The following is a 288358-nucleotide window of genomic DNA, read 5'->3' on the forward strand; positions in this document are numbered from 1 at the left end:
TGACTCTTTGCAACCCCACGGACTATAGTCCACCAGTTTCCTCTGTCTGTGGGATGTCCCAGACAAGAATACTGGGGTAGGCTACCATTTCCTCCTCCAGGGGATCTTCCCGACCCGGGGAAGAAACCCAAGTCTCTTATGTCTCCTGCATTGGCAGGCAGCTTCTTTACCACTGAGCCCCCTGAGAAGTCCTGTATCTCAACGAAAACAGAAGTCTCAGAAGGCATCCAGGCTCCTCTTATTAGCAGGCAGTGTTGGGAAAGCTGGCCAGCCATGTGCAAACCACGTGGGCGTTAAGCTCTCTGAAGGTCCACAGCTGGGACTCAGAACCAAGCAGAGGGGACTTGGAAGCCCAGCACTCTCTGTTCCCTCCCTGGGCCCGGGAAGAAGGTAGCCAGGGCATGATGCATAAGTGGCCCCTCACCCTCCTGCCCTCCAGGATCGGGGCTGTGGGATGTGTGGGGGAGTGTTCTCAGGGGCCAGGCCAAGCCAGGCCTCCCTGGCAATGCACACCGTCTGCAGACAAAGTCTTACATCAAACCAATTAAAGGCCTCTCATCTCTGCAGCCCTATTCCTGCCTCGCAGCCAGGGACGGGCGGCTGATGCTGGGGCCACGGGGACTTGGACTTATCAGCAGGGGCCGGCAGCACTGAACCCTGGGGCAGATCAGATGGGGAAGGAGGGGTGGGGGGGAGCCCCGAGCTCTCAGCCAGCAGGGGTCTGGACTGAGCTGGACCCCGAGTCGTGGGGGACTCATGTGGCCTTCCCCTCAGCCCTGGACATTCCTACCATGGAGGCTCAGGGCACACACCTGGGCCTCTGGCCCCCAGTTCATAGCACTGCATTACGAGAAAGCATGAGGTGCTCAGAGGGTGAGGGACGGTCTCTCCTGTGACTCATTTGCGGGGATCCAGGCTCAGCAGGAGAGAGGGGGTGGAGGGGGGACCCCCAAACCTCCCAGAGCAGCATTCTCAAAACCTGTTTGGCCACGACTGGCCACATCACACCCTGGTAGATCCAAATATAAAACAGAACACATCTGCATGAAGTAATCCTCACCCTTACCACCTGCAGCACTCTGCCTGTGCTGGACTTTATTCCATTCCATTCCTTTTACACACACACACACACACATATATGTGTGTATATATATATTTACAAAGGCTGGTTGTGACCCACAAAAATGACGTCACGCATCCGTGACGGGGACACCTGTGCTCAGAATGACTTGCCACATGGGCGCTGTGCTGTTGAACTGGGTTTGAACCAGCTGGCGCAGAATCCAGCCAAGTGACTTAGCGTCTGGCACCTGGCCACTTTTTCTAACTGCTAATACCTTGATCCCTTGTCCCTGGCCTCCGTTCTGGAGTGGGGCGCAACTTGCTGACTGGTCTCCCCAAGATGCACCCTGGAACTCCCTCTTTGCACATTCCGTGCACAGCCCATGGCAAATTTGTGAGTGTGGGCATGCCAGCCCTTGCTCAACACCTCCACACTTTCCCTTTGATCTCTGGATGAAGACAAAGCTTCTGCCCCGGGCTGATGGGCCCAGAAGCCAGAGTGGTGTGACCCCTGTGCCCCTGACCCCCTGCCCCACCCCTCCTCACCTTGAGCCCACCCCCCTACCTGAAGTCTCTTCCCCCTTTCTCCTCCCCTCCTACCCCTCCTCACAACTCCAGACCCACCCCTTCTTCCGAGTGCCTGGTCAGTGTCCTTACCTCATTCCTGCTTGCCGCAGGGACTTTGCACACCCTTTCCCCTCACCTCTTTACCTCGTTCACGCCTACCATCTGCCCTTCAGAACTCAACCCAAAGTCACTTCATCTAGGAAGCCTTTCTCGACTTCCTGAGGCAAGTCCAACCTCCCAAATAACCCCTCTGGACCGCACTCCTCACCCCCAGAGCGCTTCAGGGCCGCAGTTCTGTGTTACTTAGAGAGTTACTGGGTTAATCCAGGAGACTTCCAGACCAGGACTTCCCAGTGCCCCCCCGGGAGTTAGAACCAACTAGAGACATTTCCAAAACTGCAGAAGGCTGACTCCCCGCCACTCGACCATAACCCCCACCTCCCACCTATTCCAATTCCGTTCCTCCGGGATTGTGGCTTCCCAAGGGGAAGGAGAATCACTGGGCTGGGCCCTCAGCCTCAGGATGGCAGCGATGAGGTCGGCTTCCTGCCCCACTGTGTGCCCCAGTGCCTAAGGGAGGGGAGGAGGGGAGATAAGGAGAAAGAGGAGGGAGGGAGAGAGGGAGGAGGGGGAGGAGGGACGGAAGTAAAGGAAGGGAGGGCAAGGAGTCTTTTTAAGGAGGGTACACCTTTCACCACGAAGAATCGATGGCTTTGCCCTTCTCAGTTCCAGCCCCTGGAAGATGCTAATAGCCTGGACACAGGAAGCGGGCTGCAAGCCTGGGGACCTAGGCTCTCAGGGCCCCAGCTCATGGGGGTGCCTCCACTGGCCCTGCAGCCACCCCCAAAGCCGAGAAGGTGCCCCCACGGCTGGGGTGGGGTGGGGAAGAGTTCTGCTTAGCTGGAGGAGAAGATGGGATTTTGTCTCCGTCTGCCTCTGACCTCACACAATGGAGCGCAACCACACTGACTCTTATCCAAGCTCCTTCGGGTCTGCATGACAGCGCCCTGAGCCTACGAGGGCATCAGGGCCACAGCCAGCCCCCCAGCTAGGGCGTCAACGGGAAAAGGCCTCAACAAGATGACAGCCCCCAGTCTCCCAGCGGCTTGTGGTTGGAAGGTAAGAACTAGGTCGAATACATAACCCACTCAACTAAAGCCTCACTGCTGCGCAACATGCTGCTGGGGTTGGGTGGGGAGGTATTAGGAGCAGTGGCTTTGGAGTCATGCAGACCTGGGTCCCCAACCCACCTCCCACCCGTGGAGTCTTGATCAGGTGGCCCCACTTCTCAGCCTCAGTTTTCCTAACTGTAAAATGGGGACAATAAGATGCCCTCATCAGGCTGTTTGTGGGGCAGAAATGGAGTAATCAGTCCAAAGTAAGAATGAACTTTTTGGCCAACCCAATACTTAGACTCGAATTTTGTGGCCAAAGACATTCTTTGACTTCTGGCCCCTGCCAGTCTCGCCAACCACCTCCTCCCTCTCGTGGCTCTAGCCTCCTGGGACCTTTCTGCTCCATGAGTAATTACAGCTTGTTGCCACCTCAAGGTATTTGTTCTGCTGTTTCTCTTCCAAGAACACTCCCATCATTTGTCATCAAGGGCCTGGCCCGAGGTCTCCTCTGATGACCCCGTCCTGTTCAAGAGGCCCCTCTCGCCTTAGCAAATTTCTGCCCTCTTCCTCAGTTTTACTTCCTTTTGAGCATTTATCAGTAACTGAAATAATCCTGTTCATTTATTTTTTGCTTACAACAGTATAATTGCATGGGAGGAGGAGCTTCTAACTCCCCTCCACCTTCCCCGAATTGTCAGCTCCATGGGAGCTAACTGCCTATATGATTAGTTCTCGCTGCTCTGGCATTATAATGATGCCTGGGGATAGTGGCACTCAAAACGTGTCTGTTTCAATGTCTGTGTGAATGAATGAGTGAGTGAATGAATGAAGGAATGGACAGTGCCGTGGTTGGTACACAGTCAGTGCTCAGAAAAGGCTGTTTATTTAATATCCTCATTGTGACGATCACCGTGAGAAAGCTTGTCACTAATAACGGAGCCCTGCACATGTATGGCATCCTCATTACTTCATTAGTTCCCCTCCAGGGGAATAACCAGCTGGGTTAGCTCTGGGACTCAGTATCACCCCCAGGAGTCAAACTGGAAGCCACGGGGGCCTGTGATGGGTTCAGGAAGTCCAGACTGGCAGAGGCCCAGTCTGGTGGCCAAATGTGAGGGCAGAAGCTTCCTTGGGGGAGGTATTAGTGTTAATATAAGTGCTAACTCAGAGAGGCAACAAACACCCGCTCTTGGTGCATGGACACACACACATACACACACACACTCCCCACCTCACTCCCACCAGGGCCCTGCCAGGCAGATCCAGCAAATAAGAAACCTCTGGAGGATAGATCTTCAGGCGCCTCCCTGGGCACTGTCTGGAGCGACCCTCCCATCATTAATACCCCCTGCAGCTGAGCACATGCATTTTATGGGGATGAGTATAAATAAACAGCAACAGGAGCCTTCAAAGAAATGACCCCCAGAGGAAACCTGATCTACAGGCAATTAGAACACTTCTGTTCGGATAATTGCCGGCTGAAAAAGTGAGCCTGGTGCCAATTCTCAAAAGGCGCCAGCGCCGGCCACCCCAGGCTGATCTCAGCCTCCCGTCTGGCGTGGCACTGGGAGCTGGTGCTCCAGGGGGTGTCCCTGAGGTTGTGAGAGGGGATTCTGCCCCTCCAGGGACAGTTTTAGCAAAGCCTTTTTGGTTGTTCCAACTGGCACTTAGCGGGTAGAGGCAAAGGATGCTGTTAAACATCCTATAACATGGACGGCCTCCATACCAAAGAATCGTCAGCTCAGAGGGTCAGGAGCACTGAGGGTGAGAAACTCTCGTCCAGGGCGGGCAGAAGCCTGCAAGGGCAGAAGCTTCTAATGCGCTCCAAACACCCACTGCAGGTCAAACATTTTGTCAAACACAGCTCGTGATCCCTGAATCCTCAAAACAGCACTATGAGGTTTAATCACCATCCTCATTTTACAGTTAGGGAAACTGAAACTTAAAGTGGTTTTTATTAATAAAAGGGGGCAGCTTGGCCACGATTGTCTTGGCAGTCAACACAGAGCCAGATCTCAAAGCTGAACTGGTGCCACAAAGCCTGAGCTCTCCCCTCCAAGCTGGACCATAAGGGTTTTAAAACTCTATGCCGGTCACTCTTACATAAGCATCTTCTTGACCCCATGGGAAATGTGAAATGGTGGGAATAGCAGGGACTTCAGCTTCCTGTGGACCTGAATTCAATGCCCTGCTCTGCCATTTTTCACCTGCCATGCAACAGGTTATGGGTGTGCTAGTGAAACTCTCTGGACCTCAGTTTCCTCATCTGTAAAATGGGCTGATACGAGTAGGGGGAACTGAAGGTGGCAGGTGAGAGGGGAGGTGCATTGCGTGGGTGAAGGGAGTCATTCCTGGGGCTGCCAGAACTCTTTACTAAGTCCCCTGTGCAAGGCTTCCTTTGGGGAAAGCCTTGTATTTTATTTACTGGTGATGGTAGCAAAAGGTAACAATTGCCTGTCTCACCAAATGCCCAAATATATAACATTCCAACCAGGACTAAGCAGGTCTAGAGAAGCAGGCTGAGGTGAGGGCAGGGGAACTTCCCTGCACTTTGTGAAGTCACCTGGCTTTGAACCTCGCCCAACCTGGCCTTCTCTCTGATGGAGGGGAAGAGAACGAACACTTCATAACCTGTTGTGTGCAAGTGCTTTTGACATAGCTCTTCCAGGTTTCCCAAAAGTCCCTATGAAGTCGTGGCATACACATTTCATGGTTGGGGAAACTGAGGTCCAGGGAGGTTTATTAATTTTCTCAAAGTTGCACAGCTGAAAAATGGAGATCTGAGCCCTGACTCCAATGCCGGTGACTTTGACCACCTCACCTTAAGCCCAGTGAGCGTAGGCAAGACGGCAGCAAGACGGATGAATTCACCAGGAGCCTCTCTGGCTCCTCTCCCCATCCCGCTGGTGTGTGTTGGCCACAGTGGGCACAGGCTCCAAGCCCGAGACCAGCCTCCTTATCTGAAAAGATTAATGTAGGCAGAGGGCACATGGGGACTGAGAACCAGGACCTTCTAGGACAGCACTAAGAGAACTTTTAGCAATGAGACACTAAACGGTCGATGCCTGTATATCCAATACGGTAGCCACCAGCCACAAGTGATGAAATGTGACTAGCATAACTATGGAACTCAATTTTCCATTTTATTTTATTTTAAATAATTGGCTTTTAAAATTCAGTCACCAGTGGCTTCCATATTGATTGGACAGTGCAGGGAAAACAGAATCCTCAGCCTCTGAGCATTTTTGGCTTTTAAAATTCAGTCGCCAGTGGCTTCCATATTGGTTGGACAGTGCAAGGAAAACAGAATCCTCAGCCTCTGCGCGTTTTTGCCAACAATGTGCTTCTCAGAGCTCCCTTCCACAGGAATTTCAGGTTTAAGACGCACTAGTCCTCAACGGCTCTGGACACATGGATGAGAAACCTCTTGAATGAGCTGAGCTCGTGAAGGGTAATCTCATTCATGTTTCCAATCCACAGACATGTGCTGAGATCCTACTGCTCATGTGGGTACCATCCCCATCCAGGAGGAGCTCCAGAGCGGACAGACACAGTTAGGGATAATGATAACCATGACATCATCATAGCGACGCTGATGAGGAGTGTGATGCTGACAGTGGTGACGGTGACGATAGTGGTGACATGTTGGTGACAGTGATAATGCGTGATGGTGATGATGGCGGTGAGGATATGGACGATGGTGATGATGGTGATGGAGAATGGTAGTGACGGTGAATGACAAGGATGGTGATGATGGATGATGATGCTGATGATGCCAAAGGCACTATATATGAGGCAAGAATGTGGACTCGGAGTCTCTCTGGATTCAAATCCACACTCTACCATTCACTAGCTATGAGACCATGGGCAGGTCATTTGGCCTCTTTACCCCTCAGATCTTTTGAAAACTGAGGTTAATAAAGTATGTCTTCCTAAGATGGTTGAGAGCACTAAATAAAAAAATATAATGTGCACAGAATAGCCTGACACATAGGGAGGACCAACTGAATTAACATTTTATTATTGTTACTATTATTCATTATCACTGATTCAGGGCCCACTCTTTCCCAAGTTGTTTTACACAGTCTCAGTTGGTCCTCACACTGACTCTACTCTCCTCCCCATTTGACAGGTAAGAAAACTGAGGCTCAGATAAGTGTAAAGAATTTGTGGACTCTTAGAGCAAGTGGCAGTGCTGTGATTTGAGCCTGGGTCTACCCGTCTTTGGGCTTCCCAGCTGGTACAGCAGTAAAGAATCTGCCCGCAATACAGGAGATAGGAGTTCAATCCCTAGATCGGGAAGATCCCCTGGAGGAGGAAATGTCAACCCACTCCAGTGTTCTTGCCTGGAGAATCCCACGGACAGAGGAACCTGGCAGGCTATAGTCCATTGGATCACAAGGAGTCGGACAAGACTGAGCGTGTACACACACACACACGTACTACACTATGTCTTCAAAACGTTTTAGGTTGCTTAATTGCCCAGGATGCTATTAAATACAAATGAGAGATGATAGGGGTTCTCAACATGGTGCGTGTGGAAAGAAAGAAAGCGAAGTGTGACTTGGGTCAGTCCCGTTACTTCTCAGATCCTCAGGTGCCGCAGCCATGAAACACTGTACAGATGTTAAAGGATCACATGGGTGAATAAATAAGACAGTCCGCATAAAAACAGCTGCATGGAGCTTTCACACATAGAACACTCATTATCAGCTCATGTTTTTAACCAGCATTAAATCACCGGGCATAAGCCTGGCACACAGTCTACAAACACTCCCGGCCCAACCTTGTCTTCACGCCCCCACCCCTAAAAAGACACAGCAGTAACCTCCAAACGGTTTTATCTGAATGGGACAAAGGAAAGTGTTATTCCCCACAAGGCTTTTGACTGCCTGGCAAGGCCCAGGGAGGAGGGCGGCAGCTCCAGGACGCATCCGCCGGCGCCTCTGCCGCAGACCCTCCCCAGGGCTGGGGGCGACCCACCACCCTGGAGTCTCATCCCAGCGAAGTGAAGTGCAGAGGCTCCGTGAGAAACCCTGAAATCACTGACAATCAGCCGGGGTCAGAACTGCCAGGGAAGGGAGAGGGTATTTATAAAGCTGGCGCCGGTGCCTGAGCCCTCAGGAACCTGAGAGGGCGGCAGCTTCCCCACCCCGCGGGGAAACCGAAGAGGAAAAACACCAACATGCTCCGAGCTTGGGCACCAGTCAAGAGCCACGGAGGGCCATCCAAGTCCCCTTCTAAATTTAGAACATTCAGCCAAACCCGTTCCCCTGCTCACCCCGCATCTCTGCCCTGGGCTGGACCACGGCTTTCTTCTGAGAGCCAGCCACATGGATGGGAGCCCAGATCCCAACCCGCTTTGTCTCCATGCTTGTCCCCGTCAGCACGGACAGCCAGGACCCCGGCGGTTCTCACACCTGAGACAGCAGTGTGGGAGGAAGGGATCTGAAGTCAGAGATGGGAGTTCTCGTGCTTCTGCTGGCTGCTGACTCCGACCAGTTGGGGATGTTAGACAAGTATCTCCAGCCTCCTACTGTCTACTCCGAGAGTCTCATATTCATCTGGACCACGACCAAACCTAACCCAGCAGTGAAGGGTGGGCACCCAACCCCTGCGGCTGAACCAAGATGGAAACTGGAGCCTGAAAGTCCCTGTTCTGAGTCTCTCTCTCCTTCTCTTTGACTGAGTTCAACACATTTATTTCTATATTAACCATGAGTTCCCAGGCTCCATTTTTAGCCCAGGGATTAAAAACAGGCATCATGGTAATTGTAATCAAAATGTATTTTTCTATCTTTGACCCCCATCTACCACCGAGTGGCATCTAGCCCATCTTAAAAGTCCTCCTGCTATTCTAGTACCATCATCTCCATTGATAATCATAATAATAAAAATAACAATAGCAACTAGCAGCTACTGAGCACTTAACTACATACAAACATTGGTAATTTATATAATTTAATTAAATTATTAATAGTACATTGTTGTTCAGTCACTAAGTTGTGTCTGACCCTTTGCAACCCCATAGACTGCAGCACACCAGCCTTCCCTGTCCTTCACTATCTCCCGTAGTTTGCTCAGACTCATATCCATTGAGCCATCTCATGGCATTTGCCATCTGACCATCTCATCCTCTGTCGTCCCCTTTTTCTCCTGCCCTCAGTCTTTCCCAGCATCACGGTCTTTTCCAATGAGTCAGCTCTTCACATCAGGTGGCCATAGTATTGGAGTTTCAGCTTGAGCATCAGTCCTTCCAATGAATGTTCAGGGCTGATTTCTTTTAGGATGGACTGGTTTGATCTCCTTGATGTTCGGGAACTCTCAAGACACCACAGTTTGAAAGCATCAATTCTTTGGTTCTCAGCCTTCTTTACGGCCCACCTCTATGGGCTTCTCAGTGGTAAAGAATCCACCTGCCAATGCAGAAGACTCGAGAATTGCAGATTCGATCCCTGAGTTGGGAAGATTTCCCTGGAGTAGGAAATGGCAACCCACTCCAGTATTCTTGCCTGGAAAATTCCATGGCCAAAAGGAGTCTGGCAGGCTACAGTTCATGGGGTCGCAAAGACTTGGACACGACTGAGCCCACATGCATGCATGTATGTGTGTGTGTATGTGTGTTAGTCACTCAGTCATGCCCAACTCTTGTGACCCCATGGATTGAAGCCCACCAGGTTCCTCTGTCCATATATATATACATATATATCTCAGAACCGAGGTTTATTTGACATAACAATTAAAATTATGAAACAGCAATAACAATACCAATGCTTTTCTTATTCTCTCATTTAATTCTCACGTTGGCCCTATGACACTTGCCACGCTAACTCAGTTCCTTGCGTGAGTACACAGGGGGTGCCATATATAATCTCAAGAACACGCGTCTCTTGGCTATCCCATGTAATCTGTCTGTCTGGTATCCCTCCTGGCCAGCTCTGGCTCCATCTGTCTACGGGAGGGCCACTGCTGTCCTCAGAGCCCCGCTGCCCGGCATGAAACCCTCTAGCAGGACCTCATTCCGCGTTCCAACAGCCACCTCAACTGTGAAAGTACCCATCCCCATTTGTGCTGCATCCTCTTTCCCACACCACAGCCGTGGGCTCTTCACGCCTCTCCAAGTTTGGATGGGTAGCAGGCTTCTGATTTTATGCTCAGGCTTTATGGCAGGTCCTCACATGCCCCTGTTCTTGGTCAGAAGTCTATCTTCCCTCAGAACATTTCTTTCTGAAAGCCTTGGGCCAATAACCCCACGAGGCCACCCCACCATCCTTTAGACTTGCTGGACTTTGCTGCCTCCCTAGTGAACACAAGAGTTTGTGCTGTCCGGCTGGGACTTCCGCTCAGAAGATGGAGCTGCTGAACAACCATGTCTTTCAGTTATCTTCTCAGTCCTGGGTTGGTTTCATCCTGACTCATCTGCAGTCTCTCTCTGCTGTTGTAAGAAACCCTGTGCATTGTTGAGATAACCGCTTAGCAGTACGAGTGGGAAGTACTCAGTGATTTGGGCTAAATCGTCTTCCTGTTTCCTTGCATTCATCTCATCAGGGAGGTAAAGAGTTCATGGGAGGTCAGACTCATCACTTCACCTCTTCAAGTCCACGTCCCGACCCCATGGGCCAATTGTAAGGAAGATGAGGTTCTGAGCTGTCAACCGGAAACTCCAAAGCAAGATGCGCTCGCTGACCTCCGAGCACATTTGGAATGAAGAAGCACCCCCCTGCTGATGTGGAAGGACCACCATCCACCCTGAGGACAGCCCCGCCCGCATGGTAGTGCCAAGGAGGCAGCAGGCTTACAAAACGCTCTTGAAGAAACAGCCCCGGCCCCTTGGCTCCCAGCCTGTGAGTCAGCAGCCTCGGCAGCCACTTGCTACTCACCATGAAACTGTGTGTGTCTGCAAAGTTGATGACATCTGGAGTTTCGGTCTCAATCAGACTGCTTTTGGCAACTACCTTTCCTGGCACGGAGCTGATTCTGGGTATTTTTCAAACTTGTATCTAGGGACTTCCACGGAAAAAACCCTAAACTGCATCCTGAAAAAGCCACAGCTTGAAATTCCTCGCCTGTTGCATTTGTCACAGTGGTGTGATGTGTGTCCACACCGAGAAAGGCTGATCGGAGACCGTAAAGGTACGGCAACGAGCTGTACCTAGACAGACTCGCCTGCGTCTCCTGCCCTCAGCCCCAGCTCTGCCCTGTCCCAGGTGTGAAGCTGACAAATAGCTTCCAGGGATTCCTCTAACTTTGTCTAAAAAAATAAAATGGAGGAAGTGATGTAAGTAAAGCACTTAGAAGTTAACTACACGTGTTTTAAGTGGAAGAACATTTTTAAAACAATTTATTTATTATCGATGTTGGCTGCGCTCAGCGGGCTTTGTGAGGGCTTTTCTCTAGCTGCAGCGAGCTGGGGCTACTCTCGGGTTGCAGGGCCCAGGCTCCTCATCGGGGTGGCTTCTGCTGTTGCAGAGCAGAAGCTCTAGGGCACACGGGTTCGGTACTTGCAGCTCCGGGGCTCAGTAGTTGTGGCTCCCGAGCTCTAGAGCTCAGGCTCCCCAGCTGTAGCGCACAGGTTTCGTTGCTCCGCAGCATGTGGGATCTTCCCGGATCAGGGATCGAACCTGTGTCTCCTGCATTGGCATGTGGATTCTTTACTACTGAACCACCAAGGAAGCCCAGAAGAACACTTTTAAAAAGGCTAACTACAGTGTCACTAGCCTATCAAAAAACTACCAGAAATTCCTTAATATTATTTACCATACACATACGCACAGTGTTTTGGTTCAAATCAAGATCTGACACAATCTACATATGATGTTTGGTACATACGTCTCTCCTAGGTTCCCTCCTCCCATTAATATTTTCTCCTTTGAAAGTCATCTGGTAAAGGAACCAAATGCTGAAATAGTTTTTTTTTCGGCACTTTTCTGCATTCTAGATTTGACTAATTGCGCTGATAGAGTTTTGCTTAACATATTCTCTTGCATATAGTTCCTGGACATTGCAAACACAATTTAGAGACAGGTGGTATTATGTCTCTCCACGAGGAGAAAAATAATGTTCAGTTGACTCCCTTTTGGTGAAATTACTAGGAATGGCAATCATTAATTACCTAAATGTAATAACTCATGAGGGGCTGCAGCCCAATCACTTTTAAGAGAAAGAGAGGTGCCTAAGGGCCAAGAAGAATGAGGGCCTTCAGCACAGAGTAAAGGTCCTAAAGCTTAGAACAAGACCACTCCACATTCCAAACCCAGCAGTTCCCATTTGCTAGTTGGGACTAATTGTGACTTGGAAAAGTGACTTACTGACTTTGAGGCTCATTTTCTTCATCTGTAAAAAAGAAGATCATAGTATTACCCAACCAACTGGTTTGTGTAAGGGTTAAACAGAAGATATAAAAGGTAGTATATGAGAAGTTGAGGAAACACATGCCCTGAGTTCAGACTAAACTACAAAGCTACAATAATGAAAACAATATGGTACTGGCCAAAACTGGAAACATAAATCAATGGAACAAGATAGGGAGCCCAGAATTAAGCCCACATACTTATGGTCAATTAATCTATAACACGAGAGGCAAAAGTATACAATAGAGAAAAGACAGGCTCTTCAACAAGTAGTGCTGGTAAAACCAGAGAACTACATGGAAAAGAATAAAATTATATTCTATACTACCATATACAAAAATAAATTCAAAATGGATTAAACACTTAAATGTGAGACTATATATTATAAAACTCCTAGGAGAAAACATAGACAAAACACTCTTTGACATAAATCACAGATGTTTTCAGATCCATCTCCTAAACTAAATAAAAGCAAAAATAAGCAACAGGGGCTAATTAAACTTACAAGGTTTTGTACAGCAAAGGAAACCACTGACCAAATGAAAAGACTGAATGGGAAAAAATATTTATTTGCAAATGATATGACTGAAAAGGGGTTACAATCCAACATAAGTAAGCAACTCATACAAACATCAGAAAAACAAACAACTCTACTTAAGAATGGGCAGGAGAACTGAACAGACACTTTTTCAAAATGGAAATGCAGATGATCAACAGGCACATGAAAAGATGTCAACATCATTAATCATTAGGGAAATGCTGATCAAAACCACAGTGAGATATCACCTCATACCTGTCAGAATGCCTACTATAAAAAAGAACACAAATAGCAAATGTTTGCGAGGATGTGGAGAAAACAGAACCTTCATATACTAGTTCAAGCTAGTTTTAGAAAAGGCAGAGGAACCAGAGATCAAATTGCCAACATCCGCTGGATCATCGAAAAAGCAAGAGTTCCAGAAAAACATCTATTTCTGCTTTATTGACTATGCCAAAGCTTTTGACTGTGTGGATCACAATAAACTGTGGAAGATTCTGAAAGAGATGGGAATACCAGACCACCTGACCTGCCTCTTGAGAAACCTATATGCAGGTCAGGAAGCAACAGTTATAACTGGACATGGAACAACAGACTGGTTCCAAGTAGGAAAAGGAGTGTGTCAAGGCTGTATATTGTCACCCTGCTTATTTAACTTATATGCAGAGTACATCATGAGAAACGCTGGGCTGGAGGAAGCACAAACTGGAATCAAGATTGCTGAGAGAAATATCAATAACCTCAGATATGCAGATGATACCACCCTTATGGCAGAAAGTGAAGAAGAACTAAAGAGCCTCTTGATGAAAGTGAAAGAGGAGAGTGGAAAAAGTTGGCTTAAAACTCAATGTTCAGAAAACAAAGATCATAGCATCCGGTCCCATCACTTCATGGCAAATAGATGTGAAACAGTGGCTGACTTTATTTTTCTGGGCTCCAAAATCACTGCAGATGGTGATTGCAACAATGAAATTAAAAGACGCTTACTCCTTGGAAGGAAAGTTATGACCAACCTAGATAGCGTATTAAAAAGCAGAGACATTACTTTGCCAACAAAGGTCTGTCTAGTCAAGGTTATGGTTTTTCCAGTGGTCATGTATGGATGTGAGAGTTGGACTATAAAGAAAGCTGAGCGCCGAAGAATTGATGCTTTTGATCTGTGGTGTTGGAGAAGACTCTTGAGAGTCCCTTGGACTGCAAGGAGATGCAACCAGTCCATCCTAAAGGAGATAAGTCCTGGGTGTTCATTGGAAGCACTGATGTTGAAGCTGAAACTCCAATACTTTGGCCACCTGATGCAAAGTGCTGACTCACTGGAAAAGACCCTGATGCTGGGAGGGATTGGGGGCAGGAGGAGAAGGGGATGACAGGGGATGAGATGGTTGGATGGCGTCACCGACTCGATGGACATGGGTTTGGGTGGACTCCAGGAGTTGGTGATGGACAGGGAGGCCTGGTGTGCTGCGGTTCATGGGGTCGCAAAGAGTCGGACATGACTGAGCGACTGAACTGAACTGATACACTGTTGGTGGAATTGTAAATTTGTACAGCCAGTGGGAAACTGTATGGAGTTTCCTCAAGAACCTAAAAATAGAGCAGCTATATGACTCAGCAATGCCACTCCTGGGTATACATCCAAAACAACCCAAAACTACTCATTTGAAAAGATACACACACCCCAATGTTCATAGCAGCATTATTTAATTTAGTCAAGATGGAAGCAGCCTAACCGTCCATCAACAAATGAATGCATAAAGATGTGGTATACATACATACAATGGGATGTTAGTCACCAAAAAGAATGAATTTTTGCCATTTGCAGCAACGTGGATGGACTTGGAGGGAATTATGTTAAGTGAAGTGAGTCAGACAGAGAAAGGCAAATACTGTATGATATCACTTATATGTGGAAACTAAAAAAATATGACAAACTAGTGAATACAACAAGAAAGAAGCAGACTTATAGATACAGAGAATAAACTAGTGGTTATCAGTCAAGGGAGAGGGTAAAAAGGAGGGGGTACAAACTACTGGGTGTAAGGATTTATTGTACAAAATGGGGAATATAGTCAATATTTTGTAAGTGGAAAGTAACCTTTAAAATTGTATTTAAGAAAAAATTTTAAGGCAATGTAAGGTACCCGGTATATGGAAAGTAATCAATAATTATCTCCCTCCCTTGCTAACAACCTAATCTACAAGCTAATAGGGAAAAGCATTCTGAGTGAGACCCAAGGAAAATGGCAGACTAAAGAGAGACAAAGAAACCACCCTCACCTCTTCCGAGATACAGGAACCACCCCACGCCGTGACCTCCAGAAGAAATAACGTGGGTTTATGACTCAACCAGAGCTAGGTTCAAAGTATGATTCTGCCATTTCCTGGCCATGTGACCTCTTAGAGCCTCAAGTCGATTCAGCAATAATTAAAAAAGAAAAAATCAGCTGTCAAGTCACAAAGAAGACATGGAGGAAACTTAAGTGAAATTAGCCCATTTGCAAAAGCTACATACTGCATAACTCCAATAGAAAAGGCCAAACTATAGCTGTGCAACAATGTATCACAAACTTAGCCTCTTACAACAACACAAATGCCTCATCTCAGTTTCCATGGGTCTGGGAATTGGGGCACAGTGTAGCCGAGTTCTTTGCTCAAGGTCTCATGAGGCAAAATTAAGGTGTCGGTGGGTTTGGGTCCCATCTGAGGCTCAGGTGCCCTTCCGATCTCACTCAGGGTGTTGGTAGAATTCAGTGCCTTGTGTTCGTGGACTGAGGTCCCTGTTTTCTTGCGACAAGCCGCTGACCGGTGGCTGATCTCAGCTCCTAGAACCCTCCTGCCATTCCCTACCATGTGACTCTCTCCCTTTGGTCTCTCAAGTCTGAATCTCTGAATCCTCCATCTCTGTAGTCTCCTGATGGTTCAACTGATTAGAGCAGGCCCACCTCACTCAAGAACAGTGGATTATATCAGTTGGCAATCTTGAAGCCATCTCAGTATTCTGCCTACCACACGCCCAAATCATTAACCAGCTTTCCTAAACTAAACAGTTATGGTCTCCATCTATGGAAACACCACAAACAACCAAAGATAAGAAAATTATTTTTACACACCCAGAATCAAAGCAAAAACACCTTTGTTTATAAGAAAGAAAGAACTGTGGATAAAATTAAATATTTTTCATTTTTTAACATACAAAATAGACATTTTCCCCTTCCTCTTGTAAGTCAGGAAATATCCAGCAGGAAGTGTTAGTTTCATTCACTCAAATTTAACTGAGTGCCCACAGTTTGTAGGCAAGGTAGGAAGTAAAGCGATATATAAGGCGTATATTCCTGCCCGCAACCCGAACTGAGAATCCCATTCACTCATATGTTCATGATTTTATTTTCATTTGACAAACAGCATCTTGGCTTTCTCTCTGTGCAAGGCACGAAAGCGCCAAAGATTCAAAATTGGTTTTTGACCTCAAGCAAACTCACAGTATAAAAGCAACATCTTGAGTTGCAGTATCATTTAATATTATTTTCAACTGCTTTAACGGCAGGATCAGTTCTGACAGCTTGAGTACAGTATATAGAAATCAGATTGTTGGTAGCATGGTGCAGTCAAAAGAAAAGAAGCCTTGGAATCTAAACCCAAATGATCAAGTTGACATCATCAGTAAGGGAACAAACGGCCATGATGTGATGCACTCAGAGAGACAAGACATGGCTTCTGTGATCCTCCTCCCAAAAAGCATAACCTGAATTTAATAACAGGGAAAGATGAGACAAACCCAAAACTGCAAAATGTAACTAGCTTCTTACATTCTCTTCCAACTGTCAAGGTCAAGAACATCTCAGAAAGGTGAAGGAACTGCTCCAGATTAAAGAGGAATAAGGAGAACTAAACGTGATGCATCACCTTGGATTGGATTCAGGACCAGAAAAAGGACAATCAGTAAAGTCTAAATAATTAGATCATAATATTGTTGTTAATGTTAATTTCCTATTTTTAAAACCGTGCCGTGTTTATGCAAGATGTTATCATTTGGGGGATCTGGGTAAAGGGTAAGTGTAATTTGGGGGTGTACAATTTTTGCAACTTTCTTGTAAGTCAAATTATTTTAGAATGAAAAGACAAAAAGACACTCTGGAATTCCCACTCACTGCTTACAACTGTGTGTCCTTGGGCAAGTCATTTCACCTCTCTGAGCCCCAGTTTTTCTCTCCTATTAGACGGAAGCGGGCAAAGAAGTTGGGTATAAAATGAGTACACATTTTTCAGTTGTATGTCTGCATACGGACTTCCCTGGTGGCTCAGATGGTAAAGCGTCTGCCTACAATATTTCTTAATTCTTAAAACAAACAAACAAAACCTAGAAGAGGTACTGAAGGCAAAAGGAGCTGAGTCATCACATGACATCACACCATGATGGAGGGAGAATTTGAACTCAGCTCCATTTGATGCCAAACGTCAGGCTCTTCCTGCTTCCTCTCAGCTGTTGCTATGATGATAATACTACAACCAATGCAAGACGCAGGGAGGAGGAGAAGGGGAGGAAAAGACTCCGCAATCAAACAGGAAATGTGGCCAAGAGGAGATACAATCTTAAAGACACAACCGCAAGACTTCTTTAAAAAAAAAAATGTCAACCACAGATCTCCTCTGCCAGGAACTGGCCCACAACGTCTGAGTTTTCTCTTCTTTTGTCAGTGACTGCTTGTTACCGTCCAAACGGCTGTGAGAGCAGCCTGCGGGGCCCCTCTTTGGAAGTGAAAGTGTAAACAAGTGTGTCTGCTGGAGACAAGGTGGCGTCTTGGGACACCGAGTGTGGCATGAAGCTAGAACCCGTCGGGTCCCCTGTCACCTCGAGACAGCTCATTTGCCATCTGTCCTGGGAGAGCCCAGGGCTCCATGTTTGACAATAGATGTAAACTCCCAAGGACCTGCGTCCCCCACCCCCCGTCCCCCAGGCAAGTCCACAAGTGCTCGATTAGCATGTGCATGAGTGTGTTCTGCCCGTGGTGGCTAAGCCCGCGGACCCCAACTGTCCTACAGCCACAAATCATTTTTAAGGCCCTTAATCCAGGAGGTTAAGTTACACCCCACAAGTCACCATCTGGCTGGGGGGTTCCCACATGGGAGGGGTCTCCTGGCACTTCTCGAATTACACCAGCTTGAATGTCAGTCCCTGATGACTGACTTGCGGAGATCCCTGCTGCCTCCGAGTTTGCATCGTCCGCTCCTCCCCTTGCTCCAGACAGGTTTCCACTGCTTTAAAGATGGGGAAGGGGAGGAGGTAGGTATCAAGCAATCACCATGTATAGGACACCTACTACGTGTCAGCTCTACTTCGGGCACTTTCTGCCTCCAGCTTGCACGAGCATCGTAATAACCTGTAGTAAGAGTTACTGTGCCCATTGCACAGATTAGGAAATGAAGATTGCCATTCAATGAAGTCAGATCAGAGACTTAAGTGCAAGGTTTTCTGACATAACAGTCATATACACCATGCTCTTTCCATTAACATCATTGCCTTTGATCTCTCCAGTCACTTCTCAGCAAGATCTTTCCACATTTCTTACAAACTGACAGGCTTGGAGGAGGAATTTTCACTGATATACAAACACACACTGGCGCTTCCTGCCTGCCTGCTGCCCTGGACATTCTCCTTCCGATCCCTGGACAAAACGGCAGTTGCCCTATAAAGTGTCCCCGTCCCACACTCTGCCCTGAACCTCCCAGTCACTCCAGATTGGTGCCCCGATGAAGCCTGTCGGCTCCTGGACGCTGATTTCTCACCTTGCCTTGCCAAAGGGCTCTTGTCCTCACCCCCAGCTTAGAAAGGCTCCTGAACCATCGCTGGTCCCAAGCCTCTGCATCTGCATTTCCAGGAAGGGGTTTGGAGGGTGGAGAAGCACAGACCTCACTGGAAACCTCAGAAGCCAAGAGCTTCTGATGGGGCCACCTTAGAGAATCCCCAAGGAAAAGGGCATCAGGCCTCACACACATTCTCATCGAATCCTCACAATAACCTTAAGAGAGGCAGCATGAGCCCCACATGCAGGAGGACACAGAGGCCAGTGAGGAAAAGGGTGTGCCGCGGTGTCACAGCCAAGGGCTTTCTCTGGGGAGAAGCATCCATTCAGCCACCAGCAGAGAATAGTTCTCACCTGGGAGAGCAGAGGGACGTTACATTTCCTACCCAACTTCTGCCTGAGCCCAGACCTGTGTTTGCTCCCATCTAACAGACATACCCGAGTCCCCAACTGATGTAACCCAGTCTCTTGCCCCAGCCTTCACCAACATAAGTACTGATAAGTCTACCCCTAATTCAGTAGCAATGCTTTGCCAACAATGGTCCTAAAGATGAGTGTGTGTTTGTATATGTATGTAGGTAGGTACCTGCTTAATCTCACATTTTAAATAAATCTAATATATATATATATATATCTAATCCCATGTATAGTGTAAAGTTCATTTCATCACTAAAGAGTGGCTATGCACATAGACAAGACGTGGAAACAAAATATCCATCAGTAGATGAATGGGTATAGAAGAAGGAATATTACTCAGCCAAAAAAGGACAAAATAAGGCCATATGCAGCAACATGGATGCAACTACAGATCATCATCCTAAGTGAAGTAAGTCAGAAAGAGAAAGACAAATACCATATGATATCACTCATATATGGGATCTAAAATATGACAAAAAGGAACTTACCTCTGAAACAGAAACAGAATCAGGGACATGGAGAACAGACTGGTGATTGCCAAGCAGGAGGGGCAATAGGGAGGAATGGATTGGGAATCTGGGATTAGCAGATGCAAGCTATTATATATGGAAGGCATAAACAATAGAGGGAACTACATTCAATATACTGTGATAATGGAAAAGAATATTAAAGAAGGATGTGTATGTATAACGGAGTCACTTTGCTGTACAACATTAATTAACACAACATTGTAATTCAACTACATTCCAATTTTAAAAAGTGACCATGTGCCAACAGCTGTTCTAAACATTTTGTACATAGATAAAACATCATTTACATATGTATGTATGTGTGTATGTTAGCCACTCAGTCATGCCTGACTCTTTGCAACTCCATGGACTGTAGCCCTCCAGGCTGCTCTGTCCATGGAATCCTCCAGGCAAGAATACTGGAGTGGGTTGCAATTCGGATCTTCCCAACCAGGGATCAAACACAGGTCTCCCACATTGCAGGCGGATTCTTTACTATCTGAGCCCACATATAATGATAATTATATATAATCTCTAAAATTTATATATGATACTTATATATAAAATCTCATTTATATAAATTTTGCATATATAAGAAAATCTCACTTAACCATTAAATACGGACTATGTTAGCAGCTGTTCTAGAGACTCTATATAATTATGCAAATCTCATTTAATCGTTAAAAAAGACTTCATGCCAACTCTTATAAATATACATAATCTAATTTTATATATTAATGTCCTTTGCATATTTAAATAAATCTCATATATATAAACTCTCATATATTCAGTCACATATATACATATGTTTTTATAAATCTCATTTAATCATTTAAAAACTCCCTAGAAGGCAAGCACAGTTGTAATCCCCGAAGGCTAAGCAAATTCAAGCACCCTGTGCATGTGATACCAGGACTCAGCTGAACTCCAAGCACCCCAATGCGGATCTGCCCCCCCAAACCCCAAAGCTGTCCCTGCCTCAGTTAGGGGGCAACCCCAAATCCCAGGGCCAAACGTGACTCGTTCTCTCAGTCTGCCTTCAAAATACACTCAGGATGTCAGTCCTTCCTATTACCTCAACTGCCCCATCCCCAATTCAAGCCTTCATCGAGAGCAGGCAGACAACTACCAAGGTCTCCTTTGGGTCTCCTTGCCCTCAGCTCCCTTTTGCCCAAAACTGCAGGAAATCCGCTAAAAGCACAAGTCAGTCCTGGCTCCCCCTTCCTAAGCCCTCCCACCTCCCTTAGAGTAGAAACCTGAATCCTCAGAACAACCCACAAGGCCGTACAGCACGTGTCTCCCATACGAAGACCTGCCAGCATGTTGAAACCACCCCTTGCAAGAGCCTGAATAGCGTTGGGATGTGATGTATGAATCTAACATCTATTAAGGAGGGTTTGTAAGAATTTCTTTGGTGAGAACTATGCTACCTACCACCCCTTCACGCACACACACCCCTAGAAGTGAGTAAGGAGGCCTCCCCTTTCGCCTGAAGTCAAAGGAAATGAGGCTTTAGCAATTTATATGTATCCCCTAAAACTTAGGGAACACAGTCGATTGGCATCTGACTCGTGCCTGAGAAATTCAGTGGACAAGAAGCCAACTAGCTGACTAGTCAGTCCACCAGGGAGGCGGTCGTTGCTGTTTGGGATTCAGCCTGCGGTCCCTGATCTGTGTGAACAGAGGGTGCGTGAGTGCTCCCCTGAGCCGCATGGGGTCGAGGCACGTGGGATCATCACCCTACAGGGACAAACAGACCTCCACCGAAGACGCTGGCAGTGGACCCCCAGACTCCTAGGGACTGAGGAGGGAGGGATGTGCTGATGATACGGAGTTTACTGGGCAACTGTAAGAGGCGGGCCACCATCACCTGAAGAATCACCAAGAAACCCATGTGGTTCCCTGGAAGAGTCAGCATAAGCATCTGTGGGGCCCAGAGAAGGAAAGCCCCCACGAGACAACAGCGCCGCTCGGTCCTTATGGAGTCTCTCTCGCTCTCCCTAATCCAACCGGGAAAGGAAATGAGTCAGTAGGAATGAGGGAAGTCTTGACAGTGAATGAAATTGGAAGCATTGATGCTTAAATGGAACATAACCATCTTTGACTACTGAACTGACACTGTGTTAGTAACGTTGTATTATTTACTGAAAGACTGAAGGCAGGAGGAGAAGGAGACGACAGAGGATGAGACGGTTGGATGGCATCACCGACTCGATGGACACTGAGTTTGAGCAAGCTCTGGGAGTTGGTGATGGACAGGGAGGCCTGGCGTGCTGCAGTTCATGGGGTCGCAAAGAGTTGGACACGACTGAGCGACAGAACTGAACTGACAGCCTACCTGTGTTTTCATCTAGGAGATGATTATTCAGTTAACCCAACTTAAAGAGACAGTGAGAGACAAAATTTGGGGATTACACCCCATTACTGTTCATCCAACACACTGGTGGTGCATTTAGTTGTTGCTGTGTCTGACACGTGAGACCCTCAGCTCAGTTCTCAATACCGGGTGAGGGCTTCTTTCAGTATCACATCACATCGAAGGTAGCCTGGGAGAGACAGTCAGAAGAAGGGCTAGTCTTACAGACGCCTCACCCTGAAACATCTGAAAGGCTTCGTCCAGTCTTCGGAAAGGACCAGATGCAGTCAGGAGCAAAGGCGTTTCCAGGTCTGACCTTGACCACTCAGGTTGGAGTCAGGACCTCAGAGAAAGGGCAGCGAGGCACACAAGACAACGCCGATGACACCAAGAACAAGAAAAAGGAGAGGGGACCATCAGCGGGACGATCCTGGGCTCCAGCCTAGGCTGGCTGGTCCACACCGATGGATGGTGATTTGATGGAAAACTAACACCACCACACCATCTTCTAGATTCTGAGGGTGCTGGAGATTATGTAAGCTCTTCCTTCCAGTACCACATTGTGGACAGTCTGAGAATTATGGCAGGATGACATGTCTTTCTCACACTCCTGGACCCCAAGATTCTGTATGACACGGACTGTCTGAGTAATCTGTGCCTGTCAGCACTGGTGTGGCCTCAAGGCAGAGCTGGGGGCTCAATACTGCCGCTGGATGGATGGGCAGGTAGACGTGACCTGTGAAGTCCCTTCCACAGAATTCCCTGCTGCCTCGAGCCCCTGACAGACTTCTTCTTCCTCTTTCCTGTGGCCTCCACGTTGTCTCTGGAGCCAGGCATCCTCAGCAGTGTGCTTCTCCTGAGAGCCACGATGTGATAACCAAGGTGAAGAGAACAGACTTCGTATAATTTCATAGTGACAAATATGGTCATGAGACATGTGTACATCTAGGATTGTATAAAACCAAGCTCTGTAGAAGTTTATCTCCAGTGAGGAAGGATCGCTATGCAAAGAAACATTTTGGGTGGACCAGGGAAGGGGTGCATGCTCCTACCAATTTCTGACAAATCCTACCTGCACCCCTCCCCATTTCCAGGTCCTCGGTTACCAACCCATTGCCCCCCAGCAATCTACCAGCCTGAATTACTGAAGCTCAAGGCAGATGTGGGCGGGAGGTACCTTTGCTCCCCAGGAACCCAGACACAACCTAGAAGCCTCAGCTGCTGCAACCTCCTGGAGACCTTAGAAACTTCTCTGTTTGAAAACCACAGAACTCGTCTGTGAACTTCACCTGCCAGGCTGCCAAAAGGACGACACGAGTGAATGCAGACCAAGTTTCAACCTTTTTATTCAAAGCAGCTTCTCACAATGTATAAATACTGCATATTAGCACACATGAAAAATACAACTTCTAAGGCACCCAGAAATGTGTTCATACACGTTACAGGACCATTCACAAAGAGAGTGTACAATTTGCTCTAGACAGTCAGCATTTGATAAATCAGAAGATTATTATCCCTCAGTACTGCACCCAGTCTCAGGTAATATTTACAGCGTGGTGAGAAAGGGGCCGTGTACCTGCTTTATAAGTCTATGAAGTACTCATACTTACAGATATTCAGAACTAGTTAAAGACTTTCCCATGATAACCTGGCGAAAGAAAATGAGTAGCCTAATTTGCAAAGGTCTCCTTGGATTTTGGTGTGTGTGCTAGATCCATGATCAAATCTGAACACTCCCAGGGTGGGCCGGATACGTTTTTTGGTAGCCTGCTTCATTATCAGAGGTTTGGTAATAAGCCTTACCACTAGAATCCCACTTCTTCAGTATCAGATCATTTCTCAGCCGGCCGATGGTTGAATGGTTTCATTGTGGATGAGCATGGGGCATCTACCTAGTGTGAGAAGTGAAGAGATTTCTTCCAGGGCTAAATAGGAAGTGGAATGGGTTGATGGAGAACAAAAAGGAGGTGGAAATTTGGCAACTGTAGGATCTGGCTGCTCAGTCTAGACACGTCTGAAGAACACGTGCTGGAGGCGTCTACACAGATGGACAAATCATACACTGGTCAGGGACCCTGAAGAAGGCCAGACCTCCACTCTCTATGGTACTGACATGGATAAAGGCTGGGACTACACAGCAGGAACACCCGCCTGGGACTGCGCATTTCAATCCGAGAAACTCATCTTTCAGAGCCTTCACGAGGGGATGACAAATCCCTCTGTAGGGCCAGCCAGGGGGAGCATGAGGTTGGTGGGTGGGGGCAGCTTCTCTGTGCCATGAAGTATGCACACGTCTGCCTAAATGTGCCCACAATCTATGGAACTCGTGCTTTGCTGGAATAATGGAATTCTTTGGTCCTTGGTTTTATGAAAGGCAATATTTTCACAATCCTGTCAACATGGGCATCAGCAAATGACTTCAGGCTGGGACTAATGGCACAGGGACATATTAAATACTAGACGGAAAATTCCACACCCTCCAAACTGCCCAGAGTCACCTTAATGAGCTCCAGAGTGAGGCCAGGTGTTGGGCCAACGAGGCAGGGTCAACCCACAGAGAGGTCAGAGCAAAGGCTAAAAACTAGACGTCAGTTTTTCTGATTGACATACACACACTGCAAATATTTGAAGCCAGTCTCCATCTTAGTGGAAGATAGGTTGGCTTTATGAGCACGAATTTTGAGATGAACCGAATAACTTGACTTTAGCCATTCTATGGCCCTGGTCTCAAGATCATCTTTGAAACCTTGATAAGGAGAACCAGGAGGTAACTACAGGAGCATGGCCAATGAGAAAGAATCATTTTTTTAAATTTAATTTTCAAATTTTACTTGGTTTTATCAGATCCTGGTGGACGCCCATCCAGTGCGCTCCACGACTTATGCGCCACTCAGACAGCCCAGAGTGGACTGTGACCGGCTCAGGTGGCATGCGTGTTGTGCAGCTAGCTTGCCTCTGCCCTGCTACACCCAGGTTCAGCATGGCTTAACACACCGAGTTCACTGACAAGACACTCAGGACATGTGGGAATGCGGATGATACAACCGAAATCAACTTCAGATTGTCTACACAGTAAGACTCACATGTAAACTTTGTTAACATCTCTCAAGGAGTGCTGACCGCAGCCAGACTGGACGTTCCCAGGTCACCTGCAAGGAACCTGGGGTCAACCGCCAAGGTCAGGAGCAGGAAATGCCGTTGGTTCAAAACAAATGATGGACCAGCAGCCCTCCCTGTGACCGTGTCTACACCACATGAACAGCATGAAGGGGGCTCCAGAACCGGGGCCCCTTCGTATGGCCAAAGACAATCACCCAGGTGTCTAACTGGTCCCTGCTGCCGTCAACTCAGCCGCACTCTCCAGATCAGCCATGGCATACAGACTGCACAGAGTCCATCCACATGGCTTACGCTGCTTAAAAAAAACAACCCGTATTACCATTTTTTTTTTTGCAACAAGCTTAAGGCTCTGTTCACAAACTCCATCAACTGCCACACAGTGAGAATTTATGGGGAGATCCTCAACTACATATGTAGTTGCAAAGGTTGGAAAATTTTACTGATCCTAATGGTAAGGCTTATTCACAAATTCAATACATTTTCTCAAATTATACTTCAAACTCAATTACTTTGAGAAAAAGAAAATTAACCAGCTCTCTAACAATTTAGGAGCACGCGATTCTAATGGAAAACAAAAAAAAACAGAAAACCATTGGCACCAAACCAGAATGCTATTTCTTGAAAGAACAAGTGATATTAATGGAAAAGATTGCCTAAAACGCAGATCCTAACTTACCACAGAAATATAAAAGTTTATATTCTGAAAATATATATACTGTATTAAAGTCTGTAAGCATTTCAACCAAAATTTGCAGAAATAACTAAGCAACACTTATCTACAACAAAAATATACATGCAAGACAACCCCCAAATGGTTTCCCTTAAATATCTACAAAAGCAAAGTGTAGATTTTTAAAGATCATACAAAACCATTTACAGAGAATAAAATAAAATACTTAAGAAATCTCATTTAGAGTCTTAAATACTGTGTATATTAGTGAGGATGTCTAAACTAATATATACAACAGATCTCAGTATCTGAATACAGAAACATAGAAGAGAAGCAATTCTGCATTTTAAATATTCACTTAAGAAGATCTGAAGGTGTTTCTATATTTCTCTTTGTTAAAAAAATTTCCACGGAAACTGGCTTGGAAAATTACATGAATGTGACTAAATTTCAAATTAAAAAAGTGTACAAAAATTTTTTAAACAAACAGTTAATCATGGGAAATGCAATTCAGCATCCAGTGAAGGCTATTTTTCAACATGGTCATCTGGAAATAGAGTTGCATTGGTCAAAGTCTACTGTGATTATCATTTTTCCATCCTCATACTAAACTCCACATGGGAAAAACATATTTTCATGCTTCAGAGAGAACACTTCCCAGTTTACTTTATACCAAACAAGAATAACATTTTAAATCAATTCTCTACTAGCTTCTTAGAGTTATCCAATTTCATTTCCTAGAGGGTCATTTTTGATGGTTTTCAACCCACAGACATTATTTCAGAGCAGGAAGGGATATATGGGCATATCAGCCTTAGGCCGAGCCATTCAAATGGTGAGGAGCTCTGACCATCTTCGCATAGTTCTCCAAAAAGCCGTCCTGAACCATGCTGTTAACTCAGATGCTTCCACTGCAAGACCCTGGCCGCTAATCACCAGGGGCTGGAGGAGAGGGGAGTCCTAACGCGGGCCTCACGGGACGGCACAGACTGCACTGGCAGAAGACTCCTTGACTAAAGAAGTGCCCTCATCTGCCCCAAAGGCAGTCCCAGGATGCGGCCACCAAGACCAAGTGCAATTCCTCTAAGACCTGCCCAGGCTCTGGGATGTGACCGACTGGGTGGGGAGGGGCCGAGATGCCGTAGAGAGAGGGGAGAAAGGATCGTGTGGATGGAGAGAAGGTTCTGGGGTAGAAGGGAAGAAGTGAAAACCTGGGCCCCATCTCAAGAAAGCTACGGAGGACAAACATTGGCACAGCCACAGGTGTGGCGAATCTCAGCCCATGTTGGTTGGCCATAAGTTACCTGGATCTCATCTCTGCATTATCAAAGCAACTATTCAGAAAGTGAAAAACTCAGTGGTTTGGTCTACCCTGTAACCAACAGATTAAACTGACTTTTGCCCAATTTGTGGAACATCCTTCTTGAACTGACTGTATGGAAACAGCCCAAACACAAGACTGTCGGGTAAAACATCTCCTGTTATACGTGGAACCTGCCCCTTAGCCCCAGGTATTCCACCTGAGTGATGGTTTCACGTTCCTACCTTATCATCAGAGATCCTGGAGGTGTTTAGAAGTTTGGATTTGATGATCCAAAGCTACGTTTTAGTCCAAAGCTAAAACACTTCTGGTTTTTCTGGCAGGGGACAAAGATGGGCATTGAGCCAAAGAAATTTCCAAACATTGCCTTCCATCTCCAAAGGGAATCCTAACTCTGCTGCTAGAGACAATGAAGTGGTTGCCCCTAGAAGGTAAACAGAAAGCAAGGTGCTCTTTCTTTAGACGACTTAGTGATGGGTGAGAAATTACCTGCCAAGGAGGAGGCTGTCTAGGGGCTCTGACAGAGCGCACATTGGCTTTCTCAGAGGAGACAAAACCAAATAGAGATGTGACCACAGGCATTTGGGCAAAGGAGGGTGTTTCCCTATAGTAACAGTTCCTACAGGATCCCACGTGGACCACGCTGGCGGGCAGGGGGTGGGGGTGGTGTACACAGGACTTCAACCCATCTTCCTGTGGATGGATTTAGCCAAGGCAGTTGTCTCCCTGCCGAAGGGAGAAGCAAGTGAGACGTGTGCTCTTCCCTGATTCTCTTGAGGTCACAGGAAAAGGAATGGGGCTTCCTGCAGAGGGAGCCAAGACCATCTGAAGGATGGAGAACCCAGGTTAAGTCTCTAGTTCAAGTGCAGAGACTCCACCTGTCCTCCAAAACGCAAAGCTCAGCACCATGAGTCCCCTCTACCTGCCCGGCCCAGGGTGTCCAGCTGCCTCCGGAGGAGGGAAGAGGACCAGAGAGGGAGAGGGAACTGCAGCAATGACCCTCCCTCAGCTCCCCTCCCCTTCCTCAGCTGTGCCCCTCCACTCTCTCCAAGGAAGGGTCGGGAGGGGCTGCTGACTGACAGAGGGCGGAGGGAACAGGCAAGCAGAGGTCCTTGAGAACACTCGGGGGCTTGGGTGGAAATGGAAAGATCCTGCCACTCTGAGAACCAAACCTTCTCTGGTGTGCGACCCCCACACAGAAGAAGATGGCCCTGTAACTTCTCTGCTTGAACCCTGATGTTGACCCTCTCCTCTGCAACCAAAACCAAGGCCCCAGACCAAAACCCCTCCTCCCCCATGGCCAATCTGGGGACTTTGGGCTGACAGCCTGAACACAAACACTGGGGCCCCTCTGTGGCCCATGGGCAGAGGCCTAATCCCTGGTTACTGCTCCCTCATGGGAGTAAAGAGCCTGAAAACAGGACTTCTGGAGGCAGAAAGACTTAGACCTGCTGCTGACAGCTCCATAGAGTGGGGACTCTCCCCCACCTCTCTGGAAGGCCCCAACCAGACACCACTGCCCTGGGAGAAAAGGGACTCTGAAAGTCAAGCCCCAAAGGAAGAAGTGTCCCTCAACAGTATGCAACCCCCAGGGGGCCCGGTCCCCACCTGTTCCTGACAACCGGGAATTAGGGACTGGCTGTGTTTCAGGACCATTCAGGCAGGAGGCCCCTTTATCTCCTTAAAGGCAACAGGGCAAAGAGAAGACCTTTCCATGATTTCTCCTAAGAACAAGTATTCGGTGATCACAGAACTGCTTTATACGTAGAGAATCTGGCGCAGAGCTGTTCTTTTGAATCCTAGAAATTCTGTTTCTATCTCTCTGAATTTTACTTCAATGTGGTTCATTGCTATAATGCACCAAACAGCTCGAACCCTGTGTGGGATTTGGTCCAGGGCAGTATGAAAATAGTATCTGTGTGAACAACAGATATCATAACGTATAAACAAAAATAAATAAATTAAATAAGTCTGATTAAAGGGAAAAAGAAAACCGCTTTCCTAGTAGTTTATGTGTTTTGCAAAACTAGCTTTACATATAATACACATAAATTATCAGAATTTCCACTTACATCATTTTAAAAAATATATATTTAACAAAACGCTCCTAAATGTACAATATCTGGGTTTTGTAAATCACTCGGTTGGGTTGTTAAGACCAAGCCCTAAAAGTCACACAGACATGCGTCAGAGAGGAGACTGAGGCCAGCTCCACACAAGCGTTCTTTCTGCTCACTGCTCTGGAAAATCCCCTAAGACTGGTCGCCCCCCAGTCGCTGGATCTGCCCTTAACCAGAGAGAGCCATGGCAGCTGAGTCTCCACGTCAGAGGCACTGTGTAGACACAGCCTGAGTCAGAAGGGTTGGTGGGCGGGGGGACCGGTCTTCCTTCCTGGACCAGGATGGTGCATCTCAGCAAGTGGGGCAAGACAAGGGCGCCTGGCAAAGGCCTGGGAAGAGATAGCCCTCGAGGGCCCTCCAGCCAGCTGGGGGTTGGGGTGGGGCCCCGGGGCGGGAGGCCGAGTACGCTGCGTTTCCCATCATCACACAAACCAAACCAACGAGGGGCGAGCAAAGGACACGAGGAGAGGGACACACCCTAGGGACAGAGGGATGCCGGACAGACTCCTCGGCCGGGCACACACGGGGCTCCGATCTCCGCGACGCGGGCGGAGCTGGAAGGCAGGGGCCCTGCAGGGCCAGGCCCTCAGACTTCGTAAATTTTGTCCTGCAGGTAGCTGAAGAGGGAATCCAGGCCTTTGGAGGAGCTCCAGAGTTGCTTGAGCATGACGCATTCTTTCTCGTTCACGTCCTCAAGCACGGACTTCAGAAAGCTCCGCACGAGGCATTTTGACTCCTCCAGCACCTGCAGGGGACACACAAGCCTCGTGAGCCAGGCGCCGGGACTCTGCTCCCGAGGGACGTACTTGGCCTGGGTAACCCGATGTCCACAGCCAGAGGCGGCGCCTCCTGTGGCCCCGGGCTCCCCAGGCTCTGCCCCTTGGCGACACCAGGAACAGGTTGCATGGGTGCCCAGACGTCAAGCCCTCAGTCCCGGGGATGGCTGAGGGGGACCTGTGTTAACCCTGACTGCAAGGCCTTGGTCTTTTACCCAAGGGTGGCAGATACTCAGTATCACTTTCTATGGATGTCAGGAAAAAAACCGGGGCAAATACTGCTTTAACCTCCATGCGCTACCTAACTCGAGAATGGCTGGGATCACAGAGTAAGATAATGAAGTGAGCTAAGGGGTTGCCAAAGTACCCACAGGACCCACCTCGACAGCAATGGCCCTTGCTCAGGCTTAGCAGTGAAAGCAGTAGGAATAAAAGGAGCAATCCTTGCCACGGCGAGTAGTAACAACGGCAATAAATGGCAGTAGTGAGCAATGGCAGTGATAACAGGAATGTGAGTGGTGGTGATGATGGTAACAGCAGTAACAGAGCTATAGTACCACAGTAATGTCAGTGATCGCAATAATACCATAGTATTACATTACAGCAGTATTAACAACTGGAGTATCAGGAATGCAGTAGCCATTGTGGTAAAAATAGCAATAATAATCATGATCACGAGTAAGAACAACTGTAGCAATCACAGCGACAGCAAAGCCACCGCCACCACCATTAGCCTGGCGGCTCTATGACAGGCACTCCCCATGGGTTCGTGTATTTCCACCTCAAGTTAACTCCACAGAGAGGCAGTATGTTTATTTCTGCATTACAGATGAAGGACCCGAGCTCAAGGAAGGGAAGTTGCCCGCGGCTGCCTGGTGCACATGCCCTGCAAACCCCTGGCTGATTCCGTAGGCCCCACGGCTGCCTCAGTCTGGCAGAGGCACAGCTGGTAGCAAAGTGTCCAAGCATCCTTCTACTCACCTGCCCATTCTCTGCGGACATGGGGACTTCAGTTCTCAGTCTCACCAAGCGCTTTCAAACAGAAAAAAAAAAAAAGCAAGACAAGAGCTCCCTTGCTCAAGCAAGCTGGAAATGGGCAGTGACCGTATCCTTCAGCTTGGGCTGGAGGCTCACGGGTGGTAAGAAAAGGCCGACTGACGAAGGATACCTCTTCCCTCCCCCAAATTTCTCCAAAGATCACCATCTCCGGGAGCTATGGGGGAGATTCCTGTCTCAGGTGAATCACCCCAAAGCTCCTGAACTCCTATCTGTGGACAGGAGAGTCTTCCTTGCAGGATTTCTCCAAAAGCCGGTTTTGTCTGAGCACCCCCAGAGGTCAGACTCCTCAGGGGAGCTTTGGGGTCTTTGTCCTCCTGCCTTTTCAGCCTCATGGCCCCCCAACACCCTGTGTGCCAGCTCACACCACCAGGAGCTGCTGCCTGAACCCCATGTGCCCTCACTCACACCATTTACCCCACTGAGAACATCTACCCACCCCTGCAGGCAGCGACCCCTATGGCACCAACCACCCATCTGCCCAGGCTCATGCAGTTTCCTGGGACTTGAGATCTTCGGGGCTAAAACCACAAGAGAGAGAGTCCTGGGAAAAGAGTTGGCCGCCAGAGTCATCGGGAAGATTAACAGAATCCACATAAAGAGCTGAGTGAAGGGCTCAGCCCATGACAAACGACCACCAAGAAGGCAGGGCTGTCCCCACCCCGCCACCGGCCCTGGGACCACAGGCTCCCTGGGGGCAGCGCTGACACAGTGGGTGTCTGTAAAGGCTGGCGGGGGCCATCAGGAGGTGAGTGACCGCGGGTAGGGACTCAGGGTAGATGGGGAGAAGGGGCGGGTGGCCCTTCACAGTCCAGCCCAGCTCCCCATGACGCTGGAGCACAGACAGTGTCCAGACCTTCTGCTCTCAGAGCGCCTTTTCTCCTGCCCTGCTCTTTCCCCCCTGCCACGGGGTATTTCCACACAGCGCTCAGAGCGACTTTTATGAGAGAAAATTGACAGTTAAAACCCGGTGCCTCCACGGAGGTGTCATTCACTTAACTAGTTTCCAAGGGGTCTTCAGAGTCGAACTGTGGACTTTAAATGCGCCGCGCGCTGGGCGGGCAGGAGAAATGAGGGACCAGGGCGGTAGAACTACTGTTTCTCGTCTCTCAGCGGGCTCGTGCCCTGCCCTTACTTGCTTTTGCTTCCCATTTCTTTGAAAACCATAGATGATTTGTGTTTCCGTGCAAGTTTAGGAACTTTAAGGCATCACTTCCACCCCAAGGTATAAATCTCTTCTGAGGTTTCCACACCGGAGCTGACGTGGGCACAGCTAACAGTGGGTGACTGTCTCCCTCTGGATTTAAGCTCTCAGCACCGGGACTCGGCCTCTGTTAAACCACACAGGGCCTCTCCACGTACTCCCTGCGTGACCTCTGGCAAGTCGGTCACTCCCTTCTAGTCTTGCTGCCCCCTCTGTGAAATGGGTCTGCTGAGAGAACAGCGCGCAGAGACACGGGAACTCACCACCGCGCTGCAGGAGGCCATCTCCTTGACCCGCAGCATGACCTCCTGGCTGAACGTGGTCGGCCAGAAGACCTGGGACACCAGGCCCCTGCTGCACGCCTCCTGGGCGGTGAGCTTCCGCCCACAGAACAGCATCTCGTTGGCCTGAAAAAGCAAAAGCAGGAGAAGGCTGAGAGCCCGTACGCCTCCGAGTCTGTTAACGAGTGAGCGTGCTGTGGGTGATGGTCCCAGCTCTCAGAGGCGGCATCCTTAACTGGGGACCAAAGATGCCACGGAAACTATTTGCCAACACTTGTGTCTGTATGCGTCTTTCTGAGCAGAGGGCCCCCAGCTTCCGTTAAATTCCCAAAAGAAGCCATGTACCTACAGGAGCTTCGTCCGCCCAATACCCCTCCCCGCGTCTGATGGCAGACCCCCCACGAGGGACTGGGGACAGTTTAGAGTTGACGCCCCATCCTTGACGGCTGATGTGGGAATGAGCAGAAGAGCCACCCTAGACATTAAAGCTCTCTGTGAGGTCTCCAAGCTGCAGAGGATGGGGAAGAATCTTCCTCCTTCTCTGGCGGCTTAAGGTGCTCAGCCCAGGGCTACCCGCCGCTGTGTCTGTCCCTGCTCCGTGGAGAGGAGGAGCTGCAAGGACAGGACGGATGGAGAACAAGAGCCCTGCAGGCACTGGGGTTCTGGGGCCTGGCACCCCCAACAGGGGCTCTACTGCTGGACCTGCCAGTTACGGGAACCACTGAACTCTCTGTTCCCCCCCCACCTCCCTTTAAGCCACTTCAGGTGTCTCCTTCACCGACTGCCCAAGAGGTCCTGAGTAACAACAAGATCCTGACACAGAGAATGCATCCTTTCCAGGGGCCGGGGGCTGGACGCAGACACTGGCCAGCAGCCAAGAGCAGAAGCCCCTCCTGCCTTCCGCAGAGCCCCCCGCACTCTGCTCCCTGAAGGACTTCTCTCAGCTGAGAAGTGTGCCACTGTGATTCATGTTCCGGGACGAGCTGCGTGGATGAGGTTGAGGCAGAGGCGGGGCACAGCGCCCAGCCCTGACACCAATGCCTGGCCCTCCCACTGACAACCAGGGCGGGACGGCCGTGGGCCCTCCCTCCTTCAGGACAGGTCCCCCTGCCTCCTTCCCACAGCGGAACATCCAACGCCCTCCCCGACTGCCATCCACTGGCTTCCCCTCCCGTCCCCTTCCTGGCCCTGCACGCTTTAGCTGCTCTGAGGCAGATGTTGAAATGCCAAGCTCTCCCAGCCTCTGGATCTGTGCACACGCTTCCCCTCTGGGGGGTCACGACGACCCAAAGGACAACCTTTCATGCCCGAGGAGCGAAATTTGTCAGGTGGTTGGTAACAAGCCAGTGGATGCATCTAGTTGGAGGTTTGAAGACAAACACATGCTGTACGTATTTAGAGACAAGAGACACCGTCTCAGGAAGGAGGAATGCGAGGAAGGAGAAGAAGCCAAACGGGACGTGGTCAGCTGGCAAGAACAGGTCTCAGTCAGGAACATTCTTGGAGTTTCAGAAATGATTGAAATGAAAGAAAGAGACAAGGCTCTGCAGTGTTAATATGTTTGTGACCACCAAGGCCGGGAGGAACGGGGCAGAGCACAGAGGCCAAGATCACAGGGAGAGTGCCTGCCTCATCTGCCCGCCACTGCTGAGGCTGTGAGCTGCAGAAAGTGGCCTTGGCTCCTGAGTCCAAACCACCTTGCAATCCACCTGCTGGGCAGGCTGTGTAGACACCGGCGGGCAGCAACCCCGGGAGGCAGAAGCAGCTGAGATGACCTGCAGACTGCACGGGGAGGAAGCAGCCCTGGGACTCCACCCACGGGAAGGGCCACGTCCTACACAGCAGGACAGAGGAGGGGTGCTCTGGGGCCCCAAGTGTGCCGCAGGAGCAGGCTTACCAGGGCGACGCCCAGGATCTGGGGGAAGGTGTAGGAGGAGCAGCCGGCGGGCGTGAGGCGGATGGTGGCGTACGGGGTCTGGAACCAGGCCTTCTCGCTGGCCCACACAATGTCACAGAGGGGCAGGATGGAGGCACCCAGGCCCAGAGCGGGCCCGTTGATCGCCACCACGATGGGCTTCTTGAACTGGATAAAGGCCTTCACAAAGTCCCTGGGGGAAAGAGAGGACCCTGTTCAGCAGGTGAGCGGACTTACGGACACGCTTGATTCTGTCGAGGTGGGAACAAGCCCGCCCAGGTGCTGGGAAGCACCCACGGGTCATCAGGGGAGCTCGCAGGGGAGCCCGGAGCCACGGGCACAGGCATGGCACAGAGCTTGGCGTCAGATTTTCAGGGGAAAACTCATGGGGTGACCACGGTTTGCCCAGAGGGTCCCAGGTCAAGCCCGTGGTCCCAGCACCGCACCTGGCTACCTTGCCCTTCCAGCTCCAAGATAGTAATGAAGAGCAAATATCCTTAAGGAAGACACCCTGAAAGTTAGCGCTCACAACGGAACTAAAAGGAGGGTGTGATAAGGAGGGGTATTTGAACTCAAGGAGAGAAGGAATGTTCCAAGGGCAGTGGTGAGGGTGGAGTGGGCGCCTCTGGCAGCATGAACCCCTCCTTACTGGAGGTACCCCAAGTTTGGTCTGATGATCATCGTGAGTGATGCTGTAGAGGGAATTCAAGCTTTAGACCCTGGGCACAGGTGGGGACTGATGACCTTTAAAGAGTTCTTTCAGTCTCAGGACTGTCTGATTCTGAATTACCTACAGGCATGCCAGACTCATTGAGTGTGGTTCTAGAATGTTGATGAGGGTCTGTGTGTTTGTGTGGCTTTGGCCAAAATTGGGGAAGGATGCTGGGCTCCCCTGGGGGCATGAGGCATCTGGCTCCATGGCTACAGATCAGGCAACAATGTCGCCTCCCTGTCCTCCTGCACCGAGCAAGGTTATAGCATGCATCTTGAATATTAAACAGGGACGCCTACAACAACCTCTGGTCGTCTGGCTTAGGACACTCTTCACCTTTCCCCTAGCTGCTTTATAAGGTCCATAAAACATTAACGTTCATCTGGACATGGAGGAAAAACCCAGGATGTCTAGTAAGGCCTGCATCCCTCATTCTTTTCAGGTGGAAGATTGGAGACTAACAGGAACTTGCAAGAATAAAATCCAGACTCCAGGTCGTGACCTTGGTCTGCCTCCACTTCCCCCTCCAGCACCATCTCCTGTCTCTCTTAACCTCTCTCTCACCCAGGGGCTTCCTGGGCCTTCTGAGAGTTCCTGGAAAACTCCATGATCGGGATTTGCAATTATCCCAATTATTTGCTGCTTGCTTGAATGCTCCTCCTCTTCCAGTTCCTTAAGGAAACTCACAGGTCTGCCTCATGCACTGCTTGGTCTCCAAGCACATCGAGATGAACACTTGGTAAGTCATCTCCCAGAAAGAGAGCAAGGATGGTGGATGTGTGGTAGGCATGCACTGGCTGGTCCTCAGACCTGTTTTCCCTTCCCTCTTCCTCCTGGGGTTACTGTTGGGACATGGCCCCCAGTCTCCCTGGCAGCTGGCTATGCCCAAGTAACCAGGTGCCGGCCGATGGGACGTGAGTAGAGACCAGATACACATTTCTGGGCCTAGTACAAGAAAATCTCCCACCACACAGCCCTCCCGGCCCTCTCAGCTTGACAAGCTCAGCAAGCTTGGAACACATTTGTTGAATCATAAAATGGCAGGTGTTTGGTTCCTGACTCACCCCTTGGAGGACAGCCATGGGTTGATCAGTAATATCTATTCTGCATTCACATATGCAAGAAGTAAACTTCTTTCACAGCTAAGCTATTATGTATGTTGGGGGTTCATTTGTTACAGCAGCAAATACTTAACTTACACAAACATCAAGCTGATTTCTCTCTTCTCAATTGACACTATTCCCCCAAATTCTTCTCAAAAGATCTGGGTATCACAGTGGTATGCCAGGATTGGACTGAACTGTGAGAAGATGGCTCAACACTCCTGAAGTGGGGGTTATCTTAGGACCTATGTGTTGTTGCAAAAGCATGCACCCAGGCTTGAGCCGTTGGATTTCCTGACTTCTGTATGACTCTGTGAGCAGACTCTTTGTGACGCATCTCAGCCACTGCTGCCCCGGTGCAGCTGACCCCAGAAGGACACTGCCGCACAGAGGGAAATGTGGCCCCATGGCCTTCTGAGTCCTGGTTTTCCAGTGGCCTGTTTCCAAGCTTCACTTCCTAACTTCATGGCCTCAGTCACTGGTTTTGACAGGTGCTTTTTGCCAAATGCAATTTGGAATCTGCAGGGGGATGTGGGGCTTCTTTGCAGGGTCCTTGGAACCACAGGGTTTGGGTTTAGGATTTTCAACAGATGTCCCATTCCTAAACCCCCTGGTACAACTCCAGGATCCTGGATCTCACAGTTGGGAAGGACGTTAAGAGAGGCAAATCTTCCACTTGGCACAGAATCACCTCCTGAGGATGCATCACAGCCTCTGTTGCACACTCTCAGTAAAGGGGGCCCACCCCTATCAGGACGCCCCCCCTGCTGCAGTCCCTCTGATACTCCTGTTCCCTCTGCTTCACCATCCACATGACAGTCCTTCCAGAAAGTCACTTGGGCCCTCATGACTCTCCAGGAGCTGCCTCTTCCGGACCCCAGAAACTTTGACGCTGCTGTTTCCAACCTAAGCCCTGTGCACAGGCACCAAAGACCCCCGAGGAGGGCAGAGGGGCCCAGGCGTGCTCAGCTCCGACCTTCTGACCCTTCAACCCCACCCTCCCGTTTCAGTCCAGCATGCTCACTGCTGTTGCTTCGGTTATGTCCGACTCTTTGCGACCCCACGGACTGCAGCCTGCCAGGCTCCTCTGTCCCTGGGACTTTCCAGGCAAGAATTCTGGAGTGGGTTGCCATTCCCTTCTCCATTCAGTCCAGCAGACTTGCAAATTCATTTCCTTGATATAAAAACGCGATGAGCAGACCACACTCCCCTTCCTTTTCATCTCACCTCGAGCAGGAGATCTCTATCGCAAGGGTGTGCTGGACGTGGAAGCCAGACAGCAAACAGGATATTGCATTACAGATGCTGCCGCTCAGATATCTGAGAGTGGCAGGGCAGCGCTGGGGAGATGCCTGGCATCTCCCCCCGTGTCAGAGTCCCTCGGGCTCATGCCAGCCCTCATCGCTGCCTCCACTCAACCTGAGCCCGTGCCGGGAGCTGCAGGCTGGGCCGACATGGCAGGAGGATCAGGAACTTTGGGGGTTGGAGGACTTGGCCTCCAGCCTCAACACTGCCCCTAACGAGTGGGGAGACCTGGGACAAGTCGCCTAGTCTCTGGAGCCTCATTTGGCTTCTTGTAAAACGAGAAAGCCAGTGGTGTGTCCCGAGATGAGAGCAGAGACTTCAATGTGAGGATCCACCCAGCACCAGCTCAGTGCCTGGCACGTGGGTCTCAGTCACGGTCAGCGCATCGGCTGGTGAGGGCAGACACAGCTTTCACTCTGTTCCCAGTGGTCCGTGATCTCCTCTCCTGGCCCACAGGAGACTCAGAGCAAAATCCTACAGCTGGGGTGTCCAGAGTCCACCCGGAGCACTTGGCAACTGTGACCCTGCTACCTGTCCCCTCTAACGGGAGCCCTGGGGTGCAGAGCCAAGTCGGCCGAGACGGCGGGGGGGGGCATGTGGGCACCAGGCGCTCATGTGACAGCCACCCCGGCCCCCCCTCAACGCCCGCTCCATCGTCATATCCAGGGTTTCAGCTAGACCTCACGGCTGGAAGTAACAGGAAGAACAGTGAAAGTCATTCTTTACACCAGCTCTAAGTACTCACTATGGGCCAGGGATGGACCAAATACTGCACGCAGGTTATCTGACTCCTTCTCGTTCCAGCATCCGGCCAGCAGGCCATGGTCTCCCCTGTTAGGGGTTCAGGTGAAGCCGGCCTCTCTGCCAGGATGGAGCATACAGCTTTGTTTGAGTCCCGGAATGAGGCTTCTGCGGAGTGAGTCATCCGAACTCTTCCCACATCTGCTAGTTCATTCAGCGAACATCTGCAGAGGGCAGGCGGCTTCCCGGGCCAGGTGCAGGCATGTTTTCTTTAGGAAACGATCAGAATGGGAAGGGACCATGGCTCAGGTGCCACGGCCGCGTGTCTGGCCCAGATCCTGGGCTCAGCCCAGCCGAGATCGTGCGTGAGAACTGCAAGGGACGCCAGCAGCTTACGAGGTTCTGTGGCCAAAATACGTTATCGGCCTTGCTAGATTTTGAACGAAGTTCTTTCACAAGAGACCTCTCAGACTGTAAATTTTTTTACATGCCTGGAAAATCCACAGGAGAGGGGACAGACCTCATTTATCAGCAGGGCTCCTCATTCACGATGCTTCTCTGGAAAGCTGCAGAAAGTTTTCTGGGAAACGCTTCTCCACACTGTGGCCCCAAAACTCCTGGTGCATGTGTGTTAAGCCTCTTTCAGCCGTGTCTGACTCTTTGCGCCGTATGGACTATAGGCCACCAGGCTCCTCTGTCCATGGGATCCTCCAGGCAAGAATAACAGAGTGGGCTGCCGTGCCCTCGTCCAGGGGGTCTTTCTGATTTCTGGTGCGCTCAGTCAATGTGAAGAAGCCTCTTGGTTGGCACGGGGCAGGGCTTCCTGATCTTGCTTTCATATTAGAATCACCAAAGAAATTTTGAAACCCAAGACATGCTCCCCCAAGGCTCCCCCCACTCATCAAGTCCAAAGTTCCCGGAGATGGGGCCAAGCCTCTGGATTTTGGAAAAGCTCCCTGGGCTGAGAACCAGTGGTCCAGGGGACATGTGGTCCCCAGACAAGTCATGGTTCGGGGGTGCCACCTGGTCCCTGGAGAAGGGGCACTTAGTCCACGTAAGGTGTGGTGGTGGGTGTGTGCCCTTCCCAGGGGGGAGGACCAGTGACAGCCTTGCTGGAAGTCACACTCACTTGCTTCTGACAGATCTGTAAAGAATGAGATTGTAACCACCCTTCACTGTCCCAAAGGAGATACTGATCTATGGGAGTGGATGTCCTCCCCAGGATCCCAGCTTGTGCCACAACGGCAATGCAAGAGAGGGGAATGCTCCCCACCCAAGGGTCTGCGTATACAGAGCTGTCCACGTCCATCCTCCTCCTCATGGCTGAGCCGTGGCAGCTCCATGAGGCTGGGACGCCCAGAAAAGCAAAGATTTCACCATCTGGTAGGGGGTGGGATTAGTGTGTATAATACTTAGGCATTACCAGAAGCTGGGTTTAACATGAGGAAATAAAATCTCTTTTTGATCAAAAAAATAAAGTGCGATATAACCTAGAGTGTAAAAGCATCTCTAATTTTGGCAGGAAAATATCAGATGTCCAATTAAACTCTGACTTTCAGATAAACATAAAACAATATTCCAATAGTCACATACAGATATGAGAATTGGACCATAAAGAAGGCTGAGCACCGAAGAACTGATGCTTTTGAATTGTGGTGCTGGAGAAGACTCTTGAGAGACCCTTTGTACTGCTAGGAGATCAAGCCAGTCAATCCTAAAGGAAATCAATTCTGAATATTCATTGGAAGGACTGGTGATGAAGCTGAAGCTCCAATACTTTGGCCACGTGATGCGAAGAGCTGACTCCCTGGAAAAGACCCTGATGCTGGGAAAGATTGAAGAGAAAAGGAGAAGAGGGTGGCAGAGGATGAGATGGTTGGAAGGCATCACTGACTCAGTGGACATGAATTTGAGCAAGCTCCAGGAGACAGAGGAGGACAGAGGAGCCTGGCGTGCTGCAGTCCATGGGGTCACAAAGAGTCGGACACAACTGAGCGACTGAATGATTTTTTAGTATAAGTGTATACCAAATGCTGCATGGGATGGGATATACTTACGCTTTTAAAAAATGCTTCCTTGTTTGAAATTCAAATTTAACTAAGCTAAACCTAGGCATGTCCCCCCACATGTCCAAACTCCAGCAGGGTTCACCTGATGGCCTCCGCGATCCGGGAGCTCTCCTTCCTCCGGTCGCTGGACAACCTGCCGATCAGGTAGGAGTAATCCAGGCCGCTGCAGAACACGCTGCCCACAGCGCTGAGGAGCAGCAGTTTGCTGTCGTCCGTGGCTGCGTTGCAGAGCGCACGCCGCACTTCCTTCATGATCTGCAGGCAGAGACGGATTTGTGGGAATGGTGAGTGGTCCCTCTAAAAGCAGAGCACCGCCAGACCTGCAGATCCCTGGGTGCAGAGGAGAGTGACTCTGCTCTGCAGGTGCAGGGAGCCTCCCCTGCATACACGCCACACCCAGACCAAACAAAGAAACCCAAACCCGACTCCCTGCGCCCTCCCCGAAGCAGCACAGAGCACCACGCCGGTGCCAGAGGGGTCAGTGGCTGCAGGCTCGGAGGCCGGGTGTGGAGCCGTCTAAGTCTGCCGAATCTCAGCATGTCCTCCACCAGCATTGCTTATTTGGCCCTTTCCAAGGTATGGGAAAATATTCCTACGCACAGCCCAGGTGAGGTATGTCAGCCGTCACCAGAAGGCCCAGTTTAACTATGCTCCTGCTTCTGCTTTTTTTTTTTCATAGCAGCAGTCATTTATTTGAGTATATACATATCAATGCTGCTGAGGATACAAAGTGCTAACACCATAGCATATACCCAAAACCAACACTCATTTATATAAACATTGCTACCTAGGATCAGGTTGTATCTTTTGGTCTCAAGATGGAATACTGTCCATCACAGTTCTCTTCTCCAATTGAATATGTAATTGAGCAGTTCCGTATATCCAGTTATAACAATGTTCTCTTGCTTATCCTTAATTCCACTAAGATGCTTATGTGGCTCACAGGTCACATGGGAAGTGGGCTTTGGCACCAGAGCGACCTGTAACATTTTCCAGGTGCCAAGGAAAATAACCATTAAACACAAATTCTATATCCAGCTAAACCATCATTCAGAGGCAAGGGTAAAGATCAGGTATTTTTGAGAGGGGAAGGATGGGGAGAAGGGATGGGTAGGGAGTTCGGGATGGACATGTACACACTCCTGTATTTAAAATGGATAATCAACAAGGACCTACTGTGTACCACAGGGGACTCTGCTCAATGTTATATGGGAGCCTGGATGGGAGAGGAGTCTGGGGGAGAATGGATACATGTGTATGTATGGCCGAGTCCCTTCACTGTTCATCTGAAACTATCACAACACTGTTAATCAGCTATGCTCCAATATAAACTAAAAAGGTTAGAAAAATAAAAAGGATTAAGAATTTTCAGTAAAAGAATGCTTACTAGCCTTAGGCCCTCACTGGAAGAACTAAAAAAGGATGCACTTCAAGAAAAAGAAAACTATATTCAGGAAGAAAAACTGACTTGCAAGGAAAAGCAGCCTGCAAAGAAAGTAGAAAATGTGTCAGAAACTCAATGTAAGAATTGACTACAAAATCATCATCGTACTGATAGAGGCTGACTGAAGGCTGGGGTTTGCACAAGGTAGAACTATAGTTTTAGGCAATAATACAGGGTGAGAAGGCCAGAGGTGGGGCATGCCGAGGCTGTGTGTCTGGGAATGGTGCAGAGGTGACTATCACATTTAGGCTTCACTATGTGTACATAATGGGCTTCCCTGAGAACTCAGATGGTAAAGAATCCACCTGCAATATAGGAGTCCCGGGTTCAACCCCTGGGTCGGGGAGATCTCATGGAGAAGGGAATAGGCTACCCACTCTAGTGTTCTTGCCTGGGGAGTTCCATGGATAGAGGAGCCTGGCGGGGTTGCAAAGAGTCAGATATCACTGAGCAACTAACACTTTAACTTTTTCCCTTTCATGTGGACACAACTTAAGGAAAACGTCTCAAAAGTACATGAGTTACAAAGAATGGATGGGGGTGGGTGTAAAATAAAAAAAGCTCACTCAATCCAACAGAAGTTAGGGAAGCAGGAAAAGTAAGTGCAGAAAGTGCATGAAAAGAAAAAACAAGGCATGTACTTGCCTGAGTGGAGCTGAGAGCCCAATAGGGGAGACAGGAAAGGAATAGGCTTTTGAACGATTGTTATTAAATATTCAAAAGGCAGAATCGTAGGGTACAGTGGGGACACTTTACGAGACCACTGTTTTTTAGATTGTACTTTAAGTGACCATGCCCTTTTATTAAGCATAGCGGTGCCAGGATTGCATCCATGAATTTCCACATAATATTTTACCTGAAACAAAACTTCAGTGAGGGCGAGTATGGTATCTCAATCTTGCAGATGAAGCAAGGAAGACTCAGAAAAACAAAGTCAGGGGTTCAAGGTCACCAGCAGGAGGCAGAACCAGGATACAAATCTCACCTCCCTTCTCGTCCACTATTGCACACTGTAGGGTGACTTAAATAAATGGGTGAATCGTGGGGGGAAAAACACACGCCGAGACATCAGTCTGAATCAGAGCTCTTGGGGCTTGAGCTCCACGAGAAGGACGGGAGAAGTGCTTTCCATTCTAACAGGGATAAGCCACAGACATTCATATACAACATCAGAAAAGCTAACAGGCCACTATCGTGCGGGTCCTTTAATCCATCTGCCTCCAGAAATAGACACGCTCTCACCTATAGATGAGCTCTGCTTCTCCGAGAGGCAAAGAAAAGAAAACCCTGATCTGGGGACGTGAGTTGTAATTCTTCACGTGACTCCCCACCTGAGGGCCCGCGTGCTTGTCAGCTAGTGGAAACAAAATCGGACAAAATGGCCACCTCCTCTATGAGTTACATGGAAAGCAGGTTCGTGTTTTGTTCATGTGATGAAAGAACAAACTACGTTTTTAATTTTTAAAGTGTACATATCTTGGGGACTTCCCTGGTGGTCTAGTGGTTAAGACTCTGCACTTTCAATGCAGGGGGTGCAGTTTCAATCCTTCAATCCCAGATCAGGGAAACTAAGCTCCCACCTGCCTTAAGGTGTGGCCCAAAACATAAATAAAAATGAAAACGTATATATCTAGTTAGTGTGCTTTGCCTTGGCCTTTCTCGTGTTGATAATCCAATTTGGATGGAAGGCTGAGCTTCCTCCTTCCTGAAGGACCCCTTGGCAGTCATACAATGTAACTGAAGCGTGGTTCTAAAATTCTTACACGCCCCTGTGCCTTCTAAAACAGAGTACACCGCACACACGTCACCACCTCTCCACGTCACGTGCTAGCCTGTGATGCAGCAGGCCCCTCAGAGGCTCCCGGGCACACCTCTGCTAACGAACGGTGCCGGACCACTGTGCATGGGGAAGTCCTGGGTCCCTTCTTGATACCAACTGCTCTGCTCTCCACGTGACGGCCACCGCCTGCTCCTGTGGGAAAACACACCCCTCCTCTTCTGCCTCTACCTTCTGAGCTGCCAAGGGCTGGAACCAGATAACCAAATCCATGAAAAGCGGGTATTCAAAGGGAGCAGACCAGGGTCCCTCACTCGCCTTCATCTCTACCTGCTGAATCCAGTCGCCCAGGGCCCGTATCTACTGAGACCACCCTCGTGAAGGCCTTCTCAAATGTTCCCGACAAAATGCCACCTCCTCCTCCTGACACCCCAAGTGCTTTAAACCCCTCCTGTGACACTTCTACCAAATCCCTGGCAGAGTGTGTGCATCCTTCCTTTATCCTGCCCTCTCCTTGACTTAAATCCCTGGGACAGGCAGCCTCTAAGGTAGATGGTATTCACACCTGCATGCAGTCCCTAGTGACTCACTTCTAAGAGAATTTGGTAAAGTCATGGGCTGTTCCTTTCAAGAGGTGATTAAGATACAGGATGACTAAACTGTCTCAGCCATCCTCTTCTTTTTTTTTTTTTTTTTTCCTGGCCATAATCCAAGGCTTTCAGTATCTTAGTTCCCCAACCAGGGATCGAACCTGGGCCCTGGTAGTGAAAGCACTGGGTCCCTAAGCCAGGAAATCCCCTCAGTCGTCCTCTTTTGCTCTCTCTCTCTCTTTCTTGGAGCTCTCAGTCTGGGGGAAAGCAAGCTGCCACACTGTGAGCAGCCCTAGGGAGATGCTATGCCATAGTCCACGGTGGGAAGCCAACAGCAAGAAACAGATGCCTTTGGCCACTGGGGACCTAGGACCTGCCAACAGTCACGAGGAGGACCGTGGAAGTGCAGCTTCCCCAGCCAAGTCTCCAGGTAAGACTGGAAGAGCCACTGATGTGTTTGAAGTATGTAACAGTATGTGTGTGTGAGGGGTGACGTGATCATATTTGCATTTCCAGCAGATCACTCTGCCTTCTGAAGAACAGATAACAGGGCAGGAAACACGAAAGCGGGCAGCCTTGTTGGTAGGTTATTACTGATACAATCGTGCAGACAACATGGCTAGTAGTCTGGACACTCAGAGTTATGATGGAAATAGAAAGAAACATATGACTGGCTTGAGGATGGTGTGGACACGGCAGATACACCCCAGAGGTGTATCTGGGTGCCCCCATGGAGGGTGGTGGTCCATGGACTGAGACTGGGAGCTACAAAGAAAACCCCAGAAACACAGTGAGGACCTGAGGTCCTCTCCTAAGGAGAAAAGTGGATGAGTTTTTAATCCCCAAGACTTTGGACCATCTATTTTGCCAACTCTTTCCTGCAGGGGCATTTCCATTATTTTCCTGGCTCTTTGCTATATTCCAGACAAGCAGAAATATGACAACACACCTGCTAACCTGAGAATCCAGTTAATACACCCAGTAATGTATGAATTTCTGCCCATGGGGCCAATCCCGCCAACGTCACATACACAACTAGAAAAAGAATTCAGTCGTGACCCTGAAAGAGGCCTCCTTCCAGTCTCTCCCTGAACAAGCAGGGCTGGGTCTGCTGGTGGCCACTGTAACACTTCTGTTTCATCTTAACAACAATAGGAACATTCACTGAACGCTTCCTAGGTGTCAGGGACTCTGAGAGCCTCTTTTGCAGACATTATCTCTAAATCCCACAGGGAATACATTGGATGATTCCTATAAATGAGAACACTCAGAGAGGCAAAGTAATCCCAAGGCAGCAGAAAAGGAAAAGTGGTGGAGGCTGGATCTGATTCCAGTTCTGCCAGGAGGGGGCAGGGCTCCTGTGCTAACTCTGTGCGTGTTAAGTGGCTCAGTTGTGTCTGACTCACTGTGACCCCATGGACCATAGCTCACCAGGCTCCTCTAACCATGGGAGTTTCCAGGCAAGAATACTGGAGGGGGTTGCCATGCCCTCCTCCAAGGCATCTTCCCAACCCAGGAATCGAACACCTGGATCTTCCATCTCCTACACTGGCAGGTGGGTTCTTCACCACGAGCGCCGCCAGGGGAGCTGTGTTCCTTCGCTAACACCATGTCACATCCTTTCGCGCTACTCTACCCAGTTAGCCAATTTATCCACGGCGTCAATCCACTCTGGTTGCCGGGAGAGCTGAAAACACCAGGTCAATAATTGTTTCTCCATCTTCCTCCTGTTCTGTTACCGACAGACACCAATTAGGAGTAAACCTCGCTAATCAAGCAAACCCGAGTCTCAGGAGGTGAGAACCCGGGAGCCCTAAATCAGTCGGGTGCCACACACTTCTGTGATGAGAAGGCAACAGTTAATACCCAGAGCGGCTGCGAAGGGAGAGGATGAACTGGGAGGCTCCACATCTATTCGGTTTATCAAAGGAAAATGCCGTGCCTTTTTCAAGCACTCTTTTTAAAAGTAGTGAAGTAGAAAAAATCTGAGAAGAATTGGTCTCTTGCGAATGTTTTGTGAGGAGCTTAAAATAACAAGGTTTCCAGGTGTATCAACACGTGAATGGCGGCCTTTGGGGTCAACCACAGGCCCTGGACTCTGAGACCTCTGCAGAGGTCTACACAGCCGAGAGCCTAGAGGCGGTTCTGCTGAAGGTGGAGGAGGGGGCGCCCCCAAACACCCATGCCTAGAAGAGGGGCGATGGGTCACCAGCAGCCCCCTAACTCCGCAGGCCCTGGCCACTCCCTTCCCTCACAGGCTGACAAACATTCCTGCCCGTCTTCCCCACGGTCCCCAAAAAGAACCACAGTTCTGTGTAAATCACAGTGACAAGGGAAAAAATGTAATACAGAAAAAAAGATAAATGGACTTCAAAGAATTTTGAATTGAATATCAAAGAGTGCTATCTAGAAAAGAAAAAGACAACCCACAGAACGGCAGTATTTTCAAATCAGAGCTCTGACAAGGGCCTGGGATCCAGAGCACACAGGCAACACTTGTGATTATAGGAAGTTCAAGGACACAGAATTCCCATTCCACCCACGCCCGGGCCCCCTGAGAGCACTGGACACGCCGGGCAGTGCCAGGCCATCTGCACCTCCCGTCTGGGCGGGTCACCAGCGACACAGCTGCTCCCTGACTGCGTCCCCCCACCCCAAAGCCGTCCCGTGGCTCACCCTCCAGGTCTGCATTGCTCCTGCGGACACGGGAGTGCAGGTACCATGGGAATGGGAACGGGGGGTCTGCAGTGAGCTGTCTGCAACGGCCAGGCGCTGGGCTGACGGCCCTGCCCTCTGAAGCTGTGCGACCCCAGCCCTGTTCCGCTCTCCAGGCCTACGCTGTCTCATCTGGAAGACGTGAACGGTAATAACCCTACACCAGAAGGTGGGATGAAATGGGGTAAGTAGGACACAGGAAGTGTGCACAGCCCTGCGAGCACCGTGGCCGTCTTGGTCACCTGCCACTCTATGCCCTTCCCGGGTCGGTCCCGCAGGAGAAGACTGCTCGGATGCGAGTCTTCTCACACTGGCACTGTCTACAATCTCTTCCCTGCCATCTGCTACGTGCCCCCTGTTATGAATGGTGTTGTCTATGTAAATGCATTATGTATTCCCTGCTTCACTGTTCCATTCATCTCGATGTAAGCAGAATTAACATTTCAAAAAGTAATAGAGAGGGAATTCCCTGGCAATCCAGGGGTTAGGGCTTGGTGCTCAATCCCTGCTTGGGGAACTAGGATCCCACAAGCCATGAGCCACAGTCAGAAAGAAAAAAAGAAAGTCACAGAGAAAAAAGATAAACTGGACGTCAAAAACTTTTGAATTGAAATGTCAAAGAATGCTATCTAGAAAGGAAAAAGACAACTCAGAATGGCAGTATTTTCAAAACATAGCTCTGACAACGGTCTGATATTCAGAACACATAGACAATGCTTAAAACTCAACTATAAAAAATTCCCAATTTTAAAAATAGGCAAAGGATTTGGACAGACACCTCTCTGAAGAAGATAGACAAATGGCCAACAGGCACCAGAGAAGATGCCCAACATTATCCATCATTAGGAAAATGCACACCAGAACCACAGTGAGACAGTGCCTCAAGCCCACTAAAATGGCTGGAATAAAAAAAAAAGACAATAACAAGTGCTGGTGAGGAAGCAGAAGAATGGGGACCATCATATACCACTGTTGGGGATGTAAAATGGTGCAACCCCTGGGGAAAATAGTTTGGCAGTTCCTCATAAGGTCAAATATGCAGCTACCGTTGTTACTGTTGCTCAGTCACTCAGCTGCGTCTGACTCTTTGTGACCCCATGGCCTGCGGCACACCAGGCTTCCCTGTCCTTCTCTGTCTCCCAGAATTTCCTCAAACTCACGTCCATTGAGTCGGTGATGCCATCCAACCATCTCATCCTCTGCCATCCCCTTCTCCTTCTGCCTTCAATCATTCCCAGTAAGAGGGTCTGTTCCAATGAATTGGCTCTTTATGACCCAGCAATTCCATAATTAGGAATATAACCAAGAAAACCTTATGTTCACACAAAAACATATACACAAATGTTCATAGCAATATTATGCAAGATAGTCAAAAGTGGAAAATGCAAGTGTTAGTCGCTCAGGTGTGTCCAACTCGTTGGGACCCTGTGGGGTGTAGCCCCGCAGGCTCCTCTGTCCATGGGATTCTCCAGGCAAGAATACTGGAGTGGGTTGCCATTTCCTGCTCCAGAGGATCTTCCCAACCCAGGGATCGAACCCAGGTCTCCTCCATTGCAGGCAGATTCTTTACCACTGAGCCACCAGGGAAGTCTTCGCCAAAAGTGGAGCTAACCCAAATGTCCCTCAACTGGAGAACTAATAGACAAAGTGTGGCCTACCCGCACACAGAAGAGGGATGAGGCACTGATCATGCTGCCACAGGGACAAACCCCTCAAACACTGGGCTGAGTAAAATAAACCAGCCATGGAAGGCCATGTATTGCACAATTTCTGCATCTATGAAATACCCAGAAGAGGCAAATCCATAGAGACAGGAAGGAGGTTAGTGGTTGCCAGGGACGTGGGAAGAGAGAATGGGGTGACTGCTAAAGGGCACAGGGTTTCCTTTAGGGGTGATGGAAATGTTCTGGAATTAGCGCTGATCGTCACAGAACTTTGTGAATACACTAAATACCACTGAACTGTACATTTTAAAAGGATGAAGTTTATGGTATGTGGATTATATGTCAGTTTAAAAAAACTGTAAGTGAGCTGAGTGACTATAATTCCATCTGTATCAGACATGCGGACTACCATGCAGTTTTGCTGGAGAAGCCCAAGATGTGATGTTTGGTTTCTGGGGCTAATACTGATTAATTTTGTGACCACGATCAGTTTACTGAATCTCTCTGTTTCCCAGGGTCTTCATCTTCAAAATGGGATACTGTAGTCACGGATCATAAAGATCAGACAGATGACGTACGTGGTGAGATCAGCAAATCGGGTCCGCAGGTCCAGTCTGCCTGGGTGTGGAGGGCCCAGAGAGCCAGCACCGCCCCCCGCCCCCCGCGTCCCGCCCCTCTCACTTCGGGGGTCAGCGCGTTGTTGTCAGAGGGCCCAGAGAGCCAGCCTCACCCCCGCCCCGCCCCGCTCACCTCGGGGGTCAGCGCGTTGTTGTCCGAGGTCTGGCTGGACAGCAGGATGTGCGTGAAGCCCTCTTCCTTCCGCACGACGATGTCCCGAAACCGACAGTTGCTCTCGTTCTGGCGGACGCTGTACCTGAGCCTCTTGTCGAAGACGTAGTCCTTCTCGGCTTCCAGCTTCCGCTTCACCGGGCTGTGCAGGCCGAGGCCCCCGTTGGTCAGAGCAGAGCCTTCCAAAATCAAACACACAGGGTGAGAGGCTGACCGCGGGACAGTCACACCGCAGCGAGGCGGGAGAGCTCTCAGACTCCACGGAAAGGCTGGGATGCGGCTGGGGCCTCCGGGCAGCCTCTGCTCCGGGTGGTGAAAGGCTACAGCTCCCAACACGGAAGAGCACAAAGAGGGCTCTCTGTGAAGGACCCTGAGCGATCCTTGATTCCCTCTCCCACACATCCACCTGTGAGTGCCCGGGTTCTGCCTGGATGCCTTCAGCAACGACAGATCCAGGAATGGTCCCCAAATAAGGCAAACTGCAAGCCAAAAATACTGCAGCTTTACTCAAAATTTACTCAAAAATTGGGAAGCAACCAATATGCCCTTGGGCTTCCCTTGTGGCTCAGCTGGTAAAGAATCCGCCCGCAATGCGGAAGACCTAGGTTCAATCCCTGGGTTGGGAAGATGCCCTGGAGAAGGAAAAGGCTACCCACTCCAGTATTCTGGCCTGGAGAACTCCATGGACTGTATAGCCCAAGGGGTCACAAAGAGTCAAACAGGACTGAACGACTTTCACTTTCAATATGCCCTTTACTAGGTGAATGGATAAACAAACTCTGGTTCATTCACACAGTAGAATATTATTTGGCATAAAAAGAAGTCCACTATCAAGCCACAAAAATGCATGAATGACTCTTAAATGCACATCACTAAGTGAAACAAGCCAATCTGAAAAGGTGAGACACGTTGTATGATTCCAATTACATGACATCTCAGAAAAGGCAAAAGCATAGAAAAAGTAAAAAGATCGTTGGTGGCCAGGGGTTCAGGTGGAGTAAGAGGGGGGCTCAACTGGTGAAATGTAGGGACTTTTTTAGGACAGTGAAACCACTCTGCAAGATATCATGATGGCGAACATGAGACCACGAACATGTGCTGAAACCTGAGGAACTTTACAGCATAGACACCTTTGTGGTCGTTCTTCGGTCGCTAAGTCGTGTCCAACTCTTTGCGACCCAATGAACTGCAGCACGCCAGGCTTCCCTGTCCTTCAGTAACTCCTGGAGTGTGCTCAGATTCATGTCCATCCAAGGATGGGACGCAGAATGTGATAAAAACAATCTAACTGTATGACAAGCGTATGAAACCACCTCCCTGAAGGGGGATGGGGGAAAGGTCCTGACCGAAGTAATTTTAGGAATGAGTGGAGTCTGTCAAACTAAAAATAACCTGCATGGAAGCACTGTAGTCCAGTTGATAAAGCTGATTCCTACAGAGGTAAATTGTTGTTGTTGCTTAGTCACTAGGTCATGTCTGACTCTTTGCCACCCCGTGGACTGTAGCCCACAGGCTCCTCTGTCCATGGGATTTCCCAGGCAAGAATACTGGAGTGGGTTGCCACCTCCTTCTTCAGGGGATCTTCCTGACCTAGGGATAGAACCTGCAACCTTCTGCCCTGCAGGCAGATTTCTTACCACTGACCCACTGGGCTTCCCTGGTGGCTCAGATGGAGTGGAGGAGACCTGGGTTCAATCCCTGAGTTGGGAACATCCCCTGAGGAGGGAATGGCAATCCACTCCAGTATTCTAGCCTGGAGAATCCCATGGACGGAGGGGCCTGTGGGCTACAGTCCACGGGGTCGCAAAGAGCTGGACACGACTGAGCGACTTCACTTTCACTTTCACCCGAGAAGCCCGCGGAGGTAAGTGGAGGTAAGTAGGAGCTCAGAATTCTGACATCAGACATGGATGCTGGAGCTGAACAATTATGTAAATAGATGGCAAGTGGGAGTGGAAGGTTTCTCTGTTTGAGTGGGAGTTTGCAGAGAAGCAAAGGGAAGGAGCCAGAATGATCCATGTGGTGACGGATGAGCCCTGAAGACATCAGTATGAACCTAACACAGGTACAGATGGTTACATACAGAAATATTCCTAGATAAGCGTGTCTATGCAGGTTAGTATACACACATGTATTTCCTCGCTCTGTTGGCTGAGAAGGCCCAGAGTCTGGCATCCCAATAGCAGTGGGCACCCCAGGAGCCCAGGTCTTGGTTTCTGATAACCATTCTCAATAAAAGGAACAGGGGCTCTCTGGAGAAATAGGTGATTCCAGGACTGGGGCAGGAAACATGCAAGATAAGCTTGCAGAGACTGAAAGGAAGAGAGTTGTAAAACCAAAACCAAAACAAATAACAATCTTCACAATGATAACACCTGTCAAAAGGACATAGGAGTCGACTGAAAGAGCTCTCAATGGCCAAAGATGCAAGAATTTGAGCAATTAAAGTATTAAAAGTACATACTGTGTTATAATTGAAAGTAAAAAATAAATATCCATGAGTCTAGACTGATATAATCAAATGACTGGATAAATGGGAGATAAGAGACATGAATCTGAGCAAACTTCAGGAGATAGTGAAGGACAGGGAAGCCTGGTGTGCTGCAGTCCATGAGGCTGCAAAGAGTCAGACACAACTTAGTGACAGAACAACAAGAACAAGAAATAAATCTTCCATGGAGAAGAATTCCCAATAGTTAATGCAGATGCTCTGCTCTCAAGGAGGCAGAACATAGCTTCTTTAAGGGTGAGCTTCACACCTTGCAAACGGTGTAGAAAGTGGGGGAAGGGGCATAGTCAGGGAAGAGGAACAGTGGAGAAACCTGGCTGGGGCAGATGGAGAAGCCAAAGCCCCGTCTGCCACGTGATCAAGACCAACACGACAGGGATAAGTCAGGGCGTGGCGTGCACTCCTGACATAATGTGAGGGAGAAGGCGCTGGACCTCTGGGGGCTTCCTCTCAGAAACCTACAACCCCAGTCTAATCATAAGAAACACACAGACAAATCCCAGTTGACGGGCATTCTATAAAATACCTAATCATTGTACTGCAAGACTGTGAAGGTCATCAAAACCCAAGAAAATCAGAGAAACTGTCTTAGGGCAGAGGATCCTAAGGAGACATGACAACTAAATGTGATGTGGGATCCTGGATGGGATCGTGGGATAGATAGTAGGATAAGGTATGGATTTTAGTTAATAATACTATATGGATTAGCAGTTCATTGACTGTAACACATGGACCATGCTAGTTTAAGATGTCATAAAAACAGGAGAGGCTGAGTACAGGGTATACATAGGAACTCTCTGTATTTTCTTTCCAAATTTCCTGGAAATCTAAAACTATTTAGAAAATAAAGTTTCCTTTAAAGAACACATTAAAATTAACTTTTGTTTGTTTGTTTGTTTCTGGGTAAACTTACTTTTTTATTTATTTCTTTTCATTTATTTTTATTAGTTGGAGGCTAATTACTTTACAATATTGTAGTGGTTTTTGCCACACATTGGCATGAATCAGCCATGGATTTACATGTGTTCCCCATCCCGATCCCCCTTCCTGCCTCCCTCCCCATCCCATCCCTCTGGGTCTTTTAAAAAAAGAAAACTATACCCCAGGTGATTCTGACATTCAGACGGGTTTTTGAGTCCCTAGACCAGTGGTTCTTACACTTGAGCAGACCCCTGGATCACCTGGAGAAGGTTCAACCAGCCAGCTGGGCGCACCCCAGGCTGTGGCCCCTGCCCGAGGGACCGGACTGTTAGAACCAGGCTCAGGACAACTGTCAAGGTGGACTCACATTCTCAATGAGCACGGGGGTGGGGGTGGGCCTTGGAATCACAAGAAGCAAGCCAAAGGCAGAGACCAGGAAATGCTGCGCTGGAGCCCTCTCCTACCCCACCGAGATGAGCGCCCAGCCCCAAAAGGGCACAGAAGCACCAGCCCCCATGTCATCAGACAGCCTCTGAGAAGCCTCCTCATCTTGTCCCTTTCCATTACCCAAAGCGACAGGGCTTTGTCAAACACCATGATGCAGGTAAATGATTCAATGAACTCCGGAAAGCAAGCGTGAGCATTTAATTAAAAGGCTCATGGAAAGGGAGCTGTTTCTTCAGGGTCAACCTCAAAACCTCCAGCTCCTGAGAAAGCCTTCCTAATTGGAGCCGGCAGATGCGTGCCGGGGACCTGCTGGCAGAGGTTAGCGCATCACGGGAGCTGCTCTCAGCGGCGGCCACCCAGCTCGCCCGTGAGAAGTCAGAGGCTCAGGGCTCCGCAACGGCAGTGTTTTCCCTGGGGCTGGCAGAGGTTTGACTTCACCTCTCCCGCCCTGCAACCAAGTCAAGGTGCTGGTTTCCTTTACATCAAGGAGGAGGACCTGAGGGTTACCTTTTCTGAGCAGCTCTATAAGCCGCCTGTAAATTGCTCAGCAGTCCTACAAATCTGCCCTTCTTAGTCCATTTTGCAGATGAGGAGAAGTGAGGCGCTTGCGGGAAGCCACAAAGGTTTTAAATGGCAGAGCCAGGATTAGAGGCAACTGCCCCTCCTTTTCTTCATTCATTCAGAATCTAATGAGTTATCACTTCCTATGGGTCAGCCGTCACACTAGATGTTGGAGGTCCAACAAAAATCAGAGAAATAAGGCCCATGCCCTCCCAGAGCGTGCTTCATGCCCTCCCAGAGGGTGAGAGATAGAAAGGAAACAAATAGAGCAATCATTAAAATAATGATAAACGGGAAAAGATAGGGTGATGTGATAAAGAATACTGGGGGTTCTCGGTGAAGGAGCCCATGGTCTTTCTGTTAAAGCATACGGGGAAGCGGCCCCTAAGGGACCGTCTGACCAAATAATCCATAAAACTATATAAGAAAACAGACCCATATATCTATTATCTACCAGGACACAGGGCTTGCATCACGAATGCTAACTTGGAGGACACACCATCTCTGGGTCAAGGAAGGCAGGAAGCCTCCGTGAGGGCCTGGATTCACTCACATACAGTAGCATTAAGTCACCTTTCTGAGCCCCACTCCGCCCTCCCACAGAGCTGCTCTCAAAGCTGCTACCCTTCTGGGGCACCATGCCTCCAGAGAGACAGGGGAGGCTGGCGGAGAAGGTACCCCAGGGAACAGAATACGCCGGAAGCAGGGAAGTTCGGGGCTTTGCAGCCAGACAGCATGGGAATTCCAGCACTGTGTCTGCTCATCGGGAGAAGCTTGAAGCCCATGAGCTCTCCCAGTGGCGTCTCCTTCGTTATAAGCTGGCGTCAGTGGTACCTGTTTTTGAGGGTTGTTTTCGTGTTAATTTAATTAAGGAACCAACATGGGATTAGCAAGTGTGTGGCTCATTCCAGGCACTTTCAGAAACGTTAGCTGAAGGACGCCAAGTCACTCCAAAACTGAGTCCGTGTAGCCCCAGGTCTCCTGCTCCCAGCCCCACACGCTGCCTCCAAGCCCAGGACATGGGTCCAGGAGAGATGGGGCGTTCCAAAGCGAGAGGGGCTGACCACCTGATGAGGCCGAAAGCCAGAGTGAAACCCAGCAATGGACCAGCCTTCAAAGCCCACACCCCTCCTCTCAGGCTGCAAGGCTGGGGGTTCACTATTCCCTCTGCACCTCCACTTTCCACACATGCAACGGGAGATGCCATCCCTGCCTCTCAGGATGATCAGGCTGGGTTCTTTCCTTCCACTCCCTTCAAGCCTTCTCATGTTCCTTCCTTCCAAGTACAAAGGAGTATTTCCCACTAAGAAGGCCCCACAGAATCTCCCTCTCACACAGCCTCTCTGCTCCAGACATGCAGAAGTGATGGATACAAAACTGGGCTCACAAACAAGATGATCATCTCTGTGTGAGAGGCAGAGACCAACACAAAGCTCGCCGTGGGGGTGGGCGCCGGGAGAGACGGGCAGGAAGGGGACATAGGGGCAGCAGGACTCACGTCTCCCACGTGAGGTGGGAGGATGCACCCGGGGGTTGGAAACCAGGGGACAGCGTGATGTCCTCCACGAAAGACAGAACAGCGACAACAAAGCCACATGCTGCCCACAGCCAAGGCTTTATTGGGACCTCTGGGCCAGGTAGAGGGAGAGAGAGGAAGCAAAGAAAGACAAAACCAACTTCCCTCTTGAAATGAGCCTCTTCGCCAAAATTTCAAAACAGGAAGATATCTAATGCTTAGGATTCTGTCTGATAAAATCAACGCTGGTGACACAAACAGCTCCAAATCAAATCAAACAAATATTATGAGACAATATGACACGGACTTTAAAATAGGAATGCGTAGAATGCTCCAAGTGATAGATGTGAGGGAAACAGTCATTTAAAATAAATAAATTCTCAGATAAAAGCAGACAGAAAGGAAAAGAGCACAGGGGTAAGGTAAAGAACTAATTAAAAAGCAAATGACAAAGAGGAAAGAAATTGCATGTCACGGATTAAAGATCCCCAGACTAAAGAAAATTTAAACACTGAGGACAAAAAGACCAAAATTCCTCCAGGGGGAAAAAACAGACAGAAGATATGGACAGATAATCCACAAATATCACATAAAAATAGCTCTTATGGGTAAGAAAAGAATTCAACTTCGTTCAAAAGAATAATGCAAACTAAAATTCAGAATGAAAGAAATGAACATTAAAACTACACTTCTTACCCATTCACTTGGCAAAAGTTTATAATTTTGACAATATACTCTTCTAGAGAAGATGTGGGGAGTCAGGCATTCCTTATTGGTGGGTGGAATGCAAATGGTAGAACTGCTATGGAAGAGAATTTGGCAATCTGTGAGAAAACTGTTCATGCACTTACTCTCAACACAGCAATCCCACTTCTAGAAACATGACGTAAAATATGTACCTATAAACATACATATATATGTATATATAAGATGATTCCTTACAGCATTATTCACAACTGCAAAACACTATAACTACCTAAACATCCAAGCACAGATTGGGGAGATTAAACTATGGTGCATCCACACAATGGAATACTATGCAACTGTAAAAAGAATGAAAACTATTTCTAGGAACTAATGAGTGATTTCCAAAACGTACCTTCAAGTGAAGACAGGCAAGGTATAAAAGTATTTTACCTTTAGTGTAAGAAAGAAGGGGAACTAGACAAATTTGCTTACTTTTGCAAAAAGAAAACAGAGGAAGGGTTAACTAGAAAATGATTAAATTGGTTACCCACAATGGTTGGCAGAGAGAACAGAATAGAAGGGGGGGAGAAGGAGTGTATATAAATAACTGAATCACTTTACACCTAAAACTAATACAACATTGTAAATTAACTATACTTCAATAAAAACAAACAAAACCCACAGAAAATATCACTGGGTAAAGAGGCATGATGTATGCAATCTACACTTAAATGGTTCAGAAAAAGAAAAATGATTTGTATATAATCTGTATAATCACTTGTACATAAGTTCTAAGTGTGTATATATGTGTGAGTCTATATAATTACCTATACATGTACATACACACAGATATATACACAAAGAAAGAGAGAGCAAACACGGTAAAATGTTCAGTTCAGTTCAGTTCAGTCACTCAGTTGTGATCAACTCTTCATGACCCTATGAACCACAGCATGCCAGGCCTCCCTGTCTATCACCAACTCCTGGAATTCACCCAAACCCATGTCTGTTGAGTCAGTGATGCCATCCAACCATCTCATCCTCTGTTGTCCCCTTCTCCTCCTGCCCCCAATCCCTCTAAGCATCAGGGTCTTTTCCAGTGAGTCAGCTCTTTGCATCAGGTGGCCAAAGTATTGAAGTTTCAGCTTCAACATCAGTCCTTCCAATGAACACCCAGGACTGATCTCCTTTAGGAAGGACTGGTTGGATCTCCTTGCAGTCCAAGGGACTCTCAAGAGTCTTCTCCAACACCACAGTTCAAAAGCATCAATTCTTCGGTGCTCAGCCTTCTTTATAGTCCAACTCTCTCATCCATACATGACCACTGGAAAAACCATAGCCTTGACTAGACAGACATCTCTGCTTTTCAATATGCTGTCTAGGTTGGTCATAACTTACTGGTAAATCCAAAAAGGGGTTCTTTTACAATGTTTGCTGTAAGTATGAAATTATTTGAAAACTAAAAGTTGTATATGCTAAATATATAAATATATGTGTGTGTGTGTACATATATATATATATATATATTCTGAAAATAAGAATCAAATTAAAATTCCATACAAGGAATACCTCTAGGGAAGAAATATTTGAAGAAATAATGGTTGAATGTTTTTAAGAACTTAAAGAAAAGACAAATTCTTAGTTTGAAAGAGCACTCTGAGTATAAAATAGGATAAACAGACAAATAATAATGAAACTGCAGAATGTCCCAGACAAAGAAAAAATCTTAAAATATAGCATGGAGAGAAAAAAACACATTCTCAAAAAGGAATATCAGATTGATAGCAAAAGCAGTTAACAGAGGCCTGAAAAAAAAAGAACTTCCATCAAAATGCTGACAGAGAATAACTCTCAGCCAAGAATTTTATACCCAGCTAAAACCACATTTAAAGGACCAGTTAAAGGGGCATTTTTAGATATCCCAAAACTAAAAGAGTTATCACAGACTCTAAAATAATTATAAATAGAAACTTCAGCAAATCAAAAAGTTAATTTGTAGGAAGACAAGAGATACAAGAAACACAGCTGATGGTTTTCAATTTAGTAAATGCAATTCCTGGCTGCAAAAATAACGAAAACAATTTTTGCTGTTTAACAACACTGAGTGAGTGAACAAAACAAAAACATGAGGCTCCTTGAGAAGTCAAAACCAAGTAAGGTCCTCCCTGCTGCATCAACAGGAGGACTGCACATCTGTTAGAAAAAATGTGTAGTTGAATATGTATGCTAAAATTTAAGAGCACAAATATAACCTATGGCTAGCATCCAAATCAGCCCAGAGAGGAAATATATAAAATGTATCAACTCAATTAGAAAGTACAAAAAGGGCCAAGGAAGGGGATGAGAGAAGGAGCAAAGAGACAGAATTACAAAGTGAAATGCAAAATAAAATAGAAGAAAAGACATAAATGATGTTAATAGTCACATTAGTTTGTGAGCAGGTTAGGCTCATATATTAGAAGACAGAGATGACCTGGCTGGAGAAAAGAATCCACAATCCAGAAGTGAGGAAGACTCCCTAAGGACAGACTCTTAAAGACAGATAAAAGCATCTCAACTCAGCTAGTGGGAGAAGGAAACCTGTCCGGTCAAAATAGTGGAAATACTCAAAAAGTGTCAAGAAATTGTGCATAGTTGTCAGTGTGCAGCAGGAAGAGGTGTGTCAGGAAATGCATTGCACTTTGTAAGTTACACAAAGGCAAACAGAAAGCTGGTATGTGAAAGATAAGGGAGCAGCTGCCCTGGGACGAGTGAGGGGTGAGTTTTCCGGGAGGACAGAGGGTAAAGGTCTAGGGGAAGCCACAGAGGACTGGACGGATGAGGGACAGACTGCAGGACATGGCATCCATGTCCGCATTCTCCACCAGGAACATGGCAAACTCTAGCCCTGGAGAGCACCAAGCTCCCTCCAGAGAGCAAGAAGGGAAGGAGTTCAGACAGGACACCAGAGGATGCCATTCCCAGGTGAGGGGTGCATCTTCTGTGCTGGCTTCACATTTAACTCTTATTTAGGATCTAGGGCAGCTCTAGAGAGTCCCTTGACAGCAAGAAGATCAAACCAGTCAATCCTAAAGAAGATCAACCCTGAATAGTCATTGGAACGACTGAGGCTGAAGCTGAAGCTCCAATATTTGCCCACCTGATGCAAAGAGTCAACTCATTGGAAAAGACCCTGATGCTGGGAATGATTGAAGGTAGGAAGAGAAGGGGACGACAGAGGACAAGATGGTTGGATGGCATCCAACTCAATGGACATGAGTTTGAGCAAACTCCGAGAGATAGAAAAGGACAGGGAAGTCATGTCCCTCGCTGTAGTCCATGGGATCAGAGTCGGACACAGCTTAGTGACTGAACAAGAATAAGGGCAGTTCTTTGATTATCATGGGCAACTGGGCTCAGAGCCAGCTACATCTGCCCGGAACAGTCTGAGAGGGCTCCTTCCACGATCAGTCCAGCATCATCCTCAAAGTCCTTTCTCTCGATTGCCCACTGTTAACACAGTCATCCTATTTTGTTGAATGCTTATTATGTGATCCACAGAGCTTATGTTGCCTGATCCTGTAAGGCACTGTTTCATCCACATTTCACAGGTGAGAAAAGCAAAACCCAAGGTCATGCCCCTGGGAAGGGCCAGGATACAGTTCAAACTCCGAACATCCTGACTTCAAACGTGATGCCTGACTCAAGCAACAAGACTCGGAAGCCTAAAACTGGTCTTGGGCTCTCCTGCTCTGAGGGACCTTCTGCATTTTGTTCCCCCGAGAGACCACTGAAAAACGTCAGAAAGAAAATCTGGATGCTGCAGCTGGCTCCAGTGTCCCGTGGAGCTGCTTCCAAGCTGAGCTCATTTTGCTGCATCCTCGTCATCTCTGCACCCACCTGATGCCTCCACCTGACAGCAGGCTCTTCAGAGACAAGCCTGAGAGCCACTCGCTCTGTGTCTGCAGGACGGAGCACAGTGCCTGGAAGGCAGCCGTGGTCATCCAGCAAATGGAGGAGTGAAAAACAAATCTCGGAGACCAACCAGAGCAGCCTCCTGGCAGCAAAGGCCAACCTCATATTCAACGCTCTCAGTTTTGAGACACATTCCACGTTCATTTCTCAACACATTGGTCATACTTCCGAACCTCGGTATGAGTCTCATGCATGGAGAAGATAATGGTTTCCTGAAACCAGGCTGCTCTCACACCTTGATGACTAACTTGTACCTACATCACACTTGGCCCTTCTGCTTCCTAACAGCCGGGCGAGACCTTCACCTCTCAGAGACGCCCGAGGAAAAGAATACGGTGTGAGTGCTATGAAGTTTCCTCCCCTTGCGAAGAAAATAGTAGCACCTGCTTGGGGCGCGAGCCATCAGGACGCAGAAGGAAGGTATCTCCAGACCAGAGACACTGTTTCCCAGAACGTCTTTCGCCCTGGTAAAGGTCTCATCCTTCTCAACGCGGCCTTTCTGAGACCTGCTCTCTAATTCTTCCAGAGCAGTTCATCCCTCATCTAGAGGCTGCTGGCACATCGTTTTCCTTTTTTTTTTTTTTAACAGTCTTTACTGTCCCTCCCTTCATTCATTCAGCGTGCAATTAATAAATGCCCAGGACAAACCTGGCTCCTGGGATACACTGATGGGCAGAAAGAGAGATGGAGTCTGTGCTTAAGAACTTACAGTCTGGGGACTTCCCTGGTGGCCTAGTGGCTAAGACTCTGCACTCCCAATGAGGGGGGGGAACTAGATGAGGTCAGGGAACTAGATCCCACATGGCACAACTAAGACTTCTCATGCTGCAACTAAAGATCCCTCATCCCAAGGCATAGCCAAATAAATAAACATATATTAAACAAGAACTTACAGTCCAATTTAACACTGTCCAAGAGAACCCCCTGCAGTGCTGGAAATGTTTGCTATCTGCACAGCCACATAGGGCTACTGAAAGTTTAAAAAACTTGTCTGATTTTGATGAACTGAAGTTTAACGTTAGCCACGTGAGGCTGGTGGTGCCACGTTGGGCAGTGTAGGTGATCACGCCGCAGGAGAATTACCCCACGTGCCTTGCAAACCCTGACATGGCACAGGCGCGTCTGGCCCCCTCTTCACACATACACAGATTCTTAAAGGCAAGGCCGTGTCAGCCACTCCTGTGTCTTTACATGGCAATGATAAAGAATCCGCCTGCCAGTGAAGGTGATGCAAGAGGTGAGGGTTCGATCCCTGAGTCGGGAGGATCCCCTCGAGGAGGAAATGGCAACCTGCTCCAGTATGCTTGCCTGGAAAACCCCATGGACAGAGGAGCCTGGCGGGGCCACAGTCCATCGGGTTGCAAAGAGTCGGACATGACTGAGCTTTGAAACCAGCGCAGCCGGCAGGCAGAAGTGGCTCAGTCATGCTGAACAAATGAATGAGTGCATGCCACACACAGCAGAGGGCCTAGAGAAGTTTCTGCCTCCTGACCCAAACCAGGAGAGCGAGAGGCTGGAGAGCAGGACGAGAACACAGTGAGGGATCTGCCCGGGTCCCCCACCCACACCCCCCACACGAAGGTGCGAGTGTGAGGCCTTTCCCCTGGCTCCTTTTCTCCCAGCATCCCGCTCACAATCACCGTCTGCGGGAAGCAGACACCACTCACAGAGGCGAGGGAGGCCTGCGAGCAGCCGCCACCCCGGAGCGCCGAGGCCTGCAAGCTGTGGAGCAGGCTGGGCGAAGGGGAGGCTTAAAATAGACAAGAGAGAAAAGAAAAAGAAAAAAAAAATAGACAAGAGAGGACTCATCAGTTCCGCAGTTGAGGGAAACCGTCCTTTGTTGACGGCGGGGTGAGGGCTTTCCAGCTGCAGTTCTTAGAAGAGAAAAGTGATAGTTCTTACACTTGAGAACTGTTTCCTGGTCTGTGGTTGACGCACCAAAGATCCCTAAAGCGTGGCCAGGTCTCAGGGTGCAGAGCTAACACGCCCGGTCCTCTTCTGTCTCAGCCGGGAGGAACGAGCTGCTGCCCGCAGACTCCGCAGATGGGGGCAGCAGCTTCTTTCTGCAGAAACGGGGCTGGGGTTCAGGTGTTTGGAGGTGGGCGGAGTATGGGGGTTGGCGGTGGTGCTGAAGTTGAAAACACCCTCCAATCACCCCACTCTCTCATATCGAAGAGTTCAAAGAGCCCAACATACACTCAATACTTGTATGGTCATTTCGCAGCTGGTCCTTGTCCCAGCCCCTAACCATCACCATGGACATTATCCCTGATCTCAGGGCTGAATTCAACAGCAAAGCTCAAGTTTATAGGTATGTTCAAAAAAAAGAATCTTCCTTTAGGCAGTATGCTAAGTGACACAAGTCAAAGATAGATACTGTATGATATTGTTTATGCTGTGAAAACTAAAAAAACACAACAAAATAGTGAATAGAACAAACAAACAAAAAAAGCAGTAGACACACAGACCTAAGAGCAAATTAATGGTTACCAATGCGGAGGGGAGAGGCACTATGGGGAGGGGGTGAGAGAGGTATAAAAATTATTGGGTATAAGACAGGCTCTAGGATGTATGGTACAACATGGGGAATATAGCCAATATTCGGTAATAATTGTAAATGGACTGTAATGTTTAAAATTGTATTAACAAATAAATAACCAAATTTTTTAAAAAAATCTTCTTTAGCCTCATTAGCTATCATCTGGCATGTTCTAATCATGCCTGATAAAATCCATACACTAGGAATTTCAAGAAAGCTTAGGCTCCCAGGTTACTTCAAACCATTGAGAGCGATGGGCATACATCTTACGATGTCTGTTGTCAGTTCTAAATGTTTTTAACAGCAGAGCATGAATTCAAAATGCAGGATAACCTGATGAAAAGGAAATTTTTTCTAGAGGTGAAATCACATCTCCTGAGTTAAACACCCTATGGTCACAGTGACGCTCAAATATTTGACCAGAATCCTGGCACCCAGAGAAGGATACCCTATCCAGCCGTACCCAATAGCTGAATTTGCTACTGAATTCAGCTCTACGGTCTCCAAAGCAGAAAATGACTCTAGTGGAAAGCTGCTTTGTCATCAGTTCTTATCACCCCTCCACTCACAAACTCTGCCTTCTGACCTCACTCTATTTTCCAACCTCAGTTCCCACCCCCGCCCCTTAAACACCCCAACCTCCAGGACGATGTCAAGTTTCCTGCTTCCGGGCCATCTTCAGCAGTCCCCCTGGCCCCGAATGCCACTTCCGTCCACCTTCACACCTGGAGTCCTTGGGGCCACCTGAAAGGCTTCCCTCCCAGGCAGCTGACTTCCTCCCAGGAACAGCCACTCCCTGGGGGCCCCCACGGCGGTCTGTCTAGGCCCTTCCTGAGCGCTTGGCACACTCAGCTTTGTGGCTGGCCACTTGGGAGCATCTGATTCCTTAATTAGTTTAATGAGTTCTTTGGAAGTCCGGGCTTGTCATCTCTAATCCCCAGTTCCCAGCACGCAGTGGCCACAAAATAAACATCTCTTTAACTGGATTGTAGAAAAAAATGATGGTATCAGAAGGCTAAGGGATGGGTTTTCGATAGAGAAGTATTCTCCTCTGTGCTTACGGACAACCCTACCCCTCAGGAAGTTGAAGAGCTGAAGTTAAGAACATAGGTCTAGAACAAGAAAAACTAAAATATAAAATTTTACAGTTTTTAAAATAAACACTAAAACAAAATAACAAAAAGTATAACAAAAAGCTGCCAAAATAACAAAAAGCAACAAAAAATAAATTTAAAAAATTAAAAACAAAAAAAACAACATGGATCTGGAGCCCTACCCACTGGATCTGAATCTTGGAGCAGCCACCTTCTGATGGATCAGTTACTTCTCCACAAACCTCGGTTTCCTTATCTGTAAAGGACTGAACCACCAGGGAAGCCCTATCTGTAAAAGGAGGAGAGAAACAGATCACCCCCCACCAGGATTAAATTAGTCACTACATATTATGCTGCTTAGAACCAGGCATGGTGCACAGCCTGGGCTCAACCAATAAATACTGGGTATTTCTGGCATGGTATGGAAACTGATCCTGATGCTGGGAAAGACTGAAGGCAAAAGGAGAACAGGGTGAGAAGGTTAGATAGCCTCACCGACTCAATAGGCATGAACTTGAGCAAACTCTGGGAGATAGTGGAGGACAGGAAAGCCTGTCGTGGCAAAGAGTCAGACACGAGTTAGCAACTGAACAACAACAGAAACTGCCAATTTGTCTTTTCCCCACCAGGTTGCTTTCTTCCCTCAACTGTGAGCACCGTATTCATCAATATACATGAAGAACAAGCCACCGAGCGACCCTCTTCTGGGTACACGATGAGGGTTCGTAGCAGTCACTAAATGTTGGATGAAGAAAGCATAGATGAAGTTGACTGATGATGTCGGAGGTCACTGTTACCTATTTCCTACAAATCTTCTCAATAAAATGCAGTTCCTACTTGTCCAGAACATTCTCCCTTCTCCCCTCTGCCTGACTACACTCTACAGGTCCTTCGGGTCTCAGATTTTATGCTCTTCCACCCTCCTCTCATCTCCTAATCCCGATGGGCTCCTCACTCACTCAGACCGCCCCCACATCCTGGTGCGCTGGCAGGCTGACTGCTTCCTTCCCACGAGAACCTGAGCTGGGTGAAGACAGCAACCATCTCACATACAGCCGTGGCCTCGGCACCCGATTCCACACCTGGCACGCGCGGGTGCTCTGTTCACCTGTGGTCAGATGTTTCTGTCTCACCACCAAGTGAGGCTAGGAGATGGTGGTGGGAAGCCAGGCCAGTAGTAAAATGCCTTGCTTAGACTCTGGGGGCTCAGCATGGACCCACTTTCCTCCCATGTGGAGAAGCAGGAGAGGACAGAGAAAGAGGCAGAGGGTGCAGAAACCACAGGGCGCTAGTGTGCTAGAGAAGGACAGACTTGGGATCACTGTCACCAAGATGCGGGCAGAAAAGCCGACTCTGACTACCACCGAGAACATGAGTGACAGGCCAGTCATCCCAGCACTCAGAAGTAGGGCCTCTTGAGTTTGCCTGCTGGTTGACATGAACGGAATAGCCACAAAGATCCTAGCGTCAGTGAGCGAGCAGCAGGGCTGTGGCGAGAGGGAGGAAAGCGTGCCTCTGGGTAGAGCAAGAAACCCAACCGTAGGCCATGCCGTCTGAGAAAGGGGAGAAGGGAAATGAACACCCACGGCACTGACCATGCGGGCCCATCCCCTAACCCTCTGCAGGGGCTTCTGTCATCGCCCGTGGACAGAGAGGAAGACCACCGAGGCTCCAAAGCTGCAAGCACCCGCCCAGAGTCACTGTCTCAACAAGAGGCAGTTTGCACTTGAATTCATGGACCCTGTGCCTCCAAAGCCCCTGCTCACTCATTCCAGTCTCTTCCTCACCACTGCTGCCTCCAGAATTCACAGCAAGTTCAAAGGAGAAATCCCAAAGTCCTTTCTGCAAACAGGACTTTGATTAAGAAGTCTGCTTGCGTTTTCTCTGCCACAGCGAAGGACTACACTAAACAGACACGTGACCTGAATGAAATGCGCTCTGCCGTACAAGAACACGCAGAGCCCTTGACAAGGACCGGCAGGGTCTGAGCCCTGGGGCTTCAATAAGAGCTGGGCGCCCACGTGCATATTAAGGGCGGGGAATGAAGTGCAGCCAGTAGGGCTCTTGGCAGGTGGTGATGCGAACAACTGTCAGGCGAGATGCTGAAAAGGAACCCTTCAGCTGAGGAACAGAGCCTAACAAAACATCAGCGGTCCTCTGGGCCACGCTGCGGGAGCGTGATGTTGAGAACCGTGAGACAGCCCAGGATGGGAGGTGCTGCTCAGATGAGGGATGCGGGCACCTGACAGACATGTGAGGATTCACAGGGGCTCGGGGCCCACGGCTCCAAGCAGAAGAGGCTTCCTGCTTCTCTCTCTGCTCCGCTCATTCATTCACCCCCTCATTCGGCAGGTACTTCTGAAGCACCTCCTAGGTGCTGAGCAGTGCTAGGTGTTGGATCGACAAGTGGGAGCAAAACCAGAGACCATCCGTGCTCTCTGGAGCTGACAACCCAGGGAGGGAGGCAGAGGCTATCTGAGAAGTCAGGCTGTGGCCATGACAAGCCAAGGTCCATGCCGTCAGTGAGCAAACGTGGGTCCAGCTGCAAGCCGACAGGAAGCCCACCTACCGGGGAGTCAGGGGGAGCTTCCGTGGGAGGACTGCTGTCAAGCGGAGCCATGAAGGATGAGCAGGTGGGTTAAACGCCCACCTGAGGGCTTGCGGGGAGGGGCCCACGTGTACACGGCACATAGAGACCGCGTGGGGAAGGAGGCGAGGCGAGCCTGACCAGGGAGGCTTCGCAGGCCTGCGGAGTGTGGGCCACACAAAGGGACGCTTCAGTTCCTTCCAGAAAGACTCCTAGCACCATCCCACTGGCCGGCTCCAAGCCACCTGGTTCTTAAGCCAACCCTGCAGCTTCAGCCTTCCCTGCAGGGTGGTCCAGAAAGCTCTTTGTGATGTGGTCTTGTGTACCCACACGCTGATCCTTGGCTTTATGCTTCTGGGGGTGCTGTCATCTTCTCCCACCAGCCCTGCCTTTTCCCTTGCTCACTCTGGCTCATTCTATCAGACTCAACTTGCGTGTCACCTCCTCCAAGAAGTTCTCTCCTAACTCCTTTCCCAAGCTGGCTTTGGCACCCCTACTGGTAACTCCCTCAATACCTTCTGCGTCTCTCCACCACGCTATGAGGGACTGCCACGAGACAGTTCCTGGTATACAGCAGTCACTCAATGAGTGCAGTTAACAAATATAACAAGGGATTAAAGTATACAATATATAAAATGCTCTAAAAAAAAAAAAAAAAAAAAAAAGCTTCCCAGATGGCTCAGTGGGTAAAGAATCCATCTGCAATGGGATGCAAGACACTTGGGTGTGATCCCTGGGTTGGGAAGATCCCCTGGAGGAAGGGCATGGCAATGCACTCCAGTATTCTGGCCTGAAGAATCCCACGGACAGAGGAGCCTGGAGGACTACAGCCCATGGGGTTGCAAAGAGTCAAACACGACAAAGCGACTTAGCATGCACGCATGCAAGAGAAATGGGCAGAGGACTGAAATAATATAGCTAATATTTATCAAACGTCTACCATGTGCCACCTAATATTCTAAAGGCTTTCTGTGAATGAATTCACTTATTTTTTACCACAACCCCATGAGGCATGATTACATCTACATTTTATGAATGAAGCCTCTGGCCCAGAGAAGCTGAGCGATTTGCCTGAAGCCACGTGGCCAAATGCCTGGCCCACCCACCCTACTGAGAGTCATCCCCTGCTCTGCTTGGCATGACGAGGCTCAGGCCCCTCCCAGGGGAGGAAACACACGTGTTGGGAACGTGAGAAGACGCTCACCCTCATTTGTAGACTAAAATCAGAACTGCAGAGCTTGGAAAAGTGTGATGAAGACTGGCAACAGCTAGGGCTGGCGAGGGTGTGTGTCTCTGGAAGGCGCCTGGACGCCCATCAGAGGGAGGCCAGCTAAGTCCCTGCAAGCCGTGAAAGCCCAGGCAGCCAGAAAGGGGAAGTACATCCACACCCCTGACACAGATGGGAGTTTTAGATTTAAAACACAGTGTTCTCACCACCTCCAGTCTCTACCCAGATGCCACCTTCTCAGTGAGGCCCTGGTTTCTTACATGTGTGTACGCCCACACAGGTGGGACTATCCTTGTTCATCATCCCTTCAACAGATCTCTGAGCAAACAGAACATTTTTACACATGCGACATATAATGTGTAATAAATATAAATAAATATATATACAAGTTGCATAAGCTGAAAGAGTAGTTCAGAATGACCTATAGGGAAATGTGAACATCAGTCACCTCGAAATAGAATTCAGGGGGGAAAAAAAGAAGGAGGGAACTTGAATGTTTAAAAAGCTTACACTTTCCATAGTGTTTCAATTTTTTGAACTAAATTACTTTTTAACTTTAAGAAGAAAGGGAGGGAAGGAGGGAGGAAGGAAAGAAGTCAGGGGGGCGGAAAAGGGAGGGGACATTTTGGGGACCTGCAGTTAGACAGGCTTCCATCCCAGACCATTTCTCTCTCGTGAAAACCACCCTGAAACAGCAGTGAAGGAGTCAATTTTCTGAAAGGTATAAATACTCACAAGAAAAAGAGCAAGAAGGGACAAGAGTAGATACTGCTTTTCACCATGTGGACGGGAAACTGGACAAGGCAAGGCTGAGGTCATGCCCTAAAGTTTCCACCAAGTGCCTGAGAAGGTGTGGCCGAGACGGGGGCCATCCCCCAAAGCCTTTACAGCTCAGGACTCCCAGGTGCCAAGGACTATGGAGAGTGGCCCGGCCCAGCTGTGGACGCCAGAGGGTGGGGGGAGCCCAGAACCGAGTCAGAACTGCAGGAGGCCACCTGAGACTGGGCATCTGGGCTGAGTGCACTGGGGAGGGTGCTGGGCTGGGCAGCCAGAAGTGGACACGTGACTGCAGCGGAGGGTGGTCAATTCCCTTCTTCACTTTTACTGCTGACATATAAGCCAGGAGGAGATTTTGCTATTTCGGTCTTTTCTGGCAGTTCATCCATAATACAGGATCAGAAAGTCATCAGGAAACCCTCAATCAGAAAAGTAGGATCAGTCCTTCCTTTCATGACCCCCCGACCCCCGGCCAAATCAACTGGTCCTGTAATTATAACTAGGGTTGGGTCCCCGAGCATCCCGGCATCTCCTGCCCTGGCTCCGCCAGCCTTCAGAAGTCTCCCTGAGTCTTCCCCTCAACACAAGCCCACCTCCTCCCCAGTCTACCACCCCTCTGTATGAGTCTACTTTCTCCCCAGGTTCAAAGACAAGAGCAGACAAGCCCAAAGACTCAATGAGCATGTGCAGAAAAGACTTGGCCTCAGTGATGAGGTAAGAAATGCAAATCAGAGAGACACTGAAGTTCCTCTTTTTTGTTCCCACAAATAATACTGACAAGACAAGGGCAAAACTAAAAATCATTACCTCGTTGGTTCCTTTGTTTACTGGGGAGAGGGGCAAAATCACCAGTACAATCTTAGAATAAATGCCTCTGGGAATTCATTCTAAGAAAACAATTCAGAAATAAAGCAAGACAAAACCAAAGAAGTTTTCAGTTCAGTCGCTCAGTCATGTCTGACTCTTTGCGACTCCATGGAAGTTTAGACCCAACCTGTGTCTGACGACAGGACACTAGATCAGATGTACATTTTCTTATATATATAATAGCATGACTAAAATTATAAACATGAAGACCTGCCCCATATGGAAATAGGCATATGCTATGTTGAATAGAAAAATCAAGATGCAAATGTTGTCATACAAAATGTCTTCCATACACACAGACACAAACATATACACATGGATGTCTGCATGCGTGCACAGACAGACACATGAGCAGAACAGGCTTTTTTCCACTGTGTGATTAGGGCCTGGGAAGAAAGTTAGATATCACACAGCAAGACAGTGTGAGAAAGTAGTTTTAAAAAGCCCTGAATCTCAAAAGTAAAAAGCTGGGTCAGCGGACTTCCCTGTAGTCCAGTTACTAAGATCACACACTCCAATGCAGGGGTCCCTGGTTCAGTCCGCGGTCAGGGAACTAGATCCCACATGCTGTAACTAAGAATTCACAGGCACTGCAACTAAAAAGCAAAGCAGCCAAGTAAATAAATGTTTAAAAAAAAGAAAAGCAAAAAGCAGGGGTCAGAAATCTGACTCTGGCATGTTACCTTCTGGGGAGTCCTAACTTCCTAAAGGGTCAGTTTCCTCACCTGTAAACTAGAGATGAAAAAGACAACCTGCTTCACAGAGTTGTCAGGATTGGCTGAACTATCACATGGACAATCCTTAGCGCAACACCCAACCCACAGCAAGGACATCTTAAGTATCTGTTATTGATGCTGCTGCTGTTATCGTCATCACTAGTAAGGCTCCAGCCTTTGGAGGGCTTGAGTCAGCTCCTCTAAAATAAACGCGGATGTGAGATGTGCCACGTGGAGAGGCGTCGTGGAATTTGGAAAGTGCCTCCTTTCCTGTGGGAGCCGCAGCTGGCCTTCCATCTCTAAAATCAACAAGGAAGCTTAAGCCAAGTCCAGTCCCCACCAGTTGTTCACAAGTCCACACCAGGCAGATGATTCCATTTATACGTATTGTCTAACCCAGAGGACAAAAGTCATGCTTCCTTGTTACCAGCTGGCTTCTGCCCATACAGGAATATAAACCCACATGTCTCGACTGTCTTCCCTCTAGACTCTCCTATGTGCGAGTGGTCTGCTGGATAATGCACCCCCAAAGATGTCCCCATCCTCATGCCCAGAACCCCGGGATACGTGACCTGATGTCGCCAAAGGAACTTTGTCAGAGGAGACCGTCCTAGATCACACCGGACAGACCCGATATCACCACAAGGATCCTTATGAGAGAGAGGCGGGAGAGGCAGAGGAGACGTGACAGAGGAAGCAGAGGTCAGAGAGATACGGGGCCATGAGCCAAGGAATGCGGGCAACCTCTGGAAACTGACGAAGACAAGGAAACTGATCCTCCCGGAGAGCCCCCTAGGAACACAGCCCTGCCAACTCACTGTAGACTTCGGACGTCCAGGACTCCAAGAGTGTAAATGTGTGTTGCTTTAAACCACCCAGAGTGTTACAGCAGCTGCAGGAAAATCACACGGGCTGTTGACCCACTAAGATCACCTGGATTTCACAGGTGGGATCCGGGGTCTGGGAGTCACACTGCAGCCGCACTGCAGCTCCACCTCCTGCCGCACCGGGACATGCCTGAGACGCATGCTTTAGCCTCAGTTTCCTGGGGCGGGAAAGGGGGACGTCCCTGGAGACAGCACTTAGGGCTCCCAGGCACATGGTCAGCACTGGCCCTTTGTTATCATTTACATACTATAAAGTTCACCCATCCAAAGTATACAATTTAGTGATTCCTAAGTTTACTTGCAGAGTTGCACAACCATCACTACAATCGAATTTGAGAACATGTGGATCACCCCCAAAAGAAGCCCTGTACCCATCAGCAGGCATTTCCCCTTCCTTTCATTCCCCCAACCTCTGGCAACCACGAATTTGCCTTCTGTCTCTATAGATTTGCCTGTTCTGGACCTATCAAATAGACAGTCCTACAGTAAGTGGTCTTCTGTGACCGGCTCCTTTCACTCAGCATCGTGTTCTCAAGAATCATCCACATTGTAGCCTGTGTCAGCGCTTCATTCCCTTTTATAACAGTGAATAACATTTCACTGTCTGAATATAAAAAGTTTTGTTTACCCTTTCATCAGCTGATGGACACTGTTAACTTTCATTTTCTGCAATTCTTCTAGCCCTGAAATGAACTTTGATAATTAAGGGAATTCCCTAGAAGAGCTGTGAGTATATATGCATGTGTGTTTTACTATAAAGAATAGAGGTTTAAAAAAAAAAAAAGACATAAATGAACTTATTTATAAAACAGAAACAGACTTACAGAGGTCAAAGACAAATTTACAGTCACCAAAGGGGAAATGTGGAGGGAAGGAATAAATCAGGAGCCTGGGATTAACGTACACACACTACTATATATAAAAGAGATAACCAACAAGAACCTATTCTATAGCACAAGGAACTCTATATTCAATATTCGGTAACAACCTATGTGGGAAAAGGACATGAAAAAGAATGAATATGTGCATACGTATTACTGAATTACTTTGTTGTATACCTGATACTAACACAACATGGCAAATCAACCATACTCCAATAAGTTTTTAAAAAAAAAAATTAAGCCTAGCGGAAAATCCTTGTGTGGGACTGACAATTCCATCCCCCTGGAATGCTGAGCCAGCATCTTTGGAACCACTGACGATGTCTCGTAGGAAGGCCCAGGGATGCTGGCCAGAACACTGCCCTAGGACCCTGGAGAAGCTTGCTGGTTTGAACCTAAATCCCTGTAATGCCTTTTCGTAATAACGGGTCACAGACCTCTGAGGGCTTCAGCATTGCCAGACGTGGCGCTAAGGCCCCACCCAGCCCCTCCCCCGGCACTCCGGGTCTCCACCCCTCTGAGCCTCAGTTTCCCCATCTATAAGCAAGACTGATCATAGCTAAGCTTGTTATGTTGCTATGTTGTCCAGTTGCTAAGTCAGGGAGCCAATGAGGGGATTAAATGACACTCATCAAACACAAACGGTGAGGCTTCTGCTACTGCAGAGCCCTGCACTGCATCATCAGGATGGTCTTTGTAGGGCCAGTTGGGGGATGGGTGGAACTGGAGCCCTGGTCCCTGGGGGTCCACCCAGTGGGGCAGGGGGGGAGAACTAGCTTTTCACCAACATCTGCAAACCGAATTTTATCACCATTTTGAGACCCTTTGCAGACAAGGTACCCCTCACAGCTTGTGCCTGGCGGAGCGGCGGGGGACTTCCACTCCCCACCCCACCCTCTTTGGTTCACCACTGGTAAATAGGACTTGGAAACAATTCCTAAGGACTTTTTTTTGAGGTGGTTGAGAGAGGAAAACAATATCTGAGCTGGCAGTGAAAGTGATTAGTCGATTTCCAAGTCTTGACAGTGGTCAAGATTCCATCGGTCTCCTCTGGATGCCAAAATCAAATCCGGGATTGGGGAGCCAACCGGGAGAGTCAATTTCCCCCTTGGATCTGCCATGGGTCAAGCTGACAGTCAGATTTTCCATCACAGTCAGGCACTTTCCACTCAGAGGCAGTGGCCAAGTTGGACGGGTCTGCACACATTACCCATAAAAGGGTTTTAAGTTCATTCATTCGCACAAGTTGCTCACTTGCCACGCTTTGAAAGACAAAATGTAGGAACCCCTTAGGCTTTGGTGGCTGCTATACGTCTGGAAAATGACCCACTCTTGTGAAAATAACAAGGCTAGTCAAAGTCAAAGTCTGTTGGCCTGGGAGTGGGTGTCTGTAGTGTGTTAAAGGAACAGCTGTGCCCAGGAAAATGGATACCTGCCTTCACAAGAGGCCCGTGTGTAGGACACCCTATTCGGACTTCCTGTGATTCACCGAGATGGCTCGGGGCCACTGCCTCTGACACTCGGGACCTCTTCCGGGGACAAGCTGGGCACCTCCAGAAGCAGTGGTGATTCTAAAGGTCATGAACTGGGGTCGAGTTCAGGGCATGGAGTGAGGACTTTCTGGAACAGTCACAATTTTGAGGAAGTATGAGGGAACCGTACCAAGCCTAGGGTGGGGGGCATTATTCAGGACTTTTATCATTATATCCTTAAGTGAAACTGGCCTCTAACTGTCCTTGTTCCTCCCTTCCTTGTCTGGTTTGGAAATCCAGGTTATGCCGGCCTCATCAAAAGAGCTGGGGTGTTTCCTCTTTTTCTGTTTTCTCTGAAACCATTCGGGTATGAGAGAGATGCTTCTGTTCTAGAATATTGGGTAGGCTTGCCTGTAAAGCCACCCGAGTCCTGTGTGCCTTCTCTCTTTTTGTGAGGGACGTGGAACGACTGCTTTAATACTGGAATTTAAAAGTCATTGCCCTTATTCAGGTTTTCTAGTCATCTGTGAGCCTGTTTGCTTAAGCTGTATCTTTTTTAAGAAATTAACCACTTACTCCCGGGTTTGAAATGGAAAGTTGTTGCTGTTGTTGTCCTTTAGCCACTAAATCGTGTCTGATTCTTTGTGACCCCATGCACTGTGGCCCATCAGGCTCCTCTGTCTACGGCTTTCTCAGGCAAGAACACTGGGGTGGGTTGCCATTTCCTTCTCCAGCGGATCTTCCCAACTCAGCGATCAAACCCACGTCTCAGGTATTGGCCGGTGGACTCTTCACAGCTGAACTACCAGGGAAGCCCTTCAAATTGAATGGCACATAGTTAACCTCAGTTTCTTGGGCTTAGAAGGATTACATCCATCCATCAATAAGCAACAAGGATGAGTCCAAGTGGCTTCTGCCCTACCAACATTCCAGGGCCCCCCAGTCAGGGAATATTTTTATCAGCCATCAGGAACTGCCTTGTACTGCATGGGAGCCAGTTAAGCGATGATCTAGGGACTAGCTCTGGAGTCGGCCTGCTTGGATTTCTCTCCTAGTGCCAACCTGAGCACTTGTAACCTCAGTCTCCTCCTCTGAAAAACGGGTAGAATAACAACAGCTGCCGCTTAGGGCTGCTGTGAGGACCACAGAAAGGACTTCATACACTCCAAGGCCTGACAGGGAAGTTCCCACACAATAAGCCTTTCGACTTAACAACTTTGTTTCACAAACTTTCACCTTATGAATTCTCATGAAGGCAAACTCAAGGTCCAGAGCAAAAGTGCTTCAGCTCTCCCCGGTACCACCAGCTGGCATTCCCAGCCATCTCTGTGCTTACTCATCCAGACCAGTGGTTCTGAAAGCAGGGTCCCTGAGCCAGCCGCGGCATCTGTGAACTTTCTAGAAATGCAGAGTCTCAGGCTGCCTGCCACAGCGGCTAAGGCGGTAGGGGTAGGCACCTTAATTGTGTTTTAACACACCCTTCAGTGGATTCTGATGCTGGCTCCACATCTGAGAACCTAAGGTTCTTGAAAGTCATCGGGCATTTCCCCTGTTCGTATTTCGTTCTGAAGTGCTTTTAAAGCACAGTTACTCCACGAGGATCAATAAAAGGAAAGATGATAATCATGGTGAGAGAGTGAGTAGGGACAGATAAACAAACATGATAGAAGTGAAAGCTGAGATAATTTTACAAGATCAATGGAGAAGAGACAGCAAATGTTGTGCATTTGTGTGGGATGACTCATTCAGTGATGGGAAAGTTCTGAAAACACTGAATCAGGCAGCGTCTGGGATGCAGAGCCTGTGCTACAGAATAAGACAGTCATCCGGACGCGAGGACGGTGATCCCCAAAGTCAGAGGAACATGAACACGGGGACACGGGGCAGCGTCGACAGGGGAAACTCATTGGCTTCACTGAAATTCGGGGAACACTGGGCATCTGTGTGTTGTGCTTGGGGCTCAGTGTTGGCTCTGAGTCAGGGACATGTCCACAGGTTAAAGGTTCATCTGAACCGGTCAAGTATTAATGCTTTGGGCTTCCCTGGTGGCTTAGGTGGTAAAGAATCTGCCTGCAATGCAGGAGACTGGGGTTCAATCCTGGGTCAGGAAGATCCCCTGGAGAAGGGGATTGCTACCCACTCCAGTATTCCTGCCTGGAAAAGCCTGGCAAGGAGGAGGAGCCTGGTAGGCTACAGTCCATGGGGTCTCAGAGAATCAGACACAATTGATGCTTTGGCTTATTTTGATGAAACTGTGCTAACCAATTCTGGACCAGACTACAGGGGGAGTTCACTAATCTAACAGCTTTTCTGTATGGATGAAATAGGTTTGTTTTAGGAAAAAAGAGAGAGAAAAAGAAAGAGAGAGATGCCTGGTAGAGAGTGTATGAGCAAGAAGGAGAAGTTATTTCAGGTTTTAAACCTTTAAAGAACTAAATCACATTCCTACTTACAAGCTTAAAATTCAAGGAGTAATTCTGGATCTACCAACAAAGGACGTGGACTATGAACCATTCATCACTACAACCAAACGCTTCCATGAGAACTGCTGTATACACCATGGCTGTGGAAAGTCAGCATTTAAAAGACACAATCCACACTCCGCCCCCTGAGATTCATTGATGGGCATAGAGACCATTTTTAACAAGCTCCCGAAGGGACACTGAGGCAGATGGTATCTGGACCACAGAGCCATTTGTCATTACGGGAAAAGAACCAGAAGCAAAAGCTGTCCTGGGCCCCTGCATGTACTTCACAAACATTGCTGGGGAAAAACGCTGTCTGAAACCAAAGCACCACCCGCTGGAGCCCCAATTTAGCACTTGTTCCCACAGCTCAGATCGGGGAAGTCAGCAGTAAATGAGTAACGTGTTACATAAGTTGCTTTTCTGTATGCAGAACCTTAATTCACCAAAGAGAAGTTGAAATCATATAAAAAGCAACAGCCCTCCCCCAAAACAAATGCTGAGAAAGCGTGGCCAGGATCTCCCCATCTTTTGCCAGGCAAATATGAGGCCCCTCTGTGCTGAAAACCCTGCTGCCTCCCCTTTGTGTCCCTGGGGTCCTGGGTCAGTGGTGGAGGTGGTCAGAGAAGGCAGGACTGGGGCAGAGGGGGCAGAAGAACGTTCAGGGTCCACGTGGGCATGAACACTGGCTGCACCAAGGCATCCCTCCAGCTGAAAACGTAAGTGGAATCACGCTTTGCTTGACTATACTTCTGACCCCTGGCCGGAAAGTTCTGGAACCACACAACCTCCTGTCTCAGGTCTTCTCCAAGAACTCCAAACCTCGCATTTTCTCTCTCTCTCTCTGGCAAGGATTCTCAGTCTTTTCCTCTTCCTAGTTACTCCAAGACCTGGATATGATGCTATCTCTAACTAGAGTGTTAAAGGCTGACCAGGGCTTGGGCATTTATCACCCCAAGGACCACAGAAGATGTCAACCCAGGTACAGAAAGGCACACCATCCATGTAAGAAATGTGCTATTCCTACCAGTGCATCAGCCTCAGGAGTCTTCTCAACAACGACTTACAGACACCCAGTTTCAACTTACTGGAGAGCAGGCTCTGAGTTTCAAAAGGCACAGTCCTCACCTATGTTTTTATTCCTTACCTCCAAGCACCTAGCATAGTGACCAACTCTTGCGAAGAACAGAAAAAAAGTACTGCGTTGATTTAAATTGACAGCTGATGTGAATCGTAACTGCCACCGCATTTTGCCACAGAGCAGGTCCCCAAAATGCAGGAGAGCCACCAGGAGGTGCTTGTTAAAGAACCACCTTCTGGGCTCCACCCCAGACTTAGGAAATCAGACTCTAAGGGACCTGCCTTTTAACAAAGCGCCAGGGAATCTTACACACATGAATTTGAGGACCACCGCCTTAGCCTTATGAGAACCTGAAGGACACCAATATAGGATGTGATTAAGCCAAAGGACCCTTTGGGAACACTCAGAACCAAACAAGAGAAAGGCAAGTGACTTCCTCCTCTCTGTGCAGGCGTGGGCCCGAGTGGAGTACAGAATGTTCAACACTGGGAATAAATAAGGCCAAGCAGAGATCAGAAACAAGAAAGGTCCGGAGAGGCACTCAGCATCAACAAGGCCACCAGCAAGGCCGGCAGGCCTGTCCTCTGGCTCCCCCGGTGGCGGGGTACCGGGCCCCATCCTGAATCAGGTGGTATCGACCAGACCCGAGGACGGAGTGCTCACAGCTGGCAGCCACGCCGCCTCTGGAAAGCGGTGCTGAAGGAGAAGGAAGCCTTCATCACAACCGCCACAGGCCTAGCTTCCCTCCACCCTGCGGTCTGGCGGCCGGAGTCAGCACACGGCCCTCCCTGACGCTGCCCCCCAAACCCCGCTCTCAGAGCTGCCCCTCCTGAGCAGGGCGGCGGGGGCGGGGGATGCTGCTACCAGCCAGGGCGCCGGCAGCCACCGCCAAGCCCCTGGGCCTCCATCCGAGGAGCCGCCCAAGCTCCCCTGCCCGAGACGGGGAATCCCTCCGCTGCTGGCGACTGTCACGGGAACGTCAAACACCGGTGTTTGTGCCAGGCCTCGTTCACACGAGCCCACTCCTCCCCGAGAGATGGATTTTTTAAAACAAACAGCTTTTCCATATGCTAGCAGGCAGAGTCATGTCAGCATCAGGGATCCCCAGACGGAAACGTGAGTCAATCTGGGGCAGAGACTGCTAAATCAATCCTGTTTGGGTGAAATTCCTCTCTCTGGAGGAAAAGGGACCTCGGAAGCTGGGATTGCTCAGATTCCCCCCGGGGAGAGTTCCCTGAGGACGCTCTCCCCAGCCGGGCACACTCTGAGCGCCCTGAACTCTGACATCACTATGCCCATCACGTGTCTTGTCACCCCATCCTTCCGGGAACTCTCCCAGCCCGCCCCACCTGCCTCCTGACACCCTATGCCCACACGCACTCTGGTTCCACCCGGGGCATCGGAGGGCCCTACTGTGTTGGGCGTGGGTTGTCCACACCCGTGCAGGGATTTCCTGACGTCCCAAGGCTTGGAGTACTGGCGGCTAAAGAGAAAAATTCACCACATGGACACACGGGTATCTGAGAAAAGAAGGAAGGTAGGTAACAGGTGCAGACAGCTCACCTGGAAGACCTGGCCACTGAGGCCTCAGTCAGGAAACCATCTGACTACTGAGGGAATGTCAGACTCGAGAGCTTGAAATACCTGGGTCACCATCTCCTCCTTCCCCAATTGTGCCTGTGGGGCCTTGGTCAGAGGGAGGGGGGATTCCAGCGTCTCTCCTGGGCAACTTGCAAGAGGGGACAAGAAGGCACAAAGAAAAAGAAGGAGCCGAGGGTGGGGTCCAGGCAGCCTCTGGAACCCAATGCAGACAGGGGGCTGATCATGCGTGTTAGCGAGAGTTGGGGGGCAGGACGCTCCACTGTAAGGGCTAGTTTGGGGAATCCCAAGTCCAAACTGGGTCTGAGAAGGAGACTCCGGCCCAGACACACCTCTCTGGGCTATGACGCTGGGTTCATGACGAGATTGAAAGCAAGTGCCCTGGAAGGTGTGTGAGCTCCAGAGAGACACTGGCCTCCGGGGACATGAATCTCAGGGTCTAGGGGTTAAGGACTCTGAGATGCCCTCAGGGCAGGGCCTCCAGAGCGGCTACCGTGGCCTCGGGTATCCCCGAGGGCAGCCGGGGATGCTGGACCTGGGACCGGCCTTGACAAGAGCGTCAGTGGCTTGACCTCCCCCACCTACATAGGCGTCCGAGACCAGTGTGGGCAAGGGATTGAGCCCACAGGGCCCCAGGTGAGAGAGCCAGGGCAAGGGTCCTGTGTCTCCCCAGGCTGCCCACAAAGCCCCATCTGAGAGGAGGAGCAGCCACGTACCCAGCCCATTTTCCGCCAGCGCCGCGGGGCTCCCGTCACAGTCGCCCAGGTCCTGCTCGCCCACGTCGTTCAGATCCAGGTCAGGCTGGTGGGACCCGTCTCCAAAGGGCCTCTCGTCCTTCTCGGAGCCGGCGTCCCCATTCTCCATGCCGTTCTGCGCCTTTTTCAGCGGCATGATTTGCAGGCCACTGGGGGTAGTCCTGTAAGACACCGTCTTGGCGGCCCGGTCCCCGCCCGCGGGGGGCTTGGCCGAATAGCCCTTCTTGGGCTTGGACAGGGAAGGATTGATCCGCTTCCGTTTGTGGGAAGTCCCTTTGCTCTTGCCAGCATCCGAGGGCCTGTGGGGGAGCTTCTCGACCGAGGGTCCTCGGCCGTCCCGCAGGAGCTTGGCGGCGCCAGACTGCTTCCCCGACTTGAGCCTCTTGTCCTTGGCCAGGTGCAGCCCGTTGAACTCATCGATGAACTCCTCACAGTGGAGCAGGTGGTGCTCGGGCTCCCAAGTGTCCTCCGTGCTCCCGTAGCCTTTCCACCTGATCAGGTACTCCCATTTCCCCTTTTTGTTCTTCCTCTTGTCTACAATCCTTTCGACCTGGGAAGTGGGAGGAGAATCAGGAAAGAGAGAGAGAAGGAAAAAAAAAAATCAAATCATTGCCAGGTCACAAGAACAACATAAGGATAGAGGTGTCCGTCCTGGCTAGGGGCGCCAGGAGGCAGGACGCTAACCCTCCCAGAAGCCTTCAAGAAGGCTGGTTTATTTTAAGAGATCACTGAAAGGAACCAAAGGCACACAGTGGTTGTTTCCCATGACAACTGCATGACGCCAAGCCTGGCTGGTTGCTTCTACCTGTCCGTCCAAGGCTTACTCTTTTTCTTTTTTAAAGATTGGGTGTGGACCATTTTAAAAATCTCCATTGAATTTGTTACAATATTGCTTCTGTTTTATGTTTTGGTTTTTCTGGCCCTGGGATATGTGGGATCTCAACTCCCAGGCAGGGATCGAACCTGCACCCCCTGAATTGGAAGGCAAAGTCTTAACCACTAGACCACCTGGGAAGTCCCCAAGGCTTACCCTAGCTCAAAATTGTATTGTGAGCGTTCCCAGAAGGTCATTATTCTTTTCGTGGCACAAAAGTGGAATCAGACTTTTAAAGACCAATTTAGTGTGGGTTTTCCACCCAGTCTGCTAATGTGTCCTTGCTTATCATGATAATAATGATTAGTAATGTTAGCTGGGCATGTGTGAGGCAGACGCTACTAACTGTTGGGCATGGGCGCTTTCATTTCATTTCTCCGGACAATAACCCAATGTTGTAGGTATTCCTCCTATCCCCACTTTACAGAGAGGAAAATGGGGCTGAGAGATTAAGTCAGTCAACTAAGTTCCAAGCTGATAAGAGCAGAACTGGGACATGAACCACTCTCAGCCCAGATTTATTTTCTTATTCACTAGGCCATACCAAATCTCTCAACTATAAAAATCTTCCACATTGACCAAAACTGCCTGGAATCGGTGACGCTCAATGTCCCCCTAGTTGGCTCCCCGAGCTGCAAGATAACAGGTGCAACTGCCAAGCAGGGTGACATTATGTACCTGGCATAACCCCTCAGAATGTGCATTATATTATGACTGCTCCATTTGATAGATGCGGAATTAAGTACGAGGCAACTGGCCTACAATGCAGGGCTAGGGATGGTGGAGGTAGGATGTGAACAGAGATCTGGTTTTCAAGCCATGTACTATCATCTACGTACCCTCCAAAGGTAAGAGAATCTCTCCTGTCTTCAAGTACTATCATGGGAAAACACACTTAGAAAATGCCAGTCTCAAGGCTAATAACTGGTGAATGAGGTGAAGGGTATACGAGGGTTTATTTATTATTCTCTCAACTTTACTATAGGTTTGAAACATTTTAACTAAAAAAAAAAAAGAAGAAGAAAAGAAAATTTCCAATGCTCTACAAAAAAAGAGCTAAATTTCAAAGGAAAAGTAAACTATTACATTCAAATGTTTATTACATTTCAATGTCAACGTAATTTTCTAGGATGGAACTTCGACCCAATTAAAGTAATAAGTGAGGGATATGCTCTCGAAACTCATAGAAAAAAAAAAACCAACAATATTAGAGGGGAAAAGTGGTTACACTTAGAGCTGGTAACTGTTAAAGATGGGTAATAGGTAAATGTGGGTTCATTTTCAACTGTTTATGTTTGCATATTAGAACTTTTATGTTTAAATTTTTCCATAATAAGAAGTGAAAATTTCTGAAAAGGGAGATTGTCTTCCAATATCTGGGTATAACAGAAGCTATGCAAAATAATTAAACGACTTTCATTGCTTTGCACTTAATAAATATCTTAATAGCTAGACCATATTGCCTCTTTATAATACTGCTTCTTCATAGACAATTTAAATTGTTTCCTTAATTGATTCATCTCAAATCAAATTGGCCTATTTCTATTAAAATTTGTTTCCTTCTAAAATGCTTTGTGAACATCTGTTTTGGATTGCTTATATAATTTTTAGAAGTATCACACAAACTCTATAATAGCTTGAAAAAGTAAAATCATGCCAAACTAATCAAACTTTCAATCTCTGAGTCAAGGAATGGGGTTAGCTGGGTAATAATTTGTGATAATGTTGCAGAAAGTTGGGAGTGTTTGTGGAGGAGCCTGAAGCTTTGCACATTTGTAGGACTTTGAAGGGGAAACCCTCTGCAAGTTTACAGAGGGAGGAAAGTGCACAAGCAGAATGGCACTGAGGGAAATAGCAGCATTCTGGAGAAGGCCAGACTAGGAGTGTCAGGAGGAAGCCCAGATATGTCTAAGGGCTATGAGTTAAGGCATTTGTGTGGGCATGGAGGTCTCTAGCTTCAGAAAGCATGTGCTTGGCCCCCAGGATGGAGAAACTTCTTCCCCAAGATGAAGCAGAAAAACCATGCTAGACAAACAGCCAATACAATGATTGGTAGGTAGGTGGATGGGTGGATAGATAGATGGTTGAATGGATGAATGAACAGATGGGTGGAAAATGGAATGGATGGATGGATGGAAAAATGGATAATTGAATGAATGAATGAACATATGGGTGGATAGTGGGATGGATGAATGGATGGATGGATGGATAGATAAACAGATGGGAGAATAGTGAGATGATGATGATGGTGATGGTAGGTGATGGAAAGATATATAAATGGACAAATGACTAGACGGATGGGGGATGGGGGATGGGTGAAAGGGCAGGTAGAGAGGTGAGTCCAGGAATAAATGGGTGAATGAATGGATGGCTCACACTCGTCAAATGAGCTTAGTATAGTATTTAAGAATGCAGGCTATGGAGCAAGACTATCTGATTTAAATCTTCTAAGGAGTTGTGTGTTCTTGATCAAGTTACTAAATCTCTTTGGGCCTCAGACGACTTGCCTAGCAAGAGGGAAATAACAGCACCTACCACCTAAGGCAACTGTGGAGAATATACAAATAAGGTGTTTAGCATTCCAGGGTAAAGGTCACTTCACCTTGCATATCCTCCTGTGAATGCAAACCTGGGTAGTAGCTGAAGACAATGTGTCCCCACCCAGCAGAACAGACATCCTGAGGGCATTCAGCTCCTCCCTAGGAGAGTCCACCTACTTAGGTAAGTCCTTCTGAGTAGGGGAGATGCCGTGCTGAGGAGGGCGGCTCAAGAAGCCTTTGGTCAGCAAGGGTGCGGTGTCTACACGGCTACTTGGGGCCACACTGAGAGAGCAGCTGGTTTTCTTCCCTCTTGGTTACTGGTTACTGGAGGATTCAGTCACATTTGGCTTTATGGGGGACAGAAAGGCCACTGCTTCCACCTTCGGTCCTATCCAGAAAGCTACTGGGTGACTTGACAGTCATTTCTACTTAAATTAACCCAGTACCAACAATGAGCAGTATTAACAGGATCATTACTAGCTTGACGTACAGGAGAAAAACTACTGGCTCTTCCACTTTGTATAAACGTGACCCTGGGCAGGTTGCCTAACCTCTCTGTGCCTCCCTGTCCCCATCCATTAAACAGAGAGAGTAATAATAATAATAAGAGCTTCTCGCAAGGTTGTCGGGAGAATTAAAAGGAATGAGGTGTGATGAGAAAGTAAAGTGTCTTGAACATCAATCACAAAGCACTACAAGACGAGTGGAACCGCTCTGAGAAGTATAAAACTTCAGGTGACGAGAGTGCTTTTATATACATTTTTTTTTTTCCTACAGTTTACACACTTTGTAAAAAAAAGAAAAAAAAAATCAACAGTTTTTTTTTTTTCAGGTTTAGAAAAGCAACTGCTTTTTCTGAAAGACCAAAACGCCCATGAGGCGCTCAGAGGAAATCTGGCCCCCAGACACCCCCTGAGACTTTGAATGCACCATCTCCTGGGACCTAATCTCCTTCTTTACATCCCCATACAGGTTTTCTGACGCTCTTTTCCTCTTCTTCTCAGGAAAGCCTCAAATAGAACCAGAAAGCTAATCTGTTCTGTGGATAACAAAAGCCCACGTTATTTAGGACTCGAGTGTTAAATGACCAACATTCTCTCTGGAAAATCTCTGTTTCCCTGACGCTCCCCCAGCCTCCTCCACTGTCCCTGACTCCTTGCCCCTGTTTTTGTTGTTGTTGTTCATTAATCTTTTTTTTTTCATTTATTTTTATTAGTTGGAGGCTAATTACTTTACAATATTGTAGTGGTTTTTGTCATACATTGACATGAATCAGCCATGGATTTACATGTATTCCCCATCCCGATCCCCCTCCCACCTCCCTCCCCTTCCCATCCCTCTGGGTCTTCCCAGTGCACCAGCCCCGAGCACTTGTCTCATGCATCCAACCTGGGCTGGTGATCTGTTTCACCCTTGATAGTATACTTGTTTCAATGCTGTTCTCTCAGAACATCCCACCCTCGCCTTCTCCCAGAGTTCAAAAGTCTGTTCTGTACATCTGTGTCTCTTTTTCTGTTTTGCACATAGGGTTATCGGTACCATCTTTCCAAATTCCATATATATGCGTTAGTATACTGTACTGGTCTTTATCTTTCTGGCTTACTTCACTCTGTATAATTGGCTCCAGTTTCACCCATCTCAGTAGAACTGATTCAAATGAATTCTTTTTAATGGCTGAGTAATATTCCAAGGTGTATATGTACCACAGCTTCCTTATCCATTCGTCTGCTGATGGGCATCTAGGTTGCTTCCATGTCCTGGCTATTATAAACAGTGCTGTGATGAACATTGGGGTTCACCTGTCTCTTTCAGATCTGGTTTCCTCGGTGTGTATGCCCAGGAGTGGGATTGCTAGGTCATATGGCAGTTCTATTTCCAGTTTTTAAAGAAATCTCCACAGTGTTCTCCATAGTGGCTGTACTAGTTTGCATTCCCACCAACAGTGTAAGAGGGTTCCCTTTTCTCCACAGCCTCTCCAGCATTTATTGCTTGTAGACTTTTGGATAGCAGCCATCCTGACTGGCGTGTAATGGTACCTCATTGTGGTTTTGATTTGCATTTCTCTGATAATGAGTGATGTTGAGCATCTTTTCATGTGTTTGTTAGCCATCTGTATGTCTACTTTGGAGAAATGTCTGTTTAATTCTTTGGCCCATTTGTTGATTGGGTCATTTATTTTTCTGGAATTGAGCTGCAGGAGTTGCTTGCACCTGTTGAAAACAGAGACCTGGGCCCCCAGGTGATGGCAGCTCTGCTCCTGAATCCCCACCCTACCCGCACAGCCCTCCTGCACTACCTGAAGCTCACCTTCTAAATGGACACAATTGTCAGTTCCCTTAACCAGTTACCTATGAATGCATGTGAAAGTCACTCAGTTGTATCCGACTCTTTGTGACCCCATGGACTATACAGTCCATGAAATTCTCCAGGGCAGAATACTGGAGTGGGTAGCCTTTCCCTTCTCCAGGGGATCTTCCTAATCCAGGCATCGAACCCAGGTCTCCCACATTGCAGGCAGATTCTTTACCAGCTGAGCCGCAGGGGAAGCCCTACCCACAAATGCACGAACGCTATTAAAAAAGTGCATGCCCACACACCTGCCACCCTCTCTTTTCAAAGGTAAACAATCTGAGGCCCTGAACGATTCCTTGGAGTTCAACCAAATCATTAATTAACATTTCCCCTCTGCGATCCCAGCTGATACAGATGGTATTCTACTGCGGGTGGGGGCAGGGAGATTTTGAGGCAGTTATTACCAACGCTGCAATGACAAGTGGACGGCTGTGTCCTTAGGAACAGGATGATGCCAGTCACCTTCAGTGGTACATGCTAAGTGAACATGCTGGGAACTGTACTTAGAACTTATAAGGCGTTAGATTTCATCTTTCCACCCAAGCTTTCCCCTGAGGAGCATTCCCACCACTGACAGCCGAGGAGGCCGAGGCTCAGAGAAGGTAGATAACGTTCCCTCCATCACACAGTCAGCAGGCAGTCAGCCAAGACTGGAACAATAGCTCGTCTGACTCCTCGGCAGGAGTTCTTGGCCACTGGCTACACCAGTGGGAAGCCACTGGAACCAATCAAGCAAGTTGCCAACCATGTGGACCAGCAAAGCAAAGAAACAGGCGCTGAGGAGGAAGACCGCTTCATGATGTTCACCCGACACCCTAATGAGCCCACACACAAGGCACCGCAGGCCACGGTGAACCCGCAGATGCCAGGACGGTGCCCACAGGCCACGGGAAACAAAGCGCTTCAGCGGGGCAGCACAGAGTCTCAGGGCGTGATAACTACGAAAAGTGCTCTGATGGTGAAGAGAAAGGGGCTGTGACAAAGAATGGCTACTTCAAACCGGATGGGCAGGGAGGTTCCTCTGAAAAGGAACGGGACCTTCAGAGTCGGAGAAAATCTGGACACGAGAGGCCTCTCCGGGCAGCAGGACAGCCTCCTCGGCTGCCCACTGGCAGGGAGACGATTAACAGCAGCCTCACCTGACATTCACTCAGCACTGACCAAGCGCCAGCCACTGTCATACATGATCGCTGTACGGTAGGTTAACATTACACACATTAACTCATTTAATCTTCAAAATAGCCAAACGAGGTAGGTAACTTTATCTTCTTTCTTATAGAAGGCAAAGTTGAGGCACCCAGAGGTTAAAGACTTTGTCCACCTCTGTCAAGCAGTGGACAGCTAAGACTTGGTCCAGAACATCTGAGCTCCAGACCCCATGCCTTCAACGATGACACCATACCCACTCCCCAGCCTTAGTCAGCGAGCCCAACCTGACTGAGGCTAATGGTGTATCTGTCGCTTCTGATGCTCCCCAACACCTGCCAGGTCCCAGAAAACTCACAGCATCTTTACAGGGCTTAAAAGTGGCCTTCCAAAGAGAACTCGAATTTGGAAAGATACAGGAACCACGTATTCATGGCTGCACTGTTTACAATAGCCAAGACATGGAAACAAATGCCCATCAACAGATGAATGGATAAAGCAGATGGAGACACACAATATTCCACACAATGGAATATTACTCAGCCATAAAAAAAGAAAGAATGCCATTTGCAGCAACCTGGATGGATGCTGAGATTATCACCCTAAGAGAAGAAAGTCACACCAAGACAAATACCATATGATATCAATTGTATGTGGAATCTAAAATTAATAATGAAAATTAACTTATTTACAAAACAAAAACAGACTCACAGACATAAAAAAACAAATTTATGATTACCTAAGGGGAAAGGTGGGGAGGAAGGATAAATTCAGAGTCTGGAATTAGCAGATACACACTAGTATAAATAAAACAGATAAACAACAAGGTCCTACTGTATAGCACAAGAAACTATATTTAATATCTCATAATAACCTACAATGGAAAAGAATCTGAAAGAGAATAGATATATACGTATGAGTGAATCAGCTTGCTGCATGCCTGAAACTAACAGAACATTGTAAATCAACTGTACATCAATAAAGAACAGTGGCCTCCTGAGTTTGACTCACGCCATGTGGAACTCCCTCCCTCCCTGCTCCCATGCTCCATCAGTTCAAAGGGAAACGGAACAATTATCAGTCATCTTCCCTCTCCCAGCTTCCCACCAAACCAAAAGAGTACGTAAAATGACAACAGCTCAGGAATACAGGATCAGATTTTCCAGACTCCTAAAGGAATGCCCCTCACACCAGACGGGGTTGGATTGAGAAACTGTGGGTTACTAGCACATCTTAACCTCCGAATGCAAAAAGCCAGGCCAAAAAGGAATAAAGGAGGGTGATGTCCACTTGGGCTCTCTGCCCACATATGCACCAGAGCAGCCATCCCTGAGCATTTCCAGAATCCTGGACCTCAGATCCCACAACCACGAGGGCCTCTCTACCTGCACCCTTTCAGTATCCTGGGACAACTTCCTTGGAGGTAGAACGGCACAGGCTCCCATCATCTGACATGGGGGATGAAGTCCTTGGGTTTCCCTGGTGGAACAGTGGTAAAGAATCTGCCTGCAATGCAGGAGGCCCAGGTTTGATCCCTGGGTCAGAAAGATCCCCTGGAGAAGGGCAACCCACTCCAGTATTCTTGCCTGGAGAATCCCACGGACAGAGGAGCCTGGTGGGCTACAGTCTACAGGGTCACAAAGAGCTGGTCATGGCTGAAGGGACTGATCACGCAAGCACACGTGGGGAGGCCTCAGGAAGAATTAAGATGGAGTGAGTTCTGGAAACAACTAGGTGTGACTGTGTCAGGCTTAGACGACCGTGGTTGCTTCAGATTGTCTCATCAGAGAATAAGGCAGGACGAACAGGCGGCATGTCCTGCAGCTGAACGACACTAAGGAAACGGAGGCAGAAATTCGGCTCAGAGCCACACAGTTCAAGCTGGCTTCTGGGTGAGGGTCAGAATGGGGGACTCAACAGCATCTAAGTGAGGGGAGGACCAAGAGGAATTCCCACACCCACTCTGTTGGAAAACACTAAACCAGGGACTCCTCTGTGATCGAGAGCACATAGACAAAACCGGTAACGTATTTACGCACGCATGCATGCTAAGTCACTTCAGTCGTGTCCGACTCTGTGTGGCCTATGGACAGCAGCCCACCAGGCTCCTCTGGCCACAGGATTCTCCAGGCAAGAATACTGGAGTGAGTTGCCATTTCCTTCTCCATTTCTAAGCTATAAGAGGGTTGTATGACCAGTTTATGTGTGATAAGTAAGGAACTATCCCTTAGCAACGATGGTGAACTGAAATTCCTGTTGACTTTCAATCAGCTGTTAAACAGATGTTCTGACAGAACAGTAGACTTAGTAACTCCTTTATCCCACCGAAAACTATTATAAACATCATGACTAATGACAAAAATCAGTGAGTTGGGGCTCTCCTAGCTTTCAAGGAACACAAGACTATAAACTTCCAACTGATGGTTTTTTAAGTTTTAAGACATTTTGTAAAATCTTTTTCTTTTAGTCGCTTTTCCTAGCACATAGTAGACAGTTCAAAGCATATATAATCATGTTCTCTTTAAATGCTGCATGACAGGTTTCCTTTCTCGAAGACCTTCCTTCCCTTAAAAATCTATGAATGTCCTCCTTGACCATTATTTCCTAATAATGTATTTATAAAAACTTCTAAAACATACCAGAACACGATCATAACTAAAAATTCTCAGTCAGGTTTCCTTTCTCGAAGACCTTCCTTCGCTTAAAATCTATGAATGTCCTCCTTGACCATTATTTCCTAATAACGTATTTATAAAAATTTCTAAAACATACCAGAACATGATCATAACTAAAAATTCTCAGTAACATTACACTAGAAGTACTACTGTATATTTTTGGATAGCATTTGTGTTATGATTTCAAAGACTAGAAAATATGACCTCCTTTTTGAGTGAGGAAACAGGAAGAAAGATAAATGATGATGATGAAATCAATAGGTTGAGAAGGGAATTGAATTGAAAGAAGACTCATTTACATAAGAAAGAATGTAAGGAAGCCAAAGGAAAAAATGCCAGCAAAGAAATAAAATTCCCACTGGAACCAGGAAAGGACAGAGCCAACAAGCAGAAAATCAAATCAGTGATGTAGACAACATACTTGAAACACTCTCCAAGAATGCAGAAGAAAAGGACACAGAGGTTTTTAAAGAAAACATTGAGGAAAATGAGAGTAGACACATAGGAGGGTTAACAGAGATCCAAGAAATGTAAGCCTGGCAAAGAGAAAAAAATCAAAATAAGACAAGAACACTAAGAAGGAATAACAAGAGAAATCTCTGTATCTTGAGTCTGCATGTCAAAAAAAAAAGATCTCTTTGGGGGGAAGCAAAGGTTGAAAATAAATCAACTTAATTTCTATTCTTGCCAACTTTCTTGATTTCAAAATATTAAACTCCCCACCTCACACCCCAGCCTTCCCCCATCCAAATTGGTACACAAGTTGAAAACATAAATAATGTGAACTTAAGAAGTCTAAAACCAGTCAAGTGGACCTTCAGCAGAAAAGGAAGGAAGAAGACATTTTGTTCTTTAGGGCACAAAATAAAAAAATAAACCATTTTTTAAAAAAAGAGGCTGGAGGATCTGGTAATGCCAGAAAATATGATAGTGTTTAATCAATCAATAAACCCCAATTGATGAGGAAGTGCCAAAGAAGCCAACTGAAAATGAAAGAGTGCCCAGTGGCTGGAACAATCTGAGAAAAGCAAATAGCGGTAGCACTACATTCATAACCTAAAAGAACAAAATAAATATCCATGAGGTCACCTGATATAGATAAATGAATCAATTATCAGAATTGGTCTGCAGGCCAAATCTGGTTCAGGGTCTGTTTCTAAGAATAAAGATTCATTAGGACATATCACACCCACTCACTTATGTACTAACTATGGCTGCTTCATGCTACACAAGCAGTTAGTTGTGTGACAGAAACTGCATGGCCCACAAAGACTAAAATCATTGCTCTCTGGGCCACTGCACAAAGTGTTTGCTGATTCTGAAACAAACAGATGTAGGATAAGAGACAAATATTCCTCATAGAACAATTTGACATAATAAATGTAAAAAGAATAAGGGAAATGGAAAAATCACCATTACAGCACCACAGTAATAATTGCTACAAACAAGATCCACAGATGGATGATAAAATTAGTGGGTAAAATCTTAAAGAGAAACAGGATATCTGCATAGCCTGAAAAGATTTTCCCCAACTACCACAGCAGTTTTAACAGATGCCCTCCAATTAAAACCCCTCCCTTTAAGAGGTGAAGTTTAATTCCTCTCCCCTTGAGTAACTGCACTTAAAGATCCCTTTCTAAAAAAAAAAAAAAAAAGTATGCAAAGAAAAAAAGAGTAACTATACAGTGCAGAAACCTGGCCCATATCAGTGACCAAGGTTATATCACCTGTGATAAATCGTGTTGCTGTCATATGTAGTCTGATCTGATTCACTGAGAAGGGCACTTTATGCTCTGTGGTATAATCCCCCAAAACCCATACCCTATTGATTAAACATCCAACCTGACAAATCCAACCTGAGGGAACTAACTCTACAACATACTTGACCAGCATTCTAGAAAAGTGTCAAGGTTACAGAATACAAAAAGACCAAAATATGGCCATAGACGGGAGGTGACTGAGGAAGAGGAGCGGCTGAGTGCAGTGCGGTGTCCGGGACTGGGTCCTGAAGCAGAAAAAGACACTCATGGAAAACACCGCTGGGCTGCGCTTGGTCGCTGTCACGTCCGACTCTGCGACCCCACGGACTGCAGCCCTCCTGGCTCTTCTGCCCATGGGGACTCTCCAGGAAAGAGTACTGGAGTGGGTAGCCATTCCCTTCTCCAGGGGGTCTTCCCAACCCAGGGATCGAACCCAGGTCTCCCGCATTGGAGGTGGATTCTTTGCCGTCAGAGCCACCAGTGAAGCCCAAGAATACTGGAGTGGGTAGCCTATCCCTAAACTAGTGAAATCCTAATAATTTCAAGTACTCATTATATACACTTATTCACTTACTGATAAAAGTTAAAAGAAATAAAAATATATCAGGCAAGATCAAATTTTGTAAAGAATATCAAAAGTAAAATGTGAGGGGCAAAAATGCATTAAATAGGAAGGAAGATTTTTTTAATTAAAAAATAATACTCAGTCAGACGGGCGCGGAGACGCTTCTGGAAGTAACATCGCGATGGCTGCCCAAGGAGAACCCCAAGTTCAGTTCAAACTTGTTTTGGTTGGTGATGGTGGTACTGGAAAAACTACATTCGTGAAGCGTCATCTGACTGGTGAATTTGAGAAGAAGTATGTAGCTACCTTGGGTGTTGAGGTCCATCCTCTTGTGTTCCATACCAACAGAGGACCTATTAAGTTCAATGTATGGGATACAGCTGGTCAGGAGAAATTTGGTGGACTGAGAGATGGCTATTATATACAAGCTCAGTGTGCCATTATAATGTTTGACGTAACATCAAGAGTTACTTACAAGAATGTGCCTAACTGGCATAGAGATCTGGTACGAGTGTGTGAGAACATCCCAATTGTGTTGTGTGGCAACAAAGTGGATATTAAGGACAGAAAGGTTAAGGCAAAGTCAATTGTCTTCCACCGAAAGAAGAATCTTCAGTACTATGACATTTCTGCCAAAAGTAACTACAACTTTGAAAAGCCCTTCCTCTGGCTTGCTAGAAAATTGATTGGAGACCCTAACTTGGAGTTTGTCGCCATGCCTGCTCTTGCCCCGCCAGAGGTGGTCATGGACCCAGCCTTGGCAGCACAGTACGAGCACGATTTAGAGGTTGCTCAGACAACTGCTCTCCCAGATGAAGAAGATAACCTGTGAGAAAGTGAAGCTGGGGCCCAGCGTCAGAAGTCTAGTTTTATAGGCAACTGTCCTGTGATGTCAGTGGTGCAGCGTGTTTGCCACTTTATTATATAGCTAAGCAGAACATGTGCTTAATCTTTGGATGCTGAAGGAGATGGATGGGCTTTGGAGTGAATGTGGCAGTTTAAAAAAAAAAAATACCTTCATTTTTTGGACCTGCATATTTAGGTGTTTTGGAACACAGTTGTTTCCTCCTTGAGTCTCAAATATAAGACTGCTATAGTCACATGACAATATTGAGAGGTGGAATCTTGTTTGTTACTGTCATTCCCATTCCTTTTCGTTTAGAATCAGAATAAAGTTGTATTTCAAATATCTAAAAAAAAATAATAATAATAATAATAATAATAAATACATAATAGTCATGAATTTTTCTGTGTCAAATAGCAGATCCAAAAGTAACTTTTAAAAATTCAACAGAAAACTGGTAGAAATAATTTGAACTGAAAAACTTAATACTTTCAGGCTGCAGATGAAAAATATGGACATAAAGAATCTGATGTATAAATATGATGGTTGATCAAGTAAATATTGCATGTATTTGAATGAACACAAACTTTTAATCGCGTAATTTCTAAACAAAATAAACTTGACAAAATTTCAAGAAAATCATCCATAGAACACATCAAAATCAATTAAATTCTAAAATATCAGAGGAAAAATCCTCTAGTGAAGGTCAAAAAAGAAGGTATTTTATGAACTATGATCTCTAAATACACAAAATGCTAATATACTAGATAACACATTTTAAAAATAAGTCCCAACCACTTATAAATGAAATAATGGCCCTAAGTAACCATCAAATAAAGAACTAAGAAAATAACTACAGTTACAATTAAAAAAAAAAATTGAGGACGCACATAATCAACAGTTGGGCAGCAGAAAGGAGTTGAACATCCACACTGAGTAATCAGTGGAAGAAAACAAACTCTCCTGGGAAGAAAGAGAAAGGAATAAATACCAAAGTAGAAATTAATAAACCAGAAAATGTACAAAAGCTGCACTCATTGACATTCAGAAACTGATTCTTAAAATAAAGAGCAAAAAATGGAAGAGGAGGCAGCCCTGAGGGCTTGTTTCTCCACAGAAACACTGAAAAATCAAGCAAACCATCAGAATCAGTCTTTTTAGAATTCTGGAAAACAAGGTTTGTAACAACCAAACTGAATGCTGAATCAAGAAAAACCCAACTCAAAAATAGTAGGAAAGTTTTTTTTGTCATTTTTTCACTTACCCTTGCCCCACCCATTCCCCAGCTCAGCAGCAGTCTTGAATAAAGCAACGCACATTCCCAATATAGAACCATGGTCCTTGGTTCCGGAAGGAGCAGAGCAAACCTTTTCTTCAGAGAGTTGTGTTTGTTCTAACCTGTCTAGGGGCTATGTGAAGAACTGACATAAGCACTTGTTTTTATTTTGCTTGAAACTTACTCAGGTTGGTAAAACATTTATGCAGACTAATTCTTTCAAAACAACGTAAGCAACTGCATAATCTGCTGCCAACTGGGGAAAAAGAGTACAGTTGAGAAAAACAACAAAGTACAAAATCCTGGGAAGAAAAGATGGAGAGTTTTCTTGGGGAGTTAAGGCACTCAAAAAACCCTGACTGTACCAAGAAATTTAGAAAGCTACGCACATTCCCAAGGCAGGATGCATGCTCAGAAAAGACCGAGGGTGGCCCTCAAACTTTCACCTCTGGCTAATCTCTAGGTTTCATGCATGCAGGAAGTGAAGACTAAGGCAGAGTTGTAAGTGGCCTGGCTAAGCATTGAAAATATGTCCCAATACAGAGCCAATCTGAGGCTTCCTTTCTTCCTTCTTCCCTCCCTCCCTCCCTCAATTCCTCTCTTCTTCTTTTATTTCTATTATTTATTTACTTCTCCTGGCAACCAAGGAGATCTGTCACAACTAGCTTAACACATGCTAAAGGAACAGAGATTTCATAGATCATCCATGATGAAGAATACATACTTTATAAAAACTGTTTAGAAAAGCCTCTAAACAAATAGCAATAGTCCACAATGAGCAACAAAACAAATCCTTAGAAGTGAGGAAAGCCTAATTTCCAGAGTTACCACATTATAATACTCAAACTGTCTATTCTTCAACAAAAATTATGAAACATTCAAAGAAACAAGAAATATGACCATTCACAAACTAAATTAACAGAAATTTTCCCCAAGAAAGGAAAGATATTGGAATCACCAGACAAAGACTTTGCATCAACAGTCTTAAGTGGCTCAAAGAGGTAGAGAAAACTATGGACAAAGAGTTAAACTAAGCCAGGACAGCAATGGCTCAACAAATAGAAAAATAAAAAAAGACACAAAACATAAAAAAAACAACCTAAGAAATCTGGGAGACAAAAAGCACAATAACATTAATGAAAAATTCATTAGAGAGTTTCAGTAGAGAATGTGTACAAGCAGAAGAAATAGTTGGCAAATTTAAAGATAATTCAATTTAAACTGTCCAGGCTGAGCACAAATGAAAAAAATAAAGGAAAATAAACACAGCCCAAGAAGCCTGTGGAACATAATTAAGAGTAACAACATGCATACATAATGGGAGTTCCATAAGGAAATTCCAGCTCACTGCTTTTCAACAAGAAGAACAACAAAAATCCAGACAAACCCATGTTCATAACTTGCCTAGAACTCACCACAGAACAGATATTGAGGGAAAAACAACTTAGCCCCAAATCTCAGGTGTTTGTAGAAAGAGACTGAATTTGATTCACCTCAAGTGATGCCACTAGACACCAGCTCTAATGGAAAAGATGAACAATGCAAGATCAGAGAAAAAAACTCAGTGGAGAGAAGGAAATTACAAGACATAATCAAGCAAAGTGCTAGAAATCAACAAAATAATAAGAGATCAGATAGACTGATCAATAGATTTAACATAGCTGAAGGAGGAAATCAGAAAACTTGAAGGTGGGTCAATAGGAATTAACCAAATTAGAACACAAAGGAAAAAAGTAGGGAAAAAAACAGGGCATCTAAGAGCTATGAAAGTAAAAGTGAAAGTGAAGTTGCTCAGTCATGTCTGACTCTTTGCGACCCTGTGGACTGTAGCCCACCAGGCTCCTCCATCCATGGGACTCTCCAGCCAAGTATACTGGAGGGAGTGCTATAGAATGATATAAAATAGTCTGACACACATGTCAGGGGAATCCCAGAGGAAAAGAAAGGGTAAATAGGCAGAAGAAATATTTGAAAAATGAAGAGCCAAAGTTTTTCAAACTTGATGAGAGTATCAAACCACTAATCCAACAGTTCAGAAAACACTGAGTGCCATAAATACTACCCCCTCCATACCCAAAAGAAAACAATATAATACAAGGCAATATGCCAACTTGTATCATATTGAAACTGCAAAAAAAATGCAATCAGAAAGTCTTGCAATCAGTACAAAAGACACATATTTCATACCAAGGAACAAAAATAAGCATTACAGTAAAGAAAAGTAAAAGTTCAGCATGTCCGACTCTTTGTGACCCCATGGACTGTAGCCCACCAGGCTCCTTTGTCCCTGGGACTTTCCAGAATACTGGACTAGGTTGCATTTCCTTCTCCAGGAAATCTTCCCAACCCAGGATCAAACCTGGGTCTCCTGCATTGCAGGCAAATTCTTTACCATCTGAGCCATTTCATAGACTTCTTATCAAAAACCATGCATGATAGCACAGTAAAATAACATCTTAAAGGTGATGAAAGAAAAACGATAGTCAATCAAGAACCTGATACCCAGCCAAAGTATCTTTCAAAGATGAAAAAGGAAGAATTTATCAGAAAAAAACTAAGGGAATTAATCTCCAGCAGACCTATTCTACAAAAAATGTTAAAGGAATTTCTCAGATAGAAGGAATATAATAACTAGACAGAAACTTGGATCTACACAAAGAAATACAGAGCCCTGGAAATAGGATACATGAAAATAAATTCCTTACCTTGAATTGCTCTAAAGTTAAATGACTATCTCAAGTAAAAAGAGCAGCAATGCATTGTGTGTTCATGGCATATGTACAAGTAATATGTATGACAATGATAGGACAAAGGTAGAAGGAAATTAAGAATATCTTAATGATTGCAGTCATTAAAGTGCAATGAAGCAGTATAAGTTATATAAAAGTAAACTGAGTAAAGACATGTAATGCAAACTTTAGTGCAATTAGTTTTATAAATAAACAAGATATAAATAATTGCCAAAGAATTGATGCTTTTGAACCGTGGTGTGGGAGAAGACTCTTGAGAGTCCCTTGGACTGCAAGGAGATCCAACCAGTCCATCCTAAAGGAGATCAGTCCTGAATATTCATTGGAAGGACTGATGCTGAAGCTGAAACTCCAATACTTTGGCCACCTGATGCAAAGAACTAACTCATTGGAAAAGACCTTGATGCTGGGAAAGATTGAAGGCAGGAGAAGGGGACGACAGAGGATGAGATGGTTACATGGCATCACCAACTCAATGGACATGAGTTTGGGTAAACTCCTGGAGTTGGTGATGGACAGGGAGGCCTAGCGTGTTGCAGTCCATGGGGTCGCAAAGAGTTGGACACAACTGAGCGACTGAACTGAACTGATAAATAATTGCAGAGATAAAAAGAATCATGACAATATCAAAATGGATTAAAGATCTAAATGTCAGACCAGAAACTATAAAACTCCTAGAGGAGAACATAGGCAAAACACTCTCCAACATAAATCACAGCAAGATCCTCTATGACCCACCTCCCAGAATATTGGAAATAAAAGCAAAACTAAACAAATGGGATCTAATGAAACTTAAAAGCTTTTGCACTACAAAGGAAACTATAAGTAAGGTGAAAAGACAGCCCTCAGATTGGGAGAAAATAATAGCAAATGAAGCAACAGACAAAGGATTAATCTCAAAAATATACAAGCAACTCCTGCAGCTCAATTCCAGAAAAATAAATGACCCAATCAAAAAATGGGCCAGAGAACTAAACAGACATTTCTCCAAAGAAGACATACAGATGGCTAACAAACACATGAAAAGGTGCTCAACATCACTCATCATTAGAGAAATGCAAATCAAAACCACAATGAGGTACCATTACACGCCAGTCAGGATGGCTGCTATCCAAAAGTCTACAAGCAATAAATGCTGGAGAAGGTGTGGAGAAAAGGGAACCCTCTTACACTGTTGGTGGGAATGCAAACTAGTACAGCTACTATGGAGAACACTGTGGAGATTCCTTAAAAAACTGGAAATAGAACTGCCATATGACCCAGCAATCCTACTTCTGGGCATACACACTGAGGAAACCAGATCTGAAAGAGACACGTGCACCCCAATGTTCATCGCAGCACTGTTTATAATAGCCAGGACATGGAAGCAACCTAGATGCCCATCAGCAGATGAATGGATAAGGAAGCTGTGGTACATATACACCATGGAATATTACTCAGCCGTCAAAAAGAATTCATTTGAATCAGTCCTAATGAGATGGATGAAACTGGAGCCCATTATACAGAGTGAAGTAAGCCAGAAAGATAAAGAACATTACAGCATACTAACACATATATATGGAATTTAGAAAGATGGTAACGATAACCCTATATGCAAAACAGAAAAAGAGACACAGAAATACAGAACAGACTTTTGAACTCTGTGGGAGAAGGTGAGGGTGGGATGTTTCAAAAGAACAGCATGTATACTATCTATGGTGAAACAGATCACCAGCCCAGGTGGGATGCATGAGACAAGTGCTCGGGCCTGGTGCACTGGGAAGATCCAGAGGAATCAGGTGGAGAGGGAGGTGGGAGGGGGGATTGGGATGGGGAATAAGTGTAAATCTATGGCTGATTCATATCAATGTATGACAAAACCCACTGAAATGTTGTGAAGTAATTAGCCTCCAACTAATAAAAAAATTTAAAAAAAAAAATCTATGAGAAAAAAAAAAAAAAAAAAGAATCATGACAAATGCTAAAACTTTTTTGAAAATTTTAACCCAAAAGAAGGCAGAAAAGTGAAACAATGGATTAGGTGAACATAAAATAACAATATTTTAATAGTTATATAAGTAATTACATCAATGCAAAGGCCATAAAATCAAATTAAAAGACAATATTGAATTTGATTTTAAAAAGTGAGACTCCACTATATGTTGTTTCTAAGTAATCTACTTTTAATCTATGTCTTTAGATTAAAAGATATATATTGATAAGAATGATAAGAATGTATGAGAATGATAAGAATATATATTATGAATTAACAAGGCTTGAGAGTTATATAATATCAAACAAGTAGAGTTCCAAACAAAGAATATTGCTAGAGACAAACAGGAACATCACATAAGAGTCAATTCTCCAAGAATATATAACAATACAAAAGATTTATACACTTAACAGCAGTTACAAATATGCAAAGCAAAAAACAGAAAACTGGAAGAATTAGACAAATACACTATTATAGTTGGAGACTTCAATATTGCTCTCAGTAATTAACAGAATAAGAAAAGATGAAATCAATATGGATACCAAATTCCTCAAAAACACTATGAATCACTTTGACTTAACTGACATTTATAAGAAAAAACTCACACAAAATATACATTCCTTTCAAGGGCACGTGGAACATTTACCATACTTTAGGCCATAAAGCAAACCTTAAAAAGTTCAAAAGAATGAAAATCATGCAAACTATGTCCTCATAACAAAATTAAACCACAAATTAACTAAAATATATCTGGAAAATCTCACCCCTAATATTTGGAAATTAAAGCACCCACTTCTAAATTATTTCATGGGTTAAATAAGTCTCAAGAGAAGTTATAAAACATTGCAAATTAAATAAACATGAAATTAATGCAACGTATCAAAATTCGTAGGAAGCAGGTAAAATAGTGTTCAAAAGGCAATTTATACCATCACAACCTGTTATAAGCAGAAAACAAAGACCTAAAATAAATAACCTAAGCTTACACCTTAAGAAACTAGAAAGAAGAGCGAATTAAACTCAAAGCTAACATAAGGAAAAGTAATAATAATAAAGGTAGGAATAGAAATAAAGGAAATTAAAAACAGTAACATTACAGACAGTATCAATAAAATCAAAAGCTCATTCTTTTAGAGAATGATAAAATTGATAAACTTCTAGCCAGACATAACAGCAAAAAAAAGTAACCTATAATAGGAATGAAAGAGTGGACATACAGAGACCCTCAGATAAACATTTAGAGCTGCCCTGATGGTTCAGATGGTAAAGAATCTGCCAACAATCCCGGAGGTCCCAGGTTCGATCCCCAGGTCAGGAAGATACCCTGGAGGAGGGATTGGCTGGCTACCCACTGCAGTATTTTTGCATGGAGAAGTCCATGGACAGAGGAGCCTGGCGGACTACATATCCCCAACATTTAAGGACTTCCCTGGTGGCTCAGATGGTAAGGAATCTCCCTGCAATGCGGGAGACCCAGGTTCAATCTCTGAGTTGGAAAGATCCCCTGGAGAAGGGAATGGCTACCCACTCCAGGATTCTTGCCTGGAGAACCCCATGGACAGAGGAGCCTGGTGGGCTACAGTCCATGGGGTCGCAAAGAGTAGGACACAATTGAGCAACGAACACTTTCACTACTTTGGTGATGATCCATGGTCGCCAAGGGCTAGGGAGGGAAAAATGAACAGGTGGCACACAGGGAATTTTTAGGGCAGTGAAACGACTCTGTATGATGATGGATATATGTCATAATACATGTCTTCAAGCTCACAGAATGTACAGCACCAAAATGTAAGCAATGTGACAATGATATATTATTTTAGGTTCATCAATTTTAAAAAAAGACAAATGACAGAATGACAAAATAGTGACATTGATGACAAAAGTGTTAATGTCCAAATCCTTTTCTAAAACATTGAAACCAACAACAAAAAAATTTAAAACAATATAAATGGGTAAAGAATCAGAATAAAACATTCAAAGAAATAAAAATGGATAATGCAAAAACATGATCAATCTCATCACTAATCAGGGAAAGTAGCAATGGAACAATGAAGAAAACTGACAGAAATAAGGTTGGTGATATTCATTAGCAAGAGTCTGGGGAAATGAACAGCCACATACGCCTTTCATCAGAGTGTAACACCCTTTGTGGTTAGTTTCTAAGTGGAGTTCCACTCTTTTGCGACCCCATGGACTGTAGCGCACCTGGGTCCTCTGTCCATGGGATTTCCCAGGCAATTTCCTCTCCAGGGGATCTTCCCAACCCAGTGATTGAACCCGCATCTCCAGAATTGGCAGGTGGATTCTTTACCACTGAGCCACCAGGGAAGTTTTTGTAACACCCTTAAGAGTAATTTAATAGATAGCTATAAAAAGTTTAAAAGCACAGATAAAAGATATCTTAAAATTTATTAACTGAACACACACAGAGTATTTATATTTAGGGTCGTATATACTAGCTCAGGCCAATGAACCATGAGCAGAAGAACTGTGTGTCCCCTTTGAACAAAAACATTTCATTTCCTGCTTTGTCTACTCCATGCTAGTAACCATGGAAGTATCAAATGTTTTTGGTACAGCTAGGATAGTTAAGACTCCATCATCAGCCTGGGTCCCCATGGGACTGGGTGGAGCCGATCCCCCCACCAACCGCCCTGCTCTTGAAGCATGAATGAGAAATAACCCTTTGTTGCATCAAACCACTGGGAATAAAAACTGCACAAACCCTTGACCCAGCAATTTGGCTTCTGGGTACCCATCCTGACTATACAACAATGATCAAATAAATTAAAATAGAGCTATATGCTTTGATATAATAGTATGATTCCATTCATGCTAAAATATGCATATGCAAATGAAGACAGAGCCAGAATATTTCACTATTAACCACACCTGGCTCGCAGGCTGGGAGTGGGATCAGGGAAGAGGCACTAAGGGGTTCTTTCCCTTTTATTCAATAGTCTCCTGCACTGCTTAACTTTTTTTGACACAAGTTATTTATATAGTATCTGTGCCACTGTTAAATCAATAAAAATATTTTTAAATTAATGCATTTCCTATACAATCTAAGTGACCCGTTAGAAGATATAATGGGAAAACAGCCCATTCCAAAAAGCGACCAGAAAGATTAAATAGCAGAGGTTAACTTTTACAAGAAATACTGAGAAACCGTAAGAGGAAAAACCACAAAATTCTGCTGAGATATTTTAAAGGGCTCAAATGAATGGAGCTGTGTATACAATGTTTCTGGATGGAAAGTCTTAATATATTAAAGATGTCAGATCACGACAAACTGATCAATAAAAATAATGCGGTTACAACCTAAATCCCAATAGGTCCATTTACAGAACTGTTCAAAAGGATTCTCAAGTATCTCTGGGAGAATTAAACAAAAATAGTCAAGAGATTTTGAAAAAGAAGAATAATGAGGAGGTTCTTTCCACAATTATAAAATAAAACCCAATATAAAGTCACAATCATTATGAGCCGAGTATTCGGGCAAGAAAAAAAAAATTAAGTGAATAAGAGAGGAAGCCCAGAAACAATCCTTAGTATATTAGGAAATAGAATCTGAAGGGGGGAAAAAGTTGCATCAAAAATTAACGCCAAAGGAGGAACTTCCCCTGGTGGTCCAGTGGCTAAGACTCCCCACTCGCAATGCAAGAAGCTCAGGTTGGACCCCTGGCCAGGGAACTAGATCCCACATGCCATGACTAAGAGTTCGCATGTCATACCAAGACGGAAGATCCTGCATACTGCAACTAAGACCCAGCGCAGTCAAATAGGTAAATGAATAAAATGAGTGCCAGAAAGAATTCTTGGATAAGTGGGACGATTAAATAGAAATGAGGTGAGAAACAGATCCTCACTTCACAACAGAGGCATCAGAGTTTGGTGTTTCTTTAAAAACTAATTCCAAGAGGTTCCAAGAGTCAGAAAGCTGAAAGACACACACACACCACATACCCAACTGGAAACCTAGAATAAAACGGAGGTGGAGAGCCATCTGAGTTTTAGTTGAAAGACACTCTATATTTTAAAAGAATAATTTTTTACTCTGAAAAAAACTGTATATAAAAATAGGAAAAAAAAATCAAAAGGTACACAGTAAAATGGAAAAAAAATCAAGAGACATGCAAGAAACATGTCAGATGAAAGCTTAAATAATTACCACATGAAAATCTCAGGAACATCATTAAGAAAGGTACATAAATAAGCAAAGGGCATGAAGAAACTATTCACGGATGGTATATACAAATGGCTATTAAGTATGTAAAAACATTTTAATGAATGAGCAAAAAATGTAAACAAAAACAAGAGTGAGATTCTGGTTTTTAATCCATCAAATTAAAGCTTCTTTCTGAAAATCAATAATGCTTAATGCTGACAAGGGGATGGACCCCTTGATGTATTGTTGTGAAGTGGTACAACTTTCGGAAGAGATTTTTACAATATGTATCAAGAGCCTTAAAGCACCCCTACTCTTTGACCCAGTCATGCCTCTTCAAGGACTCCAAAAACTTGGCAAAGCATCACACATAGAAGTATACACAGAAGCAGACTAAAATCTAAATCTCTAACAAGCAGGTTAAAATGAAAGATGGACTCTCTAAAAAAAAACCTGCATCTACAAATAGGTTTTAATGATGTGGGAAAGTGATGAACTATTAAATGGAAAACAATGATTTTTCATAGCTTCAGGGAATCCTAGATTGTTTCAGTTATGGCCCCTAATAAATAACATCTTTCTGTTTCCACCCCACTCTGCAATGGGATTTCACCCCTCTTCTTACCAAAGGGTGGAGTGTATTTTCCAGCCCTGAAATCCAGAATAGGCTTGTGACTTGCTTTAACCATCAGAATGTGATAGAAGCAATGTCATTCAACTCCAAACTCTAAATAAGCCTTAAGAGACACTGGAGCATCTAATTTCACCTCCTTGGTCCACTGCCCTGAGACCACCAGGTCCAGCCTACACAGAATGAAAAGACCAGAGGTGCCCCGCCAGCTGCCAGCATGACGTGCCAGAAGGGTGGGTGAAGCCACCTTGGACCTTCCATCTCAGCTGCATGAATGAGCCTAAGATACCAAGAGAGAACCACCCAACCCACCCACTGAATCATGAGAAACAATCAGCTGTCATTTTCAGCCACTAAGTCTGTAGCTGATGTATCATGATATAAAACTGTATTAGAGAATTAGGTCAATCATGTAGCATAGGACACATGGAAACTTAGACAAAAAGACAAGAATGAAATATTAAGAGGAAGAGAAAACCTTAGCATGTAGAAAACATACACTTGGGCAAAAGAAGAAAGGCTGTTAAGGCTATATCCAGGGAGTAGGATTTGAGTTTATACCCTTTCTATTTATGAATTTCCTTTCATTCAAGGAAACCACATGTACATAGAATTGTGCCTTAAAAATTCATTTATTTCCCCAGACTAGATTGTGAAATCCTTGACACTAACTAAAGACTATGTTTTTCAACCGTGAACCCCAAGGCTTGTCACAGGGCAGGTGAACAACAAATGTTTGAAACATGAAAACATGGAGCCCCAGGGCTTCCCTGATTCAGGACTGGGCTGCAGTTCTGAATTGTCCTGCTCCCTGGATTGCTCCTAATGTCCACTAGACCAGATCTGGTGCCCAGGGGTCAATGACCATCTGATCAAGTTGCCCTATGGCAGGTCTCCTGGTCACCCTGCCCTGGCTAAGGCCAAAGGGCCCTCTTGCGGGGTCCTCTGAGGACTGTTCTGGTTACCCTGTTTCATCATATCATTTACAGAATAACCATGTAATAATTACCATTATTATTATTTCAATGCCACACTCCAGGCAGCCACAGCTACTCGCTCAGAGATAATACTAAAGATGTAACTCGTTCACTCAACAAACACTTTGAGTGCTTATCACATGCCTTCCCTTATAGCTCAGTTGGTAAAGAATCCACTGCAATGCAGGAGACCCCAGTTCAATTCCTGGGTCGGGAAGATCCGCTGGAGAAAAGATGGGCTACCCACTTCAGTATTCCTGAGTTTCCCTTGTGGCTCAACTGGTAAAGAACCTGCCTGCAATGCAGGAGACCTGAGTTCGATCCCTGGGTTGGGAAGATCCCCTGGAGAAGGCAAAGGCTACCCACTCCAGTATTCTGGCCTGGAGAATTTCAAGGACTCTATAGTCCATGGGGTCACAAAGAGTCGGATACGACTGAGTGACTTTCACTATCACATGCCAGGCACTGTGGTAGACATCAGAGGTTCAGTAGTGAGTAAAGTCAAATGTGGTCCTTTCTCTTAAGCTTACAGTCTAGTGGGAGGCAGATACTAGTCAACAGCATCACCAATCAACGTATAATGACATACAGGTAAGTGCACTAAATGTTTGGAAAGAACTCACTGCTGATCCTCGCTTCCAGAAAACAATTAGCTATCACTGATTATCAACCTGGAAGCATGGGACAGTCCCACAGGAAACCATCCCCATCCCACAAGTAATTAGCACGGGTGACAAGAAAGCTTTGGGTTACAGAAAATAGGGAGAAGAATGAGGTTGAGGTCTACAGTGTAGACAGGGACCACCTGGGAAAAGGAAGAGGAGGATCAAGGGCTGGGGCTGTAGGGAGGAAAACACGTTCAGTCGTGTCCAACTCTTTGCAACCCCATGGACTATAGCCGACCAGGCTCCTCTGTCCATGGAATTCTCCAGGCAAGAATACTGGAGTGGATAGCCATTCCCTTCTCAGGGGACCTTCCTGACCCAGAGATGAAACCCAGGTCTCCCGCATTGCAGGTAGATTCTTTACCATCTGAATCACCAGGGAAGCCCCCTTAGTTCCCTGACCAGGGATCAAACCCAGAACCCCTGCATTAGGAGGTGGATTCTTAACCACTGGACCACCAAGGAAGTCCCCCTGGTTCTATGATTTTAAATGCTCTACCAGAGAAGTAGTCTCAGAGGCCAGAACACAGTTTCCCCAGGTTAGCTTCACCAAACTGCAGGCCAGTGTCATTCTAATGCCTAAACCTACACTGAAGTCATAATCCTTTCCTTGTTTTTATCAGCTTTTGTGTTTGTACAAAAGAACCCATTTGCAACAGAACGGCCACACCTAGCCCTCCAGAGAGATAGCCCTGTTAAGTTACAGGGTGCAGTCCCTCTGAACCCTGGCACAGGTCAAGGGCTGGTACTTCAAGGGGGCTGTCACACATGGCACAGTTGTTTCCTTGCCATTCACTGGGGAAATTCCCATGAGAGACCACTGATGCCTCTTTCACCACAAGTGTTTTCTATTCCAGTACAGTGTCAGGGTGCTGTGAGTGTCTAGGTCACCTTGCAATTATCCAGAAGGCAAGGCCAGTGGTTCCTCATCCTGCAGAAGGGCTCAGAAGACCAAATTCCTCATTGGTGGGCAATGATGGAGCCTCTCCCTCCCCCATGTTCCTTAGGAAGGTTGTAAGGGATGTTAGGTCATTGGAAAAACCAACATGGGATGGAAGGATGGGGGGAAATGCTCCTTCATCCAATAGGAAATGGAAAAGACACACCTCTTATCTTGGCACAGCCTCATCACTCCCTTATGAGGACCCCAACACCATCCCATTTTGAGGATAAGGCTCAGAGAAGATCTGCATCAAGAAGAAAACTCAACCTGTCCCTTGAGAACACAAAGGGCATCACTGCACCCAGGAGGCAATCAATAAATGTTAGCTGCTAGTCAGACCTCCTCTTAAAAATGAACAAAAAATGAGAGGCATGGTCCTTTCTTCTAAACTTAGAAATGGAAAATACAAGACACTCATTTTGGAATTCAAATTGTTCCCAGCTCCAAAGTATGAAGACAGAGCAGAGAAGAATCTGGTAATGATGGGATCTGTATTATAAAGTAAAATTGATGCAATCCTTATTTATTATAAAGCAAAATGAGGCAATTACCTATCTACATTCCTATTTTTAAATACAAAGATAAAAACTCTCTTCAGGAAACACAGCGCCTGTTTGCAAATTGAACAGAGGCACAAGACACCAGCCCAACAACAGGAAATACAAATAGAAAAAAGCACAGTGAGCTCTGCTTATAACTTGTTTTGAAAACACAAATTTGTTCCAATGTGATTGATTTGAAGATACAATTTGAACAGAATACAAATTTTATGTTCGCGTGTGCACAATCTTTACCCATTAGAAACCCCCTAGATGAATGCAGAATCCCACATAAAATGTGTATATATGTGCATGCATGCGCGTGCACACACACACACACACACATACACACACACACGCACACACCCCCCTCAGGCATCTACCAGCAGCCTCAGCTCACCGTGTGTGTTATGAGCCACAGCGATCCTCAAGCTTCCTCCATTCAGATGACCTCCTTCCAAATGCACAACCACTCTCCAGCTGCAGACCCTCTCAAACCCACTTCCGCAGGCCAACTTCCAATCACATGTACCATCGAAGGTACGAGTTTCTCAGGGCTCTCCAGGTGGCACAGTGGTAAAGAATCTGCCTGCCAATGCAGGAGCCGCAGGGTACACGGGTTGGATCCCGGGATTGGGAAGATCCCCTGGAGGGGGAAATAGCAACCCACCCCAGTGCTCTCGCCTGGAGAATCCCATGAACAGAGAAGCCTGGTGGGCTGCAGTCCATGGGGCTGCAAAGAGTCAGACAGGACTGAGCGACTGAGCGTGCATGCACCCATGTGTTTCTTAACCACGTAACACGTGCAGAGCTGTGCTGCCTTCTTTTTCTGACTGTGTCACTGACAAAGTTTTTGAGTTTTGTGCCCGCTTCTATAAACCCTGTGAGTTTTTTATTGTGTGATTCTGGATAGCACGGTGATTTTTAGGGACACCAAAGTCACACTCTAACGGAACTTGCTGTACATGGAAAACTGTTCTTCCATGGTTGATTTAACTTTTAAAGGAAATACACAGCATTATACTAATAAACTGGCACAGCCCTTCTTGTGGTCACCTGGCAATATATACTAAGCTATGCCCATGTCTTTTGACCAAGTAATCTCATTAGAGGAAACACTAAGCACGTTCAACAGGAATTACAGACATAATTTAAGAGGAAAAAGGAAACAAAAAGTATGCATTTAAGATGTTCATTGTGAAAGCAACGTGTGTGTATGTGTGTGCACACTTGTGTGAATGCAAAGCCCTAGAACATCAGAATTACAGACAGTATGTAACCAAATATTAATAGTAAACGACTTTAATATATTGTTCATTAAGTGAGAAAGGAAAACAAATGTATGTAAACTGATTAACAGGATCAAAACAAAGGCTGGGAAAACAATAATATTTGTTTACACAAGTATACACACAGGCACACAGAGTTGTGTGTTACATTTTTAAAAAGCTAAATCACCAAGAAGGGTTTTCAATAGGCTAATTTTCAGTTTTGCTAAAAAATCAGAAATAGTTCTTCACTGCATATCACATACCCAGCACCCTATTTACTTCAAGACATGAGGGAAGTAATTTGAAATTTCAGTTTTGTGAATACGTATTTTTGTACGAGCACCAGTCTGAATCCTGAACTACAGCTGGTTATCTTCAGTCCATCACTAAAACTAATTTGCAGCCTGCTGCTTGCTGTAAATACGGAAACAATGGTCCCTTCGAAACATGCAAACACGCAGGGCAAAACATACCAACAGAAAGGAAAGGTTTTGTTGAAAGGCTGGCCAGTTGTACAAGGCTTTCACGCCGACTGTGTTAATGGGAGAAGAAGAGGTGGGAGGGTTTGATCAAGCAGGGCCATTACCAAGAAGACAACTTTTGACACAGCAGATGGCACAACAGGAAGTGAAGGTTCTCATGTTTTGCACAGAAGGAACCACTCAATGGGTTCCGCAAACGATAAAGTCTGTACCTTGAACCATTCATGTCGGAATCTCTAAACCAGTAAAAATTCTCATACTGGCAACCAGACACGGGCGACGTGGAGGCAGGTGGGTCAACACACCTGTGGGCACACCTGGGAGGGGCGGAGATGGGAAAACTTTGCGTGTTTAACAGAAAGTTCAGTTTTTATTAACATTTTGTGAGTTGGCTTTCCCATGCCCAAAAAGCTCTCTCCTCTGAACACCTGGGAGGCAGAGTAGAAGACAGTGCTCAAGCTTTGGATCCTAAGAGCTCTAGGGTTTAATTCAATCTGCTTGTTGTGTGACCCTCAGCAAACTGCTTGACTTCTCTGAGCCTCCCTTTCCTCTTCAGAAATGTAGGGATAACAGTATCTCTCTCAAATGTTTGTTCTGAGGATTGAATGTTTTATAAAGCAACACCCCCTGGCTCTGACAGGGCTTCTCAGGTGGCTTGGTGGTAAAGAATCCAACTGCCAATGCAGGAGATTCATGTTTGAGCCCTTTGGTCAAGAAGAAGGACTGGCAGATGGAGAAGGAAATGGCAACCCACTCCAGTGTTCTTGCTTGGGAAATCCACGGACAGAGGAGCCTGGTGGGCTACGGTCCATGGGGTCACAAAGAGTTGGACATGACTGAGCAACAGAGCACACATTGGCACGCTGGCCCTAAGAGGAACTTAGCCAATAGTCATTAAACCTGAAACCTGATATTTCAAGAGACATTCAGACTGCCTCCACTCTTCAACTTGACCCCTTGCCTGAGGTCCCCAGAAAAAACAAAATGCTCTGGCTGACTGCATTCAATATGGCATCAAGGGATGGACATCACAACAGGATCTCGAATTATCATTCATCCAACCAACACCGGATTGGGTCAACCAGCTTCACTCACTCGATCGCCCAAGTCGTGTGTGGGGGATGATGAGGCTGGGAGGTTAAGGGGAGACTGAGTGCAAAGAATTATTCTTCACACTTGGAAAAAAAAAAAGAAAATATCCAAACCACTGTGATTCAACTGCATGCAATTACGTTTGTGTCTGTTTTAAAATAATGCCTCCAAAATTCTTCCAAAACAACCCCTTGGTCACCTGGAGACTGTGCACAAAACCACTGGTGTGAGCGATCACTGCCTGGTGTCCTCTGTCTGCCCTTGAAATTCTCTCTGATTCATTCATCAGCATCACTGCGATGCAGGTTGCTGGCTCCTCTATGTGTCAGCTAGCCCCTCACGTGTCCCGATGCCTCACCACAGCGGCAAGAAACTGAACACTCCTGGACGCGAATGCGGGGAAAACAACCCCATCCTGAGCAGCAGCGGCCCGGGGCAGCCGCGTCTCCCCCCCACCGTGTGGGAGAAGGTGGGCGGCCAGGAGGAGTGGGGGAGGAGGACTCCTGAAGCCTGAGCAGGTGCTTGGAGTGAAAAATCCTAATGCATAATACCCTCCTTGAAAGGTGCGTATGGTAAGGCAGCCCTGAGCCGCCGTCCCCAGCTCTGGGAGCAAAGGGAAATGGGCAGTGAAAAGAAAAGGCAGTTGCTACCAGACACATCTGTTGCCCTTCAGCTGATTTATGTGGGATGCACAGCTGGCTCTGTCAGTTTGCTACCCACTGGGTGCCACAAGCTCAGTGACGTCCAGCCCAGGGGGCACTGGCCTCCTTGGTAGAAAACGTGGACTTTCTGCCAATACCCAGCCAAGGGACGAGCGCGGGAGGCCACTGGATACTGGAAGCCGAGGGCACTGAGGTCCGGTGGGTGTGCCAGCATTAATAAACGGCTCAGCTACAGGCTAGAACCTCTACGCAGTCCCCAGCAGCCCTACTCACTACTGCGAGACTACCTCTTCCAGGCAGCTGTTCCTTGAAGGTGCGGCCAGTTATCTACTAGACTCTGTCTTCTTCTCTTCTTGTCCTCCGGCAGCTCGTAATGCCCTGTGCAATTCACAGCACACAGTAGATGCTTAATAAGTGCTAGGAGGATGGGAGATGGTGCAAGGGTGGGCAGAAATGTGGATGGAAACATGGGTGGGTGGGGAGCTGCCGGGCCGAGCTCAGTCGCTTCAGTTGCATTTGCCTCTTGGCAACACCACGAACTGTGGCCCGCCAGACTCCTCTGTCCATCAGCTTTTTCAGGCAAGAATACTGGAGTGGGTTGCCATGCCCTCCTCCAGAGGATCTTCCTGACTCAAGGATTGAACCCGAGTCTCCTGTGTCTCCTGCATGGCAGGTAGATTCCTCTACTGCTGAGCCACCAGGGACAGACTAGGGTTTTAGGAGAAGCCAGGAGGGGCTGTGAGTATACCACACTGGGGAGGAAATTCTGAAATTGTTCAGGTGACTCAATCAGATTGTCATCTGGAAACATCCAGGAGATGGGCAGCATTTTTAATTAAATCAAATGGCCATTCAGATGCCCTGCAGCAGTCGCCATGGGTCACTATTTAAGATGTGCCATTTGAACCATATCGAGGTTTAACCCAGAGCTCAAAAGATCCCTCTAAACCTCTGATTAACTTCAGTCAGACAGTCAGTGGAGGATGACCAAGACCTTGACATTTGCTCCACCACCCTGCCTCTATCAATAAAATTTATGGAAGTGACCCTTCTACGCCTAGACCACAGAAGTGTCATTCATCTCCACCGTGCTCTGCTGGGACTCGCATTCTTGAAACCCAGCAGCCATGCTGTCAGGAAGCCCAAGAGGGGCCATATGGAGAGACCACACATGGGTGTTCCAGGTGACATCACAGCTCAGGTCCCAGCCAACCAGACATGCAAGCAAAGACGTTTCCAGATGATTCCAGTCCCTGGCCATCAAGTCCCCCAAACCCTCAGGTCTTCCCAGTGGAGGCCCCAGACACTGTGGAGAGTTGTGGAGAGGAGACAAGCCATTCCTAGTTTCCGTGTTTGAATTTCTGACTGCAGAATCCATGAGCATTTTTTAAATGCTCTACACCATGAATTTATGGGGTGGTTTGTTTTACAGCCATGTTAATTGGAACACTGGAGCTGAAATATTATCCCCAAACCCAGACCACTTAGCTCAAGCCTTGACACTGAACCTCTATCCTGTGAGCTCCTAAACTGCAGGGGCGGGGGGCTCTTTCCTCCTGTGGTGTTAGATACTCTTAGCGGTCTTACTACTTATAATCAGTAAAATAAATAAGTCAAGAGACTGCTGCCCGTCTGGTTTGTCACCCACCATGTATACATCTGTTCTGTAGCTCAGGCATTAGATCTGACTTCCTTGGACCTGCCATGGTTCTGGCTGCTTTAGTAAAGTCTGTTACCCTATCTCTGACCCCAGCTCTCTCTGTTCACCCCACTGTTCTGCTTCATAAATCCCAGCGTACCTCACACACACGCCAACCTGGGAACCCCAAAAAGAAATACCATCTCGATTTCCACATTCAAGCAACTAACCCTGAGGCTCACCCGGGGTTGCCCAGGGAAAGGTAAATTAGCCAAAAGTAGGTTACCACTGCATTTGCTCTAAGCTCCGACTTCAGAGATGAGATGAAAGGTGAGCTTTGTAACGCTCCTTCAGTGGACAGACAGATTCCACAGAGCAGCATGGATGTGGCCTATCAATCAATCCTGCCAGGTAGGAGGTAGCCAGAAGCTCAGAGCAGGCTCGGAGTCCCTGAAGGCACTTGGGAGCAGAGACAAAACCCTGAGACAGAAACATCAGCAGATGCAGAGTGGGTGGTTAAGCTCACGCAACGAGTGGTTACATCTGACTCACCGAGAGGACCAGCAGAGGTGAGGCCAGAGTGAGCGTAACTGAAGCACAGCACACACACCCAACCGGGGCTTGGTTCACGCCATGGGGCACCGAGGTTGCAAAGAGCAGGCAGCAGAGAGGAGGAAGTGCTGCGTCTGACCCAGGCCCTGAGCAAGGAGGGACTCACACACACCGCATCCCTACATCTTGGCACTGGCCTGAGAACACAGGAATCCTTGCGGGACCCCAAGTCACGACCTCTGCATAATCACCAGGGACCCATGACTCGGCAAGACCACAACCACCCTCAACACCCCAACTAAGCAGCGACCCAAGAGGAGTAGCTATTATAACAATCAGAGCATCCACCATGGTCAGGGAAGCGACAAGTTTTCAAGAGACCCACTGGGGACATGGAACAGTGAAGTGGACAGACAAGGCCCCTGATCTTGGGGTTAGCCAGGACACACAGAAGACAGACAGCAGAAAAGTATTTAAAATAAATGATTGACTGCAAGTGCACAAAGAATAGGACATGCAATTATATTTGGCGGTGGGGGGTGGCAGGCGCGCAGTACAGGGCAGGGTGAATCTCTATCATACCCCCAAAATTCCCGGGCATGCAAAACACGACATGGCTCTTGGAACAGTGTTTCCATGTGATTCGTGGAGACAAATGAGTCCTGTGCTGAGCAGATCTATTCCTAATAAGCTTCTCACTGAAAAGGCCCGCAGTGCAGTGTGGGACCCATAGAGATGCACACGGTACCTAGCTCTCTGCACAAACAAAAGCATCTGCTGGGTGGCTCCTGCTGGGTGCTTTCCCCACCTCTGCTGCTAAATCACTCAGACAAACCCACAACAGGTGACTGTCCCCACTTCACAGATGCAGCAACTGAGGCTCAGAGGGGTGCTATGAGTTGGTCATAAAGCTGACACAAGAATGAATCCCAAGTCAATCTCACTGCTTTACTGGCCACGTGGAGAGTGAGTAGTGGGCTTTGCTTTGTCTTTGCATAAAATTAAGGGACCTAATTTAAAATAAAATGTGAATATATAAGACTCATTGTTAATATGATCTGCAAGGAAAACTCACAACTTGTTTAAAGATAGATGGTAAACTCACATAACAGATACAACAGTGATAACCTGGGGCTACCATGACACTAATCACTGCATACACATGATTCCATTTAATCCTCACATCACCCCCTGGGAGAGACCATCATACCTGATTTACAGATGTGGAAACTGAGGCTTTCAGAGTTACAGTGCTGGCTCAAGGGTCGAGAGTTGAACTTGAGCCTATGCTCTCCAGGGCCTAATATCACCTGACCATCTTGACCAGCACTGACTTACTGCTCCCAGGCAAGCCGGCCAGGATGGTGGCCAGACCCGGGGACAGGACTGGTCACTATGGGGAAAGGACCCAGCAGAAGGAGCTGGACATCCAGTCTGGCCAACATGACCTGACGCCCCAGGCTCCAGTGGCAGGTTGGGGCAGTCACAAGATGGAAAATCCAGAACAGGGGACTGGCAGGGGCCTCAGGAAAGCCTGCTCAGGCCTTGGTGGGAGACAGAAGCCTGGTCCCTAAGAAAGGAACTGACCAGAGGCAGAGAAGGCCTGGGACCTAGACAAACACGGAAGGATGAAGGACTTAGGGCCAGGGAACAAGGCAGCAGTCCAGGCACAGAACCAGAAGCCAAGCACACTGCTCCTGGCAACAAGACCAGAGTTGGCAGAGCTGGGGCGTGAGCTCTGGCCGTGACGACGCGATGCTCCCAGCAAGCTGGGCGGGAGTCCCTGGGCTCCCAAGGGACTGCTTTGAAGAGAACAACACTCATCCATCCTGCTGATAAGTACTGATGGAGCACGTGATATGTCTCCGGCCCAGGCCAAGCCCTGAAAATGGGGCCTTGAACAAGACAAACACAGCCCTTGCCTCTTGTGAACTTGAAGTCTAGGCAGTGTTTCTCAAACTAGAGTCTGGGGATCCTCTGGGGTCCTTGGTTTAAAAAAAAATGCAGGTTCCTGGGTCCTGCCCCAGAAGGAGGTTAGAAGCAGGAGCCTCTGTGGCCTTGAGTAAGCCATCTAACTTCTTAGAGTCTCAGTTTCCCCATTTGTAACTGGGGAATAAGACGGGCTCACGGGTTGCTGTATAAACGTACTCGGCATACAGTAGGGATTTAACACAGGCCAGGATCACCGGGCAGTACTCTTGCCTGGAAAATCCCATGGAGGAGCCTGGTGGGCTGCAGTCCATGGGGTCGCTAAGAGTCAGACACGACTGAGCGACTTCACTTTCACTTTTCACTTTCATGTATTGGAAAAGGAAATGGCAACCCACTCCAGTGTTCTTTCCTGGAGAATCCCAGGGACGGCAGAGCCTGGTGGGCTGCCGTCTATGGGGTCGAACAGAGTCGGACACAACTGAAGCGACTTAGCAGCAGTAGCAGCAGCAGCAGGATTACCGGGACCATCACTGACATCTTCGGCATCACCATCTCGGAATACAGTCTATGAGACTTCATCTGAACAAGACCACTAGTCACGGGAATGCACTAAATCTCAAGAATTTCTGCATTGTTTTTAGCTCTGCAGGCAGTTCCTGCTTTTCCAACACCGGGACCAACCAACAACCCAAAATTGAGAAAAACAAGTGTCTGCACTGGAGACCACCTGGAGGAAAACAAGGTCACCTGGGGACCCCAGTTCTGAGCCCCTGCGTGCTGCTGTCTCTCCTAGGAGCCCAGACACAGCGACAGGAAGCCAGGGAGGCCCTCACCGGCCAGCTTCACGCTGCGTAGTCACGGGGACAGGAAGCACCTTGCTCTCAGCTTGCGTCTGTCTGCGCAGAGATGATGACTCGGCCCAGGGGGAAACCCAGGAGTCTCTGAGTCTGCCCTGGCCACCTCTTTCTGGCCCTACCCCTCCCCACCTGGTATCACTGCAGTGAAGCCCCGTGAATTCAGGAGGTGTTTCAAGAGCTGTGCTGGGTCATCTCCCAACAGTGTCCCTGTTGCCCACACCCTGACATTCTAAAGCTATTAAAGAGCAAAACAACACACGGGCAGAAACAGGCATGTCACGAATGAGGGTGTAAAGAAAGGGGAATTCAGGTTTTCTCCAAGGGCTCTGAAACTATGCCACATTCCCACCAACTGAGGAGATATTCGCCCTGGAATATCTCCCCGCCCCCCACTCCCGCTCCACTTCCACTTGCCACTTCCCCTCCCTGTGGACATATCGGATTCCATGTTGGACCCTGAAAACCACGGAGTCACCTGAACTCTTAATGCCAGAAACCAAAGGAAGCAAGGAGACAGAAACAAGGAACTAGGCTTGCCCGTGCAAAGGTGATGCTAATTCCCACCACGTTTACGAAAGACCCCATTGAGTGCCCAATGACCAGGCAGTGCAAATTTCACCCATGCACAAACACCCCCGATGAACCTTGTCATTTTCACTGATCCCAACAACAGGAAGTACCCTGGCAATGAGTGTGCACTCTTCTGACAAACCAAGGAGCACGATGCTCTGCTGGCGGTCTTGAGACTCTGAGGGACTTTGCTTGGTGGAGACTCGACTCTCTACCCAAGCCTTCAACCTGGCTTTGGAAAGAGTTGTTGCTGCGGGGAACATACTTCCGGTGTTTCCACCTGAGACTCAGGATGCATTTTCCTCTGGGACCAATGCATTCTACAGATGTGGGAGGCCGACACGCTGCTGATGACTAGAGTAACCCTGCAGCTGTAGCTGGGGGCAGACTTCGGTGGGCTGGCCTGGGAATCCAACTTGTGATATGGTTTCTGGTTTAAAATTAAACCCCGAGAGCCCAACCACTTCAGAAATTGAGTGTGTGTGGTTGCTTAAAGGCTTTCTTTAGAGTCACCGGTGGGGTAACTCATCTTAAATAAGAGAACAGACTAAAATAGCCAGAGAGAACCCACATCACATCGTTACGGGGAAGTGGCTACAGAGATGATGCTTCAGCCTGAAGAGACTCTAAACACGGTGAGCACACTTCCTCTGAGACCCCCGAGAAATGTCACCTCCTCCCAGGCGGTCTGGGGCTTCCTCTAAAGCCCACACAGTGTCCCCCACACGTGGCCAAGACAAGGAGGACAGTACATCAACACGAGAAGAAGCCCTCAGGACAAGAGCACCAGGACGACCATCACTGCTTTCTCCGGCTGTCCCACATGCCTGCCAGGCCCTTGAGAAACACTGCACCTGTGATATTGTATCAACTCCTCATTGTTCCCGTTTGACAGGTGAGCAAACTGAGGCTCAGGAAAAGCAAGGCATCTGCCCAAAGTCATAGAGCTAACACTTGCTGGAGCCTGGATTTGAACCCAAAACTATCTGGGAAGCCTGAGCTCCTTCCCAAGACCCTGAGCAGGTCTGAGTGGAGAAACACTGTCCTGCAGGAGAGGCCTTCTGTCGGGGCTGCTGGAGTAGGTGGTGGTGAGGATTGTCCACACGGCTCCTATAGCTGTGAGCTCTTCCTTGTCCATGAGGCTCACACTCAGCCTGCACATCTGTGGCCCCTTTCTGCTAGGCAGGTTTATCATCTAACATACAACACACTTGGAGGAGGGCACAGCAACCCACTCCAGTAATCTTGCCTGGAGAATCCCACGGACAGAGGAGCCTGGCGGGCTACGGTCCATGGGGTCACAGAGAGTCAGACATGACTGAGCAGCTAAGCACATACAACCCACTATATTTCACTGAGTCTAAAACACACACAATTTTCCATGCTATGGTTTCTGCAACCAGGATTAAAATCAAGGGTGCCGTGACCCCATCCTGCCGCAGGGCGAGGACCTCTGACCTGCCAGGGTCAGCAGGAGCACTGTATATCAATCCTCTGGCCCTGTGCGTCACGGTACCCATTTCAGGCACCTGCTTAGACTTACTGTCTGCCTCAGCGCATTTAGGTGTGTGGCACGGATCCAGGAATTCCTAGAGAGCGGAAAAGCGGTCTGGAGAGCCATCTCAGGCCATCTCCTCTTAAGAGCTGTTTCTCTCTGCACAAAGGCTGCATTCCCTGCGCATGGCCGGACAGCAGGGAACTCTGCCCAGAAGGGTTGTATTAATTAATCCCTGGCCTGGTGTCAAGTCCAGCTTTGGCCTCACAGCCCCAAGGAACTAAGCCGAACATCCAGTTTATAGTTTGCATTCTGTGTGGCTGACTCTGAGGCTGGGAGATGAGACCTTAATTCCAACTGCTTCTGCAACCCAGACTCCCCACACGCAAACCCTGAGTGTAAGAATGCCCTGTGGTCCCAGTGGAACTTCCTCAGAAGGGCCACCATGCCCCAGCTGCTCTGATCCCCCTGGAGGACCACGTGGGACAAGTATCATCCCCCACCCTGACTTTATCTCAACAAATCCTCCTTCCTCACAAATCCCACAAGTTATTCCCCTCCCTTCCTCGGGACAGGGGTCAGCAAGCCACAGCCTGCCAATCTGGCCCACTATTTGTTTTTGTAAATAAAGTTTTATTGATAACACCACCACATCCATTTTTTACATATTGTCTTCCTGCGGCTACTTGCCAGTCTCGAGAGTGAACCTGAGTAGTGGACAGAGATAAAGTGGCCCAAAAAGCCAGAAATACTTTTCCTCTGGCCCTTTTTCCAACTCCTACCAAAATGAAAAAGAAGAAAAGGAGGAGGAAACTTAAAGAAATTATTTATGTGCTCCTGTCATAAGACCCTTCTCTTGATTGTTATTTTCTATTATTATCAGGGTTATTTCTCTCAAAGAAGAAAGCTGTTTTAAAACCATGGAGAACTTAAAAAAATAGAAACAAAAAACCTTGGTGATATCCCACTTCCTACTGGATGAAGATCCAGATTTATGAATATGGCCCATAGAGCCCCATAACACCCTCTCTCTGCCTATTTCAAACACACACCCCCCCCACCATGAAACACTGCAGTGTGCCTTACCTATAGTAAAGACGTTGTTTTATGCAGCTCTTGTTCACATGCATATACATACACACGTCTGTGAATTCACTCTCAGATCTACCCACTTCTCTGCATCACCAGGGCACAAACACTCACCCAGACCTGTGCTGCAGACACCTGCTCCTCCTGCTTTCAGTCCTCACCCTCACCGTGCATTCTGCACGTGGTGGTCAGCTCTGAAAGGCCCCTTCCTGAAACCCTAAGGTGGCTTCCCACTGCCTTAGGAACAAAACCCAGGCTTCTCACCAGAGCCCACAGACAAGCCCAGTCTGCGGCCAGCCTGCCCCTCTCCTGTACCCACCTCCAGTCTCCCTGCCTTCTATGGGGTCCTTGGCCAGCTTCAGCTCTTTATCATTGGAGCGTCTCTTTGTGGATATTATCCCCTTGGATACTGGGGTTGAATTAGCCTTAGTTAAGTAAATGTTTTACCTTGAATATTCCTAATTCCCATACACTCACCTTTAACACACATGCATGTGTGCACATACACACACACATACACACACATGCCTTGCCTCACCTAGTTTAATAAGACTTCCTCAGAATATCTTCCCTGATAACCCAGACAAAATCAGGGATGTATACTTTTAACATTCTTTTCCATCCTTTGCAACACATCACAATGTCATTGGTGATTTGTGAGATTCATGGTGACTGTCCCCTTATACTCCAAGATGGCAAGCCCCATGTAGCAGGGTCTATACATGTCCCACCCACCACTGTGTTCCCAGCACAACCTCTGGCCCACAGCAGGTACTCAGGAAACGTTTGTTGAATGGCTGAGTCAACAAATCTCCTTCTACACTCTGCAGATCTCAACCCACAAATTTCAAATTCTCATGAATTTGAAAGGTCTAGGAATTACACTCAGTCACTGGAGCCTAAACTAGATCTGAAGTTCTAAGAGTCCACAAGAAATTCTGGCAACGGGTATGTTGGACTGACCTGAGAAACCTGAACTCGGGCTGAACTGCAAAATGCTTGGCATATTTTGTTCCCAAAAGCCTGTCAGCCCCAGTGTGAGTGGCGTGCTTTTGTGACAAGCACGTGCACTGCTATTTAAGAAGAGTGAGATCTGAGTTCTAGATGAGTGAACCTTCATTTGTTCAAATTCTCACTTGTCCTGAACATTCTTGGTGTCACTCTACCCACAGGCTCCTAAGCTCTTTTATCTTCTAAAGTGGGATGACAATTAGTTACTCATGGCTCTTAAAAGGCCAACTGTGAAATGTTCTTTAGCATATACTCAAGTTTCTTCCTTATATATCTGTGAGTCACAAAGAAGCAGTGGTATCTATTTCAAGTTCAAAATTATTGCTAATCCAAAAAAAAAAGTCAAGTTCAGATGAATTAAGATTGGCCATGAGTTCCAATTATTGAGGCTGACTGATGGGTCCTTGGAAGTTTAGGATATTGTTCTCTGTATTATCATGTGTGTTTGAAATTTTCCACATGAACACTGAAAAATTATTTGATGAGCATTTAGTGACTCAAATAAATATTCATCCATATATTTGCTCCCAATAATAAACACTTGTTTTTAAAACTGGCAATGGAATGAAGACATTTGTAAAATAAAGAGACTGATTTTAGCACAACAAATAATTATATTATGACCCTATCTCTAATTTAATTATAACCCTTTACTAAAATAACAACAAATTATGAATGAATTTCCAATTAGTATGTGTAAAAATTGGTGAAATTCTATTTAAAGCAAGTTTTAAATAGCTAAAAACATGACCACAAGTACAGAACTTGACATTCATTATGTATTTACTCAATAAAAGACCAGCTGAGGCATCTTTCTCAAAGAGTAACTATATTTAGATTAAGCACAAAAAGGATTAAAGAATGACTAGGGTTCAGATCTTGGTTCCAATATCATTTTCCAATAAAAAGTACAAGTACTCCTTGAAGAAATGGCTGATACTAGGGTTAGGACAGGGAATATATAAAATAAGTCTGGAGCATCTTGTGCTCCCAGAAAGTAAGGAAGTGATAAAAAAAAAAAATAGAGCTATGTCAAAGCCATATCATGAGCCAACCTGAAAGAGCTTCCAATGGCTGAAATTGGAATGATTGGAGTAAACAAAATAAGTAATGTAGTAGTGGATTATATCCCAAATTACGAAATAAATATTCACAAGTCCAATCATGTAAATTAGTACTTAAGCAATTAGACAAATTAGGGAGAAGAGACAAACCTACCACACAGAAGAACTCGAAATAATTCATGTGGATACGCTCCCCTCAAGAAGATGACACTTAACTCCCTACCCTTAAGTATGGGCTGCGCTTAATGATTTGCTTCCAAAGAACAGAGGGTAACAAGAGGAGGGGTACCTTTACAGTGGAAAAACCAGACAACCTCAGTCCCAAGATCAAGGCCAGCATCAGCAGTCATGTTGATGGCATGCATCCTTGATAGGATGAGAAAAGAATGGTACTTTCTCTCTAGGATCTTCCTGGTAAAAATCCATAACCCAAACTAATCATGAGAAAAACATCAAACAAACCCAAACTGAAGGACATTCAACAAAATACTTACCTGGTATTCCTCAAACCAATCAAGGGCATTAGAAATGAGAAGAACCTGAGAAACTGTCACAGATCAGAGGAGGCCAAGAAGACATGACAATTAAATATGCCATGTGTTATCCTAGATAGGATCCTGTGTTATATAAATGAACCACAGAGAATTAGTTCAGGCTAGTCATTAAATACATAAATAAAGACCAAATATAAACAACAACAGGTGGTTGGGAGTGGAGGGAGAGAATCAGTATCTGGGTTTGCTACAATATATGATCTAAAATGCCTACTTTTCAACAACAACAACAAAAAATTATGAGGCTTGTGGAGAAATGTGAGAGTGTGATGAATAACGGGGCAGAAAAGCAGACAACAGAATCGGTCTCTGAAGGGGGCCCAGATATTGGACATGGCAGACAAAGACTCTGAAACAGCTGCTACAACAGTGTTCAAAGAATTAAAGGAAACCATGTTTAAAGGAGCATTTGATGACTATTACACATCAAATAGAAAATATCAATTAAGAGGTGAAAATCATTTCTTAGAAAGAACCAAATTGAATTCTTTAAGTTGAAAAGTAAGATAACCAAATGAAGATTGAGTCATTAACAAGGCTCAGAAACAGATTTGCACTAGTAGAAGAAAGAGTCCATGAACTTCAAGATGTATCAGTAGAGATTATGCAAACTGAAAACAGAAAGAAAAAAAAAAAATAAAGAAAAATGACCAGAACTTTAGAAAAGTATGAAATACCATTAAAAACAGATATATGCATAATGGAAGTAGAAGGAAAGGATGAGGAAATATTATTAAAATAAATTATAGCTGAAAATATCTCAAATTTGATGAGGAACACTAGTCTACAAATCCAAGAGGTTTAAAAAAAACTCCAAGTAGAATAAGAACAAAGATATCACACCCGATTCAAATACTGAAAGCTGAAGACAAGGAGAAAGTCTTTAAGGTAGTAAGAAAAAATGACTTGTCACATATAAAGGAATTATAAAAAGATTAACAGCAAACTTCTCATCAGAAACAATGGAGACCAGAGGGCAGTGGGGTAACATATTCAAAGTGCTAAAAGAAAAAACTGTCAACCAAGAATACAATATCTAGAAAAGATAACTTTAAAAAATCAAAGGCAGAGTAAAGACATTCCAACACAAACAGAAACTGAAAATATATGTTGTAAAGATAAATAGCTAAAATAAGAAAATATATATAAGATATATAGCTAACAGTCCAATAAAAGAGATTTTAATTTTTAATCATTCAATTAATACAAATGAAGGTGGAAGAAAGGAACAATGTACAAATACAACAAATAGAAAACAAACATTAAGGTGATAGAAGTAAGCCTACTCACACCATTAACAATATTTCGTATAAATGGTCTAAATACCCCAAGTAAAAGAGATCATCAAATTGGATAAAAAAAAAAAAAAAGAACTAACTACATGCTGACTACATGGAACATTTTAGTTTTAATAGAGACACACCAGGAAAAAATCATTCCATAATGATAAAAAGGGTCACTTCTTCAAAAGCACATACACTTAGCATTCAAACTTCAAAACAAAAAAAATAAAAAATGGATAGAAGTGGAAGGACACATATCCACAATTACTGTCGAAAGCTTAAACAGACTTCTCTTAAAACTTAATGGAACAAGTACACAGTAAATCAGTACATATAGAAAATCAGAATTTAGAAAAATCTGAACACTACTATCAATCAATCTGACCTAGCTAACACTCCATCATTACTTGTGACTCCTGACTAGTCACTCAGCCCTATAACACCATAATAAACATTCTTTCCAAATGCATACAGAACACTTGCCAATATGGCCCACAGACTGGGCCATAAAACAAGTCTCAAGTTAATAACACTAAAGTCACACAAAGAATGATTTCTAACCAAAGTGGAATTAAATTATAAATTAATAACAGAAGGATCTCTGGAAAAATCTCTAAATATTTTTAAATTAAGAAATATACTTTCTAAACAATACACAGGTCAAGGAAGAAATCCAAAGGAAATTAGCATTTTAAACTAAATAAAAATTAAAACAAAACATATCAAATTTGTGGTATGATGCCAAGAACTTTATTGGTAAAGACATAAGGTCTCAAGTTAACCTCATGTCCTTCCTCTAAAAATTAAAACAGAGAACAAATTAAACCAAAAGAAGCAAAACAAAGCAAAGAAGGAATGAAATTAATGAAAGAAAACAGAAAAATAAGAGAAAAATCAATGAAACCAAAAGATGGTTCAATGAGGAAAAAAATTGATAAACCTCTATCCAGACTGATCAGAAAAAAAAAAAAAAAAAGAGGAGATACAAATTGATAATATCCATAATAAGGGAGCTGACATACTACAGGTTCTGCAAAGACAAAACTCTTACACTTCTCAGATAACCTAACAGCTCTATGTCTACTAAATAAATTGATTTTGTAGCTTAAGATCTTTTCAAAACAGAAACTCCAGTTTTACCAATCATTACTCCTACTAGCAGTAGTACTTCGGTACCAACTCTCCAGAAACAGAAGAGGACAGAATAATTCCCATCTTGTTCTATCAGGGCAACCTTATCCTGCCACCAAAACTACACAAAGATATTACAAGAAAAGAAAAAACTAAAATCAGTATCCACTATGCACATAAATGCAAAAGTTCAACAATTTTAGTAAATACATTCCAACAATTATATATCATGACCGAATGAAGTTTTATCCTCAGGATGCAAATTGATTCAGCATTCAAATAAATCAACATAAGTCACCATATTTCCAAATAAAACAAACAAAAACCATACAAACAATTCAATGATCCAGAAAAAAAAATTTGAAAAAGTCTAATATCCACTCTTGAATTTTAAATTTCAGCACATTAAGGACAGAAGATTTCCTTAACTTGATGAAGTGCATCTACAAACAAACAAACAAAAACAAAAAAAAGCCTACATTTAGGTAGCATTACACCTAATAGTGAAAAAATGAATGCTTGCCCCCTTACATCATGAACAAACAAGACAAAGATGTCTTCTCACTACTTCCACTCAGCATTTACTGGAGGTTCTATTCAGAAAAAAAAATAAATGTCATCCAGGTGGGAAACAAAGAAGCAAAACTGGTTTTATTCCCAGATGACACGATTATCTAGGAGATAACTGAATTGAGTCATCCAAAAAAGCTACTAGAACAAGTGAATTTATCAAAGCTGCATGATATAAGGTGAATGTACAAACATCAATCATATTTCTATATGCTAGCAATGAAAAATCAGAAATTTAATCTTTTTGAAAAATACTATTCACAATAGCATCAAAATACATGAAATACTTAGGAATCAATCTAATAAAAGATTGTTAGACTTATACACTAGAAACTGCATTATAGAGAAAAATTTAAGAGGACTCTCTTTTAAGTCTTAAGAATCCAGAAATAGACCCACATACATATATCAACAGCTGACTTTTGACAAAGTAGCATAATCAACTGAGTAGAGAAATATATATATACATATATATATGTGTGTGTGTATATATATATATATATATATATATAGTCTTTTCAACATATAGCACTGAAACAATTGGAGAGCCATATGATGGCTCACAGCTTCCCTGGTAGCTCAGCTGGTTAAGAATTCGCCTCCAATATAGGAGACCCCGGTTCAATCCCTAGGTCAGGAATATCCCCTGCAGAAGGGACAGGCTACCCACTCCAGTCTTCTTGGACTTCCCTGGTGGCTGAGAAGGTAAAGAATCCACCTGCAATACAGGAGACCTGGGTTAGACCCCTGGGTTGGGAAGATCCCCTGGAGGAGGGCATGGCAACCCACTCTGGTATTCTTGCCTAGAGAATCCTCCTGGACTGGCGGGCTACAGTCCATGGGGTCTCAGAGAGTCGGCCACAACTGAGTGAGTAAGCATGGCCCAGCACAGGGGGCTCAATCAGTAAAGAGCCCACCTGCAACACAGGAGACCCAGCTTCTGTCCCTGGGTCAGGAAGATCCCCTGGAGCAGGAAATGCCAACCTGCTCCAGTACTCTTGTCTGGGAAATCTTACGGACAGAGGAGCCTGGCAAGCTACAGTCCATTGGGTCCCAATAGTCGGACATGACTTAACAACAAAACCACCATCAGTGCAAAAAAGAACTTCAAATCACACTTCACACTACATACAGAAATTAACTCAAAATAGATCACAGACCTAAATGTAAAACCTAGAACTATAAAACTTCCAGGAGAAAATCTCTGTGACCTTAGATTAGACAAAGATTTTGGTGTTCTTAAATAGAACACCAAAAGCACAGTCCATAAAAGGGAAAAAAGGAAAACATTGGACTTTATCAAAGTTAAAACTTTTGCTCTTTGAAAGAAACCATTAAGAGATTGCAAAGACAAGTTATGGACTGAGAAAAAATATTTTGAAACATATATCTGATAAAGGATTTGTGTCCAGAATAAAAAACTCATAAATATCAATAATAACAAAACAGTCCAATTTTTTTAATGGGTAAAAGATTTTAGTCAACACATCATCAAAAAAAAAAAAAAGTATGCAGATGGCAAATAAGCACATAAGACTCAACATCATTAGTCATTAAGAAAATGCAAATTATAACTATAATGAAACACCATTACACATTCAAAAATGGCTAAAATATTTAGCATATCAAGTGTTAGATATGGAGAAACTAGAACTCTCATATATTGCTGGTGGGAATATAAAGTGGTAAAACCACTTTGGAAAAAAGTTTAGCAGTTTCTCAAAAACTTAAACATACATCTTCCATATGATTCCTCTATTCCACTCCTATGCATTTAACCAAAAGAAATAAAAGCATACATCTTTAAAAGTCTTGTGCATGAATATTCATAGCAGCTTTATTTGCAATAGCCAAAACCTGAAAGCAATCCCCATGTCCAGCAATAACTGAATGGATGAATAAACTGTAGTGTATCTATGCAATGGGATATTACTTAGAAATAAAGGGAGTGAACCATCAGTACACTCAAGAACTTGGATGAATCTCAAAATAATTATGAAATGAAAGAAGCCAGACAAAAGATAATACATACTGTATGATTCCCTTTATATAAAATTGTGGAAACGAAAATACTCTGTAGTGACAGGAAATAGAGCAGTAGTTGAGTGGGGTGGGGAGACAGTGAAAGAGGTAGGAGAAATTACAAGGAGGCAAGAGGAAACATCTGGAAGGAATAGATATATTCATTAGATGGACTGAGGTGACAGTTTCACAGGTACCTACTGTGTCAAAATTTACAAAATTTTGCACTTTAAATATAAGACCTAGAGCAACCAAAAATAAATAAAATTTTTAAAAATATTTAGAAGTCTAAGAATCCAGGCCTCAGGGGTGATGAAACTGACTCCGAACTTCCAGACAGTGGTATAAGGACTTCCTTTGGTTCCATTTGTTCTGGTCTGTGCACTTCCTTTGGACCTGTGATAGTCCTTCCTAAACAAGAGTCAAGTTGGGGCCTTTGAGGAATGGGAAACACATACACATACACACCCTAATTCTGTTGCCTGCATCAAGGTATTCAGTCTACCAAGAGATGTGACCAACACAGACTCAGAGGCACCTGCAGGAAAGGGTGAAGGTTGCAGCCAAACCAATGTATCCCAAATCTCTACATTCCCACAATCACCCCCAAAGCACTTGGCCTCTTGTCTGGGGGTGCAGGTAGCTTACGGGGAGGAGTATAGAGTTAGGAGGAAACTGAGGAAGTAGGATTCATAAAAATCAGTTATCCAAAAAGAAAATTATTCTAGAATCTGCTGCATATTGTTTAAGATACCCTGAGAACCTCAAAAGGGCCACTGTTGCATCCTGGTTGGAGAATGGGCAGGGATGGAACAGGTAGGAAACCCATTTCTCTATCTGCTGGAAGCACAGCAAATAGTTTCATAATACCATCTTGGCTATGCGGTGGCCTTACCCTATTCCAAGATTCTGAAAATGTTGAAAATTCTGGACCTTCTCCAAGCCTCCCTGGACAGGTTGACTGCGGCTTCCTGGAAGGCATCTGTGACCTCGCTTCACAGCCAGGATGGCAGTGTCTAAACTCCCATCCCTCTGGGGACATCACCACTGTGCCAAGATGGAGAAGCACCTGTCCAACAGCAAGCAGAGGATCCTGGAGCTGCCTTTTCCCCAGTGCGGTGTCAATAAGCCCAAGTGAAGCCATCCTCACTACAAAGGAAATGGCCCTGGGGATGCAGTGACGCAACAGTGAGCCCATCAAGGATTTTAGACGCTTGCATAACAGATCACGTGCACAACGACCACCTTGGATCAGAACTATTCAGTGGCTCCTAACTGATTTCTGCCTCAGACTCCTTCCTCCAGTCTCCACTTAGACACCAATTTGAGCTTTCTAATATATAAATCTTACTGCCTTGTGTGTGCGTGTGTGTGCGTGTGTGTGTGTGTGTGTGTGTGCGCGCGCTCAGGTGCTTCAGTCACGTCCAACTCTTTGCAACCTCATGGACTATAGCCCACGAGGCTCCTCTGTCCATGGGATTTTTCTGGGCAAGAATACTAGAGTGGGTCGCCACTTCCTCCTCCAGGGGATCTTCCTGACCCAAAGGCTGAACCTGTGCCTCCTGCATTGCAGGCGGATTCTTTGCCCCTTGAGCCATCAGAGAAGCCCCTTCCTGCCTTATCTCCGTCTTAAAAACATGAATGGCTTCCCAATAGGACTAAGTCCCATTCTGAAGGTAAAAGATACATGAAGTTCCCAAAATTAGAAAGGGAGACTGGCTTTACTAACTTGAAGTTAGTAAAAGTTAGTAGAAGGTCCATTTTAGTAAAAAGTTGGTAAGAAAGTCCATTTTATTCTTATTATCAAGAATGAAAGTAACAGTGAAACTAGGATATACGAAAGGTTAGGCTCAATGAACTTAATAGCAAGCCACCATACCTCATACAGATACCTGAGTGACGCTGTTAACACAGCTATGTTCTCATAGACTATATTAGGAAATACCATCACTCAAAGTTTGGTATTATAAGAGTGTAACTTTGAGACTTTACTTGGCCAATGTGTAAATCTTGCTGAATCTACTGGGGGTGGAAAAAAGCTTCCAAGTTAGACCGACAGTAGCCAGGCCACGCAGAGGAAAACTCTGGGGGACCCCTTATGTGGTTGTACCATGGAGCTTTAGAGAGACACGCTAACTGGGCATGATGCTGAGATGCTTGGGATGTGGTCATGAAAACAAGAGGATGCTGGAGGTGCCCTGGGTAGGGGCAAGGGGTGAAGGAACAGTTGGAAGGCAGATGCGCTGTGGATCTAGAGGAACTGAGGCAAGACACTCAGGTAGAAAGCAAGTGGACGGAAACTCAGAAAAGGAAATTAGGCTTGGGAAGGAGAAGCGAGGAAGGCCTTTTCATAAGAAGTCGATCTATTTGGCAATTAGAAGCATGGGGTTTGGACCTACTCATTTGATGAGGTTTATTGCATCAGCACTCACAATGTGAAAGATGCTGTGTTGGGCCCTGGGGGTACAGATGTACCCCTTTAAGTTTAAGGATGTATTCTGGGAAATGGGGGTGTTGAGTGACTCACTGCCATCTGCACATTCCCTACAGAGCTTGTCCTCAATTTTGCAACCCAGCACTATTGTTTCTTCAATTGAAGGTGACAGAGGTGATGAAGGATCTCCCACCACAGTGTTCTAACTACTGACAGTTACTGGAATTCCCAGGCTCTGGCGATACTGTTGATGTCCCCCCGCCGACCCCGCTCACAGCCTTCCCAGGGATCCTCAAGCTTACTCTGTACCCTTTGCCCACTTGGCGAGGTGTGCCAGCCTCAAGTCACCACAAAACGAGCACTTACCACCCAGCTCAACCTTCTTTCTTGGAACTTGGTTGGCTCTTCCAGCCACGCACCTGGCTTGCCTGCGCTCCACCATCAAGAGCAAGAACTCTTCAAAAGAGGATGAGATGATCACAGAAAAAGAGCCCCAGTGAAGTCAACAGACTGAGGTGTACCTCACAAGCAAGGGACGTGCTAGAACCTGCCAGCCAGGAAGATAAATGGTGCTCAAGCTGCTGAACTTGCCAATAAGCCACAAAGAAGATGTATATATTAACTGTACTCTTCTATATTATAATGGGTCTATACACAGATTGAGCTTGCCTCATAGCTCAATCGGTAAAGAGTCTGCCTGCAATGCAGAAGACCTGGGTTCAACTCCTGGGCCGGGAAGATCCCCTGGAGGAGGAAATGGCAGTCCACTCCAGTATTCTTGCCTGGAAATACCCATGGACAGAGGAACCTGGCGGGCTATACAGTCCATGGGGTCGCAAGAGTCAGACACGACTTAGCAACTAAATCACCACCATACACAGATTACAAAGATACATGAGAGGAAGCGGCGCTGCTTAGAGCAGTTCTAAAACAAAGCACAGTCTGATCACATCCTTACAGGCTCCAGCAAGTTTCCCCTAGTCTGTGCATCAGTGTTCTCCTCTGTAAAATGGGGTTGATAATGACCACCTCACGATCAGAAAGAAACCAGCGAGCTCATGTCAGCATCTAGTTCTGTGTCTGCCCGGAAGAGGCACTCACTGAATGGCAGTGATCACCATGCCTGACGTGACAGGTGCCAAGGGGGTTCTCAGAGGCAGCCAGACCCCCAGAGGACTGCCCCCCACACTCCAACTAGAGGCCTAGAAGAGCACTCTGGAAATTTTGCTCCTGGACATTTTTCTCACGGCCTTCCTGAAATAATCACTGGACTCCCTGCAGAATGCTCTTCAAGCCATGGTGCTGCCTTCAGACCACACCGTCCACATGCACTGTCTCCAAAAGAATCCTGTCAGTCAAGGAGCTTTGATCAGCTCTGACTTTCAGACATTTGTCGTCTGCCAGCCTCAGACGTGGCCTGTCCATGAGAGAGGCTAGAGAGCCATGATACAGGAGGGACTTTGGGATCACCCAAAGTCTGGATCAGCACTTGCTGGCTCAGGGGTCTCGAGCAGATAGGTCAACAACCATTCCCGACCTCGGTCAGCTCCAGCCTCTGGGCTAAGGGTCAGCTAGCTAGCTTGCCCTCAGTCACCAGCCCTTTATGGCATGGGCTGGTGACCTTGAGATGGTGGAACACCCAGCCAGTAAACTTGAGACTGTGGAAAACCCAGCTGTGACAGCTGGCACAAGCCCAGGGCAGCCTGTGCAAAACCTCCGTCTTGCAGGCCGTTCACCAGCTCCTCAATCTAATTGCAAATAGTGACACAGCCCCATCATGCATGCATTTATAATTCACATTGTTTCAGAGCCCCTTTAATGGATATGTCTCATTAACCTGTTCTCATTTCTAATGGCAAAACATGACATGTAACTATCACACACAGAACATTGATATACGAGTAACCCCTTGTGTAAGTTAAATGTGCAAAACTTTCCAACACACAGCATTCGGGACTCTAAGCGCTTATTTTTGAACAGCTGACTTTGAATTTACTAAGCACTCACCATGTGCCACCACAGCCGTGGCCAAGTTTGAAGCTAAATCTCCACGTTGTGATGTGAGGAGCTGGGAACACGCAGCAGGTAAACGGGAACTTGAGTCTCTAATACATGCTCTAACTGGGTGAGCCTTGAAAACACTGCGCCAAGGGAAAGAAGCCAGTCCCCAAAAGCCACAGACTACATGACTCCATCTGCAGGAAATGCCCCCAACAGGCACATCCATACAGAAGGAAAGCGGATCTGTAGTTGCCAGGGGCCAGGGGGCACGGGGATGTGAGAGTGACTGCTAATAGGTACGGGTTGCCTTTCTGAGCTGACAAAAACGTTCTAAAATCAACTGTGGTCATGGTTGCACAGAGTGTGATGAATGCACTAAAAACCACTGGCCTGCATCTTTAAGTGGGGGAGCTCTAAGGTAGGTGAGTTATATCTCAATAAAGCTGTTCTTTTTCTTTTTTGGCTGCCCTGGGTCACCTTTGGGCGCTCGGGCTTTCTCTATTGGCAGAGCACAGGCTCTAGAGTGTTTGGGCTTGGGTCCCCCAAGGCATGTGAGGTCTTAGCTCCCCAAACAGAGGTGGAATCCATGCCCCCCTCTCCAACATTGGAAGGTGGATCCTTAAACACTGGATCACCAGGGAAGTCCAAATAAAGTTGTATCAAAACAAAGTAAATTGGGGGAAACCAGGAGCTTCACCAAGCTTCCATTTCTTCATCTACAGAATGGAGATGATAATAGAGGCGAACTTTAAATAACTGTGAAAATTCAGAAGGAAAACACTGTAAAAAGCACTCCGTTTGACCCATATTATTATCAGCTATAATGAGAGGATCAGTCACACCAGGCAGAAGGTGGAAGCAACCCAAGTGTCCGTCAATAGATGAATGGATAAGCAAAATGAGGTATACACATACACACATGAGATGCTTAGAGGAGAGTCTGATTCACAGAGACAGAAAGTAGAAGGTAGTTATCAACAGAAGGGGGGAGCAGGGCTGGGAAGTTAGTATTTAATGAGACAACTCACACAATTCAGTCTTACAAGATGAAAAGTGTTCTGGAGATGGGAGAGTGGTGATGGTCCTACAACCATGTGAATGTACTTAATGCCACAGAACTGTACGCTTAAAGATGGCTAAGATAATAAATCTTATGTGTATTTGACTATAACTTTAAAAAATTCAAAATGGTGGGATATAAGAGCTGGAGAAAAGAACACTGTGGGGAGGAGGGGAGAAATTTGGAGAAGACCTCATAGGACTAAAGACCTGGGAGCTAAGGCGTCATCAGGGCAGACTGAAGGAGCATCTCGGTGCCAGCAGCCCCAGCACCAGTCAGATGCTGGTGCTGCCTCCTGGGAGGGATCCGACTGTCTCCTGCTCTGCCATCCGTCCGCTCTGCCACCCAGCACTGGCCCACGGAGCACAAAGTGCCAGCTCAGAGATCCGGGGCGAGGGAGCAGGAGTGAGTCACGGGCTCTGGTTTCAGTCAGACTCACTCCCTGCCAGTCAAGGAAGCTCTGCAGAAAGAGAAGACCCACGCCCGGGACCTCCCATCCAAACACAGACCCTATAGTCCAATGAGCCCGAAGTGTTGATCTGATTATCCCAACAAAGCAGCCTAAGTCTGTCGGGGGTGAAGCTGAGTCATGCTGATGGACAGGAAGAAAGGACTCAGGAACCATCTCAAGGTTCTCCTCTGTTGTTTTCCCCCAGGTGACTGGAGCGGGGCGGGATGAGGGCCAAGAAGAAATTATACAACACAGGAGAGTTTCTTATAGGTCTCTAAGTCAGAAAAACAAAAAGAGAGAGAGACTAACTTAGGCAGGGTTGACACCCACACGACAAGCTTGTCTCTTTAGTGTCCTTTCTCAAACCTGGTGCAGCCTGTGGGATAAGCAAGTCCGGGAAGATGCAGCAAAAACCAGGGTGCCTGAAATTTGTTACTTATATTCTCTACTGCAACCCCCATCCTTCCAAGGCCCAAGATCCCACAGGTATACTTTTTTCTCTGTATCCTTTAAGTCTAAAGTGGTAGAGGCTGGGGGAAAGAAGGAAGGACTACAGAAACAAACAAATGTTACGCATGGGAAAGCCTGATCCAGAGGTACAACTATGACACCCACTCTCTGGAGCTTTGTAATGCATAAATCTGCACCATTAAAAATGAAGCCTTGATTCCTAAAATCATTGTTTTAAATATTGTTTTAGAACTTCCAGCCAATGCAATAAGGCAGGAAACAAAAATAGAGGTAATCTATAGGAAAGAATCTAAAAAACATCATTTGCATAAATCATCATATATCTAAATAGCTCAAGAGAGATAAACTGAAAGAATTCAGAATAAGAAAATTCAGAAAGATGTCTGATTACAAAATAAAGATCTAATTAACATTCAGCAATAACTGGTTAGGAACTATAGTAAGAAAAAAAAACCCACACCATATTTATGGAGGCAGCAAAAATATAAAATGCCTAGAAATAAACTTAGCAAAAATGTGAAGGATTAAATGAATAAATCCACAAAACAACTGTGATACATCAAAAAAAAATGATTTTACCAAATGAAGACACTTCTATATTTGTGGATGGGAAGTTTCATTACTATAAAAATGTCAATTTTCTCAAGATTAAATTTAAAGCAATTTCAATCAAAATCCCATCTGGATTTTTTAAACCTGAAAAATTTATTTCAAGTAAATAAGAAGCAGGAATAGCCTAGAAATTTTTGAAACAAGAAGAAAAATGAATTCAGGGCTTGCACTACCATTTATTAAAACACAAAGCTATAACAAAGAAGCAACTGATGTAAGCAGAGATAAAAATTGAAATTGCATAAAAAGCTCAAAAATGGACCTGTATATATATGTATACATATTTATTACAATTTTATATACAATAAAAATGTCATTTTAGATTCTAAATTCAGTAAAGAAAGTGGGTTTGTATAACTGGTTTAAAGAAAAAATCATGAGATATCTACCTCCAAACAGCCAACATGAATACAGTTTAATTCAGTCACAGGTATAAATAAACACTACACACACATATGTGATTTAGGGATATAGAAGGTCTTTTTAAGTTTACAGGAAATCTTTAAAGCTTTAATTACATAAACATTTTAAAATTCTTATATCAAAGAGTGTCACAATCTAAATTCGAAAAAATATTGTGAGGGAAAGACTCTTGACATAAATGGTAGATAAACATTTATTATTTTTATCACTATTATTTTTATTGAAATGATTCAATAAGAAACAGATGAGCACATCAATGGAAAAGGTGAGGGGGAAAAGGTGTAGAAGGAAAAAAAAAGTGAAATCACCAGGAAATAAATAAAAGATATTTAAACTCATCAGAAATATAAGCTTAAAAAATAAAACAATGAATTGACATTTTTCACAACACTGGCAAGAGTTAAAACAACTGACCATCACTGGCAGGTGTTCAGGTAAATGGGCACTCTTATACACTGCTGGCTAACTTACAACATTCCGGGAGGGCCATTTGGCAGTGCGCATGAAAAACGTTTGTGAAATGGTCACAGCTTTTGATCAGTAATTCTACTTCCAGAAAATGGCCTAAGGGAATAACCAGAACTATGCGCACAGTTTCAACATCATCATATGTTACGGGCACCATGTGTACTTACTTACTAGACACAGTTCTGTGCTTTAAATGGACTGTGTAACTTAATCCTCAGAAAGCTACTATCTAGATTCTGATAAGATCTCCACTTTTACAGAGGAGGAAACTGATGCAGAGAGAGAGAGACCAAGGAAGTCATTCAACATCATACAACTAGTATGTAACAGAGCCTGGATTCAAACCCAGGCAAGTGTGACTGCCTTGACCCAGACTAGAAGCCATCAAGGGAGCATCAATACCAATAGCGGAATTTGACTGTTACCTAATGTCCAACAAAAGGGACTGATGAAGTACCTTCTAGCACATGCACATAACAGAATTAATGGGTAGATGGATGGGTGGAGAGATGAGGGGTGGGTGGGCGGATGGGTGGGTGAATGAACGAATGGCTGAAATCACAAACCATCTGTTTGGAATCTTCGTTTTTATTTCCACTCACACGTATTGAACGTCCACTTCATGGCAGGCAAGTTTTCAGGTACCATTTTAGCCCTCACCAAAACAGGCATGCAACAATTAAAAAAGACTTCTGCTCCCAGGAGTAAATGGTGAACAAAGAGAGTGTGAGGCTGCCCCCAAACCCGATGTTCTCTTCCCAAAGTTCTTAAAAACTTCTTTGTTTCAAAAAAGAGAGAGAGGTCAAAAGAATTCGCAAACTATGAAAGTCTTTCATTAAAATGTGGGTCTCCAAGAACTATAGACAACAGACCTGACAATTTCTGCACTGATACAGTAGCTCTGATAGAAAGAGGCAGCACCCCAATGTGCACTGGGATATCTGGGATAGAGGATTACCAAGGATGCTGTGAAAGTGAGGATGAGAGGAGTCTGAACAAGTCATGAGAGATGCTCCCTACACGGCTGTGCAGGGAGTGGGTCTCACCTCCATCCGGTGAGAAGGGATTGGCAATGAGCCCCAAAACCATGACATCTGAGCCTTGTGTTCCATTATTTGTTATTATCTTTAGCCAAGTAAGATTATTTCCTATAATAAACACATTCATTGGAAATTAAAAAAAAATTTTTTAACATTCAACCTCTTCATATACAGTTAAGGATGAAGACAAGTGACAACAGAAAGCAACCGACCTGGGAGAAGGATAAACAGAACAAACCAAAAGAAAGATGAGGTCTCTGAACACAGGAGTGGCATCTACCACGTGCTCACGACATCAGAGGAAGTGGCTGGGGTGGTGGTGGATTACACTGTTGATACTGGCTCTGCTGGCCCCTAAATGTAAAGGGTACATCCGGGGTGACTGTGTCATATAGATACTTTACACCTGTGCGTGCTCAGTCATGTCTGACTCTTTTGTGACCCCATGGACTGTAGCCTGCCAGGCCCCTCTGTCCATGGGATTCTCCAGGCAAGAATACTGGAGAGGGTTGCCATTTCTTCTGCTAGGGGATCTTCCTGACCCAGGGATCAAACCCAGGTCTCTTGTGTCTCCTGCATTGGCAGGCGGGTTCTTTACCACTAGCGCCACCCAGATCTACAGTCAAAGTCCACGTGGGGATCTAGAGCAAGCGAAGCTTTGACAGCATGCATCGACCCAGCCAAGGGACGTCTAGTTAACTGAGGTCCGGCAGGCTCTCTCCTTGGTGGACAGGGTAGCAAAGCATTGTGACAACAAGCAGCGCATTCACGCATGCTCAGAAAGGTGCCAGTCTTGGGCCATGCCCCTCCTGCTGTGAGTGACACAGGCTCAGCGCGGAGCGATCCAGCAGCGCCGAGCCAGCCGCCTCCTCTGCTCTCGGGAAAGCTCTGCACCCGAGAGGCCTTTGGGTGCCACAGACGTGCAAAAGCCCTGGCCTCCAGGGTGAGTGACAGACATGGAGCGATAAAAATGTCATTGCTGGAGACCCTCTGGCAGACGAAGGACATTCACAACACTTGCTTCCTTCTCCTGCACAAGCACCTCTAAGCGCCAGGTACTACAGGCACCCTGCCCATTGAAACAACCAAGGTAAGAAGTTCAAACAACCTGCCCACGGGTCCTGTGGCTAGGATGGGGTCTGGGATTTTTAACCGAGACTCTCTAATTCCAATTCCCCTGACCTGTGTCCAACACCAGGCAACCTCTTTTGCATGAACTGAACATCTGGAAAGCCAGATGTCCGCTCCCGAGGACATTAGTGACCCTGAAACCAGAAGCCCAAATGAAACCCTGTCACAGCTACTCAAAGACCCCAAGGCAAAAGGCAGTCAGGATGGAATAAAGAGCACCTGGGCAACATAATCCCAGCCCGACCACTTACTAGCTGGGTGACCTTGGGAAAGCCACCTAGCCTCTCTGTGCTTCTCATCAGCAGAAGGAGGAGAACGGTGCCCACCTCTTAGCACAGTATGAAGATTAAGTGGGCTCATATCTATAAAACACTTCAGATGATGTCTGCTACTGTAAGGATGCAAAAAATTGATACACTTTAGCAACTACTATTATTAGTATTACTAATGTTACAAAGAGATGACAGCGTACAGGTTTCCAGCTTGTAACAGGAGGTGCTTTTGCTCCTAGATTTGACTTTGAGGAGTAAAACTGTAACATCACTCTCTGATGCCCCTGGGGAATTTGAAAACAACCCTACACAGGACCAGAGTTTGTAAACCAAATACTAGGCTGTCCTTACTCACTTGGAAAGGTCTGGGCCCTGACCTTCCCTTCTTGTTACGCCCCCCTGCCTCAGAGGATGGCAGAAGGCAGGGAGGACCGATGATACCACTGCTCACCCAGAACAAGCTACACGTCACCCCACCTGATTCAGCTGCCCTGTGGTCGTAAGCACACCCCTTCCTCCTGCTGATCAGCGCAGCTCCACCGACCTGCCCTGTCGGCATCACCGCAACCAACTCCTTGGAATTTGAAGAGGGAAGTGGAAACGGGATGAAACTCACAAAGACCAGACGTAACACCTAGACCCACCTTCCATCCTGGTCTCTGGGGATGAGGCACCTCCCACCAGGTACCAGAGCAGGGTCCTGGGCTGCCCCCCGGGTGAAGCTAGGGGCTATTATTCCCCACCCTCATGAAGACCCGCAGGTGACAAGAGGCTGAATTCCACTCGGTCTATCTGAGCCAAAGCATGGGCTGGGTGCGTGATAAAATGACAGGGAGTGAGCCGACCCCGTGGACCAGGGAGGGCTGACTTTATAATCCCGAGCACTAGGAAGAAAAGAGCTTCTTTAAACGTGCTTGAAATGTTCCATTTGGCCATGACTCCAATCATGACCTCGTGCTTCCTTCTTATAGCCAGAGCTTTTGAAGTGCGGATTCTAAGCAATTTTCCGTGCATCCTCTCAAATGTTCTGGAATCTTCTGAGTGCTCTGAATTGGTGTTGAGGACAGGAAAAGTAACCCGAAGAATGGAGGGCACAGGAAGTCGAGCATTCGGAACAGACTGAGAACGATTCCCGGCTCACACAGAATCTTCCCTCGGCCACCAGACAGGCCAGGAAAGAGCTACGCGGTGTGAGTCAGCAGGGTCCCTCCTGGGGCGTGAGGACACCGGGCGAGCTTAAGGGAGGGTCTCTGGCAGCATGGTGCGCAGAGAGACCACTCCCCGAGAGACTGCTCTCCCCACAACCCTATTATTGTTGGCTCAGCGTCATTTAAAAACTAAGCTGATATTTATAAACTGGTAGACTTAGGGCTTCCCCGGTGGCTCAATGGTAAAGAATCTGCCTGCAGTACAAAAGATGCAAGAGATGAGGGTTCAATGCCTGGATTAGGAAGAATCCCCTCAAAGAGGAAATGGCAACCCACTGCAGTATTCTTGCCTGAAGAAGCCCATGGACAGAGGAGCCTGGTGGGCCACAGTCCATAGGGAGGCAAAGAGTGAGCAACTGAGCACACACACACAAAGACTTCACTTAAAATCCAGATTATGAGGGACTCTTGTGGTTTTCACTATTTATACTTTTATCTTCCAAATTTTCTCCAGTAATCCCATTTTATCTCCTGATTTAAAAACTAAAACTCTATTGAGTGCATCAGTGTTTTACTTAAGGCAAGTAATCCATTAAAAAAAATGTTGAAAAAGCAAATAAATTATTGAAAATTTATAAGGCAAATCAGTGCTTCCACCACAGTAGTCTAAGTTTTTTTTTTTTTTGCAAAAAACAAAAGCAAAACACAGTCATTTAAAATGTCCCTGAAACATTTACAAAAAATTGAACAAGTATTAGTCTTGTATTATTAGAAATAATTCATCAAGTATTATTAGAAATAATAAGTGTCAATAGCCAGAAATTTATGGGCTATTTTCTCTGTCTGTAAAATAATGAAAAGCAAAATCAATAGCTAAAGAACAAACAAAACCTCAAAGCATCCCAATAATCAAGTCTTAGCTAAGGAAGGTAATCCAAACAAACCATGGGCTACAAATAATGGTAAGAGCTCCAACACATATCAAAATTTGTAAAACTGAGTCAAAGCTGGGCTCGGAGAATCCCAAGGACTAGCCTGGCAGTCCATGGAGTCACAAATAGCTGGACACGACTGAGTGAATAACACTTTCACTTTCACTTAATAACCAAAAGAGAACCACACATATATATGGTTGATCAATACATTTGAAAGGGAACACAGACGTAGCGGAAAAAATGGTCCTTTCAAGAAACAGAAGATTCCCAACTTTAAAAATAAAAAGAATCTAAAAAAGAACATATATATAACCAAATCACATTTTCTATATAGGATATTACAAGATATTGAATATAGTTCCTTGTGCTACACAGTAGGTTGATATTATCCCATATATTATATACATATAGTGCTAGCTATTAACCCCAAATTCCTAACTTAAATTAGAAATTTTTTAAAGCATTTTTGTATTAATTTCAAAATATTAACTTAAATACTAAATGTGGAGCTGTGCTGTGCTTACCACCCCATGGACTGCAGTCTGCCAGGCTCCGCTGTCCATGGGATTCTCCAGGCAAGAATACTGGAGCGGGTTGCCAGGCCCTCCTCCAGGGGATTTTCCCCAACCCAGGGATCGAACCCAGGTCTCCCACATTGCAGGCAGATGCTTTACCATCTGAGGCGCCAGGGAAGCCCAAGAATACTGGAGTGGGTAGCCTATCCCTTCTCCAGTGGATCTCCAACCCAGGAATTGAACCAGGATCTCCTGCATTGCAAATGGATTTTTTTTACCAGCTGAGCTACCAGGGAAGCCCCACTACATGTGGCATGATATGCCTATTAGAACATCCTCTATAGTAACATTACAAACTGTCATCTATTCCCAAAAAGCACTTGCATGCTTTATTTTTATTCTATAAGCCTCTTGCAACTATTTACCTATTTATTTTGGGGACTGTTTAATTACTATTAGAACAAAACACTGTTCTTCCATCACTCATGTCTTCACGTATTTCCCTACTAGTAGAATATTTGAAGTAAAGCCTCCAACACTTAAGAAAATGAATTAAATTAAATTAAAAACAATAAGAATCTTGACACCCTACCCTGAACCTCACACCATGTATAACAAAGTCAACTCCAAAAGACCATCTAAACGCAACAGGTCAAACAATGAATATTCTATAAATAACAAAGGAGAACATCTTCATGACCTTCAGGCAGAAAGTTTCTTAAAGAAAAGAAAGTGAAGTCGCTTAGTCGTGTCCAACTCTTTGTGACCCCATGGACTGTAGCCCACTAGGCTCCTCCATCCATGGAATTTTCCAGGCAAGAATACAGGAGTGGGTTGCCATTTCCTTCTCCAGGGGATCTTCCCGACCCAGGGATCACACCAGGGTCTCCCAAATTGTAGGCAGACGCTTTACCGTCTGAGCCACCAGGGAAGCCCCAAATTTCTTAAACTAAGACCCCAAGTTTCTTAAACAGGACTTCCTTAAAATTATAGAACTTGTGCTTATCAAAAGACACAATTAAGAAAATAAAAAGATAAGCCATAGAAGACATGAAGAATACATACATATTTCTGACAAAGAGTTTATTTCTAAAATACTTTGCTTTGTCAACACCCAAGGTATGTAATCAGGTTTCTGGGAAGAAAAGATGCAGGAAACACAGGGAGTTGAATTATTACTGGACACTGATGAGGGAAGCATGCCTTATGCCACATCTTATTTGATCTTCACAGTAATCCTTTGAGGCAGGTGCAGTTTTTAATCCCTATCAGACAGGCTCAGCACAACCTTAGACTCCAACATGCTCCCAAGAGCCACCCCCATGCATGGCCAAGGGGACGGAGACGCTTGGTTAGACACAAACTGTAATCAATCTCTGCCAATCTGGGAAGCACCAGAAGGAGGTGGATGTATACGAAGTCCCTAGTAGGAGGGGCTGCAACCAATACATGGGCAGATCCACCGTGAAACAGACGATATCGCTTTCTGAACAAGCATCCCCATTCGGGAAAAAATGGAGATTAAGTCGGGAGCAAAGGCCACCCCAATATCAGAAGTTAGGAGATGCTGCCATTGGAGAATTTTTTTGCAGAGAACTTTATGGAAAATACACCAGAATCTGAGAGCCATCACATCCATCATGATCCACAAAGTGTGGTCTCACGTGGCCAGGAAGAATCCTGTAGAGAAGGGCAGCCCACATGGCTCTTGGACAAGTGTCACTGAGCCTTTCTACTGAGACGCACCTCCCTTACCGCACACCAGAGAGGACAAGAGCCCTCCAGCGGGGAGACCGAGCATGATAAATTACACTGGTGAGATTGTAAAGTTCATTTGGGAGTGTGACGGGGTTTGGCCCTCTTTCTCCCAAATGCTGATCAACTGGGGAATCAACAGGCCCTCAGAAGACCCTCCTGCAGCAGGGCAGAACAGGGTCTCAATGAGAAGGTGGACACTTCTGGGTAGGTGAGAAGCCCACGCGACTTCCCAAGAGAAGAATCCTCAGAACTTGACTCCTGAACGTGGGCAGTGGCCCAGCAACACAACGTGCATGCCTGGTGAGTGGAGGGGTTGGTAAGGGGCTCAGGCTTCTGCCCTCACTTCTCAGAGTCTTGGTTCCCTCACCTGTACTCTATTTAATGCACAGAGGGATTTTAAGATGGCAAAATATGTAAAAGCCCTGACATTTCCTGGTTGCTCAGAGAGCATCAGTACACTTCTGTGTGTTAGCTGGGATGCATGGAGATGCCTCGCATTGACAGAACTGTGAATTCTCACCTCTTAATCTACCAAGGAATCTGGGCATCTCTGATCTGTGTGAGGATGGACAGGAAGGGCTTCCTGGCTCCCTCAACCTAGAGCCCCCACATAGAAAGAGAAGATATCACTGGGGGTGCGGAGTCCACATGCAACACTTCACTGTCTACAGAGAGCCGGCATCTGTGGGGGATGACTTTTGATACCTACAACCCAGAAAAGGCAGAGCTGCCCTCGGTGGACAAAAGGGCCAAAAAAGAACCTGGCCATATCTATCAAAAGCCTAAAAAATAAGTTTACTTTTGACCTGATAATCCTGCTTCTGTAAACCTATCCTATAACTTGAGATACAGAGAAATACAAAATATTCATCACAGAGTTATAAAGAAATTACAAACATAAGCAAAAACCTCAGTCATTTGGAAAAAAAACTTTTAAATAATTATTGGGTAAGGCAATAAAATTACAAATTAGTTCAAAATAGCAACGATAATAATACTACATAGACTACTCTAGAAGAGATATGGCCAAAACTATAATCATAAGAAAATTATTACAATTTTTATTATTAAATAAGAAAGTATAAAGTTTAACACACCAACAATCCAAGAAGTTATGGAAAAAACAACAAAATAAAACTGAAGAAAAATAGAATCAAGGCATTAATAACATGAAAAGCAGAAATAAATTCATTAAAAACTAAATGGCAGTAGAATTCAAGAGCTAGTTCTCTAAAAAGCACGACTGTAAACAAAAACTGCCACCAGCAGACAAACCGCTATACAGTCTAATTAAAGAAAGTAACTAGAAAACAAAAATAGACACAATATAGAATGAAAAAGGGTAAAAACATGGCAGCATTTCAAAAATGACAAGAAATTATTTGACTTAATAAATTTGAAAATTCTCAAGGAAATAGAAGGTTGTCTGGAAAAAATTAAAATGAACACAATTGACTTAATAAGAATTAAGAACATCAAATTAAGCAAAAGCTATAGATGATTTTGAAAATGTTACTAAAGAATACTCTCTGAAGCTTTATAAAATGCTCCAGATGCAATAGAAAAGGAACATTTCCTCACTCATTTTATGACATTTAATGACATTGACAGAAAAATCTAACACACACACACTAAAACTACAGCCAGTATTACTTCAGAATATACATTAAAAAATTCTAAATAAAATATTTTTGAACTTCACAAATATAATAAAATAAAATATACCTCTACCAGCAAGAACCTGTCCCCCCCCAAAATATAAATACACTAATATAATCATATCAATTAGAGGGAAAAAATCACATGATCTCAATAATTTTTAACATTCGTCTAATACATCATTTCCTGTTTTTAAAATACAGCAAAAATAGAACATTCCTAGTCTTAAACAACAAGCCAACATCAAACACAAAGTGAAGTAATACAAGCATTCCCATTAAAATCATGGGATCAGGCTCCTATCACAACTAGTATTTAACATTGGTAAACAAAGCAAGTAAAAGAAATAAGAGCTTCTATTATCAGGAAGGAGAGAAATTGACCATTACTTGCTTAAGATAAAACTGAACTCAAAAAACCTAAGAGAATTAAGCAGGAGACCATAATAACTAATAGAGAGTCAAAAACATGAGCAGGTTATAAAATAAGTATTTAATAACCAATCATTTTACTCTATAAAATTAACAACAAAAAATATATTAGAGAATGATGTACTTGCAATAATAACAAAAACAAAACTGAACAGAACATAGCTAAGAGAAAAATGTACCAAGAAATATGTAAAATTCACACGAAGAAAAAAAATTACTGAAAGATACAAATTAGACCTACACCAGTTAGAAAGATAAGCCAATTGGCCTGTAAATAAGAAAGTCCTCCCAAGCTCAGTAATGAATTAAACACCATTCCACTCCAAACTACTAAGATTTTATTTGACTTGAAAATTGTTTCTGTAAATTCATATGTAAAATAACTGGGCTAGTATAGTCAATAAAATTTTGAAATGCAAGAATAAAAGCATTATATAATTAAGTATAAATAAATAATGTTTATATATTTGATCACATATAATTAAATAACATAATACATAAATAATATATAATTGAATATCATATCATATAATTAAATAGTACAATAAATATTAAAAATCACTAAGGAAGCAAAGCAAGTTTAGTCTTAAATAATGTGATTTTCTCTGATTTTTCAAGCCCTTCAATATGAACTGGCCTCAAATGTGTACTCACAGATTAACTGAATGTCTTTAATTGTTTAGAGTTATGATCCATGTACAAATTGAGTACAACCTAATTTTAAAATAACATGCTAAAAGGATGGCCAGGAATAAAACAATAAATCATTAATCATTACAAATAGTGGCATACTTCTGTGATGATAGTTATGAGCACAGAAATCAAATTACTCTGGTTTTTGGACAGTGTTTGCTGCTTGTAGGGACAGGAAGAGGGAGCTACAACCTGCCCTCCTCTTGAAGGTGGCAAAACAGGCCACACACCTGAGTGTGAGATGGTTCTCAGAAGCAAATGATAGCCAGAAAGATGCAGCCACACCAGAGTAATTGCACTGAGGAAGAAAATAAACACATTTAAAATGACAACAAATTCAGGAACTACCCAAAGCACTTCAAGTCTAACCACACTTGCAAAAGTTTCCTTAAGACCAGGAAACTATCAGGGGAATTCTAAGATTCCCTGCAACATGTGGAAAAATCTTGTACTCTTTTTTTTCCTTTGAAGTCCTGTCATAAATTCTACGAGAAATGACTCAGATGATTTGGAAATTACTAGAGTTACTAGAATTACTAGAAATTACTGTCTTCGGGTAAGTTGACCGGAGCGGCGCAAAGACTGTTTAGAGATTTAGTGGTCCACCGTGAAGGCATATTTCATGTTAAAGAAAAGGTGAAAATCCGGAATTGTAAATTGGGTGTCACTGTTCACTTTACAAGGACTGCTAGCTACAGGGTTCCTTTAAAAATAGCAGGCTGCCCTTGCGCAATTACGTTATTATCCAACCCGGGAATGCGTTCATCTATTGTACAGGCAAGGCACACACCTCAGCGAGGCAAGAACTTAATAGCATTTGCCCCTAAGAAAGCAGCCTGCTTTCTTAGAGGAAATGCATTGCCTCTAGTATGTTAAAAAAAAAAAAAAAAGTGTTAAAATAGTTGTATTCCTTGCAAGCATCTTCTCACCTAGGCTCTATTATTGGCGGAAGAATAAAAATCTTACAAGCTGCATAGATCACAAACCACAACCCTGGGTACATCGTCTATTAACAGATGCAGGAAGAATGACAGATGAGCAAGAAGACTCAGAGCGGACCAGTTATCTAAAGCCAGATTCTCAAAATCATAGAAACAAAGGGCTGGACTCAATCCGATGACAAGTTCTCTCTCAAAGGGTTAAAAGACTCATTGAGAACAAGTGCTTCTGTGGACTCAATGCACAGTGTGACAAAGCAAATTAACTTGGCAGGTGAAAGGAATGGGAGCCAAACAGACCATGCCATGTGGATTTGTTTCTCTTGTATTAAAGGTTATACTCCGTTTATAGTTATTGTAAAATATTGGCTATATTCCCCAGTATTGCACGAAGTATCAATGTAGCTTGCTTCACACCTGAGAGATTTTAAAATTGAGATTGTTTAAAATTGAGACAGAAAATCAATCATGTCTGACTCTTTTCGACCCCATGGACTGCAGCGCAACAGGCTTCCCTGTCCTTCACCATCTCCCAAAGTTTGTTCCAACTCATGTAAAATTGAGGTGGCTCAGTCCAAAAAAAAAGAGAACTACCAGATGTTCAAGTTGGATTTAGAAAAGGCAGAGGAAACAGAAATCAAATTGTCAACATCCGTTGGATCATCAAAAAAGCAAGGGAATTCCAGAAAAACATGATCTGCTTTACTGACTACGCTAAAGCCTTTGACTGTGTGGATCAAAACAAACTGTGGAAAATTCTTTAAAAGATGGGAATACCAGACCACCTTCCCTGCCTCCTGAGAAACCTGTATGCAGGTCAAGAAGCAACAGTTAGAACCGGACATGGAACAACGGACTGGTTCAAAATTGGAAAAGGAGTATGTCAAAGCTGTATATTGTCACCCAGCTTATTTAACTTATATGCAGAGTACATCATGTGAAATGCTGGGCTGGATGAAGCACAAGCTGGAATCAAGATTGCCAGGAGAAATATCAATAACCTCAGATGTGCAGATGACACCACCCTTATGGCAGAAAGTGAAGAGGAACTAAAGAGCCTCTTGACAAAGGTGAAAGAGGAGAGTGAAAAGCTGGCTCAACATTCAGAAAACAAAGATCATGGCATCTGGTCCCATCACTCCATGGCAAATAGATGGGAAAACAATGGAAACAGTGACAGACTTTATTTTCTTGGGCTCCAAAATCACTGCAGATAATGACTGCAGTCATGAAATTAAAAGGTGCTTGCTCCTTCCAAGAAAAGCTATGACAAACCTAGACAGCATATTAAAAAGCAGAGACATTACTTTGCCAACAAAGGTCCATCTAGTCAAAGCTACGGTTTTTCCAGTAGTCATGTATGGATGTAAGAGTTGTACCATAACTAAGGCTGAGCACCGAAGAACTGATGCTTTTGAATTGTGGTGTTGGAGAAGACTCTTGAGAGTCCCTTAGATTGCAAGGAGATCCAACCAGTCCATCCTAAAGGAAATCAGTCCTGAATATTCACTGGAAGGACTGATGCTAAAGCTAAAGCTCCAATACTTTGGCCACCTGATGCGAGGAGCCAACTCGTTAGGAAAGACCCTGGTGCTGGGAAAGATTGAAGGCAGAGGATGAGATGGATGGACAGCATCACTGACTCAATGGACATGAGTTTGAGCAAGCTCTGGGTGATGGTGGTGTCCCTGATAGCTCAGTTGGTAAAGAATCTGCCTGCAATGCAGGAGACCTTGGTTCTATTCCTGGGTTGGGAAGATCCCCTACAGAAGGGATAGGCTACCCACTCCAGTATTCTTGGGCTGCCCTGGTGCCTCAGACAGTAAAGAATCCACCTGCAATGGGGGAGACCTGGGTTTGATTCCTGGGTTGGGAAGATCCCCTGGAAAAGGGAAAGGCTACCCACTCCAGTATTCTGGCCTGGAGAATTCCATGGACTCTGTAGTCCATGGGGTCACTGGGAAATAGTAAAGGACAGGGAAGCCTGGCAAGCTGCAGTCCATGGGGTGCGTGGTGGGGGGCAAAGAGTGGGACACAACTGAGCACCTGAACAACAAAAAAAAAAAAAAGGAAGGAAGGATATCATTGATATCAGTATCACAATGGAGCTTGTTAGAAATGCAGACCCTCCAGGCCCCACTCCAAATCTACAGAATCAGAAATTCAGAGGGTGGGGCTGGTAATCTGCCTTAACAAGCCCCTCCAGGCAATTCCTGCACAAAATCCGGATTGAACCACTCCTGATTAAGTAGCCATTGAGTTCCAATTCTTTGCCTAGGAGCTAAGACTTTGGAGAAGTCACCTGACCACTGTGAACGTCTGTCTTCTCATTCATATTTGGGGTTTATCACAGTATGTTTTGGGCTTCCCTGGTAGCTCAGCTGGTAAAGAATCTGCTCCTGGGTTTAGTCCCTGGGTTGGCAAGGTCCCCTGGAGGAAGGCATGGCAACCCACTCCAGTATTCTTGCCTGGAGAATCCCCATGGACAGAGGAGCCTGGCGGGCTACAGTCCATGGGGTCGCGGAGAGTCGGACAAGGCTGAGCTAAGCACAGCACAGAATATGTTCTGGAGAACGGGGTGACAGAGGATAAGATGGTTGGATGGCATCACCAACTCAACTGACAGGACTTTGGGCGCACTCCGGGAGATGGTGAAGGGCAGTGCGGCCTGGCGTGCTGCAGTCCATGGAGTTGCCAGCAGTCAGACGTGACTCAGCGACTGAGCAACAACATAGTACGTTGTTGTTATTTAGTCACTGAGTCATGTCTGACTTTTTCGACCCCGTGGGCCATAGCCCATCAAGCTCTTCTGTCTGTGGGATTTCTCAGTTAAGAACACAGGAGTGGGCTGCTGAATGTTTTGTGACAGCTTGGATGGGAGGGGAGAATAGATGCATGTATATGTATAGCTGAGTCCCTTCGCCGTTCACCTGCAAATATCACAACATTGTTTGTTAACTGGCTATACCCCAGTACAAAATTAAAAGCGGAAAAAAAAAAAAGATAGAGAGAAAGAATATTGAGTGGCTTGTCCTTTCTTTCGCCAGGGGATCTTCCTGATCCAGGGATTGAACCTGCGACCCCTGCCTTGGCCAGCGGATTCTTTACCACTGAGCCACGAGGGAAGTCCTCATCATGGTATACATCTATGTCAAAGAGATGTAAGATTAAAACACAAGAGTCTAATAAGGAGCCTCATGCTTATGGTTGTGGTTTTGATGGTTATCATTTCTAGTTGTTGTCCTCCTCACCAGAGCTCCACCTACACAAATCTGACTCACCTCCGGAACTTCTACCCTTTGCCACTGCTGACTCACAGGGCAAGGCTGTGGGGACCTGAGTTTATAGCACACCCACCCACCCCCAGGTCATGTAGGTGTCTGCCTCCATTTCAGAACTTCAGGAAAGTAGATTTAAAACATTTTGAGTTTCAAAGGCTACATCTGTGGTCCAGGGATGCTAAGAAGAAGGGCTGCTCAAATAAACTTCAAAAGAGTCCCCAGAGTGAAATTCTGAGTATGCAGGGGCAGAGGATCCCAGGAAAGAGAAAGAATTTAGTCCCTAAGGAAGAATGTGACCTCAGGGAGAGCCTGAACATCACAGGGACCTGAAGCGAAGGCTGAAGCAGCAGAAGGTCACTACGGTCCAAAATGCCGGGTGATGCTAAGACCCAGAGCTCACGACTGCAGAGCTGCTGGCCACGGTCACGTCATTCAGACCAAAACCCGACTCAGGAGGGATGTTCCACCATTTAGAAAAGATGTTACAGCCATACCACATGAAACTACACTGGATCCTCATTGTTCACTGATCCCATATTTGTGAATTCTGTTCACTAAAATTTATTTCCAACCCCCCAAATCAGTGCTCAGGAGACTTTGTGGCCATTCAAGAACATGCACAGAGCAGGGTCAGTTGGGTCATCTGACTAGCATGACCCCAGCTGAGACGGAACAAGAGGACACTCTCCTTTTCTGTTTCAGCTCCCATGGCGCAAACAAGTGTGCCTTTCAAGGTCTATTTAGTGCCATACTTTTGCATCTCTGTGCTTTCCACTGGTGATTTTGCTGCTTAAAATAGCCCCAAGCTTAGTGCTGGAAGGCTGCCTAGCGGCCCTACACTGAGAAGGTTGTGCTGGGCCTCGTGCAGAAAATACATGTGTTACATGAGCTTCCTTCCGGCGTGAGTTTATAGTGCTGCAATTCAACATTACTGCATCAATAATATGTATTAAATAAGGTGCCTTTGAACAGAACACATAAAACAAGGCTATGTACTGATCAGTTGACAAAAATGTGACAAGAGCCTCACAAGCTAAACCCTACATTTCCCCTAGGGTAATGGTTCAGTACAGACCTCCCCTGATAACCTGGGTTGCAGGGCGAAGTCGGTTCCATGACCCCTGAAGATAACAAAATCTGTTGGTGCTCAAGTGTCCCTTATATAAGACGGCAGAGTATCTGCGTGTAACCTGGGCACATCCTCCTGAATACCTGGTCATCTCTGTCAGTATGGCCGCTCAGTCGTGTCCAACCCTTTGCAACCCCATGAATCGCAGCACGCCAGGCCTCCCTGTCTATCACCAACTCGCGGAGTTTACTCAAACTCATGTCCATCGAGTCGGTGATGCCATCCAGCCATCTCATCCTCTGTCGTCCCCTTCTCCTCCTGCCCCCAATCCCTCCCAGCATCAGGGTCTTTTCCAATGAGTCAACTCTTCACATGAGGTGGCCAAAGTACTGGAGTTTCAGCTTCAGCATCAGTCCTTCCAATGAACACCCAGGACTGATCTCCTTTAGGATGGACTGGTTGGATCTCCTTGCAGTCCAAGCGACTCTCAAGAGTCTTCTCCAACACCACAGTTCAAGAGCATCTCTAAAACCTAATACACAGTAAGTACAATGCAAAGAGTTGTAAATATGATGTAAACTCTATGTGAATAGCTGCTGGTACCTGGCAAACTCAAGTTTTGCTTTCTGAAACTTGCTGGAATTTCCCCCACCCCTGCCAATATTTTCCATCCACAGTCGGAATCTGTGGATGCAGAACCCACAGATATGGAGGGCCCAAGGGTACTGGCAAATCCTGTGTTCACAGGGACTTTGGAAAGAACATAACTCGTGACTAACAACTGTGACAAATCATGAGAATCAACTGTAGCTATTCAGAAACTAATTTGTTTCCATGATCTCCAGCAAAGAAAAGGTAAAACAGAGAATGGAAGCCAAGACACCAAAAGTTTCACATCTCTGAACTCAAATTAGCTATAATCTGGAGTCCCAAAATAATGAAAGTTCATTCATACAACAAATATTTGGGGACTCATATGCCCTTCCTACAGATACACTGGTAAAGATGAACAAAAATCCCTGTCCTCAGGGAGCTTATATCCTACAGGGAAATCATGAATAAGTTGTTTTTCTTTAAAGGAAATATATAGTATGCCAAAGAGTGTTAAGAACCAGGAGGAAAGACAAAATAGAGAAGGAGGTATAAAATACAAGGTGCTTTGAAAATGAAATAGGGTACCCCGGAAAAGTAGTGGGGAAATCAGAGATGTAAAACACAATAAGAGCTATAAATATTGAAAAGAACAAGACCAAAAAAAATCTTTTTAAATACGGAAAGATTTAATATGCTTAAAAGAAAAGAATCATGTGAAAGACAAGCATTTAATAAAGTGGCTAGGTATAAGATGAGTAAATAAAAATCACTTTTCTATATTCCAGCAATAACTATTAACAGTATAAAATGTGATTTTAAACATTCTGTACATGGTGGCCTCAAAAGCTATATAATACTTAAAAACGGCCTTAAGAAATACACATGACCTGTATAAAGACAGGACTCCCCAGGTGGTTCAGTGTTAAAGAAGCTGCCTGCCAACGCAGGGGACACAGGAGATGCGGGTTCCATCCCTGGGTGGAGAAGATCCCCTGGAGAGGGAACCAGTAACTCGCTCCAGCATTCTTGCCTGGAGAATTTCATGGACAGAGGAGCTTGGTGGGCTGCATTCTGTACAGTCGCAGAGTTGGACGCAACTGAGTGGACTGAGCACAAATGCATAGACAATTGCAAAACTGTTCTGAGAGACTTAAAAAGAGATCTGGAACAATGGAGCTAAGAGCTTTATTCCAGAGAGGAAGACCAAAGAGATTCAAGTGCAAAAATCTCCCCAAATGAAATTTAAGACTGATACAATTCCAATCCCTATCCCAATAGGAGAAAAGGAAATAAAATTTTTTACTATGAGTAATTAAAACAGACCAGCATTGTTGACACTGAAATATTTATAATGAATAAAAGGTCATGTTACTGGAACAAGAACAGACAGATCTATGAAGAGAATATAGAGATTAAAAAATCTTGCCCAGAGAATCCCAGGGACGGGGGAGCCTGGTGGGCTGCCGTCTATGGGGTCACACAGAGTCGGACACGACTGAAGTGACTTAGCAGCAGCAGCAGTATATACTTACGTACTATGGGGAGGTACCAGAAAAAATGGGCTTCTTTTTTCAAGTAAAATTGGTTCAACTAAATATAACATTAGCTTCAGGTGTACAACATTATAATTCAGTATTTGAACACACTAAAAAGTTATCATCACATTAAGCCTAATTTTTAACCACCATGATACAACTGACCCCTTGTCCACCCTTCTCACCCACCAGCCCCCTTCCCCTCTGATATTTACCAATCTCTTCTCTGTTATACATGAGCTTGGTTTTTATTTTTTTATCTAATTCTTTAGATCTCACATATATGTAGAATCATATGGTACTTGTCTTTGTTCTCTGTCTGACTTATTTCAGTTAGCATAATACCCTTTAGATCCATCACATTGTTGCAAATGGCAGGATTTTATTCATTTTGAAGGCTGAATAATATTCCATTACACACACACACACATATCCTCTTTATCCATTCATTCATCAGTGGACATTCAGGTTGTTTCTATATCTTCGCTCCTGTAAATAATGATGCAATGATCATGGAGGTGCATATGTCTGTCTGAATTAATGTTTTCATTTTCTTCCAATAAATATCCAGAAGCTGGACAGTTAGATCACATAGTAGTTCTATTTTTAATTGTTTTGAAGAAACTTCATAATGCTTCCCAAAGTAACTGCACTAATTTACATTCCCACCAATAGTGTATGAGATTCTTTTCTCCACAACCTCTCCAACACTTGCTATTTCTTGTCTTTTTGATAATATGCATTCTGACAGGTGTGAGATGATACCTCGCTATGGTTTTGATTTGCATTTCCCTGATATGTAGAGGTCCTGAGCACCTTTTTATGTGCCTGTTGGCCACCAGTATGTCTTCTTTGGGAAAAAGTCTTTTCAGATCCCCTGCCCATTTTTCAATCAAATTGTGTTTGTTATTGAATTGTATGAGTTATTTTTATATTTTCGATATTAGCCCCCATCAAACATAGGGGCTTCCCTGATGGCTCAGTGGTAAAGAATCCACTTGCAATGTAGAAGATGCAAGAGATGCAGGTTCGATCCCTGAGTCAGGAAGGTACCCTGGAGAAGAAAATGGCAACCCACTCTAGTATTCTTGCCTGGAGAATCCCACGGACAGTGGAAACTGGGGGGCTACAGTCCAAAGGGTCGCAGAGTCAGACACGACTGAGCACACACATATACACATCAGATATATGATGTGCAAACATTTTTTCCCAATCATAGGTTGTTTTATTTTGTTGATGGTTTTTCATTCACTGTGCAACAGCTTTTTAGTTTGATATAGTACCTTGTGTTTATTTTTGTTTTCTTTACCATTATCTTTGAAGTCAGATCCAAAAAAAAAGAAAAAACCAATGCCAAGAGCGATGTCGAGGAAGTTACACCTATGCTTTCATCTGGAAGTTTTATGGTTTCTGGTCTTACATTCAAGCCTTTAATGTACTGACAGTTAACTCTTGTGTATGGGGTGATACGTGGTCCAGTTTCATTCTTTTGCATGTGGCACCATAAATGGGCTCTGATACGTACTGTAGGAGTCATCTCCATCAGTGGGGAAAGAAGTTTAGTAAATAAATGGGGTTATGTCAACTTGTTATAAACATGAAATAGGATGAATTTAGATCCTCATATAATGTGTCCAGATTAATTCCATGCTTATTATATGCCAATAAAAACTAAATCAATATTGCATAAATGATTTCTTATAATTCTCCTGGTTTTTATCTCACTGGAGGGGGTGAGCAAAAGGGCAGATTCAGTCTGGTAACAGAATTGAGCACAAACTACTGTTACTGTTCTTTCCTCTTAGAAACAGAAAAATGAAAATAAAAACAAAGCATGCTGTATACCTTTATAATGTTTCCATTTAAATGTACAATAAAGCAGAGATAATTCTGTCATAGTCACAAGGACATTTTGACCCCCGTAGAAACAAAATAAAGAAGTGGGATCAATATTCTATGCTGACTTCGGTTCTCTAGACTCACTCTGGGAAGTGAGGCAATGAGAAGCCAGCCCTGGATTTAGATGGAAGAGGGTGGGGTATATGCCAGATGCTTCTAGGTAGAAGGTACACATGGGGGTCAGGACAGTGAGGGTAGCGGAAGGTAATATCGAGAAAATAAATGCCCTGCCAGGAATGGGGGTGGTCTTAGCACCCACCATGTTTGAGGGATACTCTGGGGACCAACTCTGATTGGGACAGAACTCTGATGACTTCTCCCAACAAAACAAGCAAGTGCAAAGGAGATTCAGGGGCAAGAGCCGTGTCCAGCCGCTTCCATCCTGAGGGAGTATATCTGGCCTGTGCTGAGTATCGGGGAGTGGGGTGTGGAATGGGCAGTGGGTACCACTTCTACATCCTTGGAGGAGGAAATGGCAACCTACTCCATGAAAAGGAAAGAATGGTTTAAGAATAAAATAATTGCAGAAGTATTTTTTAAAGTGTTTCTGACCCAATCAAAAAATGGGGAAAAGAACTAAACAGACATTTCTCTAAAGACGACATACAGATGGTTAACAAACACATGAAAAGATGCTCAACATCACTCATTATCAGAGAAATGCAAATCAAAACTACAATGGGGTACCACTTCATGCAGGTCAGAATGGCTGCTATCAAAAAATCTACAAACAATAAATGCTGGAGAGGGTATGGAAAAAAGGGAACCCTCTTACACTGTTGGTGGGAATGCAAACTAGTACAGCCACTATGGAGAACAGTGTGGAGATTCCTTAAAAAACTGGAAATAGAACTGCCATACGACCCAGCAATCCCACTGCTGGGCATACACACCGAGGAAACCAGATCTGAAAGAGACACGTGCACCCCAATGTTCATCGCAGCACTGTTTATAATAGCCAGGACATGGAAGCAACCTAGATGTCCATCAGCAGATGAATGGATAAGGAAGCTGTGGTATATATACACCATGGAATATTACTCAGCTATTCAAAAGATTTCATTTGAATCAGTTCTAATGAGGTGGATGAAACTGAAGCCTATTATACAGAGTGAAGTAAGTCTAAAATAAAAACACCAATACAGTATACTTGTGAAGTAATTAGTCTCCAACTAATAAAAAAATAAATAAATAAATAAAATAAAATAAAAACACCAATACAGTATACTAACGCATATATATGGAATTTAGAAAGATGGTAACGATGACCCTATATGCGAGACAACAAAGAGACCCAGATGTAAAGAACAGACTTTTGGACTCTGTGGGAGAAGGTGAGGGTGGGATGACCTGAGAGAACAGCATCAAAACATGTATATTACCATATGTGAGACAGATTGCCAGTCCAGGTTCGATGCATGAGGCAGGGCGCTCAAGGCCAGTGCACTGGGATGACTCAAGGGATGGGATGGGGAGGGAGGCGGGAGGGGGTTCAGGATTGGGGGCACGTGTACACCGTGGCTGATTTGTGTCGATATATGGCGAAAGCCCCTACAATATTGTAAAGTAATTAGCCTCCAATTAAAATAAATAAATACATTTTTTAAAAAGAAAAAAAAAAGTGTTTCTGAATTGTTTATATAATAAAGTACCAGGGTTTATTAAAAAAAAAAAGGAAACTATCTTGCAAAACAAATGGAGTTAGTAATGGTTAGCAGAAAACAATAAGTGAATTAGAAGTCTAGCTTAAAAGTTCTCTGAAAATTAGGAAGAACAAATGATGAGAAAAAGACAGAAATATTGAGTGTATACTCAAAAACATACAATATATTAACCAATATAACCTAAGGAAGAAACTAGTAACCAATAACATAACTTTGAAGCCCTCCACTATTGATCAAAAGACGTGGCACCAGCCTATATTAATGAAAACTGAACACTAGATATATATTTACTTCTAAAATGTATTCATTTAAAAGATAAAGAACAAATCTTATAAGAACCAGAAACAAAAGTTAATAAGTTTTTAATCATCTTAGCATCAGACTTCTCCTCCACACCATGATTTTCAAAAAAACAGTGTGCAATAAAATCTTCACAACCAGTCAAGCTATCTTTCATGCAGACAGAATTAAAAAAAAAAAAAACACATTTTCCATGTTCAGCTATACAAGAGACCAGAAAGTATATCACCCATACATATGTTCTTCCTGAGCAAAAACAAAAAGAAGTATACCACTGACCAAAAAGTGTATCAAAATGATAAATTTATAAATGAGGCAGATGTGCCATCAAATAATTCATGACAAAGTATAAAAGATAAAAGCAAAATGTAAATTTGATCTCTAATTTTTAACAATCAACTATATAAAAGCTATTAATCTTTCCTTAAATAGGACACAATATTTAAAAACCTACAAAAACAAATATAAATTCCTTAATTATTCCAACAAAAACTAGGGGAAAGCTTTACACACTAGACACCACTAAAAATTCTGTTTCCTTTTTGACAAAGCAAAAATAGAGGAACAAGAGAACTGAAAAGGTACTGACCAATTACCCAGACAAGAACTGGGAGTATTGGAAAGTCAAGGAATTAATCTACAATAGGAGCTATGGGAGGATAATTCCTAACCCAGAAGAGTCAGTTGAGAGGATCACAAAGGTTGGACCTACTGGGAATTCATACTGGAACCCTGAAATTCTAATGAAAAAATTAAAATAATAGAACATAAAGGCTTCCCTGGTGGCTCAGTGGTAAAGAATCCGCCTCCCAACGCAAGAGACATGAGTTTGATCCCCAAGTCAGAAAGATCCCCTGGAGAAGGAAATGACAACCTATTTCAGTATTCTTACCTGGAAAATTCCACAGACAGAGGAGCATCGGACACAACTTAGCAACTAAACGACAAACCAAATATAAAACCAGGAACCTTACACTACATTAGATGTCAAGGAAGACTTTTTATAGAAAGAAACACTGAAAAAAAAGAGTCAGAAAATGAATATGAATTAATAGCAGGACGGCATTCCAAGCAAAAAAACAGAAGAATATTTTGAATAGTTCATAAAATGAAACATGGTACAAAGTCAGTAGGAAGGCCAGAATGGACAAAGCACAAAATAAATAAAGGTAAGAGTCAGTTGTTAGATAGGCAGGGGCCACAATAGGAAGAATAAGAGGCACAGCAGCTGGCTGAATTGATCAGAAAAAATATATATATATGTATATATCATCAGCAAGGACTTATTCCAAAATTTGGAGGGTTAACATTAAGAAATTTGTAAAGAAATTTATAAAACTGTTATCAAGTGATCAAAAAAGAAAGATTTCAAAAAGAAAAAAACTTTAATAAATTAGAAAATCATAACATATCAAGGAATCAGTTTTCTAAGTATAGTCCTTATCTGAATGAGCTACTTGAGGATATACTCCAGCATCACAGAACACAGTCCAAGAAAATTGTGGAATATATAAAAGTGCAACAAATTATGGCGTAAGTAAATTTACATTTAAATCTAAATAACTGCTGACAATTCATTACACTTTGGGAAAGAAATGTTAAAATTCAAGGCCTAATAAAGTAGGTTTGGTATAAATACAACCGTAACAAAAGTCTGTATGTAAAATTTAAATAATTAAATTAAAAAACAGGAGAGGTGGCCAGGAGAGAGAAAATAAAGAGCAGCTAAGTTGCTTCCCATGTTCAAGAGAGAAGCTCTAAGGCATTAGCAGAAAGAATAGTTTCAAATATTCTATTAAGAAGTTAAGGACAACCCATTACACACACACACAAAAAGAAGCATATATATAACTTCCAGGGAGGAAAAAAAGTCACAAAATAAAATAATCAATCCCAAGAAAAGGAAATCAAGAACACATGATAAACAGGAGCAGATGAAGAAGATGGGGCCGCATGGCACCAAGGTGTGTTCCCAAGGGGGCAGTCCTGGAGGGTGTGGCTTCGCTGGATCTGCGCTGGGAACTCCAGAGCACTGAGATGCTATGAGATATCTATGACAGAGAACTGAAAACTTTCCAAGAATATGGAGATACAGGAGAAATCTGGTTTGGAGAGGTGAGCATGACTCAACTAATAAGGTGGATGCAGAAACACAAGATCCCACTGGATGCTTCAGTGCTTGATATTGGAGCTGGAAATGGTGTTTTCCTGGTTGAACTTGGCAAAATTTGGTTTCTCTGATATTATTGGAAATGATTACTCTCCTTATGCAGTACAGCTTTCTGGAAGTATTACAGAGAAAAGGTTTATCTAACATTAAGTTGAAGGGAGAATACTTCTTGAATCCTTCCATAAAGCTGTCTGGATTTTATATTTGTATTGATAAAGGAACTTCTGATGCCATAAGCTTTAATCCTGATAACGCAATTGAGAAGAGGAAGCAGTATGTGAAATCTCTCCAGGGTGTTGAAGAAAGGCTTTTTTCTAATAACCCTATGTGATTGGACCAAAGAAGAACAAATGAATTCAGTGAAGGATTTGAACTCTTCCAAGAGCTGCCAACACCCAAGTTCAGCTCTGGAGGTGGGTCTGGAAACAGTGTAGCAGCATTGGTTTTCAAAAAAACATGAGACTTTTCACTGGACAGATTCAGTTAGTTTTTTTAAGAAGCTCTACATCAAAGTAAACCTGACACAGAAAATGCAAGCGCAAATAAACATTTAGCAAGTACAAAGATGCACATGTTGAATAGATATAACAGGTTGGTAAAAACAAAAAAGAAAAGAAAATCATGAGCATGTAAGTAGTTGGGTTTTAGAGATCAATCAAGAACGATTTAAAATCTTCTTTTGTATTTGAGATGCAAACATTTTTCTTTCTGATTTAAAAAAAAATCCTGTAACTGCTGAACAGTTAAAACTTTAAAGCAGTAAATGAATTTACAGAAAGGATGTATTCTTCAGTTTTGTGCCTTGGTAAAGGTGAATTGAATATAGCTATTTATGAAAATTTGACCAAGTTATTCCAGGGTCAGAATAATAAGCCAGAAGACTTTCTTAATGTTTGATTAGACTATCACAAAACATAGTAAGTATGAGGATTTAAAAATAAATGATTTAATACCTGAGAAAATCCCCCAGCCCTTATGTATATAATTAAACAAAATCAGATAAATGTATCAGTTGATCAAAAGGAAGCACGATAAACAGAAAATATAACATATGATTTCATAAATAATTTCAAACATACTAATATTCATAACAAATATTATCTGTACACATTGACATGGAAATCTATCCAATACATCTACAAGAAGACCCTGAGACTTCAAACTAGCTCTCACTTTATGAAAAACAGTAAGGATCTAAGGAATTTACTTGATATAATTAGTCAGCTTTATTTAATAGGTATATGTCCTAATTGTCAATATATATTTACTCATATAATATAGATACTACATCTGTGTTCTCTAGAGATGATTCAGTCTTCAAATAATAAAATATTGATCACACATTAAATCACAAAAAATTCAGTAACACTGCAAAAAAGAGTTAAGTATACACTTTGATCTCTGGCCACAGTGCATAAAAACTTGAAGTTAGAAACAATTTAAAAAAGAATAAAAATAATATTAACTTAATTATTTTAAAATAAAATTTTTTATTTAAATTAGAAGGCTCCATAATAAAACTGTAGATAAACCATGCTCTGAAACAATAACTATAAATCTTTTCCTTTTTATTTTCAAATATCAAATGTGAAATAAGTATTCAGCTCAAGAAACTGGAAAATTAAGAGTTAATTAAGCCTAAAGAGCCATAAATATTTTGGAAATAATTTGAGTAAATTGGTATGATCTACTGCAGTTGAATATATGAGTACACAACAACACAGGAATTCCACATCTAAGTATTTAACGTGGATAGTCTTTGGCATGGATGTACCAGTAGATAGGTATGAAAAATATTCATAGCTACACTGTTTGTAATAGCAAAGCATGAAAATAAAATAAGAAACTGAAATAATTCCAAATGTCCACCCACAATAGAACAGATTAATAAATTCCATAATTAGCAAATCCTATTATTTGTAATTATATACTGTAATTTCAACATTTTGTGTATTTATATATGTAAATACTATACTCTTACAAAGAAATAGTATACTCCAGTAAAAACAGTATATTCCAGTATACATTAACATGGATAAATCTCAAAAGCATAATATTGAGCACAAAGCAAGATTGAAGAAGAATTCATACAATTCAATTCCATTTCTTTAAATTTCAAACCCAGGAAAAATCAAGCAACATGAACTTTAGGAACCCATAAGTGAAATTATACAGAAAGTGAAGGAAATGATTAACCAGAAATTCAGAACAGTAACCTCTCGGAAAGAGGGATGGCTAGGCTTAGACTGAGACAGGTGCTCAAGAGGGCTAAAAACATGTTCTATTGTTTAAATTATGTGGTGAGTGCACTTATTATTGTTACTATTAAATGTACATTTTTGCATTTCATATTTCATAATTTAAATTTAATAAATAGATGAAGTAAAAAGTGCATCAATAAAGAAATGAATAATGATAAACCAGGAACTTATTAATACAGAGAAGAAAACAGTGAAATGGGAAAATAAAACTAAGAACTGATTTTATGAAAAAAAATCAATATAAGAGACAAACTGCTAGCAACCTGAAAAACAGGTAAAAGAGGGAAATCACAAAGCTACCAATTTACGGAAGACAAGAAGAGCATCATCAAATACAGAAAAGGGATATTTTGAAAATATAGGAGGAAACTATTTGTACCTCTTCAAACAAATTTTAAAACAGGCATAATAGGAATGTTGTTCTTACTACATATAAATTACAAATAATTACTTCAGAAGATAAAACATGAAAAAATCAACAGTCGTTAGAAATGCTATCAAAAGTATCTCAAAAAATATTCTAGATGCAGAAAATATCACAACCAACTTCTTTCAAAAAACATTCAAGAGAAAGCTTAACTGACATGTTGCACAAACTTTTCCTAAAAACAGGGGGGAAAATAAAAGGTTAATCAATTACTTTCATGAAATCAACACTATTCTGACATTAAAATTTTTACTGAATTAGTACAGAAGAAAACTGAAGACCAACAATATTTATGAATATCAATACAAAAATTCTAAACACACAGAGCAGCTGGCTGAACCTAGCAGAATATTAAAATAAAAATTCATCATTACCAAGTGTGCTTATTTCACAATATAATTTAGTCTTAAGAAATCAGTTACTAAATTATACCCAAGTTTATAATAAGGAGGAAGATTATATGATCATCTCAGGAACTCTCAAAGAAGCACCTAATAAAATACAACAGCATTCCTTATTAAAAACAAAAAGGAAAACTACAGATACAGGAACTCTAATTAACAGGGAAAATCATCTGCCTTTTACCCATAGCCCTGCCTTAATTAATGATGAAATCAGAAGTAAGACATGACAAGACATGACTCCTGGCTGTCATGCTATTAGTGAGTGCTTTCTGAAAATCATGGCAAATAAAATAAGAGTAGAAAAATATATGTGTATAACTAACAGAAAGGACAGGGAAGATAATACAATTTGAGGATGATGTTACCACCTAAAATTCCAAAAAGAACTGAACAAAATATATTTGATAAGAATTCAGAAGGTGTAGCATTGAAAACAAATATCAAAAATTATTCTTCTAATAAAACAGTAATAAATTATAAATAAAACCCTATTTACAAAAGAAACAAAAATTTAAACTGCCCAGTAACAAACTCAGAATCTGTATCAAGAAAGCTAGATAGCTTTACTAACACACATGAAAGGAAGTTTTAATAAATGTAGAGAAACATGTTCTTGAATGAGAAGACTCAAAATCACAAAGATGCCAACTTTCCACAAAGTGATTTGTAAAAAGTGCAATTAAAAGAAGAATCTCATATGGATTTTATTTTGGAACTTCATCAATAGAAATAATCAAAAACATTTTGAGGAAAGAATTAGGAAGGTAAACTCAAGTTATCAAACAATAATATGTTTTCTAAAAGTACAATAACTAATGATGAATTATGGACACTCTTGAGAGTCCCTTGGACTGCAAGGAGATTCAACCAGTCCATCTTAAAGGAAATCAGTCCCGAATATTTATTGGAAGGACTGATGCTGAAGCTGAAACTCCAATACTTTGGCCACCTGATGTGAAGAGCTGACTCATTTGAAAAGACCCTGATGCTGGGAAAGATTGACGGCAGGAGAAGGGGACGACAGAGGATGAGATGGTTGGATGGCATCACCGACTCAATGGACATGGGTTTAGGTGAACTCCGCGAGTTGGTGATGGACAGGGAGGCCTGGCGTGCTGCGGTTCACGGGGTGGCAAAGAGTCGGACACGACTGAGTGACTGAACTGACTGAACAATAACTAAAACTGCAGAAGAGAGTAGAATGCTTGTAAACAAACTCATGTCACTATATGTAATAATTTCACCAATGGTAAATCTGAAATTTCAAATCAGAGGGAAAATAATGAATTATTCAATAAATAGTGTTAAAACAATAGATTACCAGTGCCAGTGACCATATCCCTACTTCATACTGTACGGTAAAATAAATTACAGCTATATTAAATGTGTATGTAAATGTGCATAAATTTTGCCATAAAAGGAACAGAAGAGACTAAAGATCAATGGTTATAAACTTCAGCACAAGGAAGGCTTTCTCCCTACTCCAAGGAAGGAAAGTAGGAAGAAAAGGAGGGAAGCAAAAAGAATAGAGAGATGAGAAGGAATCACAAGTATGTTCGGTTCAGATGCTCCGTCGTATCCGACTCTTTGCGACCCCATGGACTGCAGCGTGCCAGGCCTCCCTGTCCATCACCAACTCCAGGAGCTTGCTCAAACTCATGTCCAACAAGTCGGTGATGCCATCTCATCCTCTGTCATCCCCTTCTCCTCTTGTCTTCAATCTTTCCCAGCATCAGGGTCCTTTCTAATCAGTCAGTTCTTCACATCAAGTGGCCAAAGTACTGGAGTTTCAGCTTCAGCATCAGTTCTTCCAATCAATATTCAGGACTGATTTCTTTAGGATGGATTGGTTGGATCTCCTTGTGGTCCAAAAGACTCTCGAGTCGGATTCTCCAACACCACAGTTCAAAAGTATTACAAACATGTAATCTAGGATAAAAGTTACTCTCCTTATAAAAAAAATTACAACAGGCGAAATTTAAAACTAACCAGAAAGAAAAATAAATATTTGGGTTAATGTATGTGATTAGACAAGGATTGTTATTGTTCGTTGTTCAGTTGCTAGGTCATGTCTGACTCTTTGCGACCCCATGGACTGCAGCACACCAGGCTTCCCTGTCCTTCACTATCTCCTGGGGTTTGCTCAAATTCACGTCCACTGAGTGAGTGATGCTATCCAACCATCTCATCCTCTGTTGCCCCCTGCTCCTACTCTCAATCTTTCCCAGTATCAGGGTCTTTTCCAATGAGTCAGCTCTTTGCATCAGGTGGCCAAAGAACTGGACCTTAAGCTTCAGCTTCAGTCCTTACAGTGATATTCAGGGTTGATTTCCTTTAGGATTGACTGGTTTGATCTCCTTGCTATCCAAGGGACTCTCAAGAGTCTTCTCCAACACCACAGTTCAAAAGCATCAATTCTTTGGCACTCAGCCTTCTTTACGGTCCAACTCTCACATCCATATGTAACTACTGAAAAAACCATAGCTTTTGACTATTTGGATCTTTGTCAGCAACGTGATGTCTCTGCTTTTTAATATGCTGTCTAGGTGTGTCATAGCTTTCCTTCCAAGGAGCAAGTGTCTTTTAATTTCCTGGCTGCAGTCACCATCTGCAGTGATTTTGGAGCCCAAGAAAATAAAGTCTGTCACTGTTTCCACTTTTTCCCCATCTATTTGCCATGAAGTGATGGGACCTGATGCCATGATCTTAGTTTTTTTAATGTTGAGTTTCAAGCCAGCTTTTTCACTCTCCTCTTTCACCCTCATCAAGAGGCTCTTTATATTCTCTTGCCTTTCTGCCATTAGAGTGGAATCATTTGCATATCTGAGGTTGTTGATATTTCTCCTGGCAATCTTGATTCCAGCTTGTGATTCATCTAGACAAGGATTAAGGTCACTAATAGTTTTTTTTTTAAATCTTTATATATAATATCAATAAGAAATTGAAAACACCTCAAAAAACAGCTTGCACTTTTTAACAGTTATACAAGTAGTGCTGAGAGTCCAGTGAAATAAATAAACAAGCTAGTTACTGCTGGCAGTATCTTTTCTGGATGGCAAGCACATCCTTTCTGGAGAGCAATCTGACAGCATTAGCAACAGTCTTTATAAAAGGTATATTCATTGAACTTCCATATCTAGAAATTTATCTTGAGGAAACATCACCAACATATACAAAGATTTCTAAAGAAAGTTTAGTTATATCACTATTTAAAACACTAAAATTTTTATTTTGCCGTTTGCAACAGTATGGATGAACTTGGAATCCATTACCCTTAGTGGAATGAATCAGATAAAGACAGATACTGTATGATATTACTTATGTGTGAAATCTAAAAAATAAAACAAACAGGTAACTATAATGAATAAGACACAGACCCACAGATATACAGAACAAACTAGTGGTTGGCAGCGAGGAAAAGGCAGGGGGCAAGGTAGCAGTAGTGATTAAGTGGTACAAGCTACTGTGTAGAAAATAAATAAGCTACAAGGTATATTGTACAGCACAGGAAATATAGCCAATATTTTGTCATTGTAAGTGGAGCATAAAAATACTAGCAAACCAAATCCAGAAACTTATTAAAAAGATCACACATCGTGATCAGCGGGTTTATCCCCGTAATGCAAGGGTGATTCAACATATAAAAATCAATAAGTGTACTACATTAATAGAATGAAAAAAACTACATGATCATCTCAACTGACACAGAAAAGGCACTGACAATATCCCACACCCTTCCATAATAAAAATGTCAGAAAACCAGGACCAGGAAATTTATCCACAGCCAAAATCATATTCAGTGGTGAAACACTGAAACCTAGTCTGCAAAGATTAGGAATAAGACAACAATGCCCACTTTCTCCACTCCTTTTCAACACAGTACTGCAGTTCTACCCCAAATATGAGACCAAAACCACAGGCAACCAAAGGCGAAATAGATACTTCATTAAAATTATAACTTTTGTGCATCAAAGGACACTGACAAGAGAGGGAAAGACAACTCAAAGCGAGAAAATATTTTCAAATTATATATCTGGTAAGGTTTTGATAATCAGAATTTAAAAGAACTCCTACCACTCAACCAACAAAAAGACAAACAATCCAATTCAAAAATGGGCAAAGGACTCAAATAGATAGTTCTCCAAAGTAGATAAATAAACGCCACTAGGCACACAAAAAGATGTTCAACATCATTAGTCATTTAAGGAAATACAAATCCAAACCACAGTGAGATAATATTTCTTAACTACAAAGATGGCTACATTTTTTTAAAGTAAAGTAACAAGGATAAGTAAAGATGCAGAGAAACTTTAACCCTCAATACACTGCTGGTGAGAATATAAGGTGGTATATATGTAGTGGACAATAGTTTGGCAGTTTCTCAAGAAGTTAAACAAAGAATTATAGCCTAACCCAGCAATTCCACTCTTGAGTATACACCCAGAAGGACTGAAAAAAGAACTCAAGGTACTTGTAAACCAAGCTCATAGCAGCATTATTCACAATAGCCAAAAGACAAAAGGTGTCCATAAACAGATGAATGAGTAAACACAACATGGTATACATGAAATACTACAGAATGTTATTCAGCCATAAAAAAAAAAAAAGGAGTGAACCTGGAAAACACTACAGTAAGAAACAGAAAAACTCCAGATAGAAAAGGCCATGTACCACACTCAATGCCATTTACATGAAATATCCAAAATAGGCAAATCCATAAAGACAACAGATTATTAAGTTGCCACTGACTGGGGAAACAGGGAATGACTACTTAATGGGTAAAGGGCTTCCTCTTTGGGTAATAAAAAAGAAATACAGTGGTGATAGGTGCACAGCAATGTGAAAATGCTAAAAGCCAATGTACACGTAAAAATCATTAAAATGGCAAATTTTACAGGTGATTATTGAACATAGGTTTAAACTGCACATGTCTACTTATACACAGATCTTCTTCAATGGCTCGAGCCCAGGTCCCCTCACTGCAGGCAGATTCGTCACCATCTGACCACCAGGGAAGCCCAGCAAATACTATAGTACCACACAATCTAAGGTTGGTTGGACCCATAGATGGGCAATTACAACATGGAGGGAGAGGAACATGGAGGCAGAGGGCCAACTTTAAGTTACACATGGATTTTCAATTGCATGGAGGGTCTGTGCCTCTAACCCTAGCATCATTCAAGCATCAACTATGTATATTTTACCACAATTAAAAATTAGTTATATGTGTTTGTATATGTGTATATATATAATATATATAACTTTTACATCCAAAAAAAGATAGTACAACCTTCAGTACACTTTTTCTACTATTTTTCTCTTTTCTACTTTATTAAATTTATGTCTTTATTTACACTTATTCCTTCTTTAAGACTTCCTTTCATTCATTTTGCTGTCTTTTTTAACTTCTTGAGATGAATTCTGAGTTCATTCTCTTTTGTTTTTAAGGTTATAAATGTTCCTCTAAGTACCAGTTCACCCACTGCACAGAAGTTCTGTGACTTAGTATTTTCATTTACGCTATTTTGAAATTTTTTCTTTAAAAACAGTTGACAACAACAAGAACAAAATACAATCTTAGAAAATAAAAAGAGCAGGAAGAAAAGACAGAGGTGCTCACTCTGGAGGAGAAAACAGCCCTAACTTCCAGTAGCCCAGACCTTTCTGGAATACTGGGGAGACTTCCACAAGCTCCTCTCACGCTCTGGGTGCTGGAGATACATCACTGAACCAGATGTGACCCTGCCTCCAAGAAGACAGTCCTTACAGAAATAAGTACAAAAATAAAGACCGATTCCAAGGACCAGCACTGTGGAAGAGAACCACAGGATGTGCAGAAAATACCTAACAGGGAGGTCTACCCGGGTCTGAGGGTCAGAGAAGGCGTTTCTGGTGAACTGACTTTAGAGCTGCAAGGGGTGGAAAAGGAGACGGGGCAGGATCAGGGGCTCCCCGGGCACAAGCCACAGCATGTGCAAAGGTCCTGAGGCAAAAGACATTCAGATGCCTGCAAAGAGGCTGCAAGTGCAGCACCCAGAGAGCAAACGGGGGAGGAGTCTCAGCTGAGCCTGGAAAGGCAGGCAGGTCCAGATCCCGTGGAGAAGTTCAAACTTCTGTCCAAGAGCAACTGAAGACGTCGGGAACAAAGTGTGGACAGAGAGTGGCAAAGTGGAAATGTTGGGAGTCCAGTTAAGAGGCTATGAGTGAGGGATGGCGTGCACTAGGATGCCAGGAGGGCATCCAAGGAAATAGGGCTACCTCGGAAATGAAACTGAAAGCTTCCTGGTGACTGAATGCATGACTCTTGCCCACAGGTAGGATCTGCACAAGAAGGGAGACCTTGGCTCACTGTAACAAGGCCTTTCCCAGCAGTTAGCACACGACACCAAAACGGAAGAGGCTGCCCTTTAAGACAGCGTGCTTCTTTCCTTTGAAAGCTTCCTAGAAGAAACGGGCTGATCATATATGAACGGTGTATATGCTGGTTGAGGAATCAGATTAGGTAACAGGTAAGACACCCCAGCCTCTAAGACTCTTTGCTTTGTTTTTTTTTTGGCTGGACTGCTGGCTACATGGGACCTTACTTCCCCAACCAGGGGTCGAACCTGGGCTCCTCCAGTGGAAGTCCTAACCACTGGACTGCCAGGAGTTCCCTAAGACTCTTCGCTAAAGTCAACAGACATGTCAAGCCATCTGGACAACCCCATGTAAAACTCTTAGGAAAGATACAAATCATGTGTTTGTGTATGTGTGTGTATCATCTCATATCTCAGTTTTCCTATCTACTCAAACTGAGTTTTCTCATAGAAAAGTTCATGGATAAATGACTGTCAGAACTTTACAGCTTGTCACATAGATGGTGAAAAACAGTACCACATCTCTCTTCCTGGTTCTTTGTATTCAAGTACTGATAGAAAGCCTCAACCTACTTGTACATGTTTTCATAATTTTAATTAAGATTAGAAACATGTGGAAAACAAAGTATGATTACCAAAGGGGGAAGGGGAGGGCAGGATAAATACATTTTGTAATAACCTATGAGAAAAAAGAATCTGAAAAAATTATAGATATACATACATATATAATTATATATACATGAATCTCTTTACTGTATACTTGAAACTAACACATTATAAGTCAACTATACTTCAATAAAAAATAACAATTTTTTGAAGTGTATGCTGTTAATTCTTTTCTGAGCCAAGTGTACGGACCCGTCTGCTAGAATCTGGGATTATGTGCCTCACCTATGAGAAGCCTGCCTCTCTGGAGCACAGATCCATACATACAATCAAGGCACCACTACCCACCAGGCACCAAAACTCTAAGTACAGAACGTGGCAGTAAAGTGAGAGTTTCAAACACAGCATCCTGCCAATTCCAATCATGACGGGGTGCAAACACCATGCCAAGAGAAATAAAACCGAAACAACAAAGAAAAAAGAACATGGAAAAATGCACTGAGGCTCATAAATATGCTGAAAGAAAGGACACTGACCAAAAAATGTTACCAATTGCCCTCAAAACCAGTCTTCTCCTCAATGCTAAAGCTGAGTAGAGGCCACCCAGCTGAAGGCCACTGAAAACGGCCCCTCCATCATAATTACTAGGTGAGCAGAGGCATCACAATTTCTGAAGCAGCAGGACTTAAAACAGTGTTGAAAAACATCTACTCAGACAAACTCAAAAGGAAGATTTCCCTTCCCGATTAACTCACTTCTCAGGACTCCTTCACAGACCAACACAGGAGCTAGCCGCTATCATCCCCGTCTTGAACAGTACAACACACACAACCACGTTTTCATGCTATAAGCATGAAGAAGCAGAAAGGTTTTCTTGTTCCTTTTCTTGGTTTTGGTGCAACATCTACTGACCTATCCCGTCTGGGATTCTGTTTAAAGAGAGTGCTACAGCAGAATACCACTGAGGAACAAAAGGAAGGAGGCGAGAAGGAATACTACAGGCATTTTATCATTTATCAAAGAGATGACTACCTCAGATGACCTCATGTGAATCTTGGTTTTAACCATTTGGTAGCTGATGAGCCTCAGCTTCTGAATCATAAAGTGGGGATAATCCAAGTATGAATCCCATTGCTAATGTTCAGTCACTAAGTCGTGTCCGACTCTTGGTGACCCCATGGACTGCAGCATGCCAGGCTCCTCTGTCCTCCACTACCTCCTGGAGTTTGCTCAAATTCATGTCCATTAAGTTGGTGATGCTATCTACTCATCTCATCCTCTGTTGCCCCCTTCTCCTCCTGCCCTCAATCTTTCCTAGAATCAAGATTTTTTCCAATGAGTCAGCTCTTCGCAACACGCGGCCAAAGTACTGAAGCTTCAGCTTCAGCAACAGTCCTTCCAATGAACATTCAGGACTGGTTTGAACTCCTGCTGTCCAAGGGACTCTTGAGACTCTTCTCTAGTGCTACAATTCAAAACCTTCAATTCTTCAGCACTCAGTCTTCTTCATGGTCCAACTCTCACATCCATACTACTGGAAAAACCATAGCTTTGGCTATTCGGACCTTTGTCAGCAAAGTGATGTCTCTGCTTTTTAATACACTGCCTAGGTTTGTTCATATATTTCCTGCCAAGGAGTAAGTGTTTGTTTTTTTTGTTGTTGTTGTTTTTTAATTTCATGGATACAATCACTGTCCACAGTGATTTTGGAGCCCAAGAAAATAAAACCTGTTACTGCTTCCACTTTTTCCCTTTCTATTTGCCATGAAGTGATGGGACCAGATGCCAAGATCTTAGTTTTTTGAGTGTTACGTTTCAAGTCAGTTTTTTCACTCTCCTCTTTCACCCTCATCAAGAGGCTCTTTAGCTCCTCTTCACTTTCTGCCATTAGAGAGGTATCATCTGTACCTGAGGTTGTTGATATTTCTCCTGGCAATCTTGATTCCAGCTTGTGATTCACCCAGCTTGGCATTTAGCATGATGTACTCTCCATATGTTAAAAAAGCAGGGTGACAATATACAGCTTTGACATACTCCTTTCCCAATTTGGAACCGTCTGTTGTTCTATGTCCAGTTCTAACTATCGCTTCTTGACCTGCATACAGGTAAGGTAGTCCGGTATTCCCATTTCTTAAAAATTTTCCAGTTTGTTGTGATCCACAAAGGCTTTAACATAGTCAATGAAGCAGAAGTATATGTTTTTCTGGAATTCCCTTGCTTTCTCCATGATCCAGTGAATGTTAGCATTTTGATCTCTGGTTCCATTACCTCTTTGAAATCGAGATATACATCTGAAAGTTCTCAGCTCATGTACTGCTGAAGCCTAGCTTGAAGGATTGTGAGCATAACCTTGCTGGCATATTAAATGAATGCAATTATACAGTAGACTGAACATTCACTGGCATTGCCCTTCTTTGGGTTTGGAATGAAAACTGACTTTTTCCAGTCTTGTGGCCACTGTCCAAATTTGTTGACATATTGAGTGCAGCTCTTCAACGGCACCATCTTTTAGGATTTTAAATAGCTCGGTTGGAACTGTGTCACCTCCACTAGCTTTGTTTGTAATAATGCTTCCTAAGTCCCACTTGACTTCACACTCCAGGATGTCTGGCTCTAGGTGAGTGACCATACCATTGTGGTTCCTGGGAACATTAAGACCTTTTTTGCACAATTCTTCTGTGTATTCTTGCCACCTCTTCTTAATCTCTTCTGCTTCTGCTAGGTCCTTACTGTTTCTGTCTTTTATCATGTCCATCCTTGCACGAAATGTTCCCTTGATATCTCCCATTTTCTTGAAGAGATCTCTAGTCTTTCCCCTTCCATTGTTTCCCTCTATTTCTTTGCATTGTTCATTTAAGAAAGCCTTCTTCCGTCTCCTTGCTATCCTCTGGGTTATACACCCAACTGCATTCAGTTGGATATATCTTTCCCTTTCTCCCTTGCCTTTCACTTCTCTTCCTTCCTCAGCTATGTGTAAAGCCTCCTCAGACAACCACTTTGCCTTCTTGCGTTTCTTTTTCTTTGGGATGGTTTTGGTCACCACCTCCTGTACAATGTTAGGAACTTTCATCCATAATTCTTCAGGCATTCTGTTTACTAGATCTAATGTCTTGAATCTATTCATCAGCTCCACTGTATAATCATAAGGAATTTGATTTAGGTCATACCTAAATGGCCTAGTGGTTTTCCCTATTTTCTTCAATTTAAGCCTGAATTTTGCAATAAGGAGTTCATATCTGAGCCACAGTCAGCTCCAGGAAGGACCAAATGAGAGAATGCATATGAAAATTTACACAATGTCTGGTATACAGTAACACTCATTAAACACTATTATTACTATTTTTAAAAGACTATTTTATACAAGAATCACAGGAAGTTACGATTCTAAAACCTCTCTGTACTTCAACCAGGATCAAAGATTAGATTTCTTCAAAATATATATCAGTTCATGAAGTCAAAAGTGAATATACCAGCTTCCCAAAAAGTCAATACCATAGACATAGCCACAGAAGAGTGGGAGAGTGGAGGGTAATAAAATATAAACAAGTCTCAAGATATCAAAGAGTTTGGAATCACTGCCATGTTTGATAAACAGACAAGAAAACAATCTATGACAATCCTTTGTGGTTGTTGTTATTCAGTCACTACGTCGTGTCTGACTCTTGCAACCCCATGGACTGTAGCCTGCCAGGCTCTTGTGTCCACCACTTTCTTCTCCAGGGGATCTTTCCAACCCAGGGATTGAACCCTCGTCTTCTGCATTGGCAGGCAGATTCTTTGCCATTGAGCCCTTGACAATCCTACATGTACTAAAATATACATCACTTTGGAAAGAAAATTAGGTCTATAATTTGGAGAAAGTCCATATGTTTTTACCTCCCAAAGGCAGACATGGTATGGTTCCCTTTCTCTTTCTGTTAATATTTAACTACAAGATGCTTACCAAAGTCTATTTCACAAACCACCCTGTGTACCATATTTTTCTAAGTGAACATGGTTTTAAGGCAACACAAACAAATACAGCAATGTAAATATCAGGACACTAAAATGCTTTCCATTCACTTTTTAAAGCAACAGGAGCTTTGGATTCCATGAGTCAATCTGACTTCCAACAGTTCATCATCGCATCTGGATTTCCAGGAAAAGTTTAGATGTCAAGTGCCTGCCATAATGTCAAGGCCTGTGATGTCAGTCGCTGAAGCACATCTTAACCCCATTCTTCATCAACAAGAGAATTAAACAAGACCTGGGGCTGGGCTGAGCCTCACTGGCCTCCTTTACTAAGTCTTGTGCAAGAAAGCAATAATGACGTCAAGATTTCCAAGGCAACTCTCCATAAGAGTCTAGGAAGATACCATCTCTGCCTTGTGGATGACACACTCAGACTTAGTGAAGGCAAACAGCCAGTTTTGACATCTCAAGCATTCCTCTCTTCTTCAGTAAAGTAAAAGAGTCCCTCACTTTTGTTCACTTGTTGGAGATGTTAGTGAAAAACTGAGCAGAGGACTTCAAAACTCCCATCCACTCCAAGATTAAATAATCCCTTGAATATAAGACTGTATTAACTTTACTTATAACACAAAGTAGAATGCTGTCAGTGAGGTTAACTTATGAGAAACCAAAATTATTATTAATTGACCAATAAAGACATAGAAAATAGACTCAAAACTTATATGCCCTCAGGAAAACTGAAAGATTAAAAATGCCTTCAAGCTTCCTACAAAACAGACTGTACAAACATCTGAGACAATTTCAACTTTCATGTAAATGAAAGACCTAAATAAATTAATTCTTTCACTAGAGTGTTTTCTGAATCTTGCACTATGTCAGGTGCTAAAGATGCAACAAGTCAGAGGGAATCTCTGCTCTCTCAAAACTTACAACCCAGTGGGAGATTTAGAAAATAAGATAATAAATTACAACCTATTAATTTTGAGTGCTGTGATGAGAGACAAACAGGGTTCTACAGGAGCCCGAAGAAAACTCTTGATGAGCTGGGGAAGTTTTCCCAAGAATGACGTCTCAGCTGAGACTTAAAGGATGAACAGGAATTAAGGAAGCAAAGATGTGGCAGGGATGATAATGAAGAGTGCCCTGTCACTTAGGAGGGTGTGATTAAAGGAGAGCACATGGAACGTCCAAGAACTGAGAACAGATTTCTCTGGATGGAATATATGCTGTGAGTGGAGAGCTAGTAAAAGAGGAGAAGGGTCAAAACCCAAGGGCATCACTTAAAGATACTTCATCGGGAGAGACATAGAAAAATGGGGATTTTTAGAAAGACCTTTGTGAGTCCAGTATGGAAAAAAAAAAATTGAACTAGATTCGGAGATACCAGCTGAGATATCAGGGTGACTGAAGCAGTGAGAGTTGTCTCTTGAATTAAAGTGGTGAGAGTGAGTATGGAGAGAAAAGGCCAGGTTCAAGAAATATTCAGGAGGCAGATTCATCAGATACATGGGGTCTGGGCAAAACAAAGGAGGACATATTTCTAGCTACAGAGCAGGTGGATGCAGATACTATTGAGGCTAGGAGCCCAGAAGGAAAAGCAAGTCTCATATATGCTAAACATAAGTTCAGCTTTGGATGTTCTGAGTTTAAAGAGCCCAAGAGAGTTAGATGGCTAGCTCTGGAGCTCAGGGGGGAAAAAAAAACAAACAAGAAAGTGTCAGAGACTCGGAAATCACCCTTCTGGTCACTGTAGCACAATGAGAGAAGAGAAGAACCCCAGGTTAAAACTATAAGGAGCCTCAAAGTTTAAGGAATAAACAGCAGAAGATGAGGACACACAGGCAGTTTAAGAGTGGAAGAGCCAGTGGAAGAAACCATCTCAAGTAGAAGGGACGGAAACCCAAAGGAAATGTCAGCTTCTGAAACACCTCCCCACACGTGGATCTGTGCTGTGCGTGGTATGGACAGATAAGGAATCACAGGCATGATCCCAGCCCACGGCCAGTGCGTCGGTACTCAAGACCTGGGCTGCCCCCAAGAAGCTGTCAAATGACAAATGATGTCTTTGGGAGGAACCAGTAACCTAAAGGGTGAGGACAGAGGACGAGACTGCTGGATGGCATCACTGACTCAATGGACATGAGTTTGGGCAAACTCCAGGAGATAATGAAGGACAGGGAAGCCTGGCAGGCTGGATTCCATGTGGTCACGAAGAGTTGGACAGGACTTAGCAACTGAACAACAACAATAACCTAAAATACAAGTGAGGTGACAGATGCTCATCATGGAGGACCTAGAGCAGACAGCCTACCAATCAGTGAAGAGCAAGAGCTGATGACGTGGTGGATAATGTGATACCCCACCCAGGTCCCCTTTTCCAGGTCCATGTGCCCATCCTCTCAGCTTCTAGGAATATCTGTGCTGCTAAGGACTCATGATGTGCGCCTCAAAGGGAACTGCCTTCCACCACAGGGAGCTGCCCTGCCCAAGAATAATTCTCCCCCACCTCAAGGGCAGCCTACCAGCAATGGCTGGCTGATGCAGGGATATGAGGGGTCCGGGCCCCTGGCCTCAAGTTGGGACATTTCTGAAGGGTCATTCCAGCTCCCAAGCCTTCCTCGGGATCCACTGAGACCTCAGTTGGAAACTCACTGCACGTCTGCTGCACCACCCAATCCTGCCTCACTTCCTTACAGGTCAAGCACCCAAGGGAATCCTTCAGTAAACCCTCTGGATATAATTCTCCAGTTCTACACAGCTCAACCTAAAATGGATGGTGCATACCAAACTGGGCCAAGACACTGAGGCTTAAGTAGAGAAAAACAGCAGCTGCAAACCACACGGTGGTCTTTGTGTGTATAGATGTGCAAGGGGCTCTGTCTCATGCAGCGCTTAATAGAGAATGTTGTTGGTGTTATTGTTCAGTTGCCCAGCCATGTCCAACTCTTTGTGACCCCATCAACTGCAGCACGCCAGCCCTCCCTGCCCCTCACCATCTTCCACAGTCTGCCCAAGTTCATATTCATTGCATCGGTGATGTCGTCCAGCCATCTTATCCTCTGATGCCCTCTTCTCCTAGAATAGCTGCTCTCAATCCAGTTGCCACCCATAATGAAGGACAATGATTTGGATGTTTGAATTCACCATAAGGGATTTTTGTTACCTAGTAAGTCTATACAAGATCCAGTGGAAGGCAAAATGGAAACTTGAATTTCTAGGACAATCTGAAGGAATCTTCTTAGAAAGGGTAAAAAGTAATACTATATAGGGGAAAAATAAAGGACACTCACTCAAGAGAAACCCAAGGTAGCCTAGAAGCACAGGCTTTGAACATTTTCAATGACTCATTCAACAAATATTTATTGAAAGGTTACAGTGTGCGCAGCAAAGTGCCATGAGTCGAGAATACACTCATGGAAAATACAATAGACACGGCCTGTGGTCTCATAGAGCTTAGAATCCAGCAGAAAATTCTGGAGTTCAGCAGTGGAACCCTGTTCCCCCACCAGAATGGTTCCAGGAAACCTAACACATAAAATCAGATACATGTGATAACTTCCCAGTGGAGCTGTCTGGTTTAACTATAACTTACAGACAATTCCTTATCCCTGCGCTACCTCGTAAGAGCAATAAAGCCTATTGTGATTAAGAGCAAGGTTTTTAAATAAGGTCTGAAGAAGTTACTCTTCCTATAACAGCCATGGCAATTTATCTCCACACTTGGTTTGCTTATCCATAAGAAAACAACCCCTGATTTGCAATGAAAAGTAGCTGTGAGTGCTAACCAGGCTTGGTTGGTTTCATCAGCTTGTCTTGCAATTTTAGGGTGTCCTTCACTCTAACTGAAGTCTGATGCCTGTTTCATAGTTGAACCTTTAACATACAACAGCTCACACTCTCTCTCCTAAATATAAACATCAGGGTAGAAGGACCCAGAACTCTAAATAAACACCCACACTACCTTTTATATATGGTCAAGGCTATGGTTTTTCCAGTGGTCATGTATGGATGTGAGAGTTGGACTGTGAGGAGAGCTGAGCGCCAAAAGATTGATGCTTTTGAACTATGGTGTTGGAGAAGACTCTTGAGAGTCCCTTGAACTGCAAGGAGTTCCAACCAGTCCATCCTAAAGGAGATCAGTACTGGGTGTTCACTGGAAGGACTGATGCTGAAGCTGAAACTCCAATACTTTGGCCACCTCATGTGAAGAGCTGACTCATTGGAAAAGACCCTGATGCTGGGAGGGATTGGGGGCAGGAGAAGGAGGGGACGACAGAGGATGAGATGGCTGGATGGCATCACCGACTCGATGGACATGAGTTTGAGTAAACTCTGGGAGTTGGTGATGGACAGGGAGGCCTGACGTGCTGCAATTCATGGGGTCTCAAAGAGTCGGACACGACTGAGCGACTGAACTGAACTGAACTGAACCTTTTATACAATATAAGGAGACAAAGTTTTAGACATTCAGTTACTACCAGACACTGATTATTACACCAGGCCTAGAACATTCATCACCACAGCACCTGAACCTTGAGTGGTATTTAATGGACTAGGGTGCATTGTGCTATAAAGTGTGTTTACTTGTACACTTTCATGTAAGTAGCTATGAACAGGCCTAAAATTTTTAAAGAATGTTGCAGACTTCTAACGATGCTAAAACAGTGCATTTACTGGAAGTTCACTTACACATCCAGAGACGGCAGGAAAAGCTGTATTCTGAGGTCTGCTCACAGAAGGGGTTGACCTGATTGCCCCTTTTAACATACTCAAAACACTCCAATGTGTTAAAAATGTGGTATACAACCATATGTGGGCGTGAGGTTTTCTTCACGATCACATTCTGCACAGCAGTTTAAAAGACATTCATGGCTGCAGCCCCAGCACTTAGCATAGTTCTAGGCACATAGTTAACATACAATAAATATTTGATTGATGAATAACTGAGCAAAAGTAACAATTTTTAAATACAATTCACATCCAGGATATATGATCCACGGTTTATTAGCAAGCGCCCTTGAGATATAAGTTTTAGAAGACTGAACTCAAAGACAAGGAAATGAAAATCAAAGAGGAAAATTCCCTGATCAAGAATCTGAGAATAGGGTGGAGGCCCCTCGGCAGGGGAATTCCTGGTATGGCAGAATGTGGCCTGGGGCCCCAGTCCCACACTTGTGTCCCTCCAGTCTCTACACCGAAGCTCCTATAAGTCATTTAGAAAGCAGTGTGGTGATGGAACAACGCTGGGGGGATTCCGGGAGAGATGGGATGACTGGAGCAGAGAAAGAACAATTTTTTTTAACATTTAATGTTTTATTGATTAAAATATTTAGGATTACAAATTGCAATTCAGTTTTCCGTTATCAAACACACAATTAAGAGAAAACAGGACATAAAATGACAAACTGATGGCCCTCCCAGGCTTCCCAGGAACAGGCCACAGCTTTCTACAGGTTTGGTCAACTGATGGGCCTCTCACTGGAGTAACAAGAACTTTGGAGGCAGCAGCTTCCACCGAGTGACTCAGCCTCACTGGGCAATGTCAGAAGAGACATTTTGCTGAAAGAAGGGACAAGAAGGAGTGACTCAGGACCAAGAAAAACTACTTCACCATGCCCATCATTCACTCAACTACAAGAGCAGAGGCTGACTCAAGGCAGGCATGAATTTCAGACCCAGCTGAGAGGCCTGGCCCAGGGGTCCAGTACCACCTCTAACCTGCCGTCCCAAACATGGCTCCAGGGAACAGCTCCAGTGTAACAGAAGACCAAAAAACGGCAGCATTCTTGGAGCTCTAGGCTTGCCTCTCTTCACACACAAGATGATGACAGCTACAAAGAAGTAAGGTGTTCATGTGAAAAAGCAACAAGACTCAATCAGGAGGAGGAGTTTTAAAAAGAGAAGAGCTCTCATTTTATAGCAGAAGCCATCAAGGTTCAAAAAGACTGAAAGACATGTCTAGCTTCACAGAGTTACCAACTGGTGGTGTGTGGATGGGAATGCTGAAACTATCAATCAGGGTTCAGCCAGAGAAGGTGAACCACTAGATACACTGATATATACTACAAGATTTAACAAAGAACAGCTTATGTGGTTGTAGACCTGGCTAGGGAAGTCTGGAGTCCATAAGTCAGATCATTAGGAAGGGGAAGCTGGAAATCTTCCAGGCTGAGGCTGCTATCCACAGATGGCATTTCTTCTTCTTCAGGAAAGCCCCCATTCTATTCTTAAGGCTTTTCAACAGACTGATATCAGGTTCACCCAGATTACCTAGAATAATCTCTCTTATTTAAAGTCAACTGATTATGGACCTTAATCACATCTACAAAATAACCTCACAGCAACACCTGTTTTAGTGTTTGATTGAATAACTGACACATAAAACACCATCATATTCATTTATCAATAGCACCCCAGTGATCTGATCTCTCAGAGAACTGCTGGTACAACAAACCCATTAATGAAGAACTTTATCTCCTTGTCCTCAATACAGCAAGATCTTTTCCCTGACCAAATTTTATTCAGAAAGGTTCTGGGTGACTACATTAAACATGTTCTACCTTTTTTCTCCAGCTAAAATTACTGAAGATGTTGGAGCCCACTGTCACCGCTCAGCAGGAGAGGAGTTTGTAGGGTTCATGGAAAATCACTTCTTGGGTCCAATAAACCAAAGTCAGTATCACAATTTTTTGTTATCCACCAAAGTAGCAGAACATGTATAGAACTAGGGGAATGGAGAATAGGCTGATCTATTCTCCCACTTCACCCTGGATATCACATTCACTCTCTCCTCACTATCAAACAGTGTTTTTTTTTTAATTGAAGTATAGTTGACTTACAATGTTGTGTTAGTTTCTGATATATAGCAAAGTGATATATTCTTTTGCAGATTCTTTTCCATTATAGTTTATTATAAGATACTGTACATAGTTTCCTGTGCTATACAGTAGGACCCTGTTGTTTACCTATTTTATATAATAGTGTATGTGTCTAATGCCAAGCTACTAATTTATCTCTCCCCTCTTTTCCTCTTTGGTAGGAGATCCAACCAGTCCATCCTAAAGGAGATCAGTACTGGGTGTTCATTGGAAGGACTGATGCTGAAGCTGAAACTCCAATACTTTGGCCACCTCATGTGAAGAGTTGACTCATTGGAAAAGACCCTGATGCTGGGAGGGATTGGGGGCAGGAGGAGAAGGGGACGACAGAGGATGAGATGGCTGGATGGCATCACCGACTGAATGAGCATGGGTTTGAGTGAACTCCGGGAGTTGGTGATGGACAGGGAGGCCTGGCGTGCTGCGATTCACGGGGTCGCAAAGAGTCAGACACGACTGAGTGACTGAACTGAACTGAACGAACCATAAGTTTGTGTGGTTTTTTTTGTCTGTGAGTCTGTTTCCATTTTGTGAAAATGTTCATTTGTATTATTTTTTTATATTCCACATATAAGTGATAACATATGACATTTGCTTTGCCTAACTTACTTTACTTAATGTGATAATCTCTAGGTCTATCCAAGTTGTTGCAAATAGCATTATTTCATTCTTTTTTCTATGGCTGTCTCACTCAAGCTTCTCAAGACTGTTACCCATATGTCTTTACATCCACATTCCCCACATCCCCCTGCATGCATCATCACAGTGCAATCAAGCCTTCCCACCAACACACTCTATAGAAAACATGCCTCTTAGGTTTCCAACGACTTACTGTTTATTACAGCCAAAGGACTCTGTTGACCACACCTTTCATGAAATACAATTTTCCATTACCTTCCATAACAGCAAAGTCTCTTGTTTTGCCTCCTACCTCTCTTGCTACTCCTTGTAAATCTGATCTTCTGTCTCTTCTTCTATGCTGTAAATGTCCACTTTCTCCAGTCCTCCTCCCCTGGACACCCTTCCTATTTACACACTGTCCTTTGCCTTTCATTCTAATCTATATGCCAATGATTCCCAATCTCGATCTCCATGACAGATCACGCTTTTGAGTCCCATGCTCACATGACCTACTGCTATGAATATCTATACCTAGGTGTCCCACAATCACTCTGAACTCATCGTCCTTTCCACTGCCCCCACTTCCTCCAACCAATGCTTCTTCCTCAGTTCTCTATCTCCACTACTGGTTCTACCACCCACCTAATGGACCAAAACAGAAACCACCAAGTCATGCATCAACTCCTGCCTTTCCCTCAATCCCTACATAATGTCAGTCAAGTCTTACTTGAGAGGGAATGAAGAGAGTATAACTGAAAATCACATTTTCTAGCCTCCTTTGCAGCTAGCTCTGACCATATAATTATTCAGGCCAATTAGAGGAAAGCAAGATGGCATGGAACTTTCGGGCAGCTGTTTATAGAAGATGACTCAACTTTTGCATCTCCTTTTCTGTCTATTTCTCCCATCCTCTTACACAAAAGATGGCTAGAGCTCCGTGGCCACCTTGGGTCCAACAGTGACCTTAACGGTAGAAGCCACAGCTGAAGGTGAAAGAGACAAGGAGAAGCCTGATGTCCTGAGAACTGCAGAGAGCATCACACCAATCTTAGACTGCCTAACTCCAAGTTTATTTCATGGAAGAAAAGAAATCTTGTTTAGGCCACTGTTATTGTACATTTTATATTATAAGCAGCCAGACATAATCTTGACTGCTGTACCAAATTATGTTGATTCCTTTTCAATGCTTCAAATTCCATCCATTTGTCTTCATCTATATTACCACTCCTTTGGTTCAAGTCACCAATTGACACTCATTTTAATTACTGAAAGAGTATATTAACTGGTCACCATGGCTTCCAGTCTTCCTCCAAACTAATCCACTGTCCATTTCTGAGGGGCAATCTGAGATTATGTAACGAAAGTGTTAAAAATGTTAGCATTCTTCAACCTAGAAATTTCACTTCTCAGAATTTATCTTGAGAATAATAATGACAGGAATACAAATAATTATGTTCATGGAGGTTAAAAGCAATATTTAAATTGTTTATAAATGGAAGAAATCTAGATATCCAACAATAGGGGATCAGTTAGACACAAAATAGTATATCGATTCAAGTGAAAATTAACCTGTCATTAAAAATCATGATATAGAATAGTATTTTAAGATATATAAGGAAATAAGCATTATATATATGCATATATAAGAAAAATAAAACAATATGTATCCTATGTTCCAATCTGATTTATTAATTATACAGATACATACAGAAAATACTTTCACTCATATTTGTACCTATACCAAGAAAGCTAACATTTTAATTAGTTCAGATATCACATCAGTATTTAATAAATATCAAGTATATGCTAAAAGTATATATATATAAATATTTATCTTAGATATATTAGATATATATATCTACATATAGATATAATTTTATGCTTTTATTTTTCCAAGATGCAACAATAAACATAAATTGCTTTTAAAAATAGAAAAGATAAATATTCTCAATAAGTTCTGCAAATCTGATCATGCTCATTTCCTAGTTCAAACATCTCCACAGTCATCATGTTCTCTGGAAAGCCTTCTCATTCCCCCACGGTAGATCCCCCTCATGATCGTAGAGAACCCCATTTTCCCTGTACTAATACTTTTCCTCCTGCGCTGTAAACTGCCTATTTTCTTAACTATATCTCACACTAGACCATAAGCTCAGGCAGTACAATCTCATCAATCCCCTAGAGTAGTGCTTGGCATATATTTGGTGTTCTCTTAATGTGAGATGAGCAAATGAATGATGGTGTTATGAACTTAGCCACATCTACAACTCTTTTCACCATCCAAGAAATGTAGAGGGGCTCACATCTTTGCAATCTAAATGTGTGTCTCCAGTACTTAAGATCTTTGATAATTACCATGTCTGAACCATTCCTTAGCAATTGCTTAGGTGCAAGACGCTGTATAAACTCATTTCAAGGATAGTTTAAGCCCTTGAGGAAATGATCTTATGTGATGAGGAATGACTTCATATAAAAGTCTATACTACTTGAAAATAAGCTGCTATCTATCCACAGGGAATAATTTAAAATAACTTCCAAAAGCTGGGAGAATCATATACCCAGTCGATATTCTTCAGGTGTCTACCATGTGCCAAAAAATCAATTCAGCTCATCCAGTGAATTCTCTTTGACAATATTTGCCTCTTCAAATACTGGTACTGATACTCAAGAAGTTTTATCACTGACTGTTCGTTCTGGAACTACACATGTTTCACCTTGGGTACAAGTGGTACATAAAGGAATATGTCAGATTAACAAGTTGTGTTGGTTCTTACATGACTTTCATAGTTTGTTAATGTTTTGAAGCAATCGCAGGAAAGAGCTCTGACAAGGAAAGAGAAAGACTTAACAATGCTTGAAGATCAAGAACAAAGCTGGAAACGCATTCAAGTGCCTTCCTTTAATCTGAGTAGGCCCACGGTGGCTTCAAGAATTAATACCTTTCCACTAATGCTAACATGACTGGCAAAGCTGCAAATTACAGATGAAGAAGGTACAAAATATTTCTTTCCATACAGATGAATGCAGAGGGCTATGCTCTAGGTTAGATTTCATTTCAATGAAAACAGTCTCCATTAGAAGTGAATGATCTCTGCGAGCTACAGAGAGAAGAAAGAAGTACCAGCCCAATTTGAAGGCTGTAAGGATGGACTGACCCGGCAAGAGCAAACATCAGCCAGGTGGAGATTTAACTGACGGGTATTTTTATTAGATTTGGTTTTGTTTTTGTTCACGAAGTTCCAATGTTTCTGCAGTTGGCCTCAATCCAGTTTTTCCCATAAACCCTGTTATTTTCAGTGCATAATTTTGCAGGACACAAGATGCCTATGTAGCGCTATAGCGGAAAGGCCCATGTTCATCACTGTAGCAGCATCGATTTTTAACTACAGTAAATTTCTTTCAACAAAACGAAAATCCTATTATTATTTATTTTGTTTGGAAGAAAACAAAAGCAGTATTATATATATATACATACATATAATCGTATACATATTTATTAGATATGGATGCATGAATACATAAGATAGAACTATCTTATAGGAAGATACGCAGGAACTGTAAGTAAACTGAACACTAAGTAAACTGAACTGCCACTGTTAAAAACGCCTCATAAATTTCAACTTGGCCGCTACTAACCTTCTGTGTAGACATACAGCATTCTCTTTGAATATTTTTGCCAACTGAGGGGAGCCCTCCTCCATACTGTCAGCTAATCACAAGGGAGAGGGTGTAAAACACCACCCAACAGCCACTTGGAAAGCCATGCAGTTGAAGCTTAAATGCATTCAATCCTTTTAATGAATAACACAGTCTGGCTCTCTGGAAGGGGACTCAGCCACACTTCCTTCCAGACAGAACTGGAAGGGAGTCTCCTAAACATGGTATTACCACCACGGAGAGACCACAAGTCAAAGGAGAAAGGAGAACAGAGGGCAGCGCTCCACACGAGTATAACAAAGGTCAGCCAAGGTACTTTATCTATACTTAAGTCAGTCTTCTGTTCACTGATTCAGTCAACAAGTATTTGAACGTTCGAGGACACAGAGATGGACAAGGCAACCGGGCTCCTTACTCCACTGGTTACATCTTCTTGATATCCAAACATGTTAGCGAATGGTTGACTACCATCTGGGGGCTGCAAACTCTAATGCCTACTGGAGCCTGATAAGTAATGTGACAATGAAGCAGAAAGGATTTCTGGTAAGAGGGCGCACTGGGACAATTATAAACAAGTATCACATGGGCCCATCTAAAGGTATTCAAGTCCATTTTTCTTATCTACCATCCAGGCAAGGCAAAAAACATAAAGAGACTAGACCTGGCTCACAGACTACCATTTCATGACTCTTTTGTTTAGCAGAATGTTGACGAGAGCATCTGGATAAGAAATTTCATTTTGCATCTAGATACATGATTTTAAAAGGCTCAGCCTATATTTACGATCACCTTCCTAAAGTGGATGGCTATAATACACCAGTTGATGATGAGAACTCTGCTATAGGAGAAACTGTCTACCAAGAGCCAAAATTTTGGTAAATGAGCTTGACTCCGTATTTCTTCACTATGACTGAAGAGTGCCGTTAGATAAACAAAGTTTTTCTCTAAAATTAGCACCTATTCCTTGAAAGACGCTATTCAGAGAAGGCTTACTTTTTACACTTTTAGTTGTCTAAAGCACCAAAGAGAAGTTGAAGACTCTCTAGACTCCAAATCACATCTTTACCACAGAGGGTCAAGGAAAATGTCAGCAGACACACAGGTGAAATAAACCAATTACAAACATATTCAATAATAGTTCTTGTCCAGTCAAAATGTGGTTTCTTGGTCAGAGGTTACAAGAAGCCATCTTACATACCCTTGGGTATAGTATTTAATTAATGTAATATTTAAATTGAGAATGGCATCAGTTTTCTTCTCTTTTTTACCTTTAAAGGTCAGTAAGTGTACTGGATAATCCAAGATGTGTCCTTAAATCAACATCCTGCTTTTTACACGCCCAATTTTACAGTTCAAAATGTACAGTTAGCACTTCTTAACTGTTTTTAAAACTAAATTTGAATAAATTAAATTTCTCAGTATGTGTTATGTAATGTAGACACTGGCTATAAAAATGCTGACATTGGTTATATTCTCGTAATGCAATTTAGCCCTTTTTAGTAATGACTATGCAAATAATCAGCCACGGGAAAACTATTTTACATCTAGTACAATTACCTACTATCACAGAAGTAATTATTATTATTGTCTTGTTTACTGAACTTCAAGGAGAACTCAAGAGATGCTAAGACACTTCCAAGGCCGGTGTGAAAACTCCCCTTTTAACAGACTCATCTGGCAACTATAATTACCAATGTTAAGGAGGGCATTTCAGATGATCATTAAACAAGAAATTATCCCCAGAAGGTTCATAAGTTCCAAACTTTAAAAGAAGAAATACTGACAGCTCCTAACATGTCCTCTATTAAGGCATTAGCCTTCTCAATGCAACTCTTCTCCCAGGGAAAGGCGGAAGCTCTGAGTGACTCACTGTCAATGGGTAGAAAAATCCATACTCCCAATGAGCCGAGCTTTGCCTCTGAACAATGTCTACTTTTTTGCTGGTTATACTTTGGGAAACTAAATCAAACATCCCATTTGACTGTGCTTCAAGTCTTTTGGTTTCAGAAATTGTTCCACCATCTTGAAATAGACAAAAGTGCTTGGTGACCTATTGGACACAATCTTCCAAAGTTCTTCACCAGGTCTACCCAACTTCATCTTCTCTATCAATGCAGGGATGAGGAAGGCAGTAGGCTAGAGAAGAGGTCAAACTGCAACATTCTTTCAAGAAAAACAAACATTTTGGCTGGATGGTTCTGCCCCAGAACATATAGTGTTTCAGTCAACATGTTTGTTGGGGCTGTGGTCTTCTGAATGCTCCACTGGGGCTGGAGTTTCTGTTTGCCAGGTGGCTCACACACAATCTTACTGAAGCTAGGTCTGGTTGTTGGCAGGAGGTCTCAACACTGACCTCTCCATAGGACTGCAGTGTCCTCTCAAGCCATGGCACCTGAGCCCACTGGTGGCTCATGACTGAGCCTCACCAGGTCCAGAATCATCCAAAAGACCCTGGTCGCACAGGAGGCTAAGATGCTACCTTGCCTGTTCTCCACACTCTTCTTCTCTCACACTGGCCAGCAAATCCGCCAACTGAAAAAGCTACATCCTTCCAGAAGACCCAGAGGAAAAAGCTCATTGTGGGTGAATCACCCCTGTAGTCTCCTACCAAGAATTCCACCCCTTGGGGTGTTCATCTCAATTTAGTCGAAAGTCTTGAGAACCAGGGCTAGTGGTAATCGATTTCTGTGGGAGGGAGTCCTGCACCATGCCAAGCTCTGATTCTGGTTTCCTGGAGGATCAGCAGGCCTTCAGGTTGAAGATGGGGCATCTTTTAGCTTCCCTAATCCTGAACCTTCTCTTGGGACCAACAGCTCTTTGGGGGCATTCTCCCTAGGGAAAGGGAGTTGCTTCTTGTTGTGTCCACTTGTCCCAAATCCAAAAGCAGGAACTGTTCTGTTCAGAGCTAGTAAAACCCAGGTCCCAGAGGCCATGGCTGTTTCTCCATTGTTTCAAAGGTGCCACACTAATGTCTTCCTTGACCATTTTTTGAGACGTTCTCAAAACATCCGATGCTGGTCACTACCTGTTGTGGACCTGGAGACAGGCATCCACTGAGGTCAGTGCCGTAGAGCGCTGGGAGCCAGGCTTCCATCCCCAGTCCTCTAGCAACGTGTTACCACCCACCTCCGCCTTCCATGTGCTCCCGCTTCCACCGGAGGCCCTCTGCAGCGCCCCCTCTCGCCCCGAGTGAGCGCGACACCCGCAAGGACCGCCCCCACGCCCCGGCCCCGAGTCGGCGGCGGGGGCAGCAGGTGGGGGGAGGGGGGCGGGTGGCCCGGTGGCCCCGGGGAACGGTTTGGCGGGGGTCTCCCGAACCCCCCATCCGGCCGCCCCCTTTCAAGGCCGCCTTCCCCCAGGACCCCGCCTCGCCCCGGCCCGGCTCCGCTCCATCGCGGCCCGCCCCCCACCCCAGGTTCCCCTCCCGCGCCCCCGGCCCGGCCCCGGGGCGGTGCACCCCCGGCCCCTCACCCGCGCCGGCCGCCCCGCGGCCTCCCGCATTCCCCGCACGTCCGGCGCCGACTTTTACCTGTACTTTCTGCACTCGAGGCGGCTCGTCGGGCGAGAAACACCTCCCCGGGACCGCTACCTCCCCCGCCCCGGCTCCGCCCGGCTTCCTCCTTCCCCTCCAAGGCCGCAAAGTAGATGGAGTAAGAGAGTGTGTGCGCGAGAGAAAGAGAAAGAGGGAGCGGGCGCGGGCGCCGCGGGAGGGCGGGCGGCGGGCGGGAGGCGCGCCCGGCCCCCGCCACCCTCCGGCCGCCGCCGCCGCCGCCACGGGCTCGGCAACTCCGGCTCGCGCCCGGCCCCGGCCCCGGCCCGGCCCCCGCCGCCCGCCGCCCGCCCGCCGCCCGCCCGCGGGCTGGGGCCGGCCCGCGCCCCCGCGTCCCCGTACCTCGTAAAGGTCCCCAGAAGCCATGCCAGGCTGCGGAACTTGGCTCGCCGGCTGTGCGCGTCTGCTCGCTCGCGCCCTCCGTGCGTGTGCGCGAGGGGGGCCAGTGTGCGCGTGTGTGTGCGCGCGCGTGTGTGTGTGTGTGTGTGTGGTGTGTTGAGTAAACTGTGTTTTTGCAGAATGACAGGCTTGGGGGCTGCCTATGCGCAGAATCAGAGCGGGCGGCGGCGGCGGCGGCGGGGCTGGCGTAACCGGCAGCGGCGGCGGCGGCGGCGGCACGAGCGCGGGCAGCAGCGACGGCCGCGCAGCGCGCCCGGGAGGCACCGACGCGGCCCGAGCGCCGCGGCCCCCGCGACCCGGCGACCCGGCGGCGGTGTGGCTGCGGCGGGCAACGGCTCGCCCCGGCGCCGCCTGCAGGAAGCCGCCCCGCGCCCGCCGCCGGCCCGGACGCTGCTGCCACTGGGCGAGTCCCCGCCCCCCGGGAGCCCGGCCCGGCCCCCCGGGCGGGCGGGCGGGGGGGGAACGGGGGCGGCTGCACGGCCGCGCCCCGGGGGACCGGTCCCGGAGCCGGGGAGCGCCCAGGCCCGCCCCACCGCCCCGGGCCGGCCCCGGAGGAGACCCGCGGGGCTCCCCGGGGGGTGGCGGGCCAGGTGCCCGCCGGGCGCACCCGGCCCGGGGCTGCGAAGGGGCGGCCGGGAAGCAGGTAGAGGGCTGTGGGGCCCGGCGGGGAAGGGGCCCCCGGGCGGGTTCGGCCGGCCCCCGAGGGCCTCATGTCTTGCCCCGCACCCCCGAGAGGGAGTGGGCGCCGCCCCCGGGAGACCTAGCCCCTGGGGACCAAGCGGCCCCTCCCCGGCCCCATAGCGCCTCCCTCTAGTCTGGGTGCTGAGATGTGGAGGCCACAGGAAGAGGGACGAAAGGACCCCTCCAGAGGCTCCGAGAGAGCCAGGACAGCACCCCGGCAAACCCTGGAAAGTCTTTGGAGCCGGGTGTGGCCTTCCCCCAACCTCCCCAGCCCCCATTTACCCACTCATCCATTATTCAACAAGCATCTTCCAAAGTCTACCCGACTACACAGTGTCCCCGGGTAGGAGCGACTAGGACCCTGCCCTCAAGGGACTTTGACTCCAAGAGGAGAGAGGAACCACACGCACGGCAGGAGGATTCAGTCGCTCAGCCAGAAGGCGCTCCTACTATGTGCCAGGCTCCAGAGCCGGAGGGACTCTGAAACCCAAACTGGTTCTTAAGTCATCTCTTCCTGCTTCATCGTGGACACCAATTCTGTTTAAAGATAGTGAACTCAGGACCTGGGAAGGCAGGCTATTCAATTTGGAAGAAAGGTCTTCCTCATTCTAGCCCCAGAAATGCCCAGTTGGTCACTTTCTCTAGCTGTGGTGTGGACTTAACTCATATCCTCCCTCCGTCTTTTCCTATTTGAGAGACTTTGGACAAGTCACTTTACCTCATGAGGCTTGCCTAAACTGGAGATGGTAAGACACACCTAAGGTGATGGGAGAATCGAATGGAGGATCTCTGTATACACAAAGTGGCCTATTCCAGCAGAATTCCTTAAAGTTACTTGTATCTGAATTTGGACCCTGAACTGCCCTTGTGGAGAGGGAGATGGCAAAGGAGAATTATAACAAACAGAAAGGTTTGATCCATAGATTATCAAAATGTTTTAAAGTCATCACATCTTTCTATTAAAAAAAAAAAATCCCACAGAATCTGGAACACAGGGTTTTCATGTCTGGCTCATTCTAGGAATACATGAGCTTTTACATGCTGTCCCCTGTGCCTAGAATGTCCTTCCACACTTAATCCATCTGGAAAGCTCCTCCTGCCGAGGCTTGTTCAATTTTGTATCACAAGCATGGCAATGTGATCATTATCCCTATTGCTGGCAGAGAGTGGGTACACAATGACTGTCAGACTATACCAATACAACAGATTTTATACCAAGTCTAGTTAAAATCCCACATTAAAATGATGAAGGGGGAAAGGGGTGAGGGGGTGGAAATAAACAAGAAAGTGTATTTGGTTTAGAAACTGAAAATTGCTATAGCAGTTTTCTTCCCTCTTCATACTGATATTTTCCCCATGGTCATGGTTTTAAATAAGAATATTAATAATAGGCAGTTCTCTATCTGTAGGTCAGAAAACAAATTTTAATGATCCTTAATTTGTACTTGGGAATAAATGCACCACGATAGCATGAGGATGTAATTTGGAAGTAGAAGACAAGAAAGAAACTGGGTTTGGAAATAATACGCTCAGCCAAATTTGAATATATAATCAGTAGTTTTACAAAAACACCAAAAACTTCACTTGTGCTGGCCAAGTACTCCCTGGGAATGTGAGCACAATTTGAAGGAAAAAAAAAAAACCTTAGTCTAGACAACAATTGTTTACAGAGTTCACAGAAGGAGATATTCACTGTGGATTGGCATGCTCAGGGAATATTTTATGGATGAGATAGTACTGTAATGGATCTTGAAGACTCATAGAAAAGGAGGGACTTTGGAGAAAAAGACAAGGTAGATGGTAGGCAGTGCTTCAATGAGACGGGCGTGAGAAGACCAGAAGATTGATTTGTGGAAGTCACAGGACATTGGATAATGAACGTGGGTCTGTTCATGGAGAGTCTTGAACACCAAGCTAAGAAGCTTGCAATTTAGCCAGTCAGCGGGGGGGAAAACTGGGTGAAGACTTTTGAATCCATCAAAAGCATGTGGCAATCAAAAGTGTGTTAGAAGACAAATTCTATAAGAAATATGAAGAACAGACTCCAGGGGTTGAAGTTAGAGGTAGGGAAACCAGTCACAGTGGTCCAGTGTGGTGGAGGTAGAAATGAAGAAGAAAAACTGGATTTGCAAGATGTTCAGAAGGAAGAACCTGGTGGCCACAGACTTTCATTATGGTTACTCCATCTACTTCCACAAAGTATTTGATCCACATCAACAGGACTTGATGACTAACAGGATGTGTGTGTGTCTGTGTGTGGGGGTGTGTCTGTATGTGTGTGTGTGTGCATAATTGAGGGAGGGGGTGAGCATCTAAGGAAAGAAAGGATACAGAGATGACTAAAGTTTTAAACTGAGTGACTGAACTCCCCATCCGTCATAGCACCATTTTGTTTTGAGCTTGCCCCCAGACCACCATTGGCTTCCAGAAAGGCCAGGTGCTTCCCAAAGGATGAAAAGGAAGTCCTTCACCCCCGAGGAAAGGCCAACCAATGGAGAGAACTGCTCCAGGTTCTTCGGATGACTCAGAACCACTGATGCTCATGGAGAATGGAAGATACCTACCATCTTCCTCAAAATGGGACAGACTGTTCATACTAGCCATGATGAAGGGCAACTGATAGAAACTCAAACTAATTTAAAACATAGCTTATTGACTCACATAGAGTAAAAAAGGATGGAGTTGCTCTCCGGGTTGGCTGGATTCAAGGTCTCTAAGGATGTGAGATGTCCTTGCTCTATGCTAGACTTTCTGTTGGAGATAGACTTCCCCCAGGCAGTTAAGAATATGGCACCTGGCAGCTCACATCATCTGAGCTTAGAGATCTCACTGAGTATTTCGAAATCCTAGGGAATGTTTCTGCTTGGCCAGTGTACATCATGTGCTGGTATGTTGGACAGATTACTGTAGCCAGTCACTAATGATGCTCTATGATTGGCCAGTTTAAGTCACATCTCCATCTATCCCAGCAGGAAGAGTTCAGTGATTGACTGCTTTGCCAGAATTACCTGATCCCAATTGAGAATGAGCAGAAGCCCAAAGAAATGGGGGAATGAAAGGATGCCGGGAAGACAGATGTTCACTATATGCTAAAAGAAGCTTGTGGCAGAAAGGGAACTTAGAAACAAGGGAAGTGGCTGCCTAAAACATGCCCTTGTGATAGAGCAAGAATGGACAGTTTAATATCCAAGGATAGACTGTATCCTCCACCCTGACAGTGGCATTAGAAAGCCACAGTCTTCTCCTTCTGGCATTGCTTGAGACCTTATCTTAACTTCCTATATAGCATGGTTGAACATTTGGGTTCTAGATTCACATTGCCTGGGTTCCAATTCTTGTATCATCACTGCTAGGTGTATGCTATGAGGCTGTTTACTTAACCTCTCTGTTCTTTCATTCCCCCAAATATTTATTGTTACATAGTAAATTATCCCCAAAACTTAGTAGTTTAAAACAAAAGGCATTTCTTATCTCACCATTTCTGTGCTTTAGGGCTCTGGAAGCTGCTAAGCTGAGTCCACACTCAAGGAGAGATGAATTAGCCTCCACCATCTAAAGAAAGGACCATCAAAGAATTTGTGGACATATTTAAAAACCACCACACCACATCTGTAAATTGAGGTGATAGACAACCCCATAGAATTGTTTGGAGAATTAGATAAGATGATCCGTGCAAGGCACCTGCCACTAACAATGGCTGAATAATGTTATCTGTTATAATTAATATTACAGATGCTACTACTGCTTTTAAACTTGCGTGTGTCATTAATATCTTTGAATGTCCAAGATCCTATTGAAAGGCATTAAATAAAACCTTCAAACAATATTCTTCTCATGCCATATAGAAACCCTTGTTGCTAATTAAACCTTACTTTTAGCATTAATTTTAAAACATTTTATTTCAATGATGATGATGATGATGGTAATACAGTAGTAATTGAAGTAAATCATACTTATTCAGTGTCTACAGCATGTCAGTTACCATTCTCACGGAACAAAACAAAAAATCCCCTGCCCTTGAGGAGCTTACAGTACAGTGGAGGAGACAGTGAATCAAACAAGGAAACAACATACATATGTGATATTATTTCATGGACTGATAAGAACTACAAAGAAAAATGAAACCAGGTAAAGAGGAAAAAAAAAGAAAAAGAAAAACTGAGATGGGTGTATGCTTGGGAGAGGGTGCTGGTTTAGGTAAAGATAAGACCGCAGTGAAATTGTGACTTTTGAGCTGAAACCCCAAAGAAAGTGAGAGAACATAAATCCAATCAGAAGGCAGAGAATGTCAGAGACCAAAAACAGCCAAGGCAAAGCCCTGGGTCTGAAGAAACTTTGTGTGTTCAAGGTCCAGCAGTGAAGCAAAGTGGCTAAAGCTGAGTGAGCGAGAAAGAGCACCGGTGGAGGTCAGCCTGGGACCTGACCAAGGGCCAGGTATATGGAGGACCTCGGAGGCCGGGTAAAGAATTGAGATTCTATGCTCAGTGATGTGAGAGGTCATTGGGGAAGCTTTGAACAGGGGCTGATATGATTGGGTCACTTGGCTCTTGGGTAGAGACTGCAATGAAGGGACACAGAGGGCTGCTGGATACCATCCTGGAAGTCCAGGTGTGAGATCCTCGTGGTGTGGACTGAGGGAGAAGGTGTCAAGACAAAGAGAAGTGGTTGGATGGGAGGTGTCTATGGGGATACGTGGGCTGTGATAACATAGAAGAATCCTACATTTTTTAAAGTCTGTATTTTATTTTGTGTTGATTTTATTTATTTATTTTAGCTGCACCATCGGGCATGCATGATCTTAGTTCCCCAACCAGGGCACAAAACCATATCCCCTGCATTGGAAGCATGAGTCTTAACCACTGGACAGCCAGGAAAGTCCAAGAATCCTAAGTTTTTGGTCTGAATGTCTGGGAGAATGGAGATGCCATTTACTGAGATGTAGAAACCTGGGGAGAAGTGTATCTGGTAGGTTATTTGTATTTGTATTAGGTCCAGGTGAGAGGAGATCAATAATTCCATTTTAGAGCATGCTAATTTTTAGGTAAGTTCAGACATCCAAGTGGAGATGAGGTAAGAGTCAATATATGAGTCAGAAACCCAGGTAGGGGACTTCCCTGGTGGTCCAGTGGCTAAGACTCCGAACTCCCAGTGCATGGAGCCTTGGTTCGATCCCTCTTCAGGAAACTAGATCCCACATGCTGGAACTGAGTTCAGTGATGTGCTGAAACTAAGACCCAGTGTGACCAAATAAAAATTAAATTAAAAAAGGAAAAGAAACCCAGGCTGAACACAGCAGCAGTGGTCAGCACACAGCTGGTCAAGACTAGGCATAGACCTGGTGGGAAAGAGGGTGTCAGATGGAGCCCCAGAGTGGTTTAGTAGTTAGAGGTCAGGAAGACGGTGAGGAGTCAGCAAAGGTGTCTGAGAAGGGGTGATGGAAATAGGAAGGGAGGAAGAGGGTATGGTGTCCCAAAGCCAAGTTAGAGACAAAGGACTGCTCATTAAACTTCAGGGGGAGAATGGGTAAGAAGGGGACCGATCACAGGATCCAGCAACATGGAGAGTTTTGGTGACCCTGACAAGACCCATTCTGGTGGTGCAGTAAAGTCGAAAGCTAGACTGATGTGAGTTCAAGAGACTTGGGCAGAAAGGAAGTACAGATGGTGAGCACAGGTGACTCATTCGAGGCCTTTTGCTATAAAACAGCAGAGAAGTGGGTCGGTAGATGGAGGCAGGCATCGGATGCAGGAAGGGTTTTTAATACAGATAATATGATGACATGTCTGAACAATGATAGGAATGACACAGTCATGAGGAGGAAATAGTCATGCAGGGAAGAGAAGAAAGAATTGCAGGAACAGAGTCTTTGAAAAGGTCACTGGCGAGTGGATGCAGAAGGCCAAGGCGGAGGGCGCAGCCTTAGGAACACAGAGTGTCTGCAACAGGTTGAATAGTGCCCCCCAAAATTTGTGTCCACCTGGAACCCCAGAATGTGACCTTATTTGCAGATGTAATTAGTTAAGATGAGGTCATACAGGATTCAGGTTGGCCCTGAACCAATAACTAGTGTCCTTAAAATAGAGACAGACAGGGAGAGCGCCATGTGACAATGGAAACAGTGATGGGAGAAATGTGTGTAGAAGCCAAAGAATGCCAAGGATTGATCGCAATCACCAGAGGCCAGGAGGGAAGAATTCTTCCCCAGAGCCATCGGAGGTAATGTGGTCCTGCTGACACCTTGATTCCAGGCCTCTAGTCCCTAGGTCTGTGAGAGAATAGATTCTTGCTGCTTTCAGCCATCAGGTTCCTGGTGAGCTCTTATAGCAGCCACAGGAAACTAATACCCCATTCTCTGCACACACAGAGGCAGGCCACGTGTGTGGTGCAGATGAAGTCACTGGCAGGTTTGGAGCTCTCTTCTGTTATTTCTATATTCCCCATGAAATGAGCCATGAAATCATCAATGAAAGTGAGGGGAAAGGTATCAGATAGGAGAACCTGATTTACCTGGAACAATGCTTCTCCCAAAACTAATAACACCCTCCTTTTTCACTGTTCAGGCTATCTAGATGTAAAATGAACAAGTGTAGTTCTTCCAGTGTTTGAAGACAGACTTTAAAGTATGCAAAAGTGACTTGGGTGAATTCCCTGGCAGTCCAGTGGTTAGAATTCTTTGCCTCTACTGCAGAGGTCACAGGTTCCAACCCTGCTCAGGGAACTAAGATTCTGGGCCAAGGAACTAAAATCTCTGGTTGAGGAACTAAGATCAGGCATGTCCTGCAGCGAGGTGGGGGGGAAAAAAGGTTGACTTGGGGAAAAGAGGAAACTGACTAGGAAAATAGGGTGGTGTTGCTGGGAGATACTGAAGGCCCACTGGATATGTGGTCATAATTTAATCAGACCCGTAGGCATGGTTTTTCTTCATCCAATCACATTCCATTGTTCAGGGGCAAGCTGGGCATTGGGTTTAACCAAGGGTGAGATTCACCGTGTGAGTTCAGTGGAAGGACAGAGAGGAAATGGAGTTAAGAATATATATAAGGAAGTAACTGTAAGGAAAGAATGACGGTGACTGAACCTAAGCTAGATAAGGAGGTCTATGATATCATGTGGGCTGGGCAGAGGTAATATAAACAAAATTGTTGGTCAGTGAGTTGGAACAAAGACTGTTCAAGTGAGGACTACACCAAGTAACAGGCTCTTGAAATGGTTCAGTCAGTGTTGGCAGTGACCACTGTTGAACAACTACCTTTGTTGAACAACAAAGCATGTTGCATGCTTTCCTGGTTTCTTTCCTGTTGTTGTTTTTTTCCTTTGGCCACACCGCTGGGCTTGTGGGATTAGTTCCCCAACCAGGGATCAAACCCGTGCCCCCTGCAGTGGAAGCTCGAGGTCCTAACCACTGGAACACCAGGGAAGTCCCCGCATACTTTCCGTGTATGACCATCTTTTGTTTCCTTTGCCTCTATGTTGCTACCATATTCACAATGAAAGACCTTGTTGTTGTCCCAGCAAGACAGAGGCAGGATCCATGTTCAGAACCTTGATGACCTTAAGAACAAAGGGTGACTTCAAGGTAAGATCTGAGGGGCAGAGAAGACCACAGATATTGGGGCTGGAAGAGGGGCTAAGAAATGAGAGAAGGAGAATGAGAACAAAAGACATTCTAGGATCTCAACCGAGGTAGTCTTTGAATTACCTTAATTGAAAGGAAAAGTGAAGAAATGGGTTGAACTGTTTATGGATTCCAGTGATTTTTGGTGGAGTGAGTCTGCCTTTTCTTTTAGGCATAGTGTACAGAACTCAACTATTACATGCAAGTTGTATCATTTTAATCATTTCAACAAAATAAGAATCATTAGCCCCATTTTATAAATGTAAGAATCATGACCCTGATCATATGCTCCAGAAAGGGCAGATAGACCTTCTGTTGCCTGAAGTAGGATCAGACTCCCTGTGGGCTATATTCATGAGAAAAAGTTATTCTTGTAGAAACCATGAGGCAAGAAAGAAAACACAAGTGTTTGGCTTTAAGCCCTGACGAAGAACTGATCCTCTGACTTCGAAATCCTGCGGTAAGAGAGGCGTGAATACTGGGAAGCAAACAATATCAGTTTTTAGGGGTGTCTGTGTGTGTGTGTGTATGTGTGTGTTGTAAGAAGAATGAACTTGGACTTAAATTTGTTAGCCCAACACTACTTTGTTGGGACTTCCCCGGTGATCCAGAGGTTAAGGCTCTGAGCTCCCAATGCAGAGGAAAGTGACAAGTGAAAGTGAAGTCGCTCAGCCGTGTCCAACTCTTTGAGACCCCATGGACTGTAGTCCACCAGGCTCCTCCCTCCATGGGATTTTCCAGGCAAGAATACTGGAGTGGGTTGCCATTTCCTTCTCCAAGAGATCTTCCCAACCCAGGGATTGGACCCCAGTCTCCCGCATTGTAGGCAGACACTTTACCGTCTGAGCCACCAGGGAAGTCCAATGCAGAGGGCCTGCGTTCAATCCCTGGTCAGGGAACTAAGATCCCTCGTGCAGCAACTAAGACCCGACACAGCCAAATAAATATTTTTTTGAAAAACACTGCTTTGTCTAAGAAGATCAAAATGCAATTTTTTGTATGTTGTAAATCAGTGACATTACTGTGATACAGATACGTCTCTCAGTGTAGTTTCAAGTGACTAAACTCTATCACAGGCTCTCAACTTTGGGTCTCAGGATCTATTGGCACTCTTCAACAAGACTGGAAATGCCAAAAGGGCTTGTGCTCATGTGGATTATAGCTACTGTTACTTGCTGTATTGGAAACTGAGTTGAAAAAATTTTTAGAACAGGAATTCACACACATAAAAATAAGACACCAGCACACACTCCATTAGCCTCCAGAGGAACACAGTTATCTAGAATCATGAAACTTCCAGAAAAGTACTGCATACACTGGTGACAGGATGAGAGTGAAAAAGGCGAAAGTTTCCTGGTGTTATTTTGAAGATAGTTTTGACCATGGGAATCCCTGAAATGATTTCAGAGACCCTGAGAGACCTGGACCACTCTTTGAGAATCGCAGTTCTACAGAATCGGGTAAAAGGCTGTATCTGTTGTGGGGAAGGTCGCATCTTCAAAGGTTATATGGAAATGTTTCTTTTCTAAATAGACCTAGATGGCAGGCTTTCTACATCTTAGGATGTGAGCATGCGTGTTCTCACTCACTCTTCTCCCCCTTTTCCTCCTCCTTCTCTCCTCCTCCTTCTCTTTTTAATCTTTTTTTTAATGAAAAATTCCAAACTTACACAAAAGTACAGAGAAAAATGCAGTAAGCCTGCATAGACATACCCAGTACAAGGTACTAGGCCCACCAGCCTGAGCTCACTCTTATTTCATCTCTCCTGTCTCATTCCCTCACGCAATACACTAGATTATTTTCAAGCAAGTCTAAGGAATTACAGCACTTTATCTGAAATCGTGTCAATACATGTCTCTGACATAGGACTGGTATCATGTAACTGCATCTCCACCATCGCACATGGTTGTTATGGTTGTTATTTAGTCGCTAAGTCGGGTCTGACTCTTTGTGACCCCAATAGACTGCAGCCCACCAGTCACCTCTGTCCGTGGGATTTTTCAGGCAAGCACCTAGATTAACACTACTTCTTTTTTTTTAATTGGAGTATAATTGCTTTACAATGTTGCATTAGTTTCTGATGTACAACGAAGTGAAGCAACTCTACATACACCTGTATCTCCTCTCTCGGACCTCCGTCCCACCCACCCCCATCTCACGCCTCTAGGTCATCACAGAGTACCGAGCCGAGTTCCCTGTCCTACACAACAGATTCCCCACTAGCTATCCGTTTGACATAGGGTAGTATATACATGTCAGTCTTAATCTCACTAATTCTTTGATGTTATCAAATGTTCAGTTGAGGTCCAAATTTCCCCAGTTGTCTCATAAATACTTAGTCACAGTTGGTTTGTGTAGATCATGGTCCCTGCCTTTTTTTCTTGCAATGTATTTGTTGGAGGAACTAGATCATTGGCAGCAGTGTTCTTCAGCATGTGCTTCTGTACTCAGTAGCTCCTCTGTGCTGGTCATTAGATATAGATTTGAGTTTGTTTGGGGGGAAAGAATACTTCATAGCTGGTGTGCACTCCCACTAGAAGGTACATAGTGTCTGCTTGTCCTTTTCTGATTTTAGCAGCCACAGAGATACTGATTTCTGCCTAGATCCATATCATTAGGGGTTACAAAATGAAGATGATCTATCACTTCTTCGTTATGTATCAGCTGGATGCTTCTATGAAATCTTCCCTGATCAACTGTTTGATTGCCCTAAGGCATATCTGTACAGGAAATGCTGGCTAAATGCTTTGGTTTTCCTTTTATTTTTGTTTTCCAAATCATGAGTTGGTTCTCCAACAGCCTCCAAAAGATCATTAGGTATTTGTTTTAGTGTCATGTTGAACTCATGAATTTTAACATATTTAATATATCTCACCCCCTTATTATTGTTCCTCTTCTTATTGCTCAAATGGCCCCTGTTTTTGGCCAGCAGGAGCTTCGTGCAGTTGGTTCCTGAATCTTTCAATGCATCCTCAATTTCTGGTATAAAAAGATACTCAGGTGTCATGACCACTTCCTGCACCAGATCTTGAATCCATCATTTCACCATTGATCCCTGGTTCTTCTCACTGAGAAATGTCATCAGGGTGCCATAAAATGAACACCAACTTGTAGCTGTGGGTTGGTCATCACTTCTAGACCTTTTCAATGAACAAAGCTAGAAATTTTTTACAGTTCTTTTAGTCCTTAGGGTATATCCCACAAAGAATGTCCAGTCACATTTCTTTGTTTCAAAATCACTTGGAATAAGTTCTCCATGATTGGTTAAGTCAACAACTCACTACACGTTTAGAGTCATTTGTTTTTGTCTTGATTTTGATGTTTAGAAATTACATTTTTACATCATTCCAAAGTTAAATCTGTAAACAAATTATATTTATGGAAACCTGCTGTTGTTCAGTCGCTAAGTCATATCCGACTCTCTGCAACCCCACAGACTGCAGCACACCAGGCTTCCCTGTCCTTCACTATCTCCTAGAGTTTGTTCAAACTCATGTCCATTGAGTTGATGATGCCATCCAACCATCTCATCGTCTGTTGCTCTCTTCTCCTCCTGCCCTCAATCTTTCCCGGCAGCAGGGTCTTTTCTAGTGAGTTGGCTCTAAAAGTCTAGCTTCTATCATTTTCCCTCCAGTCTGTTCCCTCCCTCCATTTGCAGGTAACCATTTTATTTTATGGTTTATGGTTGAATTTTTTAACACAAATAAAGATGCACATACATTCATATTTCTTAGATACGTGTCGGAATACTATGCACACTTTTCTCCACCTTGCTTTTCTCATTAAACATCATATCTCAGTCTTTCGCATTATCTACAATTACTATTCTTACAGCTGCATAATACTCCATGATGTGGTAGTGACATTGTCAGTCAGCCCCCTTTTGACAGATAGCCTTTTGCAGTTACAAATAGTACTGCAATGATTAGCTTTATGCCCGTATCCTTTTTGAATGTCTGCTTGCCTATAGCAGGATTTCAATTTTTTGAAACCTGACTTCAGAAAATGTACTGACCATTATAATCTGTTGGGAGAGAGGGTGCCCAAAAGCAAGCCCCACCCCTGTGGGCAGGGCACTAGGTTTATTTTTACTTCTGAGAAGGGTAAATGTCGACACTGCAAATGTCGATCATTTTGGCAGGGAACTAACCTGGAGGTAACACATGGGCACCTGCAATGGGGAGGGAACCCGAGGCTCCACGGAAGAGCAGGCCAGTAGAGGAAGCCACTGGAGGAAAGGTGAGATGAGGTGGGTCTCTACCAGAATCACTCAGTCTAGGGAGCGGCCCGGCAGTGCCAGCTGGGCACTCACGGGGAGGAACCTGGATCTGTGGTCTCTGAGGATAGCAGAATAATGAGCTGGAACTTTCTCTGTGTTCAGTGTCTCTTCTTTTATCTCAAAGTCTGCAGTTCTGTGAAATGTTGCAGCGCTATCTTAGTTATGCTATGGGAAATTTAGAGTCAAGCCTGTATGTATGATTGGAATGCACTGATAAAGCAGAAAGTAGTCATCTCTCCTCATCCCCTGCCCCCAAGGCAGCAGCGTGGCAGCAACGCAGCTCAAGGGAACACAGTGGCCCATAATTCTGGAAAGTCAGTTCACGCTAACCCTGTAGAAATCCTTGTGGCACTGAGAGCGGGGTCATGGAATTAAGAGATGGTCCGGGTTTGGGTCCTCATCAACCTGCTGAGTGCAGCCAGACTTCCTGGTGAAGGATGGCCACAGAAGAGACACCCAGATGGACAGACACTCACGCCCAAGGAGTCTTCTCTTTTGAGCAAAATAAGACCATTGTGTGTTGACTGAGGAATGAGGAAATATTAATGATAGAGCCTTAAGTGACTAACAAGCAATCTACAAAACAAGGCGACTAGGGTACCATTTTTCTAATTAACCATTTCTAAATTTCTAAATATTGACTTCCGGTGTGTAGACACATCAAAAGGGAAATGATAGCAATGGACTTAGAAGGGGTGATGAGATCATGGGTAATTATTTTCTTTGTTTGAATGTTCTACAATGAGCAAAAATACATATATGCGTAAACAGACACATTTATAGAATCAGGATATTTTGCTTAAGGAAATGTTATTTTAAAAGTAAAGCAAGGTTCAAACTATTATATATAGAATGGATAAATAATAAGATCCTACTGTATAGCACAGGGAACTATAGTCAACATCTTGTAACAAACCACAATAGAAAATAATAATGAAAAAGAATATATATGTATGTATAAATGAATCACTTTGCTGTATACCAGAAATTAATACAATATTGTTAATCAACTATCCTTAGATAAAATAATTTTTTTAAAAAACTAAAGCAAGTTTTGGGAGTGGGAGTTTACAGAGAAATATAGGAGGAAGCTAGAGTTATTGATATGGTAATGGGTTGGAGGTGGAGTCATCAGTGTGGACTCACGTTTAGCTTAATCTAGATACAAGTAGTTCCATATATAAATACTTACACACACACATTACTATACACACACATATACCTGCTTGCTCTGTCAGCTGAGAGGGCAAGGAAGTAAGGTGCGCTGAACACATCTAATGCCCAGATCTTGGTCTCTAATACCATTCTACAGTAAAAAGAACCAGAGTTTCCTAGAGAAATGGCTGACTCTAGAACTAAGGCAGAAAGTATACAAAATGAACCTAGAATATCTTATAGTACCAGAAAATAAAAAAGTACTCAAAATGAATACACAAACCCACAAAGATGAGAGTATGTCAAAGAAGCCAAGTGAAAAAGCTTTCAAGAGTCAAAGCTGGAACAATTTGAGCGACAAAATAAATTTAGTAGTATTGGATTATATCCAAAGTATGAAATAAATATTCATGAGTCAAATACTAATATAAATGAATGACTAAATAAATAAATGGGTTAGAAGAGATACATTTTCCTGTGCAGAAGAATTCCAAATGATTTATGCAGATATTCCACACTCAAGGAGTTGAGGCATAACTCCCTACTGTAGTGAGTTCTTTCCAAGAGTGTAGAAGGTGGGGGAGAGGGGACAGGGGGGCGGGGAGAGTAATTTTAGAGTGGAGACACCTGACAAACACATCCTCAGCCAGGATCAAGACCAAGGTCAAATAATGACAAGTCAAGCTGATAGTAGGCACCCTTGATATGATGCGGTAAGAATGGCACTCTACTGCTATGGTCTTCTCAAAAACTGAAGATCCCATTTTAATCAGGAGAAGATTATCAGACAAACCCTCACTGAGGGACATTCTATAAAATATCCAACCAGTACTCCTCCACGTGCATGCAACGTGTGGGCGTGCAGAGTCATGTCTGACACTTTGCAACCCTACGGACTGTTGCCCACCAGGCACCTCTGTTCATGGAGTTTTCCAGAAATGGGTTGCCATTTCCTCCTCCAGGAAATGGCATCCTCCTAGGTGGATTCCCCACCTAGGGATCAAACCCACATCTCCTGCATCTCCTGAATTGACAAGTGGATTTCTCAAGACTGAGCCACCTGGGAAGCCCCAGTACTTCTCAAAAGCATATCAAAAACAAGGGAAGTCTAAGAAACTATCACAATGAAGAAAAGTGTAAAGAAGTATGATGATTAAAAGATGATTAAATGTAATGTGGGAACTTGGATGGGATCTTAGAACAGGAGAAAAAAATGACATTGGGTAAAAATTAAGGTCATGTAAGTAAAGTATGGCCTTTAGTTAGTAATGTATCAGTGAAAAGTGAAAGTGTTAGTCACTCAGTCACGTCCAACTCTTTGTGACCCAATGGACTGTAGCCCGCCAGGCTCCTCTGTCCATGGGATTCTCCAGGCAAGAACATTAGAGTGGGTTGCCGTTCCCTTCTCCAGGGGATCGTCCCAACCCAGGGACTGAACCTAGATCTCCGGCATTGCTGGCAGATTCTTTACTGAGCCACCACGGAAGCCCTATTAGTTGCTAATTGTGACAAATGCACCCTAATGTAAAGTGCTAATAATTACATTAGCTACTATTACTAAAATGTTAATAATAGGAGAAACTAGTGAATATATAAGAAATCTTTGTACTATCTCTACAATTTTTCTGTAAACGTAAAACTATTCTAAGAAAGGTTTCTTTTTTTTTTTTAAGCAAAGTCCTGTAACAGAATACAATAAAGCATTTTCAGAAATTATCTATTCAGGGCTCTGAAGGAGGCCATTAAAGACGAGGTTTTTTTCTGGAGAAAAACTTTATTATATTGATTTCAATTAACAGTTTTGCTTAAAAAAAGAGAGAAAGAAAATACTCCTCCACTAAGAGGAGGAGTATTTTTCTTTTCATTGAAGAGTGAAATATTACATTTTCCCAAACATACAGATGTCCATAAGGTTATAATTTCACAAAGTGAAAGAGAAAATAGTGAATGCATCTGAGAAAAAGTCACATCTAAACAACAAGAAACCTGGAAAGAGGAAGAATCCAGGAAAGAACTTGCCTCTGAAGATGAGCTGTTCCTAAACTGAGAAGAAAACTGGAGGTTTTCTAATTAGGATTCTCAAAGGGCAAAAAATAATAAGTTCTATAAATAATGATCAGAGTGTCCTGAGAAAAGATAAAGACTAATAAGCAAAAGAAAAAAATTAAAAGAGAGATGAGTTACACAAAAGATTTCAAGGAAATTTAAAATGTTGTAGATGAATCAAAATCAACATCATAGACAATAAATGACAGCATGGAATATGGACAGCAAACTTGAGAATAGTTCTCAGAATTAGAATAGAAGGACAGAGCGTGAGATGAAGAGAGAAAACATGATAGTCACGGGAGATGGAGAAAATAGGTGATTTTTTTAAGTGCCACTAAACAAGAGAAAAAACACAAAAGAAGCAAGATCTGAAGCTATGATAGAAGAAAGCATCGATGAACAAAAGACTTACCACTTTAAAGTAACTTTAAATGTTAACGACTTTATACTAAGAAAGTAGTCATTTTTATGTAAAGACAACACAATAACATTCTAATATGAACATGAACTCAGAAAATATATTTCTGTTGGAAAAAAATACCTAATTATATATTCCAATCCAAAAAATAAAAAAAGCCTCAGGAATGGACCTATCTAAAGAGACCAGCAATAAAACACTGAAACTTATCAAAATAGTGAGATCTAAGTGTGTTTTCAATCTATTTTTAATACTGAAAGTGAATGTAAAAGTAACAGTGTAATAATATCGGGGACTAAAATGTGTGACCAAGGGGGAAGTGAATGCTTTTTCTTGAATGGGAGATGGTAGGTTGGAAAGCCCAGATACCCCTTTGCTCCTGACCCTGCAATTAGAAAAAAAAAAAATCAGATGGCAAATCTGAAACAGTAAAGATAACCTCTACTAGAATTTACATGATGCACTAGCTTCCAAAATACAAATATAAAAGCAAAGTTAATATAGTCCACAAACCACAAGATAGAATATAGAGATAGCAAGGAAGTATAAAAAATAGGAAACATAAGTGAAGATGACAGGGGTAATATTTATAATAGTGACAGAAGTAAATGGGATAAATGCCCCCAAAGAGAGGCAAAGACTCTTAAATTAGGCTGCAAAAGCGTGTTAGGCCAAAAACTACAGACAAGCCTTGAACAAACAATGTGTAAGTTAGGGGTGCCCACCCTCTGCATGCAGTGGAAAAATCTCCCATTGGCCTAAAGTTGGATCTTTATATCCATCATTTCTCTGAATCCGAGATTCCTCCACATCTGAGACGCTGCATCCTTGAATTCAAACAACAGATTCTCTAGTACCATATAGTTTTTACCACTGAAAAAAAAAATCTGCCTGTAAGTATATCCCACAGTTTAAACATGCATTTCTCAAGGGTCAACTGTATTTTTTTCACATATAAATATAAAATAAAAATGATATAATGTGTTTAAAAAACAAAGGACTACAAGAAAACGTGGACTTCCCACGTGGTGCTAGAGGTAAAGAATCCACCTGCCAATGCAGGAGAAGCAGGAGATGCAGGTTCAATCCCTGGGGTGGGAAGATCGCCGAGGATAGGAAATGACAACCCACTCCAGTATTCTTGCCTGGAAAATCCCATAAACAGAAGAGCCTGGTGGACTACAAGTTCACGGGGTCACAAAAAGTTGGACACAACTGAGTGACTGAACACACATACATGAGAAGACATGGTATAAATGAGAAATTAATATTAGATGAAAGAGAAATCTAGGGACTTCCCTGGTGGTACAGTGGGTAAGACTCCACATTCCCAATGCAGGGCGCCAGGGTTCAATCTCTGGTCCGGGAACTACTTGCTGCAACAACGCATGCCACAAGGACTGAAGATCCTGTGGACCACAACTGAGACCCAGCACAATCAAATGAATAAATAATAATAATTTTAAAAGAAATCTAGGAAAAAACACTAAATGTAAAAAAAGTGGACACTATATAGTAATAAGGAACATAATTTGAAATGAAGATATGGTGCATTGTTCAGCTAATATTTAACAATTCCCACAGGAACAAAAAATGCATGAAACATTTAATGTTAGCTTCTACTACAATTTAAAATATGTGTAGGGTTCAGGATGGGGAACACATGTAAATCCATGGCTGATTCATGTCAATGTATGGCAAAAACCACTACAATATTGTTAAGTAATTAGCCTCCAACTAATAAAAATAAATGGAAAAAAATAAAAAAATAAAGTATGTGTAAAACTTTCTTGAGTTGTTCTGTTGTGTACATTTCATTTAAATACATTAAGAAAAAAACAATGCATTAGAAATACAAAAAGAACCTGACAGAACCACTGTAATTTTATGAAAGGTCAACATAACATTATTGCTTTTGGAAGGTAAATTAGACAAAAAAAATCAACAAAAACAAAGGATTTAAGTCATAAAATTAGTAAGCTTAATTTTTAAAATGGGATGAGGAAAGAGTATATTTTCCTGACAATTACAGAAAATTTACAAACATAAAGCACATAATAATAAAATTCACTAATAACAATATTATACTATATATAAAATATATATTTTATATATTATATAACAATAATTCAATAATAAACACATAATACATAAAATTCAAAAATGCAATACAATTACACATTGATCACAGACATTCCTTGAGGATATCTGATCCTGAGAATAACCCTTTCAAAGTAAATCCCCTTAAAAGGATGTTCAAATTTTCACAACGAGCATTGAAGAAAAGTTCATTTGTCTTGAAAAACAAAACAAAAAGTTAACAATGTAAGTTTATTTTAGTACACATTTAATGAAATCAAAGAACAAAAAATATTGATTTTGGCATATTCTCACAAATCTATGATCTCATGATACAACACCCTTTATGTTTGAATAATATTAATAGAAAGAATAATTTTGCTGGGAAAAAAATCAAAACTTTTATCAGTTTCCCAAGGATCTTTTCAATGCTTTTACATTTAGATATCTGTTCCTCCTGGTGGCTCCTATGCTAAAGAATCTGCCCGCAATGCAGGAGATCTGGGTTTGATCCCTGGGTCAGGAAAATCCCTTGGAGAAGGGAATGGCTACCCACTCCAGTATTCTGGTCTGGAGAATTCCATGGACTGAGGAGTCTGGCAGGCTACAGATCATGAGGTCGCAAAGTCAGAAATGACAGGGTCACTAACACTTTTTCTTTCCTCTGATACTACACACCATCATCTTGAAATTTTCCTCTTCTTTCACTTAAATTTGGGTGATTCTAACAGTTGTCCAACATCACCTTCAACCTTATAAAATCTTCAGGCTCTCTTTTTCATCAAGTATAACATGCCTGCTTTGTTTTGTCAGGAAAATATCCAGTAATCGACTAAAGGAAAATGATCAACCGGAAGGCCAGGTAATGACTCTTGTATTCCCAATGAAAGGACCTTTAAGACGAGATTGATTTTATAAATGATTAATGCATCAGTAAATATTTCATGTGAATACAGTTTTGCTCCCCTATACAACTTCATGGCAGGTTCCCTGATGGCTCAGTGGTGGAGTATCTGCCAGCCAATGCAGGAGACGCAGGAGATGTGGGTTTGATCCCTTGGTTGGGAAGGTGCCCTGGAGAAGGAAAGGACAACCTACTCCAGTATTTTTGCTAGGGAAACCCCTGGACAGAGGAGCCTGGTGGGCTACAGTCCATCAGGTCGCAAAGATTAGGACACGACTGAGCGAATGAGTACGCACACACGCATGTGTTAATACAACTTCATAACTGCAGGGAGTTAGACTTTGAAGTCTCCTCTGTTTGAATGTAAAACACTTATCCTGCATAAGTATGCGTAAGATGTCAAAATTGTAATGACATCTTATTTAGAAGTTAACTGCAATGAAAATAGATAATATCAGAACTAATTGATCATGTTGAGGTTTCACAGAAAACAACAAAATTCTGTAAAGCAATTATCTTTCAATTAAAAAATAAATAAATTTTAAAAAAACTAATTGAATACAGTCCAGGTGTCAAGCAGAGGTGGAATTTACAGAGTTAAAGGCTTCCATTATTAAGTAATATTGGAAATAAATAAACTAAGCATTTAACTTTAAAAAAAAATGGAAAAAGATATGGAATCTAAACATAAGGAATTAAAGATATAAATTCATCTAAACTCTGATTCATTGAAACAAACAAGGCATTCCAAGGTGGCGCTAATGGTAAAGAACCCACCTGCCAATGCAGACGTAAGAGAGATGCAGATCTATGCAGGTTGACCCCTGGGTCGAGAAGATCTCCTAGAGTAGGAAATGGCAACCCACTCCAGTATTCTTGTCTGGAAGATTCTATGGACAGAAGAGCCCGGCAGGCAGAGCAGTCTGGCGGGCTACAGTCCATGGGGTCGCCAAGAGTGGGACAAGACTGAGCACAAAGGATGGAAGGGAGAGAGGGAGGGAGGGAGGGAAAGAGGAGAAAGAAATGAAATGAGAAAGAAATAAGGGGAGCAGAGGAAAAATAGAATAAACAGGGCGCAATTATATAATGCTAGGAATGGTAAAAAGGTCTCCTTCAGTAGAGATTAGGTTCTGGAAGACTTTCAAAGTCCATTTGTTCTTAAAGTGAAATTAACAATACCAAGTGACTGCTATCGCCACCTATTGGTGGCAGACAGAGTTGACATCCTTGCTCACCTTTGTTTCCATCTAGGAAATCTTGTAAATCAACGTTTCCAAGCTGTTTTAAATTTACAGCTTCTGAAATATTTTAAATGGAACAAGATACCTTAGATGCTATGACAGTTAATTTTTTTCATTTCTCATGACATTCATTGTTTTATTTCTAATATTGCAAACAATACATGTTCATTGAAGACAATTAAAAATACATAAAGGCAAAAATTAAGAATTAGCAATCACTCATAATCCCCACCCCCAGAGATAACCATCATTATCATTTTGATTCACTGCCTCTCAATGTCTAAATATTTTTTAATTGGGGTATAATTGGTCTACTTCACTATATTGGTTCCAGGTATACAACATAGTGATTCAATATTCCTATACATTATAAAATGATCACCATGATAAGTCTAGCTACCATCTGCCACCATACAAAGCTATTACAATATCATTGGCTATATTCCCCAAGCTGTACATTTCAGCCTTGTGACTCCAGTACTCAGAGGTACTGGAGATTTTTACCTCTAAATCCTCTTCACCTATTTCACACATTCTCCCCAACTCCATTCCCTCTGGTTCAGTTCAGTTGCTCAGTCATGTCCAACTCTTTGGGAACCCAGGGACTGCAGCACCCCAGGCCTCCCTGTCCATCACCACCTCTCAGAGTTTATTCAAACTCATGTCCATTGGGCCAGTGATGCCATCCAACCATCTTGTCCTCTGTTGTCCCCTTCTCCACCCACCCTCAATCTTTCCCAGCATCAGGGTTTTTCCAATGAGTCAGCTCTTCGCATCAGGTGGCCAAGTACTGGAGTTTCAGCTTCAACATCAGTCCTTCCAATGGATGTTCAGGACTGATTTCCTTTAAGATGGACTGGTTTGACCTCCTTGCAGTCCAAGGGACTCTCAAGAGTCTTCTCCAAAACCGCAGTTCAAAAGCATCAATTCTTCGGCGCTCAGCTTTCTTCACAGTCCAACTCTCACATCCATACATGACTACTGGAAAAACCATAGCCTTGACTAGACAGGTAACCACATTTATTCTCTGTATCCAAGGGCCTGTTCAGTTATATTTGTTTATTTGTTTTGTTTTTCAGCTTCCACATATAAGTGAAATCATATGGTGTTTCTCTTTCTCTAAGTTATTTCACTGAGCATGATAATGCTCCAGGTCCATCCATATTGTTGCAAATGGCAGAATTTCATTCTTTTTATGGCTGAACAACATTCCATTGTGTATATACACCACACTTATTGATGGACTTTGGTTGCTTCCATTATCTTGGCTACTGTAAATAAGGCTGCAATGTTTTCTTTGGGAAAACACCCAGAAGTCAGATTACTGGATCATATAGTAATTCTATTTTTTAATTTTTTAAGGACTCTTCATACTGCTTTCCATTGTGGCTGCACCAATGACACTACCATGAACTATGTGCTAGGGTTCCCTTTTTTCTGCATCCTTGCCAAATCTTGTTATTCACTGTCTTTTTGACAATAGCTTTTCTGACAGGTGTGAGGTGTCATTGTGGCTTTGATTTGTATTTCTTTGATGATCGGTGATTTGGGGCATCTTTTGATGTTTCTGTGGGCCCATATGTATGTCTTCTTTTGAAAAATTTCTCTTCTAGTCCTTTGCCCATTTTATAATTGGATTGTTATTGTTTTTAATGTTGAATTGTATGATTTCTTTGTAAATTTTAGTATTAACTCCCCAAGAGACCTAGAGTTTGCAAAGACCTTCTACCATTCCGTGAATGGCCTTTTCATTTTGCTGGCAGTTGTATAATCTATGTCAATTAATCTTAAAATCTTAATGGAAAAATGAAAATGTGTTTGAAATTATAAACACTAAAATTGACTTGAGAAATAGTGAAGTCAAAAACAGAAATGACTATGCAAGATATATTTAAAAAAAACAAAAACAAAGCTTTCCTCAATATAATTTAGGACCAGAGATAACAGGTGAAATTCTTTTGAGAAAGTACCTATACTCTTGAAACTGTTCCAAAATGTAGAAAAAGAGGGAGACTCTCTAATTAATTTATTAATCTCTAATTAATTAATCAGCATAACTACAACACCATTAAAAACTGACAAAAATACCCCCATAAAGAAAATTTAGAGATAAATTACAATATTTAATATGAAAGCGAAAGTCAGCTTAAAAATTATGACAAGATAAATAAAATTACATAGCCAAGAATATCACACTGTGTCCAGTGAGCATTAGTTCCAGATGTACAGGATATTTCAATATATGAAATCATCAATCTGATTCACCATGGTGATAAATCCAAAGAGAAAAACTCTATGAGGATCTTTAAGTATAAAAAGAAAACACTTTGAAAAAACTCCATGTATAATTAAACAATCCTAACAGTAGAGTTGGAAAAATAGTTCATAAACATCAGTAAGATTTTCTCTCCTAAAATAGCAGTAAGAAAATTATTCCTGAAATAACCACTATTATTCAGCATTGTTTTGGAGCTTTTGGTGAGTATAATTAAGTTAGAAAAAAGACCGAATATAAAAATTGCAAAAACATATGTAACTATTTGGTTCAAAAAAAAGAGAATTAATTAAAAACTATTAAGTAAATTAGTTTAGAGTTCTAATTTTATTAGAAAATAAGTATAAACCAAAACAATGGCTTTCCCATATACTAGTTACAATCATTTGTAAAATATCATGGGGAGAACTATTTTATAAAAGTATCAAAAACTATGAAATTTCTTGAAACAAATGTAAAGTTTAAGACACACTTTGTCAAATCTATGAAACTCTAAGAAAACTTAAAACATAGCTTGGACAAATAAAATTAACATACTATGTTCATGGATGAGAAGACTTAATATTGCAAACAAACAAGTTCCCTAAATAAATCCAAACATATAACACAACTCAACCATTATTTCAATAGGATTTCCTTTTGAAAATAAATGGTGCAGGTTCTCAAAAATTCAACTAAAATAATGAACACAGAGAATACTCAAGACATTTATTAAATAAAGGAAATAAAAGTGAGCCCTTCCCTAGTTAATTTTAAAAGCACAACTGGTCCTTGGGCAGGAGGGGAAAAATAGATCAATGTCTATTGAATGTCCAACAGAATGTCCAGGAACTAAAAGAAGGATATAAAAAGAAAGTAGCTTGTGATAAAATTAGCATCACAGAGCAGCATGGAAAATAAGACTACTGATACATGGTATTGAAACAACCGGCTAAGTAAAATTAAAAGTTAGACCCTCCAATAAACAAGTGGTATGTTATACTTAGTTTTGAATTGTCAGCGGCGCTTCCCACGCGTCTATAGTCCCGTGCACCACGATAGAGACTTAGCCATATGACTTGAGGTGGCCAGTGACTATGCCACAGTCTGGTTCCATGAGCCGTTGCATGGTTCCACCATGGCCCTTTGTCCCTCTGGCAGCAGACAGAGATAGAGGCTGCTTGTTCAGGTGGGCTCGCAGAATGAGGCCTATCTGGACCAGAACCAGAGCAAGCCTGTAGCCAATCCACAGAGTGAGAAATAAACAAGTGTGATCAGAAGTCATTAATAATTTAGGGATCATTCATTCCCACGAACAACCTAACGAAAACCTGGGTGACAGAGAAATAGAAAGATGAGATGTAAAAAAGAAATTATGAAGTCTCTAGAGGAAAATGTGGATGAATGTTTATACAATCTTATGTCTATTTAAATATAACACGGAAGAACAATATTTAAATGAAACACAATTTAAAGCTTTGGCTACATAACAGGTAAAATTTCTTTTCTACAAAATATTCAGCCAACAACACACTGGGAAAATTTATGTACAACACATATGTCAAAGGATTCATATGAAAAATATTCTTACAAGTGAAAAAAGTAATGTTTTAAGGGGCCAAGGATATTAATAAATGTTGATTCTCAAAAGAAAGGATATGAATAATTAAAATATATGTAACAGCAGAATCACCAAATAAATGCTAACAAATATTAAGGCTCTTTTTTTTCTTTTTTGAAGATTTTTTTTTATGTGGACCATTTTTAAAGTCTTTATTGAATTTGTTACAATATTGCTTCTGTTTGATGTTTTGGTTTTTTGGCTATGAGGCATGATGGATCTTAGCTCCTTGACAAGGGATTGAACCCAGACTCCCTGCATTGGAAGGGGAAGTCTTAACCACTGGACCACCAGGGAAGTCCTTTGAGGTTCCTTTTTTAACAGTCTTATTAACAGAGATAAACAAAAAATATATGATCTGTACCCAGTGTTGGCAAATGAATAGAGAGAGAAACACTTTCTTATACTGTGCTTAAGAGTGTAAAATTTTTGGAAAGTAATTGGGTAAAATATTAGAAGACTTAAAAAGTGACTCAGAAAGTCTACTTCTTGTAGCTTGTCCTTAAAACTAATTGGATAAATGGGCAAAAATATAGATATATATCATTGTCATTTATAATAAAAATATCTTTTTAAATCTTAAATGTTTAAATTTATGATATGTTTATACAATGGAATTCCATATAATCATTGAGGATGATTATGTAGACATATGTAATTTAAAAAGGCAAAATACAATTTACAAATGTTTGGTTATAACCAATTATTTTATTCTAAGAATATATGGTATAAAAAATATGCATGTATGTATATTTCAGTTGTGTGTGCATATTTATATCCATGCATAATTTTTAATATCTAAAGCTGGAGAAATAGCTAAATATGTAGTTTTGGTATATTTTTTTCTTTCATTCATATGCATTTTCTAAAACTTCATATTATTTATGTATTAGGTAATAAATTCTTCAAGGTATTCTAAAAAGCTGTGTTGCTTAAATCCCATTAGGGTGACAGATTTCTGGGACTATAGAAAAAGCTATTGATTGGCTGACCTTGAAAATGCACAGGTCCAGAGAGATACAGAATTTTGTATGGATTTCTAGTGACTTTCATTCCTCTTGAATATAAATCCATGGACACCTAGATGAAGAACCCTTGAATAATAAGTATTGTACACCTGATTTCTGTCTACTTCAGATTTCATAAGTTGGGTCCACTTAGTCCAAGTATCTATAATGAACAAGTTCCAGCATTGTTTAACTTGGTGTTCTCTTAAGTTGACAAAACATGTTTTGAGAGTGAATGATTGCAAAGTTTGTCATGAGAATGGCATCATTAATCCTCTATCATTAGAAACATATAGCGAGTATATTCATCTGAAGGACTGAGGCTGAAGCTGAAGCTCTAATACTTTGGCCACTGGACGCGAAGAGCTGACTCATTGGAAAAGACCCTGATATTGGGAAAGATTGAAGGCAAGAGAAGGGGGCAAGAGAGGATGAGATGGTTGGATGGTATCATGGACTCAACGGACATGAGTTTGAGCCAACTCTGGGAGATAGTGAAGGACAAGGAAACCTGGTGTGCTGCGGTCCGTAGGGTGCAGAGGCGGACACAGCTGAGTGACTGAACAACACTAGGAAGTGTATCCAGGGTCCCGACTTGACTGCCTGTCTTTCCAAAGCAGTGTGTGAATTCCCTTAACCAGGACAACCAAGAGGAGTAAACGAACACAGACTGCTCTGGTCTGGTCTTCTTCCTGAGTTTGAGGTTCCGCATTTCCTATGCGAGGGTCTCTGAGTCTTTATCCAGGCTACGTGATGCTTCAGCTTTCTCACCGCAACTTTGTTCTCTGTGTCTGCCTTGCTTGCTCTGTTCTCTCACTCTCTTATTCTCCTCAATGATGCGGTGAAGGATAGTCTATGTTCCTCTCCTTAACCAAAGGGCACAAGGGCTTGAGACCTAAACTGAAAACCCACCACCTCCTTCCATGCCAAGACTATAGCACCCTTGACCCTGGGGGACCCGTATCTAGCCAGTTCATGCTTTGTAACATGGGACTCTGAGAGTGTGCCTTTTTCTCTCATGGACAAGACATTCTGAACGTCCCTGAGATCACTCACTAAACCAGAACTCATGTCACTTGAATTCTTCTAAGTGTTACACAAACTCTGAAGGGCTGAAAGATTAAGTGAAATTATAACACCCAACAGCTTCTACATGGGAAGATAAGTCAAATCAATAGACCTTTATCACCTGTCTCTCATGGTTTATCGCTGTAGGAAGTGTGAGCAGAGATATACATTAAAAATTTAGGATGATAATCTCTAAAAAACCTGTGACATGTCTAGGCAACAAGATAACATGTATACCCAGATATTTAAAGTGAAATGTGTCAGATATGAGAAGCTTACTGTTTTCAAGGAAAAGTTTGGTTTTTTCTTTTTTTAATGGGAATCTTTCAGAAGAAGCTAAAACATTTTCCTGCCTTGGGCAGAATATATGGAACATAGATTAACCTCTTCTATATGTCTCTGGATAATTAGGAATGTCAACTTTCGTACTGTGCTGTGATATAGAGATCCCCCTGGGGATTTTCAAGTGTAGAGGCTGCCTGCAGCTATATGAAATGACTTAGAGCTATTACAATGCTCACTTCATACTTTTTATAGTTTTTTGGGTCTCCTCCTATGTTATCACCAATTTTTTTTGTTTTGAGCAGGCTCCCAACCATTTAGCCAAGTTTTGATACAAACTGAATCCAAAATAAAAGTATAAAAACTTACAAGTAAGATAAGAGGTTCTCTGCTTAGATTCTGCTTTTAGATAAATACTACCTTTAGAATAGGAAAAGGAGTACGTCAAGGCTGTATATTGTCACCCTGCTTATTTAACTTATATGCAGAGTATATCATGAGAAACCCTGGGTTGGAAGAAGCACAAGCTGGAATCAAGATTGCCGGGAGAAATATCAATAACCTCAGATGTGCAGATGACACCACCATGATGGCCGAAAGTGAAGAGGAACTAAAAAGCCCCTTGATGAAAGTGAAAGAGGAGAGTGAAAAAGTTGGCTTAAAGCTCAACATTCAGAAAACTAAGATCATGGCATCTGGTCCCATCACCTCATGGGAAATAGATGGGGGGACAGTGGAAACAGTGTCAGACTTTATTTTTTTGGGCTCCAAAATCACTGCAGATGGTGACTGCAGCCATGAAATTAAAAGACGCTTACTCCTTGGAAGGAAAGTTATAACCAACCTAGATAGCATATTAAAAAGCAGAGACATTATTTTGCAAACAAAGGTCTGTCTAGTCAAGGCTGTGGTTTTTCCAGTAGTCATGTATGGATGTGAAAGTTGGACTGTGAAGAAAGCTGAGTGCTGAAAAATTGATGCTTTTGATCTGTGGTGTTGGAGAAGACTCTTGAGAGTCCCTTGGACTGCAAGGAGATCCAACCAGTCCATCCTAAAGGAGATCAGTCCTGGGTGTTCATTGGAAGGACTGATGCTGAAGCTGAAACTCCAATACTTTGGCCACCTCATGCGAGGAGTTGACTCATTGGAAAAGACCCTGATGCTGGGAGGGATTGGGGGCAGGAGGAGAAGGGGACGACAGAGGATGAGATGGCTGGATGGCATCACCGACTTGACAGACATGGGTTTGGGTGAACTCCGGGAGTTGGTGATGGGCAGAGAGGCCTGGCGTGCTGCGATTCATGGGGTCGCAAAGAGTCAGACACGACTGAGCGACTGAACTGAACTGAACCTTTAGAAAATGAGGTTTTTCACATCTAATTGTTTGCACAATCGCCACTAATTTTTCTCCCCCGCCACCCCCCGCCAGATTCTCAACTATGTTGAAGAAAGATAGGTTTGGTTGATAGGTGACATTCAGTCAAATAAGATATTATGGAATAAAATTAAATATGTAATGAACGTACGAGCAAAAGAAAGAAGTGGGATCCTTGGGAAACAATACAGAAAATGCACAACTTAAACCAAACCAGAAGAGAAGAGTGAAGGGTAAGTTCTTGACATGTATTGACACTCACTATTGCCAAGTACTGGGATGAGAACATACTGTTTCACATTTAAGATTACATTAAAGATTGCAGTTAGGATTTCATTCATCTGCAATATAAAACAGAATTTATTTAACTTTTCTAACAAAAAGCCTAGGAGTTAGTGGTTGCTACCTGTGGTTTTGTTTCTCAATGATACTGTCAGAGATCTGGGCTCTTTCTGGTTCTATTCTGCCATTGTTCACAAATTGCCTATATCTTAGTGGTTACAAGATAGCTGCTGCAGCCCCAGACATCACATCCAATGTTCAAAGCAAAAGGAAGATGAAGGGACAAAGATTTTATCCCTGTGAGACTTTGTTTTTTATTTGGAAGATTGTCCTTCTTTGGGAAACTTCCCCTTTCATCTCCTTATCCAGATGTAGGTCATAGGCCCCCTAGGCTGAGATACGTTCTATTTTTTTCTTTTTGGCTGTGCCACATGGTTTGCCAGATCTTAGTTCCCCTACCAGAGATTGAATCTGGGTCATAGCAGTGAAAACACAGAGTCCTAACCATTGGACCACCAAGGAATTCCCTGAGATAGGGTTCTATTATCCTGAAATAAATTGGGATGCTGTTAGCAAGTGGGGAAAAAGTATAGAAAAAGTATGGGTGGGGAAGGCTACTGAGTCATCCACAGACAATGTACACCAGGCAGGTATTTCCTCATTTAACCCAACAGTAACTTGCTTTATTGTAATAGGGAAACTGAGCCTCTACTATGTGACTTGTCCACAGGCACACAAGGCTAAATTTGAACCTTCTGTTCTTCCTCTCTCCACGATCACACAATGGCAGTAGAAAAACCACGCATATTTAGAAGATACATGCCAGCAGGAAGAATAAAGCTATTGGCCAGATTTGTTGTTGTTCAGCCACTCAGTTGTGTCCAACTCTTTGTGACCCCACGGACTTGCAGCACGCCAGGCTTCCCTGTCCTTCAGTATCTCCCAGAGCTTGCTCAAACTCATGTCCATTGACCACCACAGTTTGAAAGCATCATTTCTTCAACACATAAAGAATATTTCAAGAAGCATTATCTTCATCTTTATCCAAATTTGTAAAGATGGAGTGGCCACTGCCATTGAGCTGGAGGAGGCAAGAGCGCCTCTCAGTGTGCTGCCCTATCTCCATACCTCCAGGGTAGCACCACTCTCCTGCCTCTTGCCAGAACTGCTTGGTCATGGCCTCCAACTTCATCAGGCATCTGTCTAACCCCAGGAATTGCATTTTCAGCAGCAACCTCACCTTTGGCCCCAGAAATCACAAAATTAAACTCCTCCACCCGCATCTCCCTCACCTCTCTATCTGATTCTAGTGAATTGAGACAAAATAGCATTTACTCCAGGGTGTTCTTCCTCTTCACAATGGTATCATCATTTTTGAGCAAGCTGCAGAAATTAAAATCATTGCTCCTTTTTGTCTAATAAAAATCCTGCTTTGGGACACATGATAAGCAACCTTACTGATTTTCTTTTGTATTTAAAAATTTCCAGAAGAAAAGAATGAAGTATTTTGCAAACGTGTGAAAAGGGAAGTGATTGCACTCTGAGTCTTTCATATTTAAAATCTCCTTGGTTCCTTCTCATCTCCATGTTGCTTCTGTGACTCCTGTTCTAAAACTCAGACCCAGTTGAGTTAATGGTGCATGTGTATGCTCAGTCTTGTCCAACTCTTTGCAACCCTTTGGACTGGAGCCGGCCAAACTCTGCTGTCCATGGGATTTTCCAGGCAAGAATACTGGAGTGGGTTGCCATTTTCTCCTTCAAGGGATCTTCCCAGCCCAGGGATTGAACCTGCATGTCTTACACTGGCAGGAGGATTCTTTACCCCAAGCCACCTGGGAAGCACCAGTTGGATTAATGGTACCCCATTTTCTAGAGGAAGAGTGCTTAACCTTGAGACCTATGGTTGAGCTCCAGCACGTCCATTTAAGTGATAGTAAAATTGTACTTGTGTGTACATACGTATCTTTTTATGGAGAAAAGATCCATAGATTTCATCAAATTCTCTAGAAGACTGGATTAGTTTTCTAAAACAGTCAAAACCGATGACTAAAACCTTGCTGGCTTAAAACAACAGAAATTGTGCTCTCACAGTCTGGAGGCCAGAAGTCTAAGATCAAGATGTTCCTGGGACCACATTCTCTTCAAAGGCTCTAGGGGAGGGTCTGCCCCTGCTGCTTCCAGCTTCTGGGGACTCCTAGTGTTCGTTGCTTATGGTCACATCATTCGAATCTCTGTCTCCATCTTCATAGGGCCTTCTTCCCTGGGTCCTTTTCTGTCTCTTACAGAGACACTTGGAGTTGGGCCTCACCCTAATCCGGCATGACTTCATCTTGATCCTGACCTTTACTATGTCGGCAAAGACTCTTGTGAGCACATGCTCAGTCGCATCAGTCATGTCCGACTCTTTGAGACCCCATGGACTGTAGCCCACCAGGCTCCTCTGTCCATGGGATTCTCCAGGCAAGAACACTGGGGTGGGTTGCTGTGCTCACCTTCAGGGGATCTTCCCAACTCAGGGATCGACAGATTCTTTACCGCTGAGGCACTGGGAAATCTGAAAAGACACTTCCTTTCATACATAATCACATTCTGAGGTTTGGGGTGTACATAGATTTTGGGAGGACACTATTCAATCCACTCAGGGATCTGTGATCCTCAATAGGTAAGGACAAAGGACGTCCCAGACTCCAGGGATGACATTCCAGGACCTCCAGACTCTGCCCCCATCATATATCTCTGATCTCGTCTTCAGCCACTCTCCAGCCACCCCCGCCTATCCCAGCTCCCCAAACCGCTACCCTGATCTGCTTCCCCTCCTCCTGATGCCTTCTCTTTGAGCCTTTCCCATCTTGCTGCAGAAGCAACACACAACTTGATCCTTGATCCTCCACATCCTTTCTTCACACTCTTCCCTCTAGAGAACTCACCTCCCTAGAGAACTCACCCACACCCAAGACCAACTTTTTATTTTCCTGAAAAACTGAAACCTGCAACCCTGACCCAATCCATGCTGTGTCCACAAGAGTTAACCTTCATTGAGACTTCCTTAATTCTCTGAACATGTGGCCCCACGTAGTTACCACATATGAGGTAGGTGCTATCATTACTTGCACTTTACAAATGAGAGAAATGAAGGTTAGACAAGGTGAAGAATTTGCTCAGCATCACACAGCCAGCAACAAGCAAAGCTGGGGTTCCAACCCATATGTAGCCGAGGCCAGAGCCCATACTCTTGACCATCAAGAGTAAGCTTAGCTTGTTCAAACAAAGAAAAGACAGTGTGATTGGAGCAAAGCAAAACGTGGAAAGAGACTGAAAGGTCAGTAGACCAGCCCTTGATTAGGTAGGGCCTTGTAGGCATGGAAAGTTAAGAAGTAATTCTGAGTGTGGTAGGAAAACCAACAGAGACTTTGAAGAGAATGAGATCTGGGACAAGGCCATAAAGTAATTTGTCATAAAGAGTAGTTTCACTTATTCATTTGTCCATTTACCAAATAGTTACTGAGAACCTGCTATGTTCAGGACACAGTGTGAGTAATGTGCATACAATGGCAAACATGTTAGATGAGACCCTGGTCTTCACGGAGCTTGTATTCTGGTGTGTGCTCGGTCACTAGGTCGTATCTGACTCTTTGCAATCCCATGGACCATAGCCCTCCAGGCTCCTCTGTCCAGGGGGTTCTCCAGGCAAGAATACTGCAGTGGGTTGCCACTTCCTCCTCCAGAGGATCTTCCCAACCCAGGGATCGAACCCACGTCTCCTGCATCTCCTGCATTGGCAGGAGGATTCTTTACCCCTGAGTCACATGAGAAGCCCTGCATTTTAGTAGGAGAAAGGCAATAACCAAGAAGAGACTAATCAAAGCAAGGCAGTTAGTGACAAGTACCATAAACAAACAAAACAGAAGCCGCATAAAACAAAACTGCCAGACAATGGCAGAGAGGCAGAGGAGCAACTCCAAACTGGGGGGTGGGGGAAGGGCAGTGAAGGTCTCTCCAAAGAGGTAACATCTGAAGGGACACAAGGGGGGATGAGGAACCGACCAAGCAAACATCAAGAAGCAAGCTTTAGTGAAAAGTCGAGACACACACACAGAAGATGAAAGTGCGTTAGGGCTGATTTAGTGAGCAAAACTCCAGAAAGAACTTTATGGGACCTAGACCACAGCAGTAACACGCAAACGCTTTACACTTCCTACAGCTGCATTTAAACAGTCTCAGTAGGACTGGGAAAATGGTGAATTATTGTCATTTGGGCACCCTGACTACTCATTAGTATTCCTGATGAATGGAAGATGACAAATATTAGACAAGAAAAATGACTGCAGCAAATGCCTTGGCTCCTCTAACTTTTCACCTTTGGCAAACGACTTCTTCGACAGCCTCTTATGCTGCGTCTGGCAGCTGGGAACTCCCAGAACTGCAGGGAGACAAAGCAGACATGATCTTTGCGATGCCACAAAACCAAGACCTCTGGAGGGGATGTGCTCCGAAAAACGACGTAAAATTCATCCATCTTCTGAAGCAAGTGATGATGACAGAAAGCCTGGGCTCCGACTCATGCAACCAACCCCAGGCTACACCATCTTACAACCATCTTCTCCTGTCTCATCTCCCTTCCGCTCCTTCATGTAGCCAGGTTGGGCAAAAAGGACTAGATTTCAGGCCCTTGGGAAAGCTGCATCTGTCACCCAAAGGCCTTGAGAAAGCCACAGATACAGAGATGTCTGGACAGGACACACGTCTCCAGGATGACTCGTGAAAAGACACCATGGATTGACAGACCCTCTCACTCACTCAGTTCTGTAAGCCAGATGCCTCCAGTACTATCTGGCTTGCTGAGGGCATGTCTCTTTAGATCATCTGATCGACACGGCCCACGGCCCCATCCTAGTCCACAAGAAGGCCTGTTTCTTTTCTGGTGTCTGAGAGGATGGGAACCGGAAGGAGTGAGTGGGGTGTTCTGCTTCCTCTGATCACCACTCATGTTCCTTCTTTCCCTCTCTCTCTCCACGCAACACTATCCAAGTCTGCTGTGTGTGGTTCACTTTCACTGAGGCTTTTAAGGACAACCAGTGTGGTTTCTGCGCAATCACTTCCTAACAACCAGAGAAACTCAACCCCTAATTTAAAACAGCGTTGTTTTTTCACAGGTCCCCATATTTCCTCCCCCACAGGAAATTTCCCACTGTCACGATTTGTCCGGAAATGCTGCCTGCTGCCACAGGACTGAGAGTTTCTTCTGACATGCTGGGTCCCTCAAACCTTCTTTCCTCGGCTGCCCGTCAACACTCAAAATCCTTACTTTCCTCGTGGAAGCAGTTGAGCTCTTTCACCGTCAAAAATCTAGGCTTTGCCTGTAAGTTGGCAAAAAAAAAAAAAACCAAGACAGAGGCTCACCTTTCCCAACCACACAGCCCCATCGAAGTATTTTATCCATCAAAGAGCTCTTCATCTCTGATACTCATGCTGTTCTTTCCCTAAATGACAGAAACTCGACACTCTTTTTTTTTTTCACTAAAGTGCATTTTTTTCTTTCTGCCATACTGCCTCATGATCCTATAAAGCTATATCAAGACAAATACCATCAATGAATTCACTTCCTTCCATATTTAATTTCCCTCCTGCTTTGATTGCTGGGTCAGTTTTGTATTGCTTTAAAGCATCATGTCAAAGTACTATGAAACACCAGTAGCACCTCTCCACAACCGTGACAACCAAAACCACTCCACAACATTGACAAACATCCCCTGGGGGCAAAATGGCCCAGGTGGACAACCGCTGGTCTGCTGAACATGATTTTCACTTGTCATCTGGTTCTTTGAGCTCCTGGGGACCATGAAAAACCACTTCACAATAGTGTCAGATCTCTGAAGAAACCAATGTGGATGAGGTGTTGGCTGCATCTCAGGACTCCTCTGATGGACTTGGGTGAAGACTGGCCGTCCTTGAAGCGTTCCATCAACAAACCCTTGAAGAAGACTGCCAAGCAGTTCAAACATAGAAATTGGCTTCGTCTGTCTGGCAGAAGCCAAAACATCTGCTTGAACATTAATTTATCCTGTTTTCAGTAAGCTAGCAAGTCCCAGTGATTGAATGAATTTTTTCAGCTTTCATTCTTTGGGGCGCTTCTAACACAGCCCAGTCCCTGGGGAACCCTTTGTGTCAAGAGGACACAGTTGAAATGAGGCACAATTAGAAGGAACTAGACTGTTTAACCGGAGAAGGCAATGGCAACCCACTCCAATACTCTTGCCTAGAAAATCCCATGGACGGAGGAGCCTGGTAGGCTGCAATCCATGGGGTCGCTAAGAGTTGGACATGACTGAGCGACTTCACTTTCATTTTTCACTTTCATGCATTGGAGAAGGAAATGGCAACCCACTCCAGTGTTCTTGCCTGGAGAATCCCAGGGATGGGGGAGCCTGGTGGGCTGCTGTCTATGGGGTCGCACAGAGTCGGACACGACTGAAGTGACTTAGCAGCAGCAGACTGTTTAACATCTACACTGAGTAGCTTTGCAGGTCACAAAATCTTATGAACTTCCCTATAAACTTGGTTCTAAAGGGGATATAGAAGGTCAAATTCTTTTTTCCAGGGTCATCTTTAAAATTTGATATCCCATTACAATGCCACTGCTCCTAGAAGGAGGGTCACACCTTCACAACATCAGTCAATTGATCCCACCCTTTGTTAAAAAAAAAAGAAAAAAGAAGAAGAAGAGTGGCTAGAAAGGAAAATGGGAAGAATAATGCAGTCCAGCAAGTATTAGTAGAAAAGTGAAAGTGAAGTCGTTCAGTCGTGTCTGACACTTTGCCACCCCATGGACTGTAGCACACCAGGCTCCTCCATTGATGGGATTTTCCAGGCAAGAGTACTGGAGTGGGTTGCCATTTCCTTCTCCAGGGGATCTTCCCAACCCAGAGATCGAACTCTGGTCTCCCACATTGCAGGCAGACTATTTATCCTCTGAGTCACCAGGAAATTCTGTATTAGTAGGGGACATCCCTTCTAATAAGGGCAAGGAAAACATTGGCCTCTTTCCACCCTTGGTCAAGAGCAGCCCTGCTTCTGTCTAGTCAGTTTCCTGGGCTGCTCCTTTTAACTCTCCACACTCATTCATTCATCTATTTCAGAAAAGTAGGCCAAGGAGGTACTTTCCTTGTTGCCCAGTGGTTAAGACTTTGCCTTCCAATGCAGGGGTGCGAGTTCCAATGCAGGGGGTGCAAGTAGATATCACTTATATGTGTTATCTAAAAAATACAACAAACTAGTGAATATAACAAAAAGAAGCAGACTCAGGTGTACAGAACAAACCAAGTTACCAGTGGAGAGTGAGAAGGGGGAGGGACAGCATCGGGTTGGGGAATTAAGGGGTACAAACCATTAGGTATAAAATAAGCTACAAGAGTATATTGTACAACATGGGGAATATAACCAATATTTTATAATAACTACAAATGGTTCATAACCTTTAAAAAATAGTGAATCACTATATTGTATACCTGTAACTTACGTAGTATTGGACAGCAACTATACTTCAATTCTTTAAAATATTTTTTAAAAGAAAGAAAGGTATGGGAATAAAAGAGCTCAGTGCTACATGAAGCCAGAAGGCTCAACTGCTACACTACAATTCTTGTTTCCACTCTACCTCTGCTTTAAGGCGGCCACACTTAAAGATGCTCACAACCCAAGAGTGCAAAACCAAGGATAAGAGCACAAGAGGCTATTCTGTCCCCAGCAACTAGTGCGTTGCATTTACATAGCTTTGAGTGTTTCAAGTGCTCCGAGATTCCATAAGGGAAGGATGAGGGTTTTATAGACCTTTCCCAGGTGGTGCTAATGGTAAAGAATCTGCTGCCAATGCAGGAGACGCAAGAGAGAGGGGTTCAGTCCCTGGGTTGGGAAGATCTCCTGGAGGAGAAAATGGCAACCCACTCCTGTATTCTTGCCTGGAGAATTTCGTGGACAGAGAAGCCTGGCGGACTACAGCCCAAGGGGGTTGCAAAGAGTCGGACATGATCGGTGAGTGAGCACGCACATAGTTGGTGCTTTAAGGGTTCTTCGGTCTCCTCAAATCAGAAAAATGCGAAGCTACCATAAGAAGCCCAGTCCTTATGATTTAGATATATTTTATTCTCAAGGTGAGGAATTTACAAATATAGACTTTTATTTAGAGAGCAAAACTCAAGGCACCACAGCTACTCAAGAAGAGAATGAGAAAATGGCACCTAAGTTACCACTAAAGTTGTCAGAACAAGGGGAAAGGTCAACAAGGAGATTGCGCAGCTATTTCCAGAGCATGAGTATCGCCTTGGGAAGAAATATTTTGCTCTTTTTTTTTTTTTTAAAGCATCTGCTTTGAAGATTTTCCTGTTTTGGAATCCTATCAGTTCTAAAAATCAAGATATTTCCTTCAGCTTATTTATGTAAGAAGCTTCCTTATTGATATTTCTCTCACAAAGGCAGAGTCCCCAGTTGAGAAGTTACTCATAAGCAGCCTGCTTTGGCATATGCTTTGCTATTTGCCTTTTTATTTCAAGTCCTTGAAAATGAACTTTAACACCACGTTCTGATTGCCAGGGTACACAGTTAAGTTGTCAATAGAAATGTAAAAGACTGCTTATGTTTTCTAACATCCTTAATATTTCTTGCATAATTATCAGTCATCATTTGAGAATTCTACCCCCAAACCAGCCATACACCCATCAGTCATTATTTGAGATTACAGTTAAGTTTGCTTTTCCTTCTGCAGTGCTCCCACTTACATTAATGCTCTTCCCAACACAGCATAAACTTTCACGAAGAGATTGCTTCATGGGGATGTTTAAGAACTTGTCCTCATTTCAAAGGGGTATGCTTAACATTAAAGATTTATACACACTGAGCTTCCTGCCTCTTTGATGAGAAAGAAGAAAATGCATCGTGAAATGAGTTTTTTAAAACAAGTGACTAATTCTTCAACTGTTTCTGTTTTTGTTTTTCTTTAGCCTTAACTTGCCAAGTTATTTATGAGGCTGCAATCTTTCCCAGACACTATTATAAATGAGTTGTAAAATCTGGTGACATGTGAGGGGTCAAAGGTGTAAATGTCAATGAAATATGCTTTTGTCTCGGGGCGGGGGGTGGGGGGGCAACCTCTTATTCCTCGAAGGAACAAGCCCCACTTGATGCACACCTGTAATCACCAGGCTCTTAAACCTTTTGTATTGATGTTATCTTCCATTCAACTAACACGTAATGATGTCCTTTTATACCAAAGATACAGTGGTGAACAAAGCCAGTCACGCTCCCTCCCCTCATGGAGCTTACAGCGGGGGAAGAAAACTGCAAGTCAAAGAGAAACACGAGTAAGTCTGATATAGAAAGTACAGTCTGCTGGGGGTCCTGAGAGGGCTTCCTGGAGTGACCATCCAGGTCACAGAACAGACATGGTTGTCCAGGACAGACTCCACAATCTGCTGTCCTGCCAGCTTACACAACTACAAGCGCCTTCACCTCCAGAATCACTGGGGAAAGGAATGAATCACCTATCCTCAGTGAAGTCCATTCTAAAAGTAAGCACTCTCTAACGAAATAAAAAGTCCTTTACTTATTTTTTTTTCTGTAAAGAAAACAGACTCCACCTACAGTTCATTCTCCCTTTTCCCCCTGTCTTCTTCTGAATCATTTAATTGTTTCACTTCATATGTAACAACTTACAACCATGGTAGAATCTAATTCTCCAATGACACTGGGAGACTAATGATAGCTTAAAAATGTTAGTCAATGAAAACAGTATGCCATTAAACAATGTATATGTTAAATATATAAGATATGCACGTGCACACTGGTTAACCGATGCTTGCAATGGAAAGATGAGGACTTTTCTGTGAGTTGTTGTTTAGTCGCTCAATCACGTCCGACTCTTTGAGACCCCATGGACTGCAGCACTCCAGGCCTCCCTGTCCATCACCAACTCCCAGAGCTTGCTCAGACTCATGTTCACTGAGTCAGTGATGCCATCCAACCATCTCATCCTCTGTCGTCCCCTTCTCCTCCTGCCTTCAGTCTTTCTCAGCATCAGGGTCTTTTCTAATGCATCAGCTCTTCGCATCAGGTGGCCAAAGTATTGGAACTTCAGTTTCAGCATAAACTGAATTCTTTCATTCTGAGGAATACTCAGGATTGAGTTCCTTTAGGATAGACTGGTTTGACCTCCTTGCAGTCCAAGGGACTCTTAAGGGTCTTCTCCAACACCACAGTTCCAAAGTAGCAATCCTGTGGTGCTCGGCCTTCTTTACAGTCCAACTCTCACATCCATACATGACTACTGGAAAAACCATAGCTTTGACTATTCAGACCTGTGCCTGGGTACCCCTGAAAGCAGTGATGTACAGTGGAACTCTCTGTGATGCTGGAAATGTTCTATACCTGTCCTCATGCAGTTATCACCAGCCATAGGGCTACAGCTATAACTGTGTGTGGTATCAACCACACAAGGCATAATTCCTGTATTATTTTTCCTGTAAAATCACACCACATGCCTCCTCTCTGATTTTCAGTTTTTGATTTCCTTAAAATGGAGTGAGAATTTAAAGAAAACTGTGACACAATCTGAGAGAAATATCCTTTTAGATTTTAATATTTTTCCTAATTTTTTTTACAGGTCTTTTGCTCACATCTAATCTGATAGTCATTTTCTGGAGCAGATTGAATGTTTCAGGTCTTTTGGAGTGTTCCACACCTGTCTTCCCTTCCCACTCCTGCCTGGTTCCTCTCTTGAGATTGTCAGCTTCTCACAAAGACAGACTGGAGGTGGGAGGGAATGGGTTCCAATAGGCAGAGACTGTTGAGTTTCCTCCCTCTGAGCTGAGCAAAACCCAAGGGGCCAGCATCAGAGGACCTTGAGGCAGAGATTGTAAATGACAGGTCCCAGGAAGAGTGAGATGTCTCCCTTGGGTTTGAGACCTATGCAGGGAGCAGAACACCATGGTGGGGAACAATATGCCTTTCTTGAATAAAGAGTTGGAGTCTTATTTGCAAATCACAATATACAGATGTCATGTGAACACAGAAAAAGGGAACAGAGTGAGACAGAAAAGTTTGGTAAAATACTCAAATGAACAAGGGGGAAAAAACAAAATGAAAAATGGAATGAATAGCAATCTAATGAAATCAGCAAAAAAAAAAAAAAAGTTAAAAAATTAATAATCAAAGTGAATGATTATAGAGTAATGACCATTTCCAGAACATGCCATGAAATTTACTCCTCCGTGTCTGTGCCGGTTTACCCTCCTTGCCTTTCTCTGCCCCACGAGGCTCAATGGCTTTTAGTTGGAGCATTGTGTGTCCATTGCCACAATCAACAAGAGAGCATGTTTTCACTGCTCCAAAGAGGAACCCTGCTCCCTCAGCCATCTCCCCCTTCTGGGAAGCAGGGCCCCAGTCATCTCAAAATCAGTTTTTAAAAACCGATTGGTCTCACAGTTCTTCATTTCCTGAAACATAACTCTACTTACAAAAGCCTTTAATCTTGCCTAGACTGCTTGGAGTTGGAGGAAATTTTATTAAACATTTGCTGTGCACCAGTAACAGTGAGACACACTCCACAAAGCCACTGTCAACCTCAGATACAGGAGACAGTCTCAACCAGCAACCACATCTCTGAGAGGATTAGGAACAATACTAATTGCTACCCAACACCAGATATTGCTATGTGATATGCTACTGTACATTCAAGAAGGAGTAGACAGAAAATAAAAGTCCACGTAGACTCAGATGGGTCATAAGGATCCAAACTGAAAAACAGTACCTTACGAAGGAAGACATTTGTGTCTGGTTAAATATCACACTTGGAAAGTAGACTTTGTATGAGGTTCCACATACAGTGATGAAAATATGGGATTATTTAGAACATAATGTTGCGATGACTGAAAAAGAATTACTGAATCAGAATTAGAGAAACATTGCAGTTGTTTCTTTCTTTTTTTTTTTTTTAATCAGGTCTCCATAAGATAAACACTTGGAGACTGTGGACCAGATAAAGAGTGTAAGTGCAAACAGAAGACAGAGGTGGGAGAGACAGTGTGGTGCAAGTTGAGGGGAGTTTCTGTAGCTGACAGATGGTGATAAACTCCTTTTGGGATGGCTGAAAGGGATATATTGAGCCTATCTGCCTGACAGCATCTTCATATGGTTTCATCCTGCCGTCTCTTTCCGTCTTGATAATTCCAACTCTGCAAGCATGAAACCATCTATGTTGATTTGCCTCTCTTGCTTAAAAACTGTGCTGTGTGAAGAAAATATTGGATCTACAAGATGATGAAATTACTTGTCTGACAGTTGCAGAATGTTGACTAGTACTGCCAGCTATAGTGGCAGCCAGCAATCTCCCTGCTGCTACTTACACACTCTAAATGGTGAGTCCACCTGGAGATGCTATAAGAAATCAAGAAAGAGCAAAAGGTGCTCTGAAGTTCAAAAGAAAGGTGTAAAATTCTAAGTAAGGTTCAAAGAAGAGCTTCCTGTAAAAGACTTTTCCAACGGAAGATCATTTCACCAGAATGTCCAGGATTTGATCTCTTGCAGAACAATGTGGTATTTCCAGATTTCAGTATCTTAACTTCAAACAAGTACAAAGATTTTTTTATTTCATATTTTAAAAATTAATTAATTTATTTTAATTGGAAGCTGATTATTTTACAATATTGTGGTGGTTTTTGCCATACATTGACATGAATCAGCCATGGGTGTACATGTGTCCCCCATCCTGAAACCCCTCCCACCTCCCTCCCCCTCCCATCCCCCTGGGTGGTCCCAGTGCACTGGCCTTGAGTGCCCTGTCTCATGCACTGAACCTGGACTGGTCATCTATTTCACATGTGGTAATACACATGTTTCAGTGCTGTTCTCTCAAATCATCCCACCCTCGCCTTCTCCCACAGAGTCCAGAAGTCTGTTCTTTGTATATGTCTTTGCATCTGTTCTTTGTATGCTGTCTTGCATATGGGGTTATCATTACCATCTTTCTAAATTCCATATATATGTGTTAATATACTGTATTGGTGTTTTTCTTTCTGACTTACTTCACTCTGTATAATAGGCTCCAGTTTCACCCACCTCATTAGAACTGACTCAAAGGCGTTCTTTTTAATAGCTGAGTAATATTCCATGGTGTATATATACCACAGATTTCTTATCCATTCATCTGCTGATGGGCATCTAGGTTGCTTCCATCTCCCAGCTGTTGTAAACAGTGCTGCGATGAACACTGGGGTGCACGTGTCTCTTTCAGTTCTGGTTTCCTCAGGGTGTACGCCCAGCAGTAGGATTGCTGGGTCGTATGGCAGTTCTATTTCCAGTATTTTAAGGAATCTCCACACTGTTCTCCATTGTGACTGTACTACTTTGCATTCCCACCAACAGTGTAAGAGGGTTCCCTTTTCTCCACACCCTCTCCAGCATTTATTTTTTGTAGAGTTTTTGATAGCAGACATTCTGACTGGACAAAGATTTTTTTTAAAGGCATACTAGAATCTTATGTGGCACCTATGGCATAGAAAAAATAAATAATTTTTTAAGGTTTTATATATCCTAGGAGAGTATTATCTAATATAAATGTCTCATGCAAAATAACAGAAGAATACTAAACATGAAGCCATCATTTTGCACCCAAGAAAAACATCTGGATTAACTTGAAAATGGAAAAATAACATATAACTAATATCTAATAATGGGAACACAGCAACCATATTTTACTTATCAATTCAAACACAAAGAGAGAATTTGCTTTACACTCATTTCCTTTAAAAAACGACAGACTTATAAAAATGATAAATTACTCTTTGAAATGAAGTTTTTATTTCCCAGGAAATCCTCCTTGATCTGAAGAGGAGGATGTGGCTGGAATCTCTTATCAACAGGGTTTGATGTCACAACAGCACAAAAACTGAAAATGGAACAGTGCCACAGCGCTGATGAAAAGATCCATCATTGCTTTTCCTTCCTCTCCTGTTCTTATTCAGATTTCTCTTTCAGCCTCTACATCTGAGCCATCTTTTGCTCAGGAATGAATTACATTTGTCCCACGAAATTTATGAGTTTTTTCACAGCATAACATGGCATCAGATAAAGGAATTCTTCATCCACCCATTTCAAATCTCACATTCACAGATCCAGCCCAGTAGAACTCAGCATTACCATGGATCATTCACTTCAGGAAATCATTCTTCAATTACTATTAATAAATGGTTTTTTTAAAGTGGGCAATGTTTTTTTCTTTAAAAAAAATAAGGATATAACCAGTATGTAATAATTCCATCATATATTCATGTTTAGACTCTTGGATAAATGATATTCTATTATACCAAACTTCGTGAAGCAAAAGGATGATTCATTAAAAGATTCACCTCTTGTGTTTAGTAGGATACAAGGGAAATATTTTCTATTAAACAAGAACAAACTGATATAAACCAACTGATATAAGAAATTTTAATTAAAAGTATAGCTCAATTCGACATGGAAAACAAACAAACAAACAAACAATGCTGCCCAAACTTGATTAAACGATGAATAGATCAAATTTGAGAAACACTAAACAGAATTTTTAAAAAATCAACTATTAAAGCAATATTGAATGAAAATGAAAATATTAGAGGAGTTGGCAGATAAATTGGACACATTACAAAGATTTCACTAATGAGGGGATCTTTTGCAGAAAAAGAGCAAATATAGCAAAGCAATACTCAAAGGTATAATAAGAGAAAATTTGTACAAGCTAAGCATCATTAAACTTTTGAGAATGAGATAAGCCTCAAATCTGGCCTCCTAGCAACCCACCTTGCATCCCATCTAAATTCATTCACCATTCTGCAACCAGAGAGATCTTTCTAAAATAGAAAAATGATCATGTTGCCTACATCAACACCTACAACTATTTAAACTTTTCACTTTGACTCTGCTTTTAGGAAAACATATCACCTCTCAAGTAATCTTATATAAACTATGATCTGCATACTTTAGGGAAGCATTCTCCCCTTTGCTTGATTCTCCTCCAGTCTTCCTCAGATGTGACACCTATTTCTTAATTCATGTTGTCATATAATTTTCCCTTTGTTTACAATTTTTTTCCTTCCTACTTCCTATATCTCAACCTATCCAACTCTGACTCATTATTCAAGCTTCTTCTTTTATGTCATCACTTTCTTTTTTTTTTTTTTTTTTTTTTTTTTTAATTTTTTTATTAGTTGGAGGCTAATTACTTCACAAGTCATCACTTTCTTAAGGAAGATTCTCTCTCCTCCTTAGTTGGGTTAAATTTTTTTAGCCAGAAAACAAATTTGTGTTCAGTCACTCAGTTGTATCCAACTCTTTGTGACCCCATGGACTGCAGCACGCCAGGCTTCCCTGTCCTTCACTATCTCCCTGAGTTTGCTCAAACTCATGTCCACTGAATCAGTGATGCCATCCAACTATCTCATCCTCTGTCATTGCCTTCTCCTCCTGCCTTCAATCTTTCCCAACACTAAGATCTTTGAGTCAAGATCCAATGAGTGAGCCCTTCACATCAGGTGGCCAAAGTACTTGAGCTTCAGCTTCCGCTTCAGTCCTTCCAATGAATATTCAGGAATGATTTCCTTTAAGATTGACTGGTTTGACTTCCTTGCTGTCCAAGGAACTCTAAAGAGTCTTGTCCAAAAAAAAAAAAAAAAGCGTCTTCTCTAGCACCACAACTCAAAATCATTAACTCTTTGGCTCTCAGCCTTCTTCATGGTCCAACTCTCACATCCGCATATGACAACTGAAAACAACCATAGCTTTGACCATATGGACGTTTGTTGGCAAAGTGATGTCTCTGCTTTTTAATATGCTGTCTAGGTTTGTCATAGCTTTCCTATCAAGGAGCAAGTGTCTTTTAATTTCATGACTGCAGTGACTGTCCGCAGTGATTTTGGAGCCCAAGAAAATAAAATCTGTCATTGCTTCCACTTTTTCCCCTTCTATTTGCTATGAAGTGATGGGACCAGATGCCATTATCTTACTTTTTTGAATGCTGAGTTTCAAGCAAGTTTTTTCATTCTCCTCTTTCACTTTCATTAAGAGGCGCTTTAATTCCTCTTCACTTTCTGCCATTAGAGTGGTGTCATCTGCATATCTGAGGTTGTTGATATTTCTCCCAGCAATCTTGATTCCAGCTTGTGATTCACTCAGCCCAGCATTTTGTGTTATGTACTCTGCATGTCAGTTAAATAAACAAGGTGACAATATATAGCCTTGCAATACTCCTTTCCCTATTTTGAGCCAGTCAGTTATTCCATGTTCAGTTCTAACATTGCTTCTAACATAACATCTGCACACAGGTTTCCCAGAAGACAGGTAAGGTCATCTGGTATTCCCATCTCCTTAAGAATTTTCCATAGTTTGTTATGATCCACACAAAGACTTTAGCGTAGTCAGTTTTTCTGGAATTCCCTTGCTTCCTCTATGTTGGCAATTTGATCTCTGGTTTCTCTGCCTTTTTTAAGCCCAGTTGTACATCTGGAAGCTCTCAGTTCACATACTGTTGAAGTTTAGCTTGAAGGATTTTGAGCATAATCTTACTATAATAGCATGTGAAATGAATGCAGTTGTATAGTAGTCTAAACATTCTTTGGCATTGCCCTTCTTTGGGACTGGAATGAAAACTGACCTTTTCCAGTCCTGTGGTCACTGCCGAGATTTTCAAATTTGCTGGCATATTGAGTGCAGCACTTTTAACAGCAACATCTTTTAGGATTTCAAATAGCTCAGCTGGAATTCTATCACCTCCACTAGCTTTGTTGGTTGTAATGCTTCCTAAGGCCCACTTGACTTCACACTCCAGGATGTCCAACTCTACGTGAATAACCACACAAGCATAGTTATACAGGTCATTAAGACCTTTTTTGTATAGTTCTTTTGTGTGTTCTTGCCACCTCTTCTTAATCTCTTCTGCTTCTGTTAAATCCTTACCATTTCTGTCCTTTATTGTGCCCATCCTTGCATATATTCCATCCCTTGATATATTCCATTTTCTTAGCGATGTCTAATCTTTCCCATTCTATTCTTTTCCTCTATTTCTTTGCATTGTTCATTTAAGAAGGACTTCTTAGCTCTCCTTGTTCTTATCTGGAACTCTGGGTTCAATTGGGTGTATCTTTCCCTTTCTCCCTTGCTTTTCACTTTTCTTTCCTCAGCTATTTGTAAAGCCTCCTTGGACAGCCACTTTGGCTTCTTGAATTTCTTTTTCTTTGGGATGGTTTCAGTCACTGCCTCCTGTACAACATTACGAACCTCCGTCTGCAGTTCTTCAGGCACTCTGTCTACCAGATCTTGAACTTTAATTCAATTTAATCCCTTGAATATATTCATCACCTTCACTGTATAATCATAAGGGATTTGATTTAGGTCATATCTGAATGGCCTAGTGGTTTTCCCTACTTTCTTCAACTTAAGCTTGAATTTTGAAATAAGGAGCTCATGATCACAGTCAGCTCCAGGTCTTGTTTCAGCTGACTATATAGAGCTTTTCCATCTTTGGCTGCAAAGAAAATAATCAATCTGATTTCGGTATTGACTATTTTGTGATGTTCACGTGTATAACTGTCCCTTGGGTTGTTGGAAAAGGGTGTTTGCTATGACCAGCAGGCTCTCTTGACAATACTTTGCTAATCTTTCCTCTGCTTCATTTTGTACTCCAAGGCCAAATTTGCCTGTTACTCCAGGTATCTCTTGACTTCCTACTTTTGCATTCCAACCTCCTATGATGAAAAGGACATCTTTTTTTGGTGTTAGCTCTAGAAGGTCTTGGGGGTCTTCATAGAACAGATCAACTTCAGCTTCTTCAGCATCAGTGGTTGCAGCATAGACTAGGATTACTCTGATGTTGATTTGTTTGCCTTGGAAACGAACCAAAATCATTCTGTCGTTTTTGAGGTTATATCCAAATACTGCACTTCAGACTCTTTTGTTGACTATGAGGGCTACTCCATTTCTTCTAAGGGATTCTCACCCACAATAGTAGATATAATGGTCATTTGAATTAAAGTCACCCATTCCTGCCCATTTTAGTTCACTGATACTTAAGATGTCAATGTTCACTCTTGCAATCTCCTGCTCAACCACGTCCAATTTACCTCAATTCATGGAGGTTCCTATGCAATATTGTTCTTTACAGCACTGGATGTTACTTTCCCTGCCAGACACATCCACAACTGAGCATTATTTCTGCTTTGGCCCAGTCACTTCTTTCTTTCTGGAGTATTAGTAATTGTCCTCTGCTCTTTCCCAGTATCATAATGGGCACCTACCAACCTGGGAGGCTCATCTTCCATTGTCATATCTTTTTGCCTTCTCATACTGTCCAAAAGGTTCTCTAGGCAAGAATACCAGAGTGCATTGCTATTTCTTTCTCCAGTGGACCACATTTTTTCAGAACTCTTCACTGGGACCCAACCATCTTGGGTAGCCCTGCATGGTATGGCTCAGAGCTTCATTAATTTATGCAGGCCCTTTCACCATGACAAGGCTGTGATCCATTACATATATATGCAATGGAATATTACTCAGCCATAAAAAAGACTGAAATGTTGCCATTTGCAGCAACATTTATGGATCTAGAGATTATCATACTAAGTAAAGTGGGATAAAGATAAATATATGATATCACTTATATGTGTAACATAAAAAAATAATACAAATGAACTTATTTATTATTTTTTTTTATTAGTTGGAGGCTAATTACTTCACAACATTTCAGTGGGTTTTGTCATACATTGATATGAATCAGCCATAGATTTACACGTATTCCCCATCCCGATCCCCCCTCCCACCTCCCTCTCCACCCGATTCCTCTGGGTCTTCCCAGTGCACCAGGCCCGAGCACTTGTCTCATGCATCCCACCTGGGCTGGTGATCTGTTTCACCATAGATAGTATACATGCTGTTCTTTTGAAATATCCCACCCTCACATTCTCCCACAGAGTTCAAAAGTCTGTTCTGTATTTGTGTCTCTTTTTCTGTTTTGCGTATAGGGTTATCGTTACCATCTTTCTAAATTCCATATATATGTGTTAGTATGCTGTAATGTTCTTTATCTTTCTGGCTTACTTCACTCTGTATAAGGGGCTCCAGTTTCATCCATCTCATTAGGACTGGTTCAAATGAATTCTTTTTTAACAGCTGAGTAATATTCCATGGTGTATATGTACCACAGCTTCCTTATCCATTCATCTGCTGATGGGCATCTAGGTTGCTTCCATGTCCTGGCTATTATAAACAGTGCTGTGATGAACATTGGGGTGCACGTGTCTCTTTCAGATCTGGTTTCCTCAGTGTGTATGCCCAGAAGTGGGATTGCTGGGTCATATGGCAGTTCTATTTCCAGTTTTTTAAGAAATCTCCACACTGTTTTCCATAGCGGCTGTACTAGATTGCATTCCCACCAACAGTGTAAGAGGGTTCCCTTTTCTCCACACCCTCTCCAGCATTTATTGCTTGTAGACTTTTGGATAGCAGCCATCCTGACTGGTGTGTAATGGTACCTCATTGTGGTTTTGATTTGCATTTCTCTAATGAGTGATGTTGAGCATCTTTTCATGTGTTTGTTAGCCATCTGTATGTCTACTTTGGAGAAATGTCTGTTTAGTTCTTTGGCCCATTTTTTGATTGGGTCATTTATTTTTCTGGAATTGAGCTGCAGGAGTTGCTTGTATATTTTTGAGATTAATCCTTTGTCTGTTGCTTCATTTGCTATTATTTTCTCCCAATCTGAGGGCTGTCTTTTCACCTTACTTATAGTTTCCTTTGTAGTGCAAAAGCTTTTAAGTTTCATTAGGTCCCATTTGTTTAGTTTTGCTTTTATTTCCAATATTCTGGGAGGTGGGTCATAGAGGATCTTGTTGTGATTTATGTCGGAGAGTGTTTTGCCTATGTTCTCCTCTAGGAGTTTTATAGTTTCTGGTCTTACATTTAGATCTTTAATCCATTTTGAGTTTATTTTTGTGTATGGTGTTAGAAAGTGTTCTAGTTTCATTCTTTTACAAGTGGTTGACCAGTTTTCCCAGCACCACTTGTTAAAGAGGTTGTCTTTTTTCCATTGTATATCCTTGCCTCCTTTGTGGAAGATAAGGTGTCCATAGGTTCGTGGATTTATCTCTGGGCTTTCTATTCTGTTCCATTGATCTATATTTCTGTCTTTGTGCCAGTACCATACTGTCTTGATGACTGTGGCTTTGTAGTAGAGTCCGAAGTCAGGCAGGTTGATTCCTCCAGTTCCATTCATCTTTCTCAAGATTACTTTGGCTATTCGAGGTTTTTTGTATTTCCATACAAATTGTGAAATTCTTTGGTCTAGTTCTGTGAAAAATACCGTTGGTAGCTTGATAGGGATTGCATTGAATCTATAGATTGCTTTGGGTAGAATAGCCACAAATGAACTTATTTACAAAACAGAAACAGACTCACAAGCACAGAAAACAAACTTATTGTTGCCAAAATGGAAAGAGGGGGAGGGACAAATTAGGAATTTAGGATTAACAGACACACACTACTATATATATAATAGATGGAAAGGAGTTACTGTATAGCACAGGGAACTATAGTCAATACCTTGTAATAAAAAACCTATAATGGAAAATAATCTGAAAATAGGTATACATATATAACTGAATCACTTTGCTGTACACTTGAAACTATTGTAATATTGTAAATCAACTTATACTTCACTTTTTAAAAAAGCAAAGGGGAAAAAGGATACCTTTTGATAAAAAGAGATGGAAAGAATTTAGCACTAACAAACCCTCACTGCAAGAGTTACTGAAGGTTATAGTACTTTCAGGAAGTTGAACTCAGAAGGAAGTAGAGTCATGCAAGAAACAGTAAGTAGAGAAACTGGTAAACACATCAATAAATCTGAGTAATAGCAATAATAATGACATTTGTGGAGGGAATAAAAACAAAACAGTGGTGATAACAGTAACCCGACTTAGCAATAAAAAGGAACAAAGTATTGATACACTCAACAACTTGGATAGATCTCAAGGACATTATGCTGTGTGAAAAGACCCAGTCTCAAAAGGTCACATACTGTACAATTCCATTTATATGACATTCCTGAAGTGATACTGTTATTGAGATGAAGCACAGATTAGTAATTGCCGGGGGTTGGAGGCAGTGGGAGGGCAAGAGAGGGTGAGACCATAAAAGAATATCACAGGGAGAGCTTTATGGTGGCTGATCAGTTCTGAGTCTTGATTACAGTAGTTGTCATACAACTTCCCCATGATAAAGTGACATAGAACTATAAATAAACATCGTGCCCATGTCAACTTCCTGGTTTTGACATTGCACTTTATTTGTCTAAGATGCAACTTTTTAAATAATTTTATTTATTTATTTATAGCTGTCCTGGGTCTTCTTGGCTGCTGCAAGGGCTTTTATCTAGTTGCAGAGAGTGGCAGCTACTCTCTAGTTGTGGTGCACAGGCTTCTAAATGTGATGGCTTCTCTTGTTACAGAGCACAGACTCCAGGGCACGCAGGCTTCCAGTAGTTGCAACACATAGGCTCAGTAGTTGAGGCTCGCAGGCTCTAGAGCACAGGTTCAATAGTTGTGACGCACAGACTTGGTTGCTCTGTGGCATGTGGGATCTTCCCTGATCAGAGATCGAGCTCGTGTCTCCTGCATTGGCAGGAGAATTCTTTACCACTGATCCATCAGGGAAGCCCTAACTTTTAGAAGGTACTGGGTGGAATACAGAGACTGCTCTGAACTATCTCTGTAACTTCCTATGAATCTATAATTACTTCAAAAGAAAATGTTTTTTAAAAAAAGATGAAACCACTAAATAGTAACAAATATGGAAGATGGCAGGAAAGATCAAAGCTAAATCATTTTGAGGTCTTCCTATGTTTGAAGAGAGGACAAAGATATTGATTAAACCTTAGCCAACTATGTCATTAAAAATTTAAAGAAGGCAATAAAAGAATAGAAAAAATGTACAGTTTCTAAATCAGAGAAGGAGAGGGGAAACATAATAAGGAAAAATTGATTAATTCAACAGAAGTGACAGAAGGAAAAAACAATAAAGTGGCTTGCTAAAACATATATATTCAAAAAGTCATAACTTTCCTACAACATCAGTAAGAATGAATTAGGAAAAAGTAATTCAATGCATAATAATAACAAAACAATTATAATGTCTATAAAAGATCTAGGGCTTCCCTGGTGGCTCAGATGGTAAAGAATCCACCTATAGTGTGGGAAACCTAGGTTCACTCTCTGGGTTGGCATGAGGGCATGGCAACCCACTCCAGTGTTCTTGCCTGGAGAATCCCCATGGACAGAGGAGCCTGGCGGGCTACAGTTCATACGGTTGCAAAGAGTGGATGGGACACGACTGAGCAACTAAGCAGACTTAAAGATCTAAATGAAAACTCTGTGTGTGGCATGTGAAGAAAACTACAAATATTTGTGGAATAAGTTCTGTTTATACGTGGCTCTTTGGCCTTGAGAGATAAGGAAAGGAGAGTGAGTTTCGAATTTGTTCATGAAAAGGGCGTCCTTGATAAGAAAGCAAAAGTAACCACAGTGCACTGGTCTGCAAGGACTGACTGCAAGAAAGCTACAGTTTCTCATGTGTCAAACTTTGACCAGCTGAGTAACATAAAGACTACAAGTCCCTTCAGAATTCCTAATAAGGGGATGCCAGAAGTAAAACATCCGCACAAGTTAATCCCTGTTTCTGATGGAACAGCTTGCAGAGGACTGGGAAGCTGAGAGTTCCTGCATCTCTCTAGAGCAGGTGTGCCCCTCTGTGGGAAGGCAGAGGTGCTCAACCCTTGACCTTCTCGGCGACAGGCTGCTGGTAGTATCCAGGTCAAGCCTAGTCCACATCGCTACTGCAGCCAGCCACATCTCACCCCAGAAAGAACATCCTAACCAAAGAAGGTCTTGCCCCAGGGTTAAGACTTCTCTTATCAGGGAGAGGAATGGCTGAGGCTACTTCTGTCCTCTTTATCAACCACATGCAATAAATGGGCCTTATCCTTTTAAGAGACTGGTGGGAAATACTGAGTTCAATGGTTTCATCTCGGGGTGGAGAGGGTGGTGGATGATCCAAATCCCCCTCCACCCGCATCTTGAATTCTCTAGTTAACTAATAATCCAACTGGAACACTATACGTGGGTAAAATAACAAATGCTCATTGATAAAATAGGGGCTTCCCAGGTGGTACAGTGGTATAAAATCCACCTGCCAATTCAGGAGATGTGGATTTGATCCCTGAGTTGGGAAGATCCCCTGGAGTGGGAAACGGCAACCCGCTCCAGTATTCTTGCCTGGAAAATTCCATGGACAGAGGAGCGTGGAGGGCTACAGTCCATGGGGTCACAGTCAGACATGACTGAGCATGCATGCATGCATTGATAAAATATTCAGTATGACTTGAATAAAGCAAGCTAGGCTCCTGAAGAGGGAGTTATCATTCCAAACCAATGCTTAGGTTTCACTTACTATGATTTCAATCAATATCTCAAAGGGGTGAGTTTTGAACTTCACAAAATCATGACAATCACTAGTATTATTTAGAACTTACTGTATGCCAAATGTATCTACATGCCATATGAGTTTTAATTCCATTAATCCTCACCACAGTCCCATGCAGAAGATGATACTACTGTCCTCATAGAAGATAGTACTATTGTTCTCATGGAAGATACTACAATTATTCTCAAATGAGGAAGCTGAGGCAACTTGCCCAAGCTTATAAGGCTGGCAGATGTTAAAACAGGATTTGAACTTGAACAGAAATACACCTGAAGTTCCTATGCTCTAAATGCCATTGCAACTTGTCTTTTAAAGTAAAAACTGGGAAAATAAATAGATAAGGCTATCAAAGAAAAACATGAATGGAAGCAGACTAGCCCCGACAGCTATCTCTGGGGTGGGTGGCGTGTAATACACAGTGTGATATTATATGAAATAGATAAAGGGAATCAGGAGAACAAAACCAATCACTGAGAAACAGAATCTATTGTCTACATTAATTTAATTATAGGTGTATTCAAAATCAGAGAGATATTTTAATAAGCTGTTTTAGCACAACAGGCTAAGAACTGCAAGGGGAGGGTAAAGATTCACTTTGAATTAATAATTTCCCCTTTCACTATACACAAACAGAAATCCTAACTGGAATAAAGAGTTAAATAAAACCAAATTGTATCATAAAAATAGAATGTGTATTATTAAATATTTATCAACTCTCAGTGGAGAAGAAAAGCCTATGTAGTAAATTACAAAGGAAAACAGCAACTGACTTGATAACATAAAAATGTAAATTCTCTATTAACTAAATAAAAACTTAGTTCAGAGGCAAAGGCAAGCAGAAAAGTTACAGCAAATATAACTTAAAATCATACAAGGTTTGACCTGAGACCAAACTGTGGTGGAGGCAGTGACGATAATGGCGACCTCCTTCAAAGGTCTCCTGCACGCACTGCTGCCCTCAGGGCCCCCCTCCCTGCAGCAGGCCACTGGCAACCCACCCTTCCGCCGGAGACTCCTGGACACTCACAGATACTGAAAACCCTCCAGGAGGGAGAAGCTAACAGTGAATTATGGTATGCTGCCCTCAAGCAGGTAGACCCCAGACCAGTTGGAACCTGAAGGCTGATGGTGCTGACTTCCACTTACCTCATGACCAACCCCTCAGAAGAATGTCCACAAGCTGATCATGCCCTCTTTGAACCATTACTATAAAGCTTCCCACTATCCTTTCCAAGTGGGGACATGTAGATTTTCAAGGTAGGAGCCCACTGTGTCCCCCTTTGCCTGGCAAAGTAATAAAGCTCTCCTTTTCTACTTCAAAAACAAAACAAAAATCATACAAAACACAACTGCACTGTTTGGTCAAGTTGCTTTAAACTTCGAGAACTAGTTGAGTTCCTTAAAACAGAAAGAATTTTCAGAAATCAAAGAGCAAAATACTAAAACCCCAGATGAAAAACTGACATGAGCAGAAAATCAACAGAAGAGACACTAAAGTTCAAAACTTCATTTTTAATCCAATAAAAGATGCAAATTAAAACAACATGTCATTTTACATTTCCCTTTGTTGATAAAGATTTCTTTTAAATAATGGTAGTAAGATTGTAATACAGATATAAATGCATGCAAACTTTCTGTAATGCAATCTAGCAAAACAGTAGGGTTGCATTTTGTATCATTTTGAATTAAGTAAATTAAGTAGTGGGATATAAATATCTTAAGAGCATTATAATTTGTGTGCAACATTTGAAATAATGCAAAGCCCAGCATCCTTAAAACTTGAAAAACATAGTAAAATTACTGAGCTCTCCAATGAAGTGAATTGTATAGCAATAATAACCACTTTATATATTATAAGTATTAAATGAAATAACATATTTAAAGTATTTAGAACACAGCCTTGCACATATAAGTATTACATGGCGTTTATTATGAAATGATCTTGGTGGTGATGATCATTCTGATCATAATGATGACGATAATGGTTGAAGTTGCCACATGATGGCACCATGTTAGCAGAAAATAAATATACACTGTTATCCTGTGTCATTACTTTGAGACCCATACTGAACTAAATGTTAGACATTCTATAGATGATTTTGTTGGGTATTTATTATTTTGCTAAAGTATTCAGTAAAAATAATAATTTGTAGTAAACAATAATTTTTAAATATAAATTTCAACTATTTTTATATTTATAAGAATGTTTGTCAAATTCTAATACAATCACCATTGCTGAAACGGTAACCATGAATCAATAACTTTAAAATAAAATTTAGATATATTACATTACACAGAGAATTTTTTAAAACTCATGATATATGACGCTCTTTGGGAAAAAACTATCAAAAGAATGCTGAAAAATAAAGAATCATTAAAGCAAAAATATATTGTAGTAGTTGAAGATTTACACACACAAGGAATATCCTCTGATACAAATTTTACACTCATTCCAATTAGAAAATCAGTGTTAGATTTTCAAAGTCTTTGGGAACACTTCCCTCACATAGAATGTAACCACTTGGTAAAGGCAGAACCAGTAAATTTACAACAGTCAAGACTCTTTATGTATTGGTAACAAAATACATAAGAATTGCTATAAAAATCTTCAGAAAGAGTTGAGCAAAAGTTAGACTAAAACACTCTTTAAAGATAAAATAAGTAGGAAAATCTGTATATCAAGATATATACTCAGTATCCATTTGTTTCCAAAGAAAATCTCTAGATTTTTTCAAAACTAGAATTTATACAGGCCATATGCTCTCACCATTTTATCATCAGCAGAATTTTAAACTTTATAAAGTAGCTCTTGATTCAGTTTAGAAATAAAATCTTCATTTCAAGACAATTTAGAAAATTTCTGTCAAAAAAATAAATAGCACTTTTTACAGTATGCAGTCAAAGCTGTATTCAGAAGAACATTCATAGCCCTAAATGCTTCTGTTACTGAATAAGAAATAATAAAAACAAACAGCCAACACAGGAAGCTATTAACCTATAGAGAATGAAGTAAGAAATTAGAATAAAGGAGAAATTAGTACACTAGGAAATAAAGTATAGCTGATATATATGAGAATGAGTTCTTTGAAATGGCTAGTTAAGCAAATTTTAGCAAGCTTAATTAAGATATTTGCACATACATATATATATGGGCTTCCCAGGTGGCACCAGAGGTAAGAATCCACCTGCCAATGCAGCAGATGTAAGAGACATGGGTTTGATCCCTGCGTTGGGAAGGTCCCCTGGTGAAGGGCCTGGCAACCCACTCCAGTATTCTTGCCTGGAGAATCCCCATGGACAGAGGAGCCTGGCGGGCTACAGTCCATGGGGTCGCACAGAGTCAGACACGACTGAAGCAGCTTAGCACACACACATTAATATCAACTGACAAGCCAGGAAGTGACAGCACGTTGCTCATTAAAACAAACAAACAAACAAACAGCCACTAAAGGCATTCTCACTAAAACAGACAACAAGAATGCCCATAATCACTTCTCATATTTTAGATTATAGTGGAAGTTCTCTACACCATTGTAATACTCTTTATTTGCATACAGCACAAATATATCTCTCAAAAACAACAAACCAATTGTAAAGCTATTGAAACTAACAGGAAAGTTTTCACAAGTGTCTGTTTACACTGGTTACTATGGCCTGATAGGTTTAGTTTGGGATGATCCGTGTTGGACAACAATGTCAATGTACTTAATTCCACTAAACTCTATACTTCAAAATGCTTAAAATGGTAAATTTTAGTGTTATTTATCTTTTACCATGATAAAAGAAAAATGCCAATGGCTTCGGTCACTTGGAGTAAGACTGGCCCTATACAAATGCTTGATATTTTTTTTTTAATAAATTGTTGTTTTGTTGCTTAGTGGCTAAGTTGTGTCCAACTCTTTGCAGTGCCATGGACTCTAGTCTGCCCGGCTCCTCTGTCCTTGGGATTCTCCAGGCAAGAATACTGGAATGGGTTGCCATTTCCTCCTCCAGGGGATCTTTCCAACTTAACTAGTTTTTTAAAGTTAATGGGTAAAAAACAAGCATTCACAACAGACGAGGGAGAGAGAGAAAGAGAGAGGGAAGGAAGGGAGGGAGGGAGAGAGGTAGGAGAGAGGAAGGTGAAAGGAGAAGACGAGAAGAAAAGAAGAAGCAAAGGATGGAGGGTGGAAAGGAGAAAGATGCAGGACTCTTAGGAAACTAAAAATGTTTGTTAAGGGACATCAAAGACAACTGAGCTTTTTTCAAAAGGCATCATATTCCAGGATGAATGCATTCAATATTACAAAAATCTAAAAATTCTCCAAGCCAATCTTTAAAGGTAATTCAGTTCTAGTCAAAATATCAGGAGGATTTCCTTTTCAGAATTTGACACAATAATTATAAGGTTTATCTGGAATAATATATGAGTGAAAATAGCCAAGAAGATTTTTTAAATTAGTAATGAGGAAGGAGGAGCCATTCCAGAAATGCATAATGTGCTCTATAATTTCTTTTACTCCCTTTCAGAAGACTAGAAATTCAGCTTATCCCAGCTCACTAACAATCATCCAGAGAAAGAGAAAACATTACCTCAAGTTGCTAAGTTACTTTAACCTAGTAAACAAGCACCTTCAGTAGAATTTGCTTTTAATATATTCTCTATTTTTAATTTTTTCTTTTTTAATTTTTAAAATAGAACATTACAATTGGAAGTAAACTGATTAGTTGTGCTGTATAAGTTAACCAAAGTGTATTACAGAATGCCTTAATATTCTGTGGTTTTTGGCTCTAAGCTTTAAAGATATTCAATATTCTTGAATATCTTATTGTCTTCTTGTACAATTTATGAAAGTAAAATCTTTCTATAAAAATAAGTAAATATTCTACTGGTCCTTGAAAAATAATAATCAAGGACAATTTCTTAGAGAGTGGTTATGAGATCAAACAGACAGAGTAATAAACAAAAGAAAGTATAGAAACAGCACCAAGTATATACATGATTCTCATACACAGTAAGTACAGTGTTTCAGGTCAATAGGAAAAAGACGAATTATTTGCCATTTGCCACTGAAGTTACAGACTGATCGTTTGTGGCGAAAAAAATAAAGTTAGTGACTTCCCTGGTGGCTTGGTGGTAAAGCATCCGCCGGCCAGCGCAGGAGACGCAAGTTCAACCCCTGGTCCGGGAAGAGCCCACATGACTTGGAGCAACCAAGCCCGTGCCGCACACCTGCTGAGCCTGTGCTCCGGAGGCCAGGAGCCAAAATACTGAGCCCCTGTGCCGCAGGCACTGAACCCGAGCACCCCAGAGCCTGTGTGCCACGATGAGAGAAGCCACTGCGATGAGAAGCCCAGGCACCCCAACTAGAGAGTAGCCCCCACTCTACTAGAGAGGAGCCCCAACTAGAGAGGAGCCCCCACTCGCTGCAACTAGAGAAAAGAGCGTGCAGCAACAAAGACCCAGCCTAGCCAAACAAATAAATATGTTTTAAAAAGGAGTTCTCTAAATCATGGTTTACACTAAAATGAATTCTAAATGGACTGAAGAGTTTAATTCTTCCATACATTTGACAAATGTTTACCAAGTACAAATTTATGAGCTAGATTTCTTTTTAGTCCTGAAACACTGATTTTAATTATTTTTATTGGAATATAATTGCTTTACAGTGTGTTAGTTTCTGCTATACAACAAAATGAGTCAGCTATATGTGTGTGTGTGTGTGTGTGTATATATATTTTTTTTACCAGCTCAGTTCAGTTGCTCAGTTGTGTCTGACTCTTTGTGACCCCACGGACTGCAGCACGCCAGGCCTCCCTGTCCATCACCAACTCCCGGAGTTTACTCAAACTCATGCCCATTGAGTCGGTGATGTCATTCAACCATCTCATCCTCTGTCGTCCCCTTCTCTTCCTGCCTTCAATATTTCCCAGCATCAGGGTCTTTTCAAATGACTCTGTTCTTCGCATCAGGTGGCCAGAGTACTGGAGTTTCAGCTTTAGCATCAGTCCTTCCAATGAATATTCAAGACTCGATTTCCTTTAGGATGGACTGATTGGATCCCCTTGCAGTCCAAGGGACTCTCAAGAATCTTCTCCAACACCACAGTTCAAAAGCATTAATTCTTTGGCACTCAGTTTTCTTTGTAGTCCAACTCACATATCCATACATGACTACTGGAAAAACCATAGCTTTGACTAGACAGACCTTTGTTGGCAAAGTAATGTTTCTGCTTTTTAATACGCTGTCTAGGTTGGTCATAACTTTTCTTCCAAGGAGTAAGTGTCTTTTAATTTCATGGCTGCAGTCACCATCTGCAGTGATTCTGGAGCCCAAAAAATAAAGTCTGTCACTCTTTCCACTGTTTTCCCATCTATTTCCCATGAAGTGATGGGACCAGATGCCATGATCTTAGTTTTCTGAATATTGAGTGTTAAGCCAACTTTTTCACTCTCCTCTTTCACTTTCATCAAGAGGCTTTTCAGTTCCTCTTCACTTTCTGCCATAAGTGTGGTGTCATCTGCATATTTGAGGTTATTACTATTTCTCCCTGCAATCTTGATTCCAGCTTGTGCTTCATCCAGCCCAGCGTTTCTTTTGATGTATTCTGAATATAAGTTAAATAAGCAGGGTGACAATATACAGCCTTGACGTACTCCTTTCCCAATTTGGAACCAGTCTGTTGTTCCACGTCCAGTTCAAAATGTTGCTTCCTGACCTGCATACAGATTCCTTAGAAGGCAGGTCAGGTAGTCTGGTATTCCCATCCCTTTAAGAATTTTCCACAGCTTGTTGTGATCCACACAGTCAAAGGCTTTGGCATAGTCAATAAAGCAGAAGTAGATGTTTTTCTGGAACTAGCTTGCCTTTCTGATGATCCAACAGATGTTGGCAGTTTGATCTCTGGTTCCTCTGCCTTTTCTAAATCCAGCTTGGACATCTGGAAGTTCAAGGTTCACATCCTGTTGAAGCCTGGCTTGGAGAATTTTGAGCACTACTTTGCTAGCGTGTGAGATGAGTGCAATTGTGCGGTAGTTTGAGCATTCTTTGGCACTGCCTTTCTTTGGGATTGGAATGAAAACTGACCTTTTCCAGTCCTGTGGCCACTGCTGAGTTTTCCAAATTTGCTGGCATATTGAGTGCAGCATTTTCACAGCATCATCTTTTAGGATTTGAAATAGCTCAACTGGAATTCCATCACCTCCACTAGCTTTGTTGGTAGTGATGCTTCCTACGGCCCACTTGACTTCACATTCCAGGATGTCTGGCTCTAGGTGAGTGATCACACCATCATGATTATCTGGGTCGTGAAGATCTTTTTTGTATAGTACTTCTGTGTATTCTTGCCACCTCTTCTTAATATCTTCTGCTTCTGTTAGGTCCATATCATTTCTGTCCTTTATTGTGTCCGTCTTTGCATGAAAAGTTCCCTTGGTATCTCTAATTTTCTTGAAGAGATCTCTAGTCGTTCCCATTCTATTATTTATTTATTTATATATATATATATATATATATATATATAAAACCCTCCCTCTTGAGCCTCCATCCCCCCATCTCACCCCTATGAGCTAGATTATTGTGCCACAGCAAGGACAGAGTAGTCAACCAGATCCCCCAGGAATTCCGCACACTCATGGGGCTGACCACCTAGCTGTTACCTAATGGTAAGTGCTGGTAACTTCAGTGGAACTGAGGAATATTAGGTATCAGGGGTCCAGCCATAGCAACTCCAGGATTAGGTAATGTTTCACTTCCCACCCTGCATTTCTTTTATCTAGTGAACAGATCTACCCAGTGATAATCCTTTGGCTTTTCACCTTTCCCTTGATGATAGTAAACTTCAGGTTGTTTCCTGCTTACCTTTAGGAATAGTGGGTGGGGAGGTAATCAAGGTCTGTGTGCTAAGTCGCTTCAGTTGTGTCCAACACTTTGTGACCCCATGGACTGTAGCCTACCAGGCTCCTCTGTCCATGGCATTCTCCAGGATTGAACCCATGTCTTTTATGTCTCCTGCATTGGCAGGCAGGTTCTTTATCACTAGCGCCACCTGGGAAGCCAAATCAAGGACTGCTGTTCAGTTGCTCAGTCATGTCCAACTCCTTGTGACCCCATGGACTGCAGCATACCAGTGAACTGTCCTTCACCATCTCCTGGAGCTTGTTCAAACTCACGTCCATTGAGTCAGTGATGCCATCCAAGCATCTCATCCTCTGTTGTCCCCTTCTCCTCCTGCCCTCAATCTTTCCCAGCATCAGGGTCTTTTCTAAAGAGTTGGCTCTTCACATCAAGTGGCCAAAGTATTGGAGCTTCCATTTCAGCATCAGTTCTTCTAATGAATATTCAGGATTGACTTCTTTTAGGATTGACTGGTTTGATCTCCTTGCAGTCCAAGGGACTCTCAAGAGTCTTCTCCAACATCACAGTTCAAAAGCATCAATTCTTCAGCTTTCCTTATGGTCCAACTCTCGTATTCATACATGACTACTGGAAAAACCATAGCTTTGGCTAAAAGGACCTTTGTTGGCAAAGTAATGTCTCTGCTTTTTAATACGCTAAGTTTGTCATAGCTTTTCTTCCAAGGAGCATGTGCCTTTTAATTTCATGGCTGCAGTCACCATCTGCAGTGATTTTGGAGCCCAAGAAAATAAAGCCTCTCACTGTTTCCATTGTTTCCCCATCTATTTGCCATAAAGTGATGGAACTGGATGCCATGATCTTCATTTTCTGAATGTTGAGTTTTAAGCCAGCTAGTCCACTTTCATCAAGAGGCTCTTTAGTTCCTCTTCACTTTTTACCATAAGGGTGGTGTTATCTGCATATGTGAGGTTATTGATATTTCTCCCGGCAATCTTGATTCCAGCTTGTACGTCATCCAGCCTGGCATTTTGCATGATGTCCTCTGCATATAAGTTAAATAAGCAGGGTGACAATATACTTGTCACCTTGACATACTCCTTTCTCAATTTTGAACCACTCCATTGTTCCATGTCTGGTTCTAACTGTTGCTTATTGACCTGCATACAGATATCTCAGGAGGCAGGTAAGGTGGTCTGGTATTCCCATCTCTTTAAGAATTTTCTGTCTTGGGACTTCCCTGGTGGTCCAGTGGCTAAGACTCCAGGCTCCCAAGGTAAGGGGCCTGAGTTAGATCCCTAGTCAGGGAACTAGATCCCACATGCTGCAACTAAGACCTGGTGCAGTCAAATGAATTTAAAACAAAAAAGAATTTTCTGTCTCAAAACAACAGAATGATCTCTGTTCATTTCCAAGGCAAACCATTTGCTATCACAGTAGTCCAAGTCTATGCCCCAGCCACCAGTGCTGAAGAAGCTGAAGTTGAACAATTCTATGAAGACCTATAAGACCTGCTAGAATTAACACCCCCAAAAAGATGTCCTTTGCATCATAAGGGACTGGAATGCAAAAGTGGGAAGTCAAGAGATACTTGGAGTAACGGGCAAATTTGGCCTTGGAGTACAAAATGAAGCAGGGCAAAGGCTAATAGAGTTTTGCCAAGAGAACTCACTGGTCATAGCAAACACCCTCTTTCAACAACACAAGAGATGACTCTACACATGAGCATCACCAGATGGTCAACACCAAAATCATATTGATTATAGTCTTTATAGTCAAAGATGGAGAAGCTCTATACAGTCAGCAAAAACAAGACCGGGAGTTGACTGTGGCTCAGATCATGAACTTCTTATTGCCAAATTCAGACTTAAATTGAAGAAAGTATGGAAAACCAGTAGACCATTCAGGTATGACCTAAATCAAATCCCTTACTATTATGCAGTGGAAGTGACAAATAGATCCAAGGGATTAGACCTGTTAGATAGAGTGCCTGAAGAACTATGGATGGAGGTTCATGACATTATACAGGAGACAGTGATCAAAACCATCTCCAAGAAAAAGAAATCAAGGACTAGGATGTTTAAAACTCAGCTTCCTCAACACGTCAGAGCACGTGCTGAAGACAGAGAGCCATAAGCTCACAAGAAGGTGGAGGGGATTGTCCAGAACAAAGGGCAAAGGTAGCAATCACAAGATAATGTATCCTTGATAGCACTTTCACCATCAGGGGCAGAATTAATGAGAAGCAAGAAGAAAAAAATCAGCTTCAAAATAAGTACATACGTAAGTGTCTCTCCCTCTCCCGGTCTGTGCTTGGATTGGGATGTCATCTGAGAAGTATAACGTGAGGTGTGGCTTGTGGCCAATAAAACAGCTCTGATTCTGCCTCCCAATAGTTTCTACCTTAATTGACGTGGCAACCATAATGCAGACATCAAAGGTTGAATTGCACAACCAGTTGTTTAATTACCTTTGTGATGAGGCCAGAGAAGCCCAGGGTCAAGGGATTCACAGAATAGGAGTTCTGGCATAGCCTCAGGGGTCAGGTGAGGCCTCCCTGAGGATGTTCGAGAATTCTGAAGCAGGAGCAGGATTTAAACACGCAGATAGACTAAGGTAGAAATATATGTAAGGTGAGCACATGTAAAGCAGACAGCCCTCCCCAGGGAAGGTGGGCATCATCTAATCCATTGAGGATTGGAATAGATTCCAAAAAAAAAAAGGTGGAGGAAAGCTGAATTAGCCCTCTGCCTGACTACTTGAGCTGGAACATCGATCTTCTCCAGCCCTTGGCCCTCCTGGTTCTCAGGCCTTCGGACCTGGACTGGAATCTGTACCATTGGCCCTCTGGTTCTTAGGCCTCTGAACTTACACCACCAGCTTTCCCGGGTCTCCAGTTTGCAGATGACAGACTGTGGGACTTCTCAGCCTCCATAATTGTGTGAGCTATTATAATAAATCTCTTTCTTAGCTTTTGTTTTTTTTTTACAAGCTATGTAATATATATGACTGGACCTGACAAATATGGATTTCTATATTAATTTGAGTTGCTATAACAGGATGGCTTAAACAACAAAAATTTATTTCATATAGTTCTAGATGTTAAGAAATCCAAGATCAAGATATAGGCAGGGAAATTCCCTGGTGGTTAGGACTCTGTACCTTCATTGCCAAGGGCCTGGATTCAACGCCTGTTTGAGGAACTAAGATCCCACAAGCCATGCGGCACAGCCAAAAAAAAAAAAAGACGTGGGCGAGGGAATTCTTCCTTCTTTGCAGAATTTCACTTAGAATCCTCACACAGTGGAGGGCAGAGAGATCATCTTTCATGAAGTGAAGTTGCTGAGTCGTGTGCGACTCTTTGCAATCCCATGGACTGTACCCTACCAGGCTCCTCCATCCATGGAATTTTTTAGGCAAGAGTACTGGAGTGGGTTGCCATTTCCTTCTCCAGGGGATCTTCCCAACCCGGGGATTGAACCCACGTCTCCTGCATTGCAGGCAGACGCTTTACCCTCTGAGCCACCAGAGAAGCCCCAAGAAGTGGCAAGCCACCTGATTCATGAGAAGTGAAGTTGCTCATCTCTCTCATATCTCTTCTTAAAAGAACACTAAGAGCATTCATGAAAGTCCATCCTCATGATCTAATCATCTCCCAGAAGTCCCACTTCCAAAGCCCATCACATTGGCAAGTTAGGCTTATACATATGAATTGAAGGATCACAAACTTTCAATCCATAGCACATATATAGTTTTTTTATTACACCTAGCTTCATTTTCCCTTTCTGTTTATACCATACTATTTCTCTCTCACACTTAAATCTTTGCCTGTACATTTTCAAAGAGTGTTTTTTAACATTGAAAAAATAATATTATTTTATCAAATTGAGAATAATAATGCATACAGAATAAAACACAGGCTTGGCCACCTAGGAGAGTTCTGTGGAAATTCTGCTTTTCTTGACCATGACCTCATTCCAATCCAAAGTCTGGTATCTGGGGAGGAAAATAAAAAACTGATTTTTTTAATCTCTCTTCAAAACTCCATTTAAATTATGTTCAAAATGTCCTATTATCATCAATTCAGGGAGAAAATGCAAATGAGTAATAAATATGAAAAAATGTTCAGCACTCAACTAATCAAAGAAATGCAAATTAAAACAACAAGGCAATATTTTTTACCTATCAAACTTGCAAATGTTGGGTTTTTTTAATTATTTTTTTTTTTTTGCAAATGTTTTTTAAATGCCAGTACTGGATGCTGGCAGAGGTGGGATACAACTCATTTAATAGTGTTCATGGTGGCACAAACTGAAAAATGTTTTGGCAAAACAGAGCAACAGCCTTCAAAACAGGTATAACATTTGACCTCATAAATTCTGTTAGAAATCTAGTATAGAAAAGTAGAAAATCAAAGATTTATGTACAAAAAAAATTCAAAGCAGTGGCATAATAAAGAAAAACTGTCAATATCCTACAGCTGAAAGTTTTGGTCATGGTTTTCAGGCTGTTTCCAGTAGAGCCCTAGAGTTAAAATCAGCGGAAACCAGTGGGAACAGAAAGTGGTTAAGTTGATGGGACTCTGAGTTCTATATTTGTAAGTTGAACAGTTCAGCTTTTATCTATTTACATACTGAGTTCCAGTTAAGATTCATTTTTGTGGGGAGGAGGGTGGAGGAGTTAATCTTCTGTGAGTGATTCCCAAAGCTAACCACCGTGCTTGGCTCATAACAAGTATTCAACAAATAGATAATGTTTGTTATAGATTTAAGTACTTTTTCCTGATTGAAAACAAGTTTGAAGAGTACTGAACATTATAATCAGGAAATTAAGTACCACAGGTTGGCAAACTGTAGCTACGAACCAAGCCTGGCCCACTACTTGTTTTTATAAATAAAGTTTTATTAGGATATAACCATTCACACTCATTCACATCCATGTTGTCCATGGCTGCCTTTGTGTTGCAACTGCAGAGTTGAGTAGTTGCAATAGAGACTGTTTGACCTGCAGCACTGAAGATATTTACTCTCTCCTGAGTCTCTTGCATTGCAGGCAGATTCTTTATTGCTGAGCCATTGGGGAAGTCCTGTATTTATACTAATCACCCTTAAAATTAAGGAAATATTCTTCCAGGATTCAAAAGATATTTGTTTTACCTTTTTTTCCTTTATTTTTAATTGGAGGATAACTGCTTTACAATATTCTTAGTTTCTGCCATATATCAACATGAATCAGCCACAGGTGTACATACGTCCCTTCCTTCTTGAATCTCCCTCCCAGCTCCCACCCCATCTCACCCCTCTAAGTTGTCACACAGCATTGCATCACACAGCAAATTCCCACTGGCTATGTATTTTATATATGGTAATGTATATGTTTCACTGTTACTCTTTCAACTAATCCCTACCTCTCCTTCCCCCATTGTGTTTGCAAGTCTGTTCTCTATGTCTGCATCTCCATTGTTGCTTAGCAAATAGGTTTATCAGTACCATCTTTCTAGATTCCATATATATGCATTAATATATGACATTTGTTTTTCTGACTTACTTCACTCTGTATAATAGGCTCTAGATTCATCTACCTCATTAGAACTGACTCAGATGCATTCTTTTTACAGCTGAGTAATATTCCATTCATCTTCTTTATTCATCCACAACTTCTTTATCCATTCATCTGTTGATGGACATCTAGGTTGCTTCCATGCCCTAGCTATTGTAAATAGCGCTGCAATGAACACTGGGGTACATGCATCTTTTTCAATTACAGTTTCCTCAGTGTATAGACCCAACAGCGGGATTGCTAGATCATATGGTAATTTTTTATTCCTAGCTTTGTAAGGAATTTCCGTACTGTTCTTTACAGTGGCTGTATCAATTTACATACCCATCAACAGTGCAAGAGGGTTCCCTTTTCTCCACACTCTCTCCAGCATTTATTGTTTGTAGATTTGTTGCCGATGGCCATTCTGATGGGTGTGAGGTGATAGCTCATTGTAGATTTGATTTGCATTTCTCTAACAAGAGAGGTTGAGCTTCTTTGCATGTGTTTATTAGCCCAGGATTCAAAAGCTATTATCTAATCCAGCAAAGAAGTTGCTCATATCATGAACCAACATCCCTACATATGTCTTTGGTTATTTCACTTCCATCTTACGAGTTAACAGAAAGGAAAACATCAACCAACATTTACTACACTTGCTGATCAATAGCTACCATAATTTGGCTACGGATACAAGCATTCAGCAGAGATCAGCAAAAACACCCTGTGAAAATCAATCAGCTCTATGCAATTTATAAGAGTATTGCTTATTTTATCTTTATTTGTAAACTGTATGCTATACTTCTTTTATGTCAGTAATAGTAATAATGTTCAAACTTATATGCATCCATTTTCCCAGGGAGCCAGTTGTTAAGTATTTACCAGCACACCGCTGCCTAAAAGCAGTGGTAGAAAGAAGTTACTAGCATAAACATGATTTGCAAAATAGTTAGTGTTAGTCACTCAATCGTGAGTGACTCTTTGCAACCCTATGGACCATAGCCTGCCAGGCTCCTTTGTCCATAGAATTCTCCAGGGAAGAATACTGGAGTGGGTTGCCATCCCCTTCTGTAGGGAATCTTCCCAACCCAGGGATCGAACCCAGGTCTCCTGCATTGCAGGCAGATTCTTTACAACCTGAGCTACCAGGGAAGCCCTTGTAAATATATCCACAGCTGAAGAACCTAAAGAGCTGATGAGGAAGAGCACTAAAGTGAAAAGGTAAAGGTAAAAAGTCTCTGTTCTAACTTGGGCTAAAGAAGAGTCAAGGACTTCCGCAGTGGCTCAGCAGTAAAGAATCTGCCTGCAGGGAAGAAGACTTAAGTTCAACCCCTCGGTCAGAAAGATCCCCCGGAGGAGGAAATGGCAACCCACTCCAGTATTCTTGCTGGGAAAATCCCATGGGCTGAAGAGCCTGGCGGGCGATGGTCTGTGAGCTCACAGTATCAGATGCGACTGAGAACCCACAGGAAGAGTAAACAACCAATATTCTGTGCCCCATATTTTGCGCCCCGTGTGGAGGAAATCAGTAGGGAGGTTATTCCTCATCTTTCAGTTTCTGCCACAGGTAAGAAAGACAATAAGAAATCTGAGAGCAAGAAAGTTAAAAGGTCTTCTCTGTAATTAACTTAATAGGTAAATTAAGGTGCATAGACTCCCAGGGGCTCAGAGATAAAGGGGGTCCTCTAGCCTCTACCTAATTCTCTGAACCCTTTACTATTCATCCAATAAACTGTACTTTCTCCTCTAGTGAGATTGTGACTTAATGTGGGAAACCTGATCTCCTTTGCATTAAAGCATTACTTTATAATTTTCAAATACAATTATATTAATTATCTCATTTGATTCTCCTAACAAATTTTTATAAAGCAGAAATGGCTGCATTTTAAGGGGAAAAAAATCCCAAGGAAAATGTAATATTTTTGTGTGCTTAATTTAATCATGGTTTTAAAACCAGACCCAAGAAAAATACTGTATTTCTTTTAAATGTATTCATATCTGGTTCCTTAAAAGATTTCGGTATGGTTTTATTTCTCAAGCACTCGCTCTTTAACATTCTTCCTGACAAAGAAGACAAAACCCATCTGATCACAATTAACAAGGGGCAACCATTAATTTTTTAAACCCTGGCCTCTGCCTTTATCACGAAATCTTCTAAGAGGTAGACAAGCAATCTTTTTTTTTTTTTTTAGTCCTTGATCTTAATTTTCTTCATTAATATAGAAGCTTGTACACAGTATGTGCTCAAGTAAATTAAGTAAGAATGGTTTTCCCAGCCTGCCTTGCATGAATTATAAGACAAACGCCATACTGGAGTGAGACACATAATGAGTTGTTCAAGGCTATAAAAGTCCCAAGCAGCCTCGTGAAGGAAGGCAATTTAGAGGCAGTGAGACAGTAAGTATGTACAGTTCCTTTTCAGAGAGAAGGGATAGGGAGAGAAAACAGAAGGAAGGAGAGAGGGAGGGAGGGAGGGAGAGAAAGAAATGTCCATTTATAGAAGCCCTATAACATGTTTCAGGAACTTTCACAGATGTCATGTTCTGAATCTTCAGACAACCTGACTTGGTTACCATGAGCCCCATTTGACAGATGAAGAAGCTGAGATTCAGAGAGAGCTTAATGGCTTGACAGATAACAAAGATGTATCTGTGTGGCTCATCCTAAAGGCAAGATCACAGGTTAGACTAAGATTTCCTTCTAAGAAAGGGAACACTCTTGCACTGTTGGTGGGAATGCAAACTGGTACAGCCACTATGGAGAACAGTGTGGAGATTCCTGAAAAAACTGGGAAAAGAACTGCCATACGGCCCAGCAATCCCACTGCTGGGCATACACCCCGAGGAAACCAGAACTGAAAGAGACACGTGTACTTCAATGCTCTCTGAAGCACTGTTTACAATAGGTAGGACATGGAAGCAACCCAGATGTCTGTTGGCAGATGAATGGATAAGGAAGTGGTGGTACATACACACAATGGAATATTACTCGGCTATAAAAATGAACGCATGTGAGCCAGTTCTAATGAGGTGGATGAGCCTGGAGCCTATTATACAGTGAAGTAAGTCAGAAAGAGAAAGACAAATACTGTTTATTATGCATATATATGGAACCTAGAAATATGGTACTGATGATCCTACATGGAATATTTTCTGTCTAGTCCTTTACAGAAAGCATTTATTGACTGGGGGCCTGGTTAACACACATTTTATGGACCCCACTCCTGTAATTTCTGACTCAGAAAGTCTGAGGTGGGTCCTGAGAATCTGCATTCTTATTAAGTTCCAGCAGAGGCACCCCCACGATATGCTGAGACACACTAAGATTTGAGGACATCTGGCCTAGAGCAAAAGTCAATAAATGCTTTCTGTAAAGGACCAGACAGAAAATATTCCAGGCTTTTCGGGCCAGATGGTCTGTGTTGCAACTACTCAGTTCTGCTGTTGTGGCTCAGAAGCAGTCACAGACAATACTCAAGCAAATGAGTGTGGCTGTGCTCCAATAAAACTTTAATTACGGACAATGAAATCTGAATTTTATATCATTTTTATGTGTCACAAAATAGCATTTGTCTTTTGACTTTTTTTTCCAACCAATTAAAATTATGAAAGCCATTCTTACCTCAAGGGTTGTACAAAAACAGGCTGTGAGCCATCACTTGCAACCTCTGCTCTACAGCTGTACTCTGCCACCTACTAGGAGAGAACTCTCTAATTAGAACAACGACCCAAAGACGGGCAGCTCCCATACGAGGTGTCTACGTGCTCAGTGCTAAGTCACGTCTGTCTCTTTGCGACCCTGTGGACTGTGTAGCCTTCCAGGCTCCTTTGTCATGGAATTTCCAGGCAAGAATACTGGAGTGGGTTGCCATTTCCTTTTCGAGGGGATCTTCCCAACCCAGGCATCAAACCCGCATCTCCCACATCCACGGGCGGATTCTTTACCACTGAGCCACCTGGGAAGCCCCTCATAAAAGGTAAAATGTTGCAAAACCCTCTATGGTCCAATGAAGGCAGACAGCCTCTGTGGCAATTAGGAAGCCTTCTATGAGGTGACTATCCCTGTGGTCCTTATGTGATGAGTAGGTGTTCAACAAGTAGAGACAATTAAGTTATGCAAAGCGAACGGCTTGGGCAAAGGGGTGAGGACTGGCAAATGCAAGACACCACCTTCCAAAAATGCCCACTTCCACCACAGATATTTCAGTCTCTTGAACTAAAATGTCTTGGGAAAGTGTAACATGTAAAAAGTGTTTCAATGTTTCTGTGAGCACCAACTAAACTGAAGCATTGAGAAAGGGACAAACTCCAACAAGGAAATAGCAGCTTGATGTGCAAAAGCCATCATCAGTGATACATTCTTCTTCTCTCCCTACAGGTCACCAGTTGCGGGGGAGGCTATCTTATCTCCTACAACAAATTACTTCTGGGTGCAAGTTCAACTGTGTGAAATATGCTCCAAGTATCATGCAATGCAAGAAATAATTCTCTCGAGATAGTTTCTAGTTATACAAATTCAGTCTCTTGAGATTTGTTTTGTTTTCCTAATTCGTTACATACCATCCAGTTGTTGGTTATTTTCAAACACAAGACATCCCTTTATGATCATAAATTATTACCATTTCAGTGTTTTTTTTCCCCAGGTTACACTTTTTCATTAGATTTGCTTTGATACTAGCTATTAAAAGGAAATGCTATCTAGTCTGGTAATATTTCCTAGAATAAGAAAGAAGGCAAAATTGCCAAGTTGGTAAGGAGTAGTAATTTCCTCTCCTGATAGATTTCCAATTTTAGATAGCAGAGCCGTTAAGAGACCAAGCTCTTACTTCACATTCTCTGGGCCCAAACCCTTGATCTTGTACTTACCAAGCTCTCTGCCTTTGACACAAATTATTTCTTTCTCAGAGCCTCAGTTTCCCTAACAATAAAATGGGAAAAAATCATTGTAGCCCATCTGGTTATATATGTGTTTGCACAGTACAGAAAAAGTGGCTCAGATAGTGTTAACAATCATTATTTCCCAGGGGCCCCTTTCCTCCAAAACTAATCTACATCTCTTTTTTTGGTTGGGGGGGGTGCTAAAATATTCCCTTCATTTGACGTTTTGATGTGGCGTCAAGTTCAAGGCAGGACCTGGCAGGTAAGACTTTTCGGGACCCCTTCTCCTTCCTTCCTCCATTACTTGGACCCAGGAGATACCAGAAACTGCTCACCCAGCGGAAGGAGGCAAAGGCAGAGAAAAGGGGCAAAGCTGACCACACAGCCTCTCCCACCACCCACTTCCAGGACTGAAGTTTCACCGTTAGGGGGCCTGGAGTTTGGCCCCTTCCCCTGGATTGAACACATCCCTTACTGAGATGAGAATCTTGGGGACATAGAGTGAGCTGGGTGTTTTGTATTCTTATTATTTGCGAATGGCTGGAAAGACTAGCAGGCCCATCTGAGCTTCCACCATGGGCACGAGAGAGCTTGTCGCATGACATGGGTTGACTGGGCAGAGGGGAGAAAGAGATATAGCTGCTTGTGGTCCTACTCTAAGAGGCCAGTTACAACCACATGTGCTTAGACTGTCTGTCATTCTGTCTGCTGTGGCTGAGGTGGGGACAGTAGAAACGACTCAGACATAAAGACCTGAAGCTTTGCAGCCTGTTAAACCCCCATGAAGTGCCATTTTCTCATCTAAACACCGGGGATGAGAATAAGTGGGGTTTAAATGAGATGACGGGTGCAGAGTTCTTTACACAGAGCCTGCCATCCCGCAGAACGAACAGACGACAGCTCTGGGTGTTCTGATCATTAGTACACGTGTTCTCACGCCCACTCAGTGGTCACCTGCAAATTCATGTGCATCGTCACTAACAGACACACCAATCTGCAGTCAGGGCTTCATCTGTCACATCACCATACGGCAGAGCCTGCTACTGTAGGCTCTTCCCCCACACACACACAAGTAACACTGACATTGACATTTCTTTACTTAGTACCACTCTCCTCTCCTGACTTATTGGTCAGGAATGACATCTTCCCAGGCTGGTATGAGTAAGGGACAGGCTTGAGGAGAGGACGGAGAGCTGGCCACCCTGACCCTCTGGTTTGCCTCCCTCTCCCCTGCTCTGTCACACCTGGATACTTCTATTTTCACACAAATCACACTTTGTTGCAATTATCTCTTGAATCAAACACTTTCTCCACTCTCTGTGAACTCTGTCAGAATGTGCTGGAATTTTCCTCCATGGATCTTCACTGTCTGGCTCCTGGATTTCTTAAATGATTTAATGCTATTGTTATTTTTTATTGGTATATAATTGCTTTACAATGCTGTGCTAGTTTCTGCTGTACACCAAAGTGAACCAGCTGTTTTTCTTGTTGTTTTTCAGTCATTAAGTCATGTCCGACTCTTTCGGAACCCCATGGACTGCAGCCCACCAGGTTTCTCTGTCCTTGAGATTTCCCAGGCAAGAATACTGGAGTGGGTTGCCATTTCCTTCTCCAGGGGATCTTCCTGACCCAGGGCTCGCACCCACGTCTCTTGCGTCTCCTGCATTGGAGGTGGATTCTTTACCACTGAGCCACATAAACATGTATCCTCTCCCTCCTGAGCCTCTCTCCCATCCCTTAAATGATTTAATGATATTATTTACCAAGGTGTGAGAATAAGCATCTCATTCAAAAGTACACCAGCACTGGGCAGGTTTAATCCCTGGTCGGGGAACTAAGATCCCACAAGTCATGCAGTGAGGCCAAAAACAAAAAAATGTATCAGCACATGCTCTATATAAATCTATATTTATACTTATAACCTTCCCTACAGACCATTACTCTAACCAAGTTTTTTCTCACTGAATCATTTCATTTGCCCAGCAGGAATTCCCTAAAACCTCTTTACCCCAAAATACAATGTGGCTGCTAACATTCCATTATGTAAAGCAAATCCAGGGTACTCCCTGAGATGCCTTAAATTGTGTCCCCCGGTGGCCAGAAGCAGTAGCTGCTTCCTGTGAAAGAGATCTCACTGACGGGAGGAAGTGGTGCCATTCTTCAAGGGAGCAGAAAATACGGTTCCAAGAGCACATCTACACAGCCAGGTGGCCTTCTTTTCCAGATTTGCCTCCACGTGAGCACTTCATAACTTCCTTGAGACCTCGCTGCACCTTCTTATCCCCTGTGGTCCATGCGTATGCACAGTCAAGAGAAGGCATTAGTGCCTGAGAGCCTCCACCTCCCTGAGAGCACCATAGCCGCACGGCCATGTCACAGTCTGCCACGCCCCGTGGTCCCTGGCTGTGCCAGGGCAAGAATGCTGTTTCCAAAGCAACTGCAACGTTGTGCCTTACAGATGCTGCAGGCAGAGAACCCCACATGAATATGTGCAAACACAGTCACACACCAGTACGGGGACACACTTAAGCAGGCACAGCTGAAAAACATACACGCACACATCCAGACACTGATCTCCTATATTATAAAGTTGTGATGCTGGAGAAGACTCTTGAGAGTCCCTTGGACCGCAAGGAGGTCAAACCAGTCAATCCTAGAGGAAATCAGCCCGGAATATTCATTCGAAGGATAGATGCTGAAGCTGAAGCTCCAATACTTTGGACACCTGATACATATAACTGACTCATTTGAAAAGACCCTGATGCTGGGAAAGACTGAAGGCGGGAGAAGGGGACGACAGAGGATGAGATGGTTGGACGGCATCACTGATGACGTTGGACATGAGTTTGAGCAAGCTCCAGGAGTTGGTGATGGACAGGGAAGTCTGGTGTGCTGCAGTCCATGGGGTCGCAAAGAGTTGGACATGACTGAGCAACTGAACAACCACAATGAATCTTTTAAAAAGAAACAGACATTTTATTTCTTATTCTGGCCAGAGAAGTTAGCTTTCCAAGGATATACTTAGCTGGTTTCATATTTGCCCTTTACTATTTCTTACAAGTAAACAGGGGGAGATTGAAACCCAATAAATGCTCTGTATGTATTTGTAAATGTGTGCTGATCCCATTCATCCAACTCAGCTCCCGTGTTAGCTGGCAAGGGCTGAGAGGGTTAGGGATTATACCTGGCCTTAGATGTGGGAGGTCCCGCTCTCCTAAGGCTTCAATTAGTGGCCTCAAATGAGTAATCCATCGCCCCTGCTATTTCTTCCCTGCTCTTTTTTTCTGTTTTTCTTCCCTAAGACCCTGCTCTTGGAATTCCCCTCCTAGGAAAGTCAGAAACCTGACTTTAGATTCTGGTGTTAGATTCTGGCTGCTGAGTGAGCCTGGGCAGAATCGTGTTGGTCTTACAAAGTCTCCAATCTACACGGGGCAGGCCCAGAGGCCAAAGATGTCCTCAGAGAGCCGCGCGTCTGGGAGCGAGGGGCTGCCCAGTGCGCATGTGCAGGGGAGCCGGCGCCTTTGCAGAACTGGAGAAGGGCGTCCCCTTTGGGCTTAACGAGGGAAGCGGTGCTGGATTTCAGCTCCCACGCACGCACCCACTCCTGGTGGCCCTGAGCTCACTGCAGACTCTGTAAGAAGGGGGTCTGCGGCTTCACCCACAGGCCAAGGCAGCCGTGGGTTGCCACTTCACACACACTCTCTCTCCACGCTCTTTTCTCCTGCTCAGATTCCCGGACCAAACATCCTCTCAACCTGAAGAATCCAAACCCTTGAAGGGAGCTCTGTTGTGTGCATGAGAAACCATGAGAGTCAGCGTGGTCAGGAGCCCCGGCTCCAAAGCAAGGAACCCTGAGTTCTCACCCCTGCCCGTGAGACACGAAGCCGATTACTCAGCCTGGCTGTGTGTTTTTCTGTCTCTACCCTGGAGCGCCAATGGTTCCTGCTTCCCTGGCTGGTTATGAGGATGAAATGAGGGCACACATATCAAACTTTTAGGACCTGACACGTAGTAAGTGAAAGTCTCTCAGTCGTGTCCGACTCTTTGCGACTCCATGGACTATACAGCCCACGGAATTCTCCAGGTCAGAATACTGGAGTGGGTAGCCTGTCCCTTCTCCAGGGGATCTTCCCAACCCAGGGATCAAACCTGGGTCTCCAGCATGGCAGGCGGATTCTTTACCAGCTGAGCCACCAGGGAAGCAACATATAGTAAGCACTCAACAAATATCACCTGCTATTAGTTACCTGAATTAATTCCAAATGTAATTACATTTTCCAAAGTTACTGGCTGCTTTGGTTGCGTGTGCTTGTGTGTGTGTGTGTGTGTGTGTGTAAAATAATAGGTGCCCTTTCCCTGTCTGCCTGCCTTCAGCACATATATTTAAGGTGTTCATTCTATGGGAACTTTATGGTCAGTATCCAGAAAGTGGGGCTTAAAGATGAGGCTGAACTTGGTGGGGTGGGTGGCATTCCAACGGGAGCTCTACTGTAGGGTAGCATGTTTATCTTTTAGGACAATGAACAAGTCTTGACTCTACAAAGTCAAAGGTCTTGACTCTACAAAGCACAGATTCTACAAGTGAAAAGGGGACAAACAGTAAACTACAATGACACTGTTAGAGGCTGCCAATGAAGACATTTTGAACCAAGAAATGGAAAAACCATTGAATGGATGTCTTTCCCTGTTTCCTTGTGTGTGGTGCTAGTATGGAATTTTCCGGCATGAGAGATGCACGGCGTGGCTTAAGGCCACCATCAATGCCGACATCAGTCAGCTGTCCCTGCCCAATGGCAACATTTCATAGGTCCACGCATATGGCAGTTCTTCCGAAAACTGTCTCTGAATTTCCAAGGCTGGCTTAGGTGTGTTCCCCATCTTTTCCTCTTAAGTCAGTGGACTGAATTGTTGGGTTATTTGTATCTCCCACTAGACTCCAAGTGCCAGGATGGCAGAGCCATTGCTTTGTTTTGGCATTGTGCCCTCAGCACCTAGCACAGTCCCTGACACCCAGTGGGTTTCAATATTCTTGTAAGTGAACAAAGGATGGTGATAGAGGGGATGAGTCAGCGTTTTTGAGAGGGCTGAGGATGGGTGTGGGCACTGAGTGATGTGTATGAGAGGGGATACTTGGCCCAGCTCCCAGCCACATCCGGGCAACCAGACAAGTAATCATTTCCGTTCAAAGACAAGGAAAAGAGGACTCTAGAATGTCCTGAAGCGTGGAGGGCTGCATTCATTAGTGGATCAAACACCAGTGTAAAAAAGAAAAGTGAACTTACAGACAATATTTCCAGAGTTCACAGCCACAAAACTCAGGATGCATGTACTGACACAAATCCCAGTTGTCAGTGTGTGATTTGGACTGAGAAACTCTGCACACGCGCCTTGGCCAGAGTGAGAGAGAAGTCAGCACAGGAAGACCAGACTGGACCCGCTGCAGGCAGGAGGGAGGCCAGTGTGGATTTAAGCCTGATGCCAACATTCATGGCTGCCATTGGCTGCGGTCCAGCTGCGGGCCTACATCTGATAGGATGAGGGTTCCAAGCAGGGATGTGGCTGGAGGAGGGGTGCAGGAAAGGCCTGCAAAGGCTGCTGGGAAGCCCAAGTGCCTAGGGGTAGTGGGAGGGGGAGGGGAGGCCAGGAAATAGGAGGAAGTTTAGACAGCATCATTCCCTGGGGGCACTGGCCGCTTCTAGGTCACAAGCAAGAACTGCTAGCAGAACAGAAACTTGGCTGGGAAAAAAAAATTTTTTTTTTTTAAGCTGCTGAGTGAAACTTACCTCTTTAAGTGCAGCCAGTTCCCTTACTGTGTGATCTCAAAGTGGCAGTGGGCAATTTCTGTGCTATCTTTGGAGCAGCATTCTCCAGGCCAGACCACTGGATGGAACTGGGAGGTGGGTCATTCAGAGGCTTCTTACGGGCGAACCTTTTGGAGGCAACAAGTGCTTGCCAGGGACCTCCATCGTGCACTGGAACCCAGCAACCTAGAGGAAGGTTTCAGGCCCAGCTGGTGAGGTCAGGTTTGAGGCAGATAACAAACAGTAATAAGTGAAACCCAGCTGTCAACTGGGCCCCCCTACCCCCACTGCATGTGTCCTGTGACATCGCAGATGCTCTTGCTTTTCTGAAAGTATACACACTCACACCCTTCCTCAATCTCCTTTTAAAAGCAAAACTAAAGAAATCTGTGTGCTTAGAGGAAATGGAAGTTTAGGTGGGTGGAGCAAAGCAGAGAACTTAAAATTAAATGTTGAATATCTTTTAAGATTCCTTTGCCTAAGTCACTAAGGACTCCACCAGGAGCCCCATGCTGAGACAGATCTCTGGTTTTCCTTCTACCTTCTTCTTTCCATTTTTCTCTCTCATCTCCTCACTTCTTGATTACCCTTGGGAACTTCAAATTCTCTTCCTTCTCTCTTGGAAAAATCATGAACCCTCTCTGGCTTCCACTCCCTAACATATCACTGGATTCACTATTGAAAAGCATGTTCATCTGAACCTGGCAATTGCCACTATCCTTAGGTAGAAGTGGTTGGTTAATGACATCATTTCTCTTCTCATATTAGGATTAAGTATCATCTCTTGCCGGGTCTCTCAATCTCCAGACTCCTATTAGTCCAAAATCAGCCGTCCTGAAACATCACTTTTATCCACTCACTTCTCAGGCTTTGAAAGTCAAAATTCATTACCTTCTCCCAAATTTTATTTTCTGTCCACATTTCCAGTCTTGCAAACATCCATCCAAATGACCAAGCCAGAGTATCGGTATCTTCTACTCTCTTCATATCCAGCTGGCCACCAAGACCATTCGATTCTCCCTCAGAAATGTTTGGTCAAGAATAATGTTCCAGGGACTTCCCTGTTGGTCCAGTGGTTAAGACTCTGACTTCCACTGCAGGGGGCATGGGTTCAATCCCTGGTCAGAGAACTAAGATCCTGCATGCTGTAGAGTCAAAAAGTAAATAAATAAATAAATAAAAATAAAAAATTTTAAAAATACTATTTAAACAAAGAACGATGGTTCAGATGGGTGTTCAATAGAGAGAAGGCAGATGTTATGACTAACAGTTCTACTAGAAATATATGGAATGAGAGAAGGGAGGTTTCCCAAAAGAAGTACGACAGGCAAGCAAAACAATAGCATCTCAGCGAGGAATTTAGGAGCTGTGATATTCACAAGTTTTGAGAGCTGGCTTCAGAAAAGTGTATGTAGAGAATTAAGTCACAATCAAATGACACCAGCCCCTGAGAAAGAGGAATTGGAAAGATCAGACTGAGGTAGGCATTGGGAGGTGGGGTATGTCCTAGAGAAAGAGATTGAGGTACCAGCCCACTATCAGAAGTAGGGCAGCCATAACAAAGTACCAGACTGGGTGGCTTAAACAGCAGCAATTGATTTTCTCATAGCTATAGAGGCTGGAAATCCAAAATCAAGGGGTCAGCAAGGTTAGTGTCTTTTTTTTTTTTTTTTAAACTCACTGAGCTTTCAAACTCCTTGTACCATTTTAAAAAAATATTTGTTTATGTGGCTGCATTGGGTCTTAGTTGCAAGATGTGGGATCTTCCGTTGTGGTGTGTAGGCCTAATTGCCCCATGGCATGTGGGATCTTAGTTCCCCAACCAAGGATTGAACCTGTTTTGAAATAAATTGAGCCAATGGTGCACTGGGATGACCCTGAGGGATGGGATGGCGAGGGAGGTGGGAGGGGGATTCAGGTTGGGGAACACATGTACACCCAAGGCTGATTCATGTCAATGTATGGCAAAAACCACTACAATATTGTAAAGTAATTAGCCTCCAATTAAAATAAATAAATAAAGCTGTCCAGGGAACGTTAAAAAAAAAAAAAAGACTTTGTGTGGCAGAAAAGAAAATAAAAAATAAATTGGGCCAAGATATATTTTTTAATACTATTTAAAAAAAAAAAAAGAATGATGGTCCAGATGGGTGGTTCAACGGAGGGAACACAATGAAACCTGCCTGGAAGGTGGATTCGTAACCACTGGACCACCAAGGATGTCCCAGGGTTAGCATCTTCTGAGACCCCTCTCCTTGGATTGTAGTTGGCCATCCTTGCCCCCCGTCTTCCCATGGCCTTCCCTCTGTATATATCTGAGTCTAAGCCCCTCTTCTTATAGGAGCATCAGTCATATTGAATTAGGACCCACCCTAGTGGCCTCATCTTAATTACCTCTTTAAAGACCTGTCTCCAAATACAGGCACATTCTGAAGTGCTGAGGGTTAGGACTTTTGAATTTGGGGGTGAGGGGGCGGGGGGGACACAATCCAGCCCATAACAAGGGACCACAGTCAGAACCAAACTGTCAGCAGCAGGATGACTTGATGATGAATCTCAGAGAGAAGAGGCCAGAGCTGCTCAGGAGCCTCCAGTGGCCTCGAGCCAAATACGCTCCCCAGGCCCTTCTCATTTATGACACTTTTGTGTTTTATTGACCGACTTCTGAGATGGAGTTGGTTAGGGGCTTTGAAGCATCATCAATCATTAAAGCAGAATTAACTCAGTCACAGCAAACTGCATTCCATTCACATTTTAAGGACAGAAAAACCTTTCCAGATCATCTAGAAAGCAGAAGGGCGGGCTGCTTTGGTCATGTTACCGCGTTACCAGAACTGAAAGCTTGGCTTTTATATCACGAAACTCCAAACCTGGATAAGATACAGTCTTTCTCCCTAAGACACAGAAAAGTATAACTGAAAAAGGCAGGTGTCTTTTTCAGGCCCTTCATGATTCTATAACACAGAATTAAGTCTGGTGGAAGAATAAAAAACAAAGAACCATCATTTTTGTAGGCCTCTTTGCTCTCACGGGTAGCGCAAACAGGGCCATGCTCTCACTGAAGGCTCTAGGAGTAGAATCTGCTCCAGGCCTCTAGTCATCTGTAACCTGACATTTACACATGAATTGCATTTCACGTGGAATGTGGGTACATTTTATTATGATGGATGGGATGTAAGAAGGTTCATTGCAAAGTGGGAGTGCCGAGGGCTTCCTGTGCACATCTTTAAACAACCAGCTTTTGCAGCGTGGCCTCTACGTCAAGAGAATCTAACCACAACACCCCACCTTGTAGAGCTTTTTTGCATTCCGCGGATTTCAAGGTCTCTATAAAACTGTGCCTTCTGTGGGCTGCTGGCAGACAGGGGGTCCTAATTCACCTTGCCCTTGGAGGCCTTTCACATGGATTTCCTGCAAAAATGCATCCCATTGGAGCACCCCCAGGCTGGCAGCCAGCAGCCTCGCAGGGGCAGAGGAAAGCGGGCTGTAACTGGGTAAATGCCTCCGCCAGGAGCAGCCTGTGGCCCTTGAAGCCACAGCTCCTATACACCTCCGGGAGGGAGGGAACAGGGAACCTGGGATGCTTCGTTCTCCTGTCAGTCACGGGGAAGCAATTCTTTAGGTCATCAGTCAAGCGTCTCCTTGGAAATGAGAAACGAGCCAGAACACCAGGCCGTTTAAAAAGATATTTATTGTGAAATGTGGAGCCAGCAGCGCCTTCCCAGAGTCGAGACAGACGCTCAGCATGAATTACGCCGGCTAAGTCTGCCGAAGCAGGCGGCAGGTACCCGGGCAGAAATGAGATATGACCTCGAAACCCTCATGACAAACAAAGGCCTGAGAGGAAAGAGCACGCGTGTGGGGGGCTCAGGACATCAGGCCTTCCCTAGGCCTGTGGGATGGAACCATAGAGGCCCCATAGCCCAGGGCAGACGGCAGTCCTGGTGGCGCTCCCCAGACGGTCTGCAGCCCTGGGTGAGGAGTGAGGCTAAATTCATTACAGTGTGAATGGAAGATGATGGCTGAAATGACTTGTCTGGAATCTGCTCTGAAATACTCCAGAAAGAAAAATATTGGGGGATGGATAGATAAAACAAGATTTTCCTCCCCACGAATTTTTTTTTAAATATTGTTTTGGTTAAAGCAAGATATTGATGATGGCTGAAGCTAGGTGGTGAGTATTTGTGCTGTGTGCTCAGTCACTCAGTTGTGTCTGACTTTTGCAACCTCACCCACCAGGAATTCTTTGGGACCGTAGTCCACCAGGCTCCTCTGTCTATGAGATCTTCCAGGCAAAAATACTGAAGTGGGTTTGCCATTTCCTTCTCTAGAGGATCTTCCCAACCCAGGGATCAAACCCACGTTTCCTATGTCTATTGCATTGGTAGGCAAATTCTTTAGCACAGAGCCACCTGGGAAGCCTGGTATTTGGGGGTTCGTTAATTTTTCTACTTTTGTATAGGCTTTGAAAATGTCAATATTGAAAAAAAAATGGAAGCAAATGGGTCTTTATCCTGCATTCATGGATCTTATCTCTCTGCAGATCATTTTTGAATGATGACTTGGCCACATCACATATCCTAAACACTACAAGAACTTGCAAACTGCAAAATTATATTTTGGAATATACATACACACATACATATATTGTACATGTGGACTCATCAATACTGTAATTACTATACCTGCAGTATATAGCAGACCAGGCAAAATAACCATTCTATGTGCATGTTATTTAATTTTCATGACAATCACGTGAGGCAAGGGACTGAGTAGGTAATCCAAGGTCAAAGAACTAGTAAATGCCAACTCCAGACTTCAAGTCAAACTCTGTCTGCCTTTAAAGTCTGGAATGTTCCTTACCCACCCTGCTATACTAACCCAACTAACCCACGCCCAACTGTGGGTAGGAAAAGCCTCAGGTACAATCACAAGGTCAACAGAAACAAGTGGCTTATGTCAGTGAGGTCAGGTCAAAGGAAACTCAGCCTGCCTGAATGCTTCTACTTCCCTTTCCACTCCTTGCTTCAACACCACCCCGCCTTCAGTCCTTTAGGCAAATCTGTGCGCACCTAAGGCCACCCAAAGAGGGCCACGGCACTGGCAGCTTCTGCGTGAACTGCTGCTCAGCTTTGGGGTGGCCACTCGCCCTCATGAATCTGCATTTGGTTGTGCAGCAGGACCCCTGAGCTGAGCTTAGGGGCCAGAAATGGGGAGAAGAATGGAGTCATCTTTAAATATTAATAAAACCAGCCATGTTTGATTTTCTAAAGATAATTGGGTTCCACCAGAAGCAGACCTTGACTTAAGAACTTGAGTGCAACCAGCTTGGGGGACTGTCATCATTGGCTGAATGCTGCTCCTGGTGTTGGAAACTCCACCCACTATTGGCTGAATGCTGCTCCTGGTGTGAGAAACTCCACCCACACTGGCTGAATACTACTCCTGGCATCAGTAACTGTGCAGCACTACTAGCCCCTCCCTTGAGCTTGGGGCTCTGCTGACATTTTAAACCACATGATTCTTTGTAAGGGGGCTGCCCTGGGGAACTGTAGGATCTTCATCAGCATGCTAGGTCTCTAGCCACTAGAAATAAAACAACAGCTCCCCCACCCTAGTTGTGTCCACCAAACATGTCTCCAGACATTGCCAAGTGTTCCTGGTGGGTGGGGGGGAGTGGGGAAAAGGGTAGCAAAATCATCCCACTGTTGAGTTATGGTGGCCAACCATCCAGGTATGCCCAGGACTCTCTGGTTTTAGCACGAAAAGACACCACTCAAGTCAGTTGCCCACCCCAAATATATTCTCTTTGAGAGCTGAGAATAGCCTATGTGCCACTGAAAAGCCCTGTGTTTTTCCAGAAACCCAAACCCAGACCCAGACAGTGTAGGGAATCTTGGAATGGAACCATGGATAAAATGGCTTTTGAGACCATTTTATCTCAAAAGGGACTGGGGAGGTCTGAGCACACACCCCACTAGACTGACAGCTCCATGAGGGCAGAAGACCAAGTGTCTCTTTCCCCAGTGATACCCTTAGTGCCCAAAAGCACATGAAACATGATCAGTAAGTATTGTTGTTGATCAAGTGGTGGATGGATGGATAGATGAATGGATGGGTGGATGATGGATAGATGGATGAGTAGATGGTTAGATGAATTGGTGGATGGATGGACAGATGTACAGACAGATGTATGACTCTAACTAAGGGATGACAATTAGGTTGTCCAGTCTTTCTAACCTCAGCATGCCTCCACCCATCAAATGTAAAAAATAACACCTTCTGTGTAGAGTTGCTGCGAAGATTGAATGAGAAACTGAACTGCTGTGTGTGGCTTCTAGCATCAACATGCTTAATGCAGTGCCTAGCACATAGTAAATGCTGGCTCGCTTCTTCCTTTTCTGGCTTCCAGAGAACTAGTTAAATTTAATTAAATGATCTGAAACATGAGGAGAGGTAGGAGAGGCCTGAGCAATGCTCACAACACAGACAGGCAGGGGCAAGGATGATTACAGATGCTCTTATCTTTTATTTTTATCTCATGGTCATCATTTCAAATTGTTCGTAATTCAGATAATGGATCCAATAAATGAAATCCCACAGTGTCCTGCCAAGTGCACTCTGTCTTGCCTGTCCTGGCATCTGGGAACCCTTCATAACCAGCCCTCTACGCATCAGGCCAGTTCTGCCGCTGAGTCATTCAGTCCTTCTCATCGCTTGGATCACAAGGAGTTAATCCTCCCACCCAACTTGCAGTCCAGAGAAAGAAGAGCGCAGAAAGCAACAGCTCAGGCTGTACTCAGAATTTTGAACCTGGGGACTTTTGCCTTGGCTCAGCCAGGGGCCCCAAACCTATGTCCTTCTCAAGACCAGCAGGTGATCTTGGACTAAAGACCTCTTTGAACCCTACCGCCCCCCCCAAAGAAGGGGTGGGGTCATGAAGGAGAGAGAGGAGAAGAAAGAAGAGAGAGATTTGTATGCACTGATTCCAAGGCCATCACTAGGCTGCTGCCCACCCTCGAGCCTTCTCTGGTTTGTGGAACACCCCTGGCCCCTTCCCACCTTGGGCTTTCCTATCTGCTGTTGCCCAGCTTGAAACTTACCTTCTGTGCCCAGCACAGAGCAAGTAAAACAAGTCATCCCCTCAAGGGAGCCCTTTCTGATTCCCACCTGACCCCAGACTAGAGACCCAAGTACTTTTCCATTGTAGATTTTATTGTATTATAATTTTAAATGTTTGTGGAATTACATGCTTGGTGCCTGCTATGGGCTAAATTGTGTCCCCCACAGCCCTGCAAATTCCTATATTGAAATTCCTAGCCCCCCCAGTGTGATAGTATTTGCAGATAGGGCCTTCAGGAGGTGATTAGGTTTAGAAGAGGTCATGAGGGTGGCGCCCCATGATGTCCTTACAACAAGAGGAAGAGAGACGAGAGTTGGCGGTCTCACATGTGCTTTCCGCCACATGAAGACACAGTGAGAAGGTGGCTGTCTGCAAACCAGGAAGAGAGCTCTCACCAGGAAATGAATCTTGATCTTGGATGTTCAGCCTCCAGAAATGTGAGAGATAAAGATCTGTTGTTTAAGTCACCCAGTTTATGGTATGTTGTTCGGGCAGCTACAGCTGATTAAGACAATGTTTGTTGACCTCAGAGATACCAAGTCTGTCTTGTGACTGTCCCTTGATCACTCCCGGGCCCCCCTGGGAGATCGATGACACACCTGAACTTGATAAAAAGAGGAGGGTTTATTTACCCAAAGGGGTGAGTGTAGGGGATGTAACCCAGAACTTACCACCCTAAGCCTAAAGGGAGGAAGGGAGGGATCACTGGGGATAACATGAATGGGAGAGCTATGGCAAATCAGCCTCCTGGAGAGCAGCAGTGATTGCCAGTCGTGGAGCTGTAAATGGGACCAGAGAGGGAGCCAGAGGAGGAAGTGCCTGACTCCTCCCTCTCTCCTCCCCCCCAGCCTCCTGCCAGGACCCCCCCCCCCCCCCCCGTTATCCAAGCCCAAACAGAAGCCAGAGGGCATTGGAGCCCGGTGCCTCCCACATAGGGCCTCCTTCCAGGGCTGGAGCAGGGTGGGGACATGTAGAGCACAGGTCTGAAGGGGCAAGCGGAGGCTACCTGGAGCGTGCCCCAGCACTCAGCACGGTTATGGGCACAAGTGTGAAATCAATATTGTGAATGAATGACCATTCTGACCCCAGCCTTCTCTCCTGTGCCTGGAGTCTGCCAGTAAAGGCAGGTCTTATGGATTTCGTGTACCTTCCTCCTTTGCTTTGAAGGAAAAGTGCAGAACTGGTTCCCATACTCCAGTCTTGCTTCCCTGTGCCTTTTGACAATCGACACCGTTTTGGTGAAAAACCACAGGAACTGCCACCTGCTCCAAAGCCATCTGGTTAGTGTTCCCGATTTAGACGAAGATAGACACGTTTTCTTGGGTACCTGTCTCTGAGTCAAGGTATCCCATATGTCTACTCCACATGAATGTCATCTAAAGAGGCCAAACTCTCTCCTTGGAGAGATCTGATTTCTTCCCCTCCCCAACCACCTATTCACCCCACACATATTTACCTAAATACATTTCCCTATTCAGGGCATAGTGGGTGAGGGCCAAGCTGGGCTTAAGGGTATGGTGACCATGGAGACTCACTGCTCAGATCTTCTGCTGCGGAGACACAGCTCCAGCTGCTGCCTGTGGGGAGGTACCATGTTCACCTTGAGGCTACACTTCTCCCAGGCTATACCACCCAATGACTGGGCACAGCGCAGTGCCAGCCCTTTCCCACAGAACACACACTTTATCTGGAGGATTCCTTACTGGCCTGGCCTAAAGGTTCTTAGACCTATACTGTGGTCTGGGGCTCTTCCTCCTAATTCTCCTCTCGAAGGTGTCAGACGTGGACATCTAACCTGAAGGCTCGTCCTACCCCTTCCTGCTTCCTCCGCTTGTCACACCTTCCACAAGGAAGTCCCCCACTGAATCTTCTGCTTGTCTAATCCCATCGTAATATCTGCTTCTTGGAGATATTGGGTTGGCCAAAGAGTTCATTTGGGTTTTTCCATAGCATCTTACAGAAAAACCCAAATGAACTTTTCAGCCAATCCAACACAATTCATCACATAAAGTCTGGCAGTTTACCAAATTGAATAGGCTACTGATGCCCACAGGCAGATGTTTGCATGGGTTTGCAAGCCTGTCAATGCAAGGATGCTTTCATTTATTTTAATTATTTTTAAGACAGAGGATGCATGGGTGTGGGGCTTGGGAACTGAAGAGAGCAGGCTGATAGAGGAAATGACATGAGTACTGTCTCTTTACCAAGCCTCAGCAGCTGGTTTGAGCCTGCTTGGAAGGAGGGGAAAATGGCCAACAGTGGAAGGAGCTTCATCGAAGAAAGACTGTTTGAGAAGCTGAGCATAAGCATGACCAAATGTGGGGAAAATGACAGTCACATGCACAGTTGGTCACTGACCACAAGGCACTGGCAGAAATGGCTACATCCAGTGGGGCAGTGTTTTCATGGAAGACTGTATCAGTTAGCTATTGCTGCATAACAAGCAACCTCACCATGCCCAAATTATTTATTTGTCCTTTTTTTTTAAAGTTTTCTTTTAATGTGGACCATTTTTAAAGTCTTTATTTGAATCTATTACAATATTTTCTCTGTTTTATGTTGTTTTTTTTTTTTTTTTGGCCATGAGGCATGTAGGACCTTAGCTCTCCACCCAGAGATAGAACCCACACCCCCTCCATTGGAAACTAAAGTCTTACCCATTGGACTGTCAGGGAAGTCCCCTCATTATTTATTATCTCAAAATGACAATAGTTTATTATCTCCCATGTGTTTACAGGTCAGGTTGACTTTGGCTGATTTAGGCTAGGCTCTACTGAGGTACCTCAGAACTGGGAGAGGTCCAATGTGGCTGGAGCTCAGAAATCAGGGAAAGAAGTGAGTTAAAGGGCTACGGGAGTCAGGGCAGATCATGCATGGCCCCCAAAGCCTTTGTAAGATGTTTGATTTTTATCCCAAGAGAAGATGGACTCACTGAAAGGTCTTTAGTAGAGATGTGACACAATCTGACTTGTGTTTTCTTCATTCTCAAGCACTTTGGAGAATGGGTTGGAACTGATAAGAGTAGAAATGGCAGGCCTATGAGGAGGCAATAGCTGTGTTCCCAGCAAACGAAATGGGGACCTGAAGAAATGGAAAGGACAGATCTGAGGGTTGTTTGAGAAATAAAACCAATAGAACTAGGTGGAAGATGAGAAGCTAAGATCAGGGTGGTGACCTCTTAACTCCGAAAGCTGCTTTCCATTCAGGACATTCTGATTTTTCTACAACCCTTATCCAATAGTCCAAGCAAGGAAGTCATGGAAGACTGTCTTGGCAGCAAAGAAAATAAAATAGACTCTAAGCTAAAATCCACCCAACACTGACACAAACTTTTTCATTCTGCCAGCACAGTGTGGGGTGAACTACAAAAGGATTGTGAAATCACAAAGACCAGGGTTCTGATTTCACCTCTGACTCTCATTAGCTGGAGAATGCGGGTGACCTATTTTAATTTTGTTGAGCTTAAATATCTACATCCATAAAATGGGAATTAAAATTCCCACTTCTTGGGGTGGCTTTAACCTGGGGTGATTGGGTCAGATGATAAATATAAAAATGTTCACAAAGCACTATACGTAGACTATAAAATGCTTGTTAATTTGGTACAGTTATAAGAAAAATGATTCTCTTAAGAGAGTGCATTTATCTAGAACACTGGTTTCTGGCAATGGCTAGTTCTATATTTACTCATCCCCCCAAAAAAGAGATATTGCTCCTTGGGCCTTTGTTGTAATGTTACATACTTAAAATGTAGGGGACAAAACCTCCCTCTGTGACTTGATGGTAAAGCCATTTCAAATGGAAGAGCACAAAGTATCCTATTTTGAGGACAGTTTTCTCCACTCAGAAAACGTGTCACTGGTGACCTGTCGCCTCGTCTACAGTCCTCTTTGATAAATTACACAGGTGTTGAAGCCACAGGAGAGCAAATGTTCAATGCAAAATGGGATCAAAAGAGGCCAAGCGAGGGGCAGGGTTGGTCCTGAGCGTAGGCATGGTGTCAGGAAGGGAGCACTTCGCTTAGAGATGACTCATAACAGTTAAGTAAAAAAGGGAAATTCATTGACACGAAATAGCAAAGACAGGCATTGCTGAATTCTGGGATTTGAACAATATCACCGGCTTCTCTCCGTCCTTTGCTTCTGCTGCACTGGCTACAGCTCAGATAAGACTTTGCTCTCCCAGGGACAAGCCCAGCAGAAAAGAGAGAAATTCTCTTCTAAGGGACTTCTGGGCAAATCCTGGGCTTCACTCTGACTGGACCAACTTGAGTGTGAATCTAGAGGCTAGAGGATGCCTCAAGCTATGATGGCCCGCTTCCCCATGCGAAGGCAGGCGTCCTCATTTGCGGTGACCCAGTGGATCTCCCTTTCAACACACTTGTAGGCAAGGCACTGCCTTTAGACTTCCAAACCAAGTACCACAGCCCATGTGCCCACACCACATGCTGCTCTTTGCTTCCTGAGACTGCCCATCTGCCAAGTATCTCAAATAATTCTAGAGTTAGAGAGAAGAGTGCACTTATGGTTTTGTTTTTCCAGCACCCTTCACACTTCTTGGGGGTAAAGACAACCCCAGTTTCCCTTCAGAAGGATCTTTCTGATTCTTAATCCAGGGGCTTGGGAGAGGTGGACCTCTGCCACTCCCATCCCACTGCCATTTCCAGAAATGAGTGCATGACACTGGTCTGATTAATTATTGTAATACCTGCCCCAAGCTGCAGTGATTAAGTCAAGGATGGGTATGAACCAAGTCAGTTAACAGAGAGTCAGCTGAAGACTTTCCTTGAGATTAAGGAACAAGAGTTTCTTTCTGCTGAGCCTACTCTGGGGTATTAGAGGACTGTCCTCAGCTTTTCATTCCCTCCTCTCATATGACTTTATAGTGATGAGTGGCTGGAGTTTGATTCTTCACCTCCAGGTGACTTGTTTTGGTCAAAGGCATGTGGTCAGATGTGTTTGTTCTAAGCCAAAGCCTTGAGAGGTATCACATATTTCCACTTGCACTCTTGGGCTCCCACCCTTTGCCATGAGGAGAACATTTCATGGATAGATGCAGATCCAGAGAGAATATGAAGACATATGGAGTGGACCTGAGCCCAGGAAAAATCCCCAAAGAGCAGAGCTGTCTCAGTCAACCAGCAGAAAGCTGTGAGCCAGAAAAATAAATGCTTATTGTAGAAAGCCACTGAGTCTTTGGATGTCTTGTTATGTAGCATTGCTGTGGCAATAGCTGACTGAAATTCTTGTCAAACTGGTAAGATATAAACCTAGAGTTGTTAGTGGTCATTGCCCCCCAAATAAGAGAAGAACCTCCCTGAAAATGAAGTCAACAGAAAGAAAAAGTCAACAGATAGACATGAACAGTGTTTGTATATAAATTTAAATAGGGATTTCCCTGGTGGTCCAGTGGCTGGGACTCCACACTCCCAATGCAGGGGACTTGAGTTTGATCCCTGGTTGGGGAGTTAGATCCCACATGCCACAACTAAAAGATCCCATGTCTCCCAACTGAGACCTGGTGCAGTCGAATAAATAAATAAAATATTTTTTAAAATAGATTCAAATAACAAATTCTAGGTACTTCCCTGGAGGTCCAGTAGTTAAGACTCCACACTTCCAAAGCAGGGAGCGTGGGTTCAGTTCCTGGTCTGGGAACTAGATTCCACATGGCAATCAATAAATAAATTTAAAAAAATTTTTTAATAAAATTCAATGATCAAATGAGTCCACTCTTAGACAATTCAGTTCATTAATTCAAAAAACTTCCAACAGTTTTATTGGGCACCTTTTATGTACCAGGCACTGTTTTGAGTGCTGGGAAGAGAAGAGCAAACAAAACACACCAAAAATCCTGCCTTCGTGGAGCTTACACTCTATTGGCACATATACACAAAGAAAACAATAAAATATATAGTATGTTAGAAAGCGATAAATGCTAAAGAAGAAAATATAAAGCTGAAAAGGGGAATATGAAATCCAATGGGAGGAGTTAGGTTTTTAGAGAGGGTGGCCAAAAAAGGTCTCACTGAGAAGGTAACATTTTAGCAAAGACTTGAGTAAGTCACCAGTCCACACAGAGGGAAGAGAAAATGCAAAGACTTCAGTGAGACCAAGCCTGGCGTGATCAAGGAGCATGAGGAGGACAGTGTGGATGAAGCTGAAAGGAGGTTAGAGAGAGGACAAGGGTGAATAGCGCCTCCCTCCAAAATTCACGATCACCCAGAACCTCAGAATGTGACCATATTTGGAAATGTATTCAGTTAAGATAGGCCACACTGGATTAGGGTGGATCCTAGATTCAATGAGTGGGGTCCTTATCAGAAAAGAAGAGACACATAGGGAGACCATATCAGGATGGAGGCAGAGATTAGCATAATGCAGCCACAAGCCAAGGAACACCAAGAACTGCTGGTACCACCAAAAGCTAGGAGAGATGCATGGGACAGTTCCTCCCTCAGAAACTTCAGATGGAGCTTGGCCCTGCTGACACCTTAATTTTGGACTTCTGGCCTCCAGAACTGTGAGAGAACAAGTTTCTATTGCTTCAAGCCACCCAGTTTGTGGCCCTTTGTTATGGCAGCTCTAGAACACTAATACAGAGAGGCGAGAGGAGACACATGTTGGGAAGATTTGGGACATGGGAGTTACATAGCCTGATCGACATGTTAACAAGATTTCTCTGATCATTGTGTGGAAATTACCTGCAGGGGAAGCAAGGGCATAAGCATTTAGAAGGCCACTGCAAAACTCCAAGCAACAGAGAGAGGACAGCGAACCACAGGGAGTGCTGAGAACTGGACTCTGGATAGATCCAGAAAGTAAGCCAAGAGGACTTGCTGCCAGCTGGACATGAGACATAAGAGAAGGAGAGGCATCCAGAACGAAGCCAGGGCTTTGAGCCTGAGTTATAGGATTGATGGCACTGCCATTAATCAAGATGGGAAAATTGTGTCAGAGAGTGAGTTGATGCACAATGGGGGGGCAGGTGCATCCAGGCTCTGCTGGGACTTGTTATGTTTAAGAAACCTATTCAGCATCTAAGTGGAGACAGTGCGGAGGCAAGTGGATATTCCAGAGTGGTATTCAGGGGAGAGGTCCAGGGTGGGGATATAAATTCAGAAGCCATCAGTAGCATGTGGATGGGATTAGAACTGTGAAATTGGATGAGATCACATAGGAACAGAGTATGAATAGAAAAGAGAAGGGGCCAAAGGCATGAGTTCTGGAGAACTTTAACCTTTAGAGAGCAAGCGAGTATGGACACTCAGCAGAGAAGACTCCGGAAATGGGAGGAGGATCAGTAGAGGAGGCTGCCCAAGAACCATGTCAAGGACAAGGGGATCAACCGTGTCAAGTACTACTGATGGAGCACATCAGATAAGGACCCAGAAAGAACTACTGGATTTAGCCTCAAGCAAGTCACTGCAGACTTGGAGAAGGGCAGATTCAGTGAACAGAGGTAGAAAAACCTGACAAGGGTGGGTTCAAGAATTAAGTGGAATTGGAAGACAGCATGTATGGATGGTCTTCAAGGAATTCTTGAGCACATCAAGTTTTTCTTTTCATTACTGTGAATTGCTTATCCAGGCAAAGGGAGGAGGGATGCAGGAGGCAAAGGAAGGTATGGAATACCTCCTATGTGCCAGGAACTACATATGCATTATCTTATTTAATTTTTATTTAATAAATGCCCAGAATAAGGATGATTATTAACAGAGTTGTTTATCCAATTTGTTTATCCATTCAAGTTGTTTATCCATTCAAGGTATTTACTGAGCATATACTATGTTCCAGGCATTGCCTGGGAGCTGGGGATACAGCAGTGAAGAAAGCAAACAAAAATTCCTGCCCTCTTACAGCTTAAAATTTGGTGGGAGAAATCAGACAATTAGTGAAAACAATATTATTACATGACATTAAAAAGAGCTCGGTTTCTTGGGCAGCCAGGAGGTTGCAATTTTCAAGAGGATGTTCAGGCAAAGGCCTCCTGGAGGAAATGTTCTTTGGGTAAAGACCGGAAGGAGATAAAGAGGTGAATCATGAAAACCCTTGGGCCAAGAGTACTTGAGGCAGAGAGAACAGTGAGCACAGAGGCCCTGAAATTGGGGCTTTCTACATGGGTTTGAAGACTAGCCAAGAGGCCACTGGACCAGTGCAGAGTGAATGAAGGGGAAAGGATTAACAGTGGGGTTAATTACGTGTTTTTTTTTAAATTAATGGAAGTTACATGCCAAAGGTAACTCGCAGCCACTCTTGTCAGCTCACCTGGTGGAAGGAAACTCACCTAAATGACATTTTTTAAATAATTGCAATATTTTACACATGACACAAAAGCCCTTTGTAAGCACACTTAAGGGATTGAGTCTTTCCCTTTATTGCCAACCGTTATCAAATGCGACTTCCAGTAGTACCAGTAAAACCCTAATTCCCCAAAGGTGGAACTGGAAACGATCTCGGTGCATTGTCACGTGGGAAGGAGGGGCGGGATCTCCAGTTCCAACAGACCAGCCTTCCTTTGGAGGGCTGTCCTAACCACCGCCATGCTGGCCGCTAGGGTGCGTTGCTTCCCACTCAACGCCCTCCTGGTCTTGAGAGCAATCGCAGGGCTCCTCGAAGGTCCCTTAGCACAAGAGTCAAGGCCTTTGCAAAGGAGCCAAGGCAGAGCAAAGGGGAGGCGAATCACAGCGGACCTGTTGGAAACGTGATCATGTGGCGCCCTGGGCCAGCCCTAAAATCCAGCTCTCGGCCAGCCTCCTTGAGGTAGGCAGCTTGCAGGGTCTATGTATTGACCGAACACATCTCTACTGGGTGAACACCGCGTGCCAGGCACTATGCTAGGCGGTAGGGATATATTTTTAATAAAAGAGGCATAGATCTTACACTTGACGAAGAAATCAATACATAATCCCAAAGTGGAATAGGCCAAATGAAGGGAATGGAGTGGTGTGTAGATGGAGAACTTCGGAGCTTGTGTCGGGTGGCCAGCGAAGACCTCTCTCAAAGGGTCATCAACCTGAGACTTGGAGCAGTCAGCTTTGCAAGGAAGGAAGCAGGCAGGTGGGGAGCCGGTGTCAAGACGCTGACGTGATGGAGAACCACAAAGAAGACCAGAGGGGCATCTCGGTGGGCGAGGCAGGGGGCCAGGTTCTCTGACACGAGTCTGGACTTGGTCCTAAAAGTGCGTTAGGGCATGCGTGCTCAGTCGCGACCCTTTGGCCGGTGGAATCCTAAAGAAGGTCTTTAAGCAGGGAGGATGCCTCAGTGGCCCCCAGACCTCCATCCCACACACCGCCCCACCGAGAGGTGGGGCCCACCTTCCCAGCGCACCCCAGCTCCGAGGCCGGGCATGGGCTGGGGCCGCTCTCCCCCGCGCCGTGAGGGCGGGGCCCCGAGCGACTCTCCAGGACAAGCGGCCCAGAGCACACAGCTCCCGCCTGGCCCCCCGCCCCGGCGGCGGGCGCCTGCTCTGGGGAAGCCGCGCAGAGGAGCCAGGTAGGAGCCCGCGTGGGCGGATCCACGTGGAGGCGGGCCGGAGACCCCCAGTCAATAGCCGACGACAGCCGCCAGACGGATGAGTCACGACGCCTTCTGAGGGCTCCGGCCGCCAGCCTTGGGGAGCCGCTGGAATTCCTCCCGCACAGAATCCATCAATTCAAAACAAACAAAAAATGCTTGTTTGACACCACTAAGATGCGGAGGAGAATGCATTTACGCAGCTTTAGGGAACCAGAACAAAGGTCTGTGTAGCGCGTAAACTGGCCGGAGGCATAAACACTTCGACTAGACGTTTCAATTTCCTTGAAGTCTAGAGCCAAAGAACAGGACCCCGAGATAATGCAGAATGCGTTTTCTCCCCGGCCTGAGAGAAAACTTTCCGGTCAGAGGACCCCCCCCCTCCTCTCCAACACCTCTCACTCGGGCGACTGACCGGCGGAAGAACCCCTCCTGGCCGTCTGGAGCCGCCCCACTACCGCTGGGGTGGGCGGGCCTCGCGGCGAAGGCCCAGGCGCTCAGAGAACGACGCCGTCGGCCCGGTGGTCCTGCACTGCGCGTGCGCCGGGCGGGAGGCTTTCACTCTTGAGCGCTTTTGGTTTATTGGTCCAAGGACGCGTCCACCTTAATTTCATATGGGTAGCAAAGCATTTTTCAAAAGTAATTCTTTTTTCCATGATATGTCGCTTTTCGTCCCTTCAGTGTTTTTGCTTCCTTTTAAAATGTCGTTTGCTATTTTGCCTGCTTTTAGCATTTTAAAGACTTTTAAAAAGCCTTTTCATCCAAATACATCCATCTTAATGAGCTGAAAATCCTTGAAAGGCTGAAATGTAGCTAAGCAATACAAAAATACAACCAACATAGAATGCTGTTGCTGGCCTTCAAGGAGCAGCACCCGGGTTCAATGTCTCATCTCTGGGCCATAAAATTCAAAACCCAGAAAGCAAAATTCATTCCTGGTGGTGATAAGACAAATGAGTCATTTTTTTTTCCCTTCTATTATTAGCAAAAAAAAATGCACGTTGATTGTAAAAACTGTAGAAAACACATAAGCTAAAAGATAAAGGAGGACAAGAAGGAGAAGGGACAGCAAAAAAAAAAAAAAAAGAAGAAGGGAGGGGGAGGCTAGCCAGAAAGATATTAATTATTACCCAGAAAGATATAATTTCCCAGTAATACATCTTGGTAACCTATCAGGTCTTAACATGCTCATCTAGTGCCAAGCCAATCTCTCTTGTTCTTGTTCAGCCAACTGCTGTCTTTTGGCCTGATTAAGCATCTGCTAGGCACCAGGCTCTGTATTAGGCAATGAAGCTACCACAGCAAACAGGCAATTATGATGCAGACTGATACCTGCCATGGGGGGGGGGGGGGGTGGGCACAGGGCACAGTAAGGACACAGGGGGTCACTCTGCCAGTTTAGGGGGTCAAGGAGAGACATCCATCTAGACTTCTGAGATGCGTAGGAATCAGCCAGCAAGGCGAATGGCAGAGGTGTGGGGGCCGGGTTGGAGGGGAAGTGCAGCACATGGCCCCCACACTGGAGGAACTGAAGGGAGATCAAGTGGCCAGAGCCTAAAGGAAGGGAAAGCCGGACACATGCCAGGGAGACACACAAAGGTGAGATCATGAAGGCCCTTTATCCCAAGAGAATGCAGACCTGTGGTAAGACTGGATTTGAAGAAGGGCAGTAGTGAAGCAGCAAGAGCAGTTAAGGAGGACTCTTCACTCACCAGCCTGGCCAGAGATGCTAGAGGTCCGTGGAGAGAAGGGAAGAAGGAACAGACTGGAGAGACATTAAGGAGGCAGAGTCATCAGGACTTGGTGAGTGACTGGATGTGGGGGTGAAGGGAAGAAGGAAGTCGAAAGCGACATGTGGGTTTCCATACAGAAAGTGAAAGTGAAGGTAGCTCAGTCATGTCCGACTCTTTGTGACCCCATGGACTATCCAGTCCATGGAATTCTCCAGGCCAAAATACTGGAGTGGGTAGCCTTTCCCTTCTCCAGGGGATCTTCCCCACCCAGGGATCGAACCGAGGTCTCCCGCCATTGCAGGCAGATTCTTTACCAGCTGAGCCACAAGAGAAGCCCATACAGACATGTAGATATGTGTTCACACACACACATAGATATATATTCATGGTCTTAGTCACTAGGAGAACGGACACCAAGGAATGGGATGGGGGAGGTTTTGAACACAGGGAGCTCCAGGTCTCTGTGGGATTCCAGCTGGAGCTTCACAGTGGGGAGGTGAAGGTAGTTTGAGTTTCTGTGCTTTATGGCTGGTTTTCAGGCCCCCTGCATAGCATCTGTCCCTATCAAACTTCTCCACCTGGGTAATTAGCTGTTTCTCTGTTTGGATACTGGGTTTGGACTCTCATCTAATTCCGAAGCAAATGGTTGCAGAGGTAAAGCTAAACAACTTACTGTTTTGTCCACACAGTATCAACATTCAAAACAAACAAAATCTAAGTAGTGGATTCATGTAGGTATTTGATATTATAGACCCACCATGCAAAGCATCTGCCACCCCAAAGACATGTCCCTCTCCCCTTATTCAGGGAACCCAGGACCAAGGGATCCACATCACCAAGTCGGCAACGCGCTGGGGCTCAGAAAGCCCCACTGCTTAGTGTCGTTCAGATTAGGCTGAGAATAACAGTCCATGAGGACAATCTCCATGTTCTACAGCTGGCTGAAGACTCAGCTCCTGGTGGCTACAGGCATCTTACAAAGAAGAAAGGAAGACGAAGGATGTGAAAAGAAGCTGTCAGGACTCAGGAAATAGGCTCTGATGATCCGACAGTGTTTTACTCAAATAATAGCCCAGGAACGGCACCTTTTTGTGCCAAGAAGCTGTCCTATGTCTGCACTTTTGTTTCTCCCCTCCCCACCCAGGGGTAGGAGAGACCAGAGAAGATTCATGTTCAACTCTTTTTGACCCCAGGGACTGTAGCCCACCAGGTTCCTCTGTCCACGGAATTCTCCAGGCAAGAACACTGGAGTGGATAGCCATTCCCTTCTCCAGGGGATTTTCCCAACCCAGGGATCGAACATAGGTCTGTTGCATTGCAGGCAGATTCTTTACCATCTGAGCCACTAGGGAAGCCCCAAATATGTCAAACCCTTGAGTAATTCAGATTTTGTGGGCACTTTAAGATCTTATTTAGAGAGAATATAAATAGATAATCTATATGGGCCAATACACGTGGTAAAAAAGCCTATGGAAAAAATCCATACTATTAAATTTTAATGCAGGCTAAAGCAACCTTGACACATTATTTTAAACCTGACCAATTTGGCAAAATTTCATAATACAAACAAGATGTAATTCGGGCCAAGTTGGAATGAAAGTAGAACCTCATTCACCAAGGGTGCCATTATAAATTACAATGACCTCTTTGGAAAGTGCTATTACAAGACATTCCTGATCATTTCATTCCTGGAAACGTAATCTAAGCAAAGAATTCAACAAAAGCAAAAAACTATATGTCACAAGTATGTTTATTACTTTCTCAGCTATTACAGGAAATAACAGCACCTAAACAACCATCTAAATGTCCAAGGTTAGAGAACTGCATTGTAAATTGTGACATATCCACCAAAAATGACATCTGAAAAGCTGAGGAGAATTTTAAAATGCTAATGATGTATAGTCTTGGGGGGGAAAAATGGGATACAAAATTATACGTACCATGCTTTCTCACCATGAACAAGAACTAAATTTTGTTCCCTATGAACAAAAATGTCCCATTTATTTCAAGACAGCAGGAACCAATAATATCTGGGAAACAAGGAGAGGTTTGTGTTGAATTCCATTTCTCTGCTACTTTTTCTCCCTTACTGGCCATGTAAGAAAGTCACACCTTCTAAATCTTGGTTCCTTCCTTAGCAAATTGAAGGCAAAAATGAGTGGAAGGAAGGAAGGAAAGAAAGAAAGAGAAAAATAAAGAAAAGATACAATAAGGAAAACACTTTCCAAACTATAAAGTGCCATATAAACAAAATGTTCCAATGACATGGAAATAGCAGAAAGCTAAGGGATGGTTCCACAGGAAGTTGGAAGACTAGTAAATAGCAGGGCTGATGACCTAAGATTTTAAACAACTTCAGGGTGTATGTGTGTGTGTGTATGTGTGTGCGTGCTTGTGCTTATGAGCTAGTTTTGAAGTGAACTTTGCTGGCAGAGTTTTTAAAATTGAAAGACTACATTTACAACTTAATCTATTCCCTCCAAGCTACCTTTTAACAATGTGAAAAAAGTTTCTTTAATTTTCCATGTTTTGGGTAGTTCTTACATGGTGGCACAATACTCTCTATCAGTTAAACTGTCTGGATAAATCTGATTTAGGGATGTGCAGAATGTGCAGTTTGGAAGTGAGAGTGAAGAAATAGTATAATTATCACAGTGTCTTAACACAAATGTTGTTGAATGAATGAGTGAATGAAGGAGCAAATAAATAAATATGCATGAGGGCCAGGAAGGATTTTTTTTTCCTTCAAACTCTTAGCTGTGGCATGTGGGATCTAGTTGCCTGACAAGGGATTGAACCCAGGTCCCCTGCATTGGGAATGTGGAGTCTTAGCCCTAGACTACCAGGGAAGTCCCCCAGGGAGGATTTTTTTAATCACGGTGGTGGGCTTATGGATAACCGGGTGTCATGGACAGAGCACAACTTCAGAAACTCCAGGTTAAGATGGTGATTGAAATTGCATCTCAAAAATTCCCAGCCCTGACAATAAACAAAATAAAAATAAAAATTCCCAGCCCTGACATCTAAAACAATGAGCAAAACAGTTAAACAAGCAAAAAAACAGAGAGTCATCAGTAGTATGCAAATAAGACCAAAGGAGTAAATTGATGAAAGATCAATGAAGAAAAGAAACAAAAATTATGGCTCAGAGCAGAAAGGACAACGTGGCATGGCTCTCGGGCTGCCGTCATCGCCCAGAAGTTCTAAACCAACAAAATCCAGGGACGTTTTACTGAACCCCCTAATTCTCACCTTTTTCTCCTCTTTTGCAGGAGTAGGGAAAAGAGTTGCTGGGAAGAAATAGGGAGACGGTAGGAAACAACAGAGAAAAGTGAACAGATAAAGGAAGGCTCTAAACCTATCTGCTGAATTGGAAAACAAAACCAAGGATATTCTAACCCCTGGAGAAATGGCTGTACACCACCACCGTCACCACCATCCCCACTGAGAGGAGTGAATCTTGACCCAGGATGTTTGGCATAATTTAGAAGAGAGAATAGAGTCCAGACAGTTCTAACAGACAGCATGTTTGCTGATCTCTCTCCCTCATCCCCCTAGGCCACAGGTAAGTGGATAGAACACAATACCTTGCCCTCAAAATACAACTTGGAGAGGAAACAATCTGGTTTCAGATAGTGTAGGGAGAGAGTCAAAATGTCATCTATGCTTTATAACTGCAAACCAGAATGTCTGATTAGTGCTGCCCAAGCATAAAGAAAGGCTTTCCTGATAGCTCAGTTGGTAAAGAATCTGCCTACAACGCAGGAGACCCCGGTTCGATTCCTGGGTCAGGAAGAGCCGCTGGAGAAGGGATAGGTTACCCACTCCAGTATTCCTGGGCTTCCCTTGTGGCTCAGCTGGTAAAGAATCCACCTGCAATGCAGGAGACCTGGGTTCGATTCCTGGGTTGGGAAGATCCCCTGGAGAAGAGAAAGGCTACCCACTCCAGTATTCTGGCCTGGAGAATTCCATGGACTGTATAGTCCATGGGGTCGCATAGAGTCAGACACGACTGAGCGACTTTCACTTTCATTTTCAAGCATAAATAAAATGAAAAGAAATGTGATAGAAAGTGTGCAGACACTGCAAAAAAAGGAAAGAAGGAAGAAAGGAAAGAAGGGAGGGAAGGAGGAAGGAAAGGAGAGAGGGAGGGGAAGGAGGAGGAAGGAGGGAGAAGGAGGCGGGAATGGGGAAGGGTGGGAGGAAGGGACATGCAAATACAAAATAAAGAACTCAGCCAAGAAGAAAGCATTATTCAAAAAGAGAAGGAAATCCCTTACAACTACTTCATGCTATATAGCAACAAATAAGAAAATGAATGTCATTAAAACAAGAGTACCAGACAAGAAAATAAAACAAGTGAGATGCTCTCAATGGAGACAGAAGAACTAAGGAAACAAATTGAGGACCCAAACAACAATATTATGGAGCTAACACATAATTCAGGACAGCAAAGAAAGAACAGATCTTGTGCTGGAAATTGAATTACTGAAATAAAAGACGTGCTACAATTAAAATGACAGACATCTTAAAACTGTTACAGAGAAACTAACAGGTATGGAAGACAAAAAATATCCAACATATGGATATCTGATTCCTTAAATTGATAGCCCAACAAATATTTAAGATGTACTTAAAGACCACATGGTACAAATAATTTTCCTGTGATAGAGGAATGATTTTTTAATCTCTAAAAGCACAATCCATGGCAGGAAAATTTTATTCAGAATGCTAATATATGTTCCAGTTAAATGGGAATTACATAGAATCAGAAAGAATTGTTCCAATAAGTAACAAAGTAAACTACCCACAAGGAAGAAAAAAAAAGTCTAGCTATACTCAAAAAATTCCATAGCTGCACTCAATGCCAGAACGCAATAGGATCCTGTCTATAAAGTTTTAAATGAGAGACAGTGTGTCTTGAGAAAGTTGCATCCAGTCCACAGTGTTGTACAAGCAATACAGAACCTATAAGTCATTCTTGAAACAGTGACTTCAAAATGAAATTTAGACAATTGAGATGACCGTAAATAAATAACTGAGGAATGCAAAAGACATAGGAAAGGGGCTAGTCAAAAGCACTGAATCTATTTAAATGTAGAACCAACAGTAAATGTGTTTTACTATGGTTACTATTTACTATGGTTTTAACTACACCCTGCTTATTTAACTTACATGTAGAGTAAATGCCAGGCTGAATGAATCACAAGCTGGAATCAAGACTGCCGGGAGAAATAGCATCAACCTCAGATACAGATGATACCTCTCTAATGGCACAAAGTGAAGAGAAAATAAAGAGCCTCTCGATGAGGGTGAAAGAGGAGAGTGAAAAAGTTAGCTTAAAACTCAACATTCAAAAAACTAAGATCATGGCATCTGGTCCCATCACTGCATAGCAAATAGAAAGGGAAAAAGTGGAAGCAGTGACAAATTTTATTTTCTTGGGCTCCAAAATCACTGCAGATGGTGACTGCAGCTATGTAATTAAGATACTTGCTCCTTGGAAGGAAAGCTATGACAAACCTAGACATAGCTAGGTCTGTCATTAAAAAGCAGAGACATCACTTGGAAACAAAGGTCTGAATAGACAAAGCTATGGTTCTTCTAGTAGTCATGTATGGATGTGAGAGTTGGACTATAAAGAAGGCTGAGCTCCAAAGACTTGATGCTTTTGAACTGTGGTGTTGGAGAAGAGTCTTGAGGCAGCAAGGAGATCAAACCAGTCAATCCTAAGAGAAATCAATCCTGAATATTCATTGGAAGGACTGATGCTGAAGCTGAAGCTCGAATGCTTTGGCCACCTGAAGCGAAGAGCCAACTTACTGGAAAAGACTCTGATGCTGGGAAAAACTGAAGGTAAAAGGAGAAGGGAGTGGCAGAGGAAGAGATGGTTAGATAGCATCACAGACTCACTGGACATGAATCTGAGCAAACTGCAAGAGATAGTGGAGCCTGGCTGCAGTCCATGAGGTCACAAAGAATCAGATATGACTTAGCGCTCAACAACAATGGTTACTATGAGAAATAGATTTATATAAGTGAATATATACTATATAAATACCTATATTTACTGAGTGTGAAGCTCAGAAAATTAAAAACTATCATAGTGTAACTTGTTAAAAATCAGGAAGCAGGGGACTTTCCTGGTGGTCCAGTGGCTAAGACTGTGCACTCCCAATGGAGGGGGCCTGGGTTCGATCCCCGGTCAGGGAACTACATCCCACACACAGCTAAGGATCTAGCATGCCGAATGCTGCAGCTAAGATCTGGTGTGATCAAACAAATTAATTAAATAAATAAATAATAAATATTAAGAAAAAAATCTGGAAGCATAAGAAGTGATAGGAGAAAATGCACAAACGTTAATGCTCCCATCTTTCTTGATAAGGGTTAATTATACTAGTTATAATAAAAACTAAAACATGTAGTTTTACAAATCCCCAACCACTTAATTTACATTTCTTTTCTCTTTCCCTCCTTTCCTCCCTTTTTAAAGGAATATTTTATTCTATCTCTTGTAGTAAAGATGCGTTTATTTAAAATTCAATAGTTCTTTCCATTTCACTATAATTTCTTTTTTTGCATTGAATTTAAATGAAGGTAAATTATCAAATTGAATACTCAATAAAAATAGTATTTCATTTTAATAAACTGTATATATGCTCTACTATATACATATACATAATACATAAAAATATGTGCATATATTCACTCCGTGTTCACTAAGGTTAATCCTGAGTGGTAGGATTTTGCGTTTTTTCTGCGACCTTTGATCTCTGTAAAATAAACACGTTATCTGTTTTGAAAGACAACAGATTGGTTGTATTCTTATACTAGTACCTGAAGTGTCAGAGGCGGAGAGAGAGGAAGGAGGGGAGGACGTCGGTGGAGAGAGAACAGAGGCGAGAAAGGGGCAGGGGGCCAGCAGGAGGAGAGGCAGGGAGGAGGGATGGGAGAAGGGCAGCCGCAGGGAGCTCCGACCGAGGGAGAGCGGAGAGTGCGGAGAAGTGGGGAGGGGCGGGGAGGGCGCGGAGCGGGGCGCCGGAGACCAGCAGGAAGTGCCGCTTGGCCGCAAGCTGACCTACTTTTCTTGGGCCGATTTGTTTGCCGCCAAAGCTACTGTGGAGACAGCCCGGTGCTCGGTGAGACTCGCAGGAAGCCAAGCCGGATGCCGGCCGCGGTCTCCTCCTCCCTCGGCGCAGAGGGCTGTCAATTTCATCCACTCTAGCTTCCCGGGAAAAGCCGGAATCCCTTTGCAGAGCTGAGGCCAGGCTTCTCTTAGAGATCACGGGGCTTCGTCCATAAACCTGAGTCCCTGGATGGGATCTCTGGCCAGAGAGCAGACTCCCTTCTCCCTGGTGCTGGACTAGACTCTAGTGTTCTGGGACCCTCAACTGATGTCCCCTCCAGGCCCATGTGAGGCCCACGTGGTGAAACGTTTAGATGCGCACGCACACACACACACACAGACGCGCACACACACACACACACACACACACACACGCACACACACACTTCCTCCTGGTCCAGCCAGCCTCCCAGCATCTGCGGGAGACTTGTAAACTAACAAGTTCAGGTTGTCAGCTCAGCTGTGCCGTCTTCCATCTGTGTCCGTGGGAAAGTCGCTTGACGCCCTGGAGTCTCATCTTTCTTGGTTTCTTTATTTCGCTGCACCAGGTCTTAGTTTTGGCATGCAGGGTCTTTAGCCGTGGCTTGTGGGATCCAGTTCCCCGACCAGGAGCTGAACCCCAGCGCCCTGCCTGGGGAGAACTGAGTCTTAGCGGCTGGACCAGGAGGGTAGTTCCTATTTAGAAACTCAGAATAAGCAACTCCTGTGATGCAGACAAGATGATGGGTGCCAGAGCTTTAGGTGAAATACCTCTTTTAGCTTCTCAGCGGCAACCGACAGGAGGAAAATTGAGACAGGAGGAAAAATTGAGACGGATATAAGCAGCACAGCCAGGAGTAGATATTTGTCATTTGGAGGGGGTCATACATGGGGGGGGGGGGGTCCATACCCCCTATTATGGTTAATATATTGATTTCTTCTGGGAAAATTACCTCTCCTGCACTGTGCTGTCTTGGGTGACTGAAAAAGTCTCTCACCCTCCCCAGGCCAAGGAGTGCCCATGACCCCACTGGCCAATTGGACTTTCGTCCCCAGGACTTGGAATCATGAAAAGAACATGCAAGGACAGAAGAAAGCAATGATACCAATAATAGTAACAGTAATAACACCATGGGGCTTTTTTCTTTCTAGTCATGGTACCCTATCTAGGTTATCACTGTGTCCACCACCAGCACCACCATCTGGGTTAATGGGTATTAGAGTTTCCTTAGCAAGATTCCCTACCTAGTGCAAGGGCTGTGAACCTGGGGTCCCAGGGCTGGGTTTTCTGGAACGTTGTGGCCCTCTGAAATTGTCTGTACAACTGTGCATCCTTCAGAGAAGAGTGGTCTATAGTTTTAATCAGACTCTGAGAGTTGATTACATCAAGAAGGTTAAGATTTGCTAACGTAGCAAGTGAAAGTATTTCAGGCATCCTAGTGGAGAAACTCTTCTGAAAACTACCCAAATTCTTTTGTATATTCCAGTTTCATTCTCAGGACACTACCCTCTGTTCATCAGCTTTCCCGTGTGGCTGGCCTCCAGGGAGAGAATGCAGTGAGTTACTGATGGGGGGCCCTTGGCTCCACTTGAGATCTGTGTTACTCACCACAAAGTGAAAAACAGGGACATGAGGAAAGGAGGGAAAGAATTCTCCTAGGCAGCCCCAGGTGCACAGATCACAGAACATGGAGGATAATAACTATTAGTATTTGTTGAGCCTATGTTCCAGATGCTTTCATATGTTATCTTATTTAATCATAACAAACCAGGGAGAGGGAGATTATTACCCTCATTTTTATATGAGGACACCAAGGTTTATAGAACTTAAAATTTCCTTGGGTTCACACAGCTGCATGGCTTCCAAGACCATGTGTTTCCATGCTGCCCAAAACAACCACAAACCACATCCAAAGAAGGGTAATCACGTGTTGGTCCTGTGGTCACTTTGGTTATGGTGCTACTGTCTTGATCCCCCTTTCATGTTTCTAGCAGTGGACCTGGGTTCAGGACGGTGAACCCAGGCGTGGCTGTCTGGTATTCACCCCCAGACAGAGAAATTGATTGATGGGTGAAAACATGACCCATGTCAGAACCATCAGAGTTCTTCCCTGGATTGTGCAAGTGGGGGCAGCCCTTTGCTTCTTGGATCTTGGGAAAAACATCTTCAAGAAGAGAGAATAAAGTCAGCCAGAAACCAGAAGAGATGAGAGATGGGCAGCAGGACTCCAGTAGCTCTGGGCCTCCAGGTCCAGCTCTAGAAGTTCTCCTTGGCATTCTATGAATGTCTCTCCCAAAAGCTTGGACAGATGGAGTCAGTCAGTGGA

At 43.9% G+C, this 288358-nt stretch overlaps 2 protein-coding genes and 1 pseudogene across 2 annotated transcripts; 2 read left to right on the forward strand and 1 right to left on the reverse strand.

The window, feature by feature from the left end:
- Window positions 1–23043: 23043 nt before the first annotated feature.
- Window positions 23044–184821, reverse strand: CDYL2 (chromodomain Y like 2). The gene is made up of 7 exons (XM_043898122.1): window positions 184589–184821; window positions 78592–79180; window positions 49049–49266; window positions 40191–40363; window positions 34161–34371; window positions 32246–32389; window positions 23044–29691 (listed from the first exon to the last, which is right to left on the reverse strand). Exons 1-7 carry the CDS (start codon window positions 184610–184612, stop codon window positions 29533–29535), a joined length of 1518 nt encoding a protein of 505 aa, XP_043754057.1. The 5' UTR covers window positions 184613–184821; the 3' UTR covers window positions 23044–29532.
- Window positions 90686–91743, forward strand: LOC122691546 (GTP-binding nuclear protein Ran-like). Its single transcript, XM_043898124.1, has one exon. The coding sequence runs from the start codon at window positions 90724–90726 to the stop codon at window positions 91372–91374; it is 651 nt and encodes a 216-aa protein (XP_043754059.1). The 5' UTR covers window positions 90686–90723; the 3' UTR covers window positions 91375–91743.
- On the forward strand, window positions 155533–155995 carry LOC122691382 (annotated as a pseudogene).
- Window positions 184822–288358: the final 103537 nt, after the last annotated feature.

Source organism: Cervus elaphus, chromosome 4 (genome assembly GCF_910594005.1).
Source record: "Cervus elaphus chromosome 4, mCerEla1.1, whole genome shotgun sequence".
Taxonomy (NCBI): domain Eukaryota; kingdom Metazoa; phylum Chordata; class Mammalia; order Artiodactyla; family Cervidae; genus Cervus; species Cervus elaphus.

Excerpts from the sequence above, each read along its gene's own strand:
- LOC122691546 (XM_043898124.1), top strand. The coding sequence starts at position 90,724 with ATGGCTGCCCAAGGAGAACCCCAAGTTCAGTTCAAACTTGTTTTGGTT.
- CDYL2 (XM_043898122.1), bottom strand. The coding sequence starts at position 184,612 with ATGGCTTCTGGGGACCTTTACGAG. Across the intron at positions 49,267-78,591 it reads GCTGGCGGAAAATGGGCTGG|GCTCTGCTCTGACCAACGGG; the intron begins GTACGTGGCTGC and ends TGATTTTGGAAG. Across the intron at positions 40,364-49,048 it reads ACAACGCGCTGACCCCCGAG|ATCATGAAGGAAGTGCGGCG; the intron begins GTGAGCGGGGCG and ends CTCTGCCTGCAG.